The 288,358-nt window shown below is 41.4% G+C and overlaps 11 protein-coding genes, 2 long non-coding RNA genes and 6 other non-coding genes across 25 annotated transcripts in view; 5 read left to right on the forward strand and 14 right to left on the reverse strand.

Annotated features, from left to right (window-relative positions):
* Positions 1–2,164: 2,164 nt before the first annotated feature.
* On the reverse strand, positions 2,165–134,707 carry slc8a4b (solute carrier family 8 member 4b). Of its 2 annotated transcripts, XM_085400317.1 has the most exons (17): positions 134,573–134,707; positions 70,866–71,129; positions 69,637–69,776; positions 69,351–69,503; positions 69,029–69,256; positions 68,499–68,912; positions 64,893–65,003; positions 64,661–64,813; positions 61,384–61,480; positions 60,950–61,141; positions 56,307–56,499; positions 21,468–21,574; positions 18,988–19,112; positions 18,219–18,254; positions 17,458–17,557; positions 15,463–15,735; positions 2,165–8,950 (listed from the first exon to the last, which is right to left on the reverse strand). In XM_085400317.1, the coding sequence occupies exons 2-17, from the start codon at positions 71,050–71,052 to the stop codon at positions 8,571–8,573; spliced, it is 2,889 nt and encodes a 962-aa protein (XP_085256443.1). In that variant the 5' UTR covers positions 71,053–71,129; positions 134,573–134,707; the 3' UTR covers positions 2,165–8,570. The 2 variants fall into 2 exon arrangements, with proteins under 2 accessions (XP_085256443.1, XP_085256444.1); XM_085400318.1 differs by lacking the exon at positions 18,219–18,254.
* A 17,383-nt stretch (positions 134,708–152,090) lies between these two features.
* Positions 152,091–156,908, forward strand: badb (BCL2 associated agonist of cell death b). Its single transcript, XM_085400320.1, has 4 exons — positions 152,091–152,246; positions 152,917–153,063; positions 154,100–154,320; positions 154,422–156,908. The coding sequence occupies exons 2-4, from the start codon at positions 152,925–152,927 to the stop codon at positions 154,536–154,538; spliced, it is 477 nt and encodes a 158-aa protein (XP_085256446.1). The 5' UTR covers positions 152,091–152,246; positions 152,917–152,924; the 3' UTR covers positions 154,539–156,908.
* On the reverse strand, positions 156,773–159,256 carry LOC146675216 (uncharacterized). The gene is made up of 6 exons (XM_085400319.1): positions 159,098–159,256; positions 158,429–158,734; positions 158,157–158,302; positions 157,852–157,991; positions 157,610–157,768; positions 156,773–157,527 (listed from the first exon to the last, which is right to left on the reverse strand). The coding sequence occupies exons 2-6, from the start codon at positions 158,671–158,673 to the stop codon at positions 157,348–157,350; spliced, it is 870 nt and encodes a 289-aa protein (XP_085256445.1). The 5' UTR covers positions 158,674–158,734; positions 159,098–159,256; the 3' UTR covers positions 156,773–157,347.
* Positions 159,257–159,360: 104 nt separating this feature from the next.
* majin (membrane anchored junction protein) lies at positions 159,361–172,970 on the forward strand. Of its 3 annotated transcripts, none has more exons than XM_085400321.1 (10): positions 159,361–159,478; positions 159,706–159,822; positions 161,632–161,677; positions 161,776–161,851; positions 162,037–162,135; positions 162,740–162,756; positions 163,004–163,134; positions 168,831–168,897; positions 171,791–171,858; positions 172,331–172,970. In XM_085400321.1, exons 2-10 carry the CDS (start codon positions 159,722–159,724, stop codon positions 172,374–172,376), a joined length of 651 nt encoding a protein of 216 aa, XP_085256447.1. In that variant the 5' UTR covers positions 159,361–159,478; positions 159,706–159,721; the 3' UTR covers positions 172,377–172,970. The 3 variants fall into 3 exon arrangements, with proteins under 3 accessions (XP_085256447.1, XP_085256450.1, XP_085256449.1); XM_085400324.1 differs by having other exon boundaries at positions 171,794–171,858; XM_085400323.1 differs by having other exon boundaries at positions 159,400–159,520.
* A 930-nt stretch (positions 172,971–173,900) lies between these two features.
* gpha2 (glycoprotein hormone subunit alpha 2) lies at positions 173,901–177,479 on the reverse strand. The gene is made up of 3 exons (XM_085402470.1): positions 177,371–177,479; positions 174,099–174,283; positions 173,901–174,005 (listed from the first exon to the last, which is right to left on the reverse strand). Exons 1-3 carry the CDS (start codon positions 177,477–177,479, stop codon positions 173,901–173,903), a joined length of 399 nt encoding a protein of 132 aa, XP_085258596.1.
* A 7,079-nt stretch (positions 177,480–184,558) lies between these two features.
* LOC146675219 (glycoprotein hormone beta-5-like) lies at positions 184,559–187,610 on the reverse strand. Its single transcript, XM_085402471.1, has 2 exons — positions 187,410–187,610; positions 184,559–184,747 (listed from the first exon to the last, which is right to left on the reverse strand). The coding sequence occupies exons 1-2, from the start codon at positions 187,608–187,610 to the stop codon at positions 184,559–184,561; spliced, it is 390 nt and encodes a 129-aa protein (XP_085258597.1).
* Positions 187,611–191,210: 3,600 nt separating this feature from the next.
* Positions 191,211–244,456, reverse strand: ppp2r5b (protein phosphatase 2, regulatory subunit B', beta). The gene is made up of 13 exons (XM_085400325.1): positions 242,981–244,456; positions 216,834–217,030; positions 213,233–213,334; positions 212,650–212,742; positions 212,105–212,235; positions 210,218–210,277; positions 204,932–205,040; positions 199,495–199,548; positions 198,197–198,247; positions 197,943–198,062; positions 197,531–197,658; positions 196,736–196,837; positions 191,211–196,166 (listed from the first exon to the last, which is right to left on the reverse strand). Exons 1-13 carry the CDS (start codon positions 243,171–243,173, stop codon positions 195,938–195,940), a joined length of 1,569 nt encoding a protein of 522 aa, XP_085256451.1. The 5' UTR covers positions 243,174–244,456; the 3' UTR covers positions 191,211–195,937.
* LOC146675221 (uncharacterized) lies at positions 196,054–203,848 on the forward strand. 2 transcript variants are annotated; one of them, XR_014910253.1, is made up of 4 exons: positions 196,054–196,194; positions 196,764–196,877; positions 197,940–198,066; positions 203,128–203,848. It is a non-coding gene; the product is annotated as an uncharacterized LOC146675221 (long non-coding RNA). The 2 variants fall into 2 exon arrangements; XR_014910252.1 differs by lacking the exon at positions 203,128–203,848 and having other exon boundaries at positions 197,940–198,078.
* trnal-aag (transfer RNA leucine (anticodon AAG)) lies at positions 229,495–229,576 on the forward strand. Its single transcript has one exon. It is a non-coding gene; the product is annotated as a tRNA-Leu (tRNA).
* A 4,660-nt stretch (positions 244,457–249,116) lies between the features above and the next one.
* batf2 (basic leucine zipper ATF-like transcription factor 2) lies at positions 249,117–258,413 on the reverse strand. The gene is made up of 3 exons (XM_085400327.1): positions 255,947–258,413; positions 254,783–254,902; positions 249,117–251,280 (listed from the first exon to the last, which is right to left on the reverse strand). Exons 1-3 carry the CDS (start codon positions 256,007–256,009, stop codon positions 250,216–250,218), a joined length of 1,248 nt encoding a protein of 415 aa, XP_085256453.1. The 5' UTR covers positions 256,010–258,413; the 3' UTR covers positions 249,117–250,215.
* A 4,743-nt stretch (positions 258,414–263,156) lies between these two features.
* arl2 (ADP-ribosylation factor-like 2) lies at positions 263,157–265,420 on the forward strand. The gene is made up of 5 exons (XM_085400328.1): positions 263,157–263,355; positions 263,643–263,753; positions 264,346–264,508; positions 264,927–265,007; positions 265,096–265,420. The coding sequence occupies exons 1-5, from the start codon at positions 263,291–263,293 to the stop codon at positions 265,228–265,230; spliced, it is 555 nt and encodes a 184-aa protein (XP_085256454.1). The 5' UTR covers positions 263,157–263,290; the 3' UTR covers positions 265,231–265,420.
* Positions 265,421–265,803: 383 nt separating this feature from the next.
* On the reverse strand, positions 265,804–269,793 carry LOC146675225 (uncharacterized). 2 transcript variants are annotated; one of them, XR_014910254.1, is made up of 12 exons: positions 269,767–269,793; positions 269,164–269,197; positions 268,882–268,912; positions 268,473–268,520; positions 268,244–268,283; positions 267,932–267,980; positions 267,644–267,693; positions 267,391–267,445; positions 266,998–267,041; positions 266,447–266,485; positions 266,165–266,247; positions 265,804–265,967 (listed from the first exon to the last, which is right to left on the reverse strand). It is a non-coding gene; the product is annotated as an uncharacterized LOC146675225 (long non-coding RNA). The 2 variants fall into 2 exon arrangements; XR_014910255.1 differs by having other exon boundaries at positions 268,244–268,276; positions 268,469–268,520; positions 269,767–269,789.
* Positions 266,037–266,108, reverse strand: LOC146675226 (small nucleolar RNA SNORD31). Its single transcript, XR_014910872.1, has one exon. It is a non-coding gene; the product is annotated as a small nucleolar RNA SNORD31 (small nucleolar RNA).
* Positions 266,312–266,383, reverse strand: LOC146675227 (small nucleolar RNA SNORD31). The gene has a single exon (XR_014910871.1). It is a non-coding gene; the product is annotated as a small nucleolar RNA SNORD31 (small nucleolar RNA).
* Positions 267,151–267,276, reverse strand: LOC146675228 (small nucleolar RNA SNORD22). Its single transcript, XR_014910874.1, has one exon. It is a non-coding gene; the product is annotated as a small nucleolar RNA SNORD22 (small nucleolar RNA).
* On the reverse strand, positions 267,792–267,856 carry LOC146675229 (small nucleolar RNA SNORD29). The gene has a single exon (XR_014910875.1). It is a non-coding gene; the product is annotated as a small nucleolar RNA SNORD29 (small nucleolar RNA).
* LOC146675230 (small nucleolar RNA SNORD36) lies at positions 268,999–269,071 on the reverse strand. The gene has a single exon (XR_014910696.1). It is a non-coding gene; the product is annotated as a small nucleolar RNA SNORD36 (small nucleolar RNA).
* A 6,788-nt stretch (positions 269,794–276,581) lies between the features above and the next one.
* LOC146675231 (uncharacterized) lies at positions 276,582–281,975 on the reverse strand. Of its 2 annotated transcripts, none has more exons than XM_085400330.1 (3): positions 281,803–281,975; positions 279,204–279,949; positions 276,582–277,791 (listed from the first exon to the last, which is right to left on the reverse strand). In XM_085400330.1, exons 2-3 carry the CDS (start codon positions 279,855–279,857, stop codon positions 277,639–277,641), a joined length of 807 nt encoding a protein of 268 aa, XP_085256456.1. In that variant the 5' UTR covers positions 279,858–279,949; positions 281,803–281,975; the 3' UTR covers positions 276,582–277,638. The 2 variants fall into 2 exon arrangements, with proteins under 2 accessions (XP_085256456.1, XP_085256455.1); XM_085400329.1 differs by having other exon boundaries at positions 279,204–279,952; positions 281,803–281,974.
* Positions 281,976–287,058: 5,083 nt separating this feature from the next.
* The window catches only part of b3gat3 (beta-1,3-glucuronyltransferase 3 (glucuronosyltransferase I)), a 3,834-nt gene continuing 2,534 nt past the window's right edge, over positions 287,059–288,358 (reverse strand). The window contains exon 8 of the mRNA XM_085400331.1: positions 287,059–288,358. This exon is cut by the window's right edge and continues 268 nt beyond it. The gene's annotated coding sequence lies outside the window, so the exon portion shown is untranslated.

The following is a 288,358-nucleotide window of genomic DNA, read 5'->3' on the forward strand; positions in this document are numbered from 1 at the left end:
GCAGCTGAAAAGCTGTGCTGAATCCTGACGAGATAATTAAGTGTCAGGCAGTTGTGTCAGTTCACTGAAATTAATGTGAAAACATAATGCACCAAGAAGTAGAGCTTGCAGCTTGAACTCATCCTACCTTTTTTACAAGGGTAACGCAATTGAACTGTGTTTTCCTACATATATATATGTATATTAGGGGTGCAACGAGACACAAAATTCACGGTTCGGTTCGATATTTCTTCGATACAAAAATGTTCATGCCTTTTTAATTTGTTAAAATTATAAATATATATTTTAACTCAAAAGTACAGTTTTTAAATTTAATGTCGCTGAAACAACAAAATAATAAAAAAAATAAAAACATCTACCTGATTGAGAAATTACTCCTCTTTGGAAAAGAGAGTTTATAACAGAGAAATCTTTCCAAAATAAAAGCTATACTATACGCTTCTTCTGGGCTATATTCTCAGCAGCGTATTAAACATATCAGGTCCCCATAAGGAGAATCATGTGCTAACGGCTGTCTAAATGACTCGGGTAAAGTTTGTAGCATGCTGCTTGTTGTTTTTGTCTGCTTCCACTTGTCTTTGCACTAGGATGATGTCGGAGTAAATGTGCAGTCATATTTGTTGTGTTCCCACTAGTGCTGTCAGCGTTAATCTCGTTAAAATGACATTAATGCCATAAGGCGGCAAATCTCCGTTAACGAGCAACCGCGTGGGGCTGGACGGCATTAACATGTTAACAAGCTAACTGCGCTAACGCACTAGTTCCTATCAATTGAGCATTGCGTGGCACATCCGACATACTGTTTTACTTTTGTCCATGACGCGCTTGTTAGCCCTGCGACAGACTGGAGACCTGTCCAGGGTGTACGCCTCTTGCCCTATGACAGCTGGGATAGGCTCCAGCATCCCCCGTGACCCTGAGAAGGATAAGCGGAAGCGGATAGATGGATATATGTACAGTCATGGAGGAAAACAGCTAAATGCAAATTAAAAGCATGATAAGTGGATTATGTTTCCTTTAAAACCTGACCTGTATAATGTTGTCATACCTGAAAAAAAGCCGTTAAGTTTGGCTATGATCAATCCAACATGGTGTCTGGCAGCAACGTTGTCGCTTATTGCATCTCAAAGAATTTTGTCATAAAGCTTCTCACCTGTTTGCATCCATCCTTTAAATTACTGCCATCTTATGGCCACATTTGGCAGTTGTCTGTGGCAGGTGTGATTCTGCTTGACTCCGCTTAATATTTCTGCAACACTGTGTTCAACCTCCACATCATCTAAAAATTCCCTAAAATACTCCAATTATAATTTCAAAAAACAAAAAAACAAAACTTTACAAAGTCATGCACAGAACTGAATTCAGTTCTGTTTCCCTTTTTATAAGTTACTTAGATCATGATGATCAGACTGTAATATACTGGATCTCTGTTGAATACTTTTATCCTCCACATCTTCTAGGAACTAGTTCATTCATATCTCAATATATTACAAATGCTTGAACCAGTTCTTATATTTCACTTTTCTACTCTCCCCAGCATACCTCATTCACCAATTCTCAACCATTCACACAAACACTTTAAGCTTTCTATCTAACACTTACCTACATTCACACTGATGGATACATCGGAGAGCAACTTGGGGGATTGAACCACAAACTTTCCAATCAGTAGACCACTTACTCTACCCCCTGAGCTTTAATCATCCCGTACATAAATATATTCAAATAGACAAATGTTGTTTTAGTGATAACATGGCCAATCATTTTGATGACTTTGTTTGCTGATGACACAGTCATGTTCAGAGGTTTGCAGGTAACCCACTCTCAGAGTAGCACATCATTAGATCCTTGAGCTACAGGCCAATATTAATGTTAATGAAAAAACTGTTACAAACCATGTAACAAAAAACTGTCAGCTGGTTTTAAGTTTAAAACTCTCAGCCTGAAAATGGCTTTTAATTTTCTAAATTAAGTAAAATATTGCTTTTTCTGGATGTCTGCTGCAGAAACTGTAGATGAACATTTTTATAGATGATTGCAATTACAGGTATACACTCAGGGTAAACACTTATCTCAAGTATGATTGATTTATTTACTAAAATAAGCATCTTAATGGTGAAAAAAGACTTTCTCTCCATTATTAGAAAAGAAACACATTTCTGAGCATTTTCCAGTCACGTTTTATTTAATTTTTGAAAAAAAAGAAAAGAAAAGTTTGGTCTATATATCATGTTTCATATCATATCATTTTCAGCATTTAAAAATACTCTTTACTACGACATTTCCAACATCGAACGCTGTATTCTGAATGACTTTAATTCATGCAATAACACACTCTTGCACAGTATGATATGAACAGCTCACACACACACACACACACACACACACACACACACACACAATGAAAACAATAAGAGTACACTCTTATGTTCTTGTTCTACTTTGTGAGGGATTTTTTTTTGTATCAATTACAAAAATCACCAAAACAACACAAAACAATGCAATGAAAAGCACAATAATAAAATGAATGAAAAAATACCAGATGTTTATATTAAAAAGCACTTTGTGAGCTCATAAATAGGGCGGCGTAAGTATACATTAAAAAAAATATAAGGTAGAGAGCAACGTAGTGGCTAACAATGGAGGGGGTGAGAACTGGAAAAAAAGGGAGAAATACTCTTTTATTTTTCACACATGGATACACTACATATGGTTTCAAACCAGAAATGTGGCAAAGCACAAAAATGCTAAAAATGTGTTCTTTGTTAATTTGTTCATGTGTTACAACAGATTTTTTACATATATAAGCAAACATTTGGTAAAGTATACAACAGACTCGTCACTGTGTGAAACAGACTGATGTCTTCATGCGCCGAGACACTCAAAGTTCTTGAAATAAATTTTTACTCTATATAAATGAATACAGACAAAATATTCCAAATTATCATTGACAAATAGCTCTGTAGTAATGATTTACACTATTAATACTCAGCTCATTAGACTGATAAGTAATGAATAACATTCATTTTTTTCAAGGTTAGGTGTTTTGTCTGTATTTATTCATGTTTTTTTTTAATTTTTTTTATTTATTTTTAAATAATTTAATCATGTCTTCTATTTTCCACATGGATCAGCTCCTGGATATTTATGTGATCAAATAATAGTTTGAAAAATAATACAAACTATGGAATAATAGATCTTGGAAAAATGAATGAATGACAGTAGCAAAACACTGCTGCTGGTTTCCAGGTTTACCTGAAAACAAATACTCTTAAATAATCTTTCCATTTCAAAATTCAGATATTATCTATTCAGATAGATGCAGTACATCTGTTAAACCCCACAAAACAAACACAGGCACAGACCCTTTTTTCACAACCGGTTGAAAAAGTGAGGACAGACCAAAAGGGTCTCACTTTCCAAAATGTCCTTACTGTAGTGGTCTACAATACCATCTGGTCCTCACTATGATAGCTGGACTAGAACACACACACACACACACTGCAAATCATATCATTACACTTGATTGAATGAGTTAAATATTTTTAACAGCTGTTGTCACAATGTAAATACTTTTAAGTGTTAGATTTTTTCCACATGGTTCCATTTTCATCTTCTGAATTTTTTCATATGAATTGATGATGAAATATTGTGTGCAAGAGCGTGTGTGCCTGTAGTCATCAGTCAGTCAAGAGATGTGGAGTCTGTGACCTCAGTGTACGACAGGCACTGCCAAACTCCACTCACATACACACGCATATTCGTTTTTAAAGAAAGGTGCCAGCTTTCCAGTCTCGATAGACAGCCAGATCGATTATATATATATAATCTTATTTGACAGGTACAGACACAAAGACACCTTATGGGGGTAGAGTACCGGCCACAATTTACCTGCCTCTCTATCTCCATTTCAGGCGCACATGCAGGCATGTACACAAGGGAGAAAATCAAATTTCCAGGCCTTTTTACTGTGGGTCAGGTTGGCATTCAAATTCATTAATCTAGCATATGGGAGTCAGCTAGGGACACGTGGGGTGAGCCCTTGTAAGGAGATTACAACCCACACAGGTGCACCAGCACACAAAAAGGCACAGACAGACACAGACATACAATGGATACACATGCAAACGACGGGAGGCAAAAAACACATGTTGAGTAATATACGTGTGACAGGGGCATTGTGTTGACATTGTTTAGGTCCATTAGGTGAGTGGAAGGGTCACTGCAAAGCAAATGTGGCCACTTTTGTCCTAGAATGAAATCCTGGTGGGCGTGGTCTCAGCAACGTTCCCACTGATCAGTTGTGAGAGATGACTGGAATGGTCTGAGCAGTCAAATAATCTCAAATTAATCGAACAGACTTGAGATTTTGGACTGATATATTATCACCATTGTCAAAACACCAAATTAGAGAATCTTCTGGAAGAATCAAGCTGCATGAGAACTGAAAGCTAAACAACTTATTTCCTTTTTTTAAACGTGACAGTCGTCCATAGTCTGTCACATTCATTAGAACAAGGGCAAGTGAGAAATATAAGAAAACCTCTCTCTCTCTCTCTCTCACACACACACACACACACACACACACACACACACACACACACACACACACACACACGAAGTGTCTCGCACACACCAGCAACAGTCAAGAAGACAACGGCTAGCAGATAGATGGTCGCTAAGCAACAGGCAAAAGACTAAAAATATGGTCGCATTTCTTCATTCACTTAGAGAGCAGGCACACGCACAAACTCACACACACACGCAAACACTTTCAGTCGTCCTCCAGCAAGGCTTATCAACCTTTAAAAAGCCTACATTTCTAAATCCGTCCCAGTATTCCTGTGGCGTCAGCAGCACTATTATCCTGCCCACTCATTCGGAAACTGGCAACTGTTACTGAAGCTTAAGTCATTGAGAAAAAAAGAAAGAGTTTGGCCCTAGTAAGAGGCTGGCAGGGGCCATGGCAATGTGCAAGTCATGCCAAACATTGAAACACTGACCTCGGTCGTGGAGGGTTCAGGCCTAGGTTTCAACATATTATGTGCTGAGACCAAATAATTACAGATCATTAAAGGGTGTGAATGTTAAATGTTAAAATGAACAGCCTCAGCCGTGAAATTAGCAATTTTAGCCTCGTACAAATATGACTAATTCAAGAGATTTTTAAAGTTGTCGTTTTTTTTTACTGGTAAGGCTTAAAGTTAGGGGCGTGGACGCTATCTCAACCTATCAGGCAAATGTCAACGTACAAACACACATATCTTAGTTTCACTGTGACTTATCATTAGTGCTGTCAGCGTTAATCTCGTTAAAATGACGTTAACACCATAACCGCATTAACGCGGCAAATCTCCGTTAGCGAGTTAGCGCGGATCGCCCCGTGCGTGGGGCTGGACGGCGCTAACGTGTTAATGAGCTAACGCATTAACAAGCTAACGCATTGTCAATGTGCAGCCCCATGCGTGGGGCGATTCGCGCTAACTCGCTAACTGAGATTTGCTAATGCGGTTATGGCGTTAATGTCATTTTAACGAGATTAACGCTGACAAACTATCAACAACCCACTGAATACTTCCAGTTCACATCTTCCCAATGTGGCAGTTTGCAAAATTTGGCTTTCAGACTATCCCCACCTTTCACATGGACAGTAGAGTTGCCTTAGGTTGACTTAACATGACCTCAGCATCTGAAAGGCTGAAAACGTCTTGACCAACGCCCTTTTCTACAGGTGTTGGGACAGGACATGTCATCATGTTTAACTTCTGTAGAACAATGTTAAATCTTTGCAGCTAAAAGGAATATGGCAGATGTCCAAACTCTATCATTGAAAGTGGGCTGGGGAAAACAGCCTTCCTTTATTTCCTGCAGCAAAAGATGTACCATAGAAAGAGTGAAGTTGCAATGGATACAGGAATGTTTACCCCCATAGAGCAATGCCTGTTTGCACCAATCACCCACTTATCTTCCATTTCTACATCCACCGAACTTGGCGGGGCTGTATCAGAGGCGTGGATTGGTCACAAATTAAGGCGGCTTTGTCATGTCTGCATTTATACGGGCTGACAGCAGTGAGTGGGCTGTCCATATTTAACAATAAGGATGGCAGGCAGGTAAATTGTTGTTTTCTGTCCTATTCTTGTGTCAGTCAACAAACCAAAAAGCTAAATTATTGTTTATCTCAGGATGATTTTTCTTGAAGATCTCCGTCAGCATGGTGGGTAGTTGAGAGAAAAATCGCCCACTTCCTGCAGAGTATCTCTTTCTATACTGTTTTCAACAAAGGGAAGTTAGCGTTTAATAATAATCTACACTGACAAGCCATATGCCATCCCTTCTGTCCAGTTTCGGTCCAGCCTCCGGGCAGGACCGGGCTATTAACACCACATAATGCAGATCTGGGCTTTGACACTTTAAACGACAGACACGGATGACAAAACAGTTCACACGATACATGGCCTAATATTCTCGCTTTTAGCTATTCTGAATATCTTACTTTCACTTCCACGCACACCACGCCTGAGTTTCACAGAAAAAAAAGTTTCACGAAAACATAATAAATAGCACAGTTTTACCCATAAAATATACCAGATCATTTACCACATATATCTGTAGTGTGAACATTTTTATGAAATTCTTGCCAGTTATTTTGTTTGTTTTTTTTTTTTTTTTTTTACAAACTACAACCAGCAGCTTGTAGACTGCACACTGAAAACGTGATCTGTGACTATTTTCTTCTATCTCATCTTTGGATACACACACTTGTGATTTATATGTATATATATATATATTTTTTTTTTAATTTTTTGTTTAGATTACAAAGAAATGTCCCGACTGGAGCAGAACAGTCATGTGATATTTCAGAGCTGCCATACATTTCCTTCAAAGTGTCTCACTCTCCTGTGGTTTTATGTTCACACTCTTCTTGTTGCATTGGGTTTCCTTAAAAATGTCCTCTCGTTTCTCTTTGTTTCAGAGAAAAAAGTCCACGTGAGTCTTTCTTGAATACCTCCAGAGTTTTACTTACAGAGTGGGTCTTAAGATAGAGGGGATATCAATGACTTCTCGCACACACATCAACGACAGTTTCTGTTATCATGTACAATTAGAAACACTGGCTGTAGTCATGGTTCTGATTTGTCGTCAACACCGTCGTCTCGCAGTCGATCCTTCGCTCCGATTCTTGTGTTGTTCATCGACGGCATCACAGAAGTCCCTGCTTGGCTCAAAGTTGTTCACATTATCCGTAGTTTAAAGTGTAAACAATGCACCTCACGATGTGTCGTGCACAAAGCTTCAGCTTTTTCTTGGTGGACTGTTCTTGTTGGTTCTTCCTCCCCACTTTAGAGATTTCTTCACTTGAATTTGTCTTGTCCATTATCAGATCACGCTGCATTTATACGGTTTTTCATTGTTGTTATTTTTTACAATTGCACGGTAACAACATCAACACGTGACGCCACTCAAAAGTTTAGTAAAAAGTGTGGGAATTTGGCATTAAACAGATGCCAAAATGAAACAGAAACTGGCTCAATTAAAAAGAGGGCAGGTCGGTCGGTGCTGACTACAACATTTCATCAACTTTAAGACTTTATTCCTACGGGGAAGATAAAAGTAAGGCAAGAGCAAGGGTCTGAGGAAAGTGTATGGTGTGTGTAGGGACTATTTTGCACAGTGTACTGAGGAAGAAAAGAATAAAAAGACAAAAATAAAATAAAATGAAAGGATGTTCACTTTTCATCTCGCCCGCAACTTGGTCCCCGCAACTGCAGAATCACCCAAGGGCCCCAAGAGTGTGTATATGTGAGTGTGTGTGTGTGTCTGTGTGCATTTGGTGGAAGAGGGATTAAAAGTGTGAAGTCACTGTCAGTTTTAGAGCTCAAATGTTCAGACAGGAGCGTCCACTGATACAGTAAAGGTGGAGGGAGCGAACGAGTGACTAATACAGGGCAGTAAAAGGTTTTTACCACATATTCTTGTTTATGCTATACACACTTTCTTCTTTCTCTATTTCTGTTTCTTCTTGTCTCATCTTTTCCATTTTTATATCTCACTTTAATACTCACTCTCAACCTATTTTCTCTTCAGAAGCCAGCTGATCGTCTTTTCGTTCCAGCTGTCTTGGCAGTATATTAGGACAACATGAGCCTGTACACTTTGTTGTCAACTGCTGATTTTAGAAGCACCCTCAAAAGTCAGTTTTATACCTTTTTTCCACGATGTTACATTTTAATTTTATGTATTCGAGAAGTTTCGTCATAACTAGACCAGAGGGAGGGGCTTCCTGTCTAATGTAGAATAAATAATTATTAATTTGGACATTTGGCAAGTTTTACTGTTTATGAGGACTCACTCTCTGTTTTTCAGGACAGAGAGGAATGTAGGGAAAAAACACATCTGATGAAAAACTGAAATAGTCTTTGGACGGATTTAAAGATTTCCTGAAAAGTCGGCCCATATCGATCCATCTCGACTCCCTCTTTCAAGACTGCTGCATCGCTCTCTCTCTCTCTCTCTCTCTCTTTTCATATTGGCAGTGGGCCTCTCTCTCCCTCTGCTTTCCTTTCCATTTAAAACCCTGGTATATGGCAATAGGCCTCCAGGGAAGCCAGCAGGATGTAAATCAGCCACAATGAGACAAACATCAGCGACGTTATTATTTTGCAAGTCCGCGGCCCACCCAGCTCGCCACCGGCGACTGTTGCCCGCCTCCGGTACAGAAGCGTGAGCACGCTCACCACAGCTAAGATAGTGAAGAGGGTGACAGAGAAGGCCAGACTTCCTGGGTCCACCTTGAAAGGTTTGCCCTTGGAGCGCCAGGCGATGGCAGCGATGGTCCATGCCACGCCAATGCCCAGAAAGACGTTAACCGCATTGGAGCCGGTGACGTTGCCGATGGAGGCGTCAGCGTACTGGTCCTGGATGGCAGCGACCTTGCTGGCAAATGTGTCTAGAAGAAAGAAAGAAAGAAAGAAAGAAAGAAAGGCTTTATTGTAAAACCCTTTTTTATGCTGCCTCATTTTTAGGGTTCTTTCTTCTACTACGTTCATCTTTTCAAAACCTCAGAGCAACCGCTTCAAACTACAATAGAAAAATCAATGTGCAAGATTAGAACAAGGCATAAAAGCAAAGCATAGACCTAGCGTCAAAACAAGACAATGACACTGTGCCAACCAAAACTATGGAAATTACTTTAATTGAATAAATTTTAGATGTATTTTTGTGAAGGACTTGCTCACAGGCTGCTGCAAAAAGCTAAAGGTAACAACTGTTTTCCACTTAAAAACATACAAGTGAACATCATGTCATTCAAGAATGGAAAGAGAAGCATAAAGACAGGACAAAACTGTGAAGTGGTTGTTCTTTTTTACAGGCAGACACTGATTATCAGTCTAAGAAAAAAAAGTTACAACACCTAGGAAGAAGAAAAGCAACTGTACCGATAACTGAGGACATAATACTCAAAGACAGACAAAGGACGAACAAATGCTTGGGTGACAGCCAAATACAGCAGAAGATTTTATAACCTGCATAATTTAAATATGCAATGCTGTCAAATCCAATCAGTAGATATTTGGTTACACTGGTGCTTATCCAGTCAGCTATCACGAAGATGATGGGGAGTCATACATAAGATTTTATAAAAAAGGTTTGTTGCAGACACTGGAAGTCATTGATGAGTGAAATCCTGACATTTCCGGGAATATCCTACATGTCAGTTAAAGTCAAACTCAGTTCTTCACTCTTGGTAGATCACCTAACACTTGCTGACATCTTATACACCCACAGTTTCTATGTATCTGCAAGCCCCTTTGCAACCACAAAGGTCAGTTCCTCCATTCCTTTTGCATAAATATTATCACGGATGTGTAACACTGTATGTGTAATTGAAAGGATTACACACTCACTTGCCACTTTTTTTAGGTACACCTTGCTACAACGAAACCATTGATACAAACAAACAATATTGTTTAGTTTTAAATGCCTGTGATCTATTGTCCACGAGATCATGCTCTAACAGGAGCAGCACCTGGTCTTTCGCTGCTGTAGCCAATCTGCTTCAAGGTTTGATGCACTGTGCATTCAGAGATGCTCCTCTGCAGACCTTAATTGTATTATGTGATTATTTGACTTACTGTTTAATTCCTATGAAGTCCTATGAAAGCCATTCTCTGACCTCTGGCATCAACAAGACAAAGAACTGACACTCATTGGGTATTTTGCTTTTTTGGATCATTCTCTGTAAACCTTAAAGAGGTGGTTGTGTTGAAAATCTGCTGTTTCTAAAGCACCCACATTCAGCCCATCTGTAAGGTGGCCCTGAGAGGCCAAATGGACTACAACTTAAGAAAAGATCAGCAATAAGAAAAACGCTGCAATAGCACACAAAACACAACGGAAATAGGAAGAAATGAAAACGGAAATAGAAAAAACGAAAACAGAAATAGGTAAAAATAGATTTCTAAAAGCACAAGGGAAGTGTTTCTGGGGAGGCAATAACCCGACGGACCAGTTGCAGGAACCAAAATATGCAATAAGAATTGTGCTGGGAGACACTTAAAAGAAGTGGAGGATCTATCGGTAACTGTGTTAGCCTAACTATTAGCCTAAAAATCTGTCATCAGTATTATATGAATCATGAGAATAAAACACATCTACCATGTTTTGGGCGCCTGCAACTGGTCCGTCGGGTTATTGTCTCCCCAGAAACACTTCCCTTGTGCTTTTGGAAATCTGTCTTTTCCTAATTCTGTTTTTGTTTTTCCGATTTCCATTGTGTTTTGTGTGTTTTTGCAGCGTTTTTCTTATTGCTGGTCTTTTCTTAAGTTGTAGTCCGTTTGGCCTCTCAGGGCCACCGTACATCTGGCACCAACAACTATCAAATACACTTAAATCACCTTTCTTCCCCATTCTGATGGTCAGTTTGAATTTTGGCAGATCTTCTTGACTATGACTGCATTCGCAAATGCAGCTGTGATGTGATTCGCTGATTAGATACATGCAATGACGAGCTGTTGAATCAAAGCAACTTACAAAGTGGACGGTGAGTGTATACTGCATAAGGAAATAACAATCTGTCAGCCACAGTTAAAGTCTCTTAGTCCATATTTTTGTAATCATGCTCCATGGAGCTGAATCAGTGGTTTAATGCTGGTTGCTCAGTGGTTGCCCTGTGTCCAGGTTATATCTTTAGAGAGAAATTTCCATCCCTGTGGGATCCCTGTGGAATGATCATTTCTGTGTTCACATTGGGTCACTGTTTGAGGCGAGAGCCTTTAGAGTTACATTATCAAAATTTATGTGCATTTAAAAAAGCCTCAGGAGGTTTGCGTTGCTCCGCGATACACATTTTTGTCAGAAATGGATTCACTTGCCATATATCGTTTTTTTTATGCACACTGGGCAGAATTAAACATCACTTGCATTAGTTTCAGAGAAGATTTACTAGTCCTGCTGCAATTTACAGTTGTGTTCTGGCATCAGAACAACCAAAATCAATGTAATAAATGCTGTGAAATGCTGTAGGTGTACACTAAGTGTGCTCTGTGGTGCAGGATATGTGAGGAGAAACTGGATGAAAAGCAGAGAGACTACAACTGGGTTGGCAGGGAATACCGGCGGAAGCTGCTGCCAGTTACTGAACGTCTGTTTTTAGACAGGCTGGTGAGAAGAGCCTCAATTTTCATTTGAATGTCAGTGAGATTAGCTGAAATTCGTATCCCAACATTAAAACTGTCCTCAAAATTTTTTCGGGGGGGGGACTGTAATCCTGCTGGGGGTAGACGACACAAAAAACAAGTGTGTGTGTGCACATAGGGGCAGCCATATAACTCCACATTACTGCCTCCAAATAAGATCATCAGACACATGTTAGAGATGCAGTGGGACAAAATCCAGCAGCATCACAGACTCTGAATTAGCAATGTTTCTTAAAAGGAATCAGTTTGCTAAAGAAATATCTTCACTTGTCTAAAAAGCAACTTAAATCCCAATAGGTGCTCAATGAACATTTATTTGCTATTTCATATAAGGCTGTTCGATATAAGATATATATCGGATGACGATATGAAAACGTCTATCGTTTCATTTTACGCTATCGTTTGTTTCGTGGTGTCGCAAAATAAACTGTTTACGGCAATATTTTTCATGACTTTGATGGTCACTGTAGTTTATTAATTTCTTAAAGCTCTCTCTTTCTCTTATATTTAAAATAACCACGCTACAGGCGGATACGCGACTGTTTTTCCACGTTGTTGTTAGCAACAGTGACGGTAAACCCAGCGTGTGGCTCCGCCGTCCACTTGTTTATTTTCCACATAAACCTTTCACAATAAAGCTGAAGATCCTGTTGGGATTTTTCAAAATAAACTGAAATGATGACAAACAGGAAGAGCAGTTGAAACAAATCGAGGACCTTATTTCTAAATGAGGGGCTACCTCTGTAGCATGGACATGGTTTTGTTATGAAAAGTATGACACGGACCAGAAAACTGTACTATGCAAATTATGCAGGAAACTGGTCGGTGAAAACACTCGACTCCAGGTACACGACGCCCAGCTGAAAACACTTCACACGAGTCGAGTTACCCGAGATTCACAGAATTTACAGAAAATTTAAAATTTTTGTGATATATATCTTTGTCGGGACAATAAATGTCTAATATCGGGATATGAGATTTTGGTCATATTGCACAGCCCTAATTTCATATGTTTAAAAATAGAAAACAGAACTGTCATGGTTGTGGGTCTCTGACCCAGTGTTTTGTGTTTGTGGACTTTTTTGAATCTTGATAAGTCATTATTGTGGTATTCTTAGAGTTCTCATATTTCCTAGTTTAGTTTTCTTCGTTTATGAGTTTCTGATTCTTGTGTTTATCCTTTGTGGTTCTGGTTTAGTTTCCCTTATTGTTTTGTCCTCAGTGTTTCCTGTCTTGTTATGATAGTCTCTTGTCCTGCATGCATTGTTTAGTTTTCCTTCCCCTCTCTCGTTGCGTCTGATTTGTTCCTGCTGTGTTTCTCTCCTGTTTCCCTCGTTATCCTGCATGTGTATTTAAGTCTTCAGTCACACTCTGGTCGTCGTGGTCTCCATGTTTGCAGTGTGTTTCTTGTGTGTAGTTCATGTTCCTTTATTGTGTCCTGGTTGCAAGAGTCTTAGTTCTAAACTTGTTTCTTTTAGTGTTTTTTTTTTAATTTTTATTTTTGCACCACATCTGACTTCTTCATCACAGCAAATAAAGCTGCCTCTTAGATTTAAATCCCCCGTCTCTGAGTCCTGCGATCTGGTCCTGCCTAGCCAGCCACACAGGTAACAATGATGAGAACAGCCTGTTTAATGCTGTGGTGAATGTACGCAGACCTACTGGAGTGTCATCTTCTGAACATCTTCATTTGGCTCGTATAAACTCCTTTCGTCCACACTATTCCTGCTAAACGGTCACAAAAATATCTAAAAGTTCTCATTTGATGAACGAGGCTGTGCAGATTTTTATTGTTATACTAAAACAATTTAAATCCTCTGTTGCAGCAACTTCCCACAAAATTCCAAAAGGACTTTCCACAGTGAAATTCATGTATTTAGACCAAAGGAAGAGCAACAACTAAATCAATATTATCCAAAAAGTCAAAAATCAGTTCACACAGAGATAAACTTCAGGTATGAAGCAGCGTATGAGATGAAGACTGCAAACCAGCGTCAGCATTTGTTCACCACGGATGCACATATCAAACACCACTTACCGTTTAAATACCTCAGATGGCTACAAATGAGCTGTGCAAACCTCTTAAACAGGCAGAAACATTTTTGCAGCGTGCAGCTTTCAAACCATCAGCGTTTGCTCTCTAATTGCCTGAGTCTGCAAATTCTGTGTAAATTGGGCCGATAATCCTGGAGTGTGTCTCCAATCAAATAACACAGAAATGCTTTTATGAATCTCGAGAAGGAGGAGGGAAGGGCGCATGTCAGAGAAATGGAAACGAGAGAGCAGATGAGTGTTGCTAACAAGTTTTAAGGAGATCACACACGCAGAAGGCAGCAAACACTCCCTGTGAAAGTCATAATGGCCCGCTGGAGATGCTGCATGCTAACTTGCAGCTCCTCGACAGGAAAAGCACACGTTTTTACCCACACGCACGCCTGATTTCTACAGCATACACAGGTCAGAATGATGGATGATCCAATAGCAAAAACACTAAGAGGAGGAAAGAAAGAGCGGAGTAAGGTAACACCAAGTCAGAGTAACAAATTGACCAGAATGGGGCATGAGAGCCTAACAGATAAGTGGGGGGACTATGAGAGACTAAAGAAGGAACAGATAGAGATCTGGCTGGGAGTGAAAGTGATCAGAGATTCACAACAAGAGGGAAAATGAAAACATTAGAACCTTGCAAAAGGAAACGCGCTGATTTACGGATCTAAAATTCCCCTTCACACACCATAACATGGTTGTAGAAGGAATTGATTCAAACACTACTTTCCAGAGACCTCATCACAAGCCATCCAAGTTACCGCCCGGAAGAGCAGCACAGGAGCCGTTTCTATAAATCATACGAAGGGGCAACAATAAACCTGCTGACGTTAGGAATGAGGCAGGGAATTGAATGAAAGTCTGGGGACGATCTGCCCACTCCGGGCAAGAAAAAAATCCGAAGCTGAAGGCTGTGATGGAGCCGGAGTTTTACAATTATATTTTTGATTTCGATCCTGGAAGTCAAAGCGGCTGCTATTGAAATCAGGCGCAGGAGAGAGGCTTGTGTTTGTTTATTTACATCTGAACTTTGGAGGGAAGACGCAGCTCATTTCATGTCTGGTGAAACGGAAAGCTCGAGTGTGGTGTAATGGGAGGGGAGGAATTTGTAACATGGCAAACGTGGAAAATAATCACTCTGCACCACTGTGGCGTAACACCGAGCCATCTGTTTCTGTTTGAGTCCCGCTAAACCTCTCCTCATACCTGTATTCAGATCAAGCTGCAAGCTGGGAAAATCTTCTTCCTGCTTGTTTTCAACAACCGCACTCATACACAGGCATTACTCATAATAACCCACAATACCACATCTAAATGTAACCATGTGTCTAACTAATTTTTCATTATCTAGCTAAACTAACCCTAACACAATCAGACTAAGAGGTCACACAAAGGTGGTGGTTATGAACTTAATAGGTTAAATCAGGGTTTTTCAATCCAGCTAAAAGCGTGTTCTCAGGAAACGGGTGGTATTTATCCATGCTGACCAATCATCAGCATGGATAAGACACTGTAACCATTGTTGAAAGTTTGTATTTTAACCCAATCTAACCAAGTTGTTTGAAAGGTGAAACAATATAAAAGAAATAAAGATCCCAGACACGTTTTCTGATGTGTTTGATGAGCTGGCCATTGATGAGCGTGTGGTGGTGAATGTTTTGGTGCTTAGATTGGGATTTAAAGTCAAATAATAAGGCTCTTCCCCACTCATCCTCACCTGGCACTGATGTTCCCAGCGCTACAAACACCACAGCCGTCACCGAGTCTTTCAGTCCTATCGTGCAGCCGAAGTGAGATGCCAGATCGCCCGTGACTGCGGTGAGGACGCCGATAAGCGATATGGAGACGATGAAGCAGGCCCAGCCGTTCCAGTACTCTGTGGGAGGGACGAAGGCGAACAGAACCTTCCAGAAGACGGTGAGGAAGTGCATGATGTAGTCGAAGCAGGAGGGCAGCCGCTCCTCGCCGCTCTCCTCCTCGTCATCATCTCCTTTGGGTAGGTGGGAGATTGAAACGGAGTAAAAGTAACAAGACGATTAATAAAAAGGAATGAGACAAAAAGAAGAAACAAGACAGATAAACTTCAGCTTTAACTCTAGTAAGAGACAGAAGTTTGATATCTTTTCTTGTCACATTTATCTCCTAAGTCTCTTGATTAGCTTAGATTAGCATAAAGACTAAAAAACAGCTGATCTATAGCTTTGCTTAAAGCACCCATTTAGCAGCACTTTAAATCTCACTCAATTTGTATTTGACATTGTTTTAAATGTTTTAGTCATGACTTGATGAAAAGCAGCTGGTATGTAGCTGTAATTCACAAAAACTACCCAATATAAGCAAAATGGCTAACTGCCTGAAATACCTCCCCAACCTAACATTTTAATTAGAAGCTAATAACTTACGTCATATTAATTGATAAGCTTTAGAGATTATAGAAATATATTTAAATTAAGAGTGAGGGGTTGTTTTAAGCAACACAAAATGCTGTATTAATTAAATGCTATAATGTACCAATAATTGTGCTATGTTATGCTAATCTAGCTTGCTAGTAGCCCATACTATGCCCATATATGAGAGCTGTTTCATTCAGTCCCATTCCCACCAGTTTACAGAGTCAAGCATGCAGCCTTACTTTCTGCCTTTACAAATATTTGCAAAAGAAAATTTTTTTGAGTGTGATACTGTAATCAAATGTCACCATAGCAACTAGCAAGTAATTTTGATACATTTCTTCTGTCCAAGATATCCCAAAGTGAATTCTAAGGGATATTATTCAATAGTATATAAAACCTGCTCTACTGATTCAATACGTGCAGAGTACCCTCTCATCCAACATCAGTTTCTGCCTACGTATCCCCCAATTCGGATGAATGGGCAGAAATTCCTACAGACACACTCCAAAGAGTGGAAGCAGTCATAACTGCAACTCCATATGTGCATGAGTAACATGCAGGTAGAAATATTCTTTTGTCCATGTACTGCATTTCCTACAATGTCAAACTACTTTACATAACTAAAACTGAATCAGACTTCTGTCTGTGACAGTAAAGAAACAGACTATGAATGTAATAAACGAAGCTTATGCGTAAGTTCAATAGGGAAGATCTGTAGTCACTCATCTGTCTGCTTCCCAGGTGTTGATGGATAATCTAAGCTTAGATTATCCACATCACTTCCACTTTCCCACGCTGTCAAGCTGATTGTGACATCACATGTCTAGTCCAATCAGCTTTCTGCTGGCCTTCTTCTGACCAATCAGCTTTCACTCTGCATACTGTACATCTGTCATTCTTCTTTGCAGTTGCCTTCGTGCAACTCAGGCTCCATTCAAGCCTCCATCTTCATCTCCACCACCAGTGTCTAGACTCTGGGGAGTCCTGCTCTAATCCCTATCACCACTGAGATCCCGTTCTGCTGCGCTGGGCCATCAGGGTCTAACCGCCAAATATCTCAAACTGAATTCTGTATATCAATAAATCACTTTCAATTCCTTCTGATGATCTCTCCTTATCAAAATACACTATAAGGGTCCAAATTAAATGCTGATGTCACGTTTTAAGAAAAGTTCTTTCCCTTCATCCACCATCTTTAAAAATAAAGTCAAGAAAAATGTCAGCCAAAACCACTGTTCATAAATCAAAATGAAGCCCTTTGTGTGTGTGTGTGTGTGTGTGTGTGTGTGTGTGTGTGTGTGTGCGCGTGTGCGTGTTACCTGCACTGACTGTAACAGCATTGACAAACTGTTCCCTCCAGCTGCTGCTTCCCACCACCAAGGCCAAGTTTGTCTTCTTGATCAGCTTATCTACTGTACTCTATACACACGCACACACAAATATACAAACGCACAAATATCAACCATGCCATTGCATACAAATCAGGCAGAACAGGAAAAACACAACCCTCAAGCTGTTAATTCATTCGCAGCTATACAGAAAGAGGAAACTGCTGACTTCAGGCCTTTCGGTTAAAACCCAAACCATACATTCATTGAAATTTTCAGGCCCCGGTACTCCAGGTATAAGGTGTGCTAATTAATATAAAGCTGTGAAATCAGCCGTGCCACATTTTACTTATGCTCGCTGTAAAATTCAGGAAGAAAAAACCTTCAGGCATTCTGCTTCAGTGTTTTAGTCTAAAACAGGCAAGAGAAGAAAGATGATAAAAGATGTTGTAAAAGAGCTGACAGCAGCTAAGGAGCACAGCACTAGCAGTCATTACTGTAACTTTACTGACAGGGCTTGGAGGGAATTCTGAATTTTTTACTATCTACTATGTTAAAAGCATCATAAAATGGTAAATGTGCCATATTTTAGCAGTCATGGTAAGATAAATTACTAATTAATCTCGATGTGTGGCAACGCTTAATGATTTATAGATTGGGATGTGATTAACCCAGGCACCATTAGTACATTTCAGTATTGTACAGTAGATGATTAGAGAACAAGCTTTGCATGCATGAAAATGATGGATTACCTTTTCAGCATGCCTAAGAAGTGTATTTACTGCTCTCTGCACACAGACACACACACACACGCACACAAAATGACAAAAAATGGACACGTGAGATGATGAAATCTGTACGCAGACACACGAGTGGTGACATTTCGAGACCAAACAGAGATGAAAATGACGAATGAGAGGACAAATGAATATGACAATTAACAGGAAAAATAAGTAACGATATGATGACACAAGATGAAGAGACAGGCATCAGTTAGGGGTCCACGTGAAGCCACAGAGAGCCCTGTCGTTGTGTCGTTATTGTGTTTCCCCGGCTGCACACTCGTGACGATGGTGTTCGTCAGAGTTAGAAATGGATCAGATCTAGGAAGGCCCGCCTCCTAGTGTTAAAATATTTATGAAAGAACAAAGCCAGGCTTGTTTAATGCCTGTTTTGTACTGAAATATGATGAAAGCATATCGTCTGTGTTGGTTCTCAGTCATCCAGATGATGGAAGGAGCTTGAAAAGAAAGCGACTTAACTTCTTTGAGTTTCTGAAAACATCGTGTTAATAAATTATTAACTTATTTTTTGCAGGTCCTTTTTAAAAATCAGCAGCATCCTACCAGAGAAGGTGTTGCTCTACATGCATCCAATGCAAAATGAAAGAATGACACTGGACATTTAGTTTTAGCGACCCAGCAGGACTTAAAATGCATCTGATAGAAGAATCGCTCACATACACCTGCTCTGGTAAAGGCATTGTTAGTGCAGTATCGGCACGCACAGACACACACTTACCTTGAACTCGTAGGACTCCTCTATGACCACTTCTACCTGTGTGTGTTCGCCCAAACTGGGACAGCCCATCTTGGCCACCTCTTCCTCCTCCGCCCCCACCAAAGGCTTGTTTTCATTCGAGTCACCTAGGTGACAATAGAGATGAGTAGTGATGAGACTTTACAGTAATAACAGAAACAGCTACCTGCCCAGCCTGGCAGCAGAGAAGCACATGACAAGAACGGGTTGGTGCTCGTTGGTTAGCAGTGACTGTACTTTCAAAATAAGAGCAAACCTTTCAGTTTCAGTGGATGTGCCCTGCCAGGATACTGTTTACGCGTTTTCATTTTGAAGTGTCTTTATTACTGCTCCATTTACTTGCACACTGACATTTTTAAAGGCCAAAGCTAGTTTGCTAATATTTTCACATATAGGACTTATTATTATCTAAGATCCTACTTAAAAAAAAGTCAATGAAAAGATATTAAAAATAAGGTCTGAAATGTTTCCTTGTGTTATTCTGAGTTTTTTTGTTTAACAGTGAGATATTTTTAAGGATTTAAGATGAAAATTGTGTCTAAAATGGTAGAGAAAATATCAAATACTAGTTACATATCATACAACAGAACATAACATGTAACATGATAATTGTACTGTTTTATTTATGCAGTGATGGAAATCTTCTATCATCTATCAATACTTTCCACCTTTATTGGTCCATACCTTCTGTTTGGGAGGGATAGCCAATCAGAAGACTTAAAGACAGAGGAATTAAATAAAAGCTGTTTTAGCAACAAAGACCAATGTATGAGCTACAAAAGAATGATATATATAACAGTGAATCATCTAATGTCACTCTGGTGGAGTGCACGAAAAAAAAAATGGAGCTGGAAATGAACATAATAGGTCCATTTTTAAATTTTAGCTCAGCACAATTACTCTAGGTTTGGGCAGTCACGTTACTCAAATATCTCCGTGGCATTTAATCATCAAATCTTGCCCTGAGGGTTCTCCATATAGTCGTTTGCTTAATCTTTTAATTTGACAGATTTCAGACATCATCTTAAGACTCTTTTTTTCATTATTCTCAGCAGAGACCACAGCAGTGTGAACTATTACTGAGAAAACGTATGCTGTGGGTTGTGAAAAATATTTATGTATATGCTAAATCTTTAAACATGGGAAACGCGAGCTTTATCCGCAAAAACTTTACGTTTTCTCCCACCTCTCTATTGCGCGCTTCCGTGTATGCTGCAGCATCTCTCCCAAACGTCTCCTTGTTCGCTCACGTTTCCAAAACAGACAGCAAGTTATTAATTTTTGCCGTTATCAGTGTGTAGCTCGCTGTAATTGAAAAGCTGTGTACTGTATGTGACAGCATTATGTGGTTGCCAGTCTGCTCGCTCTGTGACAGCATTATAAAACCCATCACATTTCTGTGTAATGAAACATGCCACGGCATGCCGCAGGCTATGGGCTCTTCCTGTGTGACATCTACACTATAGACGCTTTGAGAAGAGCCTCTGTGTGTGTTTAAAGAGTGATAAAGCAGGAAGATTCTGGTGCGGCTAATTGGCTGGCACGTCTTTAAAGACACAAAATGAACGCGGCGAAGAATTTTTGTTTGAAAAATACGTGAACTTTCTGATTGGGACACATTAGCTGCTCTTTGAAGCTGCTAACACATTCAGAGGTACAATGCTGGTAATGTTTAGCACTAAATGTGGAATATATATATATATATATATATATATATATATAAAAATGACATATTGACTTTGAGCATTGGTTCTCTCCAGCCTTGAGTCACCTCGGGGAGATCAGCTGTCTCTCTGTTAAAGAAGCCTTTTAAATTTTCATCTAAAGCTTCTCACATTCTTAAAAAAAAAGAAGGGCGGGGGCTTAAATGTTTTAGATTCTTGGATTTCAAAGATCTGCGCGGGTTTTGAATTAGCAGATGACAGTACGAGAGGAAAGAAGCTGATCGAGATGGTTCATTTGCCATGACTAAACTGCAAATTGTGTTCCATCTGCGACGACGCTGCGATACTACAGCGATTCCAGACAACGAAAGGAAGCTTTCTGGCTTTTGTTTATACTGCATACACCAAACCTCCTTATGGTGACATAATTAAGCAGATCACATGCTGATTTGGATGAGTTATTACTCCTATCCCTCCTGTGACACGATTACTTCAAAAACGCATCGCAGCTCAGGGCCAGTGATGTCGAAATCCTTCCCAAGTCACATCCTCAGTGGCTCAAAGTGAAATGTTTCCACGGTTAATCTGAGTTTAGATTGGAGGCTTCAGGTAATCAATGCTGGTCTCACCTTGTCTCCAAGCGACAGATGTGCACCGGGCCTGTTTGCTGATAAATAAAGACGTCATTCTGTCTGTCACACTTTCCCTGTTCCTGCTCTCACTCCTGACTTGTTGATACTCTCTTTGAACAAACACAAACACACACACACACACACACACACACACACACACACTCACCGTGTTTCTGTCCTATCTCCAACAGAACAGGCTCTCCCAGCTCGATGGTAAAGGTCTTGTTCTTCTCATACTCTTCATCATCAATGATTTTCACCTCGATGATCTTCCTGTTTGTTAAAAGAAGAGAGAGACGATGAGGCTCAGTGTGTGCAGTCCAGATAATTACCTTCTTTGGTTGTTCTCCATCATAGTAAGAGCTTGTTCATGGCAAAGGACCAGTCTATTAAAACTCTCCCCGTGACAGGTTGTAATTGGACACGAGGTCATTTCTGCTGCCCCTACACTGAAAAACACTGACATAAGTAATCATTATACTACCTAACTTGAAGTAACAGTTATAATAAACACACCCAAAAAAGGAAAAATAATTAGATTTGATCCCCTTGTGATTTCTCTCAGAGAAAAGGATGACGAGTCTGAGCAAAACTGAAGGCTGAAGCCCAGATTGGCAGTACTCGGGGGAACGGCGTGTGAGGGTGCTAGCTACCTCCCAGGCTTGACAACTGACAGTGATGCTATGAACACCACAACTACTGGGGAAACATTTTCAATCAGGAGCGCCCTGGGGAGCAACTAAAATGCAGTGCAGAGAGTTTTGAGGGGATGTGTAAATTGGAGCGGAAAAAAGGTGTGGAGATTTTCAAAAATAGCTATTGGAGCACTTCTTAGTACTGCTTGTGTTGCAAAAGACAGATTATTGATATATTTAAATAATGATTTTATTGTCTTCATAAAGAAAAGAATCTTTGAAAACCATAAAAACGAATAATTTGTGTCTAAAACTGCAGACATTAAGGTGTCAGTGCAGGGAGGCTGTAAATGTGACGGGAGTTTAACAGGACAGACTGAAAGCTGTGATTGCTTTGCATGTGGAGTTTCAATGTAAACCAACAATAATTAAACCATTCTTTGTATGTGGCAAATCTATTGAATCAATTTTTCCCCACTTTAAACATCTGCAATTTTTTTTAACCTCACAAAGTGTGTGCGTTCATATTTACTGGCTTGTTATTTCCTTCAGTTTCCACTCAGTGCATAGCTTCTGTCTTTCTGCGTGTTACATTTACCAGCTGGTTTCGCATGTTTAACCGGCTTCATATCTACGTTTCTTTGTGTGAAGCACAAAAACCCAGACCAGAGCTACTTCTTAGCAATTGAGGACTTTTAGGAGGAGACTAGGTTAGTTGGATCTTGTGCCATGATGATTGAAAGCCATGGCATTCGCAAGGCCTCTGTGTCGGGCTCCTCAGACAGCTAACGACCCCCGGTTCCTGCCAGGATTGGTCTGGTAAATGCTAGATTACTCGTGAGAAAACTTTTATGCTTGGGATTTCAAATCCCGAGGACTGGATTCACTCTGCGTGACTCAGATGTGGCTGAATGCTGGAGCATTCAGCTGTGTGTTAACACAAAGTCCAGGTGTCATTCTCAGCAAATTCACCCCAAGATCAGACCATGTAATGTACATAGAAACCACAAAGAGCCAAGAGTTGGAGCTCAGAGAGTACGGACTTCAGTTAACATTTAATGAAACGTTAAATCTTAAAGGTCTTGACGGTACAATCAGAAAAGGAGTAGAGCTTGTTTTGAAGGAGAAAGCCTCTTCTTTCTAAAAGAACACGGCAAAGTTGCATCAACAAAAACCACAATATGTCTGGAACAATCCTTTGGAAAGACAAGAACAATGTAGAGATGTTTGCCTGTAAAGCACGCTGAAGCATCTGGAGAAAAGCAAACTCAGCATATCATCAAAAGCACCACATATCGACTGCCAACCACGGGGGTGGAGGGTGATGATTTGGGGTTATTTTGCAGTCACGGGGCCTGGGCAGCTTGCAGCTATTGAGTCAACCATGAACACCTCTGCATATGAAAGTAGTCAAATGTATGGCCATCTGTCTGACAGCTAAAGCTTGTCTGAAACAGGGTCATGCAGCAGTGATCCCAAGCACAGCAGCAAATCTACAACATAACGCCTGAAAAAGAAAACAACTGAGGTGTTGCAATGGCCCAGTCAAGGTCCAAACTCAACTAGATTCTAACAATCCCACATACAAAGACAATATGCACTGCAAGCACCTTCAATCAAGGCTATTCCCTCTAATTTGGGTGTTCTATCGAAGATGTTAATTTCCTATGTCTGCCTTTGCTTTGCACCACGGTACTGCTGCTGATTCTGAATGGTGGGATGATATTTACTCATCACTACCAAACACATCTGTGCGTTTAGATTCTGTGGAAGATGAGGTCAAAGCCTATACACTAAACTGCTCGATGTAAATAAACATTTCAAACAGAACTGTCTGGCTGAACCAAACTTAGTTCATTCAGGACAACGATAATCAAAAGGAGATTGTTTGGTTCATCTGCAATGCGTTATATTTGGCGGTATGGCTCAGTTCTGGGAAGTCCCCACACTTCCAAGCGCATACGTGGAAAGCATAAGCCAGGGAGAGCAGTTAAAGCTACAGCAATGCCACATAGAGATGTAAGTCACAGCTGATTATTATTTTAAGACCATAAAATATAAAACTGGTTAAATATAACAAAGCCAAGAAAGGAAGATTTTATCAGAGAGGACAAAGCTTCAGCAAATTATACTTCCAATTACTTTAAATGGAGAGATTAAATGTTTCACTAAAGTCATTACATGCAGCGTTTATCCTCACTTTAAAAGGAGAACTACTTCTATAGCTTATAAAGTATTTCTCTGTTTAATTGTTATTTGTGCGTGTCGTGCAGCAGCTTTGATGCTTCTAAGGAAATTTCATCAGGTTTGGTATCTTTCTGGCCCGTTTCATCTTCATCACCACGATCCATCTGCGTCTACCAAGCGGAGAGGAAGAAAGAGCGTTCACTTCCACCTGGTTGTGTAATCGCACGTTTCGCTGTGAGCCATGTTGACTATAATGCGGAAAATAGGCTTTGCTTCAGCAGAAAGAGGAAGCGAGAGGGAGAAATGGGCGGGGAGACGTATATGGAGGGTGGAGGAAGGGCAGCGAGGGAAAGAGAAAGCGACGGAGGGGAAGAGACGTGGAAGTCCATTTTTATCGTTGGCGAGCTGTCAAGGCAACAGTGGATGTAACTTGATTGATTTGGTATTTCCAGCGTCACATCAGCGTGAGTGGCCAACTCCCAGCCAGTGATGGAGAAGAAATTAAAATGTTGTTTAATCAGATGTGAAACAAAAGGAGATAAAAAACATCCTATATTTAGGAGGACTACAGGGAACTGAAATTACGCTCGTTAGATCCACAGACTGTAAATAAAAAATGGTGGTGCTTTTAATGCTGTATATTTAGGCAAGTTTACTTGGGAATCTGTGGCGACTGACTTGCTTTTGGAGCCAGCCATCAGTGGCCATTAGAGAAACTGCATTTATGTCTTCTTCTTGCTTTATTATGTAGCTACTTTCATGCCACAAGGTGTCGCCACAGCGGGTAGCTCCACATGTCAGTCTTAGCATCCTGACGCATCCTCAAAGGGGATTTGTGTCTTTAGCTGGAACATTTGATATTGTTCAAATGATTTCACAAATGAAATTGTAATGCTGAGTTATGTAAAAGATTACACAGACATCGTTAAACCTTTTCCTCTGAACTGGGATTTTTTTTTTTTTGTAGCTTAGCATTTGTTACGCAGCACGTTTGTCAAACTTCTGATTATCTAGAAACTACAAAAACTGGAAGAAAATCATAAAGTTTGAAAATAATTATCGTAGTATGAACTCTAATGCTCTCTGGTCACCATGGTAATGCCTAAATATTTCTTGAAAAAAAAAAAAGACGCACAACTACAACACAGGAAAAGACCCAGGGAAACCGAGTTAACGATAAAAACCCTGAAAAAAATAAATTTCACACCCGAGCTGGTACCGGTCCGTGGCCCTGGGGTTGGGGACCGCTGCTCTACTATTAAATTCAATGCTTTAAAACCCAACACTTTGACTTAAAGTGAGCTTCTGGCAGCGGCGCTATATTCTACTTTTAGTGGAGATATCATCTGAATTTCAGGAGCGGGGCGTCTCCTCCATCACCCCCCTCCGGCCTCAGGCTATAAAAGCCCCCTTTCACCTATACCTGCTGTTCTCATTTTCATGCCCCACCCTTCCCCCCCATTTTCCCTCTCTTTTCTCTTCCTTTCCTTCATTCACTTCTCATTAGGAGCAGTCGCAGTCCCCTTTGAGGCCTTCCCCAAACCGCAGCACCAGCTCACACTTCCTCATGCCTCATCGCCCATCGTTACAGAGGATGTGGTCCCAGCTAGTTATTAGCTCTAATTTAACATCAGCTGCTAAAATGTGAACATCCATCTGAAACCAAGAACTCAACGTTCTAAACACACACAAAAAGACAATTAAAAGGTAAATTAAAAAGGCACAATCGCAGTAAACTCCAATGTGACCACATAGAAGGAAGAACGAGAGTAGCAACAATAAATAAGCACAAACTGACAGTGACATGGGCGAGGGAAGACAGAGGTAAGTGGATAGAGAAGTAATGAAATGCAAAGCAGGCAAACAGAGAGGAGGAGGAAGTGAAAGAGGAGAGATAGGGATGGGATGAAGAAAAAGGAGGTGACAGAGAGGAAAAAGGCTGGAAGATGAATATGAGTAATACATAGAGTCTACTGAGATATGAGGGGTTACAGCTAAATACACACAGAGTTCATTCAGTGTTACAAGACAACCAGGACAGAGAACCATGACCATAAAATGCCCTTTGCTGAATTGAAGAATGAGGCACTGTGTCTACGTTCATAGATAAACAACAGAACTTGATGCATAACTCTAACCCCAGCCATTCAGGTGATGTCATTTTTATTTTAGATAAAATAAAACATTTGTTTTGGTAATCAGGAAACAAAGAAGATCATAAGTCTAAATGACATGTCTGTTTTGCTTTTCTCAAAACATAGCGTTACTGTAACGGATTACAGGTGGGAGCTGAGGCTCAGAGGTGATGCACATCTCCTCTCCTCATTGCACAGCCTCATGTCCACTCTACAGTGACTAAGGCCTCCTGCAGGAGTGTCCACTCCCTCCCAGACACCTAGTGATGATGTGAGCCAAAATGATGATGAGAGTCAGTTTAGGAGGAAACGTCTGAGTGGAAATACTGAAGTCTTCCAGAAGTCTTTCCCCTAGATCACAGATGAGATTTATTGATGATTTCTATAAAGTAGCAGAAAGTGCATCTCTAATCCTTAGCGACAGTCTGACAGGCTACCAGTGGAGACAGTGGCGACCAAAGGCTTGTCTTCAACGATCATGGGACACATCTCAAAGCAGGACTTCAGATCCTTAAATCCCCCCACCTTCTGTTTGGAGACTTTTAAAGCAGAAGTGATCACAGGCAGGGCTTTAGTGAAAGGATTCACCATTCTGTGTCCTGCTTTTGCTTTTTAACAAGCCAGAGATACAAACTTCTACAAACCACAGTAACAAAAGAACCAGGCTTTTTTAAAAAAAAAGGGATTGTTCTTTAAACCTCTTGCTGAACTTGTGAATCACTCAAAGTCGTACTATTTGAGGCTGTGCCTGGCAGGGCAGAGGTCCTGATGGAGGACTTTAAAGTTGTCCTTCTGGCCTGCAGCATCATAGGCACGGAGATAATACCACCTCAAGCCTTGTTTGAGCCTCGTGGGCAGCTCAGCGCTCAGCCCAAATGAGAAGAAACTAAGCTGGAAAAAGGGAGCTCACAAAGCTGGAGCTGTGTCTGCAGGAGGAATGAGGAGGTGAAAATGAAGAAATCAACACTGACATCTTTCCCTTCCGTCTCGCCTTCTGTTTCTACCTTGTTACTTTTTGACACCTGCTCCCCAGAAAGTTCCTCTGTCAGAGCGGAGCCTCAACGCCCCACTCTGTCAACGGACTGACACAAAAATCAGACACATACCAGGTTCACTGAGCACACAACTTGCACTGCCAGAAATAGAGACTTTTAGAAGGACAGAGTGAAAAAAAGGTCAACAAAAGGTGTTGTTGATTGAAAAACCCCAGACAGAACCGAGTGAGCTGTAAATCGATTTAATGGGTAAGTTTTATACCGTTGCAGCGTGCCTGCGTGTTTGTGCGTGGCTCTAAAGTTCTTACAGGAGCGACGGTCCGAGTTTGGTTTGATTAGTTAAGCCCTCACTGCATTACTTAATGGACAAAACCTCTGTTTATATCTTTGTCTCCATCACTTTCCATTTTCTCCTACCTCCATTCCTGCTTTTCTGTTTGTGTGTGTGTTGTGTGCATGAGTGCTGTTTCAGGCACTGAAAGACAGTCCACCATATTTTTATAGAAAGAGCATCGTAGAGAACCGCAGCAGCTAACAATTCATTTTCTTAAGTGATTCTGATTTATATACACACGCCAGTTTTACTATTGTGCCTTCTGGTGGAACCACTAAATCTCTTATTCATGTATGCACTCGCTCAGAGACAGGATTGCAACTATGCAAACTCATGACGGTAAAATATTTTAGTTTAAAGGGTAAAACTTGGAAAAGGGAAGCCGAAGTCTGGCTGTGAAAATAAAACAAGAACAAAGACGAGGAGCGAAGACGGGGGGCGTATATCTTGAGCAGACCTTTAGATGGCTGCCAGGATGGTAATGGACATAACAACAAGTAACAGGATTACAAAAATTTGATTATAGTCCAAAAGGGAGAATAGCACTCTGCTACAGATTTTGATAGTTTACCGAGAGTGACCCAGCGTATCTATCTCAGATATGGTACACTGACTGTGCCACAGATAAAGCAACTGAAAGCTGGGAAGGTAAAGCACTCGGCACACTATCCATTTCTGTATTGATGAGGAAAGAAGCCAAGATCTCATTTAGTTACTTCCTGCGCCTTGTTCTGGGTTAAATAATAAGCAAATTTCAAAACAAGTGTAAATGCACCGAAAAGAATTTGAAAGAGACTGAAACGCAGTCCAGTCGGACAGGTCAGTGAGAACAGTTAGGCTTCGAGCTCATTGCTCCCTGCAAATATGATGCACAGAAAGTGGAGAGTGATGAGTAATTATCCCATGAGAGCCGACAGGTGGATGCTCGGGTAGTGGAGGGGACGAAACAGCTGCAGGGCAGCGGCAGCACTGACATGTCAGTTGGGAAACTTCTAGCTTAAGTAGACTGCAACATTTGGAGGGTGTGATTGGTAAATTACTGTACTGCAGGTTTCACTCCATTTGCTAAAGCTAGCATTAGCTAGATATTTTAAAAGAATTACGAGCTTTTTATGAGCTGCTAAAAAGTCGTGCAGCTTGTCTGTTGGTAAACAATATCAGCTGGATTAGGATTGTTGCTAATTCTGCTCTTAGCATGCAGGACATGACTCATCTCGACTGCACACTAGTCTTTCCTGCTTTAGCTTACATTTACCCCGTCAAGGTGGCGCGCAGCTAAGTCTGCAGCCTGTCTCTAACCCTAGCTCCACTAGCAGCATCTCGTGTTAGCCTATTTCCCTAGACAACAAACACAACGGTCTTGCAGTTTCTTAAACAAGGATGAATGCCCTTCCTCTGCTTATTCAGCCCCGAATGCTGATGCTTTCACCATCTACACGTGTCCACGTCAGGCTGTTCTTCTACCAGAATACTCCTACATACTATGAAAGGTTAACGCAAAACATGCTTGATAGCAGCTGAAAGATGACAGCTGAGGAGAGGGGGCAGCGATCCGCCTTTTACAGACTCCGGGCTTTGCTCTGTTTAAGTTTACATCTAAGCAGTATTTCAATCTGGATCCAAACTGCTGAGTGCACATGCATGACACCGTCTGGATTTCTTAGCTTGAAAGGAAACCTCTTTCTTTACCCTCACACAATGAGGGAAGCTGACGTTGTACAGTAATCCTGTAAGCTAAAAGCTCAAAGCACTTGATTTCACAGTTCGATGTCACAGTCATCTCAGGCACACGGCTGTTCAAACCTTCTGTTTGTGACCAGCATCCAATCAGATGAAAGCTAGCTTAAACGGAGAGAACCAAAAAAGCTTGTTTCAGACCACTGATTGCGCCAAGACCCATTATAAGTAAATAAGCAAGTTTTGAACTGTGACTCATGCAAAGGCACTCTGGTAGAGTCAAAGAATAAAAGCATGGAGATGAGCACAATAGGTCCCCTTTAAATAACAAATAACACAGGCTGTTTGTTGAATACAATGCTATGAAAATCCAACTAAAATTCCCAATTCGTCATTGAAATCCTACATTTTTGACTGTCGGAATGCCAGAAACGACTTTATGAATGAATCCAGAGTAAAAACTGCTAACGCTGCAATCAAGGAGGATTTTTCCTTTTCAAAGATAGTAGAAAGATGCAAAAAGACATCACTGAAGAGCTGATCAAATGATATGAATGGTTCTGAATATCACTCATACACCCACACATGCTTCTACATGAGCAGGTAGGCTGAGAGAAGTCCTTCGTTTAGCTCTTCTCGTCTGCGTGGAAGCAACACAAACAAAGCAATTTGAGTGAGGCCAGCAGAGAGAGGGTGAGATAAAAAGCTCTTTAGGGGAGAGATATCACCCCTCTTAATGATATCACGGAACGCATAATGAGGAAATGCAAAATACACATACGCATACTGACTGGTCTCTGGCTGTGGTGAGTAATAAAGTTTTATCTCTGGTGTGTATGTGGGAAGATGGAAAGGTGCAGGGGATGAACTGAGGGTGAGAGAGAGGGGTACGGGGAGGAGGGGGAGAAGAGGTAAGAGAAGCAGGACATTAAAATGAGGAGGAGGAGGAGGAAGGGACACAGACGAGGGTATGAAGTGAGGCTAAAAAAAGGGAGCTAAGAATGAAAAGCCGAAACAGATGAGAGCGAATTAAAAAAAGGTTTCCCCAGCTTCTCACACAGGAAATTTAATGCGATTCTGGCACAAGTGACCCACTAACGATTCAAAAATATATGGATGATCGTTTTATCTCCAGACAGATGCGCTCTCGATACGAAGTCATCTGTGTGTTTCTGCACAAAAGGTGCATGAAAAAAATAGGTTTTTACTTCCAAGTCCTCAATATTTCATATGTTAAGACTCCACTAAACTCCAAATAAAATTGTCATTTGTATACTTTAGCAAAGTTGCTAAACCTGCAGTCAAATGAAGCTTTGGAAATCCTGTCACGCAGCATTCAGGGTACTTTAGTGACTAATCTGCTATAGTTGTAGGCACAGCTGGTGTTTGTTTTCATGGGGCAGCTGCCGCAGCTGCTACTTTCGGGTACACTGCTTGGTAACGCGATGGTACAAAAATGATGGTGGATAGCAAGAAAGGCTCAAAGTTAATAAGGCAAGACCTGGAGGACAACTCGCAAAAATAGGGGATGAAATCTTATAGGTGGAACCAAAGAAAGAAACTTGAAGTATCACATCAAATCCAGGGTTTAGGGGGAGACACACACATATGCACACACACAGATCACAGATGCTCTATTGGATTGCAATCTGGTGCCATTTGAGTACAGTGTCATTATTCAACAAAGTAATTTGATTTGTGCTTTGTGACTTGGTGCGTCACATGTTAGCAGCAGTAGCTGTGGTGCTCAGGTTCTAGGTTCTTTATTATTTGTCACATGCATAGTTATACAAGTATAACACACAGTGAAATGTAGCCTGACACGCTCCTCGACATGTGCAAAAGTAGGGGTGCAATGATACACAAAATTCACGGTTTGGTTCGGTTAGATACTTTGGTGTCACGGTTCGATATTTTTTCGATACAAAAATGTTCATGCCTTTTTAATTTGTCATTTATTAAAATTCTAAATATATATTTTAACTCAAAAGTACAGTTTTTAAATGTAATGTTGCTGAAACAACAAAATAAAATAAAAAAATCTATCTGATTGAAGAATCACTCATCTTTGGAAAAGAGATTTTATTACAGAGAAATGGCTCTTTCCAACATAAAAGCTATACTATACGCTTCTTCTGGGCTATATTCTCAGCAGCATATTAAACATATCAGGTCCCCATAAGGAGAATCATGTGCTAACGGCTGTCTAAATGACTCGGGTAAAGTTTGTAGCATGCATGCTTGTTGTTTTTGTCTGCTTCCACTCGTCTTTGCACTAGGATGATGTCGGCGTAAATGTGCAGTCATATTCGTTGTGTTCCCACTAGTGCTGTCAGCGTTAATCTCGTTAAAATTACATTAACGCCATAACGCGGCAAATCTTGTTCGATACATACATACCGAACCGAAAGCACTGTATCGAACGCTTCAATATCGATACGAGTATTGTTGCACCCCTAGTGCTCAGTTGGAACTTAGGGACTTAAAGTGGGCCAAGAAACCCCCCACACGATTACACCACCACCAGTAGCCCGAACCTTTGACACAAGGCAGGATGGATCCATGATTTCATGCCATTTATGCCAAAATCTGACCCTATTGCCCAAATGTCACAGTAGAAATCGAGGGGTGTTCAGACTGGACTATGTTTGTCCAACTAGAGAACAGACTCCAATTTTCCTAAAGCACTGTTAACATTGAAATGCTGGCAGCAGCTGGTTATAAAACTGTGTACCATATTTATGGGACCATAAGGCACACGGTATTATAAGGCGCACTGTCGACACACGGGTCTGTGTTCATACATAAGGCGCACCGTATTATAAAGCGCATTTAACGAAACAAATCAGTCAGAAAAGTCAAACTTTACTCAACTCATTCCGCTTGCTTCCTCCACTTCCATACCATTAATTCATTAATGTTGAATTCTCTGGTAGCTGCTCTATAAACGCTGGAACAACAGTATATGTTATTCCAGTGTTTTTCTAATTTTTGCTATGTAACTTTGCACTGTCCACTTTCTGCTGTAACAAATTTCCCACGTGTGAGACTAATAAAGGTTATCTTATCTTACATTAATGACTAACCTCATATTGTGGCTGGACTATCTCAGTTGTTCTCTCCTACTGAAGTTTGGTCCGTTTACAGCAATTTTCCAGGCGATTGCATTTGTCAAAAAAAGTGGAAAAAGGTTAGCGTTCATTCTCCAGGTTCAGTTTTATGCTTTGGTATGCTAACGTAGCGGTGTCGCTAGCGATCACTAGCACAGCATTATATACCATCTAGCCCAACTTCAGTAAACCTACAAACATCACTATTGTGTAGCTTTCTCTCTACATTCATGTTGGAAGTGATAGCAGAGCTGTACGTTTTATTTTTTTCCAGAAATCTCTCAGTCAGAACATGATATATCATGTTAAGGTAACTAGCAAAACCAGCGAGCTAACTATCTACTAACTTCCTGCTAACTTCTAACTCCGTTTAATTTAATAAATTCTGTTTTCATGGATGCCTGGATGTTTAACTTAATTGATACACCTGGTAAAGCAGCAACACTGATCATTTTATTAAAGATGAAAGAATTTACACAGTGTTTGTTTGGGACCTGACGTGGACAGAGTTTTGGACCCAGATTACTATGAGCCGCAAGGCTCCTGACTACGGTAGCCATAACGCTCAGACAATTCATCAAGCGGTGCAGCTTCGTAGCTTAGCAAAGTCCTACTAAAACATTTTTTGACAGATTTTTGAGCGCTGTGTACCACATAAAATCAGCTCGAGGTCAGTGTAGCAATGGGAATTGCATTTACCTGTGTGTTCCGCCCGGAGTCTTGAGAGTGTAACACCGGAAGGTGAGAAGCAGAGACTCCGGGCGGAACACACAGGTAAATGCAATTCCCATTGCTACAGTCAGTAAACACAGCCAGAATTAATAGATAAGGCGCACCAGATTATAAGACGCACTGACGATTTTTGAGAAAATTAAAGGATGTTAAGTGCGCCTTATAGTGCGGAAAATACGGTACATGACAAACCAAAACACTAAAGTGCATCACAAGCTGACTGACACGACTTTTGGTGTGCACCACCAGATGACAATGGTAAGATTTGTGTCTGTGAGGTGTTTAAGGAGCTCTTTTAGCACCACAGTTTTGTTAAAACCAGTAGCCAGTCTGCTGACTTTGCACCTGGAGCAAACATCTAATTTGTTATGGGCCAGTGTAGCCAGCGATTTCCGTTTCTTCAGATAATTTGAAATGCTAGTAAAAAGCTCAGTCCTCATCAGACGATAGTCAATATTTATCTGGTTCAATGCAGCAAATGCCAACCCTGTTTGGCTGTCCACGCAGACTGTTTGACTGCACGCACCCAAAGTATGCTCAAGCGTGATGGATCAAAAACCCCTACATTACAAATGGACGGCAAAGCTTCCAGTGAAACATATCAGGTAAATTCATAAGCAGAATTTGTTCACAGAGGCTTCGTTCTCACCTCGTGTTAGTTATTATCAGAAGACTCTGAAGAACTAGACATGAGAGAAAATGTGAAAACATGGAGCATGAGAATATCTGGTTGGTAACCATGAAGTCATGAGGGGCGGTGCCAACATGTGATACGAGTGTGTGCAGTACACACTCACTGTGCAGTCGGCAGCATCATACACATACAGTGTGTGTGTGTGTAAAATCCTAACCTCGTTATATTGTGTAAAATTAAGCTCACAAATCACATCACCTCCCTCACACATGCACACACAAATCCTGCAAGATGCACCATAATCCAGAGGAGCTACTTCTTTCTCCTGCTCCACGAGGAACAGAAGAAAAAAAAAAAACAGGATGAAGGAAAAGGATGGAAGAGAAGGGATGAGGAAAACTACACAGGAATGTCAAGAGTATTAAATAAAAGACAGAATGAAAGAAACGTCTGACGTGAAGAGCGATCCGATTATGGAAGGAGGGAAAAGGGGGAAAGAAAGAGAAATCAGAGGATGGGAAATTAGTTCCGGGGGGATGATGGGAAGAATGAGGAGGAAAAAAAGACAAGGGAGTAAAAATCTGATCAGACATGTTGCCTGTGTTAGGTTTGCAAATCGAAAGCAAGTAGAGCAGAAATGAGGCGACACACATGTGCGACATGCAGACACGTGAAAGTGACAAAGTGAACATCGCACATTCTGCACACTTGCACGCAAACACTTTCATTTCTCTCCTGATCATCATCCGCCCTCGCAGCTTCCCCCTCGCTCCTGCTCCCTCCTCCACAATCCTATTGTTACATTTGCATGAATGAGGACTGGGACTGCTGTGAAATAAAGCGTATGACATGTGACCGTCCATGGGATTGGTGCTGCGGGGACGCAGTGTGCACATGTATGTGTTGCTTCTGTTCCAGATATGGAAAATATATTCCTCTGTTGTGATCATAAAAGCTGCTCGTCTCTGCGGCTCTGTGTCCTAATTGGGATTGTTGCGTTACCCCACTCCAATATCTCTTTCTACCTCTGCTGCGTGTGATGTGCTACTTGGAGATGGTCTCATGAGGGCAAGACTGACTTTACCAGATTTCAAGAGGGAGGGGAAAAAATGAGAAAAAGGGAAACAGAGCGAGAAGACATTAAAATGTTAAAGGAAATAAGCACAATGACAAAAAAAAATGAGTGAATGAGAGTGAATTGGTTTTTATTCGGCATGGAGAGTCAAGTCTGAGGGCTTAGCGTAGCTCAGCCTCATGATGTCGATGACAGACGAAAGACAGACCCACACGCTTGCCTTTTTTAGATGGCAGTTAGCCCCTTTTTGTGTAATTTGAAAGTGCGAATAGAGTAGAGCAGAATCCCCGAGTGGCACTATGAAAGGGTTTTGGGTACAGAGGAACAACGACACACGGTGTGCCTCCAAAGGGAATCGCACAACCTCATGAGAGCGTGTGAGTCTCTGAGTTAGCTGACAAGTTTTCTAATGTGGTTCGTTTAGCTTGGGTCAGAGGTTTGACCAAACACTTTGACTTTATGTAACAGCTTATATAACAGCTGACAGCCATTTTTGCTGTGAAGGAGCCGTGGCTGCGGCTACAGTTCAGCCCTAGAAAACGGCAGCCTACACCGTGGAAACTGTGATAAACAGCCGGGCAGTGCTCACCTGTACAGAAACGACAGTTTATTAGTATTATCATACCTTGAGGCGACTTTTGTTGTGATTTGGCGCTATATAAATAAAATAAAATTGAAATTGAATCATACTGCAGCAACTCATTTTGTCCTTCAGGCAGGCAAATGAAACATGCACCTTGCAGATTTTAACAACTTCGCAAATCAAATGCAAAACAATTTCCCGAAAATATCCACAAATATTGATGAATCCACACTGTGGAGCACGAGTCTGCTGGTACTGCTGGTGAAACTGTGCTGTCCTTAAGGACAAACTCATGTTGCCTGGTGGGAGGCAACCTGTCTCAAAACAATTGAGGCCTACCTGCAATCACTCTCAGGCAGATTTGCGAATGCTTGCAAATAACTGTCGTCTAATTCATAAACCAGCAAGTTGCAATCAGTCTAAGTTAGCCTGCGATGATGAGCTCAACCCATCTGTGCTGTGTAGTCTTTGGGAAAGGGGGCTTGATTGGTTCCCAATTAGTTGTGTTCTGGTATATTCCTATACAGATGCAAGGTTAGGTTGCAATTAAATCACTGTCCTGCAGCAACTACGTCACTGTTTGTGGATGAATTTTGGTTCTAGATGTTCTAGAGCAGGGGTGTCGAACTCCAGGCCTCGAGGGCCGGTGTCCTGCAGGTTTTAGACATCATCCTGGGTCAACACACTTGAATCAAATGATTAGTTCATTACCAGGCTTCTGGAGAACTTCAAGACATGTTGAGAAGGTAATTTAGCCATTTAAATCAGCTGTGATGGATCAAGGACACATCTAAAACCTGCAGGATTCCGGCCCTCGAGGCCTGGAGTTCGACACCTGTGTTCTAGAGGTTCCAGCTGAAATGGCTGAATTTGTGACGTTTGCTGATTCATGGCTGTATTATCACAAACAGTTTTCAAAGTTGACCCTGTTCAATTGCAAAATGACAGCAGTTCGACTGCCACTTCACAGGCGACAAGATCACAAGCTCATTGCACTCATTGGTTGCAATATTTTAGTTAATGCTGCAGTCTCCAACCACTGTTTTTCCCCACTGTGACTGTAGCATTACACACCATCTCAGACTCTTTAACTTAACAGCTTGAAGCTCTCATTAAGGTTAACTGTCAGAAGGTTTGCCATGGCGATGACCAACTTACATACAGCAGCAGCCCACCTGACTTTGTTTCTTCATGTTTTCAAATGTTGTGGCTGCCAGTTCCCACTCACCCCCTACTGTAAATGCTTTCAGCAGCTTTCAATTATACATTTGCATCAGTTCTTTTTCCTTTGATGCACGGAGGGAGGAATGGATGGAAATGAAGCTGGAGGAAAAGATTTTGAAACAAAGAATATGGAATTACAACACACAGAAATAAAGAAACAAGCAAATAAATCGAAGAATGAAGGATGGAGCAGTCAATGGGGACTAACAGATGGAGAGATTAAAGCCAAACACAAAGATTCAGCGTGCAAAATCCAGGGCGGAAAAAAAGAAGCCCTCAAAGCTCCACAGAGACGGAGAAGAAGAGTAAAAAATGAGGCCGATAAACCGGAACGACGCAACTTTATTGCAACTTCTATTTATCCATTCTCCATCTTTGTCACGGGCGGAAAACATCCTGAAATACAAGTAGTGTTGAAGACAAGCAAAGAGAGATAAATAGGCAACAGCCACTTTTCCACGTCTGACGTCATTCTGATCTTTTACCCCCTCCCGCCTCTTCCACTCTTTTCTCATCTGTTCTCATGTATGATTTAACGCTGCTCATCATATATTAATGATCTGGTCAAGTAAACGGCTGTCTTGAAGCAAGAATGTCACAACACGAGGGCAAAATCTACCTAACAGCCTTCCACTGTCGGTGTTGAGATTGGATTAACTTTAGCCAATTCTTCTTGTTTTTCCCCCGTAAGCATCGCTGGGGTTATTAAACTCTTCCTATTCTCAACATTCTCTGATAGGCTCATTACCATTCTTAGTTTTAATTAAAAATGCAAACCTATTTTTTAATAGCTGCACAGTTTCATCAAATCCAAATAGTCTTTGAGTCTTATATAACCAAAAAATTATTATTATTATTATAATTATTATATACACATTTGGTTGCTTTGGAAGGTTTGTAATCCTCATTGCAGTCAATATCTATTACTTAATGAAGCATGACCCATCTTAAGGCTGTCACCAAGGTGATTAACATTGTGCTTTATTACAGCGGTCTCCAACCTTTGTTGCGTCACAGACCGACAATATTTTCACGGACTGGCCTTTAAGTTGTTGCGGATAAATACAACAAAATAAAACCAGTACCAGTTTAAAAAAAAAAAAGATTTAGTCATAACACACGGGAAAAGACACGGGGAAACTGAGTTAACGATGAAAACGATAAAAAAAACCAAAACAGATTTAAACCCTGAAAACCATAAATTTCACACCCGAGCCTCAAGTCTCGCGGACCAGTACCAAACGACTCACGGACTGGTACAGGTCCGTGGCTCGGGAGTTGGGGATCGCTGCTTTATTACACTGCAATTGACAATGTTCAAATATGATTTGCTGGTACTGAATACATGTCCAGTGATAAAACAATGTGACATTATACCTAGGCTCTTTTGTTTGAATCATATAGCAGCGCTCCAGCTTTAAACTTCAGGTAAACATGCAAACATAACCACTTGTGCTAAAGTAGTTAGCATTACACATCGAATGACAGCTGTAGGAGAAAAAACTGAGCACATGTGTGCGGGGTGGCTGTTGCTCAGGTGGTAGATCGGGTCACCTACTCACCGGAAGGTTGGTGGTTCGATCCCAAGCTCCTTCAATCTACGTGCCAAATATCCTTGGGCAAGATCTTAACCTGTTGCCCTCCAATGCATCCATCGGAGTGTGAATGCGAGTGAATGTTAGATAGAAGCAACCTTAGATAAAGTGATTGGGTGAATGCACAAGTTGTATAAAGCGCTTTGAGTGCTCAGTGAGAGTAGAAATGCGCTATATAAGAACCAGTCCATTGACATGTGGAAAAACAGCTGACCCCCACCAAAAAAAAACATATTTAAAACAAATGAGCGAAATAAAATAAGCTCATGCACGGCTGTATCTTGGCACCGTGTTGCTTTGAATTGAATGCTAATATTTTGTGCAAAACTCCTGAAAAAAGCCCGTATATGTAAAGCCAAAGGTTTAAATAATATACTCTTGGATTTGTGTGCTATCACAGAGAAAGAATATCCAGGAGATGTGTTTCCTGCTGTAAACACAGAAGCCCCGCCCACCTGCTGTTCGGTCCTTCTGTTATTGAGGGTCAGCCAATCAGAAGAAAGTTGGCTTAGAGCAAGAGGAAGTAAAACTGGATGTTTCAGCCAGAGGTTGAACTGATGGGGCTGCACTACATGATACATTTTTTAGAATTGTTAACATTCCGAAGCCACTCTAGTAGAATCCAAGATTAAAAATATGAAAATATGGATAATGCAACACTCTATAATCAGTACTTTATTAGAAGTAGATGCTTTGTGGGCATATGGTCAAACATTAAGTTAATAATGCAGTTTTTACCTCTTGTTGGCACTATAACAGCAAAAGTCAAGGGAATAAACAAGTCAGCAGGACTCATCACATTCAGCATAATTTACAAAACAGACTTCAGTTGTGATACTAAACAATCAACAATCAACTGACTATGCCAAGTAGTCTTCAGAAAATCTCACTTTGTGTTTCTCTAAGCAACGTCTAGACTTGATATAATGAAATTTCCTGTTGTTTATCTCAGAATATTGTGGTTTAGGACAAAGGTGTCCTCAGTTTGCAGTGAACTTCACATCATTCCTTGCTGATATTTACAAGTTGAGTCTTTGGCTTTGTCTAACCATGATTTAGTTCACTGAAATAAAAGTGTTTAATCTTTCTTCCAGAATGTTTGCTCTGCACTCTCTTCAGGTCCACAGCTAACTCTGTCTAAATGTCTTTTTTGTACTGGTAATGTATAAAGGAGGATCAGCGAGGCAGACACCAACAATCTGATGAGGTTTGAAATTTACTGCTTTTAGACGCGTAAGTCCAAATGGGATTCTCCTAATCTACTTAAGCAAGGATGCTTATACTTGGCATTTTTTATGAATCGAAAGTAAACGTGTGCATTAATATTAAGACTAAAAGAAGACAAGTATTTTATTGCCCCTTGAAAAAACTGATTATGTTGTAACATTGAGCAAGTAGGGGACGGTAGGGACGGTGAATACCAAGAGGTGTGTCCCAATTCATAGGCAGCATCCTTCGGAGGCCGCATTTGAAGGCCGATTATGTCACAACCATGCGACGAAGGCTGTCCCAATTCAAAGGCTGCTTCAAATGCGGCCAACAAATGCGTCCTTCATTTCCCCGAATTTGAAGGATGGGTTGGGTGTATCCTTCGTGGCCCAACCTATCCAAGAATTCATAGCCAATTCCAGTTTCCAACAATAGCGCCAGCTACTTAGTTTCAATGTTACTCTTTCTGGGTCACAAAATACACTTTTTAACCTATTTTCGGGCGAGAATGTAGCTGTGTAAACTTCAAATATGTGCTCGGTCCATCAAAACATCATATATTTGCAAAAGTTAAAAGACATTTTCGGAGACGTCTGTTACCCACCAGCTCAAAGCTGACCGGGAGGTCGAGGCTCAGTAGAACAGGCGAGAACACCGAACTCCCCCCGTGGTCTTTCGCTACACAGGTTAAACATGATTCATAAGTCCCTTAGATAACTTAAATGTTATTTTTTGGCTGTTTTATTTGTTCGTGAGTAAAACGGTTTGGCTGAGATTAAAGTTATAATTTTCACACAGCCGAATAAACATCTAACAGAAAACTGATTAAACAAAAGTGTGAGATGTTCGAGAATTTACTCCAATGTCCTGTTATATATTAGCGAGCAAGGAGCAGACGGCTGAATTTATTAAACTCCACCGGGACAGCTGGTGAGACAAATCTGAAGGCTAGACCATCCCATTTCACAGCCTTCTCGGTCTTCAGAGGACGCGGCCTATGAATTGGGACATACCTAAGAACAGCCTTGTCATACCTGCAGAGATCTGTTGCTGAGACAGTTCAGTTGTGACCCAAGTGATTGGTTGACAGCCCGATACCTTCCCGATACCTTCCTGGCCTGGGAACCTTTAAGGTGGCGTAAGTGAGATATTGCATTCATAATTACATGCTGATATACACAATATGTGGTTTTTTATGTGGTGTCATAGGTCACCTGTCCACATTGCCCAGAATTTAAAAAAGTTCAGCGGGCTTGGAAAATGTTTTTTTCTCAGTGCATGGAAAAAGGCTGTAATTAAGAAAATGACATTTCTGAGTGAGTGGCGTGAATATAGACGATCTCCTGCCTTGCTTGAGTAATGACACCTTTGGTTGATTGACTGGCATTAGCAGCTCAAGGTGAGGGCTGTGTGCGGCAGCTCGCCAAAATCTCTCTCACTCTCTCCGTCTCTTTCGGTCTCCGCCCCTGGCACATGAAAATCTACCACTTGTCTCTTTTTCTCCCTTCAGTCTTCTTCATTTACTCCTCCTCTTTCCGTCTGCCCTCTTGCACTCCTCCCATCACCACCCAGGGTGCCGACAGTTGGTCTTACCAAATGTGAGCCGTTCTCCAAATCCTCTTCTCCTTTTCGGCCCTATTTGTTTTATTCATCTCCCTCTAGCCATCATTTGCTCCCCTTCTCTCTCTCTCTACCTCCACCTGCCCTTTCCTCTCCCTCTTGTCTTTTATTCCCAGCGATTCATCTATCTTCTTCCCTCCACCGACTCTGCCTCTGTCTGTCCTTTTTCCTTGCCCTTCCCTCCATCCGTTCATCTTCCTCCCTCTCTTTCCATTTACTGCCTGCCCCTGAAACCTATTTATCTTCCTCTGACATCTCCACCACTCTCTTTCTCTCTGCCCCCTTCATCAGTCTATCCTTCTTCTTCTACCTATCACTCACAATACCTGCACAAGTGTGTTTATAACCTGGAGGTCTCAAGAGGTTTTTTATCATTGTCCATCAGGCGAAATGAGAGTAAGGAAAGTGAATGAGCTGCACAGGATATCTCCGGGCATCGTGATGCTGTCACATGTATGAATTCTAAAAGCCGGTGATGTCAGTGAGCATACAACTCTCCAGCTGCTGTATTTAACAATGCAATAACTGATCACGTCAGCCTGATCAGAGGGATGAAACACTGCAATTCATACTTGAATAGGGAGAAAAAAATGCACTAAATTATTATTAAATTTAGGAACGATGTGTGTCATTGAAAGCCGTGACATCAGGGTCGCTGAAATGAGCTGAAATGGGGATTTATTGATCTGCTTTGCTTGTCCTGCTTGTGGTAAAGAGCAATTCGACTATATCAAGCACCAGGCAGTCACATTATGTTCCAGCTCAGCTGCCAGCCGATCAAATCACATTATGAACATGTGCAGGGCTGTCTTTTGACATGGAAATTAAGAAGCTCATCGTTATGGTGAGTAATCACCACGATGTATTTGAACAAAGTTAGTTGGGCAGCTACCTCATCCTAAAAGAAGTCATGAGGTATTGGCTGCAAACTAATGAGGGTAAAATGCACTATGAGCACATAAGCTAAACAATTATACTCCTTTTGAATTGATCTCTTGTGGCTACCTATACAGTTGCAGTACCTTCATTGCTGGCTCCAAAGAGCTCCTCACAGCGCACTCTTGAACATATCTCTGCTTTTTTCAGTTGTTTATTGGATCAACAGATCTCTCTCCAGTTTACCCTTCACCTGCAACTCTACCTGCTACTCATGTATATACACTGACCATGAAGACTGAAAGCCTTCTCCACACTAAGCTTTACTGGCAATGCATTTATTCCATAGTGAAGAAATCAATAATCACAAGCCATAAAGCACACTACCAAGTGCTTGTGAAAACAGCGAGTGTTTGTGCATGATCTATGTGAGTCTAGTTCCAGTCCACTCTGTGCTGACATTTTAAAAGCACTGTTCAGTCTTTCTTAAACTTTTTTTTTCTCTAGCAAAACAAACTGCTTAAACGTTCCCCCGCTATTAATGCACAGACAAAATAACAGAGAAGGAGGAGTAGGCACAAAGGAGGACGATGATGATGCAGGATTATAGACGGCAAACGCTGGAGCACTGAGAAGAACCACTACGGCAAAAGGGATACACTGTATCATTCTCTAAAATGAAGAGACAGACAAAGAAGAATAAAAGTGAGGTGATGACAGGCACAAGAGTTCGATCGAGAATTAGTGGAGGACAAAAAAGAAATCGAAAGATTAATAAAAAGGCAGATGAGAAATAGACGCATGGATGTTGAGATCAGGGCAGAAAAACAGGACAGAGAAGAAGAGAGCAGGGCAAAAACTGAAGGGAAAGTAAGTAGAGAGGGAAAGATAAGGGACAAATGGGGAGGGGGGAGGGCAGCAGGATGAAACAGATAATGTGGTAAATAGAGTCAGATGGAGAGAAGAAAAAGAACTGGAAAGGAGAGTGAGTGCTTATGTGAGTCACATCATCTCCACAAGCTATCAGTGATTTTAATGACTCTGACATCAGTGTGTGTGTGTGTGTGTGTATGAGTGTGTATCATACTAGATTACCCTGAGGTAATGCAGTCAGGAACTGGCTCATCACTCTTCTACAATAGCGTACATTCATCATGTCAGAGTGAGGTTTCTCAAGCACTGGACTGAGACCCAAAACAGGTTGCAAGTTTCACCGGTGGGTTCCCACTAGATTGATGCAAGAGGATATGAATTGATATCCTTTGTGAGTGTGAAACTGATAAACTTCAAAGCAAAAAACAGCTGGTAAAATCTGAACAGAAACTAATTTTTATTGCTTACCAATGACTCAAAGATCAGTGAACAACAGTAAAGCTATTGTTCTTATGAACTTTTATTGTTCTATGTACTTATAAACTCTACTCTGTAAATGTTCTGCCTGAATAGATAAAGGGGACTGCAGTCTATTGTTTTGATGAAACTACACAATTACCAACCAAGCTAGCAAGCTAGTTAGCAAACAGACTGCAAACGTGTTAGCCTAGATAGCTTCTTTGTCTTTGAATAAAAAAACAACCAATCTGCAACAGAATCCGACACTCTTTTTAAAAAAATATATACAAGTGTTAAAAAGTGTAAAGATTCTTTCAAAATTAGTTAAATGCACAAATGAGCCAATAATAACATTGAAATTAGCAAAATACGGGTTTTGTATGAGTTTAGTAGTAAGACAGCTAACATGCTAACTGACAAAGAAAGTAATCTAGCAATAAAATCATATTGATCAAATTATGTAAAATTCTGATGAAAAAATTAAAATAGAAAGAATCTAAGAGAGTTATTGTGACTACTATCGACTGCTCGATGGCTAGCATGTTAGCTGTTAGCTATGTTAGCTAACCAACTACAAATGATTTTAAACTACTAGATATAAAAGTGATGGCTTTTATTGGATTATTGGATTCACATAATGTGATTTTTCAGAGTCAAAATTAATCTTTTAAATCATCATAAATAAATAAAAAACTGAATACTGTTATTATCATCACCTACAAACATCTCCTTCCATGGAAAAATGTCCCACCTGCAACTGACCCAGTTTATTGTTTTATTTAAACACTTATCAACTGATTGCACCTGATTGCTAACACAGCTGCAATCAGAATATGTCTCCTATTTACATTAAAATCTGCCTGGTTTTCTAGTTTGGTAATTCCAGCCAAGCTGCAGAAACAGAAGCCTTGCAGTCTGAGGCTGCTGTTACGATTTCACTTGATTTCATTAGTTTGTTACTGCCATCGGAGCTAAAGGTCACCCCTCTGGCAGAATTTAACAATCCCCTCCAACAAATCAGAGGGCAAACAGTTAGTTAGTATGAGGCAATGGCTGCAGTATAACTGCAAGATGACTGAAGTGAAAACAGAAAAAAGGGAGATAAACTTTGCTATTGTTACTTTTCTCAACAGAACAAGTTCCTCTGGGTTTTGCGAAGCTATGATGGGATGTTTTATTTTTTTATACTTTTACACTTTATAGATCAAACTATTAAATGACAGAAAATTATCATTATTTATCATTGCTGGTAGATTTACCAGTAAATATGTTACATTTAAATGACAGAACAGTAGCAGATGACAGAAATAGATGAGTATTTAAAAATATATTTATATAGATATAAATATATATAGATAGATATATAAGATGGCATAGAAAAGAGTGCTTTGGTTGAGCGTCTTGGCAGTTACATGTTGGTGTTTTAGATCCAACTGAGGACACTGCACTCTCATATGGTAGCAGCTTCTCAACTTCAAACTAGTCCACCCTAAGGCACACCCTGCTTTATTTTCTATTTTACTCTAAATGGGACAATGACTTATCAAATGAACATCATGCTATAATAGTATTATAATATGGCTTAACAATAGCTAAATGGCAAACTTACCAAGAAAGTGTTTAAATGAAGCGAGGAGTAGGTTAAAAATAGACTTAAAGTTGGACTTTGGTACATAAGAAGTTGCTCTCTGATGGCCCTTAGAGAAACGCGGGGTGAGAATGCAGTGGTGGTTTCCTGAGTTTATGAAAAAGTGAGAGAAGTGGTGTAAATCATAAGCTCATATTTCCTTCTTTTGAACACCAAAGTCCATGAAGCAAACACCAAAACTGCAACATGAAGCAATGATTTTAGTCAGCCTGCTGAGAAAGAGTCTAAAAGCTCTAAGGAAACCCACAGTCAAAATAAAGAACTGGAAAAGTGGCACTCCAGCTGACCCAACCCATGTAACTCTACCTTGGCCTTTTAATAAACCGAACTGTATGAGTCCTTTAGTGTGGTTTCAGCATGGCAGGGTGGAGACCAGTGGAACTGGGTGGGGGGGGGGGGGGGGGGCTGTGCGGTTGTGGAGCAGAGACTACAGGGGGGTACGGTGGATACAAAAGGGCAGGGACCAGCAGCCCTCTGCAAGAACTCTTGGTAGGTCTCAGAGCCATGATTACAGGGTGTGCACAGTCCACAGGGGTTTGATGACAGGGATTCATTGGCAAGAGTCAGCGTGTGCGTGTGCTTGTACTCTGTGTGTATGTGGGTACATAACTCAGACTGTAGAGTGTGTTTGTGTGTGAGTGTGTGCATACTTGGCAATGAAAATTGCTGGAACTGCAGGGCTAAAAAAACAACCACAGGGGAGCATGTAGGGCGATGCAGTACAAAGACAGAGACACACAGAGCGCGAGTGGCAGCAGAAACAGGGAGTGACGGGGATTCTAGATGGCAGAACAGAAAGAGAGATTTAAGGAAAGGAGGAAGACACAACGACAGCGACGGAGAAGCACACATCCAGAAAAAGACGGAAGCAGCAGGCTCAGCATTTCAAAGCTGTTCTAACTGAAGGCTGATTTGGATTCTAGCAACACAACATCATGTTTCTGATATGATGTGAAATCTCTCCAACTTCGGTGGTCAGATCACTGGCTTCGTCTCACACCCCACAAATCAACAGAATTTCTGTTTTGCTGCTTAAACAGCAGCACCGCAAGAGGAAGAGGCAGAGGAAGGGAGGGCAAGAGGAGCCAGAGGCAGGGATTACAAATGGGTATAATTTGTGTTTAGAGAAAGCCCGGGGTGCTCTTTGGTTATGTGTGTGCGGCACTGCAAGTTGAATAACTGTAGTAGGGAGAAAAATGTCAATAGGCAAACAACAGATGGTGGCTGCCACATCAATTTTGATACACAGCTGAAACGTAAGACGCTCGGGCCCGCACACACGAAGAGAAACGGATGCACACGCACAATGAGGCGAACAGAAGGCTTCTACCGTTGTAAAAGATGTTGACTTAAGCTACTTACTCTGACTGCTCTGGCATTAAAGGAGATGAAGAAAAGTAGGGGGATAGAAGAGGGAGAAAAGAGTCAAAAGGCACGGAGAAGGAGGAGAAACAAGAAGAGGTGAGAGAGGAGAGGAAAAGGGAGGATAAAAGCTCGCATCCTCTCTATCCTCCCTCTTCCGCTCCTCTCTGTCTTTATTTTTGCTCTCCGACTCTGTCATTTAGTCTATCTCTGACTGCTCTGTCTTTCTCTCTGTCAGGCAGACCATGACTGCGCCCAAATGTGATTTGCTTTTTAATCTTCATAATCCACTTGGCCAATGAATGTTTTGCTTTACTAATTAAAGAACAAACAATGGACGTGTGTCCCTCTCTCTTTCTATCTCACACACACACACACACACACAATAGATGCGGTAGATGTTTCCATATCTCGCAATAAATCTTCGAGAAGAGTGGGCAATGGGGGGGGGGACGCGAGAAATTATGGAGAACGTGATCAGACAGTCAGTAGTTTTGGAACTTCCGGTGCAGACAGCAGAAAAACAAATCCTTAGAAGAAAACTACAAATCAAAAAAAGAGAAAACAGACAACAAGGCTCCTTTTCCCACTCCTATAATTTCTCCCTTTTATTCTTTATCTTTCTGTTCTTCGTTTTTCCGTCGTCTCCGCTTTATTGTGCTTACAATGGGAGGGGATCAAAAGTTGCTAAGGCAACAAACGGGGAGAAGACAAGAAAGAGGAAAAACTCTCGCGGTTATGGAGGCATCCTGACGTTTTTCAGCAGAACAAAGGGGGGAGGGGGAGTTTAAAGTGTTTATCTGTTCATTTGCAGGCTGTCATTTGAACCTAAAAGGATGCGGGCCTTATAGAATAGACAGGATTAGAATCCAGCTGACAGAATAAATAAAAATTGTCATGAAAAGCACAAAAAATATGTATCGCCCTGATGTCTATTGTTATAAAAAGCTACAGAGTCTTCCTGTATAGCACCTCACTTTCTAAGTTTAAACTGAACCAGTGAGTCTGTGTTAATGAGGAAATTCTCCATTTGGCTGCAAACAACATACTTTTCTGCACCATAATGCAGCCTCAAGAGACAATTGGAATAAATGTAAATGCTGTCCTAATCCACCTCTATATACACACCATAAAACTTTCAATTAAATCTGCAATCATGGAGTATTCATAGCACCTTATCATCAGAGCAGGAGCTCTCAGACTACAGGCTCACTAGCAGTTCCTTTTCCAAAAGTAAGAGGAGAGGCAGAGCCTTCAGCCCTGAGCCATCCTGTAGTTATGCTGCTATAAGCCCAGACTGCTGTGGGACTTCCTCTGATACCCCTTCTTTTCACTCCCCACATGTTCAGATATCACCTGCCTGTCTTCCTGTTAAAAAGGAGTTCTTCCTTCCCACTTTTGCCAAGTGTTGCACACGGGGGATCATCTGATTGCTGAGGTTTTCTCTCTAATATTGATGAAAAGAGCTTAAATTTTTCACCCAGAGAACTACTGCTCACTGGACATCTTCTATTTCTCCTACCGTTCGAGATGGTCGTGTGGGAAAATCCCAGCAGATTTCTAAATACAGAGACTGAGGCTTTAACCCAGAGTTTTGAGTTGTTGTATCCTGGTTTAATTTTTGGTTTGCTTTTCCTTCCTCGTGTGTTTAGCTTAAATCTAACTTACCTTGTGTTCCACTGTCGGTCTTATGCGTCTAGCTGCTTCCTAGTCTTTTAATTTGGTGCTTTGTCTTTAGTTTTGCTTCTCTTGTTACATCATCAATGATTTGTTCCCCAGATGTTACTGCTCCCTGATCATCTTTTGAATATGGTGATAGAGTCTCTCTTTTGTTGAGAAATCCACTGTTTGCTGCGTGTTCTCCTTGCTCTGCTTGACCTGAGTTTCCTCAGCATCCTTATGATCACTTGGATTTTTTGGACCAAGAAGCATTAAAGTTTGTTTATCCTTGTCTTAAGGGTCGTGGATTTGGGTTGATAAAACTTTATCCTTCACACAGGTTTAGTAGTATAGTAACTAACACGAACCATTCAAAATCACCTAAATCACCTTACATACTCTGATTCTTAGTGTGAACTCGAGCAGGTCGTTTTGCCTTAATGCACCGAGTTTCTACCTTGTGTCTGGGTGAATAGATGCATGCATTAATGGATAATTGAACGGCCCTACCTAAACAAAAGTGGTCGGTGAGTGTGTGTCCAAAGATTTTGCTTGTTCACTTGAAAAACAAGGCCTGAAAAATGTACACAAAACAATCTATATACCTACTAAAAATAAAATAGAAGATGATTTAATTTATTTATTCATTAAACTACACATGTATATTATTCTAGGTCTAACACAACATAGGGTCACTCTTAAAACAGAGATGGTATATTCTGTATAAAAGGAAAACGTCTGTGAAAATAAGAGAAACAAGCATGGGACTACAAGAGTAGCGGCCTAACATAGAAAAACGTGTGTCTGATTTGTTAATGATGTACAAGTGCACAACTAATGCAGTGTTAGTAGGCAAACACTGTGTGATCAGTCACGTTTGTCCAATTAACTTTTGAAATCAAAATAAAACACATCATTACAATTTCAAGATAGCACCCAGAAGCTGTTTTGAAATGTGCTCCATGGTTTTAGGGTGTATTTTTCTAATAAGAGCTCTGCTGCATAAATATGCCCGGCAGGAAGCACTATCCATCTTAACTAACCAGGAAAAAAGCCAGTGTGTGTGTGTGTGAGACACAGATACACTGCTCGACAGCGTCAACGTGTGACATTCACACAAAGCAGCAGGCAAACATCCAAACAATGAATGACAGAAACATGTTTGGAGCATCGTGTTTGTGTTTTTCTGCTGCGTGATTGAATATTATTACCAAATATGTGCTCAGACTTTTTTATCCTGGTGTCAGCTCCATCACGTCTGATAAACAGCATGTGCCAAGTTTAATCACAAATGATGATTTAAAGAAAAAAGTTTAAGAAGTGTGCTGACTGGCAGGATCGACACGCTGTGAAGAGATGTGCATTGTTTGTAAAAACCTGAAAGCGCTGTGATTGCGCTTGTGTGTTTGTGTGTGAGTTTGATGATCTGACACCAGCTAGATGAGCAACATAGATGATTGTGTGGAAATGAAGCTAGCTGCTGACACACAAACACAAGCACCTGGAGCAACAATCAAGCTGAAACACTGACTCTGCGTCTGTATTTATATGCACACACACACACACATATGCACACATGCACACGCGGTGGATTTGGAGTTCAAAGGATGTTTTATTTTGGGAACAGCTTCGGGTTAGTCACCCTACATTGGTGACAGACGGAGAAACAGGTTGCAAATATCAAACACTTTACAAGCACCGCAACATGCTCAAACACCCACGCAAACACACAAACACATAAACACACACAGACTCACATTCTCGCTCTCCTTGTATTTCCTTCTTTTCTCTCTCTCTAATTCCGAGAAACATCTCGCCAAAGGGAGGATGTGTTGTTTTAAACTTGCTAGCTTGCTTCTCCTTCACCAGCAGCTAATGTATGATCACAGCTCTTCTGACAGCTTCGTCAAAAACACTAAGAAATTTTGTTCAGGCTCATTAAAACATAACGCACAATGGCAGGATGCTGGGATTAGAGCAGATGAAGTGGTGCATTCTGGGTAGTGTTTGAGTGGATATCTGTGATATAATTTTGAAGCAAAATGATAAATACTGTATCACTCAGGGGATTGTCGTGTGAGTCTAAATGATCTAAACTCCTCAAACACTTACTGTCCAGTTGTATCAGAAATGCTTTAGATTCCCCCAGATGTGTCTCGGGTTGTACTTTTAACTCCATTCACAGAGTTTAACCAGTGAACATAAGCATAGCCAACTACAGCATGTGAAAGTGAGCACTGTTAACATGTGGGGTTAAACGTTACAACACTTTTACATTCTCGCTGTGTACCTGGCCTGTACCACTACACTTGCTGTCTCTGGAACATCTCCCCCATTCCGTCTTTCACATAATGGTATGATCCCAGTCTGTCTTTGCATGTGATTGTTACCATCAAAATAAAGTCCCACCCCTTCCTGCATGGATTCCCAGCAGAGCTGAAGATTTGGCTCCGCATACAGTCGACCCATTAGTAATTGAGATGTGAAATTATCCGGCCCATAAACGGTAAGTTTGACCTCTAAATCTCGAAGCATGAACGACAGTTACAGCTGTGTAACTCTGACAGCTTTGTGAGGACGGTAGTCGTGAACACGTGTTGTCCAAGTGCGTAGCTTTTCCGTAGGACCAACACAAAGCTATGCACAGCTTTGCGGATCATTGTTGCTATACCTGTTTACTGTCACCAGGGGGCAGTGTTAAAAACACTCCTGTGAGCTACTCTTGCAACCATCTGTTGTTGTTCTTTGAACGAGCTGCAGAAAAGAGCCAAGTTGGAACATTCAAAGAGGTGAAGTGAAACAAAGTGTTCAAATTCTGCTGACGTTCCCGGTCATGTTCAGGCTCATTTTTCTACCTGCGTCGAGCGTAATCTCCATATATCTCCAGCGCATATCTCCAAAATACACGCTGCCTGATTTTTGGAGGTCTCAACACAAGCATGTCTGCATAGGTTGCATAACTTTAATCGTTCACCCTGCACAATGGCATGTTAATGCGAATGGATACAAGTGCAGCACCATCCACCCACACATAATGTAAATACAGTCGATGATCCTGGATGACCTCACAGTTTAGTCACTGGTAATATTCTGCTCTTCACTGAATTCACTAACACAGTTCAGAAAACACCAGCCAGCATTGCCCGCTTTACATTCACTAAACACCACAGATGGTCCTTGTTATTACGGCTTTTCCTCTCATTATGCAAAATGAAACCCCCCCCTTACATAAACCATATCGAATAAATGAGCCATGCAGGAAGCTAAGATGTAGCTTTACCTCAGTGTTTCAGTACGGTGTTATATTTGGTTCTAAAACTACTTGTACAAAGACATATTCCATTCTTATGAGCTAATATTAGCCCACGCACGGTAGCATAATATAAATAGTTCATATAAAATCTGCCAACAGTGGCAATCTTTTGATCACAGTCAGAGCCCCTTTGGCTGTAATCGAGAAGCTTGGCTGATAAATCCACCAGTTTTTTATTCTAAGCCATTCGAGGGAGCAAAAAGCTGAACAGGTGCTGGAGTAAGTATGGAGTTCACACACACAAAACCAACATCCATCCATCCTCTTCCACCTATCCTTATCAGGGTAAAGCAGGGAGGGGGATCTTGGGAGCCTATCCCAGCTACCATACAAAACCAGACAAAAAACAAAACAAAACAATGACCCCCCCCCCCCCCCAAAAAAACAAACAAACAAACAACCCCATAACACATATGCTGCAGAGCATTTTTCAGAACTCAGTCGAAGTTAAATACCTCATCATTCATATGCTCACATACTTTAAAAAAGTCCCAGAAATGGTAAGGATGCTTTGGTATGTAAAGTGAGTGCACACTATATGCACACATGCACACACACAGTGCAAGGCAGTAATTGAACAGGCGTTGGCACAGTTCGGTGGCGACACCTGTTTCAAATTTATAATGAGCAGCCAGGGGAGTGGACCACACGCAAACACAGCCACAGACGCACGCACACACATTTTTCTGCAGCTTGGCTGTGAATCTGCACTGAGCTGCAGGTCATAGGGAGGCTAAGAATAAACAGACCCTACTGAGCATATCCCTCTCTTTCCTGCTTCTGTATATAGTACTCACACGCCCTCTGATTAACAAAGGCCTACCAAAGGCAGAGGTGGCAGATAAAGACCTGCAGACAGAAAACTGAGCAAAGCTCGTGAAGTCCGATGGGGAGAAACAAAAGGGTAATTAAAAAAACATTCATTCATTAATTAGCTGAACAGAGAGAGAATTAATTCATTGCTGCTGCTGCTGCAGCATATAATGGGAGTCCAGACAGTAAAGAAATGTAGATGCACAGTGCTATGGTGGGTAACATATACTTTTACATATACTGGATCCTCCCATTTGTGTTTACATATCACTCTGGATTTAATCATTATTTATTATTAATCTCTGCCTCTCTTCAACAGTGTGTCTTGTGACTGAGTGAACTGCACAGCACCGTATTCAGATCCGACTTGACTCACCCACAGACTTGCTTATGCTGTTAAGTCGACGCCTTGATGCAACTGAGACATCTAAATATTGATACGTGCATCTGTATCTCATAACACTGATGTATTCCATCACAGAAAGTGATGCCGTATGGGTACAAGAACTGGCTAACACGGTCGCGTGTATGTGGCCACATTCGTCATTTTTCTCCTGTCACGTACTTTGCAGTGTAACGGTAGAGCTTTAGGTGTTTGCTGCATTAAAGTTTTAGTTTCACTTCGCTTCTGCGGGAGCCCTCATACGTGACAGGCTCCTTCAAGCGGCACACACCCGGTTTTTAAAGCTGGATTTCTGTTTGAATGATGACATCATCTGGGTTTATTTTCAGAAATCTGAAAGCTGCTTCTTCGTCTTCCTTTTAAGAGGATGTGCAGGTTGAGTAGTTCTCCTCACGACTGACATTAATGTGTAAAAATGGTTTTGCTTAATAAAGGGAGGCTCCATCTTGGGCTTCTGAGAGCGGACACCTTCAGCACGACCTCTTGGAGTATCTGTGATGTAGGGAGGCAAAAGAAAAAAGGACTTTTCCTTTGTGGGCTCAGCGTAGCATTACATTATCTTCTATAATGAAATCGAGTGGAAGCGCCTCTTCCTTCTCTTCACTTCGCTTTTCCTCTCCTCCTGTCAGTTAAGCTCCAGCAACTTTTAGATTTCCCACAAGATTTTTTTCAGCTGCACCTGACTCGCCCTTCGTCATGTTTCCCCCGTCTCAGTCCGTTCTCCTCCTATCACCGCTTTACCGTTTTCCTGAGCTTTAAGCAAAGCTCATTCTGGCAGACAGCGTGCATGACAGATTAATGTGGGGTTGCTTAAATGCAGGATATAGACGAAAGAGGGTAAACAAAACAATTACACATATTGGAGGAGAACTCAAGGAAGTGGAGGGAGGCGTGTGGACACTGAGTTATGTCTGGGTTGTGATCCAGCTGAATTGCTTTGGCAGCAAGTCCCTGTTCTTACGGTGTTGGCTGGAGAAGATGGGGAGAAGGATGTAATTAAGAAGAGAAGGTGGAGGGAAATAAAGGTGCCAGGTAGAGCGAGAGGAAGGGAGAAGTGAAGGAAAAGTCTGACAATGTAAACAAGCAAAAGGTGAAAGGAAGATGCAAATGAAGAGAAGTCAAAGGTGCGCAGAAGCGAGGGATAAGTGAGAAAGGAGAGTGATGGGAGGTGAGGTATGAGGAAAAGGTGGAGAAGCAGGAGGAGGGCATGAGAAAACTCATCTAAAAATATGCCAGGAAAATATGTGAGAGTTTAGTATGGAGAAAACATGATGAACTACAGAAATGTAATGAGGCAAAGGCAGAAAGCAGAGGGAGAAGGAGAAACGAGTGCAGCAGATTAAAGCAGGTTCACATTAGTGTGCAGGAGGATTTTTGACAAGTAGTTCAAAAGCACAATGATGAAAAGAGAAAGCACGCAGAGAGGGGCAGCAGCGAGAGAAGATGAACAATAAGTGAGCACGGACTGAATCAGTGAAGTAAGAGAGAGAGGGAGTGAGACGAGAACAAAAGGGGTAAAACTGTAAAGAGAAAGAGCCAGTTACTGATAACGAGGGCAGATCGAGCCGCCTTAAACCCAAAGTCGAGAACTGATTGGGTTTCTCGTGAATCAGAAGTGGATGGATAGACTTATTTAAGTATAAAAAACAATATCACATGGAGAAAAAGCAAAGGAAAAATTAGTTATAAGCGCTGACCGGCGAAAAGAGCGAGGAGATGAAAGGTTAGGGCCGGGGAGTAAATGCAGAGGTGAAGAATAGAAGGAGCGAGGCGGGAGACGCCAGGATGGATAGATCAATTTACCACAGGGGCTTTCTCACCAGCATATCCCTCGCTCAGCTGGCTCACGCTCCTTTACATGGAAACATTGGATTATCGATCCACCCCCTCCTTTCCCCAGCAGTCACCCTGCTCGTCTGAAGCAACAGCTTCAAGGCCTCTCAGCGTCTTTACTTTTGCTTTTGTATTTGATGCAAACTATACACTGCCTCCATTCCTGCTCAGCTCACAGTCTCAGTCACAGAAGGCATCTCAGCTTCTTTTGCAAGTGCTTTGGTTGCTAGCAGACACTTGCTAACTAACCACAGAGCTGTAGCAAAAGCTAAGGAAATCCCCAAAAGTTGATTCGGTTCATCTGGATGTAGCGTTTTTGTTTTTTGCCAACATTTTCACCTTGCAAACAACCTCCTGCAACCACTCACCAACTGATCTGGGACAACACTTTTCCATAGCGAGTGGTGGTTACCAGTGCATGACTGACTGGTCTCTATGCTTGTGTGACTTTGGCTTTAGCATTCTAAACTAACTAACATACACTGTTGGTTGATGTAGATCAGCAGAATCAGAATCAATAGCTTTTTGTTTTTGCAGCAGTCGTTTATATGCACGTTCTGTAGCAGTTCCTTTAAGAATATTAAATACATTAACTATGACTCCATGACTCCCATATATACACTGAGTTATTCTCCGATGCTTCATAAAAACATGCCCTTCACTACTAATCTATATCCAGCAGAGGAAGACGCTCATTGCTGCTTATGCTTGACCCACAAAGTTGCAATCTCTCAGGGTTGAAACACACTCTACTAAGTGATCTTTTTAATCCTCTTTAGCAAACACACCACCAATAGTTTCACTTTCAGCTAATCTGATCTGCTGCAGTCTCAGACCCACTGATACCAGCTTTCTATTTAACCTCCTGTGCTCACATAACAGCAGCTCTCAGAAGACTGCCTCAGCTTTACAGTTTGCATTGTTTGATTACATTTAACTCTTGTCGTTTGCTTTAGCTTCTCTCGCACTCCCTTTCATCTCTCCCTGACCTTGCAGCAGTGACTGCACCATCAGCACATCGCTCCGTCCCACACGCACAAGAACACGCTATGACCTGTGCTTTAAAGACGCTCTGCTTAGAGGTTTGCTGGTGTCAGACGTTTGTGCTCATTTGTAAATTCTAATCTTTTGCAATCGCAAACCACTAAATAGAACACCGGCCCTTCACCTTATCCAACATTTAGTTTTAATCTTAACTCCAAAGCCATAATTGTTCTTCTCAAGCAGAACTTTGAAGGCAAATATTCCCCAAAGGGTCAAAAACCTAAATCTAGGTTTAAACTTAAACCTCACACACACACACACACACACACACACACACACACACACACACACACACACACACACACACACACACACACACACACACACACACACACACAAAGCTTTTGAAAACACACCGATGTCATAACACCACCTGGCTCAGTCCTTATTCACTGTAACCTTGTCAATCTAATAAAATATTCTTAAATTATGCACAGATGTCCTCACGCTTACATCTAAAAGTCTAATTGGTCCTCATACATATAGATATGTGAAACCACACACACTCTTACACACACACGTACGCAGAGGGCTTGCTTTATGGGCCCCGAGTGGCGTTGGAGAAACTGCATTCCCAACCATTTTATGTATTGGTCAATTTAACACCGCTAACTTCAGCATATTAAAAATGCATGCGCCCAAGGACGCAAGAGCAATTTTATGAATGTGTATGTGTGCACCCATGTGTTTGCAAGCATTTAATGCAGAGAAGCCTGCCTGGAAATGTGACATTATTACACTGTTATCTACCTAATAGAGCCATTTATACAGCAGAATACTTGATTAACCTACACAGCAATTTCTGAATAGAAATCAATCACAGGAAGGAAAACAGAGGAAATGTGAGGGCGTCAATGTTGATCCAAAAATGTCCCAGTCTCCATATGATGTCACACCAACCGCAAAATGTAAAAAATACACCAGGACGGTGTTCAAAGGTGGATGAAATGTCATGCAGACAACAGCGAGGTACTCACATGGTCTCATCATTCTGAAACTCCAGCTTGCCTGCAGCCATTTCGTAGTCCTCCCCTCCCTTAGCGGTTCCATCCAAGGTTCGATAGGGAATGGCGACCAGGCCTCGAGCCCCCGACGTCCTGAGCACCTTCACCTCCATCACGCCAACACTTTCACTCACCCTCTGAGTGGCACTTTCAAATGTAAAGATGCCTAAGAATTAATGAAAGAAAGAATTTATTTCACAGGGGAGAAACACTAAAAAGCTTGACAAACACCTACACACTCACGCACTAGCTTGCTCTCAGAGGTGTACGGTATATACTGTACAGTAAGAGGATAACAGATCACTTCCCACTCTCTCTAGATGAAACACAATGGGTAAACACCCACTCTCCACTCATCCACCTGCATTTTTAACTCCCTGGATGTTTTCAAATTGCAGAAAAATGTCGCAACACTGGAAGGACGAGCTCTTTGTCACCTTCTAATGATGCTGTTTTATGGACACCCAGAGGCGACGACCTATGGCACACCAACAGATTCATGTGGACTCCTGATAGCAGTAAAGCACAGGTTTACAGTGTGCAAAAAGCTTTTCTACTTTGCAGTGTTAGCACCAGGTAGGCGCTTCGCAAAACAAATATGTCTATTTGAATATTGTAGAATCAAATACCAAGAAATAGTGAGAATTGAAATTTCAGTTTACAAAATTTTTAGATATACAGGGTGGGCCATTTCTATGGATACACCGTAATAACATGGGAATGGTTGGTGATATTAAAGTCCTGTTTGTGGCACATTAGTATATGTGAGGGGGCAAACTCCTCAAGATGGGTGGTGACCATGGTGGCCATTTAGAAGTCGGCCATCTTGGATACAACTTTTGTTTTTTCAATAGGAAGAGGGCCATGTGACACATCAAACTTATTGGTAATGTCACAAGAAAAACAATGGTGTGCTTGGTTTCAATGTAACTTTATTCTTTCATGAGTTATTTACAAGTTTCTCTTTGTTCACAGCCATTGACATGTCGAAGAGGTTAACACGTGAGGAGCGGATCGAAATTGTGCCGATATCTGGTGAACGCAGTAACCGGGTCATTGCAGCAGATTTCAATGCAAGACACCCTACGAGACCACCCATCTCCCACGCTACAGTTAGCAAACTGCTTGCTAAGTTTCGTGAAACTGGTTCAGTGTTGGATTTGCCAAAATGTGGACGCAAGAAAACTGTCACTAATGAAGAAACATCAGTGGCTGTCCTAGCTTCATTCAGCAAGAGCCCACAGCGTAGCACTCGCCGCATGTCACTGGAGAGCGGCATTAGTCGAACATCCCTTCGGCAGATATTAGCTACTCACAAATGGCACCCTTACAAACTCCAGCTACTGCAGCATCTCAACGAGGATGACCCAGATCGGCGCACAGAATTTGCAGAATGGGCAAAACAAAAATTGAAACAGGACCCTCAGTTCACGCAGAAGATTTTGTTCAGTGATGAGGCAAACTTTTATGTGAATGGTGAAGTTAACAAACAAAACCACCGCTATTGGTCTGACACTAACCCACATTGGATGGATCCCTCCAAGACTGTTGGACCAACAAAAGTGATGGTTTGGTGTGGTATATTGGGTACAACGATAGTGGGTCCATTCTCATCAATGGAAACCTCAAGGCCACTGGTCCGAGCATTCCTAGATGAACAGTTTCCTGGAAAGTGGATTGGTCGTCGTGGGCCAGTTGAATGGCCCCCAAGGTCTCCCGATCTGACCCCCTTAGACTTTTATCTTTGGGGTCATCTGAAGGCAATTGTCTATGGTGTGAAGATACGAGATGTGCAGCACCTGAAACTACGGATACTGGATGCCTGTGCTGGCATTTCTTCTGCAGTGTTGCTATCAGTGTGTGAAGAGTGGGAGAAGAGGGTTGCATTGACAATCCAACACAATGGGCAGCACATTGAACACATTTTATAAGTCAGGGCTCTAGACTAACTTTTTGCCATGGGCGTACCGGCACAAAAGTTAGGCGCACACAAATTTTCTAATAATTTATATAATATAATGTGTTTTTCTGGATACACTGTGCTTTTTCAGCATTCAAAGATTGATGACACCGTGTCAGAGCACTGGCTATGAATTTCAGAAGGATCAGGCCTTAACTTAACAGAAAAGTTAGCAATAGTTCTTTTCCTATTACAGCTACATCCACTTCTGTCGTGCCTAGACTGCTCACTAGGGCTGGGTATCATCACTGATTTCTATAATCCATTCGATTCCGGTTTTCAAAGTCCTGATTCAATTCAATTTAGCCTCAGACAGTCAGAAATATTATAACTCTGATCATTTATCAGTACTGACTTCATCAGAATTGTGAACATCACAGCAGATGCCTTTGAGTGAAAGTAACTGAGAATAAAACAGAAAGACATGAAGGAGATTTTCCTGGTCTGGCTTTTTATAGCAGATACCCTTAAAAATATTCTACAATGTTCTGCATATAAAGTTTAAATTTCTTCAGTATTGAACAACAGAAAAAATAGGCTTTCTTGTCCGAGGTCATTTAAGTGAAAAAAAGAAAAAGAAAAGAAAAAGACAGCAGCCACAGCGCTGTAAACAACGGTAGACTGGTGGGTAATAAGCGAATGAATAATACAGAAAACAGAGATTGGAGACGGGAAACTGTTCTTGAAGTACAGAGAGAGAGAGAGAGAGAGCTAGCTGTGCATGAAGTGTGATTTTAATAGTCGTGGAAGCAAAACAGCAAAATTCATGACGACATCGATCAAATGTGAAGCGCAGTTTGCTGCTTCTTTTGCTGCTGGCTCGGGGGATTTTGGCTGGAGAGAGACAAAACCTGCAGCTCAGAATCAGCGCAAAAAGACGTAAACACAGCGCGGACCGCACGCATCAGAATCGCTAAGCTCCGACAGCGTGTCCGTCTACGGGCCGAGAAAGACAAAGCTGATTCTGATGCGTCGGGTCCGCTCTGTGTTTACGTCTTTGTGTGGAGTCCGTGTACCTGCTCTCGTTTGCTGTTTGGTTGTTGTTGAAATGGTTTTGTGAGCTTTAATCTGAGAATCTGGCGTTTCTGGCAAAACACAATTATATTTAAAAGTCGATTCAGGATTTAATGAATTGATATCGCTTTATTCAAGCTACTCACCTTCCACTTCCACCTGCACTTTCAACTGGACCACGGCCAATCAGAGAGGTCCCGCCCCTGACTATCTCTGATTGGTTTAGTCCACGATAGGGGCAAAATGTGTGTCTGTTGTTGACCACAGGGAAGGTTGCAGATTTTTTTTTTTTTGCCACCCGAACAGTTGGTCGCACAGGTGCAACCAAATTTTTTTTTTTAGTCGCACCACTGAAAAATTTCGTCGCATTTGCGACCAAATTGGTCGCACTCTAGAACCCTGTAAGTGGTCAGAAACTTGTAAATAACTCATGACAGAATAAAGTTACGTTGAAACCAAGCACACCATTGTTTTTCTTGAGACATTACCAATAAGTTTGATGTGCCACATGGCCCTCTTCCTATTGAAAAAACAAAAGTTGTATCCAAGATGGCCGACTTCTAAATGGCCACCATGGTCACCACCCATCTTGAGGAGTTTGCCCCCTCACATATACTAATGTGCCACAAACAGGACTTTAATATCACCAACCATTCCCATTTTATTACGGTGTATCCATATAAATGGCCCACCCTGTATATCAGGCAGCAGTTTCAGGGGTTAATCTCCTCTACAGTTGGGTCCTCTAACACAGCGGTCCCCAACTTTTTTTTGCCACGTTTAATGTCAGACAATATTTTCCGACCTTCAAAGTGTCGTGGATAAATACAACAAAATAAAATGATACAACCAAGACAAAAACTGTGGTAAAAACCATAAATTTCACACCTGAGCCTCAACTCTCACAGCCTGGTACCAAATGACTCACTGGTAACGGTCCGTGGCCCTGGCTGGGGACCGCTGCTCTATTGGATACATGATTGTGTGCTAGGCTCCACTGCTGATAACTTGATTTAGTGAATGGGACTTTGCACCTTGTTGGTGCTAATTGCACTCACAGCCTGTCCCAAAGTCAACTTGTCAGGTTTTATCAAGTGAAGTTTCGGTATCCCACTTGTATGGTTCAAAGTATTAGCATAGTCTGGCCAACTAACCTAACTAACCTGAGCTAGTATTCAGGGTCTCCTCCAAACATGGTCACTTGTTGTTTACTAATAACAGGATGCTAAAATTGAGGCTTTAAAAAAGAATTTCACAAACCAGTGTGTGACGTGGCCTAAAAATATGGAAGGCCACAAGTGCCACAATGAATTGAATAAATAGATCGTTACATAATTAATTAAATGTGTCATTAATTAATTAAAATTGGAAATAAATAATTTTGTAAATGTTTTAAATTGAATTCCTTGATATTTTATTGTTTATATATGTAATCATTCAATTATTTTCTATTTTAATTAATTAATGACACAATGAATTATTTATTTAATTCATTTTGACACTTGTGGCCCTCCACAATATTATTCAGCGGCAGGTTTTCCCCATAGGAATCTTAGACTGAATACTTTAAGGTGTTAAAAGTCTGAATATCACGACACCACGTGACACCTGTGAACACAGTTAAGGTGAAGCTTCCTTTTACCTGCGTGATCATCGTCATAGATGGTCACTGTGGCAGTGTGGTTGTCACCCAGCACGGCTTTCGGGGTAGCGCTGGCATCCAGAGGTGCAGTGCCAATCTCCGGATAGCCAACGACACGAGGGTTACTGAGGTGAACGTAGAAATACTCATCTTCCTCGAAGATGTCATCGTCAATGACGCCCACTGTGATCTCTGAGAAAAGAATTGTTGTTTTAGCATCTTGCTCTCAGGTGCAAAGTAATTATAATAATTTGCTAAAATGTTTAATTTAATTACATTTTTCCCCCGTGAAACCACTAGCAAAAAAAAAAAAAAAAGGAAAAAAGAAATCTGCCTCAGGAGCTGCAGATGACCTCTGCTATTTGAGCATCAGTTTCAATGACATGTTTATTGAAAATATGTCAGAAATTATTGTAGTCAGTGTTGTTTTTTACCTTTGAGGGTTTCTCCCGGCTTGAACAGCAGCGTTCCCTCTGCAAACTCATAATCTGAACCTGCGTTGGCCGTACCGTCCTCTGTGCGATAATCCACCTGCAGGAGATGGGAACACAGAGGAGTGATGGGGAGAGAGCAAAAAGAGTCGTCAAGATGAAACACAAGTGAGCAGATATGAAAAGGGCAGATAAACACAAAGGGAGAGGGGGAGTGCCAAACAGAGGGAGAGAGAGCGATAGAGAGGAGGACAGCAAAGAAGAGGCATTTGGGGAGATGAGGACAGAGGGTAAGAGAGAAGAAGAAAAACAGCTTCATTAAACCAAGCCCTCTGGTCAGAAACAGGCCGATATTAAAGACTTTGAAGATAACATAAGAAAACCTTCCGCGTATCCTGTCCTTTCTCTCTGTCCTTTCAACTGCTTTGTGTTAATTAACCCCCTCCTTCTTATTTAGACAACATTAGAACCCAAATATCTAAAATGCATTTAGTTCAAATGGCTTCAAAGCCATTTTTTTCTGTTTGAAGGCAAAGCTGTGTCAGTCACTCGGTGCTGGTAGTGCTACTGAAGTCAATCCCTAGCCTCTGCTCTATTTTTAGTGCCTCATGAAATGTGTATAAGTGATATATTTTTAAATGCATCCAATGGTTGGATGATATTTTCGGGATTAAATTGAAGCTGGGTAATACTCAAGAGATTTTAAGATATGTGGATAGCTGATTTTTCCCATTTTAGACTGATGTGTGAGAAGTTATATCGTCACAGCCCGTGATTATATAAGAGCTGAGTTTCCTCTAATGTAAGATGCTCTATACTCTTTGAGCGCAAAATTGATGACATCTCGGACAAGCTCACAGCTCTCCAACGGGAGCTTGAGAGACCAGTGAAGGACTGTTAGATCAACTGTAAAATATACATGTAATTGTTCGCACTAAAGGAAAACCACCATAATTTAATGCGGCTACCATAGGTAGCCTCTCACACCCTTACCCAACCCAGTTGCTTGTCATGTGGTTTAGGGTGTTGTGATGTGGATATGTATGTGCTCTCTGTGCAGAGGAGCTTGCTGACCTCCCACAAGGAGCCCAGAATGAGTAGAGGTGTCTTTTTCCCCCTCTTGCCCATTGTATTGTACATTTGACAGTTTTTTCACTGCAGGTGTAAACTTTGCATGTGACAAATTGATTGAAGATAGATTGGGGTAGCTTATCAGTCAATCATGCTGCTTGGATGAGAATGACTGTTTTGGAGCTGTATGGGTTCAAATTAATGACTTAACACTACAGACGTGCCCTCAATAAGACCCCTAGTATCTGTATATAAGGGACGCATTTTAACTTATATTATATTTATCTTAATTTAACAGCTGAAATGACTGTTCAAACATTCACAGTGTTGCTAATAGTAACAAGTCCACTGTGATTCATCACCTGACTCGCAGAAAACACAGTTTGTCTTTTGTGAAATGCTAAACTTTGATGTTTTGCCAACTTAATCGAACCAAACTGTGACTCAAGACTTCAAACAATGATAATTATTTCAAGTTCACCCTCAACACCCTCAGCTAATAAAAGCTTGCTATCACACTAGCACCATGTACATATTGTAGCTACAAGCAGAGCTGCTAAGAGATGCTAATATCGCACTGTGCATGCTGGATGTGAAAACAGCCACAGTTTGCTAACACAGTTTTTCCACCATATCTGCTTAAAAGTTGATATTTTGATTAGAACTTGCTTCAAATGTTCAATCATAAACTGTATATAAACTTAGCACATAAAGTAAGTAAACATGATTTGGCTGATTATTTATTTGTTGTAACAATGTTTTCCCCGATGCTACATTTGTAAGGAAAATGCATTTGTAGGTTGAGCAGCAGAGTTGAGTATGCGGGTTGTGCCAAATATTCTCTGCCAACATCAACCAGCTTATTCTGCTACTCACTCTTGATTGTTGTCGTTTATCGGATTGTCGTTTATCGGACCTTGTACATCCTCCTCATGCTGGGTCCTGCAAACCCTGGACGAGTGCCTTCAGTTCATATCTGCAGATGCCCACTTGGTAGCCTGTCTCTGCCATCACCTCTTTCATGGAACTTGACCTTCAATTTAGACCTTCAATTTCCTGGTTGCCTGTAAATGGTACTAGGGATTACTCCAAATAATGTTGCAGCTTAGTTTTGCAGAACACCAGCTGGAGGTTACCTGGATAGGGCACGGGGTCTATCCACATCAGCCAAACATGGCATGCTTGGATCAGACACCAAGTGACCGCTTTAACAAGGTCCATGCTCACATGTGCTGCTAGTCAGGCACCTGATTATCAGCACCGGGGTACCAGGGTCAAAACAAGAGTCAAAAGCAGAATAAACTGTTTGGCATTAGCATAGAAGATTTGGCAACTTTTTCAAAGATGGGAACGGCCTGCCTTGTGCTAACATTGCTAAATCTTTTAAAGGAAAAAGCACTGTGTAGATGTTTTTGCACCTTTTCCTGTGCTTTAAAGCCTTTAGATAGCAATGTATGAGTGCAAAGTAAGTCGCTTTTAACTTTCATTGACCCAGCCATCGATACGAGGGAGCTCTCTGAGAATACCTAAATGACACGAATAATATTTCTTTTGTCTCTCGACTGCTCTGACAACATGTTTGCAAAGCATCCTTCAGCAGACGGCTGACTAAGGCCGTGCCACCAGCAGAAAACTATGATCTCTCATCACAGTTTAATTTGTAAACAAGAAGAAGAATAAAGGAGAGCCAGCCTTGCGAAGCCAACGTAGTAATGCTGAGCAGATCAGATATCATCCCACTGACAGAGACTCAGCGGGAGACTCTCTCATTCAGGGAGAGCTCTCATTCATAGCCAGCATTAAGCCACCATTAAGTCTGAGATCAATGAGCCTTTGCAAAAGGATGTGCGCTTTCTTTGAGTTACAACCTGAGCCAGAAACTAGAAATCTGGAGATGAAGGTGTTTTCTCTGGTGCCTCTCAGCTACTCTCCTCTGCCACCCACTTCTCTGCCTTTATCCAACCAGGAAAGAAAAACAAAGGTGCTCAAAGCCTCTGGAGGTGAGCACATGACACAAGATCTGCTTAAGATAGAAAAAGGTGTCAGGGAAGTCAGCCCACAGAATATTGTTGTTTTCTCTGCTGTCTCTGCTGTCTGCTTTTATTTGCATGAGACTCTGCAAGACTTGTTTCCCTTAAAGACAGGCTCACACACACACACACACACAGTTTTATTCATGATCTACTGTCCATCCCTCCCGTGCACTCACCTTGACAGTAACTCCGGGGTCACCTCCATGTCTGCCAACAGTCAGTTTCAGGGACCCACAGTTTTCAAAGCACTGATACAAAGAGGGTTCAAACTCAATCCTGATGGTGTGAGGGTCATCCTCCTGGGCCTGGGTCTCATGGCTGCTTACCACCTGAGAAAAAACACGCTCAAGGTTCCAGTAGCTTCAAATATAATATAATGGAGAAAGGCAAATAGAGTGCGTGCCTCACCTTGCGGGCCTGGTCAGCAGCGTGCTTCTTGAGGATGTTACCTGCTCCGATCATCATCCTGGTTGCCTGGATGCGGTAAAATGCTCGGCTCTTTTGCTGCTGCATTAGGACCTAATTAACAAACGCAATGAATCAATAAACCATTTCATGTTAATTTAATTTGCTGTGGCCCAAACAGCCGTGCTTTTATGAAAGCAATCACTTTTAAAGAGAGAGCTACAATCTGAGAATTTTCTCCTGGGAGATCCTACACCGCCATAACTGAACTTCAACTCAGTGTCAAAGGTCAACAGCAGATTCCCTGACCTTTCCAGAAAGATTGTCTGAAGACAGACAAACTAAATCAGTGCAATAATACTGACAAAGAGTCATTTAACGTAATAACTTCAGGCTTTGGTTGCTGGCTCTCTTCACTGCCAACTTTCATTCTAATGAGGTTTATCAATCTATAATAAAAACGTATGGCTCAATAGTGATGTATTATCCCAACGATCCACTAAATTGAAAATGAACAAAGTGGCCACTGTAGCTGAAAGATCATTAGACTAAATGTGGCCTCAGAGCCGAGAACGCTGCAATTTATTCAAATTTAATGGAAGTGAGCTGACAGAATGTTTATATCTGCATCTCTTTAGATAGAAGGAATAAGTAAGTGTTTAGTTAAGAAACTGATTTGGGTTTTTGCTGCACAAGATCACCCAGCTCCATATCCCATGCCCGCAATTTAATTTTACATTCAGTGATTCATTATGACCGCAAGAACTGAAATTTAGCAAGTCAAGTTTAATCTACAGGGCAGCTGTCATTCTTATTTACAGCACGGACTGGAGGGAGTAGCTGCAGGGATAGGGAGGCCTGAAAGCAAACAAACCTCTGGGAGCTGACCAGTGCACATTTGGCCCGCCAAGCTCCTTCCCTCCCCTCCTTCAAAACCGAAACCAAAGACATAGAAATGAGTTGGAGAGGAGGCAAGGGAAGGAATTGGTGGGAAAGCAGAGAAAGGGAGAGCAGCAGAGACTTGGACAGCTTTTACAGCTGAAATGTGTGTGCTGCATAAAAAAGAGGAATCTCTAATGAGCCAGTTTAATGATTACTCCCCATAAAAGTTAAACATTTTAATAAAGTGTGAGCAACTGCTATAACAGAGAGGAGTATGGGTGTGCTAAAATGTGGTTACAAAATGCCAAATTTAACTATGAGTTAAATTTTTGAACAATTTTTGCTTAAGGTATCACAACCAACACATCACAAATCTAAATTCGCCCCAAAAAATATTAACTTGAGGCCCGCTTAAGTTCTTCAGCAAAGCATTTAGCTACATCTCTTTAAAGATTAACTCAATCGCTGAGAAAAAAAAGGCAGCAATGTTACCACAAGTCAATATTTTTAAGGCTTCCAGGGTCCAGAACGGGCACTCACGTTAATATATTTAGCTTTCATGTAACTTACCGGGCAAAAAATCACCTGGATGGCAGAGGGGTGAAGGTTTTACTGGTGTCAGTCAAGCCAACAGACAGCTTCCACTCAGTACACTGGTTTAATCAACACTTTATAAAACAGTTTTACTGTGTGTTAAGCTGAGAGAGACTGAGATAATGTGCTGATGCTCAGCCAACTCAATTAACCAGTCGCTAATGTTTTTAGTTTATGTGAACATGCTATTGGTTTGATTGTATGAGACTGCCGTAAGCGTTATAGATTTTCCTCTTTGTAACTTTGTACTGTTTCCTCGGGGAACTGCACCTTCCTCTACTTTCAAAGTCACACTGAATGTGTCATAGCACCATTTCTGAGTCATTATCACCCTCAGAAGAGTAACATATGGAATGTGACTCAAGTTTGCTCGTGTGCTACTGGTTTAGATAGATGGAAATTGAGTGAAATAATAATATGTCAAAAGTCTGAGAATCAAAGAAGTGAAGTGAGAGAATCGTTGAAATTTTGCTATTGCTATTTGCTATTAGCTTTTGGTTGCTAGCTTTTATCTTTATGTTTACTAGCACCTCCAAAACTTCCCCATACCAGCACATACATATCTCATCGTGTGCTACTGGTTTAGATAGAAAATCTGGAAATTGATTGAAATAATGATATGTCAAAAGCCTAAGAATTAAAGAATGGAAGTGAGAGAACTATTGAAATTTTGCTATTGCTATTAGCTTTTGGTTGCTAGCTTTTATCTTTATGTTTACTAGCACCTCCAAAACTTCCCCATACCAGCACATACATATCTCATCGTGTGCTACTGGTTTAGATAGAAAATCTGGAAATTGATTGAAATAATGATATGTCAAAAGTCTAAGAATTAAAGAATGGAAGTGAGAGAACTATTGAAATTTTGCTATTGCCATTAGCTTTTGGTTGCTAGCTTTTATCTTTATGTTTACTAGCACCTCCAAAACTTCCCCATACCAGCACATACATATCTCATCGTGTGCTACTGGTTTAGATAGAAAATCTGGAAATTGATTGAAATAATGATATGTCAAAAGTCTAAGAATTAATGAATGGAAGTGAGAGAACTATTGAAATTTTGCTATTGCTATTAGCTTTTGGTTGCTAGCTTTTATCTTTATGTTTACTAGCACCTCCAAAACTTCCCCATATCAGCACATACGTATCTCATCTTTCATTGTCTAAATGAAATCAGTCTCTTTGTAATCTTCTGTAAAACTACAACATTTCTAGTGGAAATTATTTTCAACAGAAACTAGGGGGGGTTGCTTTACAGCTTATGCTAGCCTGAGTTAAGCTAATCACGCCTCTGTTTGTAACACCGCAAAACTTCTTAACTTGATTTAACAAGTTGTCAAAGTTGATTTAAAAAAGTATTAATAGGGGTCATGATATATTAGCATTGATGACAATCATGGCATCTAAAATGAATCAGTACTTACAGATAATAATAATAATAATAAGATATTAATACTGAGAATATTCCAGCATTAACAACTATTTTTTGACACTCTAATATACAGTCAATGGCCATGTCATTGAATACACTTTGCTAGTCTTAGGTTGGACAACAACAACTTGTTCAAAACATTCCTCAGAGATTTTGGCCCATATAACATAATAATAGCATCACACATTTGCATCCATCCCAAAGATGCTCTATTGGATTGAGATATCTGGAGACTGTGAAGACAATTTGATTACAGTGAACTCATTGTCATGTACAAGAAAGCGTTTTGAGACCATTTGAGCTTTGTGACGTGGTGTGTTATCCTACTGGAAGCAGCCAGCGATCATAATGGAAAGGACATAGTCAGCAACAATCCTCAGGTAGGCTGTGGTGTTAAAACAATACAATTTGATTGGCTGATTGGATATTTGCGTTGAGTAGTTGAACAGGTGTACCAAATGGGATGGCCAGTGAGTGCAGATGATGTTGTACTGGTTATTAGGCTGTATACCATGTATAAGAAGGCAAAAGTGTATAGCTACTACTGTTTTGTAAAATCCTGCTTATTATCAAATGCCAATGAACCTGTTCTTTGTATATGGTTTTAGAAAGTTATTTGAATCGTGATAATCGTGTGGTGGAAATCTGATATAGTCATGACTTCCAGAGCTTAGACATCAATGGGATTGGGTGCTGCTAACCTGATAATTAGCCATCTCAATCAGCTGTTCCATGTCTTTATCCGGGTGCCTCTGCTTCAGCTCCTTTAGCGTCCTTGCCATGTCCCTCCTAGCCTCGTCCTCATCGTCCTTTGCTCCTCCATCCTCCATCATGCCTCCATCCATCCCGCTGTGACAGTTCAGCGCTATCTGTCCGTCCAGCTCCAGCATGTCCATCTTGGTGAAGCCCCCTGGACCCAGCACTCCACCCCCTCCTCCTCCATCCATGCCTAGCCCTCCATCAGCCCCACCCTCTGTCTCAATAATGATTCCCCGATTCTTGTCGGCACGGTAACGCTTGCGGACATACTTGTAGAAGAGAAGGCGGCGGTCGGCCACCCAGGCCTGGACCACGCAGAGTGGGAAGTAAAGGAAAGTAAGCACTGCCTCCCACACCTGAATGAGAGAAGAGATGTGATTAAAAGCGTTTCTGTTTTATTCTCCTCCTCTTATTTCATCCCAGTGATTTCTTTCTTTAAACTTCAGCAGTTTTTACATAAAACTGTCCTCACCTCCACCTCTCCAGGGGAAAAGACACTCAGAATCAGGTAGAGCCAGATGTAGGCGAAGATACTCCAAGCCGCCGTGACAAAAAACACCCGAAGGTGTTTGATTTTGCGCGTTTCTCCGTCGGGGACCACATACACACACAGAGCGATGATGACGAACATATTGAAGGCGGCGCTGCCCACAATGGTGCTGGGACCTAGATCACCAGCCTCAAAACCGTGACCGCACACCTGCAGTTGGAGGTGAAAATAAGATTACTGTCTTTCCATTACATTCTCTATCAGTTAATCTGACGTGTAGCCTGCAGGCTCATGTTGCACTGACCTCAATAACAGACAGCAGTATCTCGGGAGCACTGGAACCCAAGGCCATTAGAGTGAGATTAGAAACAGTCTCATTCCAGATTCTCACGGTGGCTGTGGTGGTCTCACCATTCGACTTCTTTATGGTGATCTCCTTCTCCTGGGAGGTTATCACCTGGAGTGGAGAGGGCGTAAAGAAAGAAATAATATTGGATTTATTAGTTTTATACAGGTTACCTATTAGTGGTCTAATATCAGTAACTTATAGTGCAATCTAATAACAATTCAAAGAATATTCATTGACTTACCTCTATAGAAGACATGAACCGGTCCGCTATAATGCTCATGCCCAGAAACATGTAGATGAGTGCTACAAAGTAAACAATGGCTCGTGCCACTTTATCTCCTACAGAGGGGTTCTGAGGGTTCCAGACAGGCAGCACCACTCCTGCAATCAAAAGAAAAGATAAAGGTGGAAAAAGGTCAAATCATTTTTCAGCAATATCACAGGGAATATTTGGTTGCAACAGAGTTGTGTAATCATTCTCCGCCTCTCTAATCCTATAAAGCCTGCCACTGTGAGCATGTTGTGGACACCACAGAGGCAGCATAACCTCATTAAAGATTATTGTAAGTGGGAAATTTTCTATATGGTCCCATTTGTCCTACTAAAACTTAGTGGAACTGTTAAAGTTAATGAAAGCATGAAAACTTACCCCAAAGTGATCAACGTTCTAGATTTGTGGCATTAAATTGACATATTTCACTTCTAACGCACATTTTTGCTCATCTGGCAGACCTTTCTGATGCCTGATGTGACACTGTCGTGAATATTCTCCTGACTTTATTTCACTTTCATAGACCATTGACACCTAGCAAATATGTCCCTTCAATGTTACTTGCACATCTGGACAGGACATATGGAATGGACGATGCTGTTATAAGAAGTTATACTACTTGGTTTAGAATAATTAAGTGGTGTCATAAGAGAAATACACAATACTGTGCAAAACATTTGCGTCATGCCTCATTTTTTAATATTTTGCTAAGAAAATGGAAAATGTGCAAAAGTATATAAAACAACAGCACAGTTCATGCGATTCTAACAAGCTCGACGGTTATAGTTCTGCTTTAGTTCTCCAGGCTTCTAGAAGGACATCCAATGCTCTTCTTTGGCTGCTGGCTGCTTTTTGTTCTGTTCACTGTCAGGATGATCCGACACTGCTTCAAAAATGTTGAGCTCCATACGCTGAGGCGGTGTTCCCTAGCATGTTAATACTCCATAATCAGCGAAGGAGAAAATGTGTTGAAATGTGTTGAGTGTCAGGCTGATCGTCATGTTTATCGGTTCTCCTGATTGCAAAAACTTGGCTGGTACACAGGCAGCCAAACTAGAGGCGTAACCCATTTTATTGAACCCTCTCAGTTCACTGCACTCACTGAGAGGTTTACATGCAGAAGTCTAATCATGTCAGTGCTTCTTTACTTCTTTACAGTGCTTCTTTCACATTAAACTGCAGTTTTCTCACAGACCCACCTTCCTGACAGGGGTCTCCACCAGAGGAACAGTTTTTCTTTCCGGCACCTGCACTGACCGATCCAGGGCATGACAGCAACAAAAAGAAGGAGAGAAGGAGGCAGAGAAGGAAAGAAGAGGGAGAAAAGTGGAAAGGGCGGAGTGAGTTGAGAGAGGACGGAGGCTTAGACATGGCTGCCGGAGCCATTTCTGCTGATGTGGACCTTCACTGGACTCTACCGAGTTGTGCTCTGGGTCAGCTCAGTGTAGGTCGATACCTAAAACCTGGAGACAGACAGAGGAAGGGTGGATTAAGTACTTCACTGTTCATTAACACCTATTTATGAATTTTCACACGAACTGTTTCAGTTCACTTAATTGTATTCAGTATGAAAACAACTGTTAGGTGTCTTCAATTAAAACGTTCTGAAATCCTGCGCTGTGTTTCATGTGAGGAAAACAGCTCAGGTGAGCTGTCAGCGAAACCTTATATGTGTGACGACTTCTTTTCTTCCTAGAAGTCAATAGAACATAGTTGCAAAGTGCTTTACAATGCATTTGAACAGATACAATGAAATGAAAAAGCAATAAAAGCAATAATGGAAAGTCATTACTTAAAGAGAAGTTTAAGAAAGAGTCTGTAGAAGTGCTGTAAATGATGATGCACTTGTAGCCAGCATCTGTAATCAAGTTAAAACAATAAAGCTGAAGCAGATGTAGCCAGCTGGAGCTGCTCGGGAACCCAGATGAAAAAAATCAATCACTACAGAACAGTCAATAGCAGCTTCGAAGCAAAGCAGACAGTAAGAACTTGGAGATTGTTACACAGTTACATGTTCCATTGCTAAAATATGAATACAAAAACTCTATTTTGATAATAAATAATTAACAAAAGCACCCTTGGCAAACTGCAATCACAGACGATGGTTGTGCTTTTATGAGAACACAATCAATTCTAGTCAGAATCAGCTCTGGAGAAATCCACAGGGGACGTTTTCATTGCAGGAAAAGAAATCAGTAACTTTTGTGTCTCTTTCACATCGTGCTTGGCTTGTTTGCTGTCTGTCCAGTACAATGATCAGCATGCTCCGTGTATCCCTACCATCAACAAATTGGCTGGTTCATTTACTCTTTTAAAGACACCAGTTACAGTGGACAGAGTGGATGGCCCCAGAATAACTAACATCCAGGGTCCTTTAATAAAACTGTTCTACAGACTCTTTTCTGCATTAAACAGTCAAATCTTATATGAGCTCTTAGCTACGGCGCAGGTTACTTTTTTCAGGAATTGGTGGAGACCAAAACAGAGCTAAAATCTAAAACACTTAATTTAATAAGTAGATAGCCCCAAAGAAGAAATGTTTGCCTTGCCAGGTTTGCAATGTGACATTGTGTCATTGCTGTTTACTGTCTCTACACTGCTCTGCATTTAATCATTCTTCTCTCTCACCCACAGCCAGTTGTGCCCCGCCCTGACACTGGTTCTGTTGGAGGTTTCTTCCTGTTAAAGGGGAGTTTTTCTGTCCTACTATCACCAAGTGCTTGCTCATATATAGGGGTGGTCTGATTATTGGGTGTTTCTCTGAATTATTATAGGGTCTTTACCTTACAATATAAAGTGCCTTGTTGTGATTTAGGGCTATATAAATAAAACTGAAGTGCATTAAATATCTCTCGCCAAAATGGATCAATCCATCCCTGCGGGTTTAAAGATTGCAATTTCACACCCTGCTATAGAAGACCGAACAAATAAAACTCTGAATTTGAATGTAGAAACATTCAGCACTGATTCCTTTAAATTTGGGCATTCTCCATCGATTTTTTCTGTTTCCACCATTGGCCTTGATTGTAGTCTTTCATGTGTGAATCTTGAATCTTTACACGCAAGTTACTGCAATATTTAAAACAAAGAGCAGCTTTAAATGCCGCTCTTTGCTGCACATTTCTCTGGCAGCAAACATAAGCTAAGCTGGAAACAAGCAGTCGACAGCAGAGATACAACAGCAATCTGTTTTTGTGACGAGGAGTACAAGTGACTGTTCAGCGTGAACGGTTTGTGAGGGAAAATGCACCAAAACAAAGGGAAGCGAAATGGTTTGACCAGGCAGCGTTAGGTCAAACAAGTGCAAACGGTCATGGAGACAGACACGCACACATGCACCAATACACAAAAAACACCCAAATGCACAAACTGTGTCAAGCACCCCCATGGTGCAGAAGTTCCTGGCCTCGTACTGACATCCTCTCAAGCAAACACAAACACGCTCCACTCTCTGGGTTAGTCCACTCTGGACAAATAAAAACTGCTGACCCTGTTTTTACACACACACCTATGCACACACAGCCGTGGTTAGTCATGAGTCGTGACATTAGCGTCAAGTTGCTGACCCTGTCTTAATCTATCTTCCAGGGTCTCGCCGCTCTGACAACAACCTGTCACTTTAAGTCACTTCTCTCCTCCGCCGTCTTCTTCTAACGCTCCCTTTTCTTTTTCAGTATTTATTTTTTGTCCCTTTTAACCAAAAATGACTTCACTCCTGCATTGCAGCATGCTTGGTTTTGTTTTCAGTGGTCACATCTCAGGATTATGTTTAGAAATCATGTACGTCCTCCTGGTACTAAAATGTGTTTTGGCAACTCTGTGCACACGTCTCCAGGGAGGCATAAGATAATCTGAGGGTCTTTATCTTGGTTAGGCACGCAGTCATTGCATTAGACGTGAATATACTTCAAACTTGCACACCTATGCGTTCTTCTGCATTGAAACAAAGTTCATGCATTACCCATAATACACTTTGACCACTGACAGTTTCATTCGGGTGTGTTATGCATGTAAAACCTATCGTAGCCTTGAGCTGATAGCCTCAAGCAGAGATGAGATATTGGGGAAGCTCACTTTTTTGTGCACTCAAACTTTTTTTCAGTTTCTACTTGTAGTCTTCAGCACCGACTCCTTGCGGCTGTTTGTCAGACTTCACACCACTCCCTCTGGAGCAACAAAAAGCTTTTTCTTTTTTAAAATTTGTTCACAGGCTTAGATAAAAGTCTCTGTTCAGATCTGTATACATTCATGTGCAAAATCATTTAACTCCCTTTATCATTTCTGCTTCATAATGTCCTTTTGTGTTGCAATACGCCGTGCGCCCAGAGCCCTGGAGGCTCTCAGTTCTCGGGCACTTCCTGCCTTGCTCGTTAGTAATCCAGCCTTCAGCATGTGACTTTTCACCTGTGGGCATACAGCCACGCGGCAGTGATAAACGGAGACAATCCTCATAGCCTCCCATGTTAAATGGTCCAAGTTTACAACGTTAAAAGCATGCACATTCATTGCATGTTAGGACTTCCAACTCCTCCAGGCAGGAGATAAGCTAGCAGGCTAACAACAGCACAAACAGGAGTAGCTCACATCAGCAGCTGGTCTACCGATTTCTGACAACATATGAAAATATGAAGATAAATTTCTATTCCGTAATAGTGAGTGGTATATTTTTGTTTCTAGATTTTTCACAGTAGTAGTTGGATCATTTTAAATCATAATCATCGCGTTGCTGCTGAAAAGGTCCCTAAAGTTCATTTCTGATCCTTTATTTCCTGTTTTTCTCTTACTTGCTTGATCTCCTTTTCCATCTCCCTCTCAGCTTCGTTGTCAGTCACCCACGCCTCCTGCACCCTCATGTCTCCAAGTCAATGTCCTGTTGTCCTCTGTCTCTCTCTCTCTCTGCCCACATGGACTGTCACCACTTCACGTCTCAAGCACCTCTCAATATCCCCCGCTCAACCGCTCTTTCACACCTCCTTTTAGTTCAACATCCCTGCTCCTTTTATATCATCCTGATCGGTAAACAAATCTAAAGCTGTTACAGCTTAAAATATCTACACAGTTCATGCTGGTGCAAACACTGGTACTGGAGGGAATTATGGGTAAAAAAGTCCCCTTAGTCTTCTATAGATTTCAGCTCTATATGTCTGGTGAGAGCCTCTGAATGGGCTTTCACAAACACAAACGCAGGGGCTAAATGTAGAAATAAACGGCTGTGGCTTTATGTAGCCGTAGCTGAAGCTTACCAGCTCGATTTGTGTCAAGGTTCTTCTAATTTGTATTGAGGTACTTTTGTACTTTAAAAAACGCTATTAGCCTTTTCCAGGGCTGAGTCGAGATGCTTTCTAATTTAAGGAGGCAAGGCAAGGCAAGGCAAGTTTATTTGTATAGCACAATTCAACAACAAGGTGATTCAAAGTGCTTTACAGAGACATTAGAAACAAGAACAAATAAAAAGCATGATTTAAAATTGAATAAAACAAGCAAATAAACTAACTAACTAATTAACAAACAAACAAACAACAGTATATAAAATCAAAACAGATAAAATCAGAACAGTAGATAAAATCAGTAGTTAAATGTAAGTTTTGAAATTTAAGCTTAAAGTGTGGATTTGGTGCTTTATTCAAATGCAGCTGAGAACAGGTGAGTCTTCAACCTGGATTTAAATAAACTGAGTGTTTCAGCTGATCTGAGGCTTTCTGGGAGTTTGTTCCAGATATAAGGAGCATAAAAGCTGAATGCAGCTTCTCCGTGTCTGGTTCTGACTCTGGGAACTGATAAAAGACCGGATCCAGATGACCTGAGGGATCTGGATGGTTCATACTGGGTCAGGAGGTCATTGATGTATTTTGGTCCTAAACCATTCAGAGCTTTATAGGCCAGCATCAGAACTTTAAAGTCTATCCTCTGACGGACAGGCAGCCAGTGTAAAGACCTCAGAGCTGGACTGATGTGGTCCACTTTTTTGGTCTTAGTGAGGACTCGAGCAGCAGAGTTCTGAATGAGCTGTAGTTGTCTGACTGATTTTTTAGGTAGACCTGTAAAGATGCTGTTACAGTAATCAAGCCTACTAAAGATGAATGCATGGACTAGTTTTTCCAGGTCCTGTTGAGACATCAGATCTTTTATCCTTGATATATTCTTGAGGTGATAGTAAGCTGACTTTGTTATTGTCTTAATGTGTTTTTCTAAGTTTAGGTCTGCATCCATCACTACACCCAAATTTCTCGCCTGGTTTGTGGTTTTTAGATGTATAGATTGAAGTTCTCTGGTGACCTGTAATCGTTTTTCTTTGGCGCCAAAGACTATTACCTCAGTTTTGTTTTTGTTTAGCTGGAGAAAATTGTGGCACAACCAGTCATTGATTTCCTCAATGCATTTACCAAGAGCCTGTACAGGGCCTCGGTCTCCTGGTGACATTGTGATATATATTTGTGTGTCATCTGCATAGCTGTGATAGTTTATTTTGTTGTTGTTTATAATCTGTGCCAGTGGGAGCATGTAGATGTTAAACAGAAGGGGTCCCAAGATGGAACCTTGGGGAACTCCACATGTGATACTTGTCTGCTCAGATGTGAAGTTACCTATTGATACAAAGTATTTCCTGTTTTCTACGTATGTTTTGAACCAGTTTAGTACAGTTCCTGAAAGACCTGTCCAGTTCTCCAGTCGTTTGAGTAATATGTTGTGGTCAACTGTATCAAATGCTGCACTGAGATCCAGTAAAACTAGGACTGACATTTTTCCACTGTCTGTATTCAGACATATGTCATTAAACACTTTTGTCAGAGCGGTTTCAGTGCTGTGGTTCTGTCTAAAACCTGACTGGAAGGCATCGTAGCAATTATTCTGTTTTAAGAAGTAACTGAGCTGTTGGGAAACTGCTTTTTCAATGATCTTACTTAAAAACGGGAGATTTGAGATCGGCCTGTAGTTGTTCATTTGTGTCTTGTCAAGATTGTCCTTTTTCAGTATAGGTTTGATTACAGCAGTTTTTAGTGATTCTGGAAACACACCTGATAATAAAGAAAAGTTGACGATCTGTAACAGGTCTGACTCTAAAGTCTTTGAGACCTTTTTGAAAAAACTTGTTGGCAGGACATCTAAACAGCAGGAGGAGGAGTTCAGTTGACCTAAGATGTCCTCCAGGTCTTTGCTGTTAATAGGTTGAAACTGTTTCATGGTGTTTAAACAGTTTTTTGGTGGACACAGTACATATCCTGGATCTGCTGTTGATGTACCAATTGCTTGTCTAATTTTTTGGATTTTTTCAGTGAAGAATTTGGCAAAGTCATTGCAGGCCATGGTCGAATGAAGTTCAGCTGCCACTGACACAGGAGGGTTTGTTAGCCTGTCAACTGTAGAAAATAAGACCCGAGCATTATGGCTGTTTTTAGTGATGATGTCAGAGAAGTAGGACCTCCTTGCATTCCTCAGTTGTAAATTATAATTGTGAAGTTTCACTTTATAAATGTCATAATGAACCTGGAGGTTTGTTTTTCTCCATCTGCGCTCAGCTTTCCTACACTCTCTTTTTTCATTTTTCACTAGTGTGGAGTTTCTCCATGGAGACTTTTTCCTTCCAGAGATAACCTTCACCTTAATGGGAGCAATAGTGTCCATTACATTTAACATGTTAGCATTGAAGCTATTGACGAGCTCATTGACTGACCCTCTGGGCAGGTCAGGTGTTAATGGGAAGACCTGGTTAAAAATTGCACTACTGTGTTCAGTTATACACCGTTTTGTGATCACTGTTGTTGATATATTTGTGTGGGCTGAGATTTTACTTTCAAAGAAAACACAGTAATGATCAGACAGGCCCACATCAGACACAGTAACCTTTGAAATGCTCAGGCCTTTGGAGATCAGTAGGTCAAGAGTGTGTCCTCTATTATGTGTGGCCTCTGTTACATGCTGAGTAAGCCCAAAGTTGCCCAGAGTGTTACTCAGGTCTTTAGTCCCTTTGTCCTGAGGGTTGTCCACATGAATGTTAAAATCCCCAGCAATAATAACACAGTCAAAATCAACACAGATCACAGACAGCAGTTCACTAAGGTCATTAAAAAAGTCTGTGCAGTATTTGGGAGGCCTGTAAACATTAAGAAACACAACTTTGGATGGGGCCTTCAGCTGTAAAGCCACATATTCAAAAGACTGAAAACTTCCAGGAGATAGCTGCTTACATTGAAATGATTCATTAAATAAGACAGCAACCCCTCCTCCTCTCCTGCTCGCCCTGACCTCACTGATAAAACTGTAGTTAGGAGGGGTCGTCTCGATGAGAACAGCTCCACTGTTACTTTGGTCCAACCAAGTTTCAGTTAAAAACATAAAATCAAGGCTGTGCTCAGTGATTAAATCATTAATTAAAAATGTTTTCCCAGCTAGAGATCTAATGTTTAATAAAGCCAACTTAAGTGTTTTAGAGGTATTACTTGTCCCCTCATGTTTGGGAGCAGTCTGTGGCACACAAGGTATGTTTACTATGTTTAAAGATCTTTTAGAGTGCAGCTCTCTGTGTTTTGACCAGGCCACATGTCTCCTGTCACCTAAAAGTACAGAAATTTTAAAACCTTCTAGTAAACAGGGTCCCAGCTTCTCCTGGGAAAAGTCATCACAGCCCGGACCCTCCACACATCACACATCAGACTGCGGAGACAGGGCATGAAGAGGAACTAAGGGGGGCGAGGCTGGGCAATGTGACTTCGATTGCTCTGTTGAGGGTGGGGCTCGATGGCGAACCTTTGTCCGCTCTGGTGGGGGGTTTATGGGGGACAAAAAGGGATTGGGACGGGGGGTAGATCTGAGCCCAGCATTGACCCGCTCCATCATCTCCTCAGTGAATTTCAGGTGTGGGGAGGAGGGAGAAAGGGAGGGGGAGGAGGGTGATGGCCTGTCAGGGGTTTGGGGGACTGGGGAAGGTCGTGGTCCCTTGTCCTGGTCGTTGGTGTTGTTGAGAGAGTTGGAGGCAAATAGGGACCCCTCTTCTTGCCTTAGATGTCTCTCCTTAAAGGAGCAACCTTTAAGTGATAATGTGCAAACAGAGATGTCGGCACACAGATGAGAAAAGGAAAGATGAGCAGAATAATAGGAGATTGTACCAACTAAAGTAGGACCCTAAGAACATGTAACCCTCAGTCATCTTTATTACACCAGGAAAAAACACATTTATTGTTTGTTTTCCCAAAAGTTGTCCACTTAATGTTTATTACAAGGGGCTTTGTTCGTAAGAACTAATACAAATTACTGGAGTATAAGCAGAGGAAAAATCGCATTTTTATTGTGTTAGTCGGATTTTCCTCGAGGCTCGAGGCCAAGTCCAAGGCTCCGAATGACTTCTTAACCCTGGTGCTTGTGTTTGTGCTGCATTTGTTCCTTATTCCCTCAAGACTTCTCCGTGTAAGAACTGAATCATTCTGACTTATCACACACACAAAACGACCTCTTCTGACATAAAAGCAATGCATGTGTGTGTAAATTAGAATATCAACACATGCACTGGCACAGAGACAAATACTCGGCTGCACTGATTCACACACAAGCACAGACACACTCCTGCCAAATGTCTTTTTCTGCTTTCACTCAAGCCGACAGGTGTTCGTGTGAACTTAGGAATGTGTGAAAATACCAGTAAATTTGATCATTGTTTGATGCTTGTTGCAACAATTGGACGCCACTGCAATTACAAGGATGAAAGGACTACATGGCCTACATTTTTCATTAAATGCCATTCAGTGTTTGCACACTGGGGGTGTGAGAAGACTCCAAACCTCCCTCCGCCCGCTCATATGTAGTGTTGATGCATGTGTGTTCCAAGGTGCATTTAAAACCCAGGAGGGCATGGAGCTACCTGCCAGAGAGCAGCAGGTAAGCGCATAGCCCCTCCTGATAGCCCTCAATGTCTACGTGTATTTAAAATTGAGAGGTGGGCAACGACGCCAGGGGTGAGGTGTACAGCCTGCCTTCGTACATACAAAGAGTTGATACAATCAGGTGTAACCACAAAATTTTAAAGGTGACTGTAAACACTGTAACATCGCCCACTGCTTTGTGCAGTCCTCTTTTAGAAGCTGAACATTTTTCTGTCACATCTGAGATCTTGAAACCAGACATAATGAGCAACGGGTGGATCTGACTGAGAAAACAAATGGTAGTGACCTCTTTATCATTTATTTTACTCCAAGTGGGCACAAAATGTATAAAATGAACATCATGTTGCACTGAGTAAGACTTCAAACTAGTAACAGAGATCATAAACCAGTCAAGAAAGTGTTTACTGATGGATGAAAGGAACCAAAGCCATTTTCTCCTTGACTTCTACACGACTTCTTTTTGCAGCCAATGAAGTCGCCCCCTTCTGGCCATTAGGAAATTTTATATAAATCTCACTTTTCAGAACCGGAAGCTATATCCATCCATGGATTGAACTACCAACCTTGTGGTTAGCGGATGACCTGCCTTACACCCAAGCCAGAGTTACACTGCCATGACCATCGTCTTCATGCAATAATTTGCAACCGGGTCAACTCTTTTAGCGATACAATTCTACAATCTACAATTTGAAACAAGCAAACAACACAGTTCCTGTTCTATACTACAATCAGACAGATCTAAGCAGATACACCTGTTGTTCGTTCTTTTTGCCGCTTAACTATCAGAGGACAAAATCAAACCACAGGGATGGACAAATTAACCAGCTTTAAGTAGAGAGACTGGAAGATTAGATGAAGGCAGACAGCTTTCGTGTTCACACCCTCTCTAAAGCACGTCACAAGCTTCAGCCCGCTTTAATGGAAGCAGCGAGACAATTGACTATGATTGTCGATTCGCATCAGCTGTCTTTTGTTGATCTGCCTTTTTTGACAGAGCACATCACAACAAATAGATGCATATGCACACGGACGGACACAGACACTGCTGTGTTAGGAACAAACGACATTTGATTCAACCGGCTGTACTGGTGTCAAGCTCCCCTTCTCTTCAGTTCTAAAATTCCTTATTTTGACATAGCTAACACAACCCCAGCTAAACACACCACATAATATTTTGTTTAAATAATGAGCCAAAGTGGTATGTCATCAAAAGCAGCCGTGAGAAAAGGTGCTTTGCTGAAATGTGAGGGTTGTGTGGCAGTACTTTAATATGTTGCTGCTCTTTCAGATAAAAGCTTTATACAAATACAACACAGAAGTGGCTAGACCCAGATTTATGTACTCTCTGAGGACTGCAAATATGCATTTCATTGCATTCTCTATTTGCTATCTCCCTTTAAATCCCAGGTCATGTCTTGGTTTTATGGCACGGCTGTGGTGTGTGCTGTTTTGAAGGTTAGAAAGAAAGCCGATGTGTGGTATGTAGATAGAAATATTACTTGTCAGGATGGGCATTTTTATCTTCTCATCTCTTGCTACCTTTATTATGCCACCCCTCCAGACTTTGTCTCGTCCATATCCTCCTTGTTATTAACTTTTACTCGCTGTTCATATAAACAGCTTCATTCTCTTTCTTGCCAGACCTGAGGCTTGCAGGTATAATTATTGTTAAGCATGCAATTTATATACTGAACTCAGTTTCTATCGCTATCAACAAAGTCGCCCTACCATGAATGATGTCAACGTAAAGCTAAACCACAGTGCTGTTTAAAGGTTGGGGTCACAGTTAGCGACATCTATCTGCACCTTAACTACTTGAGTGTTAAGGGGGGCGTAAGACTATAAGATTTTAATTATACGTTTAAAAGAAAAAATGGATGTGGATACTAATCATATATAACTTCAGAAGAAGCCTTATCGTGCAGAATGAGACCTCCTGGTAGGTTTTTGTTCAAAAGATCTGGAGTTGGTTAGTTAGTTAGGATAAATCTGCCTTTATCTTCATTAGGACTGAATATAAAAACAGAGCAATTTTCAGATATTTTCTTAAATCTGATAAGCCTTAAGACTTTGTTGCAGATCTTTCTGGCATTGCTGACTGTATCTCCTTTCAGTCTGAACTTCACGTTTGTGCATTCTCCAAAAATGGAGTTATATACAAACCAATGCTAATATTATTGAATCTCACTTTTCACAATCTTTTTCACCTCTTGAATCTATTCTTTCATTTTGTCTCAAACAAAAGTGTCCTCACTTCTTCACAAAGAATGACAGAGAGCAAGAAGAATCCACCATAACTTGGTCTATTTCTTTAGAGTATTTGTGTTTATGGTTGTATGTGCATGGATTGAACTCTGCAAATTAACTGGTGCCGTGCTGTGCTGTGCGCCAGAGTTTACTGGGTGTAAATGGGTGCTGTGTAAATATTGTGTTTGTGTGAAAAATAAAATGCATGCATGACTGATTATTGGCTGAGTCAAGTTCAAGGCTTGCAGGGAAAGAGGTAGAGGGGGTTTGGCGGCAGGGTGGAGGGGTGACGTGGCAAGACGGGGAAGTATGCAATAAGACCGAGAGGCGAACCCAGGAGGTAGTGGTCACATTGGCCTGAGGGACATGTTGCTAGAACAGCTTGGTTTCTCGGTAAGGACAAGATTAAACGTAAGATGAGGATGACGCAAGTGGGGAGCAGGGGGGTGGAACGGAAGAGGAGAAAGCAGAAAAGCGTGCAGGGTAATAAAGATGATAACCCAAGAAATGAGGAGAGGAGATGAAAAGAGATGTAGAAAGTCGTGGAGAAAGAGAAGCAGAGTGTGTCTGGCTCCGAGATTACAGCTATCGAGTGGCTGAAGAGCTCATGGGATGCATAATTAGGCAGATCTAAGGGCAATAGTGAATGTGCCCTACTGGGCCATGGATACAGCTGTCCAAGCATGTTAGAGAATGTTGTAAAGTGCTCCACATTCTCCAGAGCATGGTGCAGATTTTAAAGTGATAGTAATGCACGCTGAATGGAAATAAGGGACACAGGAAGCCTCTAAATAACTTTATAAGTCACCGTAAAGTGTTGCACATGCTTCAGCGAGCTTTGGATTAAAGATCCGTGTGTCCGTGTATCTGTATTTCCAAAGAGGATAATGACTGGAAGCTAGCCATTAAATCCATATTCTGGGTTTTGCAGTGTTATATTCAACTCAATGCATTTATAAAATAAATGTATGATTCAAGCTCGGATCGGAGGAACTGTAGCTGTGATTGAGGACGGTGCATCCACAGAGAGAAATGCTGCATCAAAAGTATTTGCAATGCTCACAAATGCATCCCACCGGATCTTACCTATTCCTCACCCGCCTTCAGTTGAGGAGAATGACACGAAAACTTGTAACAGTGAATATCTGAAGGCAGGTCACTACAGACCTGTAATGTGAAAAAGGTGTAAACGGTTAGCCAATTATTTCTTGAAGCGGGATCTCAGCAAAACGACAAACACTGAATATGTATTTTTAAAATCAAATGCAGATGGAGACGCGTTTATCTTTGAAGTTTATCTGCCCAAATACTTCACAGGCCAACAGCTGCAGGCGTTCAGGAGAGTTTGTTAGTAAGTCGCTAAGGGTGTGCATGTGTGTGTGGTCAGTACTCGTCTGGTCACTCAATGTTTCTCCTTACAGGAGTGTGCTCAACATCGAGCGGCCTTAGGCTTATCCATCACCCTGAGGACAAACGCACACTTTTAAACACACAATCTTGTTTTCATGACTTCAGAGGACATTACATTGACTTATATTCATTGTCTGTTGAGCTGCTTGAACCTGAACCATGTCTACTTAACTTAACCTTAACTGAAATCTATTCGTCCTGAACCTTGAAACATGTCTTCACCTTAGAATTTAATGGTTTGTACTATGGGTGCTTGGCTTTTGTCCCCGTTAAAGATGAGTCCCCAGAATGAGACAAACACATTCAGGTCCCCACAATGTAACTAATACCTGCGCTCACACTGGCACACTCATGAGACCCATAAGCTGACACAAATTGGAGAGATGTTCTTGTACATATATCAGTGTGAGATGTCGTGATTTATAGCAATTGCGCCTATGGCTGAGGTCAAAAGGTTAATCAGAGACAAAGCAAGCTCACGTGCAATCCCATGGCTCTTGGTACAACTTCTCTCTTTCTCCTTTACTCTTACATTTATTCTGCTTGCTTTATCTGTCAAAAAAGTAGTGATATGAATTTAAAAACAGTTCCTGTTTTTGTCATGTGGCTTTATGGTAAGTGGGGTTTTTTTTTTTTGGCCTCTGAATAATTTAGGAAACTGGAGAAGGTGAAATGAAGTTCATGGGTAGAGCAATCTTGGCATTTTTTGTACTGCCAAAAAAAGAGCACCGTACAAATCTCACCACAGGGTATCGAGTCAGTGTCGGTTAATACTATCCTGCCTGAAGTGGCAAAACATCTCCACTCTCTTCCTTTTCCTTTATATTTAATTTTGTTTGTTGTAGTTTTTATTGTGGTCCAACTCTTGCTGTTACATGTTGTTATGCCACATAAGACTGCGTAGACTAGAAAGATATGGGCCTGCAGTCCAAGTTCTCACTTTCTGTTTCCTTCCTCACTATCGGTTCCCTTTTCGCTTTGCTGCGTAACATGTGAAACTTTGTGTAGGCATGAACATGAGCCAAATAAGCTTAAAATGGTTTTAATGGGCTGTGACATTAATACAAGAAAAGATGATGCATGATATGATTATGCTTGCTGTGTGGGGGACTTCTATGTCCATTTGGGTGTTTGTGGACGTTTTTAAAGTTAGTTCGTTGTCCTACGTTGTGTGTGTCAGATGCGAGAAGCACTGAAGAACTTCGGAGGAAATTAATTTGTTTGAATGCATAAATAAGGCTGATTTTTGCCAGTGGCAGAGGTGGCCATGCATATTCAGTATCGTGTGTGAGCGTGTGTAGCTAATCAAGCAGCATGCAAAAAGTAATAATATGCAGCTGTGATTTTCTAACTTTTTTTGCTCCATAGATGACTTTTTAAGTGAAATGCAAATACAGATATCACAAGGAGAGTTAACATCTTTCACTGTAATTCTAACTGTATAACTACCAGTGTAGTTAATGAGGCAATGCATCCTCATCCTAGAGCCAGGACTGGTGACTTAACACATGGGCCTTCGCAGTATTGTATGCAAATTTTAAAGAGGTCTGCATTAAGGTCTAGGAGGAATTTTACAAGTGTCACGATCTGCCGGAGAGAGGAGGTGGACCCAAACGCAGACGCCTGAAGGCGAGAGTGATGTTGAACAAAAAGCGAACTGTTTATCAAAGGCTGGATGATAATACAAATAGAAGGCAAAACAAAAAACCAAGACTTGACTAACTAACCAAACTGGGCAAATTAAAACAAAGTTAAAACACAAAACACAGAGAAGCCAGAACGTGAGACCTGGATGAGAGAACTGAGAAACACAATGACACGACAGAGTCACACAGGCGACACGGGGTGAGACAAAGACACAAGAGGAACCTCACAGAGAAATAACCATAACGTGGGAAACCCAAAACACTCAGAAATATAGGAAGGACTAAACTTGAGGTTAAACTGAAACTTAAATCATCATAATATAAAAGAGTCAGACGGGGGTTGCTCTCCCATTCGAGAGCGCTGAGTTTGAAACTTTCTTTTGCCAAAATATGTCCCTGCAAAACAATAACTCATCATAGAGTCATAGCAAAGAGCACCAAAGGATTTCTTATGCTATGAGATGCCGGTCAGTGCCTTTGACAAAATATAACACATTAGATATTACTTGCTGAGCTACTGTATACAAACATTTACTGAATGGTGCTGGTGCCTGGTAGTTTGGACAGCATTGGATAACAGTGGGAATTTAAGAGGTGCAAAATTGTTTATTGCAATAGTCAATAGTTTTAAATACTTATAATGTAATATAATAGTTTATAATAGTTAATCTAATGAACTTTTCTCTGTTTTTAATCACGGGAAACTATTCCTAATCAACAGATTTGACAATGTTTTTTAAAGCGCTTCCTTCTTTATAAAAGAAAGCAGCAGCAAAATGCAGAGTTACAATAAGATGCTTTTTTTTGCCATATAGATATAAAAGGTTAGAATAAATGGTGTTCATTTTACAAAGTGTGTCACTAAGAATACATGCTTACATGTTTTCTGTCTTATCTTATCTTAGTTTAGCTTAGCTTACTTTAGCTTGTCTTATCTACATGCCCAACTGAGCACATGCTGATATGAAGCTGCATTAAAAGCTGAGGCGGGTTCAACTTTTTTTTTTTTCTTTTTTTTTGCGGTTTTAGATGAGTGAACAAACTAACTCCATTAAAATGAATAAATGAGATGAATGTCTTCAAGGAGAATTAGCTTAATGTGAATTTTAAATTTTGTGGCTAGTGGTCAAAAGTCTACTGGGCTTTTTGCTCTCTGGTAAAACACATTAAGCAGCGACCATAAGAGAAAACAACATGACTTTTCCCATCTCTGACTGGGGCCATTTTGAATATAACATCAGAGCTGTAGACTACAAATACACAGCAAAAACTCAAAATCTTACCAAGTATTTAATATCTTATTTAAATATAAATACTTAAATATAAATACTTAAATATAAATACTTACTTAAATATTTAATATTTAATATCTAATATCTAGTCAAAATATCTCATATCATAATTTTCATTGGCAGATTGGCAGCTTTCCCCCCCTTATTTCAAGCAAAAGTATCTTATTAAGTATTAAGTGAAAAAAAATCTGCCAATAGAAGAAGTGAAAATTCTCCAGATCCAAGATGTACTGTCTAAAAACAAGTTACTATATCTCACTGAAATGTTACTCTGTAGCTAATTGAGTCTTATTTTAAGTGTGACAAAGTACAGTGACAAAATAGAAGTAACAAAGTACTTGTTTTTTGTTACTTCCCACCTCTAAAGACTACCAGATGTGTTTTAAGACATTTGCATTACTGTTTAGCTTGCACAAATACCATTTAATATTTATACACAGCTCGCAGGCTGAGTGTTTTCATTCTCAGTAGATTTTCTTCGATGACCCTCACTTAATCTTGGTGTTTTTTCTTGCTGAATTTTTTATTAAATTAATAGCAAGTTGGTTGGATGGTGGTGAAATGAAAACCCTTCCATTTAATTTAGGGGATTTTCACATACTTCACTGAAGAGGTATGTGCCACCCTGCCTAGACCTCCTACCCCTCCTTTGCCACTGTTGGTTGGTTTAATTCCCTGGTCTTACATTTGACTAATTACAGTGTCTCTTAAGAAAAGTGTAACCCAGGTTATTTTTGCTGCTTCAGTTTAAAATAATTAGAATTATTGCTTCCTCTGGTCTCTTATTGCTTTGAAAAGAGGACAGATACATGGATTGACTCATTAAATGTGCCTGCTGAAAATGTGGCCTTGTAGAACGGGCTGATTGTGGATCGCAAAAATTCCAATAATCAAACCTCTCGATTAACTCCCATTCTTTTCACAGGCTTGTTTGAAAGTTTTGGCAGTTTTGGCATTTAGTTGTATGGTTACATAACGGTAAGAGGCTTGGGAATGCATTAATTGCAATGAATGTCCCCATAGAAACAACCAAACCAACATAGGTGTCTGTATGCGTGTTCCTCTCTTTACTGCTTGAGCAGGCAGTTTGAGTTTTAGCCAAAATACAAAAACAGCTCATCCAAAAAATCTTGGATTTAACACTGCACTTGATAAAGGTCCAGTGATTACCGCTATATCGGGAGAGAAAATTAAATTACTAAACACTATGTAGTGTTTATAACACTGCTCATTTCTGATTTTTTAGCATTAGAACTGGATTCTGTTAGATTAGAACTTGTGGCACAGTTTGACAACAAAATCCAGATGTGGTTTGTGTGTGTGTGTCAGTCACAGTGAAAATGTTACCACTGCACAGATGCAAGTTGGTCTTGTTTGCTTCTTCCTTTCTTTTCCGTCCTTCCTAATCACTTCCTCCCCTGCGTCTTTCTTTTACCTCTGCTCACCTCCTGATCTTCTCTTTTGCAGTCTGTGTTTGTCATTACCTACGACATTACTCATCCAATTTTTTTCTTTCATTTCATTCATGCTTCTTTCCTTCTGACTCACACCCTTGTCTGGTAACTCTGTGTATTTCTTTGCATGCAGTCCCCCTTTCCCCCCATCTTAGCCTGACACTCTTTCATGCAAGTAAACAACAGTTTTAATAAAAAGTGTAAAGAAAATCCTCTTGTCACTGTGAGCTTAGAGGATGCAGAAAGAGACAGAAAGGGACACGGGTCATTTGCTTGTGCATGTATGTGTAATTGTCAATGGGAAGATGAGGATGAAGAGGAGAGAGAAAGCAACCGCAAGAGCAGTTATTGGTAGCTGCATTAATCCCTCCTGATCTCTCTCATATCCCTGAGTACTGGAGGATGCATCCACACACACACACACACACACAGATACACACACACACACACACACACACACACACACACACACACACACACACACACACACACACACACACACACACACACACACACACATATATAAAGAATACCTGTCAGTATACATCCATACACACAGTACATTTATTTGAACATCACACTGAGATGTGATTTTACTCCCTCTACTTCTTTTACATACTCAAAGAATGAGTGACTTTCTTCAACCCATGTGGCCAGAATAAGTTTGTTATCCCATTAGTCACTGTGGCAACAGCACCATGTGCTGTAAGGCAGCCATTTTCCACACTCTTCATGCTTCTAGTTGTCACTTTTCAGTTTCTATATATAGACATCTATTTTTTCCCCTCTTTCCTTCTATCATGAAACCTCTTACTCTTTGCTGTCGTGCTTGGATGGACTATTGAATGGGACTATCACGCACTGGCACTGGGACTCTGGGAATAAGGAGGACCTTTAGGCTTCACCTACAAAAAAGGTCACAGAAAACGACCCAGGGAGACCAAAATTATATACAAAACCTTCCTTTCAGGCAGGACCATCAAGATTAATCTAAGGGAAATTTCTCTCATAGTAGTTTATAAAAAGCATTTATGTCTCTTTTCTGGGATTTTCCTGCTCTGTCATGTTCATGCATGGAAAGTCTGACATGGCGAGAAAAGCAGCAAGACCCTACAAACAAATATACAGGTATCACCGAAGACTGATATGACAGCTAAGAAGGACACAACAAGAAAGGTAGAGGTAGAATGGAGGTGGGTTGCAAAGTAGCTTGCAGATAACTTCATGCACTACTGAAAGCCTATCCTTGATTTCTAAAAAAATATATGTGCTTTTGACAAAAAAAAAAAGCATCTAAAAGAATTAGTGGTGCAACGGATCAAAAATCTCACGGTTCGGATTGGATCACGGTTTTAAGTCACGGATCGGATCAATTTTCGGATCAGCAAAAATAGAAAAAGAAGACAAAAATTCGACTCGCCATTTACTTATTTAGGTATTTTTTGCCTATTAAAAAACATTCAACTGAAGACTCATTCCACACACTTATATAAAAACAAATTAAGGTGCAATGTGGACATTATGGACCATGCTGGGCATCCTCTGCACACGGCCATAAACAACCAGAGGAGTCTGTTCAGTGAGAGGTTGCTTCTCCCAAAGTCAAGGACCAGCAGACTTAAAAACTCCTTTGTCCCACACGCCATAAAACTGTTTAACTCCTCTCTGGAGGGGAGATGGAGGGGAAACGGGGACAAAGGAGGGGGAGGACAAGTAAGCTGTAGTGCCTTTTCACTGTGCAATAGTTTTTGTTAATATCCAACGGTGTAATAGACTCACAATACTTGAAATGTGCCGTTCCCTTGTATTCTTATTCCTATTTATCCCTTTTGTATACTCTGTATTTATATATGTGTATATATGGTATATTTCTGCTCACATTCTGCAACTTCTGTCGGTGCTGTGCTACTGGAAACTGAATTTCCCGGAGGAACCCACCCGAGGGATAAATAATCTAATGTAATCTATAGGGCAGTACAGGGCTTTGTATTGACCACTCCACTGTGATATAACGTCACGGTCACATGGCTTTCCGTTGCCATGGAGGTCCACCCATTTGTAGTTAGGGCAACAGAAGATGCCTGGGACAGTTCAGCCATAACTTTAAACTTCTCCTGCTCATACATGCTTGGAACGATCTTGCCACACTGAAGTGGACGCGCAACGGGATATCATTGCGTGGCTCAAGCATGTTTCATCACAGTTTAAACCCCTTGTTTTGCACAACGGCACATACGGCCTCCCGTCTGCAGCTAAACACCCCAATAGCTTTTGTAATAGCTTTAGCCCGGTCGGATTGGGCAGCAAAGGGCTGCTTAAATGCCGCAAACTCCTCTGCTCCTCCATTTGGATCGCTACCTTTTGAGTTTTCCAAGCCCCTCAAAACTCACAATGTTCACACTGAAGCATCATGAGGGACTGATGTTAATTTTCACTGCTTTTTAGGTGGGTGGGCTCAACCCGTGAGGAGCAGTACATCAAAGTATAAGACATGACATTTCCTGTTCCCACTAGGTGGTGCTCTTACTATTCCTGACATTGGGCATATCAATGTGTTTAGGGCGGGACTCTTATCACGCCTGTGAAGTTTGGCAGAGATTGGACTGGATTTCTTATGAGTTAAAGCAATTTCGTTCTTCATGTTGCAACATTTAAATTCGCCATCCCCACCAAGGTCACACCCTTTGATGAAAATTTACAGTTTTCAGTGTAACCCAAGACCAGCTCCTTAAGAGTTTCCGGGACAAATTTGATGTTGCTGGGGTCACTCACCTCTACACTGTACCCCAAAGTGTAAAACATAACATTTCCTGTTCCCACTAGGTGGCGCTGTCACCAGTGTCAAATATGGCAGTTGCAATGTGTTCAGGGGTGGAGCCTTATCACATGTGAGAAGTTTGGTCCAGATTGGACAATGTATGTGGGAATAAGAACAAATAAAAATTTCATGGCGAATGATGGCATCACAGCCACGCCCTATGACGAAAACTCGGCAATTTAATGTTGCCCAAGTCTGTAGTTAAGACTGACCAAATATGAAGTTGATCTGATAACATCTCTAGGAGGAGTTCGCAAAGGTACAGCACCTGAAAATGACAATCGGCACGAACATGTCAACGTCAATTCAAAACAGCGGACTTCCTCTTGGGTTTGGGTCTATGAACCCCAGACTTTTTTGCTCGTTTTGCTATGTTACACATGTGCACCAAATTTTATTCATATAGCTCAAACTAAGTGATCATAGGACTTCATTTAACCACGCATAGGTGATGCTCTAGAGCCATTTTACCCTGCGAAACCATTACAATCTGTAAATTTTCACCAAAAAGTACTCTTGTATGCTGACACATTACTCTAATTCATCTGGTTTGAGTAATCAGCCTGTGCAGGATTCATTCTTATTTAAAAGATGAATAAATATAATAGTTATTGCTACAGTTAGACATCTCAGGCAGCCGCAAAGGTTCATATTTATGCACCTCTGTCTACCCTCAGTCATTTTAAAGATTCACAAAGCATCTTCATCTGCTGTGTGACACACTGAAAACCTCTTCATTTACTGTTGCAAGATTTTGCCGCTAATACTAAACAATGAAGAGGACAGCACTTATCTTGAGTACGGTGCAAAAAGAGCCAACCTGATATCGGAGGTCATATAAATATAAAAGAAGGGATTATCAGAAGGAGGGACAAAACAAAACGAGAGTGGGGCTAGAGAGAGAACAGGCCTCTGCTGCTGTTCTGCTGTGGCATTACCACAGTGATTAATGGGATAGGGAAAGTTATTATCATTATCATTATGGGTATGAAATGAGTGGGTGATGCTCTTAGAATGTGTGTTTGTGCGCTGAGCGTGTGTGAGCCAGATAGGAGAAACCAGAGAGTAGTGTTAGCAGATTATTCACAAGGAAAACATTAACTAAATCAATTAGATTACAGGGGTTTCCTCATAAATTATGCTGTTAAGTGGGGATTACAATAACAGGCTGAAGCTAAGTTGCCATACAAACAATAGATATCCTAATAAAAACAAAAACAATTACTCCTAGTAAGTTTTGTGTAATGATTTCTTTTTAGTACGGGTGAGGCAGTATAGTGGTACTGACATTAATATTAACAATACACAGTGAATAATGTTGTAAATAAATAAGCTCAGTGGCGCTAAAGCAAATAAACATTGGTTTCCATGCACCATAAACAGACTCCCATCCAAAACAAAGATACCAGTTTGCGAAACTTTTGGATTCCGTTAAAAAAGCCAAAATGTTGGAAGGAAGTCTTAATAAATAGCATTTATTGCTTTAACATCATCCTTTAGACACAAAAATCCCCCAAAAAAATAATATATAGTGGAATTATACTTCTTTATACGGGGCGATCGTGGCTCAAGAGTTGGGAGTTCGCCTTGTAATCGGAAGGTTGCCGGTTCGAGCCCCGGCTTGGACAGTCTCGGTCGTTGTGTCCTTGGGCAAGACACTTCACCCGTTGCCTACTGGTGGTGGTCAGAGGGCCCGGTGGCGCCAGTGTCCGGCAGCCTCGCCTCTGTCAGTGCGCCCCAGGGTGGCTGTGGCTACAACGTAGCTTGCCATCACCTGTGTGTGAATGGGTGGATGACTGGATATGTAAAGTGCTTTGGGGTCCTTAGGGACTAGAAAAGTGCTATACAAATACAGGCCATTTACCATTCTGTTTTAAATACATCATAACCACAAACCCTTTCATTATCACATACATACATAAAAAATGCCGTGACCACGCTATGACTAATCTGTCATGCACATTCTTGTTGATTTGTCTGAGGCACACTGTGCACAAGTATAAATGCTGCCAATGGGGTCAGCCACTTGTGTAGGCTGCATCGTAGGCTCTACATAGATTCAACGCGCTTGCAGCTTCTTCCACTTATCCAATTCAGGGTCATTTTGGGGGCTGCAGTCTATCCCAGCTGGCAGAGGGCAAGAGGTAGGGTACACCTAGTCACCAGTCTGTGGTAGAGCTAAAACAGGGAACCATTCACACATAGGGACAATTTAAGATCACCATTTCTAAATTGGCATCATTTCATGCATGTCTTCGGATATTGGGAGGAAGCCGGAGCACACAAAGAACCTTCTTGCTTAAAGTTGACTGTGCTAACCACCGCACCACCCAAGCTTCAAACTAGAAATCATGCACACAAATCTTTGAAGACATAATCATAATGATTTTAATAAGACGTCTGGAAAAAAGACTGTTTTTCTCAGACTGGTGCAGAAAAAACAAACATTTTAGACCCAGAACAAGATTTTTTGTACAAATCTCATTCTACTCTTTCTTTGCATCTTCTTCCTCCTACTCCTACAATAAATCATAAGTGATCTACATGTCCTGAAATACATCTTACACAACAGAGAATGATGGTGCCTTACTTCCTCGGTTTCTGGATTAAATGTCGAATCGTTTTTTCTGTATTTAACCCATCCTGAGCATTAGGAGCAGTGGGCAGCCACCATCTGCAGCTCCCTGGGACAAATTCCAGCTGTCAGACGGTGCCTTGATCAAGGGCACAATGATGGACGAGTTAACATGTTTTAGATGGTGGGAGAAACCAGAGCTCCCGGAGGAAACAGCACACAGTCTGCATAAAGAGTCCAAATAGTGACCTCACTTTGAACCCAAGACCTTTGTTGTCCTGAGGCAGCAATGCCCTGAGCTTCCATAAGTAGTTACATTCTCCTAGTTATGATAATTTTGCATTTACTTTACATCAAAAGCTTTTCACTTATATTAGAAGAGAAAGTAACGAATCTGATTGCATATTGCTAATATGCGGCACGCTATCAAGCGCCTCATTTATTGCTCCAACACTATTATATCTTCACCAAGGTGCAGGCAGTTGTCTGTGAATCCTGAAACGGTTTCTGTCTTTAGCAGCCAATTAACAGTTACTGCACAGCACAGCAATCAGCTCCACGCCAATGCAAAAGTAAACAGAACGTATGCAACCACGGGCTTTTCTACACGGTGTATTCTTGTTAATAAGTGTAGCACCATTTCAGCAAACACGGTCCTGCAGCTGCTTATTTTGCTGCAGTGACAGGGTGGGCAGCACAGAGCTCGATATATTTTTCTCAGTATCTATTAATAATGTTTGCTCAGTGTTTAAAACTTTGTTCTACCACTAAATCCCCCCAGATACCGGGAACCAGAACATGCATCTCTGCTCGTAATCCTCATAAACCTGTTAATAAAGAAGCAGCAAAAAACTTCCCTGCTGTAATTATGCAATGGGAGGGGGGTTAACTGCTTTTGTGTGTCTGTGCGTGTGTGTGTGAGAGAGAGAGTGTGTGTGGGTGGAGAGGGAGCTTTCATATTTTTACTGTTGCACAGACAATTAAACATTCACATGCATGCAAATTGCAGCTATAGACAATGTGGAGTAGCTGGAATGAACCTTTACTGCTATTATGAGGAAAAGAATAGTCACTGTTCCCGCCAGCCTGAGTGGCTGCACACACACACACAGACACACACACACTTTGACATCAGTTCAGATTTTCTTCACATATTCACACAGGCACAAACAGTAACTGTAAAATGCAAATGAATGTGGATAGACCTTTACTGCCACTGTTGTAATGACTAGGACAGTTAAGCAACGAGGTTGGCAAGACTTTTAACAGGTGCAATCAGCAGAGTGACTCACACTGACACACACAAACGTGCGCACAGCAGCAGTGGCTTATCCGCAGATAAGCAAATCAAATCCACTTCGAGAATGGACTGCAAGGCCAAGAAGAGAGGGACAGAGCGGAGACAAAGGCACCGAGACAAAAAAAAGGAGAGCGATTTGGATTAGGTGGTGAAAAATTTTCCAGGTTCTGCAGCCAATCAATTCGTGGCATCACCAGCAGAGTCGCCAGCAATCAGCATCTGAATGGACCTCGTTACCTCAAGGTCACACACCTCCCCAGACACACACACATAAATGAAACTAGACAGCAGTGTGAGAGATCGAGGGCACCGCACTATTTCTAGAGACGTACAATTTCAACATGCTGTCTCACTGTCACTTAAATTCGCTCTCTTCAGTTTCACCCTCGAATGCTCATCTTACAAACAATGTCAACAACCGTCTAAAGACAGGCAACAAAAAAGACTTCTACGTTCTTTGTTGTTGCCACACTTTTGGGTCTTCTTCTCTGCACTCTGTCTTTATTGACTATTTGAGGAGCTCAGTGAAAGGATTAACCGGCTACTTGTGCGAGCATTGATTAGAGAAAAGCGCGGAGCTTAAAGAGGCACTCATCTAGATGTTTCTAAGCCCGGTTTAGATGTTCGGTATTTTCATGAGAAGTTCTGAAGAAGCTTAATCACAAATCTGATCTTGCATCATGCACAAAAGAGCGGGATCACCTATTATTGTACTAAAAGAAACTCGATGTTGTGTTCCAAAGTGGCGTTGGACATATCCATCCATCGCGTTCAACTTGTCCAATGCAAGGTCACGGTTAGGCTGGAGTCTTTCCTATCTGCCATGTCACATTACAGCTTCAGCATTTAGCTCCAGTTTGATGAGCTCCCCTGTACTTTTAATGATGAGTTTTGATACATCAGTATAGATGTGGTTTGATAGGCGTTACAATAATTTTTCCAGGGGTAGCTGGAGAGGCGGAGACCATTGTCACTAAGTATTCAAGGGTTCAAGGGTTACTCCTAGAAGGTTTTGCAAGGGATGAAGAGGTAAGGCACTAGTTGGAGGTCTGAGATGGAAGATGATCAATGCAGCAATGACATGAGACATTTGGTTCTGTTTGAGGGAAAGCTAGGGTTGGATAATTAAAAATAAATACATTGCTATATATGAGAAAAGATATCTAGAATTAGACAGTAGTGGTTAGATCTGCTCACTTTCAAAGCTCTCTCTAACATGCAGAAAGACACAAGGACCGGTCAAAAAAATTAACACCAACCTGAAGTTTAAAGATAATTAAAATTCTGCGGCAACACTTGACAACCTGCCTTGTTTTGTGAAAATGAAATGCTAAGACAGTAATTGCTCTCATCAAAGCCACCAGACTCCATTAACAAAAACAAGTTTTTACCTGGTAGGAAAAAAAAGTTTAGTGCGCCAGTTCCCTACAAAATAACACATTAAAACATCAAAGTCACTCAGTGGCATAAACTGTCCAACTAATCGAGGCCGCGAAAGACGAACAACTCACGAGTCTGGAAGAGTCGGCTTCACTTAGTTGTTGAAAAGAGCTTTTTGACAGCATGCAAGACAGTGAAAATACTTTAATTCCATCTGGATTATTATTATTATTAGATGCTAAGATCATTTTTGCTGCTGAGTGCTGACCTATTGCCATTCCTAAACATAAGAAAAACATCATGGCAGAGTATCCATACTGCCCAGTTTAAATAAAGGACAAGGTTAAAGTGAAAGATGCCATGCTTCCTGCATGTGGTGGTAAATCAACTAATATAGGCCTTTTGTTGTGCTGAGCTGAGACATTTAATGTAATTTAATGTGTAAACGATGCACGGAAGTAAAGCCGGAGTTGTGGTGTCTTATGTGTGTTTGGTCCAAGTTCAGAGAAGCCACTGACAACATGAATGAGACAGCCATCCTCTGTGTACCGCGCTAAAGTCCGAACCAGCTGACTGTTGCATCACCGGATCAACAGCAGGAGGCTTGCGGTGCACACATACATGCACACAATATCCTCTTTTCTCTAGGAAATCTTTTTTGTGAGAGATTTCAGAAGCATAAGCCCCATATGCTCAGAAACCTTCAAATCACCTCTTGATATTTTGCAGGAAGGAAGCTGGCAGCAGGAGCGACTGCTTTCCAGCTGTTCGGTGTGAAACCTCGAGAGGCCGCGGCTATAGGTGTGATCCAACTCAAATCAGCCGTGAGGCAACAACAAGGAGCTCTGGTTTGAGTGTTGCTGGGTAATTTCGAGCACATGTTTGAAGGTCTGGCTAAAGCCTCGCAAGAGGTTGTTTCTCCGACTGGAACAAGGTAATCAGCGTTTGACTCTTTAGAAATAAATTCTCTTAATTAACGGGCGCCGCAATCGATAGAGGACGAGGAGGTGAAGAGAGGATTAGAGCCTAGAATACAGCAGTTTATATATTTGTGATGTGACTGATAAAAGAAGAACGTAAAATCTTCAGCTGAAGCAGTGAGCAGAGGAAATGAGCCTCCAGAAAGAATGAGCGCTAAGGGGCTCAAGGAGATATACGGCCTGACTAATGTGGACGGTGTGCATTTCCATTACAACCTTGAGGAGGAATTAAAAACCTACGCACACACAATTCCAGTGACAGTCACAGAGAGTCTCTACTCATATGCAAACCCCTGGTAAGACGTCACATAAAAACCCTAAGAAAAAAACAGCATGCAACATTAGCTTCTCATTTGTTACAATTCTCCAATAATGTCTGAAAATTCTTCTGTCAATCAATAAAAGATGCAAGAGAAGAAAAAAGAAAAGCAAGACATACTATCTTGTATAATGTGTCAAGTAGACAAGTGTGCAGTCTGGGATCAATTTCAGGAGCAGTCATGCAGGGCGCTTTGGCCACGGCCTTCATCGAGCCTCCATTAGCTCAAACTGAAGTGAGGGGCGAGAATCGGGGAGGGGTGGGGGTCTTTCAGCCAATTTGTCTGGCCTCTAATGCATTCATCTCTGTTCAGCAGACGAGCACAGGATGTTTAATTTTAAAAACGCTCTCCATGTCAGACCCCCGCATTGCGCTATGGGATCAATCCTTGCAAGAGATTAAAGAAAGCAAAGTGGAATCAGATTACCTTGAGTTACTTTTACAATACTCTTCTCGCAACTCGACTCATCAGCAGCGACTGATGACTGAGTTTCTGCTCCGAGCCAAACGCGGCTGGATGTAACCCGTGTGTAATTGTCTGCAAGCTCTTAAGTATCTGAATGATTTTACCTCTGCAAATTTTAAATGTAACAGCAGCATCAGTGGGAAGCCAGATTTGACTGATATCACACGAAAAGAGCTGATATCGCTCGCAGCTATCGCGCCGCAGCTTGTAATGGTGCTAATGGCTGAAAAATACGGTGATGTTCCAATTTTAATTTTTTTTTATTTTTCTTTGGACCTTTATATGTGATCTGCTACTCAAAGGGAACACGGTGCAGATAGTCTTTAATAAAATAGCACCAGAAAAGACCAAAATCGTTTCAACGTTTCGCTAGTCATAGTCATTTTTACAATATTACCGCCCAGAAATGAACCATGAGTTGCTTTTTCCATAAATTGTACCTCAGGAGTTGAAGTGACTATAAAATTGAGGTGAGGTGCACTGGTGAGGGTGTAGAAGGACAGACAAACCAGTCTCTGATTATGCACACAATCAGCCTGAGCTGAATTTGATTTAATGGAAGCATGCAGCAATGTTAGAGAAATAAAGTACAGAAAGTTATTAAAGTTCCATAAAGAGCTTTAGAAGGAGTAGCTCTGTAGGAAGCCAGAGTTTAGAAATTAAAGATAATTACAGCACAGAACCAAATTTAAATCAGAGCAATCAGAGCGACTGAGTCAGGCAGAAAGGTATTCTTGTGTTCTCCATGAGGATGAATTACCTTTTTCTTCCACCTTTTTGCAAAGTCCCTTGAGAAACTATTTGTTTAACTATTTTTCTAGTCTTGTTTTGTATTATTCTAAATGGGGAGGCTTTTATTTTGACGAGATTGATAGAAGATGCCTGGCAGCTGAGAGACAGGACGCTGCGCCCGGTGCAATGGAGCATTTCTGTTATGTAAATGTTCTGCAAAGTAATCCTTTTTGGTATTTGTGGAACTGCACAATATGATTTATCATGCGGTTGCGTAGATTACGTGTCTTTTACCAAAAAGGTAACACACAAAAACAATCAATTCTTATTTGTCCTGTCAAACCGAAAACTGTCACTTTTCTATGAGCCCGGCCAAGCCATCTGTAATTTCTAATAATCTGTCCAGAGCAATTAAAAGAACAGGGGAAATCGCAGTGAAATCTATTTTGTACCACAATGGCCCTCATAAAAAATGCACATTACTGTCTCCAGAGTGCGAAAACTAATCACTGCTGCTTCCATTCCCGAAAGAGCCGAGAGTTTTCTACTGGACTCTTGATGATGCGCACACTTATTGTCCATTATGTAGGTGGGAGCTTCTGATCCCACCTCATTCCTGTAATGATAATGGCTTCTCGCAGCTAGCTGTTAATTACTATTGCTGCCTCCATGTGTCTAAGTGTGTGCGCGTGTCTGTATGTATGTGTCTATGTGCAGCCATGGGTTAAACCGCCCCTCTGCTACAGTGAGGCACTTGAAGAAACAGGTGCTGCTAGTCCCTGAGTCACCCCGACCTTCTGATTGGTCCACCAGCACACGGTCACAGACACACACACACACGGCGACTGCAGCTTGATGTGGAGTGGTGATGTCGTAGCATTTGATTTTAGTCATCTGCACTTGACAGAGCCATCTAGCTCGTCTGCAGGGAACCTCACATACACACACAAACACAGTCCAGCGCAACATTTAACACCGAATGATGCAAAATGAACTAATTTAAACACACTGTGACACTAAAAATGTGCAGATTCTGTTTGTGAATTCAAACCTGCACACTGGTTTGATGGAGAAGAAAGAAAAAAATGACAGTAATTATAATGCGTGACATCATCCACACCCACAAGTCGTATTAATAACTTATTTATGTTCACATAAAACTGAATACATCCAGCCTGGACTCATTTAGGATGCAGATGACCTTCTCTCACAGCACCCTAAGAAATCATCCCCGGGATGCTTTGGCTTTTCCCAGGAGTGAAATTTATGAGTGTCTGTCTGGCACTCTCAACCAAGCCCTGCATTAAATTTAAAGTATTGAAATATTAAATGCAGGCATCCGAGAGAGTGTAAACATCCGTATATGGGAGGCAGTGGAGCTCCCAGAATTGCTGTATTCGCACTGCACTTCCCAGACTCATTTGTCAGTTAACGTATGGGGCTGTAACATCATTCCCTTTGATTTTCTCTTTTAGAAAGTTTTACTTTCCATTTGTTGTTCTCTTTTTCTTGTCTGTTAAGCCATCCTGGCTTTTATTACTCATGCATTCTTATACACTTCTACATTTATTTTTATTATTGAGTGCTCTGTTGATGGATGATGCTGTCACTGCAATGCATTCAGTAAAGAAAATAGAGAAACGTACGGGCCCGAGGCTGCATGCCTCCACCAAGGCTGAAACTTCCCTCCGAACAGTGCAAGAACCGAGTCGCTGGACTCAGAACAACACCCGGATCCAGACAACAAATTTGAAATGATTGTGAGAATATATGTTCAGTCCATCTTAGCATGCATCTGCTTCAGTGGAAGCTGGAGAACCCCGTGCATACACAAATAAATTCATCTGACCTCACTATTTAGCTGAAAGCACCAAAAAAAACCCAAACAAACTAGAAGACAGTCTTATTGACAATCGTATTGATATGTGAAGTTAAGCTTATTACGTTTTTTTTCCCTTCTTTACAAAATGAGGTACAATAATCTAAAATCTGCAAGTTAATTCTATAAATCTTTTTCATAAATGATGGTAAAATGGAGCAAAATGCAGGTAGAAGGATTGGCTTTGGTGTCAACAGTAATGTAGGTGTTATCCATCCACCTATGGCCCATACCTGCAGAGTGAGAAAGAATGAAGTCATGGACACAAGCAGCCAATATTTGTTTCTGTGTTGGGTGGTTGGATCAGCCCTAGGGATGGGGTAAGGAATCTGTGCGTCTGGAGCCACTGCTTGCTTGAATTGAAAGGAGGTGCCTAAGGAGGTGTGGGTAATGCTAGGAAACTTCTTTTGGAGGTTATCCAAGAAATGTCCAGATGGGAGAAGTCCAAGGGCTAGAATTAGAACACACTGGAAGGATTATATATGTGATCTGGCCTGGGAGCATCTTCCCAACCTGGAGAACCTGGAAGACTGCCAAAGGAAGTGGAGAGAAAGACATCTGGAATACCCTGCTTAGCCTGGTGGCACTGGATGGATGGATGGACGGACGGACGGACGGACGGACGGACGGACGGACGGACGGATGGATGGATGGACGGATGGATGGATGGATGAACAGTCAGTATACATACAGGTTTCAGAAATAGTATCAGTAATATTTAGCTAGAGACGACTGTGTAAGAACAATTGCATTTTCACCTATCTGCAGTCTCACAGTTCTGCATTATTAGCCACAGTTAGATCCAAGGGCAGTGTGGTAGTGGCTGCTGTTTGAGGGCAAATTGTGTGCGCGCGTGTGTGTTTCTCTGTCCAGGCAATCCAGCTTTTCTTGCGATTCAATCACGCAATCTCTCCGCCTCAGCCTCACCTTATTAACCATTAGGCCCCAGTCGTCTTTGCTAGAATGACTTTTGTGCAGTCATATTGCCAGGCTGGAGCTAAATTGTTGTACTAAATGTAATACACAAGCTGCTTTCGATTCTTCCATTTAACTCCAGTATTCTCCTCAGAAGTGTTGCGCAGGTAGTGGCACGCCTATGTTTCCTTGCATGGCTGTGCACATCAGACTTAAATGCACAGACTTAAGTGTCACACATGAAGCGCTTCAGTATGTGGATATTTGTGTCCTGAGAAGACTATGCAAGCGCATGTCTTGGGATTATTGAAGCCTAAAGTGACTTCATTCACCTAAATTTCTCGTCCAATCTTACCTAAAGAGCATATGCTCTTCAAAGCTTTTAGGAATTTAAGATGATTACATTGTACCATCAGGGAGGCATCTGATCTGCCCCCAGTCACTCATAGATGGTATGGACCCACAGATATCAGCGGCGTGGATCATATGAAGAGAAACAATTCAGCACAAATCCATAGAAGAACTGTGGCAAGTTCTCTAAGATGTTGTGAACAATCTGCCAAGCAATAACCTTGAAAAACTGTACATAAGTGTAGCAAAGAGAACTGGTGATGTTCTAGAGGTGAAGAGTGGTCGCACCAAATATCAATCTGATTTAGTTGTACTTTGATTGGTAAATAAAAGCTACTGATGGCTAGAAGTACTTCAGAAAGATTTACTTTAGTTTCCATGCTTTTCATGTAAAGTACTTTCATACTCTAATACTCTAAAGCAGCGGTCTCCAACCTTTTTTGCGATGGACCAGTTTAACGTCAGAATATTTTCACGGACTGGCCTATAAGGTGTCCCGGATAACTACAACAAAATATGACCAAGACAAAAACTGTGGTATTTTGTAAATATAATAATAAACTTGAATCCACTGTGTAATTGTGTAACTTTAATTAGCAGCGTCCTCCTGAAATGCACCAACAACATTGAAAGTAACGTCCTCCTCGCTGCCCCTTAAAGCTCTCTTGTCGCTATGGTAACGCCTAAATACTTATTTCAAAATAAGACACACAACTACAACACGTGAAAAGACCCAGGGAAACAGAGTTAACGACAAAAACCCTAAAAACCATACATTTCACACCCGAGCCTCAACTCTCGCGGTCTTGGGGACCGCTGCTCTAAACCGACTTGAAACCATCAACTGTATTAAAGACTCCAAGCTTGAAAGCAAAGCTAATGAATGAGTGCCTTAAATGTGCATTCATCTTGATGGCCACCAGGTTGCGACTCCTCAGGTTGCAAAAAGAAGTAAATATGTTGAGTATATGGTCTGCGTTGCTTGTTGAATGCAAAGTCATGTTCATTGTGGATGGAGGCTAAAACAAGGTATGTTTTAGGGCAGGTGAGCATAACGGTTACTAGTTAGCACTGTCACCTCCCAGCAAGAAATTAAAATCTAGTCTGAGACCTTTCTGTGAGGAGTCTATGTGCTCCTTGTATCCGTCTGGGTCTCTCCAGGTACTCCAGCTTCCTCCCACAGACATAAGACACGTGATTTTAAAGTGAATTGGTTTGACCAGTTATTTGTCTCTGTGTGTTAGCCCTGCGACAGATTGGTGACCTTTGCAGAGTGTACCCTGGCTCTTGTCCTATGGCAGCTGGGATAGTCTCCAGCACCCTGTGACCCCGAATTGGATAAGCAGAATAAAATAGAAGGACCTTTTACGGTAGTTGCAGCTCGGTTTCACAGTCAGATCCAACCCTTGCTAATAAAATCTGGTATCAAAATAAAAAGATGGTAACGGCAAAATGGCTCAACTTCATGGTTAACAGGGCTTCACTAACCAGTGGCTAAGTATATGTTCTTTTTAAAAAACCTCTGCTTAAATCCCTGTACCATCTCCTTCGTGTGCCACCAGCTCTGAGATAAAGTCGAGAGACCTCTGTTTCAGCCTCTGATGTAGATCTTTCTGAAGTGTCACATTAGATGAGACAGTATGTCTCTGACTTTCACATGGTGCTGATGAACAGCGCAGAGCACCCAAAGGCAAGAGCTAGATGCGAACCACACACATATTCTGCATTCATTAAATCAAGGGTACGCCAATACTCTGATATCAGCATGTGCACAATTCATAATCATGTCTGATGGAAGGTTTTCGGCCCAGTAGAGCTAAACCACAGAGGTTGAGGATGCTTGTGATCTGAATGCGATGCAGTGTCCTTGTTCAGCCGTTGTGGCTACCGCTGCTCATCTAACGACTCGTGTTCTCTTCTGTTTATCCAACAAGTGCAGAAAGACAGAAAGGCTGGCAGCTTTGTGACGCTGTATTTCTGCCAATTCTTCAGATTTGGTCATTCTCCTTCGATGGAGCTGTAACGCTCTCGTTCTCTTTCTCATCGTCCCCATTATTTGATAATTTTGCCCGTTTTTCCTCTCTCTCTTCTTCCGTTTTTCTTTCCTCGGTACCCATGGCCTTTATAACCTCCATCTTCTGCCATTTGGGCACAGACCTCTGGTCATTTCACTGATCGTCCATGCATGTCCATCCTTTTCATTTGTCTCAGTGTTTCTCAAACTCCCACAACACAACATCAATTTTGGCTTTTCCAAACGGTTGAAATCAGTGTTATTCTTCATTAAAGAGCTGGCCAGCATCCATTCTTTATCTCCAGCATATAATGGCTTTCATCTCTTTGTTTCACCTTACAAAGTCATTATAATGTTCTAATTAGGTTTAATCTGGTCCCTCGCTCTATCTCCATACCAATCAGCCATCCATTCTCCACCACCTGCAGCAGCCCTGCACTCCACTTTGCATCACCCTCTCATCTCTGCTAATCTCTGCCATTTTTCTCACCTACTTTGCCTCTCACACCACCTCTTCACATCTATTGTCTGCACTGTCCTCTCCACTTTCTCTGCCTCTTCCATTCACATTTTTTGCTGCACATTTTACTCACTTCATTGCTCCCTTCCGTATTTGTCTCGATCTTTGTTCCCCTGCTCTTGTGAGTTACATCGCTCACCCACTTCCCCCTCCTCTGTCGTGTCCTTTCCCCCCCTCTCTATCCTTCTGAATCCTCCCTCTCTCGGCTCATCTTTCATTTCCACACGTATATTTCCCTGTTTTGTTTCTTTCCCATAAATCCAAATATCCTCTCTCCTAATTTCTCTCTTCGTGGCACAATTGATTTTGTACATTTACCGATGCAATAAAACAGCGCAGGCTGTATAAATCAGCATCTTCAGGACATGTGGCAGCGGGGAAGTCAAGCTCAACAAAACTAATTATGTCAGTGTGGAAATAGCTTCCATGCTAAATGATTTAGAATAAAGGAAGAAAAGAAAGAGCCAAAAAAGCCACGGAAATTTGTAATTAATCAAAGAGGGAAAAGGGGGAGAGAGGAAGAAAATACAGCCTCATCCATATTGCCAGTGGTTAGCAGCTAATGAAAAAGACCTTTTTAATTATTCTTCCCCAATCATGTGAGAAGGCCTTTATTTGAATCTGGCTCACCTCTTGTCCTCTTTGGTAGTGCATTTTGATTAGCTTCCTGTGTGTTTATTAGCAATCCTGTAGTAAAGCTTTGCAGGAATTCAGGTATTGATCAGTGCCAGGATTCATACCGCACATGGAAAGGTCCTACGTGTAATCAAAGGCCTGCTAAAAGAGCCGTTATAGGGTTATTTTGTTAATGCGACTGCTTAAATGGACTTCCATCCACAAGCTGTGAGCAGATCAGATGGACAGACGTGCCTTTTCTTTCAATTCTCTTTGTATTTTTTATTTTTTCTTGCTTTTATTTAATTTAATTCATGACACAGCCATGAATTATACATGAACAATATAAAAAATTGCACAAATTCAACTCAGAAATTAAACATTTATGCCATTTCCCGCTCCTCCTCTATCTGTCTGCCACTCGCTCTCTCAGTGTCTGCAGAGTGCCTACACACACACACACATACACACACACACACAAAATGAATGGTGCGCGTGGACCTATAGTGAAGCAGCGGTGTGCGAAGGTCAAAGAAAAACACAGAGCTTATGTGTAAATACAGACACACGCCATCACACATGCACAGCTTACACATGCAATGCATCGTTTGCCGACACAGAGATGCGTAGCTAATGCAGAGCGTGCACAAAGATGCAAAAATATTAATGAAATCCTGAAATGTGAAATGAAAGCCCACGAAAACACAGACAAGGACCGCACATGCACGCGCTCACACCTCACAGTGAGTTGCAGTATTGTCTAAATGGCAGCGTATTGAGTCGAGGGCGAGTGATTGAGTGACTCACTGTTGCAGCTGACTGCCTATTTGGCTGTCTGCATTGCCAAAAGACACACACGCAGAGTTAATGCACGGGTGCACTCACAAACACACACAAATACACACAAACAGACTGCAATGAACAGTTTTAAAGGTGTGTAAGTCAGCTGAGGAGATGACTCATACCTGTCTTCAGACACTGTTCCCAACAACAGGGGAGTTTGACTTTGCCACCACCTGGCTGCCTGACCTGCACCGTGTGCTCTCTGGACAAGGTCTTTGGTACATATGGAAATAAGATGAATAAAAAAATCATATCCTTGAATTTTTAGAAAGTTGTTCCTGATCAACATCATATGCTTGACTGTCTTTAATGCTGCTATAAAATATATATATTGTTGCTCACAGTCTTCCTGCAGTGATTTATGCTGGCAAAGAAATGTGAAAAGAAATAGCAAATAATATTCAACTTTTATATAAGTTTTTCCTCATGATTCAAAATTATTCTCATGCAATATAATTACAAGAATTAAGCACGAGTCAAGTATTATTCAAGTGATATTGGATGCAATGGAAATGATGGTTATTCTATTTCCTTTTTATGTGGGCAATTTAATTGAGTGCCTACTTACACTGAATCTACTATTTCCACTTACACTTATATCATCATTGAAGGGTATATGCTGACATTTTAATAAAGATTCTTATAGCTCATGACAAATGTCTTCCGAAGATTGATATTTAATGCATAGCTATAGCATGGAGAAAGTTAGCTCATTGGGAAAACTAGCAGCAGTGAGACCATACATTGCTGGAGACACATGTATCCATGAAAAGTAGTTATCTATCCACAAAATTGCAACTTGTTGTCTTCCCATTTATTTTAACTATATATTAAACACACACGATGCTTTAGGTTAGCAGTTTTTCCTTGTGGCTTGTAAATATGCTAAGCTAAGTGCTTGAAGCCTCGATGTGTGTAGCATAAATACAATAAAGAAATGAAAGTTTCTTTTTAACAACAAGCTTATAGGCCTATCTGTGTTTCCTAAAATGACTAACTTAAACAACATATTTTAGCTGTGTACTGAGAAATCTGTCAATTCCTTAAATTTCTTTGAGTCAGGTGTTAGCAAGTCAAATACCACTATTGCTAGCAGATTATTTTACATTGTAAATGTGCCTGTAGCTTCAAAAACTAGACAGAAAGCAGAGCATTTGTGGTGCATTTGCATGGTTAGGTAATGCTAAAGGCTATAGAAAGAAAAACTTAAGAGGAAAATAGCCTAGCAACAACAAGACTGACCTGATGAGGCTCTTTGAGGCATGGGTTTGTTTGGGTTACCTTAAGCATGCTAGCCTATAATTCCAGTGTATCCTGCTAGTGCAGTAATGTGGAAAAATACATTTTCACAGGACTCTATGCAGTCATGTGACAAACGAAGTATATCCCATGATTCAGTAGTTGAACCACATTAAGCAGTGTCTTTGTAATAGAGGAATTTTTGTCCGCTCTTCTTTATAATGTTTCATCAGGTCATTGAGGTTTGAATCATATCTGGTCAATGATGACTTGATGTCTGGACTTCGACTGGGACATTACAACACCTTGAATCTTTTGAGCCATTCCAGCATATATTTGATGGGCTCTGCTGTTCTTGGGATTGCTGTCCTGTTGCATGACCCAATTTTGGCTGAGCTTCAGATGTTGGACAGATGGTTTTACTTTGATGTACAGTGGAGGTCATGATCGACTCAATCGACGTCTTTGTGCTATGCTGTGTTTGGTTTTCACCACATGTGTAGTTGTGCGTTACAGTCAAACATCTCCACTTTGATCTCCTCTGTCCAAAGGACATTGCTCCAGAGATCTTGTGGTATGTTCATATTAAACATTGCAAACCTAAACTGTGCTGTTCTTTTTAGAGAGAAGAGCCGTCCTCCTGGCAACGTTTCCAAACAAGCAAATCCTTTTCTAATTGCAGTGTCATGAAGTTTCAAATTTAACATCCTAACCGAGGTCTGCAGAGTCTGAGGTGTAGCTGCAGTTTCTCTGAACATTGCATGGACTGACCTTGGGCTAAATTTGCTTGGACGTCCACTGCCGGGAAAATTGTGGCTTTGTGTTAACACACACCTGAATGCTCCACACTGGCAAATTGACAAAACATCTGTTTTTTCAGAGGTTCTCACACCTGCTGATGATCCGTTAATTAAGTGTATTTGATCAGCATCACCTGGCTGCTATTTACCCTCTTAAATCATATGAAAGCAGTATGGTGATACTTAGTTTTTCCACGTGTCTGCACAGAGTCACCTGAAAACTTTCTTTTTCACGACTGTAAGTAGAGGGTACAGAGACAGCTAAAGAAAAGTGTTTCGTTATTTAACTTAAGTTAGTGGATTCTTAGCCAAACAGTAATTTTAAACAATCATTCCTGCTCTTTGAGAAGTCGCCGGAGTCTTACATGTAAAGACAAAATCCAATAAAAGCAATTTAGCAACAGCAAGCAGTGCTGGTAAAACTGTTCTCAGAGTACTTTTCTTTCTGCAGTAGCAATATTCAGTTTCTCGTGCCCTCAGGAGGCCTCAGTATCAGCAGCAGGCAAGTCGGCCAATGACAGGTCTGACTGCAAGTCATCTAATTGTGATGTCTTTACTTTAACATGACTTGGTGGCCTAGCCGTCTGACACCCAACCACTCACTTAATAATCACCCCCGCTAGTGTGTTTTCTGCTGAATCGCTTCTGTCTGGTGCGGGTCTAGCCTCAAAATACACCGCCGAGTGTTGCGTTAAAAGGCTGCTCTTAAAACTGTTTTTTGAGAGACATTTCAATTTACTGAGAGATATTTCGAACTAGTTGTTTTTCTAGCAAAAAAACAACTAGTTCTTGAGGAGCGGTCATGGCATGCGTCGCTCAGTCACAGGTCATTTGAGGAGCCTGGGTACTCGTGCTCTTGCCCTGAGCGCCAAATATGCCAGCACTGTCACTCCGTCAGCAGCAGAGCCAGAGACAAAACCTTCACTTCACAGCCTTCGCTTTCTTTTCAAACACAGCACGTCTGTGCAGTCTGTCAGAGAAATAAATACACTACACCAACAAGCGGAAAAGAAAAGAACCAAGAATTGCGACGTGCATCACCTACAGGTGTTTATTGTGTACTATCGAGCATGTGAAAAACAGTAGCACAGAAATGATGAGCCAAAGTGTCCATAAGCAAGGGCGCATTTCTAAAGGTCACATCCAAAAGCTCGTTCCAGGTTGTGATTTGAAGCAGTTGAAAAACACCAATTGATATTCCACCATAACAACAGCACTCCTGAGTCGTTATGGATTTTGCCCAAATCTCCTCAAATCCCCAGTACCTGCTGAGAGCAATATCCCCCCTACCTAGCACCTGGAGGAGTACTTTTGATTTAATGTCTTTCAGTCTGCTGCAGAATGAAAAAAAAATCTCAACCAATTTTCTGAGAATGAACCAACTAAAATAAAGCCACAGAAAAAAAAAGGCAAAATTACCAACCCGCTTTATTGCAACTTGGCTCTGATTCTTAAATTGGATCTATGAACACAACACACAGTGCAAACTTCACATAGACTCAGCTGATAACTTAATAATAGCTTACTAATAAGATATGAATTTCTGTGTGTACTTGAGTCTCTAATCATTATTGAATATAAGTAGGTTTTAGATGGTTGGTCAGATAAAAAATTAAAAATCTAAACATGTCATCTTCGATTCTGCTCTTTCATATGTTTTGCATGTCGTCACTGCAGAAACTGAGACGTAGAAAGAGAGAAAACCCATGTTAGTTTCTCATTAATCCGATGATTTGAAGTACTACGAGGTACACATAGTGCATATTATGCTTACTATCATTTCATTTCTTTTCCTGTTTTACTGGGAGTTTTTTTCAGCAGGATGCTAGAGCCATAAATCAGCCAGGCTGGCATTACAGCAGAGCGTAGTTTATTGCAAAAACTTGCCAAGCAGAAATGCCAATATAGGTTTGAGATGATTTAGAAACAGGGGCGCCATCAGACTGTTTAGAAGAGAGGACTGACCTGCCTTCACAGTGTGAAAAATCCTCTTCACTATGCGTCCTACTCAGGTCCAGCAGATGTTTACACTCCTGCCTTTTTTTAATGACCATAAAATGCAACCTGGGTAGAAGTGGAACATTAAGCTCATGACTCCAAATAGGCCAATGCTTATTCAAAGCCAGCTTTAACCACAGACTGTAAATAAAAGATGGCCACCATAATCTCGCCATTACTGTCGTGCTCTGTAATGTTGTTTGATCCGTTTGCACAGTGAAATTAAAACCTCGCAAAGACAACCTAACTGCCTGAACATCAATATATTTCTGATTTCAATAACAGGACTCACATTTTGGTGCCTGAATTTTAGTTTTATGGGCAACACCATCATATCTTCCTTCACAAAATCCACAAATCTGCTCTGTGATCTTATTTTTTTATTATTATTGCTGTTTGTCAGATGTCATTTAAAATGCAGTAACAAGAGTCATTTCAGTGACTCACGTTAATTGAACTGAAGCCTTGCAATAAGCTATAAACTGAGCCAGCAGCCACATACACTTAAAGCATCCCCACACTTAATTATGATTAATTCTGAGTATCAGTGAAATTCAAGCAGCTATTTTATAAAAGTGGAACAAAAAAAAGCTAACCTGACAGCAGCTTTTTGTAAAGTTGGCCATTTTTTACACAGGAGTCTATAAAGAGTGACTCGCTTTTAGAGCCACCCTCAAGTGGCTGTTCTAGGAACTGCAGGTTCGTAACTGGCTTCATTTTTCAGCCCTGGTTGCTCGGCTTTAACAGACAGGTGTAAGTCTTTTTTTAGCAAATAAACAACAGACTAGCAGCTGATTAATGCAAAGCCAACTCTACCTGGCTCAGTTTTTATACCTGAATAGAAAAGAATGAAACAAATCTTTAAATATCTGCTAAATGTTGTATTGGGCACATTGTACATGTCCCTTATAATGAGCCTGTGTTTCTATTGCCCCCTCAGGGCGACAACTGTATATTCACAGTGAGATCCAGGAACACATACACACAACATAAATTAATTATGTAGCATACGCTCCAATAACATTTGACTTCCCATCTGCTCTCGCTTAAAGACATCTTGAGCTGTTCTCACCTGCTCGCACAGAGACACGCATACACAAACTCAATCTCTACATTTACGCAATCTACATAACCAGCGATAATCCACATTATTCTGATTGGCCGGGAGCACACAGGCACACGCACACTGAGATGTAGTGCAACTCTGTTACCACGTAGCTCTGCCCTTCTGTGGTTACACACACCCGCTTCACAAACACACACTTGCATATAAAATCACCGCAGCAGCAGCACATCCTTCAGCAACATAATCTAAGACACAATGAGAAAGCATCGGCAGTTTGTCACATCAATAATATCCAATATAGTACTTAATATAGATGACTGTATAGTGGAGGGGAATGCATGTGTGCAAGACACAGAGAGTTAAACAAAGGAGAGGAGTGCAGAAAGTAGGTCCAATACTGTTTCTATGGTGATTAATGAGATACAAAAGTCTTTAACGTTATCATTATGGGTACGAGAGGAGTGTGTGACTGTGTGCGTTTGCATATGTGTGTGTGTGTGTGACAGAGAGATAAAGTCAAAGCAAGACGGAGACAAGAGAAATGAGAAGTTCTCTGTGAAATGAGTTTAGCCCCCCCTCGGCTGCTTTTCTATCTTTGGATCGATACCAGTTTCTCCCATGTAAGTGGGACAACGTTTGCCAAGAAGGGTGAAGGAGGTCAATAAAAACACACAACATGTATAGAGAAGATTTCTGAGTAAATCTTATGCCTTCCTGTCTATTTTGAAGTACGAATTAAACTGCGGCCTCTGAGCAACAGCTGCAGGCACCGTGACTCAGAGAGGGTCACCAAAGGACCCCGGCAGCAGCGAGGTTAGAGAAGTATATGTGAGCCTTTGACTGGAGGGAGTTGGTTTAAATCCCTGGATTGGCTTGGCAAAACCTGACAGGAAAAGATGAATGAGTAACATTTCCCAGTAATTCAAGATTTTAAGATTTTTTTTTTTCTCTTCTTTGAGCAAAGACGTACACATCCAGTGCCCTTGAAGTCTGGGAGCTGTACTCGCCAGCTCTCATACGAGGAACACAGTCAGCAACTTCTTTAAAGGAAAGAAAAGCTGCAGAACCACGATTAATATCCTGAGTTAAAGTCCAGTGTTTTGCAAGTCCATTTATCTATCCTGACCTCCTACTTGTACCGACTTTGTAGCTCTTTCTGCGTCACCTGACTTCCTCTTTTGCCCCTGTCATAACTGCTTTGACCACTAGAGGTCACAACAAATATAAGTGGGTTATAATAAATGACTTGTTTTTGATGCAAGGACAGTTACAGTGATGTACACGTGAACCATGGCTGTTTTAAAAAGAATCCTTGGCATTACGTTCAAGTTCAATCCAGCATTTAAGCTCTGAGAGATGTTTTAGACCTGTGAGAAGTGCAGTAACGTCCAACTCTGTAGGTTATTCCATTCACTACAGTACAAAATGATTAAAAGCTGTTTTGTCTAAATGGCAGTCTAAGGTTTAGCCATACCACATCTGTGTATTTGAATATGCTTTTGGAATATGCAAAACAAGTTTCAAATCTCTACAGCTTGATTTTCACACCACGTTTACAGTAAGCTGTAAGTAATGGCTTGGGAAGGTTGGAAGTTGTACAAGTGAAACCTCAAACTACTGCACTATTTGTAGCTGATGTAAGCAAATCACTGCGCAGAATGTGAAATGTGTCTTGCGACTAGTTTATCGGCTGACTTTGCTGTAGTTCTCTACAGGCTATTCTGTCATAGCGTCCCCATCAAACATCTGGCTGATGGTCTTTTCTTTATGTGTAGTCATGTCTGAAAAAGTTTTTCAAAATAAAAGCTGAACTGACATCAGTTCGAGGTGCGTCTTCAACACACCCAGATGTTCTGGTATGACGTCCAACCAAGATAAAGTTTGTGACTGCAGAATTATTTTTCAACTACCTCTTAATCAGTTATAATAAAATTAGATAAAGGAAACATTGTCAATTAAAAGAATGTGGAAAGAAATACTGTTCAATGGTGATTAAAATGCAGAATCTCAAGCTTCCTTCCTACTGAGCTAACTGCACATTTAGCCAATCCCATCACTGAATCTATAGTTCAGACATTGGTGTCAGAGAGGAATATTTATAACAATCCTATGCATTATGTTCCTCGTGCAAATAAATGAAACAGAAGTCCAGATGTGCATAACATAAATAGTATGGATAGATTTCTAATGATATTTTTTTAAATAGCTCTGATAATAAAAATCTATGTACATGTAAAAGATCTGAGGCCATCTGCTCACAGCGGTGTACTAACTAAATTAGTTGTTGTTTAATAAAAAACAACGAAGCATCTAATTCCTGCAATAATCTGATCTATTTTTCTGACTTTGTAAGAGGCCATCCGACTAAACCTCTGCAAACTGCATTCAGTTTGTGCCGCTGTGTTGACCAATTTAGATGTCAGGGTTTCGACCAAGTGTCACATTTACTAATTGGGAGAAAACAAACAAAAGTTGCACTCTTTTCTAAACACAGGCGCAGTCAGTTCATTTCAACATCAAGCGCAAATCATAAGATGCTCTTTTCTTCACCGTAAATCGGGTGTTTGCACGCTTGATTTAAAAATTCTCCTACCTATATTTTAAAACTTAAGAAAGAGACTCCAAGAAATACATATGTAGCAAGGTCAGTCACAAAAATTTCCGAGTTCCCACCTCCTACATACATTTCAGACACAAAACCCCGAGGCTTTCATTATTATATCTGGAGACTTTAACCATGCCACACTGGACTCTACTCTGGCTGCTTTTCACCAGTTTGTGAATTGTCCCACAAGAAGCAACAAGACAATTGACCTACTGTATGCTAATGTGAGAGATGCATACAGAGCCACCCCCCTCCCCCCACTAGGGAAGTCAGACCACAACCTGGTTTACCTACAGCCACAATACACACCCCTCGTCCAAAGGCAGCCGGTCACAACGCGCTCCATCCGGAGATGGACCCCAGAAAAGGAGGATGCTCTGAGGGACTGCTATGACACCACAGACTGGGATGTGCTCCTGAGCCCACATGGTGAGGACATAGAGGGGGCGACACACTGTCTTACAGACTACCTCAACTTTTGTGTGGACACGGTCGCCCCTGCTAAGACGGTACGGTGTTATCCTAATAACAAACCGTGGGTAACACAGGAAGTCAAAGCTGTCCTCAACATGAAGAAGAAGGCTTTCAGGAGCAAAGTGAAGGAGGAGATGAAGGCAGCACAGCGGGAGGTGAAACGCTGCCTGAGGGAAGCAAAGGACACCTACAGGAGGAAGGTGGAGCAGAAGTTGGAGAGGAACAATATGAGGGAGGTCTGGAATGGTGTGAAAACCATCACAGGCCACAACACCAAGAAAAGCACAGTGGGGGGGACTGTGGAGAAGGCAAACGAACTCAACAACTTCTTCAACAGGTTTGACCAGCCCACAACCCCCCCACCCTCACCCTCACTACAGAGTCCAATCCCCACTCTCCTACCTCCCTCGCTTCCCCCCCTTCCTGACACCATGACACCCCCCTCCTCCAATCCCTCTCTCAGCAGCAAGACATCTCCCCCCCTCCCCTCCTCCCAAACATCTCCCAGTGTCACAGTGGATCAGGTCAGGAGACAACTGAGGAAGCTTCGCCCCAGAAAGGCAGCAGGCCCAGACAAGGTGTGTCCTAGGATGCTAAAGGCGTGTGCTGCTGAACTTGGGGAGCCGCTACAACGAGTCTTCAACCTCAGTCTGCGACTGGGGAGAGTGCCCGCCCTATGGAAGACATCCTGCATCGTCCCGGTCCCCAAAAAGAACCGGCCCAATGAGCTGAATGACTTCCGACCGGTGGCACTGACGTCACATCTTATGAAGACTCTAGAGCGGCTCTTCCTCAACCTCCTCCGACCACAGGTACAACATGCCCAGGACCCACTACAGTTTGCATACAAGGCGGGTGTCGGAGTGGAGGATGCCATCCTGTACCTCCTACACAGAGCCCACTCACACCTGGATGGGGGAAAAGGCACAGTCAGGATCCTGTTTCTTGACTTTTCCAGTGCCTTTAATACCATCCGGCCCTGTATGCTTCAAGAAAAACTGAACAGGATGGAGGTGGACCCCTGCCTGGTGGCTTGGATCTCCGACTACCTCACCGACAGACCACAGTACGTCAGGCTGAAGGACATCACGTCTGACACAGTGGTCAGCAGCACAGGAGCACCACAGGGAACTGTGCTGTCCCCTCTTCTCTTCACCCTGTACACCTCTGACTTCTGCTACAACTCTGAATTATGCCACATTCAGAAATTTGCAGACGACACAGCCATCATGGGGTGTATCTGGGATGATCAGGAAGAGGAGTACAGAAGTCTGGTGAGGAACTTTGTTGCATGGAGTCACACAAACCACCTGCAACTCAACACCTCAAAGACTAAGGAACTGGTTGTGGACTTCGGGAGGTCTAGAGCAGGTCCACTGCCGGTTCAGATAGAGGGGGAGGGGGTGGAGGTGGTCAACAAGTACAAGTACCTCGGGCTGTGGGTGGACAATAAACTGGACTGGTCATGCAACACAGAGTACCTGTATAAAAAAGCCCAAAGCCGACTGTACTTCCTCAGGAGGCTGAGGTCTTTTAACATCTGCAGGAAGCTCCTGAGGATGTTTTACCAGTCAGTGGTTGCTGGAGTACTTTTCTATGCTGTTGTGTGCTGGGGGAGCAGCACAGCAAAGAAGGACTCATCCAGGCTGGAGAAACTGATCAGGAGGGCTAGCTCTGTGGTCGGCATGAAGCTGGACACTCTGGTGACAGTGGCAGAGAAAAGGACATTAAAGAAACTGATGGACATTATGGACAATGCCAGGCATCCTCTGCACACGGCCATTAACAACCAGAAGAGTCTGTTCAGTGACAGGTTGCTTCTCTCAAAGACAAGAACCAACAGACTTAAAAACTCCTTTGTCCCACACGCCATCAAACTGTTTAACTCCTCTCTGGAGGGGAGAGGGAGGGGAAACAGGAGGACAAAGGAGGGAACAACTAAGCTGTAGTGCCTCTTCACCTCACTGTGCAATACCTTTTGTGCAATACTTTTGTAAATAGTCAACGGTGCAATAGACTCAATACTTGAAATGTGCAATTCACTTGTATTTTTATTTTTATTCCTATTTATTCTATTTATCCCCTTCGTATATTTTATTTATATTGTCTCTGTATTTATATATATGTGTGTGTGTATAACTCTGTAACTTCTGTCGGTGCTGTGCTTTTTTGGAAATCGAATTTCCCAGAGGAACCCACCCGAGGGATTAATAAAGTTCTATCTTATCTTATCTTATCTTATCTTATGCAATCTACACTACCTGCCCAGCATCACCATGAATACACTGCAACTTGCTAGAGAACAAAGGAGTCAAAGAGTGCAGTCATTTTCTCAGGAATTGGTGGAGACCAAAAATGAGCTAAAAGTAAATTTAAATAATGTATTTGCAATGTTCAGGTGACAGATAAATCCAAGTAATAACCAAGGACTCTGAAGTTCCCTCCAGAGACTTTGCTTTATTTCGTCTTATGCCTCTAGGCCACAGATGTGTCCTTGATCCAACACAGCTTATTTAAATGGCTAAATTACCTCCTCAGCATGTCTTGGAGTTCTCCAGAGGCCTGATAATGAACTAATCATTTGATTCAGGTGTGTTGAAACAGGGTGACATCTAAAACCTGCAGGACACCGGCCCTCGAGGCCTGGGGTTCGACACTCCTGCTCTAGGCTTACATCAAATGTATTTACAACTGCAGCTGTTTTCAAACAGTCTGCCGAGTATGTAAATCAGCAACTGTGTGTGGACACATTTGCCTAATCACATTTAGAAGGTGAGAATATGTGTGTGTTTACAGCCATCTCCGCAGGTCCGCTAAGTGCTAAAACATCCATAAACAGCAAACACAGAAACAGCAAAATGTTGCAGGCAATAAATTTGTATCATTTGAATTATTTTTCATACGTAATTACATAAAGAATGATGATCAACAAGAAAACAGGCAGAAGAACTGTGGTATTGATGATTTGCTATTCCAAGCCTATTTCTTATGCTAAAGCGATTCCATCACCAAATCTCATATCCTCTATTCTAAAGTGAAAGTGTTAGTGCATGAGCATTTTAAAGTTTGATTAGGGGACTCTTGTTTCCCCGAATGAGTCACATTAAGGCTGGTTGATCGATTCACAGATCCAGGGGTCGATGCGACCTATCTGAGGCAGGCATGAAAGAGCTTTTGAAGCGTTTGACCCTCATCCGACAGCCTACTCAACCAGCAGACCTGAGCATTCATTACCCAGATAATCACACTCTTAGCTGTGCACACTTTTGTGTTTTCTCACAAAGAAACATACATACACGGGTACAATCTAATGCTCCTACGTCTATGTATTTATTTATCTGGTAAATCCATGTTAGCTGGGTATACTTGTTTGTGCGGTTTGAGGATGTGGGGTCGGATTTGTATGTGTGTAAATATTCAGAGGTAACAGGCTGTACAGCATGTATTCGGTCTTTGAAGCCAGCAATTAGCAACAGGCTCATTGTCAGGGTGTGAGATTCACGCATGTGACGCTATCGTGTGTCTGCATACGTATGCGATCGCATTGGTGCCTAATATCTACTTTGATCTATCTAAAAGCATGTTTGAAGCTGCGACTAAGATCCAAGCAGACCAGCGACAGATTTTCATGCTGATAATGGCAGAGTGGACAACCAACGCAGTGAAGAGGGAAGTAAGAATGAGAAACGAAAGGAAAGAAAGAGTATAAGGCAGAAGAATAATGGCAGAATGATCCAGAGGAGGAAATGAGAAAAGTGTCATTGGAGCCTGTAGGCTGAAAAGGCCAGAGAGGTTTCCTGAACCATCAGAAGACAGATGAATGGTTAAGTGTGTATGAATGTTTCATTCTACTTCTAGATCAGGACTGCGTTAGAAAATGAACTTAATGAACGTGGCTCTGGGGCTGAAGGTTAATAGCTGCATTTGTAAGATGGATCTGAGGGAAATACAACTGGATGGGCTCAGCCGTTGGAATAAAGCATATAATGAAGAATGAAAAATGTATCCAACAGAAAACATTGGGTCAAGTTGGGACATAGACCTGCTTGCCATCACCTACATCCAGATGGTCAAGCACAGACGCATATCGCCATCACGTCCTCGTGACAACTGACTCCTGTCTATTAACCATTCTCATCTGCCTCCAAATCCAATAAAATTCTTCTTGACAGACTAACACTAACACCTCTAAACTGGTTTGAATCCAGTCTTTTCAACCATATTCGTTCATTAAATTCCTAAATTTCAAATCCCAGGAACTACTGGTGTCCCCCAGGGATCTGTCCTGGGGCATCTTCTATTTAACATCTGTCTACTTCCACTTGGTCATATCTTCTGTAAGATTAATATCAGTTTCCATTGTTATGCTGATAATAATAATAATGTATATTTTATTGATTACTCTCAGTGAAGTTGTGGGCAGCCACTAATCAGGCACCCGGGGAGGGACGGTAGCTTGCTCAGAGGTACCTTTAGGGTAGCTGTTCAGTGGATTCGACCCCTGACCTTCCGATCATGGGGTGACTATGCTACCTACTGAGCTATCCCTGCTTACACACAGCTGCACCTATCTACTAAACCCATTACCACCCTCCCACCCACCGCCCTGTTTCCCTCCAGGAAATCAAATCCTGGTTCTCTTGCAACTTTTTCAAATTGAACAGTGATAAACCCGAGATTCTCCCCACTGGGACCAAATCCACCCAGTCTAAATCTAACAGTTTTCCACTCCATATTGATAGCTCATTTTCTCCCTCATCTCAGATTGCAAATGGCTGTAAACTGTCTAAAGTGGTAGAATCAGCACTTCTTTGAGTTTCAGCTACGCCTCAGCACTGTGACTTTCAGGAAGGCTGAAGTGTGCAACAGTCTTAGCTGGGTGTACCTATTAAACTGAGTGTTTTGTATTCAAAAAAAACGGACAGACATCAAAGGCAAAATCCCGATTCGGCTGTTTTTGCTGTATCTTCATTTTTTGTCACTGGAAACACAGACACACGCGCAGTAATTCGACCTATTGTTAATATATAAATATTCAGTGGCGCAGCGTTAAAATCCTGTTTTGGTGGGACAGCGATCTACCCGTAGATAGTACTGATTCCATAATCACAGATAACCTTCACACCGAATAGTTGTGTAGACAGCTGTTGTATGATGCAAACCCTATACAGAAGGAAAATTCGTCTTCCAGTGTTGCTATAGGATTTACTGTGATAGAAGGATGGCTACCGTTTCCCTCTCTCCCTCATTATTCTTGTTTGTCTGCTACTTTATTTCCTTTCTCAGCTTTTCTCATTGACACTTCCTCTTATTGCCACATCTTCTTGCTGATTATCGCCTGTCTCGTCATTTCACTTGTTAGATTCCCTCCTGTCTGTCTCCCTCATTATCCCTCCCCCTTTTTTGTCTCACAGCCGTCTCCTCTTTCCCCCGTTTTCCAGTAGCATTGCTCATCTCACACTGGTGCTCTCGCTCATCCTATCTCTGTCATTTCCCACCTTTGTTGTTTACCAATTTTATCTCCTCTGACTCTCTTTCCACAATCACTGCCATATGTCCTTATTAATGTCTCTTAATGCTCAGCTCAACGTACCATTCAATCAGTGGAGATCCTGCCGTGTAACACCTCATCCTGCTTTAAAATTCCCATTCTACTTATCCATTTTTGTTCCAGTCTTTTTCCCCTATCCTCCTCTTGCCCACCCATTTCTTCAATCCATTTGTGCGTAATCTGGTGCTGGTGCTCTGTGTATTACTCCCTTCACTGCACATATACATGCTTTGTTCAGATGCTTGCATTACGTGGAAAATCGATTTTTTTGGGGGGGGCTTATCTGTATGTTCATTGAAGTTTGGTTTGGCCTCCTCTCCCAGCTACTCAGTCCTCAGTGTTACCACGTTCAAAAGGGCATTTGTGTCAGCGTGAACGTGAAAATAAAGCTGTTGTTGTCTTTCATCTTTCTCACTGAAAATAATGGGCTCTTTTGTAAATCCATTTCAGGGATGGAGTGTTTTCACTGCCTCTCTGAGTTGCTCCTGTAAAGCGAGGAAAGGGCAGCGCGGGGGTTTTATCATACAGGAAAGCACTGAGCTAATGAAAGACGTGGTTCCATTTAACTTTATTAGTTTCACCACAGCTCTGTCACTGCCATTTGCCGAACACAAACAAATGAAACACAGTCGTGCTATCCATCTGCTCGGCCATCAAACTGTACTTCTTCTTGGCATCGCTCGCACACCCGGACACACACACGCGCCGCGGCACACCTCTTTTTGCATCCGTTCAAAGAAGCAGTCATTTCTTATCACTGCGGGGGTATTTACTTTTGAAATTAAAGAAACGGAGGACAGAGAGATCAGGCCTCAACTCTAAACATAGTTAGGTGTTTAGCCAAAGAACTTGCAGACTCTTAGTTAGAGGAAAACAGTGAAGAAGCAGTGGAGCTATGATGAAAATAAAATCTTGGTGGAACAGAAGGTAAAAGAAACGAGATGAGAGGTTTTGGGAAAGCATCTGAGGATTTAATTAGTTCAGTAAATTAAAGAAATTAGACTAATTATATTTCAATTATATGCTAGTCTGCACTTATAGCAAATCTTTAGCAACATTCTGTAATTAATAGTTAATCTTCAAAAGTAGATTTTGTTATTATTTTTTAAATAAGATGCTTCAGACTGAACCAGTCGTTCCTAGCTATTTTGGCTTATGTCCTCTCCCAAGACACAGTGTAAAGCACTTTGTGGAACCAGTTAGATTTAAGCTGCTATGGAATCAATGTACGGCACCTTTAGATCTACTATACTGTCTATAAACAGTACACATAATACTGATAAACTGCAGTCGTGTGAGCACTAACCATGTGACACTGGTCTTTCTGGATGTCATGTTCTCATCTCAACTCGTCACATACCGACACTACGTGACAAATTGCCTGTATGTTGTATCTGATAGGGTTATGGTTATGGTTGGTGCTGGAATGGAAGGGTGGAGCGTGTGTTGCAGGCACAAGCGGCATTCTGTTGGATTCAATTGAGAATCCGGAGTGGATCATAAGGACGCCGAAGGGTACCTTTCGTGTTACTATGAGACACCTACGATGTGACAAATCGTCGGTATGTTACGCACTGGGAATGAGAATGATCTGGACAGCAACCATCGGGCAGTCACCGGTCGTAAGGGAAAAAATGTGCATTCCCAGACTGGTTGGTGAGCGGTTGCTGGAGGTCACTGGGTAAAATCAGTCGTATTCATTCACTCATCTTCACTAAGCCAAGGATGTAATAGAGGTTACGTCTAAGTCAGCGTTCTCGCACATGTACAGTTAATGTGAAATAACCTCCCCAGTGTTTTTCCGTCTCCCTCTGCTCTGTGGCATATGTGCAGCCCCCTCAGTTCTGTCTGTGCTAGCAATAAGCAATTACTGTTATAGAGGGTGAATAACACTACATGAATCAAATGCAACATTGACTTGTAATACACAGACACAGTTCCCCCCCACATGTTGCATGCTCCAGGTCCAACAGTTTTTCTTGCATAAACACTGTATCGCTGGGAGAAAAGCTAGCATCATCGAGACCAACAAAAACAGTAAAGTTCTACTTATAAATCCATTCAACTGTATTAATAATCAAATAATTTCAGATAAATAGAATTCAAAATATTTGAAAAAATCTCCTTTGGCAAAGATGAAGTATTCCCAGCACTCGTGCCATTTTTGGAGCACTGCATGCACTGTATGTACTTAAAGTTCAATCTCCTCCAGTGTGTCAAGACGGTGATCCTTCAACTTGATTTTCATTTCCAGTTAGTGCGCCAGCCTGTGAGAGAACATTTTTCGTGTGGCCAAAAAACTGTATTCACCGTGCTCTGAGATGGCACACTGCCATGCACCGCAGTTCATATCATCAACTCCAAGTTGCATTACACCAGAATACTCCACTGACAGGTTCACCTGGCGGACGAATGGACAATTAATGTTTAAGCAGAACGACTCACCTGGCTCGCTCCCTCTTCAACTGAATTGGCTGAAGCTCTGAACATCAGAGACGATCCTCCACATGAGACCTGAGTCAGTTTGAAAGAGAAGTTGATGTTTGCTCTCCGTGCAACTTTGAGGTCAGTGATGAAATCGTGCATCGCTTGGTGTAAGTGGCCAGAATGGGATCTAAAAATAGCAGCCGCACTGGAAGTTGTGTGGACATGCCTGAAAAGATGACCTTGAATGTGAAAAGGGCCAAATTTTAACTGGGTGAGATTTTCACCGGCTCCCAGAACTTTTTGGTCACATTTCACATTTTGCCACATAGATAGACATGAATTTAGAAATTAATTTAATACCAATGTCCTTATCAATACTGATTATAGGCTGGACCGCAAATGGTGTAAAACAGAGGCCTAGAGGCATTAACATCAGCATCAAAGCAAGTGTTACATTATCCCTGAGTCTAAACAAATACAGATAAGAACAAAGAATTCCATATGATACAAATATGCAAAATTTGACTAAATGCACGACTGCTCCAAGCCTTTATTTCTTTTACTGTTTGTAGTACCACTTGGAAGTCACACAGACTAAATGCCTCCGCTTCTGCAAAAGGCTGTGACATAAAAATGGAGAGAAGCTTTGAGTGGAGGTGTAAAGGCACGCAGGGCGAGCGCAGCGCAGACACTCAAAGACCGAGGTTCCCCCAGGACCTCGCGTTTAAGTCCGCTTGTACTTTAGAGAGATACAGAGTGTTGCTATGTATAGGTGTGATGATTTTTATTTGTAAACTGAGCAAAGGAAAAAGTGCGCATGGAAGCGCGGAAGTTTAAATGTTCACGCTCAGCATTCATACTAACTTATTTATGCATGATATGTGTGTGTATGCGTGTGTGTGCGTGCACGTGTTGAGGATGAGATGGGGAGAGGGGAGGTGGGGGTTAGCATGCGAGCTCCCTCGGGCTTTTTGCTATCCTCTCTGTGTGTGACATTAGCAAGGGATGGAAGTCTGAGCACTGTGCTGCCAGTACCTCTCAACATCACACACACACACACACACACACGCACAGAGGCAAAAACAAACAAACAGAGGCTGGCAGATACTGGATATGAACATCTGCAATATGACTTGCGCTTGGGGAGAGAAGAGTGTGTGTGTGTGTGTGTGTGTGTGTGTGTGTGTGTGTGTGTGTGTGTGTGTGTGTGTGTGTGTGTGTGTGTGTGTGTGTGTTTGGGAGCGTGAACAAACCACATCCGTGACTTCCTATCCATAGAAAAGCGAAGGAAGATTATGCTGATTGTGAGTTGCATAACACTGTACTTGTAAATGGCATTATGATACTGCATACATTACACTACATGGATTATCTGAAGCCACATTTTGGTATTCCTGTACGCCTCACAAGAAACGCATTGCAAGGAGTGCGGGCTTTGTCTGCTATATAACACAAAACAGATTAAGATCTGCTTTGTTTTACACAGCGAAGAAATATAGGGGTGTCTTTTCTCGAGAAAATGGAGAATTCCTGGAATTACCAGGACTTCAGGATATCAGGTCTATTTGTTTTATAAACTGCTCTGACAATGTTGATGTGAAGCCACACAGAAAAGGTTAAAAGGACAGACAAAGACAGAACAGAAGGCGTGAGGAGGGGGGCGGAGGGGCAATTTGATATTGCTGCGTTGGTGTTAATGTTGCACCAGCACCATGATTGCAACTGACCAGTTTATTTGATGTAACGTGATAGCTTGGTGAAAAACAGGACAAAGGACAAGTTCGCCTTCAGAATGTTCTGAAGAGCTAACATGTGACCACTGCTATTGTTGTGAAAATGCATAAAATGCGATCTATTTTAACCCAAAGTATAATCTTATCCCACAGCTAGCAGACTAGTTCTGTTGTCGAGATCTCGTCTAACCATGAGCGAAAACTGAGAAATTCGAAAAAAGAAGAAGAAAAAATTTGCATCATTTACATCTGTTTTATTGACCACTTATCCAATTCAGGGTGCTTGGGGGGCTAGAGCTGCTGCAGTCTGGGAACCTTGCGAATCACAGTCATTCAGACCTGTGGCTAATTTGAATCCGAAACTCAACCAAACACACATAGGAAGAACGCGCAAAGTCACAATAGAAAGGGCCCCTGAGTCAACCTAGTATGAAAAAAATGAATCAACATTGCCTTTCGGTTTTGTGGCATGGTGGTGCAGTGGTTCGCACTGGCACCTCGAGGCAAGAAGGTTCTGGATTCAAATTCAGGTTGGGGCCTTTCCGTGTGGACTGTGCATGTTCCCCCTGTCCCTGTGTGTCCAAAAGCATGCTTTCACACACACACACACACACACACACACACCCTGCAATTGGATAAGCAGAAGAAAATGGATGAATGACCTTTTGGTTTCACATACGACGCAAACCCAATCTCCTGGAGAAAAATCTCTTTTGGGGCCATCTAAGACAGTAATTTCACATACAAGAATGACAAAGCAGATAAGAAAGACATTAAGACAGGACACACAGAGAAAATTAAAGTGGAAAAGTAACATAAGGGTAGACAGGAAATGCAAGAAAAAACAGGGCAGGAAACCAACAGAAAGTAAACCTGTGTTGAAAAAAGGGAGGTTTATCAGTGGTAAACATATAGACGTTCACCCACTTCAGGATTTTATCCATTCCTCTTTTAAAAGAGCGTACACTTCTTTCTTCAACCATCCAGTGCAAACCTGTCCATTCAGAAAAACTGTAACCTTTTCCATAACCTGCAGCCACCATTTCCAAACACCAAGCCGGGTACATTTGGCTCTCTAAAGCTCTCAAATGGCTAAAATGGAGAGGCTACATAGTCCCACCAACTGCCAGGTTTGGCAGGGTTGTAGGTCAGATTTTTTAGATCAGGTTCACCATCATCAGTGTCGCTGACTCTTTGTTATAAAGCGGGTGTTTAATTTCTGATCAGATTTAGATGGTGGAAGTAAATACTGTTTGAGTTTTTTCAAGTGTCACCCAGGGCTGGTGAGTGAAATTTACTGTAGTTCAAAAATTCTTCAAAGCATTCTTTATAAGCAGAGCCCAAGGTTGTTCATTTTCACTTGTGGAGCAGCCAGCAACTGAAGTTGATTGAGTTTGTTTTTCCATACACAAATTCCACAAACTGGCCTAGGGCTTAAGCGATTTAAAAGGTCATTGTATTCTTCATCTGTGCCCATTTTCACAGTTGGCTGGATAAGTCTGCAATTGTCCATTTCACATCTTTCCTCCCATTCATGATATTAAAAGAACAGCTTGCACTGATTCTGGCCTCAGAGAGTAGCGAGGAAAGGACACAAGCAGGGTTGCGTCTGTTTTTCACCCTCTCCTCTGTCCCTTCTTCTATCTTCCAGAAATCGTAACTGCTTTAGTCAGTTTTCTTCACTTAGCACCGTTTTATTCTGCCAAGCACCAAGCCATCCCTAAAATGTAATTTAAAGCAACAACAGCACTGCAGACGACCATAAGCAAAATATCCGGGACGGTCTGCCCTGTGAATCACCGCATGAGGATCAAGCACACGCAGAGCAAGACACAGACAGCCACAGACATAGAGAAAGACACATTCAAAGACACAGTCACTACCTCTCACACACTGTGGTGAGTCCAAGTGTGCGTATCATATGCTGAGGTTACTCAGAAAACAAACGGCTCTCCTCCACCTCGGTGTTTTCTATTCTTAGCAGCAGCAGGGGGAGCCTCTCTGCATATCAATGCTCGGCTCATCTTTAAACATAATCTGGTGGGATGATAATTGTAATCAGAGCACTATCGAATGTGTCTGTCTGCAAAAGAGTTTTTTTGGTTTTTCTGCAACAACTTTTGTTACATACGTGCACATTTTTAGATTTTGTGGAAAAGCCTGTCATTGTTTGCCAGATGATGATGATGGTTATTTTATTAGAAACAGACCCAAGGACTTAAGGACATAGAGATGACTGAGAGCAGCAGAACTCATGTGGGATTTTAACTAATCCACCAAGATCAATGAGACAAGGAGTCCTGGCAAGTGCACCTCCCTCCATGGTTAATTTGGCACAGGAATATTCTACCAGCAGCTTCAGTTACCAAGTTGAATGAAGAAGTATCTGCCAAACTGATGAGCAATGAAACACACTCGAGTTACATTTACCATCATCCTGTTATTCCTACTTATGACCACAGAGGCCAAGCTGAACAATCCAGCCACACTCGGAGGCATTAATTTGTTGGGGTGCCTTCGGTCTTCCTCCCTTACATCAGTTGGGCTTCAGTCACCTCCAGAGCAAAACTTGCGCTTTAAACGTGTCGGTTTGGAGCAGTAAGGCACAACTCTTACTTTGAAGGCGAACGTTCTCCGTTTCAAAGTTTGCATCACACCTTTCTCAAGTTACATTACCCTTAAGGAGTAGTTAGGGAGTGTTTGCAAACAAGTGGGTATCATCCATGCTAACTACAGGTGAGTGCTGCAGTCTGCTAGTGACCAAAGGAATCACATAGACATGTGACCAATTTCACCTAGTAACACAGCAACCATTCACTAACTTCATTATACATTTTCCCTAGTGAACAGAGGTAATGATGGGAATCACTAGGCCATTTCCTTGGAATTGTTAGTCTGCCTGTCTATTAATCCCGCTTATTAGTTCTTCCTTTTGCGACCCAATCAGCTGATTTCAATTCGTGTGTCGTCAGAGGAAAATGCCAGAATGGATACTGCTTTTATTTGTATTGCACCAAAAGACAGAGCTTGATGATAATGTGGAAACTACATCCAGGACAGACAACATGCTAACGCTAAACTAGCCAGACAGCATGCTAAGCTAGCCAAGAACCCAGAGTGAAAGTGAATGAATGCCAACCCCAGCACAGCAGCCATAGATTGAATTTCATCAGATAACAAACAGATGAACAGTCGTGCTTTCAGTCTCTGTTGCCATTCACTCATCTTTCTAAAGTATAATCAATGTGGTGGCATTTGCTTTAAAATCTCATTGTGCTGGTTTTCAATTTCGCTTTGTGCTTTCGGCTTCGTGTAATACTAACAGAAAGATCATATGTATGTCTGTAACGTCCCGGTCATTAAGACAGGGATTTGTGTTGGTGTGAGGGGCTGTAGCCTGTAGGTTTATATAGTTAAATGGTAATTAAGAGACAGCATGTTTCAGATCATTTCACAGAGGAACATGAAAGTAATGTAACAAGCAGTATAACAAATTAAGGAACGTTAAGCAGTAATGTACTGTATTACTTCTGTTCTGTGTAATACATTACTTTTTTTCAGTGTAAGGAAGAGGACTCCCTTACTGCATTTATTTATATTATATGTATAGCACTTTGGAGCACACTGTTCACTTTATTAAAAGCACCTTATCAAGCACTTTATGTAGCATTGCACTTTAAGCATGGATTTGCACACAAGAAGTTTAAATATTTATTGACTATTTATTGGGAATTTTAAAATCAGTTGGTGGCCTTGTTTCAGATCCTGCACAGCTGCTCCTCGTCAAGGAATGTGGTGGTTGTCTGTCAGGAGAGAAGAATGGTGATTGAGATTGTGATTAAGGTTTACCAATAAGGAAAACTAATGCAAATGTGTGTGTAAAATCTAGGGATAAAAGTGGTGTAAATAAGTGTTTGTAAGTTAATGATTACTCACCTTTCTTGCCTGTGTCCTCTTCAAGGTGTTTGGGCAAATGTTTCCCCGGGGGTCCAGACACCATTTAAAGGTTCCGGGAGAGACCATTGGTAAAGAGAGTGTGGTGAATCTTTTTGTGCTTGGGTTTCTGGGTTTTTATAATATTGGGTTTGGTGTAACATTAAGTGTGAAATATTTATTAATATGTAAATGTGAAAATGTATTTATGTATTTATTTATTCTTATTGATATATTGTATACTGTGGTGGAAGGTTGGGATTTAAGAATTTACCTGAGAGTGGAATAATGGTTAAGTCTGTGACAGCTGAACATATTTAAGGCTGCCAGTTGTCATTAGAGGATTTTTGTGCTGTGAAGAAGCTCGACAAGTTAATTGTTGTAAGGAGAGCCGTATAGCGAATAAATACTTTGTTCCACTACACTTGCCTTGGTCTGTCTCACTGTGTTTCCAGCCGCTAAGGGCTGCCCTGTTACATTCAGTAACAACCCCAAAACTGCTCACAACAAAGATGGGAAATATTTCCAGCATGGTAAATGGCCTGTATTTATATAGCGCTTTACTAGTCCCTAAGGACCCCAAAGCGCTTTACATATCCAGTCGTCCACCCATTCACGCACACATTCATACACTGGTGATGGCAAGCTACATTGTAGCCACAGCCACCCTGGGGCGCACTGACAGAGGCGAGGCTGCCGGACACTGGCGCCACCGGGCCCTCTGACCACCACCAGTAGGCAACGGGTGAAGTGTCTTGCCCAAGGACACAACGACCGAGACTGTCCAAGCCGGGGCTCGAACCGGCAACCTTCCGATTACAAGGCGACCTCCCAACTCTTGAGCCACGACCGCCCCGTAATGCACAAACATTTGACCCACACCATCCAATTAATTTGCACCAATGTGAATTCTCTGATATGCTGCTTAGGGATCGTGGGAACTGTCAAAGCAGAGCCAATAAGAATTGATAAGAGAACTGATAAGGAATCAAATTGACAAGTGATATCGATAATGGAATACGAATTGCTAAATTCTTATCAAGCCTGTATAACTGAGGGCTTGTTTACCTGGATATGTCTATTTAGCACGCGACCTTGAATTTGGATAAGCTGTAAGAGCATGGATGGATGTGTATTTAGTAACGACCTCTTGAAATGGCTGTGTTGAAGAATTGAATCCTAGTAAATCACTGAATACCGGGGAAAGCAAAACAAGTTATTTCCATGCTTTCAAAAAACAATTCATGCAGATTTATCCATTTCCTTGTGGCTTGCACAAGGAGACGTTGAGTTGAGCGTGCTGCCTGCAGCTCACAGTGGCTGCTTCTTCTGGTTTCATTACTACCTTTAGTATTTCAAGCTAATTTGCCAGACAATGCCAAAAAGTCTGTTTTTTTATGACTAGCCAATGATGGTAAGCACTCAACTCACTGACACTGAATTTTTTGCGTGACAGTTCCAAAATAAAAGCCAACTAATGGCTCACCAGCTTAAATGCTTTTAATATGACGCTGCAACAGCAACAAGTGTTTGGTTTGTGTTATCCTGTAATATAATTTGTAGAAAAAAATCAAATAATGGTCAGTTGGACACATTTCAGCTATATAAATATCAGAGTGCTTTCATCAATTGGCCATAGGCTGAGTCACCACTGTGTTACCTCATTTTTAAAACTGCCTCTTTAAACCCATACACCCCTTGCTCCACCCTTTTACTTAACAGCAGTACATAGAGAGTATTGCATAATAGATTGTTTTACAGTTGGTTAATGAGCACTTTTTTGCCACTTACTTGTGGAGATAAGCAAAAAGGAGCAAGACATAAATAAACTAACTCAAAAATGCAGAAAACAATTATGTCTTATAAAGATATTAGATTTTAAAGCAACACTCCTTTTTCTAGCCTGACATACCTACTTTTGTCTAAACTGATGTTTTATGACTGTCATAGTTCCAATAATCATTCCTCGTGGCTTTTTAGTATGAGTTTCCATATCAATTTGGATAAATACAAAGAGTTCCAGCACTGAATATACAAATAGGTGATTTTACTAATTGTTGATTAATGTTGAGCAGAACTATAACATCCTGACATCTGGATATTTGGAATCCTGACATGCGTTTGCCAGTCAAGTGAAAATGTGGACCAGGCAAACTGCTGCATGCACTCAATGCTTCAGGCTACTAGTTCATAATTTGTAGTTTCCCTCTGAAGGATTAATTGAAGTATACAGGAGTAAGGGCTAAATCAGTTTGCCATGCAAGTGAGATCACTGTTGAGACACCTCAAACTGCTGTCCAGCTTGGAAATCGCACCATTTGGCCATAAACTGAGACTTTGAGAGCAATTTGAAAGTGAGTGGAATGAGTGATGTGAGGGCCCTGGCAACCTAGCTGAACCTGTGAGGGATATCAGGATGTTATTAAATCTGCAACCGTCCTTTTTATAGGATTTTTAAACTCAGAGGTGTTTAAATCAGACTATATCTGGAACCTGTATTGCAATTAGTTGACTGTGTCAATGATTACTGAAATTTAAAACAGGATTTAGCCTTCTTTGACACTTTGCCATGATGCAACGCTTTATTTTTAATTTCATCTGTGCTTTAGTCACAATATGTTGAACGCGTTTTCACTCTCTCTCATTGCGTTATGATTTAGATCGTGCTGTAATGTCTAATTTCACAGCTCAAATTGCCAAATGCCCATACTGACTGTTAAGCTTTGAGTTTGATATTATAAAGTTCACTCCTTGGTCTTAACTCACAGTGCGTTTTCCTCCGGTCGAGCAAACACTGAGGTGCCATTATGTGATGTGGCACTGGGCGCCACCCATGGATACTGGCCACTTTCCATGAATGTCAAACACTGTGTCAAATAAAAGGATAGGCCAATGGCTTCGTGTCGCAGCGAGAGAAGAGATGAACCACTCGATATATCACTGTCCTCTCATTCTATTGTGTTAGTGTACTTAATTAATCAACCTGTAGGCAGGAGGCCGTAAACCTCGAGGGGCGACTCACTGTTCAGTTGCAGAGAGATTAAAATGCCTCATGAAATTATCTAGATTCAAACAGCAGCCAAAACAAATGATGGAGATGGAGTGAACTTTTAAGATTTTGGATAAAGCCGCTGTCCATACACAAGATAAACACAATTAAAACAATGAGGGCGAATAGCTTAGAAACCCTGGGGATGAGAGCTAAAAGTTTAATGATCCCTCTTGGGAAGAGGTGGCATTTTACAATATAATTAATCCAATACACATAGTTTCAAATATTTCAATTTTAAATAAATATTAAAAATAATTGCGATGCAATTATATAGTATGCAAAGATTCCATACTAAAATCAACAATAACTTAATAATTGAAAAGACGATTACAATTAAATAAATTCTAATACATTTAAATGTGATATTGTACTATAGTTTTTTGTTGTTTCATGTTATATTTTATGATCCGCCCACATTTTAGTTAATCACATATTTTGCATTGCATACCCTTTAAGCTCACCAACCACCATGAAATTACCTTTTAGCTAGAGCATCTACAGTGGCAACACAATTTCAAATCAACCAGTTAGAGAGTAGCAAGGTGGTAACTTATCAATCCTTTTGTTTGCCTTAATGGTATTTTTGCATTATATTACACACCAGGAGTTGTTGTATTAGTCAGTGCTAAAAAATAAACCACATTGTTGATGTTGTAACTAAAATAATTCACTTCATCAATGCAAGGGCACTGAATCACAAATAGACTCCAGATGGTAACATCTCAGATGCAGAGGAAGATGGGTCCTGCATTTACTTTTGATGTCACTGCACTAATGAATCAACTAAATACAAACTGCAAGGCCTACTTGCACACCCCGGCTTTCATGACAAATTTGCAGTTTCTTCCATGCAAAAGACAGTTGGAGAGCAGCATTAATAGTTAAATTGAAAGAAGCCATACCATAAGTACAATATGCTACTAGCATAGCCCTTCAAGTCAGAATCTCTCTCAAAGAGGAGAACTTCCCACACATAAGGTGATATGCTCAGGTCACAGGATTAAATTTGGTTGTGACGTCCTGAGGCTGGGTTTGTGTTTCTCATGGAATTTGTTAACCACTACACAACAAAGCTGCTTTTTTAGCAATACATTTAATTTTCTTTTTCTTTTAGCTTATCCAGTTTCACGACTTCATGCCATCTGCTCATCCACAATTCACAAGAATCGCTACTAGAGCACTGGTCATAAACCTACAAATAATTATCACCTAATTAGTCTTCACCCAAATGTTACTCAAAGTCAATGTAAAGATCACATTTGTCATTTTACAGATGATAAGCTATGAACTGTGAGAGATCATAAGTTAGTTGAGCTATTATCTCAGTGTTGTTCTAGTCCCCATTGATGAGCACAATAACTCACAGGACTGTTAATGTTTAAGTTCAAATCACTATTTAATAATAATGTGCGCAATCATTTTAATTAGATTCATGCAACTATGCCATGTATTCTATGTGATACAATCTGTTTTAGATCCCGTGTTAATATTACGTCCAACTACTGTTTGCTTTTAATAATCACATCAGGGCAGCCAAACTAGAATTCTGGTACAGTTATCATAAAATGGAACGCAACTACTTTGGCATGATATATTAACCCTGTTGGGTTTAAGTTATCATCATTATGCTTTGGAGGCAAGCATAAAGTACTTTTTTGGAAAAATTTTAAAAAGACATGAAAGCATAGGGTTAGAGTCATCACTGAAGATGACTTTGTCACGAGAGAGTTGAGTGCATATCGCTTATCCATTATGTTATATATATATGGGGGATTTTTTCACACCCACGTTAAACACATTATTTTCTAACTTGTCGTCTTAATTATTTTATTTAACTTTTTTCCCCCTAAGATTATTATGTTAAAGTATGTTGCTTTTTGAGTTTGGCTTTAATGTCTTTACTTGCATCAGTTCATTGCTAGTTATATCACACCAGTTGCTGTATTACACTTTTACATATTCAAACTTGATGATCTATAAAGGCTTTGACCAGTATGGACAAGTATAATAAACAATCAGTCAGTGCCATCAGGAAATATTTTAGCCCTTGAAGTTATAACAAACAACTGATTAGTGATCGCAACATTAGGCCAAACAGAAATTTGGCTACATGTAGCCTACCACTCAAACAATAAATCAATTCAACAATTCATCAATTAAAAGAACATGAAAATGTATCTTCTAGCTTAATAGAAGTTCCTGCTCCTTTATGCTCCTGCCAACATGAATAGGTCTTCTTTTTTATATTTCACAGTATTGTCAATATAATCTTCTTCTGGTACACAACTCAAAACAAGGTTTTGAAAGCTGGCACTACTAACCGTGTGTAACAAACACCCACACACAGGAGAAAAAAGGATTATGACCACAGGGTGTTTCCTGTCCCTCCCAGCTACTGGACAGATGCATTATGCTTAAAGTAACAGGTTCCCTATGCTCAGTAACCACTAACAACACAAGAAACCAGAGACCGGTGCCAGCGAAACACATAATCAGATTAACATGGACAAGAATAGAGGCCAAGATGTGGGTTACCACCCTCTGCTGTGGGGAAGTGAGTGTGTTGTTTAAGTCATTAATGGATTAGCTGAGGATACCGTCACAGGAAAAGACAACAGACAGGCAGGGAAAGTCCTGGATATTTCTGGCATGCAAACACCCTTAGCTAGTAGGCACCCTCCATTATGTGCATACACAATAAACACACAGACCTAGAAACAAAATATAAATGTGGGAACTTGACCAAATCATTGTCAATATTGACATTTCTAGGATTAGGCGCTACATAAATAATGAATAAATGCATGTGTTTTTCCTTCCAAGCACCAGGTTTCTCTGCACTTGCAGTTATTCACAGTCACTGCTCACACAAGCAGCCAAAATCATACTGTTGCTGCTTTTGGATTAGTTGAGAGCCAAGATATAAAGCAAAAGAATGTATTATCATTTTTTAAGGTAAAAAAAAACTCTTGCTGACCTCAAAATGTGGATATATTTCCCTTCCAGGAACCATCAGACTTATTTTGACCCTTTATTAATTCAGAAAAACAGCTTTGTTTGTCTGAATTGTACAAAATCGCTACCTTGTAGACGTGGCTGGATAGCAACACCTGTGTAAAAGCTGCTTAACACAAAGAGTTACTCTTGCTTATATGCTGGGGATGGATTAAGATATGCAGATAAATTTATAGCCTACATTTCCTTAGACAGCTTGGCTCCTTGAATTATTGAGAGGGCAACATATCTTTGGGTAAATTATTTATCATTGTTGAAAAAGTTCTCATCAGTAGCCTCATCATGTACCCCGCAGCCCAGCCATCATCATTAACTCTCCACCGTCATCATGCTCTATAAACCATCAACGTCATCATCCTCATCTCCATTATTTTGTTGCCAACTCTTCAACTGTTATAAAATCACCTCCACACCAATGTGTAACATCTATAAGCAGCAGCATCCATTTATGTTGGGACTGCCATCATTAAAAGTGTCACATATCAATCAGCTTTGGTATCATCACAACTCCTTCCATAAATACGTTCATCGCCATCATCGTCACCACCACCAGAATCAACAAATCGTCACAATAATCAGCTCTTCTAAAGAAATGCAGGAACCTGAATGGTATTCACCCAACTTTTACATTTCGATTATCATCAGCCTTATTTCAAACTCACAGGATTTTCCTTTCATATGCGAAGCTACAGGCCGCTATTGTGCTGCTATTTCACCCCTTACAAATCTATTACTCTTGCGCGCCCTGACCCGGTGCACAGTCCCCTAGTACCCAGGTGTGTACCTAACCCTAACCATAATCTTACGTCCCCGCACCTTCTTTTCTTGCGCAATCCCCAACCCGGCTCAGCAAAGGTTATAGGTCTTGGTAAATTTTACTCCATCGTTCGCTCTCCAGCTGAGAGAACAGCCGGCGTGGATCAAGATCCTTTTATCATACGACACAGGCTACGCTGGTTCTCACAGGAGACTGCGCGCAGGACAGATGCTTAATTGGAACGGCACTTGAATGCGTCTCTCGCGCAAGGCAGGACTCCGCGGTGTCGCAACACACCTGAGAGACCTCCCTGGTCATGCGGGGCACTCCGGTGTCTTTCAGTTTCAACGTCTATCTCTTCCGCCTCATCGAAACACTTTCTCGCTCCTTATTTACGCACACATGAACCAAATTCTGCACCACGCAGCGCCCGCTGCTAGGGTCTAGACAAACTGTCAAAGTGAATGCACCTCACATGCCGGCACACTTCTTAAACACGGTGACTGTCTCCTGTCACACACACACATACACACACACGGCTCGCGTAAGAGCAACAAAACAGTTTTAACAATGCACATAAATTCATTATAAGAGCAACAGTGGCGCGATATTTGTGTCCTCTCACCGGTTTGGTACTCTGGAAAAAGCCCAGGTCGCGATCCGTTCATTGATTCACTGGCTGGTGCCTCTATCTGTTCATCCCTGCCCTCCGCTCGTTTCCTTATCCACCAGCTGAATAAACGTCTCTCCTCCTCTCAAGCGGCGGCGGCGGTGACAGAGCACGCGCACTTCACCCGCTGGCTCGCTTGCGCGCTCTTGCGCCCTCCCCTGTATCTCCCTCGCTCTCTCTCTGTCTGTCTTTCTGAGTGTGTGTATGTGCGCGCGCGCGCGTCTGCCTCTCTCTCGCGGGAAAGGAGGTCAGATGCTCCTTTCCCGAGAGAGAGATGGAAGAGAAAAAGAGAGAGATTGGGCTGAGGAAAGGATGAGCTGATGTGAGCAGGAGTGCAGGGATAAGACACAGAGCAAGACAGTGTGTGTGTGTGTGTGTGTGTGTGTGTGTGTGTGTGTGTGTGTGTGTGTGTGTGTGTGTGTGTGTGTGTGTGTGTGTGTGTGGAACAGGCACAGAATGAATGGAGACCAAAGGAGCGTGTAGCCCAAGCAGCACTGCACTGATAAACACAGACCAGTGAAAAAGACAGAGAAGAGAAGAGAAGAGAAGAGAAGAGAAGAGAAGAGAAGAGAAGAGAAGAGAAGAGAAGAGAATGGTCAAGCTGAGAAGCAGCAGAGATAAGAAGAAGATAAAGATGAATTGAAAAAAGGCCAGCCTGCTCAAGTTCAAGGCTCCTACCAGTAGCTATTTACTGTACACAGTGAATCTATTGATTATTTCTTCCATATTAGTAGTTTAATAAATTGCACTTAAGGACCCCAACTTCCAATAAATTAGATTTACATCAACCAACAGTAAACTCATCTCTAATCAGAGAAAATGTAACCATAACCATTCGCTTTAAAAATTGCCAAAATGAGGCTCCATTTGTCTATAAATTAAAGCAATGCAGCATGAGCTACTCTGTCCCCTAACCAATGACCTTTTGTTGTAAGGGATATGAAAACTTGCGTTACTAAAGAACAAGTGACAAATTAATTACGAATGTTTTGAAGTATCAGGAACCATGACCCGGATAACGCCCTTTCTAGAACTTAAAAAACCATTAGTTACTCCCTTTGGGTTGCCACATCAAGTAATGAAACATCATGCTGAGCAGTTGTTTGTCATCACTGCAGGTTGTCTTCCCCATTACTCAATGGTGCTGCAGGAAAGATCTGTTTTTATGACTGTTGATGATATGATTGTAAAGTGGGCCAGTTATGATATTTCCTCTCACTTCCATTCATCAGTTAGCCAACAAACACATAAAATATTCATATTTAAAAGAAGAAGATCAATAATAATCAATAATTACGTACTAGCAACGTTGTCAAGACATTGTTGAACTGCTCATTTTTTGCACTAAAGTCTTGGTTTTACTGGGAACAAATAAGCATCTTATTTGTGCTGGAATTTATTCAGAGGCCGGTTGAGTACTCTCTGCATTGCTGCACCTCTTTACAGAGGAAGAGGAATGGAAGGATAGCCTCCAAAGAGATGAGATGAGGACGTGACAGGCCAAGAGATGAATGAGGGGAGAGAAGGGCAGAGAGGGATGCAGGAGCTGTGTGGGATGGGTGCAGTGAAGATGGGACAAGTGGCGAGGGTGAAGAAGAGGAGTGCAAGAGTCAGTGTAAGTAATGAGAAAGCGGAGAGGAGTAGTTTAACATGATCCGTGTTAATCAGAGATCAGAGGTCTGTCTCAGCGTGAAGCATGGCCTTTACACCGCAAGCTAATTCACACCCGGAGGGAACATCACAAACACACACGAACAGCTCCGGCCCAGCTCTTTATACGCAGAGAGAACACGACTTCACACACACACACAAATGTAACCGCATATTCATAGTTGGACATGAGGACACACACGCAGCATCGTTTCTATCACATCTACTGCGGTAAGTCCACAAATTAATGGCACAGAGGGCTCTGTGAACAGTGCATGTAATATTAAAGGGCTCTTCTAATGAACACGGTGGTCTGTGTCTGAAAATAGGAAAACGTTCCCTGTCAGAATAATTACTAGAGCAAAAATAACACATTCCCTTTTATCACCTCTCTTTTTGTTTGTCATCTCGGTGCTTTCAAATGTTTCCCCAAATCAAGTTTAAAACGAGCCAAATATAGGCCATAAATTCATGGTTTCAACTACATCTTTTTAAGAGACTTTAAGCTGAATAAGACCTCTCCAACGTGAGCTCGTAGGTCATTTGTGCGAGTGGAACCTGATCAGTCGAGCTAAAACACTTTAACACCGTGAAAGGCTGCACTTTTATACAAGTGCATGTTGTGCCTAGACTGCATCAAACAGCAAGTGAAAAGTAAACACTGATGAAAAGTGAAATTTAAAAGTGGTCTCAAAGGAGAGTTAAACTCTTATCCTGGTCAGTCAGCTGTGCCCTTGCCTCCTTTCCAAAGCCTCCTACCTTCTAATGTGGAGTTTTAGTTGGAAATACTCCTGTAAGTTGTAGCTATAGGAACAATTGACTGCTGTGATCATTCATCTTTTATTTAAAGATCTTGCTGAAAAGATCAATTCATTGATTTGTGGTGCGGCCAAAGCAGGAAATCAGGTGGTGTTTCTACAGAGCAGCAAAGCCCACAACGGGAGGGGACTGGGGTGGACAGATAGGTCAACAAAACACTGGCATTCACAGGGGTGTTGTACTGTTAGTTTCCTATTTGAGAAAGAAAATCTGTGTTTATTTTATTAAAGGATAACTACAACATTTTCTTAACCATGTGCTTATTTTATATAACAGTGAAAAAACAGTTCTTAGAAAGTCTTTTTATAGAGCAGAGGGACTGGCACAATGTTTTCTTTCTTGAATGCGAGACAGATAAAAATAACAAAATTCTTAAAAAGCATATCATTTAAAAAGGATGAAATAAATGTGCCTTTAAGTGGAGCAGTGTTTTTTAAGGCTTAAAAAGTCAACTAAGGTCAGTATGAGAAGAAAAGGGGAACTACTAAAAGTATTGAAACATTTTATTATAAAAGTCATTTCATAAAGGAACGTAATATTCAGATTCATATAATGCTTTTCATTTTTTCCCAGCTGTTGTGCTGCTTGCTCTCTCAGCACAGCATCAAAATATTACAGACCCGGCACCAATTAAACTTCGCCCATCTCCTCGTGGTGTGCTTTTGCCTGCTTCTGCTAGTATATTGCCAAACAAACCACAATGATATCTTCTAAGAAAACTGCATTTCCACTCAGTTTCTATGGCAATGAGAGAATAAGCAGAACCCCCTTATCTCACTACTATAAAACAGCTGAAAATGGGCAGAGGGGGTCTTTGAAAGCAGCAATGTGAACAGCCTCAGCCTGGAGGATAATCATTTCTTTCCATTAAATATTATGTTGTTCTTTTAGCGTGAGAATCCTGAAACTGTAGCACGCTGGTTAAACGTCTGTTAGCTATACACAGAACTGAGTCTTTCTTATGTTGTCAACAAGTTCTAGATTAGTCAAAGACACATTAAGTATAAATAGCAAAAAGTATTTGTATGTGGATTAGTCTAGTCTGTTTTTCCTTCTATAAGAATGGTTTCTTTTCACCCTTCCACTGAGACTATTTCTGAAGAAGTAGATGGATCAAGATGCATCTTTCAGGTCCTGTGTCAGGACTTTGCTGAAGTTTACTTTTTATTTCATAAGGACATGACTTTCAGATACTGTCTGTTGCTGATATTTTTAGACCCGTCACCTTTTTCTTTGCCCTCCACTTGTCCAGTTTCCCCGAATTTTTTGCACACACTGCACATCATGCCAAATATGCCATTTGCAGCTAATTTGGGATTTGCCTTGTTGGTGTGAAAATACTTCTGAAAATGGTAAAAACTAAAAACGAGTGAAAAAGGAGCCAATGCCAAAATTTAAAAAGGCCTTCAGAACTACTCAAGACTATCCAACTTCTTCCACTTATCCTTATCAGGATCCCGGGGGAGGCGGGGCTGGCTACAGCTACTGTAGGGCGAAAGGCGGGATACACTCTGGACAGATCTCCTATCTGACACAGAGTGATAGGCAGCCATTCATACTCACAACTATGGGCACCAACCTAACCTTAACTTAGCCCCACAAACTGTACATGTTTGGACTGTGGGAGGAAGCCGATGTACCCAGGAAGAATCCACGCAAACACGGGGAGGACATGGAAATTCCACGTGGAAGAAGACCACTGTTTTTTAAAAAATCCAAGAAAGTCTAGCTCCAAAATAGAAAGAACTCAGGTGTGACTCAAAACCTTTGCACAGTACTGTATATAATATTACTATAGCATAATGTTGCTCTTGACCTCTGCATTAGGTTATTTTTCTAGGCAAATGTTCCTTTTACCTCTAATTTAGGCAAATAAGTTATGTTAATAATCTTTCTCAACCATTTGCTTACATGTCCCTTAGAAATATTAACTCAGCAACACCATGGTTTAATTTGCTGAGGACACGCTAATCTGTATTTGATGCCTATAAGTCAGTGTCCAGCAGTGTTCCAGCCATCTACACACATATATTAATATATATATTTAAATATATATATACATTGAGGTATCAAAAGCAGAAAAGTAGAAAATTAAGATTTGCTTTGTTACCACAGCCACAGACTGTGGCACTTGCACTGAATTTTTCAAAGGTGATAGCACTTAACAACCCAAGCTTTGGACTCCCTGAATGAACAGTGCATGCTGTAGTCTGTCGTGTGTTTAACAGACTTTGGCAGACAATCAGTTGGCACGGCTCTAAAGGCAATAAAAAAAACCGAAGCTAGTTCTTCTTCACACTGATTTGCTATTCCCTATTCCCATCCCCTTTGCAGCTGATATAAACTGCTCTACACTGGCTGCATACCAATACAGTGCAACTGCTACAATACTGTATTAAGATATTTAACAAGTGTTTCTTATTCTGCATTCTTTTGTTCTGTTATGTCTTTATAGGATTATCTTGTAAATTACAGCAGCGGCTCTCAAACCTTCTCAAGCTATCAATTGCATTTATTAAACTTTGACTTTAGATAAGTTAAGTAGCTTCAATTTGTATTTTTCGTCTGGTTATCCATGCCCAGTGGCTCAATCCTCCACTAGCGGAGCCCACTCCACAGTCTGACAATCACTGAATTACAGTGACCACTAAACTAACAGATGAGCAGAAAACTCAGAAAGCTCCAGCGTGGAAATGTGATAAAAGAAAGAGTTTGACATTTTGAGAAACCTTACAGTGAGGGTTGTTAGCTTAGCATAGCACACAGACTAGACGCTAAAGGCAACACTTAAGCAGGGACTATACTTTTCGCATCCATGAGTCCGCTAAGATTACTTTACAATGCAACAATCACGCATGCCCCCCAGGCAGCAGATTTTAAGTGGAAATTAAAAACGAATAGCAGGCCGTTACTCGGCCATCGGGTCTCCAACCATCTGTGTCTGGAAAAGAGTTTAATCGAGGCTTTAGAGCTAGCTGACCTCTTATGCCTCATTTTACTAAAATACAAAAGCAGCACATTGTAGTTTTTTTGGACCTTTTCCTTCCCTAAAGTCTAAAAGCACAGCTCAGCTTCATAAAAATTGACACACCTCTCATGTTTCCTGACATTAGCACATTAGCTTAGCAAGAGGCCTGAAACTGTGAAACTGATTGTGTTTGATGGCAGCAAAACCCACCTACTAGCGCCTCAAAAGTTTAAATAAATAAATAACACATTTGATCTTAATCACAACTATTTTTACCCTCGCATGCTAAGCTAACTACCCGCTGGCTTCTCTTTCATCGACTGTGTTGTCCAAGTAACAAGGGTAAACGCATTCCCCTAAATGTCCCCCCAGGTGACTATTGCTGTTAAATTTTAGCCAAACAATACTCAAGTAGTTTGTCTACCTTCTGCGAAGGCTGAGAGAAGCTCATTTCCCTCCCTCCATTCTTACCACATCCTACAAAGGGACCATCGAGAGCATCCCGACCAGCTGAATCACTGCCCGATTCATCTCAGACAAGACCGTGCAAGAGAAAGTGAGGACAGCTGAGAATATTGTCTCTCCTTTTTGCATCTCAGATATTTACACTACACGCTGCCTACACAAAATCACCAGTTTTGTAGATGACCCTACACACACATTTACACACTTCACACAAACTCTATTCCTTCCTGTTGCCTGGAACAGGTACTGAGGTTAGGGTTAGTACAGCCACACTATCTAACAGAGACTAGTCTGATAACACCTCTCATCTTTGAGCCTTTGCTGAAAACATTTCTTTCTTAAATTGCTTCAAAGGTGCAACACATAAAATGCTGCAGAGGCCAGAGAAAGTCAGCCTTAGAAAGTTAGTTTTACTGTGTATTTACAAAATGTTACTACGAAATTATTGTACTCTTTTGAACTATCTGGCACACATGGGTTGGTGTTGGTGCACGTTTTGTCGATTCTGGTATTCTCTATACTCTACAGGAGCTGTAGGTTATTATATGACAATAAAGCTGCTTAAGTCTTGAGCCTGTAACATCAATTTCCTAATGGAAGAATACAACTATTTCACAATATGCATCTGCAGTCACATCACTTTCACTTCCTATAAGATGTTATATTAATACTTTTAAAGAAATTCCAAAAACAACCAGCAAACTTGTGTAAACAAGGCGCTGCCTGAAACACCCTAATGTAATTACTGAAGCTATGTTCAGTAATAAAGTCTACTAGAGGCCAAAGTCCCCAACTTTCATTATGCAATCCTCGTATCTCCCCATGAAGACCGCTCAGACCTTGGACATGATTACACAGTAGCCTGCTAATATGCCCCCACTCCACTTTATCTCCAACTTTATAAAGCACCGTTGGCTCCTGACTATTCATGAGCTGCCTCAAACTCACTGTGTCAGTGAAAACTGAAGCAATTGTAAGTCATGCTGAGTACAGTCCATAGGGGAGCTGTGAAACAGAACACAATGATGATGAGGAGGATTGTGAGAAAATGAGCCCTGATCCTTTGCGAGCAAATAAGTATCACAGCCACATTACACCCGGTCCCTCTCACGTCTGCTCAGAAACACTGGATAAAACTGTATCGTTTGCCTGTATATACCCACGGTCCTGTCTTGGCAAACCACATCCACAATCAGGAAAACATATGCTCCCACACGCACCAGTTGCTTCTTTTCTGTCCACTCCAGGTTGTTACAGAGCTAATGGCCTTACAAGTGCATCAAAGCATCTCTGGCTGTGGTGTTGTGGCTGTTGAGCTCATCGTCAGTTACAATAAAACTTGATTGGTAAGGGCTTATGTGGCTCAGGGAGCGGCTGTTATGTGCACAAACAGTTGATGCACTGTAGCATTCATGTCCATCTGTTCAAACACACATGCACATACTCATACATATATACATGTATATATATAAATTTTTTTTAAAGGCATAGATGATGGCAGCACTCAAACCCAGCTGACATATTCAGTTGCTGGGTTATTGGTTTGTGCTGAAAAGGTGCTGCATAATCAGGGGACAGAAACCAATCAGACCCGTGACAGAAAAGCAAAGCCCAGGCACAACTGTAGAAACCCCCTCCTCCCCAATCCCATGTATCCTGAGCTCATGTCAACACCATCCACCACCCCCGCAAACACATTTCTAATATTCTGCGCCCCTGCCGATCGTTGTTGTTCCATAATTGCTGCCCAAAAATGAAAGGAGAAGTTTATGCAAGTGATGCAAGTCATTTATGGAGAGTTCCACTTCGCAATGATGAGTGTAACTGCGAGAGTGTCCAGTACAACCGCAACATGCACACGTGCTGCTGTGCATATAAACTGTCAAGTTTGCGAGCCCGCGTCTATGACCGTGTGATACTTCTCTCTTATCCTTTACACACTATAGCATTTATTTCCTCTTACTTTACTTCTGCTGAGCATACACACACGGGAACACGCACACGTGTGCCACACACCTACTCGTGCGCACCTGAACGCCCTCCCTCTCTCTCTCTTGTGTCTCACACACGCACTCACGTGGTTCACTACAACCTGGAGTGTTGCAGGGAAAATGGTCCGAGTGCAATTCATCACTTCTCCTCTGTTTCATCTCTCCTCGAGCCATAGTGACCTTTCACTGTGATTCATATCACCACACACAAGCTCACAGTCGCACATATATAGGCGCAGATACACACTTTTTCCTCACATGTTATGCCAGCGTGCAGTTTCGAGCTGTGCGGTTTAAAATGTAAAGCTGAGTTGATGAAACGTTCAGTAGCCAGCGGCGACTGGACTAAGTTCTACAGTAGCTGAGCGGAGCATTGTGATGACCTAAGGATGAAAAATACATTGAGTTATAGGCAAATGGGTTCCAATTCCATTTCCTTTAATGATGTCCATCTATCACAGCCTTTATTTGATTATTTTTATGCAGATTTGTATTGTTATGGTAATGTTACAGCTACTCATCCCATTTCTGTTCTGCTGACTGCGCCGTCCTGGTGCCAGCAGCGAGTGTAAGTTCTCATTAGAATTCAGTAGTTTGTTAATGTAATTGTGTTTCCCGCTCTACAGTTTAGTTTTTTTTAACAGCACTTCTCTCTAACTTTGCCAAATGAAAGTGCAATCGGAGAAAAGCAAAAGTGTTCATCGTGACACTGTGTGAACCTTTTTTTTTTCTTAACGTCAAACACAAGAAAACAACTCCAAAAGTGAAATTGCAGACACCCCCAAAAATGTTTTACTCGCCTCTCGAGTTTTACCTCATAAGGGCTCTTAAGATTTTGTTACCACCTGAGTGAATCCAACAAGCAGCTTGTTTCTATCAAACAGCATCAATTAAACACAAGCGATGGCGCCATCAGCGAGGAAGCTCCTGGTGAACTAGTTCAGCAACCCAGATACAAAGAGGGAAGGAAGGAAAGAGGGAGAACTGAAACTACATGAAAGAGAAGCGGAGAAAAGAAATCAGGGTGAGTCGAGGGTGAGACGGGAAGTAACGACAGATGAGGAGAAAAGAGGGGGAAACAGGCACAGAGGGGCAACAAGTGATGGAGGCAGAAGGGCAGACTAATTGAAAACAAAAAAATAAGAGGCAAAAATGATGAGCTCGTGAGTGGGTGAAATGATGGAGAAGAGAATTAGTCAGTGAGGAAGATGAATCTACTAATGCAGATGCCGTGTACTCTCGTCTGGGCTGGAAATGTGTCTTGTTTTGCACCGTGTTTTTCCTCTCCACCCAATTTCCTGCCTTTCATCAGTGTCAGTAAGCAAATAAAATCTTTAAGGAGGATGGATTACCCCTTTTTCTGGAGGATGGCAAGAAAAACAGAGGCCCCAAGCACAGATACTGAAAAGTGTTGCCTGATACCTTGAAATAAATTGCTACGACCTGACACTTTTGATATGAAAGACAGCGGCAAATCAATATATGGCTGGCGGAATAAACACAACTGAGATACTGTTAAACTGTTTCAACCATCTTAGCTAACATACATAGTACAAACTTACAAATCCAGTGTGAATTAAAAGGTCTTCAGCCATGACCACCACGGTTAAAAGAGGTCATTTACCGCATTTTTCGACCATAAGGCGCACTGTCGATGAACGGGTCTGTTTTCATACATAAGGCGCACCGGATTATAAGGCGCAGTAAGCGAAACAAAACAGTCAGATAAGTCAGACTTTACTCAACTTATTCTTCCTCCACCTCGGTACCATTGATTAATTAATGTTGAATTCTCTCGCAGCTGCTCCATTCCCATGTTGTTGCAGTATATTAATGACTAACCTCGTATTGTGGATGGATTATCTTAGTTGTTCTCTTGACTGAAGTTTGGTCCGTTTACAGCATCCTGCCATGCGATTGCATTTGTCCCTAACCATCAGGAACCCTCGTGTTAACTTTTATCGAGTGGAAAAAGTTAGCGTTCATCCTCCAGCTTCACTGTTTATTATGCTAACCTAGCTATGTTGCTAGCGATCACGTAGCACATCAGTATATACCAGCTAGCCCAACTTCAGTAACTCTACAAAAGTCACTGTTGTTTAGTTTTCTGTCTTCATTTTTGTCGGAAGTGATAGCAGAGCTGTATGTTTGAATTTTTTCAGAAATCTCGTACTAAAACATTTTTTGACCGACTTTTGAGCGCAGTGTACCACATAAAATCGGTTCGAGGTCAGTAAGCACGACCAGAATTCATACATAAGGTGCACTGTTTATTTTTGTGAAAAATAAAGGATTTTAAGTGTGCCCTGTAGTCTGAAAAATGCAGTATATTTGGAGGTTCGGCTCTGTGCTGAGAGGAGCAGGAGGATCTCCACACAGATCTGAGCAGGCATGAATGACAGTATCAGTATTAGACACAGCACAAAAATCAGAGCTTGGAAGAAGCTGGGTTGCAAAACGGCTTGCAGATGCATGCCAGCTTTGGACAGGCTTGAAAAGCGAGAGCATAGCACAGTTAATCAGCAAATATTGCTGGGACTGCATGAAGCTTGATCTCAAGGCCTGCATAAACTAACTCTAGCTCAGTTCTCTTTTAATAGTGAAAACAACTAGCACACATCATAGATGTATCCTACAGAATACTATCACATTTCTCAGTAGAAGTTTCTAGATCAAGTGAAATTAGACTTTGCTCTCCCTTTGAACCCAGAAAGCCAAAAGAATAACTGTTAAATGTTAACCAGTCTTGCTTTGGTTGGTACCATTCATTTTTAACTCTTGTTTAGTGAACAAAACGGTCCACAAGTTAAAGTGTGTTTTACCCTTTAGAAACACATCTGCACTTCATTACGCTGATTGAACAATTTCAATTTGTAGGTACGGCTTCACGCTAAAAAAAATACTGATTAGCCAACAAAAGCTGAATTAAGCACAGATAATTAAAGCCGCACTCTGCTAATGACCATATTGTGGTCATTAGCAGAGTCCTTGCTTAATCATGCATTATTTCTTTTGAACTCACTGAAGAAAGGCTGATTAAGACCTGGAATCATGCACAACTATGTCAGGTTTTACAGTAAAAGCCTATCTGAGCAACCTTTTTTATATATAAAAAAAACAGCTGCTATTCATTAAGTGTCATTATACAATATAATGATAGTTAATGAATAAGTCTGTACCTTAATGACATATAAAGGATACATGTGTTTCAGATGAGCCTCTGAACTGAACTCACACACACAGCCTAGACCAACCACATGAAAACAACCCAACCATGTGATGATACTGGAGGGTTAAAAAAAGAGGAACAGACAGAAGTGTGGGTTTTTTTCTTTGTCAAAGCAGAGAACTAGCTTGGGTGGAACCTTTGCTAACCTTCAGCTCATAGAGAAAGGCAAACAAACCTTTGTTAGCTACTGTTGCTTCTTACCAAAATCAATAATCAAGTATTTAAAATAAGAAGTTTGAGATTTGAGATAAGGATTAAATTTACATGAGGTTGGAGCTACTTAGCTTAGCTTAGTGTAATAACTGCAAATCGGGAAATTAGGGCTGGGCGATATGACCCAAAATTCATATCTCGATATTTTTTAGCTGGATGGCGATATAAGATATATATCTCGATATTTCTTTTAAAGCCAAAAAGTAAGAACAAAAAGAAAGTTCTTAGTCAAAGCTGTGTCCCAGATGTCACACAGGCACTTTTATTAACATACAGCACAGATGTACATGAAAAAAAACTACTTAAAAATAAATTATCAGCATTTATTAAATAATAATGCTCCATAAATAAAAGAAAACTATGTTGTTTTTCAAGCACAACCAGAATTCATACATAAGGCGCGCTGTCAACTTATGAGAGAATGAAAGGATTCTAGGCTGTGCAGTCCCTCTGGGCTGCACGGCGTTAGCGCGGTTAGCTCGTTAACACGTTGACGCCGTCCAGCCCCACGCACGGGGCGATGCGCAGTAACTCGTTAACGGAGATTTGCCGTGTCCATCTTGTCGTTGCCTGCAGGTGAAGCGATGGGGGAGGAGGGGGAGTTGTGGAGTAACGTTGCGTAGAGACAAAAGTGGACGAAAGAGAGGCGAACTTGTGGCTCCACAACTCTAATTATAACGTAACATAGACTACATCGATATAAAGGATATGATCACATCTTATATCTCGTATAAAAATATATCGATATTTTTAAAAAAACTCGATATATCGCCCAGCCCTACGGGAAATCACTACTCTGGTAATTTCACATTACAGCAACTCAACTTTTTGCTATTATAAATGAATACTGGTTTTTAAACCACCAAAAAATAACAAAAGTGTAAAATGTCATGTTCCAGTTTCACAAGTGGCTTTGTGTTGAATTATATATCTTCACCAAAGTCACCAAGTTACACTTTTATTTCTAAATAGTAAATGAAGATACCATTTAGCGATATTTTTGATTCTGGTAGGTGTATTTTTTGATTCTAGACAGAGCTAGGTTAGCCGTCTTCTTTATTTTCATTATTTATATTAAACTCTGCAAACTGGCTACAGATATGAAAGTGGTGCAAATCATCCCAGTCCAGAGCTGACACATTTGGGCCCTGTGTGGGCTCATTGTGACATGTTTGTCTCAGTTACAGCTCTGGCAAATGTTATGTGGAGTGCATGTGGCCCAAAAGTCACCAGGCTAGACAAGAACACAGCAGTGTTTTGTGGCCCAGATGTGGCCCAAATGCCACTACATAGCTATACATATAGGGTGGACCTGAGGCTGAGCTGAGTCATCGCGAACCAACAATAACTGCAGATATGGACCACTTTTGGTCCAAACATTGATTGCTATAAATGATCAAAGCACACTGCTTTCCTCTGTCAGGCTATTACTTGTTTGTTTGTTATCAGATGGGATCGATTTGATATGTTTTGATATTTTTCTGCACCACAGAAAAAGACGTTTTTACCCATTTATATATTCCCAGGCTTTAAGACCTTAGGAAGAGCTGGTTCATAAGACCAGCAAGCTAAACAAGGGCGGGGTGGATCAAATTAGAAAGCTGCTAAATGCCAGCTTTGTGATCACAGAGTGACTTGGTACTACAGCAAGGGAGCGGTCCGTATATAATGAGCATGTACCGAGAGCAGTGATGAAAGGGCTCGAGTCGAAGCAGCGGGCTGCAGGAGTGGATTCACTCTGATGTAGGTTAAGTTTGCTCTCTCTCTGTGTTCCTGTCTCTTTCACATGTGCCATCCTTGAATTTCTGTCTCTCCAGCTCATTTTTATTCCGTCAGACGATGTCACCTTTTCAGCTCCTCCGTTACCTTACCTCTTCCTCTGCACTCTCAGACACCTCTCAAATCCCTTGGACTGCTTTTACTTTTGATCTGTTCATCTGTTGCTTTTTCACTTTCTTTGTCTGTATCGCTGCATTTCAAAGTAGCGGGTACACACTGCATTTCTAATATTTTTTTCAGAACTGGGTAACCAAATTGTCCTTTTCTTTCATATCACCTTTCTTTTCTTCTCTTTCTCACTCAGGTATTCAAAAACTCCTTCTTCGCCACCAGCACAGAGCTAACTGACTGAACTTGGGTCTGCAAAGGCAGGAAAATATTCGAAAGGACAGAGTGCAGCTGTGGTGGTGCCGGTAGACAGGCTGTGTCGGGGCATTAAATTGAAAGGAACATTTTGGGATCTGCTTGGACACAACCACAAACACACACATACACACACACACAGATGGGTGCACTGAAACACACTGAGTGGTGGTTTGGAGACAGTGTGGGAGTGCATACGCCTCCATTTCCCAAAATAACTAGCAGATGAGGGGCAGGGAGGCAGGGCGAGGTTGGTACAGGGAGATATAAATGGATGCTAATTGTATAGCTCCTTCGGATAAAGCTCAAATCCAGCAGACTCATGCACAAACGCACACTTTCTGAGCTTCCATGCTTGCGTGTGAAAATTATCCTGATCATACAGAGTGCGTAAGAGCTTTGACACTCACACACTGTCATGGATGGCAGTTTTAAGGGGAGTACACACACACACACACACACACACACACAGATTAAAGCAGATATTAACTGTATAGCTTTCCAAATCCAACCCAAAGTCCCTTGTATAATTTCTATGAAATCCATCCCAAAATAGAGGTCAAAAGAAGTGAAAAAGAACAGATTATTTAATAATTTCTTTTCTGAGACGATCCATTAGTGTATGAAAGGCTTTGGATGTTTGTCTAAACTTGTAAACTCACATTAGCTCCATTTGGATACACTGAATCAGAGAATGCTGCATCACATCGCTTCAAATCACATCACAGTGTCCACAGAAACAGTTTGTTCCTCCTGTTCAGGTGTCATTTACTGACTCTGCAAAAACAGACTGATGGAAAGATGGAAAGAGAAGAATGATGTAAAGGTGGAGATGAGGACTAGAGGCAGCGTTACATTTTTTAAAACAAGTTAAAGGTTAATAATTACATGGTTGACTTTTCTGTGTTGATGATGATGAAGTGCAATCCACATGGGACATTGAGCCATATACAGGTTTGCTCAAGGCCAGGCTTTCACATTATCAGTTCTCTGACAGACGCATTATTGCTGAAGCCATAGATATGCAGGAACTCCCTCTGGAGCTGTAGTTACACGTAGGATAACAACAGTTTATGCCCATTACTTTCTCGACTTAAGTTGCAGCTCAGTTTGTAGTCCTGCCTCCCCACCTGGTGCTCTCACAGGGAATAGCAACAAATTGCTGTCAGTCCTCCCTGCACTTCATTTCAGGAAGGAGAAAAGAAAAGAGCATTTTTCATCATAAATGTAATTTAAATGACTATGGAGTTACTTCTACCTGCTCTTTATAAGGCAAAGTTTGTATTGTATTTATAGTCATATTAATCAGATACAGTAAATGTTTAATCCACTGCTGAATTAGCATGTTTGTTCACTTAAATGCTCACTTAAATTAAACAGTCTCAAATGTTTGTATTAGTTTCATTTTAATAGAAAGAGACAGAATATCAACAAAAAAATCTAGAAAAAAACATTACATTACATAAAAGTTATAAATTTATTTGCATGTCATTGACTTAAAATGAGTATTTGATCCCCTATAACCGAGCCCGAATTCTGGCTCCGACACAACAACTCTGTTAACTCAGCCATTTACAGATACTCCCAATCTCAACTCATTATATAAACTTATGTCTGTCCACAGAATCAGTTTCTTCTGTTGCAACCTCTCTTCCAGACCGATTATTTGGAAATGGAAAGATCAGTCACCCTCAGTTTGGAGCTCCATGATCCAAAAATCTTGGATCTTAGATCATGGGGTGACAGTGATTATGAGAAAGGTGTTTGATTAGCCCAAAACTACATGGGAGGAGCTTATTAATGATCTGAATGCAGTTGGGACTACAGTCACCACTGGTAACACATATACCATAATTGAATTCATAACTGAAATTTTGCAGCACCCGCAAAGTACAGGCCTGTCTTACGTTTTAGCTCGACCTGGCATGTTTGAAGAAGCTGAAATGCTGAGTATTACCTGAAGAACACCATCCCTACAGTCAAGCATGGAGGTGGAAATATTATGATTTAAGGCATTTTTTCTGCTAAGGGGACAGGAAGACTTCACTGCATTGAGGGGCCAGTGGATGGGGGCACGTACCATAAAATCTTGCCCAAGAACCTTTTTCCTTCAGCCAGAATACTGAAGAAGGGTCATGGATGAGTCTTCTGGCATGACAGTGACCAAAAGCATACTGCCAAAGCAACAAAGGAGTGGCTAAAGATGTCTGTGAAGGTTCTTAGTGGCTAAAGAAGAAGCACATTAAGATCATGGAGTTCCCTAACCTGATTCCATCGAATATATATAAAATCTGTGGAGCAAGCTGATGTTTCAAGTTCCCAAGCAGTGCAGTGCAAATCAAGAAACTCTAGATGTTCCAAAGTTTTGGTACTTTGGTTTAGCAAAGTCATCCTTACCTTCACATGGGTACGTGGAATCATAAGAGGCCCCTGTCTGAAGACCTAAAAACCTGACTTGTAGACCTGGAGTGGAGCAATTTAGTAAAGGTAAGGCCACACTTTAAGGCCATAAAAGTCAGATCCACAGTGAAACTGTGGGTCAGTGAAACTCACTTCTGTCCAGTGACAGTGATGCTGAGGTGAGTTATTGAGGATATCCTGAACCTTTCTGTCTGCTTTTACGCTTTTAGCTGATGCTCGCTGGCATTAGTGAAACTTTCTTTTAAGCGGATCTAACATTGTAAGACTCAGACATTTAGCTAATAAACTCTCATGAGACATAAGAATGTAAGAAAACTTTTTATCATAGGAAAAGGGTCTTTTTTCTTTTTAGGACACTCAAAACTAACATTAGCTGGCATATTAGCTTATATCCAGTTGCTGTTGTCATTTAGCCAGCTGTCTGGAGATGGGAGGGTCACATGTTTAATCTGCTGATGATAATTACTGACAACAATATTGGGAAGTTTGGAGACTCCCTAATCAGTTTTTAATTACCAACAAAATTAAAGATATTTCTTATAAATTAATACACAGAATTTATCCATCTAAAGATTATCTTCAAAGCAAATTCAAATTAGACATTGATACAAGCTGTAGCTTTTGTAAAACTTCCAAGGACTCTACTGTGCATCTTTTTTGGTTTTGTAACCTTGTGCAAGATTTTTGGCAGAGCTTATGTTTTTATCTCAGAAAATGTATTTAAAGGATTGGTACTGTTTTGGAAATATGTTTTATTTGGTCTACACAAAAACCAAAGACAATTCAACATTGATAACAGATATATGACTAACTTGTTAATTTTAATGGCTACATTTCATATTCACAAGTCCAAATGTTTAGGAAGACATCCCTCTTTTTATGTATTCTCCTTTGAACTTGTACAACTCCACTAACCCAAAAGCTATAAAAACTATGGGTGTTTGTGAAAAAATAAAGATCTTTCAATCACTTTATTCTTTGGTTTGATCAGTTACTTTTCCCCCTCGCGTGTTTATATCGTAGGTTCTGAATATTGTTCATTTATTTGTTTGTCTATGTTATGCAATCTTTTTTTTTTTGTAAGTACAACACCATTAATGTGGTACTGTTTAATTCTATTTTGTATTGTACTGTTGTTTAAATAAAGGTTTGAATGAAAAAAAAAGTATTTTCATTGGCATAATTCTAAGTTCATAAGAAGGCATTAGTTTGTTAGGAGATGTAATGACACACTAATAAATGTATATTTTGTGAGTGCAGCATATTTTTTCCTATTAAACTAAATAAAAAAACAAAACAAAAAACAAATAAAGACTAACTGTAAAATTGCAGTACTTTTAATTTAAGAGCATTTTTTATGCAACCTCGGTATTATTTATTGTGTGGGATTGTAAAAGCGGGACTCTTAAATATAAAGTTTTATTATGCAATTTTACTAGAAATCCAGCAGTTAAAAAAAAATGCGGCGGCTCTTGGAGTTAATTGGTACTGCGCATCTACGCTGCATATTACGGTAAGCCGGTGAGACAAACAAAGGCACAGCCCAGTCCTAGCTCGCAACAGTGACGTCAGCGCGCCGCTGCGGTGCAGTGACGCGCGGCGATTGGGTGAGCGCGGAGCTAAAGTGTGCAGTAGAGTAAAAAGACAAGAGGCGGACAACAACAGCTGCGACCGTATGAAGCAAACTAAAGACACACTCGCACTTTTGAGGCTCACACGATAAAGATTCGGGTAAGGAGTCGTTTTTTGTGGAGTCATTTCCTTACAAACGCTGCTAGCTAAGGTTGGCCGGAGCAGCTTCCGCCCTTAAGGAACTTTCTTTTGTCCTCTTCAGTCAACAACAAAACAAGCGAGAGAGTGTGTTTACCGAAGAAGGTGTATTGGTTAATTTAGCAACAGTCAAGTATCAAATCCTTATTAATAACACCAAATACAGGCCCGTGTTGTCAAAACAAGTCTGGTATCTTGTGGGTAGTTAAAGTGAAATACCTTTGGACCGGCCAGTATCAGAGGCATTAAAAAGAAAGATATAGCCCGCTGGGTGTGCTCTGTGGTTGTTCCACCGATACAATGAATTATCCCATTTTACGAGTCTTAGGTATATTTACACATAATTGGGTAATGTGTTATATGACAATAAAATTACACACTTGCAATATAGCAACTTTTTGCAGTGCAGTCTTCTGTTAGAATAAGATGTAAATTTAAAAAAAATAATCAATTTATCATTGTGGGGTTTTTTTCTATATCTGCTTGAAAGGTCAAAGGCAGAGCAACGCCAGTATTAACCTGCTGCGGTCATAACAATATTGATCTGTTATGTGCATGCACTTAAGGACACACTGTCATTTCTTTAACCGTTTTTGTCGTTCATATTTCCAACACCACCCTATCTCTCCAGATGTCAGGATGGCTGCAAACTTCAAAATTTCAGACAGTGATTCAGAGGCATCAGAGGAGGTAGGGGAAGGAGAAAACCAACAGTCAGCAGGACAAGCTCAAGAAAGCAAGCCCCAGACGCTTTCCCTTCCTGTAACCAAAACGACAGGTAGGAACACAAAATAAATTGTCTGATATACGGTGGAATAGCCAACCCCTTTGGACCATATCAACACTTAAAATTGTGCATAATTAGATTTGTGGATTAGTGATAACTCCCCAGCTCACGCGTTCAGATGTGGTCACTTTGCACCCGGTTTCCAAAACAACAGCCAAGGCCACAATGCTTGAGGCTTTCAGGCGATCTCCCACAAACCAGAGGGTGACATCGCTGTGGCTTCCTCTTTCTGTTATGTACAGTTTGAATCACGAGGTAGAACTGGGGGGGAAGCAAGGGATGTCCTTATTACAGTATGATATTAATTTTGGTAAGCAAACAAAAAATAGACTTAAAACACACTTGCTGAAAAGCTGATTGGTTTGTTTGTGTCTTTTAGTACAACCCAACCAGTGGCACGCACTTGGCATGAGGGGTGCAATTATGCGAACAGATTAAAACACTGTTTTTTTTTGTATATGGTTGTAAACATGTTTATAGCTGCAGTATTTATTTTTTTTAACTGTACTTTAAGAGGGCAAGCTGTTGGGACTTGTGCACTGGCTTTACTGTTCAGCCCTGGATGTTGCACCTTGTTGTATGTTGTGGATTAACTGAGCAGAAGTTCTGATGGCAAAACATATATTGCAGCATACGTTACCACAGCCTGCTCTAGATGAGATCCCCCCCACCCCTTTATTTAGCCATTTCTTGGCTGTATCTGTAGAGAAGTTTAGAATATATCCTTTCTCCTTATTTTTCTTGAGATGCATTCTGGGGTGGGACATTAAAATGAGGTTGCGTTGTAAGCTAACCTGTTTTGCATTTTGAATTGCTTCATTCAAAGCACTATAGGAGGATGTTTTGGCTCTTTTTTTACCGTGCAGCTGAAAAGAGCCAAAATAACAGTGTACAATAACAGTCGCTGGTCGCAGAGACAACTAATGATTTAAATTCCTCTATTCCTACATTACTCTTTATTTCCTCCTTTCTATCTGCCTTACATTAAAACACTCTGAACCCATCTCACTTTCCCTTTTCCATTTAGCTGCTGGAAGGCTCAGGGTGAACTCAGAGTCCCACACTTCCTCAATTGCCAGGGATGAGGAGCTCATGGCTAGAGGGGAGGATGAGGTCTGTACTCCCACAGAGGGAGACCCATTCAGGCGAAGGTCAAAGTCAGCTCCCCCTGCTCTGTGGGCTGCCAAGAAGTACGGCAGGCAGCTTCGACGAATGAGTGACGAGTTTGACAGCTTACTAGATAAAGGGGTAAGAATGGGAGTGAGTCAAGGCTTAAATTAGTTTTTTGGGGGGAAAAAGATGGTGATGATAGGTTGCTAACTTGACATTGTTCCTCTTTCACTGTGCAGGAGATGAAGGTCAAGAAGCTGCACCACTCTAAAACCTGGTGGAGCTATCTCTTTAGTCACCAAGAGACTGAAGGAGAGAACAACCATCTTGAAAACCACAACCAACGCACTGAGTAAGCACTGAGAGGACAAGGATACAAGGTCCGGAGGAGCGGATTGGGGAAACTGTAGCCGAGAGACAATATTTAAGATCAGAACAAGACTGAAGAGGATTTGGCTCGATCAAAAAGAGTGGGACGTGCAGTAAAAAGCAAAAAAGTACATGTTCAGTGAATCCCATCATAGTCATGCCATTTTATGTCATTGTTAACTACCTTTAAATAGAACTTTTGTACTCGTGTTGAGTGTGGTGTAAACAATGTTATTGGGAAGTCCACTGTGGAATTGAAAGGCAGTGATGAGGAGGAACTGCTGCCGGAATCCTGCAAAACGGATAAAAAGATGGGCCGAGAGAGGGGCTATAATCTCTTCTAAACACACAAACAAAGCCTTGTTTAGTCGTAGAAGAGACGCTCGGTTTAAAGACGCTTAGCATTACAGTTGTCTCTCACATTGACATTGCACGGTGTGCTGTGTATGGAGAGAGGAATAACACCTGACTACTGAAGGCCAAATTGAATGCTGTTAGATTTTTTTTTTTCCTTCCTGCTTTCCTCATTTTCATGAGGAAATCTCCAGAAGCTGTTCGTGTTTGACTTGCACGCTCATATTGTGCCAAAACGATCTGCCAGCAACAGGAGACAGTACTTTTTTCTTTCTTTCTTTTTGGCATTCGGTTTAGGCCTCTTCTTAAACAACTGTACTCAACTATCATCTGCTTTATATCACAAATTTATCCCAAAAAAAAAAAGGAAAAATCTTTTACAAGGACAATCTCTGATGCAGAAGTAATATCTTTTTTTGTAAAACTTCAGGGATAATAGCTGAGGGCGTTAAACAGTAAGGCACAATCCAATATGAATATGTTTTTAAAGCCTTGGACGAGCATAAACAAACAATTGAAATTTTTATGTGTAAATATTTTAACATTTTATGAAATGGTAAAGGGTGGGGAGGGGGTGAGTAAGATGGTTTAGCCAGATTTTATTAACGAGGTTACCGTGCTGTTAAGCTCGGCTAACCCAGCAATAGGCAGTGTACAATCCATGGCTGTTGTGATAAATGTTGCGTGCTGAGCTCTCGGTGCATGGGTGAATACAGAGTCCAGTCACATTAAAAATGAGGGATTTCCACTTGCTTTTTGCTTGAAGGATTTTCAGGAGAAATCACATCCTGATGTTTTTTGTTGTTTATTTTGTTTTTAATCAGTTTAAATGTGAGTTGATCACTTTGACCTGTAAGGGGATGTGATTAAAATGGGCTCATAAACTCTCATGCCTTAGCTTTAGAAGTGCTGATCTGATGCCAGCTTTGCTGGTGTTTTTTAGGCACGTAAGGCGCATAATATATATGCTTTATGGAAATTCTAACTAAGGGCAAAGATCAGCATTTCTGTGCAGCTCGGTAAACATGAGTGGGCTACTTGTGGCTTGTTTATAAATACGTGATTGCTGAAAATGATAGTGGGTTTGTTCAAGTTGTCTTATTCTTCCTTCCTCTCGACTTGTAGCGTTGAGTTGTGAAGTGCTCGGGTGTGCAGGCATTTATATGGTTTTCAAATTCAAAAATATATATATGCGTATATAAATATATATAGCTTGGTTTTTAATCAGAGAATTCCAGACAATCAAACGGTGGCAACTTTACCTGACACTCATCCTGTTCTACCATCCTTTTGGTCACCTGTGTCTTGACTGGTCATTTGTCAAATTTAAACTACTTCCCATTATAAAAAAGGGATGAGGAGTTTTCTGATATCAGATTTCTAGAGACACGAGTGTTTAAGCAAGAAATAGCATTTTGCATTTTAACACGTTAGACCCATGTTATCCAATTGCAGGGAGTGCACACACAGTTTTGAGAACTCTGGGTCAGATTATAAAGCTTTACTCTGCTGAAAATAAAGATCAGATGGAATTTAAATGAATTTAATGTTGCAAAGAACTGCCTTGAACATGCTGTGACCTGTGACGCCGCATAGCCAGCCTCGTCTGTTTACCCAATTACAGCCTTAAACTTCACTGCTCGCTTTCACAAGTTACACTCAGAGGAAAAACAGAAAGCACAAAAATGTCCCGGTGCATTTACTGTCATGAGATTTTTAAGTGACACACGCGTACACTATAAAATGGCTGATGTGGAGTTTGGCAACTCTTTTTGACTTTAAACATCCGTGACAGTGAACACACCCCAAACCTGCCTGGGCACCTGGATTTTTTGCAACCATCCTTAGTATTACTTGAATCTGGAGATGTGTATGTGGAGAAAATAAAAATTTAATATTACTTTTTTTTTCTTATTTTGGTTTCTTTTTCAGTTTTAATGACTTGTAAATGTATTTTCTCTACAACTGTGAAAACTCTGGTCTAAATAAATAATTTTAAGAGAGCTTTTAAAAGGTATTTTGTTCTTTTAATTGTCTTTACACAGGTTTAGAAGACCTTTGAGTTATGTTCAATGGAGATTTCTGGTTAGTCAAAGATATTAGGCAAAGGAAAGGCAAGAGATTATGAAGAATAAGGAGCAACAGTTAAACTGACAGATATGTAAAAGTTTTCGTTATCCAATAACAAAGGGAAAGGTTCTCACTAAGACATGGCTTATGGTTGACAATAAAGTCATGTGATGGGTGACGTTCCATAGATTTAGAGTTCATACCACAATATGCTGTATTTTTGTCTTGAAATTAACAAAGTGTCGACACAAAACTTGTAACAGCTTTAAAAAAAACAACCCAACCCCCCCCCCCTCCAAAAAAAAAAACAAAAAAAACTACCACTGTAAAACTGAAGACAAAAAGGCATCATGGAGGACACAAGCTGGTGTTTCAGGCGACCCCTGACGGATCCCAGCAGTACTTCTGTCCACAGTCCAAAGCTGACAGTCTGTCCATGTCTGCGTCGCTCAGTGTAAAGTCAAAAAGTCTGGCGTTCTCCTGTATTCGGTCTGCGTTTGATGACTTTGGGAGCACAGCGACACCCTGCTGCACCGCCCACCGCAGCAGCACCTGAGGAGAGGGACAGAAGAACCTTAAAATGTTTGCAATAAAAACAAAGGTATACCCAAGATAGCAGAGCGAGTGGGCTCACTTGTGCGGGGGTGCGTTGGCACTGCTTTGCCACCTCCAGGACCACAGGGTCAGTAACCAGATCTCCTTGGCCTAAGGAGGAATATGCTTGGAAACAGACTCCATACTCCTCACAAACACTCTTCAGCTCTGCTTGGCACAGACGTGGGTGAAACTCTACCTGAAGAACACAAAAAAAACCGTGAGATTTCAAACAGCTGCTAATGTCTTTCACTGTCCTCCATTCAAACTCCTGCACTGTACCTGTAGAACTGCAGGGGGGACTTTGCAGCTCTGCATTAGTTCTCTCATGTGAGCCACTGTATAGTTGGACACTCCAATGGCCTTCAGCTTCCCCTGGCCATGCAGCTCCTCCAGCGTGGCCCAACTCTGAGCTCGGTTTCCTGGGATCAAATATTTATTAGGACCTCATCTCTGCCGTTACTCAATGCCTGCTATGTTGCAGTGGAGGAATGAGAGAAGACAGCTTGAATGGGTTTTGTGCAGTTAGTGCAGCAATGAAATATAGATCACTCGAAACACCTGGAAAAAAAAAAAGTGGAGTCTACCTGGGTTGCTCTGATCAGCCACTGCTAGACCCTGCGTGCCAGGCCAGTGAATCAAATAGAGGTCAATGTAACCCAAGTCCAGCTGAGACAGGCTGTGAAGGGCACCTTCCATAGCCCGCTCACCCTGATCCTTAGGGCCCAGCTTACTGAAACACAGGAAGAGAAACAGGGATCTGAATGAGCAGCGCAACACCTCAAGTCAGCTTTAGAAGCCCCAATGTGTTCTCTTAGAAATCATGTGTCAACTTATGCTTTAGAAGCCTGTGCATCACCTGGTTATGAACACATCCTGTCTGGTCAAGCCATGCTTGTGCAGGAGCTCCCTCAGGGATCGGCCCATGTCGGCTTCATTCCGGTAGACGGCTGCACTATCAAAGGCCCGGTAACCCGCAGCCAGGGCGGCATCCACGGCGCGATACACTTCTTCAGAGCCGTGCAACTTGTAAGTCCCCAACCCCAGGAGGGGCATTTGAACCCCAGTATTCAGGGTAACAGAGGAGGTGGTGGTGGACGACATCCTGGACTGCAAGGCCCTTCTTTACTTTGCACCCTGTTAGGAATAACTGGTTTGCCAAGCTCTATCAAAGACGGATAGAGAAAGTGAGTTTAGCTGGTTTTCTGCTGCCCTTTGCCCCATTTTGTGTGTTACATCACTGGAAAATTGCTTGAAAGCACTTCCTTAAACTTGGTAACAATACAGATTTTATCTTGTTCCACTAGAGACTTTTTGGTGCTTCTCTAACGCAAAATAAGAAAGGCAAGCAACACGAAGATGTAAACTAACATCACTAATTTAGCTGGTCACAGTGTATGAAGACTATGACACTTGAAGAGTACTTTTAATAATTTCTGTAGGCAGACACGTGGACATTACAATGCAGGAAGGGGACGGTATACTCTAATATATAAACAATTTTACGTGAAAAATATTTCCACCCCACCTTTTTTTCACCTCAAGTGACTTCTTTAGGAAAGGCGGTGCATACACTGGCAGTGTCCTCTCAAAGAAATTACTAACAAGTTATAAAGCAAAGGTAACTTCCAGCATGAGCACAGTTTCCTACTACTAGCTACCATATGTGGTCAGCTGACAGTCACGTGACAGTTGGGTCGGTTTTCGCCGTCACCATAGTGACACCTGCTCTGACACTGTGGATTGGAAGAAGACGTGAGGGATCCAACGAATCACAGCAGCCCGAGCGGCCGGAAGGCGGGAATATATCCTGCTCAGCAAATCTCGAGACGAATCAGACGTTTGATTGACGGATACAGATTTAACTGTTCACGGTCTGCTTGAGGTCGGAGATAACCCAGTGAACGAGGTAGCGAATTCGAGGTCGCAATTTTAAGCATTAGACAATACGGTAATTAAAAAAAAACTAAAGCGAGAAAGAAATTTTGTTTTTCTAACATATGTAAGGACAGTACTGCATGTGAAATCTGCCCTGTATAGCTATCTGAACATTTTCTCCCTGCTGTATTTCCTATTGAATCCTCACTATAACAATGAATACATGAATTGGCTAATTTTCTCATTTTATTTCCTAAGCTCATTTAGGTCGACTATGCCGTTGCAGGCCTTCTCATTTCCTCTCCCAGAAACTCGATTCTTTAAAGCAGGGAGTTTCATCTACAAGTTCACGATCAGAGGAGGCTCCAGCTACAGGCAAGGCAGTGTTATACACAGTGTTTCGTACTCAGGCTCTAGTTTATATGTGTACAGCTCAGAAAAATGAAAGGAAGGCTTTTTAATCAGAGTATAGCTTAATATTAGCTAAACTTCAGCAATATTGATGTGGTCAGTTAAACAGCAGATGGGGTTGTTAATTAGTTTCAGCTGCTGCAGTGTTAATGGAATTAACTAAAGGTTCACAACAACTGGGTGACAATAAGACAACCCCCAACACAGCAACGGTGTTAGAGGGTGGACGTCACTGACATTTTTCCCCTCCTGATCGTTTGTCACTATTTTTTTAACTAGTTTTGCATCTGGCTAGTATCACTGTCACTGCTGATAGCATGAGTTGATACCTGGACTCTACAAAAGTTTCACAGGTAGCGAGACTCCTCCAGGATGCCCCGACATTCTCGGGCTTGCATACAAGCACGTAGGGGCCATGCAAATTACTGGGTACCATTTTGAGTTGCTCCAATGAAATTTCGGCCCATTTTCAGAGTTTTTCGAGTTCAGTTACTCTCTAGGTTGATAATTTTCATTTTCAGGAAATTCTGCATGCTTTCATTCCTAATACACGACTCAGTCAATATCAGTATAGTTATCAAGCATCGTAGTCACAGTGAGAGACAACTGTAATGCTAAGCGCCTTTAAACCGAGCGTCTCTTTAGTCTTCTACTAAACAAGGCTTTGTTTGAGATCTGATGTGTTTTCAAAGTGTTCCTGTGATTTTTGTGATTAGTGCGTTTTGCCTCTCTTCAGTATAGAGAATGAACCAACGTCACATCCCCACATAAAAAAGCAGAAATAAACATGGTAACAGTCGAATCCTAATTGTGTGCTAGTGAAGACTTTCTTGTTTGCTCGTTTCTTAGTAGTCTTTCTCCAAACCAGAATGAGCTTTACTAGCATTTTCAGCTATGAAATAATTTAACTGTGTCTAAGCCTGAGACGATTCCACTTCCACGTGTATGTCTTCAAAGCAGAGCAAACCTGCAGCACAGCTTCAAATCAGTACACGCGCTGCAGAGAAAGTAAGGATTCAGGTTGCACCTACCTTTTTTCTTCTTGCCACGTGGGACATCCCTTTTCCTTTGATAGTCTAAGTTCTTTAAAGCACTGTAAAATGTTTTCAATCCCCAAATCAGTTGGGGAAACAGCTGTGCTTCAAGCTTTGATGATTTCCGTGCTTTTAATGCCACTCTTTATAAGGGTTTCTGTTATATATCACGATATATGATTCCTGGCAGTTATTTTGATCAGCAAAAGAGAAACATATCTCACTGGAGCTGTATGTCTATATTCCAGGATAATGCCCCATAATAAAAGTCTGAGTGATCCTTGATTCTGCCTTAAAGCTATTTTCTGTTATTTAAAATACAACATACATGTTTTTTTTACACATTTAAAGCCCTGCAGCACTTAACCGTTTCTATTTCTGTCAGGACAACTTTAATCAAAATATTCTCACCACAGTGTGTCATATTTGGTCGTACAGTATGGCTCTGCTCTGGTGTCCACCCATACTCTATCAAAGCAGCAGCAGCAGCAGAACCTCAGTGGTAACAGAGGGGGTGGAGGTGGGTTGCAAAGAAGCTTGCAGTCATCGAAAACTATTCATGCTGAAATGGTTTAAATAGCACAGTTCGTATGGGAATTCCAAGCAGGATGGCCAGGTTGATAAAAAGCCTTTAGTGACGCGATAGATATTATATTTAACCTTACTGCTTTTGTAATAAGTTGACAACTTCTTTAAGAGAGAAACTTTATGTGAGCATCAAATGGGTGTGTCTCAACAGCCAACAGGATGTTATGGGAGAAGTCGCCTTCAATCAGGAATTAGAGGTAATTGTGGATCCTTCTCAGCACCCATGTGTTCTTTCACACACTGTTCTTTTTTAGATCCTCTTTTCATGTTTGTGCCTCTTCTTCTCTGTTTTAAGGAAATTATTAGAACCGTTCTTGGCAACCTGGATGACCTTCAGCCCTTCTCCTCCACCCATTACATCATCTTTCCTTGTATCCTTCACCTCTGCATCATCTCTGCGTTTAAGCGCCTTTCATCCCTCAATTTGACCCATTATTTCTCTACCTATGCTACTAAACTGATATAATACAGTCCATAGGTATGTAATAAGGATCACAGAAGTCAAAATGTGAATGGTAGCTCCTGCCTGGTGTATTTTGTTAACTGTAGCTGTCAGATAAGAAACAGTGGGAGAGTGTGTGCAAACATGATGAGATGAATCTGAGCATCTACCCTTTCACTCTTATCCTCTACCTGGAGAAAAACATGCAGAACGGTGAGGGCAGCTGCACGTCTGCTGGATATCTTGCAGCTTTAAAGCTGACGTACTAACATAACACACTATAAAGTAAAGGAAGCTTCAACTAAACTGACTTTCACCTTTTTTTTTTTTTTAAATTATGTTTTAAGGACAGAATCTGGGAAGAGAGATTTAATTCGTCACCCTTATTTATCTTTTTGTGTCATCAAAAGCAAGATGCAAGCAGAGGCATGGACGAATACTTTATAGAGGTTTAGCAGTTTTCTATTCTTTATTTTATGCCACCTTGTTGCTTCTCCTCTGTCCATCTCTTAAGGATGACTCCACTTCATCTGACAGATAAAATATGTCAAATGGCCCATAAAATATAACAATACATCATAACACAGCTATATTGTGCAATACCTAATATTAACTGTTTTCATTTAAAATTATGGCTCCAAAACAAAAAAATTCTTTCCCTGTTGGTTTACACCTGCCTTCTTTATAACTCATCTTTAAGACACGAGGAAATAAGGGAAGGAATCAAAGAGAGAAAATCTTGGGAAATGAGAACAATGATCAAGGATAGTGTTCAGGGATGATGATATCTCATGTCAGTTTATTTGTGTTCTTTCAGGGTCTCAATCAGTGGAGGTGAGTGGATTATTATGTTACTCACAAGAGTACACGAGAGAATGTTTACATTTTATATTCAAACTATTAAACAAAGAAATATATGTTGCTGTGGTTAGTGCCGAAAAGTTCTGCTCTGAACACATAGTTTAAAGTTAAAATCAGTGACTAGATGAAAGGTTGTATGATGTTTTCCTTATAATAGAGTGCAATCAGGTAATACAACAGTACAGTCGAGCTGGGAAGTCATTGAAGCGTCTTTCTGTAGGAGAATGATGTAAGGCAGCACATCCCTTCCATTCCTGAGCCTCAGTTAAAGAGAGATTCACCACTAGAGGAGGCCATACTAAAGGACTTAATCAATGACACGGAGGCCGAAAACAGGGTGGCAGTGACTGGGTGAGTGTTCTCTCTCTACATACATCTTTCACAAACTGCATTTGCTCCATTTGTAACATTTAAAATTGTCTTTGAAAATGTAAAAATTGCATATCTTCAACACTCACCTGGTTCTCTTGTGACAAGTTTTATGCTAATGGAAAACAGCAGAAGTTGCACTTGGTTTGAAGTGAAATGGTGAGCTAGTTGAAGGTGGCGAGAGAGCAGACACATAGTTAGCTACTCCCCTAAGTTGGGCATAATAAACCCACCACATACTTTAACAGGCCAAATAAACGTGAGATGATGGGTGGTGGGAATGAACAAAGAAGTAGAAAAACGAACCGGCAGCAATACAAAGCTGTGGTACAACCTGGAATCGTCTTGGAAAGCGAAGATGGCACAACAGAAGAAGTGGACCGCCAAGTTCACAACGAGACACTCCGAGTTTGGCTTGCTACAATCGGTAGAGACATAAAAGACCTTACGCAAGAGCTAAAAACCGAACTAAGCACTTTGAAAGGCAAACTGAAAAGAGAGTTAAAAGAAGAAATTGGTGCTCTTCAGCAGAAACTTGAGCGCGAGCCAACTGAGCATGTAAACAAACTATAGACGTAGAAGGTGAGCCTCACTGAAGCCCGGATGCACATAGCAGATGGAGTTTTATCTTCAAAGCTGATGTTCGAAGCAGGAAAAATGAAAAAGCGTAACGATTTGAGTGAGTCTAACAAGGACCAAACTGTGATGGCTGGATTACTGGGTCAGAACGTCTCCAAAACTGCTGCTCTTGTAGGGTGTTTCCGTCTGCAATGGTCAGTATCTATTAAAGTGGTCCAAAGAAGCAACAGTGGTGAAACAGAGACAGGGTCATGAATGGCCAAGGTTCGTGGGGAGGCTGGCCTGTGTGGTACGATCCAACAGACGGGCTACTGTAGCTCAGATTGTGGGAAAAAGTTATTATTGGTTCTGAAAGACAGTTGTCAGAATACACAGAGTATCACAGTTTGTTTGCATAACCACAGACCAGTCAGGGCAGAGCTTTAATCTCAATGTGTAACATACCGACGATGTGTCACACCCCTAGGTGTCACATAGTAACGAGAAAGGTACCCTTCCGTGTCCTTATCAAACGCTTTGTGTTGTCAATTGAATCCAATAGAAACATGCTGATAATTTGTCACAGTCATCGGTATGTTCCACGTTGGGATGAGAGCGTGTTGGTCAGGGTGTCCATGGTGGCCCCTGTCCACTACTGAAAGTACCAACAATGGGCATGTGAGGATCAGAACTAGACCACAGAGCATTAGGGCAAGTGGCATGGTCAGATTCCACAACACACCTTCACGGGTCTGGTGAAGTCTGTGCCTCGACAGGTCAGGGCTGTTTTGGAACCCAAAGGGGGACAGATTTGACTGGACAATTTAAATCGGACCAACACAACAACAACAACAAAAAGCTGTCCAGTTCTGCTTCCTCTAAATTAGATCCAGCTCTAGATTTAAAACCAATGCAAACTGCAGAATAACATTGTTCTAATCCTGACTTCATGGATTAATCCGTTTGCTCCCTGTACATTTTATAATTGATTTTAAGATAATAATAACTTCTAAAGCACGCCCGGACCTGCCCTCTGCTTCATCTGAGCCAGTCACAGCGTTAGATCCACGGATGGAGCCTTTCCAAAGTCAAGTTTTCAGTCTGAAGGTCATCATCCTTTTTCAATTGGGGCCTTAGAAGAGGACATAAAGCTTGTAGAGTCAGTTCCTTTAAGGACTTGCTTTTTATGTGATGACATCTTTTTCTCACTTTTTTTCTATTGATTAACATATTTTAGTCTTATGGTGTATTCCTTTTTTATTTAATCGTTATAATTATTATTGTTATGATGATTATTATTATATAGGATCGGCTCATAGCTGACATACTTTTGGCTATCTGGAGGACTGCACCAATGCACATCTTGTAGCTTCTGTATTGGCTCTGTGTACACGCAGAGCTCGACAAAGGGTCACCCAGTGGGGGCCTTAACCCTCGTTTAGATTTACTCTATTTCAGGTGAAATAAGGTGACTGAGTCACTGAGGTGACTGACATAGGTAAACTTTCTCGGAAAGAAGCCAGTGCATATTTTTGTGTTCTCCTTCGGAGTCCATTTATGTTGCTGTTATAAGACGATGCGAACAATAAGAGGACACTTGTTCATACAAGTATTATACACGCACAGTTTAGGGATCAAAATCAGTGTCCTTGCTCATAAAATCACTAAGTCATTCATTTTGACGACCACTTTGTTTCACACACACAAACGCACGCTTCAGTGGTTCTTGCAGTTATGAAACAGGCAAGAGGCGCCACCTCAATCACTCTGACAGTCAGATCAGTGGGGCGAAAATTATTATTTGAAATGTGTGCACACACATAAACAAGGTCTCGTGTTCCATCTAGTTTGTTTTAACTTATGTAAACAGAAGTGTCTCCTTTTTAAAACTCAGGAAACACACACACACCCTGCAAACGGCACAGCCTCAAGCTTCAGAACCAATTCACAGGAAATAAAATTTCACTGAGATTTTTAAGCCTAGTCTTGAAAGTAGAGATAGTGTCTGTCTCCCGAATCCAAACTGGAAGCTGGTTCCACAGAAGAGGGGCCTGAAAACTGAAGGCTCTGCCTCCCATTCTACTTTTAAATACTCTAGGAACAACAAGTAGGCCTGCAGAGCGAGAGCGAAGTGCTCTAATAGGGTGATATGGTACTACAAGGTCATTAAGATAAGATGGAGCCTGATTATTTAAGACCTTGTATGTGAGGAGCAGGATTTTGAATTCAATTCTGGATTTAACAGGAAGCCAATGAGGGGAAGCCAAAACAGGAGAAATATGCTCTCTCTTTCTAGTCCCTGTCAGGACTCTTGCTGCAGCATTTTGGATTAACTGAAGGAGGGAGTTTTTAGGACTTCCTGATAAAAATGAATTACATCTCTACTGTTTTCCTGTGAAGCAGGATCAGTTATAGTTAGGCTCTCAATTGTATTTTTAACACAAGCCACCATTGGTTCACTTTTCTCTTTTCTGGGCCTTGACTCTAAATGATGGTTATTTTCAAGCCTCTATGTATCTGGATTTAGAAGTTCTTGTTTTTTGCACACAAATCATATAAGCACTGCTGTTTTTAAGATTTCTGGCCAATCGGAAGCTTTCTGAACCAGAAAGTTTCCTTAGTCACAAGAAAAAATGAATAGTTTAGTGCCCTTAAGGGCGCTTGTAGAGTTTCTTTGTACTTGCTCACTGACCTAATATAGTGTGGATGGCAGATTATGTTAGATCTAAAGATGTACAAGGATATTTCATGGAAGGTTGGCTTTTTTTTTGACATGTACTATTTTGATAAGCAGACACTTGATCCAGTATAAGGAAGCAGTTAATGATGAAGCTTATGCGCAAATTTCATACACAACTGGCATTGTGTAGTTATTTGCTCACATGGCAAAGTACTTCCACTACATTTCTCCCACTGTAATCTACACACTTCCATGTGAGACCCTCGCTAACTCGGTTGTACTGGCTCCCATCAATTTCAGGGTCCACTTTAAGATGCTGTTTTTAACTTTTAGAACTCTGCATGGACAAGCACCAGCATCTTAAAGTGGACATTTACATCCATACATCCCTAGCAGGTGGTTGTGAACAGGGCCTGCCTGCTGTGAACTAAAGGAGGCAGAGCCTTTGCAACAGTGGTGTCATGGTCCTCGGTCGTTGACCCAGCATTTTGTGTTTCATTTTGGTGTCATCTTATGTTTTGTGTTAATTCTTATTTTATATTAGGGCTTAGGGTTTGGGTCTTGTGTTTAGTGCTTTAGTGTTCTCCCTCCTGTGATCTGTTCGTGTCCCTGAGTTTGTCTTTGTGAATTTCCTGTTTTACTTTGAAGGTCTGTTATCACTGTGTCAGCTTGTGTTTTCCTGTCGTCTTGTGAATTAGCATCTGCTGTGCTTCCCTCCTGTGTGCCATTACCTGATTACCTTTTGTGTGTACATATCGTGGGTGTCAGTCTGTGCTCCTTGTCGGTTCGTCTGTGTAACCTGTGTCATTCTGCGTCTTGTGGTCATCTCTACGCCACACTCTGATCTTCCTTCCCAGCTCTTCATCCCCTGCATACCTCCTTACGTTTTCCCCGGCTGTGACTTTGTGAGTTATGGTTTTGTTATTATTAGTTTTCCCCAGTTTAGGTTCATGTTTAGTTCTGCCCTCGTCTTTTGTTATCGAGCACTGTAAACAAACCTCACTCGCATCTCCACCACTGTCTGCAACTTGGGTCCTCATTCACTCCACCACGGCTGCTGCCCCAGCTGTGACAAGTGGCCCCAGACTCTGGAGATCTCTCACATTGAGCCTGAGATCTGTGGTGTCTTTTAAAAAGCACCAAAAAAAAAAACTTTTTAAACTTGCTTTTGGCAAATAGTTGGTTCTTATTTTGCTCTTTTTTTGTGTGTATTTTATTTATTTCTTGTCATTGACCTAGCAGATTAAAGTTCTTGGACTAACATGTTTTAACAGTAGGTTCTTTATTTGGCCGGACTTGGGTGGTGCTTTCTGTGAAAATAGTAGAACCTACTTAGAGAATGACAAAAGCTCTGATAGTTTGCTGCTACTGTCACAGTGTCAGAGTTTTTAAGAACTGTGCAGACTAGTTACAGTTAGTAGAAATGTAAAAGAAACTAGATGATCTAATAAATGACCAAAGATCTGCCATCAACGATGTGATTCCGGGTTCTGACTTATGGTGATAGAAGTTAGCTAGTTGCTGTGTGTCCCTTAATTTTTGAAAGCCAGCATTAAAGTGCAATACCACTCTCTACTATCTTGGATATGTATATACTAATATGAATACATTCATTTTTTTTAAGCAACATGGTGATCGTCAATATCCCCCCCCCCCAAAAAAGTCTGCTGGGTTTTTTTTATGTGTGTAATTTGGTCATATTATCATATTTTAAAGACTGCTAGTTCGTTCGAGGCTGGGTGTCATGCCCAAGAAAAAAAATCCTTCAACAATCCCAAAATTTTATCCTGGGATCTGCAGGTAACTGTTGCAACTGTTGTGCCACCTTGCATGCGTCACCAATCACAAAGAAGCTGAACACAAATTTCAAAAGACCAGGCCTCAACGACAGAGATGTTTGCTGTAGTGAGACAGCTGCTCATCAGAAGAACCTCAAAGCAGCTGTAAAGCCAGTTGAAATTTTGATTGCTTGTTCCTCTGCCTCAGGGACTGGGTCAGGTACTTGCATTCACTGATCGTACTACGGTTTGTGAATAATAGCAAAAGCATTTAAAGGTTATGTAAGGCCTTGTTTCTAAAAACTGAAGTAGACATGGAATTGGACTTTTTAACAACATCCTAAGCAAATACGCAAAGGACTGAATGCTGATAGATGGGCTAGATTTAAATCCTATTTTGAATCCTCAAATGTATCACCTTAATCTGTGGAGCCACTATTTGCTTGTTAAAATAAAAAAATCAAAGGCGAACATTTTCCATTTGATGACAAAGGTATCGATCTGTGGTGGCCGAGCGAGCATAACGCACACTTAAACGATCACACCAACACACTTAAATCAGGACAATTATTGCCGAGGCAACCAAAACTGACTGACAGATCTTCTTGTATTTATAATAAAGTTCCTCAGATACTTGAAAGTTGTCTGTGTCTAAATTACAGCAAGTTGGACTTGGTCAGTGAGCACTCTCAGGGAAAGACCAAAGAAGATCCAGGACACGTTGACAAGGTGATCCTTTCCAGTTCGACGTTTTACTCGTAACTTCTGATCGATTCTCACACTCTTCCGTGTAAAATTGAAGCGTCAGTCATTGTTTAGAGTTACGATTCCAACGCTTCAAACTCTAATGTCAGTCTTGTAACACCCTTTCATTTCCTCTCTGACACACACACTCTTGTAGCATCTTTGTCTTTATTGCAGCCCGAGGCTAACATTAGCGCAGACAGGTAGGATAACTAGTGTCATTAAGGTTAATAATAGCATTACATCAGACACAGAACTCTGTAATTGTGTGCATGTGAGAGAGTGGTGATGTGCTTTCGTTTAATTAGCAGTAAAATCCAAAATTACCCCTCTCTCCGTTCCTTTCTCGTTCATGCCCTTTCATCTAACCTGATCCTCTGTTTCTACATTTGTCCACTCTGTCTTTTTCCACCTCTCGCTTCTGTTCCTTTTTTTCCCCTTCAGCATTTGTTTCAAGTGGAAAAAATGATTTAAACTTGTTATGTCAGCCCTTTGAGTTATTATTGTCTTAACGCTGAGAAGGAAGTGTCGATACAAGTCTGCAAGCTTTAAAAAGAATTATGTTCGAACGTTGTGGTCTTGATGATGTTAATGTACATACGAGCTTTAAGAGAAGGATGGCAAACATTTTTATGAAATTAATTTCAATTTAAACCAATGTTGACTGCAAATTTGTGGTTATTTTAAGGCCGTAGTTTGCTTTTTACATGTAGTTTTAGTAACCCAGGACTTGTCTGTGAAGGTTCTCAGTCATCCAGGTCATCGTAGTCAAAGGAGCTTGCAAAGAAAAGTGTCTGGACTTCTTTAAGTTGCTTGAAGACGTTTCACCTCTCATCCGAGAAGCTTCTTCAGTTCTAAGGTCAAATGGTGGGGAGTCCCAGATTTAAACCTAGTGGGAGTATCCCCTCGCAGAGGGACAAAAGGACCCCCTGATGATCCTCTAATCGCCTGAGCCAAGGTGGGAAACTGGGCGTGGGTCCCAATCAGCCAGGGTTTCGGGTGTGTTCATTGTGAAACCTGGCCCCACCTTATCATGCGAATTCCTGAGGTCAGATGGCCCAGGATGTGAGTGGGCGTTAAGGCGTCTTGGGAGGGATCTCAAAACTGGATTATAGATGGCAGACAGTTGGTGTGGTAAACCACCGCCTCTGTTCAAAGATGGTCGCTCACAGTGGACATAGATGGCTTCTTTCACTCCTCTCTGTTCAAAAATTGGATGCCAATGTTCACATTTTGGACAAAGAGGACAGATGGTTTGAAAGAGGAGTGAAAGAAGCCATCTATGTCCACTGTGAGCGACCATCTTTGAACAGAGGCAGTGGTTTACCACACCAACTGTCTGCCATCTATAATCCAGTTTTGAGTTCCCTCCCCAGACGCCTTAACGCCCAGTCCCATCCTGGGCCATCTGACCTCAGGAATTCGCATGATAAGGTGGGGCCAGGTTTCACAATGAACTCACCCGAAACTCTGGCTGATTGGGACCCACACCCAGTTTCACACCTTGGCTCAGGGGATTAGAGGATCATCAGGGGGTCCTTTTGTCCCTCTTTGGGGACGATACTCCCACTAGGTTTAAATCTGGGACTCTCCACCATTTGACCTTAGAACTGAAGAAGCTTCTAGGATGAGAGGTGAAACGTCTTCAAGCAACTTAAAGAAGTCCAGACGCTTTTCTTTGCAAGCTCCTTTGAATAACCCAGGACTTCACTTACTGAAAGAATTTTGTGGTCGCATTTGGCTGTTTCTGTTCACCGAAACAGCCAAATGTGCACTTGCTGGTCACCTTATTACTGTTCAGTAAACCTTGCTACTATCAGTTTGGCTCAGCTTTTGCCTTCAGAACTACCTTAATTTCTCATTACACAGATTCAACAAGGTGCTGGAAAGATTCCTCAGAGATTTTTCTCTGAGTCTTTCACATGACAGCATCACATAGTTGCTACACATTTGTTTGCTGAACATCTGTGATGTAAGTCTCCTGTTCCGCCAGATCCCAAATCTACTCTATTGGATTGATCTGGTGACTGTGGAGGCCATACGAGTACAAAGAACTCATTGTCATGTTCAAGAAACCAGGTTGAGATGGTTTGAGCTTTGTGACGTGTTGCGTTATCATGCTGGGAGTAGGCATCAGACGATTGGCTCACTGTGGTTGTGTACCAATGGATGTGGTCAGCAACAGAATTCAGAGAGGCTGTGGCGTTTAAATAATGCTAAAGTAGTACTACGAGACCCAAAGAGTACCAATTGTGTACCACTAACACCAACTTGAGCCATTCATATAAGGCTGGAGGGATCTATACTTTTATGTTTTTACACCACATTCAGACCAAGTTGAATTTTGCTGCAGAAATCAGACTCATCAGACCAGACAACATTTTTCCAATCTTCAATTGTCCAGTTATGGTGACCTCATGAATTGTACCCTCAGTTTCCCATTATTAGCTTACAGGAGTGGTACCTGGTGGGGTCTTCTGCTGCTATAACCCATCTGTTTTAAGGTTCCACATGTTTAGCTTGAACTTCAGCAGGTTGTCTGGACCATGTCTTCACGTCTAAAGCCATTGAGCGATGCAATGTGATTGGTTGGTTACATATTTGAGTTAACAAGAGTTGAAAAAGTGCACATAACAAGTTGGCTGTTGAATGGACCACTGAAAACCTCATACTGGCTTAGTTAATGCATCTCTTCCTATGCCCTTTTGTGGCTCTGTCCTGGTCAATTCACATACTTGAACATTTTAGATTTGTTTTGGGGGTATTTGGGTTTTTTATGCTTTTTGGGGTTATATCACCATATGGGAAAAGTGGTGAAAACAAGTTATAGCAGGTGTGTGTTATTTATCTATATTTTCTTCTCTTTTTTAAATAAAAGCAGCCTGAGATAGTACTGCAGGAGCAGGGGACACCTGTGAGACCAGGATTTCTGAAGCAGCTGGCCAGGTCAGTATGACAGTGCAGTGCCAACACCATCAGTAGAGTTTTTCCTTGAATGCTGCAGGCAGACACAGCAGGGTAACAGTCAGACAGTTAATTGATTTTTTACACCCAGGGGAGAAACAAGAGCTGATTTGTACGGTCGATCTGCTGATAAAATAAGATGTCAAAGATTACAATGGGTTGGGAAGTCCCACTCTGCAGGAATGCTGTAATTCCTGTGCATGTAAGCACAGAAATTACAGTATTCCTGCGAAATGCCTGCTCACAGTCGCCCGATGTCCTTAGGCATATCAAGGACTGACATGAGCATGTTCTGAACGAGCATGCCAAACCATTTAACAAGTCTTTTCGTGGTGGTAATGAAATACGGTAGCAGCTCTGTGGACTGAGCCCAAGAACCCTGTCTTAATGTTATCAAATGTGCATTTCGTTCACTGCAACAATCTCTAAAAGTCTTTGTTTTTTTTCTTTGCAGCCATGTCTTCCCTTTCTCATTGTTCGTCAAAGATCCAGAGAATTAGAAAAGCATTTCCTCAGTAATATTACCAACTGAATTGTTTATTGATATGATGCGTGTACAGTGAGTCAGTGATGAATGAGGTTCATAGGAGCACAAACTCACTCAACATTTATCACTTAATTCAAGGCTGAATTTAAAGTTAAGCTTAGGGATAGAGGTTGTGGTTAGGCATGTTATGTGACCGCTTAAGTTTATTTGTGCGTGGTTGTTAAGAAAAAAAAATAGAAAATTCACAGAAATTATTTTAAAGTTGCAGAATAGAAATTTATTGACATACAGTTTCATTACAAATTACACAGTGCATTGTTCCTCTTTTTCATTTCCAACATTCTTTGGTTTCATCAATAGATATTATTTACAAAATGACTTTAGTTCAGATTCTTAAATATAAATAAATTGTGTACATTCTTTGGTCTCATGACTGTGATTAGTGGTTACTACAAGAATGACATTCCTCATATATTTGAGCTTTACGTTGTTTCCAAAGACGGTATTTCAACTTTTTTGTTAATCGAAGTCAACAAAGACATGACTCGACTGTTTTATCGACTGCTATGTTTTCATTCATTTTATATTAAAGTCATTCTAAATCTGACTTTCGGTTCCTGCGAGTTTGATTATATCTGTGTCCTGACACTTGCTACTGAGTCACAAAGTGTGATGAAAGATGATTGAATTATGAAGTGTTTGCCAAGCCTCAAAGCCCCGAGGCAACACTATAAAAATGTTTAGTTTGTGTGCAGTGTGTGTGTGACAGAATGGTTTCTACAGCCTAAACTCAAAGCATGTCAATCAAGTTTCTCTTACATCACATTTTACACAAAAAAACTAACAGCACATTAAAAAGCGTGAATTTTTCATCCAGTAATAAAGTAGTTAGATCTGTAGCCAGAGAATTTACTGTCTACAATTTCAGGGTGTCGTGGTCATTAGTACGTTTAGTACTGCCGGGAGCTTTTCTATTTTGGATCTCTTGTTATTTCATTTCCTGTTATGCTCATTTTCGATCTTGGACTTTACTAGAGTAGCTTTGCATGAATCACATATCAGATTAATCTTTAATTATCTAATACTGAGCCTTGGTGCAGCCCCTCAGCTCTTCTGCTGTCAGAAATAAGTCGTTTTAGCTCCTCCCCCTCACCTCAGGCTCACTTTGTTCTGATTGGCTGTCTGTCTTAAACAAAAGATTTGAATTGTGTGCTATATATGTAAACTATATATATGTTTATAGCCAAAACTCTGTGCTTCTGATGACCATATTAAGGATGAGTTTAATTAATATGAGCGTCCACCACTAAAGCAAAGTATATATATTTCACAAAATTAAGGGAAAGCATAATAGGTCCACTTTAGTGAAGGAGGCCCTGCTATGAAAGTACCATATTACAATGTCAGTTAAAGTTAATTTTGTTCAAACAAGCCAAAATGGACAGAAAAAGAAAAGTTGTCAGTATTTTACTGCCTACACTGTAACCTGGTTTCTCATTGTGGTTAACATTAGTATGCAGTATAATATCATTGTGTATCAATAGCGTGATTTGCGGCACATGTCACAGCGACACGCCTTCGCTGTCAGGATCTCTATTTCGTCATGGTGACGACCCTGCGGGCAGTCCAGGCGAACTTTGACCTAAGTGAAGAGAAGCCAAAGAAAATGAACAACAGTAAAAATGAAGCAGTAGTTGCTCCTATAATTGTTTCCTCAACATCTCCCACCTCTTACCTTGGCGTCCTTGCTAATGGTGCAGCATCGTGAAGTGGAAGTGATGTTGTGGGTGAAGTTGGAGGCCATCAGTACTGAGTATCTGGATGGAAAGGCACTGGACTCACAGTAGCCCACGCAGGCGTAGACCAGATGGGTGCCTTTACATGTGCCGCGACGGTCACTGCGGATGGTCACGTTGAAGGCTGGAGGAGGGGGAAAAGTACAGGTTTGCAGATCCATGCAGGAATTTAAGACTAACCAATAGCTCACTCCCAAAGAATCATGGTCTTTGATATGCATTCCCACTAAGTCCAAGAGTGCTTAGTTATGTCCCACTGTCATACAATGAAATGCATAAGAGTTCTCAATGTGTACATTTTCTCACCACTAGATATCAGTAGATTGCAGATTCCAATCAACGGAGTTCTGTTTTCTTACCTCTCCCAATTCAAGGCAAGGCAAGTTTATTTGTATAGCACAATTCAACAACAAGGTGATTCAAAGTGCTTTACAGAGACATTAGAAACAAGAACAAATAAAAAGCATGATTTAAAATTGAATAAAACAAGCAAATAAACTAACTAACTAATTAACAAACAAACAAACAAACAAACAACAGTATATAAAAGCAAAACAGATAAAATCAGAACAGTAGATAAAATCAGTAGTTAAATGTAAGTTTTGAAATTTAAGCTTAAAGTGTGGATTTGGTGCTTTATTCAAATGCAGCTGAGAACAGGTGAGTCTTCAACATGGATTTAAATAAACTGAGTGTTTCAGCTGATCTGAGGCTTTCTGGGAGTTTGTTCCAGATATAAGGAGCATAAAAGCTGAATGCAGCTTCTCCGTGTCTGGTTCTGACTCTGGGAACTGATAAAAGACCGGATCCAGATGACCTGAGGGATCTGGATGGTTCATACTGGGTCAGGAGGTCATTGATGTATTTTGGTCCTAAACCATTCAGAGCTTTATAGGCCAGCATCAGAACTTTAAAGTCTATCCTCTGACGGACAGGCAGCCAGTGTAAAGACCTCAGAGCTGGACTGATGTGGTCCACTTTTTTGGTCTTAGTGAGGACTCGAGCAGCAGAGTTCTGAATGAGCTGTAGTTGTCTGACTGATTTTTTAGGTAGACCTGTAAAGATGCTGTTACAGTAATCAAGCCTACTAAAGATGAATGCATGGACTAGTTTTTCCAGGTCCTGTTGAGACATCAGATCTTTTATCCTTGATATATTCTTGAGGTGATAGTAAGCTGACTTTGTTATTGTCTTAATGTGTTTTTCTAAGTTTAGGTCTGCATCCATCACTACACCCAAATTTCTCGCCTGGTTTGTGGTTTTTAGATGTATAGATTGAAGTTCTCTGGTGACCTGTAATCGTTTTTCTTTGGCGCCAAAGACTATTACCTCAGTTTTGTTTTTGTTTAGCTGGAGAAAATTGTGGCACAACCAGTCATTGATTTCCTCAATGCATTTACCAAGAGCCTGTACAGGGCCTCGGTCTCCTGGTGACATTGTGATATATATTTGTGTGTCATCTGCATAGCTGTGATAGTTTATTTTGTTGTTGTTTATAATCTGTGCCAGTGGGAGCATGTAGATGTTAAACAGAAGGGGTCCCAAGATGGAACCTTGGGGAACTCCACATGTGATACTTGTCTGCTCAGATTCAAGTGCATAGTCCTTGCTACGGTGGCTGCTGTAGGACAAACGGCCAAAAAAACACTCAATTTAGACTGAGCTGATCCGTTTGGACTGAATCCATCCGGGAGTTTTTCCCTATCTGTGGAAGGCTGCCATTTCCACATTTCACCTCACCTGCCAATGCCATGTGAAAAGTGTCCAACTTTATTTACACTGGGAGACGGTATAAAATTTGTGAACAAAAATTTGTGAAAATCATCCCATACAAATCCTCATTCTTGCTTCTGAAGAATATTACTGTGGTGATTTGTGAGGATATGCTAAACTTTGCCACCCTTAACTACTGTACTGTCTATTAGCTATTGTTAGCCTCTATCAGCTACTATTTGCTGACAATAATAAAACTTTCTTTGAAGTGACACTGGTGCACTTTGGCGCTTAGTGAATTAGCACTAATATGTTGTGAGAATGTAATGGACACTCAAGCTTAGCATTAGCTGGCGTAATGCTTTGGTGTACTGCAAATGTGGTGGGTCTCTGGCTACATGGTGGAGCACGGTGGTTTCCACCAACTTCAGACCAGTTCCTATGTATTTTTAATGCATGAATTATAAGTTTATGAGAAGGCAGCATTGGGCTGCTCCCAAGTAACCTTAGGTAAATACTGAACCCTAAGTTGCTCCCCAGTGCGTCCATCAGTGTGGGAATGTTAGACAGAAAGCACTTAGGTAGAAAAGGTATAGAAAACAAGTGCATATATGAATGAATGAATAAATGAGACATGTTGTATAAAGCATTTTGAGTGCAGTTAATAGAAGAGCACTATATAAGAACTAGTCCATTTACCTTTTATTACATACCCCCCCCCCCCCCCCCCCCCCCAAAAAAAAAAAAAAATGCTGAGTGTACTTTTTAAGTCCACAATGAAAATGTCAAAATGATATTTTGACCTGGGACAGCCTGGCGTCCTGTAGAGTGTACCCAGCTCATGCTATGGCAGCTGGGATAAACTCCAGAACCCCGCGGGGCCGCTGAATTGGATAAGTGGAAGAAAGTGGATGTATGATACTTTGACAAGTACATACAAATTGATTGTGGGACTATTATTTCTCGGTCATGTTTATAAATACAAAAGCCTATAAGTCAGTTTAAATCAGACCTCAGTCTCTGAGGTTATTCATCCATGAAAAAGTAAAATACGTTAAAATAAAAAAGATCCAAACCACAATTATGAAAAGTATGGTTTGGCACTGTCAGGATAATGCTGCTAGAATAGGACATAATTTAAGTCTGTGAGGATTTAATGCTAAAAGCTAACTTTGAACAAAAAAGTATATCTAAGTGGACACTGCAGCAACACCGAACTGTTTCCATTCTGGTTGGTGAACCTATATTTGAAGAAAAACACCCAAAATTTGGTTCCTGTTTGGTTTACAGTTTGGAAAGGGGCTACAGTGTCTGCTGAGAAACAGCCCACACTGGAAGAGGTTTGGGAATTGAATATCGCATAAAACTGTGCAGCCAAAGGTGGGGTAATTTCCGTAGTATGAGCATACTGAATCCGCGAATCATCTGTGAATTTCTTCTGGTTACCTCTTCCACAAACTTTAGACCTGGAAACTGAACTATACAGTTCAAAACTTACGGTAAAGGTGACAGCCTGGGGTGAGGACATCGGAGCTCCAACCAATAGAAGAGGAGAGCAGCAGGAGTGAGATCACTGGTAGGGCCAGCAGGCAGAGATGTGAGGTCATGCACAGCGACATCTGAATGGTTCAAACAGAGGGATACGTTAAATGTTGCTACAAGAACCCAGGAAAGAGAAAAAGTGCTTTGTCCCCAGCTTTTAAGGAAATCATGCAAAATGCACAGGGCCAGTGGTTTCCGATCCTTGGCGCAATAAATCAGAGCAGCCTCAGGACGGCTCAGAATGATTATTGCTGCACAAAAGAGTTTTTCAGCTTTGTCTTATTTTATTGCCTGGTTTCCTGTAAAATCTTGGAGAGTTTAGCCGAGCAGGCATTGTTTGGTTTTGAAGAACATGCCAAAAAAAAAGTTGGAGCCAGTCATTACGTCACTTAAATCAGATTTGCATTTGGTCTTCTGGGCCATGAAGAAGCCACGATGCCTTTTTTAAAATCTTCTCAGGATGAACTTTCCCCTCAAATGAATGGCCTCCTGAGAGCCTCCTGCTCTTTCTGCCAAGGTGGTTTCCCATCCTGCATGTCTGCCTGTGTGTCACTCGGTTGAGTAACGGCTGATGTGAATAAAGACAACACTGTCTCTATCTTTACAGTCTGCTTCATTTAACAGGTACCCGCTGACGCACGCACGCACTCCGTTTAAGTTCACAGAACGTACACAGCCACAAATATATATGTCAAGCGCACACGCAGACGAACACAAGTCGCGATCGATGAGCCTGAACATCGTAGGTTTGACGTACCCACCAACTTCACCCACACGTGTGCAAACAATAAAGTCACGCTGCTGACCCCTGCCTCTAAATTTGCAGCTCTTTCCAGCTCTACTTCCGAGGAATCACGACTGTGGCATTGGCAGAAAGGCTTGGGGGATGCCATTAACACTGCCTGTGCAACCAAATCAACAGTCAAGCCGCTTACATATGACCGCATGACAGTAGAAATTTCCCCCCTTTGGGAAAAGTTTTAGGCTTCTCTGAAAATAAAAAAGTAAAAGATAAATATTTAGCTTTAACTTAACCTGTTTCCTTAACCCTAAAGCTCTTCCCGTGAATATGATACACTAAAATAAATACATATTAGTGTGTTATATATGTTTGTTTGTTTTCATGTTACGGACTCCAAAAAACCATTGTGTAAATGATATTCACTTTGCTTAGTTTTGCAAAGATAATTTTGAAAACAAAGGGATACAATTGTAGTCATGACTTTCAAAATAAAACCCCTGCAAAACTCTTTTCTACAAACTGCATCATTTGGATGTATTTTTGAGAAATGCAAATGAATAAAAAATAGCATTTTTTCATATTTATGGATACTTGATATGACGCAAGACGTGCTTTTACCGTGATATGTTTCTTATTATATAATACATGAAAAATCCTCCCACAGCAGGATGTTAGGAAGCGAGAAAAAAGATGAAAGCGCTTCCTTAAAATTTAGTAATGTCAATATAATCTAGTTTGTAGGAAATTAAGAAAGAAAAAAGCACCATTTGATTTAAATTTCTAAGTGCATTAAAGTTTAGATCTGGTGTAAAAAACAAACTAAACAAAAAGGAGAAGGCTCTTACCTGGAGATGCAGAGCTGAGAGTTCTCAAGTGCAGGGGTGTGTCGTCTGACAGGTGTCTGTGAGAGAGTGCTTGTTCTGAGCCTCATGCAGGGATATAAGTAACACAGGTAAGAACGAAGGCACTTTTAGCTCTGGACACGCCCACAATTAGAGAGCTGAGTGTGTCTGAAGCTTTTTTCTTTTCCTCTGCTCCCGTTTTCTCCTCCTCTGTGGCTGCTCTTTCTACCTGCGCGACAAAACTTGTGGTACTGAATTCTCTCTATATTCTAAAATCGAGGTGAACCGTTTTTTCCTGAATGACTTCTTCTTGGAGCGTGTTACCATCCCTTCACCACTCCCTCCCCCTTTGTCTCAGGCTCCCCAGTTTTTAACCTTTTTAAGGGGACCGCTGCTGTGACACAGAGGAAAACTAGATAGGTTTTCCATCAAGCTCACAGCTTTGCCCCACATGCATGCACGGAGACACACACACAAATCACACAGGAAATAATAATGTTGTAGGCCTCGGTTGCCAGTTGATACACAGCACGAGTGAACTGAAAGGCGGACCTCACACAAGCCCATACAGAGTCGGGCTGGCTTTTCCATTTGTGGCTGCCGGAGGAAGGACGGGGTCAGGTCCGAAGATTTTGTGGGTTTGGGTCAACTGTGTGTGTATGTGTTAGTAAGAGAGAGAGACACATGGTAGGTATATTGTATATTGTGGGGAACAGCTGGCTCTGCTTCTCTTCTTCCTCATCATGAACAGAGAGAGTCAGCTTAGCAACCACCCTCATCCAAACTCCAGCAGGTAAAGACATTCTTTTAATAGACTCCCACATTATTAGTTGGATTTTTAACAGCAGCTTCAGCAACATGTCGCTAATGTCCCAAACTGCCAGATCAGACCGCTGATGGCTGTGTAAATCTTTAAAAAGGTTCCCGAGGGATACTTTAATGTCTTTGGTTTTTCATTGAGTTTTATTTAATGCTGTGAGAAAGAATCTGGGACCCGAGTAGACCACTGATGTTAGGCTATACAACTGTGGACCTTTTAAAGCCATCTATGCCCCTGACAGAACTGGATACTGTGCCAGTAGAGACGATTTTAAGAAGTCAATAAAGTCAATAAAACTTAACTTTGGTTTGGGTTCTTTGAACAGATGTTTCTGAGTGAAACTGTCACTCGAGATCAAAAGATGTCAGAAGGTGAAACTCTGCAAGCAATTTCTGAAGGTAACAACAGTGAGTAAGACAGGAGGGCTGCTCTGTGCTCTTATCAAAACTTTGCTTTCTATACGTGCCTTCAAAGATTCTGCTCTGTGATTTACTTATAGATAAATGTGGAGAGAAAATGCAAAAATACCAAGTCCCATGAGTCTTATCAAAAGATTTAGACCATCAGCCATAAAAACACTAATACTTTAGAACTTTAAATTGGTTTAAAACAAATTACTAAATTACTAAAGTCACATTTTTATATTTAGTCCACATGCTGGACTTCTTTGGGAAATTAATGAAACATTAGATTTAACCAGTAAATCTGATTTTCCTGTTCAGTAAAGCCATCATTTTAAAGACTGTAATCATTTTTGGCGTCTTAATAAACTACTTTTTGTAAAAGCACAGATTTTAAAATTCACTGATAATAGCAATTATTATATTTTAGCATTAAAAATATGATTCTGATTAAACATTTTTTTTAATTAAAACAAAATGTTTACTGTAAGTTATTTAGTGGAATTGTTTTATTTTACTTTACAATAGCAAATGATAATAATTTATACACCACAATAAAAAAATGGCTTTAGAAAAGAATCGGCTGATTTGCACTGTAAGGAATCAATAAATAAAAATATACATAGATTAGAAACATTTTTAAAATTTCAAGCCTGTTGCTTGTAGGCAAAAGTTAGAAAGCTGGGCTTTTCTTCCTTGCAGCTTCTGCTCCCTGGCTTTTAAAGACACCTACAGTGTCTCACTGTGAACAACACTGAAAACAACATTGCAAAATATATCAATACATCATTAGAAAATTAGAAATATAAAATAGTAATGACGCTGTCCGGGATGGAGAGATATTCTGTAACTATAACTGTAACAATATTAATGACATGTGCATTATTGACAAGACATACATGAATTTCACTTTTATCATGACTTTGAGTTTGTAGCTAAAACATGGTAACGTTTCTCACTACCAGGACACTCTGAACACTTTATTTGAATGACATAAGCGGTTATATCTCCATGGTACTGCAAAGCAGTTCAACCCCTGAGAACATTGGTGCTTCCAGTGTGTGCAGCCTCACACACTCTTCTCTCTCTCTCACACACACACACACCTTCTTAGGAAAACACAATTATCAATATGGCCCCTCTACCCCAAACATTCCCACTCCAGTTATGTCAATGGAAAATGGAATGTGTGACATCATCACCGTGAACCCCTCACCTATACACACGGAGTCATAAAACTATTAGCCTGTTGACCCCAAGTGTCATGGACGGTCACAGTGTGTGTGTGTGTGTGTGTGTGTGTGTGTGTGTGTGTGTGTGTGTGTGTGTGTGTGTGTGTGTGTGTGTGTGTGTGTGTGTGTTTCCTCTTATTCCATGCCAACCAGAAACAAAAAGAAAGAGAGACAGAGAGAGGTTATAAATCTGAAAGGGCCACAGCACCTCATCAGGAGTCAATGAACTGAGTTGAAGCGTACACACGCACACACACACACATATTACTCCAGGGTGACTCAGCGGGGTGACTGATGTTTGTATTGCTCAGTGTCCCCGTCGCTTTCAGCTGCCATGGAAACCATGGCGTCTTGAATAACTATAATATCATTAATGTGTCCGCTTCCACTTCTGCCCTGTTATTTTAATCTCATTGTGTGCGTGTGTGTGTCTGAAGTGAGGGTAGGGATATTGTGTGCGACTGTTATTCTAAGCGGCGTACGTGTGTGTATCATCACGTCTGACGGGATATTGTGTGTGCTGTCAAAGTGTTGAAGTCGATGTGAGTTTGAGATAAATTACGTGTGTGTTATTTTGGGCGCAGAGACAATGCACGGAGAGGATTAGACAAAGTTTTCCTGTTTCTAAGATGATGTTTTAATCCTGCCGACCCATTTACTTCCACTGATAATGCAAACAACCTTAGACACACCACACACAGACCCACAGACGCACAAATTAACAAGCATACAGTCTTTTACTTTTTCTGTATCTTTATAGTTCCAACAAGTGACACAAATCAGCTGTACATAACTACTTTGTGTGCATCTGAAATAGCATCGTATATCTCAGACTGCACACACAAGCTCACAGAAACACAGACACACACATAGAACACTTAACTAATTTAGACTGACAGGAGGAAAGTGGAGTTTCCACAAAGTGAGCTCAAGGTGTACCATTCTGAGGACACGTGCACACACACACACACACACACACGGAGGAGTGGAAATATAAAAAGGCCAGCATTGTCTACAAAAAGCAGAGCAAAAGCCTGTGGAATGTGTTCCTGTGAACTCATCTGACAGTCAGCGTGCTGAGGAGCATCAGGATGTCACTTACTGGATTAAACTGTGCCTGCATCCATTTAAACAGTGTGAGATTTATTTGAAGATGCCTGACATGTGAAGCTGCTCACACTTATTTCCATTTCACTTACAGCACACTGTTTAACCACTTGATCTCTCACTGTTGATACAGTGCTAAATCCTTTGTAATCTGTAGGTAAACCAGGAGGCAAACTGTGGGCATGTGCCAGAAACTGCAGTTCCCTTAACGGCCACTTGAGGCTGGCTGTAAAAGTGAAACAATAACCACAGACTGCTGAGTTGAAATGTTCGACTTTACAGCGTTCAAAAGCATGTTTACAGCCTGTTTTTCAGTCTCTATAGTTTCCCTCCTCATATCAACTCAACTTGGTTCATGCACTCGGACATTGTGAAGGCTTGGAGTGGAGTGAGGGGATTGCTTGATTACTAAGGAGCCATGACTGTTTTGGGTTGGGTGGGTTTCACCTCCAGTAATTGAAGGTACTGAACTGGAACTCGTAACTGTGTTTGTGCTGCTGGTGCCTTCCTGCCTTGTTTTAATTGAAATATTTGACTAATAATCTGGCTTGCTATGAGGTGGAACCAGTCCAAGTAGAAGAAGAAGTAATTCTACCATTTTATTAGTCTGCGACTTAGCATGCATTTAGCATGTGCCTGTGGAATGTGCCAGTACAGATTACGAATGCAGCTTATAACTCTTCATTCGTATTATTGTAAGGTAAAGACATTACATTAGTACAGACAAAATCCCAGCAATCAAACGTCGCCCTACGAGCAAGCACTTGGTGACAGCGGGAAGGAAAAACTCCCTTTTAACAGGAAGGAGCAGAACCGGGATCAGGGAGAGGCGACCATCTGCCGAGACTGGTTGGAGATGAAGGGAGGAAGACGGGACAAAAGAAACTGTGGAAGAAATTACACGTGGAGTTGTGTATAACCACACAGAGAGCGAATAAAGGTGAGTGAAGAAGAAACAGTGCGTCATGGTAAGCAAAGTGCTTCACACACTGATGGGTAGAAAGCCTTTGACCAGCCTGCCTTTGGAATTAATGCAAATCTGCCCACATCTGGAGCGTTACTCAGTAAATACATTGTAATTGTTACCATTTCCTTTCATGTGCACTGCTGTCATGTCTCTGATGGCAGACAAGCAGATGCCATGTCCAGTAATCTGAGAGTTTGAAAAGAAGGCAAATGGACCTCTTTAGGTTTCTGAAGATGTTTTGCGTCTCCTGTAACGAGGGCTGTTTCCTTTGGTGCCGGTTTTGAGGGTTTCACCTGCTAACCCCAGTGATGGTAATAATGACCCATCCATTTCTTTAATGTGATGACTCATATGATCAATAGCGAGTTAACAGCCCTCACCTCCCTTGCATTAGCTTTCCCTTTTATTTTCACCCATGTCATCTTTAATGTGTTTGAAGCCTGTTTTATGGTACAGGTAACTGCGTCCCATAGTTTTTGTTTGCTTATAGTGTGTTTTCCTTAATGCCTTTAAGTATTACATGCTGACGAAGAGCTCTTGCAAACAGTGCACTGCATATTACCTGTTTTTTTTTCTTTTCAGACATTGATGTAAAAGTAGGAAAACTGCGGGCTGGAATTTTATTTTATTTTATTTGTGAGTATTCCCAAACATATTAGTTGTATCCAATTTCGGTATAACTTGGTACACAAGGACAGGAAAACTGTTACGTTACAAAATGCATTCAATGTTAATTTTTCTGCAGTCTATATAATGAGAAACCGAGTATCGTGAACATTATGAGTATGACATTACTTGTATTTATTACAGCAGATGCAAAATAGATGCACATTATTGTTAGTTGACAAAGTCATGAAATATCCATCTTCCTGGACTTTTTTTGTTTTTCAGTATAAACATCCTGCTGTTATATCTTTCTAAGTGCTATCACCACCAACTTAAAGTTTGAATCACATGTTTTTATCTTTTTTCAGTTCAGATTCCGCCATCACACTGTTGATGGAAGCGTTTAGGGAGAGGAGAGCCTTGTCTGTCAGAAGGTCTCACACTCTGTGTCCTGTGTGGAGCACACATCGCAGTGGCACTCCAGAGCCACGGGATAGTGGTAGAGAGGGGAGACGTCAGGCTGGCAGCCGGGCAGCCGGGCGGTCATGTGGCGACTGCGGTTGTACGTGCACACACGGTGGTGACGGTGGATGTAGGGGGGTTCTGGTACAGGTTTCTGCAGGGTTCACACACACACACACACACACACACACACACACACACAGGTGAATCACAGGTTGCGATTGGAGGAAACAAACTTCAATGACTCTCACATGAATTAAAAGCTTTTAAGAAGTTGAACTAAAAACAAAGAAACATAAATTTTGGTGGTTTTTTTGGTAGTTTAAAAACAAACTTCAAATTTTATGTAGTAATAGTTGACATAAAAAAACAGTCTGAAAATCACAGAGACTGCAAGTTGTTGTTGTCTAAAGTTACCCAGATGTACAGCATTAACATGTCAAGTTTTCAGAAGTACAGCGGAAGATTGGTATCCCCTGACTGGGATCTGAGCATTTCTTATAAAAAAAAAAGTTACCAGAAAGCTAACAAGACAATAACAGATCATCAGCTTTGTTATAGTTTGGTACAAGTCCTAGGACATGTAGGTGGGACGTTCAATCCAAATATCGATAGTTTGATACCAGTTTTGGTTAAAAGCACTTCTTCCCTGCACATCATACGCACTAGAGATGGCACGATACCACTTTTTTATGTCCGATACCGATACCGATATCATAAATTTGGATATCTGCCGATACCGATATGAATCCGATATAGTGTTTTTTAATCAACAAAACTGTTTTTTAAATATCTTGCTGCATTTTGTATAAGTTCATACTCAAGTTTAAAACAACAACTACACTAAAGCTATTCTGTTATACCTGTATGCAAAAAAAATATTTCATAGTTCAGCAATACTGATCAATCTAATAAACTTAAACCTACACCATCCTCCCTATTCTGGTATTTTAAAGAGTACTTAGCATAAATATTAAGCAACCTAACTAATAGGGTTCCAACTCCCAGCAACAACAAAAATAAATAAATAAAAAATAGGGAACCACCCCTCACGCTCCACCTCATGATGCTTAATCGACGTAATCAACCTTAATTTGATGCAGTGTGAAAAAAAATGCACAAAAATCAATTATTTTTCAAGAAATATTAAATAGATTCAACATCTTTCTTCAACAAAATTGCAGACTGCACAGATGGTACCTTCCCAAAGGAAAAAGTACTATAGCTTACTAGGGTATATATATTAGACTTAATAGTCACTATATACAGTAATGGACTTCTATTCATTTTACATCAAATTGAAACTTTGGGTGTCAGATAATTATTTATTAAAAGCTAGACATTTTAAATGAGAATAAGAAAGAAAAGTATGTCTTTGTGCCCCCTTTTCCCTGTTAATGCCCTATCGGCCCCCCTGGCTAAACTTTGCTAGATCCGCCCCTGCACAGTTACCAGCGTCAGCTACGTAGAAAAAGATCCTGGTGTAGAAAGTAATATTAAATACATTCTAACAACAGCTTATCAAGCTTAAACGTGCTGCTGTTGTTCAGCCGCTGGTTTCCTCTTTCTGGTGCAAAGTGTGCCAAAAACAAACAAGAGACACGGACTCGCGACAGAAAAGCCGATCAGCTGATCATTAAGCAGTTTCATGATTGAAGTAGCAGCAAGAAGAGGCAGTCGCTCCATATATCAGTTGTTAAGCTTAACGCAGGAATGCTTTACAAACATTCAGAGATGGACTTACACACTTGCTTTACTTCTCTCGGGGATAACTTTGTCGGAGATGAAATGCCGGGTTGCTAGCGAAGCTACAGCCGCTCTATCACGTGATGCATACTGCTCCGACGTGCTAACGTTCTGAGGTGAGTTACGGCGTGTTGCAAGTTTTGTGAGGTGCTTTCGTGATATTTAATGGATCGGATTACATTTTTTATTTTTCTCCGATATCCGATCCAGTAATTTAGGTCAGTATCGGACCGATACCGATATGTAATATCGGATCGGTCCATCTCTAATACGCACCACACTCGCTCGTATATCCCCCATGTTTCGATTATTGTATCGTCTGAGTCGTCTATGTCCTTGTCCTGGATATGTCTCTTCTAAGATGTTTTCCTGTTTTGTTTGCAAATGAAGTTGTTGTTTTTTAAAAGATTGTTTCTAGCACAATGTCTCTATCTGCTACCTTCAGTATATAGCCAACGGTATTATGTGAAATCTTATTTACTTATTTTGTTTATGGAAGTAAAATAATATACCTCAAATATGCACTATGAAAAATGCAGGTGTAAATGTCTTTACACCTGCAGTGAAATTGGACCCCCCCGACCATACATACATAGCAAAGACATGACGTGGGGAAACAGGTCGGAGAGCCTATATCACATATGGCATTAAAACAACAGAAAATAACCCAAAATCCTTTAGAGACAGGTGTATTTACATTCCATGTCTTCAAAAAACCCAGTTTCACAATACATAAAAAGCTGAAAGGTGTGTCATTACTGTGTAAAATGAAAATCACAGTGATTAGGCAGTCATTAAAAAGTGTTCATGATTCATCTCATAAATTAAAACACACTGCTCTCTCCTAAGTATCAGTATCGCTATCGGCCCCGTAATTACTTAGTGTCAGATCAATACCAAAATTTGTAGTATCGACATCTTATTAGTGCACTAATAGGAGATGACTCTTTTATTGGATGTTTCAGTATCCCAGCGTTAAAGACACAAACTCCTGTGTAGGTTACAAGTAGCTGATGTGACATTTATTTTCTCTGTGTGTGTCTGTGTGTGTGTGTGAGAGAGAGAGCTACCTCCCACGTGTGACAGCGCCCCCAGCAGGCCTCTGTGGTGATGCGCAGCCCCTTGCAGCCAGGCTTGTGGGCCACAAAGGAGAACTCCCGCACTGCGCATCCACGGAAACCCTGGAGCACTGTTGTCACGTTGACACACAGCACGGCTGCCCCGGCAACCAGCAGGAGGAAGAAGGAGAAGGCGATACGGTGGAGGTGCATGCTGGGTATAATGGAACAAATAATAAATAAAGAGGGTTAAGTTCAGCAGCTTTGTGGAGTAAATCATATTATTATTTCACTCAATCATCAGGAACACATGATGTGCTGTGATACATGGAAAGATGCTATCATTGATATTGAAGAAAAAAATATTAAATGGAGAAATATTATCACTAATTACTTAAAGAATATACCTATACAGTGTATATCTCTTCTTGTATATTGAAAACAAGTGATAGTAGCCAGTAAAGGTGATGAATTGTCAATATTTTACATGAGAACAGAAGTTGATCTACAGCAGTGTGGCAATGAGCATGACTCACAACTCCCTCTAGTGTCTACTCTGGCTACTGCAGCCAGCAACGCCACTAAAAAGTTGGACACAAAAACATTTCTTAGTGTTGAGTACAAACATCTTTGCAGATGGGAAACCTGACACTGGTGTTTACGTGCATAAAACCTCATCTTCGTCTTCTCTTGTAGGAAACACAATAAACATTTGTGTCTTTTCAAAGGTCTTTAATGCTACAGGAGACGTTTACTCAAAAACTGAACGTTTTCAAGCAACCCACCTGAAGTTTACTGAAACAGCTGGATTTAACTCAATGTAGCCAGACTGTTAACTGTTTCACTGGTTTCTTTTAAGAATATATACAACCCCATTAAGTTAGCAGAAAATTAAATTCTTTCAGAAGCTCTGAGACCACGGTCACTGGACTCACTCTGTAATGACTCAATAAAGACTGCAAAAGCATCTGAACAAAACCATGCACATCAAGCTCAATTTGTTATTGTCGCATACCCATCCTACCTTATTTTAAAAATGTTTCAGAAGACGATCTCTCACCTTTTCAGCTGAAGATCTTTCAGAGGGTTTGAGCTGCAGGACTCGGGTCTCTCTCTGTCCGGACAATCCAGTGAATGGAACCAATCTGTCCTTGTTATTGTTTTTAGAAGGCCAATAGGGCGGACGGACACTCTGACATCATAGCAATTACAATAAAATACCATTAGAGACTCCAAGCCAGAAATAATGGAGACTCCCTGGAAAATAATGATGCTTGTCTGTATTTTCTTAACCTCATCCTGTATTGTATCTCTCTCTCTCTCTCTCTCTCTCTCTCTCTCTCTCTCTCTGTGTGTGTGTGTGTGTGTGTGTGTGTGTGTGTGTGTGTGTGTGTGTGTGTGTGTGTGTGTGTGTGTGCAGTGTCATGTGGGGAGTTGCAGTACTGAACTGTACACCAGAGTTACAGAATGGATAGAAATATACACAAATCTTGGTAATGGTTGTTGGTTTAAAAACGACTAATAACTTAAAGATATATATATATATATATATATATATATATATATATATATATATATATATATATATATAATGCACAAGTCAAACCGCTGACATCAGCAGTGTTTGCAATCTTCATTTATATGATCTTAATGCATCAGAATACAGATTAACTGTGTCCTCAGCTACAGAACTGTTTAAACTGTACCCATTCTAGTGCTGTCACCATCGGGGATGCTCTTTTGCACTCACACACTGGCACTGCCAAGTTGAAAATCTAAAAACCAGAGTCACAATTATAGTCAGTTTGTTAAAATACCCCTGTGCGCTAGCAGATACAAGTAAACAAAATCGGAACTAAAAATCAGGATCTCTGAGCACAAAAGCAAGACAAGAAGTGCTGAAAGATTCCCAATGGCTAAGCATCATAATCCAGCTGGCAATCTTGCAAATTCTCTTAAATTCCAAAATATAGAAATAATACTTCTTCCTAAAAGAGGCGGTGCCTGAGAAAGATTATTGCTACAAAGATAATCATACTGGATTCATGCCCTTCACACAGAAACGCTTGGATAAAAAAAATATTGTCATATTATAGAATGTTTATATTTTACTGTCTGATAACTTTAGTGCAAATATGTCTGTGAAGGTTCTCAGTCATCCAGGTCATCATTGTCATGTATTGATATGTTCTCCGAAGGAGGCCCCGTTAAGTGGCTAGTTGTCAGATGGACAGTGTTCAATAAAGCAAGATAAAGACCGTGCTTTATGTCCTGATTTAATTCAGTAATAAGGTGGGCACACAACAATGGCGACGAGGATGACACGGACCTGGATTTGTTTTTGTGAGAAGTAGACCCAGCGGCGGCACGGTGTTAGCAAAAACTTGTGGGCTAACATGGAAAAGTCGGGCATTCAACCATTCGCCTGCTACACTGAGATGGACGCGTGGTTAACATCCTTCGAGTTGTTTGCTGATGGGAAAGGTCTTCTTTTGACGCGATCAGACAGCGTAGACGCGCTCTTCTACTGCACTTGGCCGGACAGGACGTGCAGGACGTCTTCTCCACTCTACCACAGACGGGAGAGGCGAAGGATTACACCGCGGCGGTGACTGCGCTCAACACTTATTTTGTTCCTCAAGTGAATGCAGCATACGCACGCCAAACTTTCCACAAATTGTCCCAAACACCAGGTGAGACTGTGCAACAATTTTGTACACGTTTAAGGCGAGCTGCAAAAGACTATGACTTTCAAGGTGACAATGATAACCAGATAAGGGACGCTATCCTGAGTAAATGCACTTCTGAATATGTACGGAGAAAGCTGCTCGAGGAGGGTCCCGGCTTAACTCTAACTCGCACGTTAGAGGTGGCTTCACACTGCGAACACGTGGAGGAGCAGATGGCGGCGATGAGTGTCGCCGGGGAAAAGAAAGGAGAGGACACGGTCAGCCGGATTTTTACGGTAGACTTACTGGGACCGTTACCTTCGAACCACTCAATACTTGTACTGATAGATTACTACAGTAGGTACTATGAGTATGATGTAATGTCATCTACAACTGCTGAAAAAGTCATTGACTCTATTGACTGTATATCTAGCAGACATGGGCTACCAGTTACCATCAAATCTGATAACGACCCACAGTTCAAATCTGAGCTGTTCAGAGAATATTGTGAAACTAATGGAATCAAACATATAAGAACTACATCAAAATGGGCTCAAGCAAATGGGGAAGTGGAATGTCAAAATGCATCATTGATGAAAAGAATCAGGATCGCACAAGCCGAAGGACTTGACTGGAAGCGAGAGCTAAGAAAATATGTGACAGTGTATCGCAGCATTGAACATCCAACCACGGGCAAAAGTCCAGCAGAACTCCTGTTCAACCGCAAAATGAGAGGAAAGTTACCGAACATCGGTGAGGCAAAAGCAACGGAGTTGGACGTGCGTGACAGAGACGCTGAACAGAAAGGAAAATCAAAGATTTCTGCTGATGAACGACGGGGAGCTGAGTATTCAAAAGTTGACACGGGAGACACAGTGCTGGTTCAACAAGACAAAGTGGACAAGTTTACAACACCATTCAACGCAACACCACACAAAGTTGTAAGCGGAACTGGAAACCAAGCCTACCCAGCTTTTGGAGGACTCAGCCCACTTAGACCGCGAAGGCCGGGTCCTCAGGTGGATGCAGCCTCTGAATTTGGACACCCGGTGAAATCCAATTAATTTTATTCCGAGTTTTTTGTATATATGTATGTCACCCCCCCAACAGCCCTTTTGAATGTCTCCCCAATTCCGAGGTCTCAAGTTTGGCAAGTATGTGATAAGTATCCCAATCATGTCTGGAAATGGAAGAATCATTGATAGGAATTAGGCGATGCAAAAAAGACACAGACTCCAGAGTGTTTTCTCAAAGTGAAGTTTTAGTTTTTAGCACATTATATTTTTTTCTCCATTCTACACTTCCCTGTAATGATACATACAGTAGTAAGCCACTCTACATTCAAACCCCCCCACCACTGTGTTGGTCCCCAAAATATACATCTTCTTCGTCTGCATCATCTTTATCATTTTCTCTTGTTTTTTTTTTCTTCAACACAACAAACAGACCATTGGGCAGACAGTGCAAATCTAGAAATTCAGTGAAATTGCTACGTAATGCAGTAGTAGGTTTCGGTAACGTTATATTCTCATTCTGTTGCTCTGACTTATTGCCATTCTATCGTGTCTATGTCTTTTCTTTCCTCTATCTTCCCCCTCCTGTTTTCTTTTTTTGTCTTTACTGTCTGTCTTTCATCAGATCCGCCCACATCGCCCCTCTGACTTAAAGCATTTGTTAAAATCTGGCCTCCTGAAAACGGCCACAGAGAGGAAATGCGAGCATCCATGAAAGCAGCGCTTGATGGCTGTCTGTGAGGCGACACCGGAGCTCTCTACAAACACTCTCTCCTCTCTCACTTCCTGTTCTGGAGCAGTTCCTGATTGGATGGCAGAATGCTAGAATTGAGGAATATTATTATTAATCATTATCATGGAGAATTCTTGAACAGTGGGAGCTGGGGTCATCCCAACAACAACAATCTAGAGGGTTTGTGAGTAAGCAACCCAAGAAAAAAAAATCATGAAGCAAACCAAGTTTAGTGACAGCGAGGTCAAGTTTTGTCTCTGTTCGATTGTGTTTCTGAGTGTCACCTGCCTGAATCAAGACAATGTTTGAAATCCCAAAAATGGAAGGGTCTCTCGTTGTCAGCCAGGTGGCGACGTGGAGTAAATTATAGGATTTAAGAAAGGAAATGTTCCACTTGTTTTTGGAGTTTCAGGCGATTGAGGATGACGACGAAATCAGACTTTGGATTTTTGCACTCTTTTTGCAAAATACAATCAAAGAAAAAAGTCAAATTAATGAAACCAGCACCAATAACTTATCTGTAGTTGCCCGCTTCTAGCGTTACCCATAGACTGGTGGTGGTGTTCAGTTGTCCTGTTGTTGTAACGATAACTCAGGCGCCTTTATGTGACGGTAGCTATCAAACAGTGGCAAAATTTGGTTTTTGGCGTCAAAGGTGACATAAGTTGTAAGGTCTTTATGAAAAAGAAAAGAAAAAAACGCAAAGCCGCTTCACCAAAGTTTGAAAGCAAAAAACCCTTTTGGTACGAAGATGGAAACGATTTCGAAACATTGCTGATTCAGACAAGTTTTTAAGTGAGCGTCTAGGAAAAAAACGGTTCTGCGGGGTTTTTTGAAAGTTTGGTTCGAAGCAGCCGACACTTAGTTCTGCCTGTCAAGCGTAAAAAAAAAAGAACAATCAGTTTTGTTTCACGATACATTCGGATTCAAACCCTGTCCCACAGGAAGGAGAGAAGGCGAGAGAGAGAAAAAGAAGCAAAGAGACGACTGCTTTCTCCCGTTCTCTGTCGCTCTGTCTACGCATATCTCCTGCTCGCCGAAACACTCACTGGATACATGCTCAAGCACCCACGCACGCAAACACATGCGCGCACACACACGCACACACAACCTGACCGTCAAATAAGGTTACATTTCCTGATCAAATAGAAAATAAATAGCATCAGACTCAGTTTTCCACAAAAAACAAGATTATACAAAAACCAATAAAATTAACAACGTAATTTACAAAGCAAAATCATTTCTCATCAAATAAATCTACACAGAAGGTACCTTTAAGACAATGTGAATATCAAGGACGCAACAGGAGTAAAAACAAGAGTGGGAGGTAAACGTTTCAGTGTGACACCCACTTCCTGTCGTCACCCCCTAAAAAACACAGATTATCCTGAAAGAATGAAAATATTGCTAAAATAATTTTTTTTTTCAGTTTTTTTCCTCCCTCTCTTGTATCCCATCACTCTATCATAATGATCAGACAAGAATAAACAGATTTTTGTTGGTTCACATCAAAAAAAAAAAAAAAAGCTTCCTCATCATGGTCACCATCTAGCAGCTTTTGGTCTGCTCGAACCTGCAGACGTTCCAGGTTCAGAAATCCAACTGGATTGCGGTGTTTTTCTTTTGATTTGACACACATGCGGTGGGTTTCATTCATTCTCATGTGTTGGGTGGGCTTTATGAGTCTGCTTGGATTCGTTTAAATTTAATACTCTGTGATGAGGTTCTAAATGAGAGAATAGACACACGTACACACCAAAAAAAAATCATCATTTGGTGCCAAATTAAAATTAAAGGTAAGCTGTGGAACTTTTAACCAATAAGAGATGATAGATAAAGCATGTTTTATGACTGGATCCAAGTTTTGTTTGCGTGTAAGCAACACATTCACAATACTGATTTCATGCTGTTCTCCTGATCCAACATTTAGTGATGTGTAGAATTTGTGCCAGAAAATGCTGGAAAGTGAAGCAAATGTGCCCAAAACCGCAGTTCCTCAAATGACCACTTGAAGCTCTCCTGTTGAAATATTTATTAATGGTGGAACCCAACCTAGCTGTCTGTTAATCTGACCCAGTCAACTACACCCACGTGGAAAGCGTTTGTGGGGTTGGTGTGCTCTCTTAGAGCTCGGTTAAGAAGCTCGATCATCCAGGAGGCGCTCAGACTAAAGCTGCCACTTCACCACACAGAAAAGAAGTCGATTCAGGTGGTTTGTGACCAGGATGCCTCCCGGGCACCCCCTAAAGGCCCATGTATGCTCAACATGCATCAAGTTGCGCTTGGTTAGTTTTTGTGGCGATCGCGTCAATTTTCACAACCATTTTATTGACACAGATTTACAGATTGCAACAGTATTGAAAAGATGAGACATTCTGGAATAAATAAACATTCAGTGATTTCTTTATTTACGATTTTGACCGAACCAGCGCTAATGTGGAGGTTCTGTCTGAATCGCCACGCCTATCATTTAGGAAAATACTGCGGCGAGTACCGAGTCGTGGCAAAGCCATTATTCGCAGACACGACGACCAACACGTCGACCAACACGTCGAGGATTAATTAGCCATCAGTCACGGATGGATGCATGGATTGAGGCTATGCTACTCCCATTCAGTGTATGCACCTTGCTAACAAAGGTTGCTATCATTAGCCAATAACCTCTGGATCCAGAAAGCCAAACTTCAAAACAGGACTTCACAAACCAGTGGGTATCACCACAGAAGCTAAACCTAGCATATGTAGCTTTTTTTAGCGAGCAAAGGCGGATGTTAAAAATGTAAATTCACCAGGCCTCCCTAACAGACAAAGTACATTCATGATGAGTGAGACATAAAATCATCAACGTAAAACTGTGTTTAGAACAAAACTCCACACGGCACCTTTAAAAAAAAATGATTCAGCTTTAAACGTGGAATGTTTGGGGATTTCTTTGTTTTTTTAAATCCACCACACCACAAGTAATGAATGAAAGCAAATCCACCCATGCCAATCCAGTTCATTCCTCCTCCTTTTAAGGTCTGCTAAAGGGGAATTCTGCTGAATTTCAGCACTCACATTACAGCCTCACACATTTAACACGTGATGTGAATTCAGAATTCGAGTGGACTTCCCCTTTATGATATCTGCTACACTAGTGTTTCTCCCGTAATACACTACAGAAATATCCAGAGACATATGTATATATATAAAAACATTATCATCATCAGTAGTACTTAGAGTAGAGTAATAGTAGTAGAGTAACAAGTAAGAAGAAGGAACATTATTGTACTTATATCATCATCTTCATCAGTGGTTATTAGGGACTTCAGGCTCATCCTTTGGTGGAACCCGGCAGACTGGGAGAGGAGTTAACGCCAGAATCAGCCGTGTGTGTATGTGTGTGTGTGTGTGTGTGTGTGTGTGAGACAGTGTGATTTAAAGTAATATTCAGGTGCATGAATCAGCTGTTGGCGTGTGAATTGTTTAACCTGGATAAACTCTCTGTAGCTCTGTCCTCTGATATTTACAGTAAAAATGTACCTGCGCCCGCGTCTATGTGGCGGTTCGTGGGTTCGGCAATAGTTTTGGGACTTTTGTGTGAAATTGCTTCTTTTGTTTATTGATGTATTGTGCTATCCACGCATGAAATCAGCATCTCTGACCAAAAGATAAATACGAGGCCACGGCGCAGACCCGTCCTCCCTTAGGTGACTTAGAAATGTGTTAAACGTGGTAAGTGTTGCACCAAAAGAGATGTTATATCTCTCGTTTTGAGGCAGATTTGAAGCAGGCCAGCTACCGATTTCAGGGCACTGATCTGCCGTTTCCACGAATTTAAATTTCCACGAGTCTGCACTCGGACAGTATTTATCTTCTGGTCTGCAACATAATGTGTGTACAGCAAAATGTGAACCAGTTTCACACAACTCAGTTAGAAAGAAGGTACAGTGTTTACCTTGGATCACCGAGTTTGCGCCTTTTTACAAAAAGCAACCACCTCCGTGACACAAGACGACAGAGGAAAAAAAACAGTGGATTGTTTTGTACCTTTTTCTGTCTCCCAACACTTTTACCGTCATCTTCCTGATTTCTCCCTGTCCCCTAACCCTCCCCTACCCCCCATTGGATCTAATGGAGTGACACCTAGGTGGCGCTCTCCCCGGCTCCAGAAGAGGCCCCGCTGGGCTTGGGCTCGGGCTGGTCGGAGTGAGCTGTCTGCGGGGAGGAAGGGTTAAGCGTGTCCCCTCTCTCGCCTCGCTCCTGGAGGTTGCGCTGGTTCCTGGCGGCCTCCGTGAGCATCTGCATCCGGCGCTCCTGGTACTCCTCCAGGCCTCGCCAGAGCTCGGCACGCTCCCGTTCTCGCTTCAGCTCCCTGGAGAGGCGGCGGAGAAAGGAAAGTAGTTAAGTTTAAAGGGCAGAAATTAGAAAGTGGTACCGGGCCTCAACTCTCACGGCCCAGTACCAAACGACTCGGGGGTTGGGGACCGTTGATTTATATCGGACTGTCATCCCTGACTCTAATTTCAGCTTCTATTAAAATGCTAATTCTTACAGATATGTAATTCTAGATCTAGTTCGTGAATAACGGGGTCCAAATTTTCTATCCTAAGCTAAACTTAGATAAATTCATCCAGTCTTTACTTCATCACTTAACAAATAAAACGTGTCTTTTCATTAAGAGATGATCAAACTGCTGAACTATCCCTGTAGATTTTATTTTCCTCTGGTATCTACTATCTTGAGGTTGAGGCTGGAATTATGATGTGATCCGTGTCCAAAAGATGACCTAAGCGATACATACTTACAACGTGAAATACAATGTGACAGATAATGGAAGAAACGCCGCCTAAAAAATGACTTAGTTCTTAGTTTCTTCCTCTTGTTGTCACCGTCGTATCCAGTGACACAAAGACACGCACAAAAGCAGTGAGTCACACTCACTTCTGTTTCTCCACTTTGTAGGAGGCAGTGAGGTCATCAAAGAGTTTGCTGTTCATCTCCATGAAGGTCTTCAGCACGTTGTAAATCAGAGACACGATGGTCCTGGAGAAACACAGATGGGTCATCAAATGCTTCAATGATGGTGAGAATATGAAAAAAGTCATTTGGTGTGTACCTAAAAATTTAAATGAATAGTGAAACGTAACAGGAGCTTGTATAGTAATATGGCAGTATAGTATCAGGGTCTGAATACTGTGTGTGATAAAGACAAGAATAAAAGGACTTCTGTTATGGCTAACTTAAGGGTTCCTACCAACAATTATTTTCATTATTCAACTAATTTGTAGCCTAAAATATGACAAAAGATCTTCCCAAATGAACTCGCCACTAACAGACTAAACTCATAGACTGAATATAAAAGATGGAAACCAGCCCCTGCCTACTTTAAGCTGGAAAGCTTTGGCCTGAGTATTTTACATGTTGCCATCTTGGGGGTTTGTAACCGAATATTACGAATGAGGAGCAGATCTCAGTGAGAAACGGAGGGTTATGCACGCTCGTGGCGTATCATCGTATGAGCCACACGGCTGCAGACTCCTTTTTGACTCTAATGGGACCATAAATTGAAAGTGAACATCAGGCTGTATTCATAAGGACTTGAAGCTAACGACTAAGCCTGTGAACCCATCATGACCCTTTTCACCCTCTGACTGGACAAGTTGTGATATTTGCTCGTAACAGAGGTTAAGCTCTAAACAAAAAGTTACGATGGGAGTGGTTATGCGTGCCACTGACTGGTTCCAGTGCTCCTTGGAGACTCTGTAGAGGGTAGCGAACACCAGTGGAAGGATGACTTGACAGTTTTCCTCAATCAGACTGAGGATGTATTCATTGTTCCAGAAGTAAAGAGCCCGCTCCGCTACCTAAAACACACACACACACACACACACACACACACACACACACACACACACACACACACACACACACGGGCACAAAGAAGAGTTGATTTTCTTTCATCAGAGTTGTGCAACATTCTTTTTATTAAACTGATTCGTCTAAGAAGTAACTGATTTTCCAGCCTAATACCTGGAGGTAATCAGATTACTATAATCACATTTGTTTTAATCCTGTCTACACCCAAAGCGGTTTTAATCTGTGAGTGACTTCTGTGGTTATTGTTTCCACTTCTGCGTTATTTTAGCACCTGGAAGTGAGGACTGGAGATGCAGGCTGCTATCTGCTTGAAGAGCGGCTCCTGAATCCGCATGAACTGAGATGGCTCTATCACATCCAGGATCTCCTCGATCTCCCCCAGGAACATCACCTAAGTGCGTGCACATTTTTTAAAATGCAGATACAGAGAGATAGGGAAGGACGAGTTAAATCGACACAGTTGCAGCGATGCAACAGTTGAGGAGAAAGAAACATCAACAGCTTTTTCGTCGTCATCGGTCTCACCTCTTTCTGCGTGCAGGTTTTAGGCCAGTACTTGAGCAGCCCTCTGATGATCTGCAGAGCAAATATGAGCACATGTTAAGAGAAATAAACACTGAAGCCATTAGCTCAGCAGGGTAGCTGGCTGACATCCATCTCTACCATCTCCAATGAGTCATTTCCATGCTCTGGCTTTTGCATTAAGAATAATGTCTTTAAGTTTTCACTGACTCTCAGCTGGCTGCATGGGTAACATTAACCATGCTGCTTAAAACTCCTACTTGCTATCTGTCTAAAGTCTAGGATCATGCGGTTATTTTGGTTATTATTAAAAAGGCAAAAAAAAAAAAAAGAGAAAGATTTTTTTAAAACATTTTAAACTGGTTTCTTCGGGGAGTAAAACTAAAAAGGCGTGCAGCTAAATGTTCAGAATAATTTTGAATTTCCTGTAAAGTGTGAACAGAAGCATATCTAAACCAAAATAATGAAGTTGTGGGCCCCAAAATCAAATCAGAAAAAGATCAAATGACTTAGTTTCAGGAAATTCACAACATATGGCTGCCCCTCGCTGAGAGTTTTTCTTTCCCACTGTCGCCAAGTGTTTGCTCATAGGGGCTCATCTGATTGTTAGAGTTTCCTCTGTATTATTCAACCCAGTATCAGCAAAACGTGTAATAGACACACCGGTCCACCGTGTCCATGCTTTGCCTCTCCAAAATGTGAAATAGACATGCACGCATGTTGCAGCACCAGCAGGGGGAGATAATATCTTTAAAGCCAAGAAATCAAAAAACATATAGAGTATATTTCAGGGTTCTTAATAGTCAGAAATGATTAAGTTAATATGTGTTTACATGTAAATGTGTCAATAATGTCAGTTTAAAGCTTTCGCATGATTATTATATTGTTTGCAACTTTTATTGTTTGCAACTTACTGCAACTTCTGCGTGTTTTTTCCCTTCGCGTTTTGGAGAGGAAAAGCGTGACATGGACACACTTTGTGGTGATATCAGGTCGTATTTTTGCCGGTCTTTACTTTGCAATTAAGAACGCTTTCAGGCGACTTTGTTTTGATGGTTTATAAATGAAATTCAATTCGTCCAATAACTTTTTGTGAGTTTATCTCTACAGTTGTCTTTCCTCACTTCACAAATAGTCAGATGACCCACTGTTTACCTTAAAGAAATGATTCATACAGCTTTAAAGCGTCTATGATTATTCACATGCATTATTTTCTCCCATATTTTCAGTTCTTAGGAAAAAACTGAAAATCTTTATAAAACGTGTTGGAATAAGTACAGCGAATGAAGAAGCAGTCTTACATATTCAGTGACTGTGGCATCTTTCTCCATAAACTGCACCACACAGTAGGCCAGCTGTAACGACAGAGAACACGGGGTTACGCACACACAAACTGTCACACTCACACCTACGCACTCTCTCTCTCTCTGGCGCTGTCAACGAGACAATGGGGAATTTAGCACTTATCCCTCAGGATTACACACTGCTAAAGATCGGAAAGACAAGTTTTCCAAATGTGCGCGAGTGCGCGTACGTGTGAGTGTGTGTCTGCAGCTACATCAGCTTTTGTCTCCTCTTATATTAGCGGCAATCATTTCCTATTATTCTGATATTGTGTGTGCATTTGTGTGTTTGCATATGTGTGTTCTGCGGTTGCCCCCTCCGCCCAGGCCGGTTGCCGTGGCGAGTGGGCACCGTGGCGACGGAGACTGTGTGTACGTGTGTTTACTTCGGAAGGAGTGATGTCACACACGCAAAGTCCCTTAAGGGCAATGTGAGATAGAGGTTAGACCTCTTGTCTCTCCCCCTCCGTCTATCCTTTGACTGGTTCCCAGTATTACACTAGTGGTTCATTTTATCTTCATAAGTTAGAGCCGAAGTGACTCAATTAAAAGTTTTTTGGGATTATACTGTCATATTATTGATGATGTTTTTAGATCTTTTTGTAGGACAGTTTTCTTCTTTGTTGTTCCTTCCTTTGCCACCTTGTTGAACTGCAGCATCATTGTCTGCCTCACTGTCTGAGCTTTCATCTCTTACAGATTTTTCTGTCTAATCTCCCTTTTTCTCCATACTGGCTATCTTTCTTGTTCATCTTCTTCTCTCCCTTCATCCAAGACTTTCCTATTGCTGCACCCGTGGCACAACATGTTTACAAAAATACAGTGTAAGAGGGAGTGGCGGCTAAAAAAGGAAGTGTTGAAAGCTGGAATATAAAGAAAGCAGGAGAAAAGAAGAGGATTAAAATAAAGTGGGCAAACTATTTAAAGCATTAGTGAGGCGTTTGAGAAACTTGGGGTAAATATGACATTGGATTCTGCTGTCGAGTCAAGGTTTGCGGTTGCATGAGGTCATTGTTAGGCAGGGATTATGTAGTAGACTTCTGTGGACCTTTGTAAAGATTTTACTGATATTGATTTGTCAGGGTGACAGGTCAAATTAAGCTCTATTTTTGGAGCTGAAGTCAGCTCTACTTGATAATGGAAATGCAAGGCAAGCCCTGCTTGCCCAAAAAAACCGAGCAAAAGACATGAATTAAAACCCAAGTGAGTGCTATCTCTGTCCTTGCATCTCAAACAATCTGTTCCATAAGCTTCTCTCATTGCCTGTTTGCACCATCTTTTAAATTAATGTCATCTTCTGGCCACAGTTGGCTAGTGTCTCTAAAAGCAGCTCTGCTTGCCCCTGGTTCCATTGAAATCTGTCTATTTCATGCGCATGCCTGTGTCCAGTTAGCAATGACTGGAACATGTCAAGCTAAGAGGCCTAAAACTTTTTCTGGTTGCACATGTGAGAATTAACTTATAGCATATCAGTTTTTTGCTCTTTAAATACAGTATTGGAATACAAATATTACAGCTAAATAAAGCCTATGACCAAATCATCTTTGTAGTGTCTCTATACTGTTTCCACACTTTGGAATTAAAGAAAATAAAAATACTGAAATCAGAGGAATGAGACCGTCCAAGAAGGTTGGTTCATAAAAATAAAGTTATTACTATCAAATAATGATAGACTTCAGTCACTTCAGTACATCTCACACTTCAGTATCCACAGTAACTGCTCAAAGCCTAACTATATGCTTAAGAAATGAAAATATGTATATTTTTAAAATCTGAGCTGCAAACAGTAGTCCATGGACCTGCAGCCGAAAATAACAGCCATAAATCGCTAAGGAACACACTTTTTAATTACACTGGTGACACAGTTAATGACTGGTAATGGTTAAGGGGTTAGGAGAGCAGAGAACTCCATTTGTGTTCATGAATAATTTTGCCAGTGCACAAGTGAATAATAAAAAAGCCCCCGTACTGCATCCCTTGCTTCCCCATTTTATAATCAGATTCCGATCATAAACACTTGCCACCCTGGAAGTTCCTGTTCCTGTATATGAGTTTATATCTACTGCTGAAACACAATCCATTGTTGTTTTAAGAAGCTTGCAGCAGCCAAATAAGAGAAAAATTGTTTAGCAATGTTGTGTTTAATTTATGTTGAAGCAAATATATCTGCATTTAATGAAACATGTTTGTGTGAGACGATGTGGACATGTTACTGATGTTACTTGTGTTATTTTCATCAGACAGCCAAAGTCGTGAAGCTCAGTTTAAGCTGTGATTTTAAACTGGCCGTAGGTGTGAATGTGAGAGTGTGATTATCTGTCTGTGCTAGCCACACGATGGGCTGGTGACCTCCAGAGTGTAACCTGCTTCCACTCCCTATGATAGTTTCGAGAGACTCCAGCCCAGCCCCCTGTAACCCTAAGTGAGAGAAGCTGTTAGGAAAATGGATGGCTGAATAGATGATTAGCTTTACTGAACCCACACTGGGGCCACATACTCTAAGTCAGTGATATCAATACATTCAAATGTATTTCAGTGCTCATCTTCTAAGATGTTTAAACAGTTTGCTGTGATATCATATTTTGATACCGGCATCCAGAACTAGGTCAGTCCTGAACAGCCACACCTACTGAGTACAAAACTGCCATCCACAAGACCCTGCTTCTCCCGTGACCCTGTCAAACCGAGTGTGTGTGAGTGTGTGAATAATTTATGTGTGTGAACCACAGGGAGAGGAGAGATGGGGAGAAATGTAGGGCACAGTGATGCTGAGACCCAGAATACACACAGACACACATTTTGTGGGGAACAAACTGTATCTTCTGCATAAGCAAACAAAGTATGGCACAAATAAAATGCACAGGCGTGCACAAACACAATAGACTGGCAGCCATCTGTGTCACCAAGTATTATAATAACCCAGACACACATACTCGTACACAAACACCAAAAAAAATCAAAGGCACTCACACACGAATGTAACTCAGATGTGAGTGCGTCTCTCAGCGGCACTATCTGTGACTCAACCCTGCCTCCTAGTGGTACATTTGACACATTGCTAAAATGTCTAAGTATTACCAGGAACAATTTTAGACACATTAAGCTCACTTACTTCTTCTTGGGTTCATACATATATTCAAGCCAGATGTTTGTTTAGATGTTTTTAAGTGCAGGAGACCAATCAGACAATGGTCATGGTGACAGGTAGAGTTTAGGATAGCCGATTAAAGTGTCTGTCAAGAATAAAAGCAACAAGCTTGCTTCTACCTGGAGATCTTTTTCTATAGATTTAGTTTACAAAGACATGAATATAAAACTGTGCAAAAGTCTTGAGCTACCCTTCATTTTTTATATGTTATTTTATTCAAACCAGTTGAAACACAAATAGAAAGAAATACAGTATATCAGGCAAAAACAGAGTTTGTGCAATTCTAAAAAGTTTAAAAGTTAATTTTTGGTATGACCACCTTGATTGTTAAACACTTACTTGTGAGGTAAGCTTTCTTGTAATAATTTCTTTAAGTAGTCTTAAGGAATAATTCTCCAGTTTTCCTGAAGGGGACTGAAAGATCTGTTCTGTTCTCTGTCAAGATGATCTCACACTGCTCTATGTTGATGTCTGGGCTCTGGGGAGGCCAATCCACGACTGACGCTGCTTCACTACTCATAACATTAGTCGTCTCCATCCTTTTCTCTCCCCACACGCCACTGCCATTCTTGTTCATAGCCTGGTCACTTCCCGGATCGACTACTGCAACTCTCTTCTTTTTGGTCTTAGTCAAAAATCTCTCCATAAGCTTCAACGTGACCTGAACTCTGCTGCCCATATTATCACCAGGACCCCTTCTATGCACCACATCACCCGTGTTCTGCAGCAGCTTCATTGGCTTCCGGTTAAATACCGCATCAATTTCAAGATACTTTTGTATACATTCAAGGCTATCCATCATCTCTCGCCTTCATACCTCTCTGACCTGGTTCAGATCACCATTCCCGCTCGGTGTCTCTCTTTCCATCCCTTCCCCTCGGCTACCTACCACGGGGCGCAGGGCTTTCTGTCGCTCTGCCCCCCGCCTTTGGAACTCCCTTCCTCCTGAGATGAGAAACATCGCTTCCCTTTCTCTTTTTAAGGCCAGACTCAAAACTCACCTGTTCACAAAAGCCTATTCCACATAAGCTTTTCCATCCTGCTATTTTAATTTATTTTATTTAATTGCTCCATGTTTTATCCTTATAAATTTGTAAATTGTTATGTTTGTTGTTGTTGTTGCTTGTCTCTATTCTGCTGTGTACAGTGTCCTTGAATGTTTTGAAAGGTGCTTTATTAAATAAAATGTATTATTACTGTGTTTTTTCTGTCCAAGTAGGTTTTTTCACTGCATGGGGAGTTTGTTTGAGATCACTGTCAGGCTGAATAATTAAGTCTTTTTCAATCACCCACTTTCCAGATGGCATTGCATGGTGCCTCTAAATCTGACAGAACTTTTCTATGTTCATAATTTGATCAGTTTTGACAAGTTTTCCAATACTCCTGACTTAAATGCAGCCCCAAACCACGACAGAGCCTCCATCATGTTTTACAGATAGCTATATCTCTCAGGTCCTGTGCGAGGTCTTTATTTTTTTGCTAATTTTATCTTAAGACATGAATTTTATACACTGCTCATCTACTATAAATAGTTTTCAGGCCTGCCACTTCTTCTTTTCCCCACGACTTACCCACTTCCTCAATTTTTCCCAAGATATACTCTTCGGGAATCACCTCGATGGTGAAAAAATGCTATTTTTTGCATGTCAAACTGGGTTATCTGTGTGAGTTTTCATAGATTCAGCTCAAGAAATGGGAGCAAATTATGTGTTTTACGAAAGGCTGCTAGTACCAGAATCAGAGTACTTTATTAATCCCAGAGGAAATGATGTGGTCACATTTGCTCCAAGACAGTAAGAACAGTAACTAACTAAACTAAATTAATTAATACAATATATTAAGAAGTTACAAAATATAACAAAATAGCTCTAATTATAAATATCCCAGTATATTACAGTAACAAAGTATCTAAAGAATCCTCTAAAATGGACTGAAACTGAGTGAAGGCAGGTATTTTTGCTTGAAAATGTAACAAATACAAGCAAAATACACATAAGGACACAGGAAAGTACGGCTGCAAGGAACATCAGTCATTCAAACACATACTCTCCTCTTCATTCGGATGTAATTAGGGCATCAAACGACATCAAAAAATGTGACTGCATTCGTGGTGATAAATAGGTGTCGAAAACTGTTTCCCATGGTACATAAAATCAAAAGAAGCTGACGACAGGGCCGAGCTTTGTTAAAGAGTCTAACGTTAAAGCACAAATATAAACTGGTAGTGAGGGTAGGATAGTCACCGACCTGCGCGTGGAAGATGGAAAGGGACTTTGCCGTGTGTAGCGGGATGAGGACCCGAACCAGGAACTGCTTATGTTCAGACTTCAGCGGCAGGGCGAAGCCGTTTATGATGCTGGAACAGAGGAGATGAGAAGGCAGTTAAAAGTGACCGTCGTTTCTCGGGGGTATGTGGGGTTTTTTTTTATGACAAAAAGCACATGTACACCTTTTACTTAAGTCATCCTGTTTAAAAATCAGCACCACGACCCTCCAACTTTAAGGACACCTGTCCAAAAACATCCCGGTCACCTGTTACCAAACGGGATCTTCTAACGAACACGTTTCAATCAATGAATGGTGCGAATGGTAATATTTATTTACACCACAGCATCATGTGTTGCTTCAAAAAAGAAAAAACCCTCCTCTGAGTCACACATGTGTACGCCTGTGCATTCATCTGTGCTCTCAGACTCTATTTTCGTACTGTGTCCGTTTCCGAGTGACTGGACGAGCGCGTGGTCTGCTCTGTTCACAGCTGCACCGGCTGCCCACAGAGAGAAAAGTATGAGCAGCAGAAGAGTGGGAACTAAACTTGGAAAGTGCGACGCTCATTTAGCTGTAAAACGAGCCGCCCGTCAGTTTTTTTCACGGGCGATTCATGTGTTTGTCTGCATCAGTCCGTCCGTCTGTCTTCATTTCTAATAGCGCTGTTGTCAGTTTAACAGAGGAGTCCTTCAGTAATATCTCCCTCCTGCTGTTCCTCTAATCTGTCTCTCTGCTTCCTTTCTGAACGCCTCCCCGTCTCCTCTATCTATGCACCGCATCCTCTCTCACCCATCTCTCTCCCGCACTCTCCATGTGTGGGAGGAGCTATAAATACCTCTGTTACCACCAACATGAATACAAACCTCTCTCTCCTCTCCTGCTCCCTCCTTCCTCCACTTCTGACTCACTGTTCACTCACTCGTCCCCTCTCCGGCTCCATCTATCCCTCCATTCCTCCTTTTTCCCTCACCTTGGACTCGTCCTCTCCCTCGCCTTCCTTGAGCCGCCACTTGTTTCCGAGATCGCCTCACTATTGTTAAGAGCTGAAAAGTTACTGTTGGTCTCTTATGGCAGGAAAAAAAACACTCTCAGTCTGGATACATCCTTCTTTTTAACTCCTAAGTATAACATCAGACAAGGAAAGACAAACACACAGGGCAGAGGCTAGACTCCATTAGCCGAAATTCCCCTGAGAGGGATTAATATTTATTGTTTCTGATACTGATTTGTTTGCGTTCTTATTGCTTATTACTTCTTTGGGTTGTTGTCTTAGTCTTTCCATTTCTAAATTATCATTAGCACATCTGTTTATCTGCTCTGGCTACAGACTTAAAACACGGATGCAGCTTCACAGCGAGGCTTCACTATCCGACATCAAGAAGCTGATGTCAATCAGAATCAGAATCAGAATACTTTATTGATCCCTGGGGGAAATTATTTTTTGTTACAGTGCTCCATTTTAAACCAACATTAAGACAAGACAGACAATACGCTAACTAAGAATAGTACAATATATACATATATATACATACATACATACATAAGTCACTCATAAATAAATATTTGGAAAAGAAACATGTGTAGTTGTAGCAGCAAACAGTGTGTTAAGTGGATGCGTTGTACAGGGAGATGGCCACAGGCAGGAATGATTTCCTGTGTCGTTCAGTGGTGCTTTTCGGTAATCTCAGTCTCTCACTGAACGTGCTCCTGTGACTGACCAGCATGTCATGGAGTGGGTGGGAGGTGTTATCCAACATTGTCTTTATCTTGGACAGCATCCGCCTCTCCGACACCACCTTGAGGGAGTCCAGCTCCATCCCCACAACATTGCTGGCCTTACGGATTAGTTTATTAAGTCTGTTGGCATCTGCGACCCTCAGCCTGCTCCCCCAGCATGCAACAGCATAGAGCAGGGGTGCTCAATACGTCGATCGCGATCGACCAGTCGATCGCAAAGGTAGTATTGGTAGATCGCATGGCATTAAAAAAATAGATGCCAGCCTATCATCCATCCCGTCACTTGATTGATACAGGGAAGCCAGTCAGATGACAGCAGATTTTTTCTGACGCTTAGGTCGCTGCGCATGCGCAAACAGCGGCGCGAAGTGTAGTAAAACTGACAAGCTAGTCAGCGAGTTAACTCCAATTTTTAGCTCTCGGTTTTTTCTCTTAAACCTGGCCGTCAGCAGCTACTGTCCGGACTATGCATCCCTGGCTGATTCAATTCAGTGCAAGTCATCAGAGTAAACTCAGGTAATGACAAAAAATTTACATAGTTAATTGTGTTGTGAAATATTGGATATTGCGGTTATGCATGTATATACATTGTAGATATAAAGAATCCTCAATATATTTATAAATAAGTATATGTTTTGGATTTTTATAGTGGGTAGATCATTTTGACTTGGTCATTTTATAAGTAGCTCACATGCGGAAAAAGTGTGAGCACCCCTGGCATAGAGGATCGCACTGGCCACAACAGACTCATAGAAAATCCTCAGCATTTTCTGGCAGATGTTGAAGGACCTCAGTCGCCTCAAAAAATAGAGACGACTCTGGCCCTTCCTGTAAAGTGCTGTGGTGTTTTTAGCCCAGTCCAGTTTATTGTCAATGTGTACTCCAAGGTATTTATAGTCCTCCACAATGTCAACACTGACCCCCTGGATTGAAACAGGGGTCAAGTGTTTCCTGGTCTTCCTGAAGTCCACGATCAGTTCCTTGGTCTTTGCCACGTTGAGCTGCAGATGATTCTGCTCACACCACGTGACAAAGGAGTCGACCACAGCCCGGTACTCTGTCTCATCATCCCTGCTGATGCATCCAACCACCGCAGAGTCATCAGAAAACTTCTGAAGATGGCAGGTCTCTGTGCAGTGGCTGAAGTCTGTGGTGTAGAGGGTGAAGAGGAAGGGGGAGAGGACAGTCCCCTGTGGTGCCCCTGTGTTGCTGATCACCTTGTCAGACACACACTGTGGGAGACGTACATATTGTGGTCTTCCTGTCAGGTAATCAACAATCCAGGACACCAGAGAAGCATCCACCTGCATCGCTGCTAACTTATCACCCAGGAGGGTCGGCCTGATGGTGTTGAAAGCACTGGAAAAGTCAAAAAACATGACCCTCACAGTGCTCGCCGGCTGGTCCAGATGGGTGTAGACACGATTGAGCAGGTAGATGATGGCGTCCTCAGTTCCGAGACGAGGCTGATAAGCGAACTGAAGGGGATCCAGGTGTGGTCTTACTATGGGTCGCAGCTGGTCCAGGATGAGCCTTTCCAGGGTCTTCATGATGTGGGAGGTCAATGCCACGGGCCTGTAATCCTGGGGGCCATGTGCATCTTTTACTCCCTGTCTGTGACTTTAAACTTGTGCCTTTGTGGGTTTCTCTGCCTTAGACTTACTAGAGTGCCCTTGTTAGCATAACAAGACCATTAGGCTACCGCTATATAGCCTGCTAAAAAGCTAGGTTGTTATGTAGCTTTAGATTATATGTCAGCATCAAACCAGAACATCAGTAGCATTGCAACTCATCAGCTCACAGGTTACTTCACAACAGTTTGAGTGAAAACTCATTATGCGATGACTGTTTGCAAGGATACTGTTCTTTTGCACTGTAGACAGATGGGCGCCTTGCCATCACATTAGCTCATCTGTACTTTAGCCGGATGAGCTAAAAACATTAAGCTAACTTAATTCAGACTTTTCTCTGGAGTCTGTTCTGTTTTAAAATGGCTTTCATGGCTACAGAAGAGGATTATGGTCAGAATTCCCCCAAATATTTTTTTCAGTGGCCCTAATCCTCATCAGTGCAAAATTGATATAATGCTAAGTACTCATCTAAGCTACTAAGCATCTAAGCTAATCTACTGGAAGCAGTACATCTACTTAAATCCAGAACTATTTTTGTGTCTCCTGCAGATAACAAATTTAGGGGTTTTTTGAGTGAAAGCAATATGACTGGAAATGTTTATTTGTTGCTAGCCAACAATACTAACAGTAGCTCTTTCTTTGGTGCTAATTCTAAAGTTACAACCCCTTCAGCTAATTAACAACAGAGCAATAAATAGATGTATGCAAATAAATAAAACAGCTAGAACTAATATCTGCAAATATGTAAACATGTGGATAAAATATTATTACTATATTATTGCTATTATTATTATTATTGTACACTGAACAGTCTTACAGGAGCTGGTATAAAGGACCTCCAGAGGTACTCAGTCTTGCACCTTGGTGCAATCAGTCTTTGACAGAAGGTGCTACTGTGCTATTACTCTATAACTACCAGCGCATGGAGTGGGTGTTGATCATAACTGATTTGAGAGCATTCTTCTCATGGCCACCTGCTGGACTGTCTCAAGATCAGAACCGACCACTGAGCCGGCTTTCTCGATAAGTTTGTCTACTCTGCCCCTGTCACAGGGGAAAGGTTTCCGCACCAGCAGACCACAGTCCACAGCAAAAACAGAGCACTGGCCACCCCTGTATGACACTTTGTCCAAAAGAGTGGGGAGATGTCGCTTGACCTTAGTCTCCTTAGGAAATAAAGTCTATTGCTAAATATTATTGCTTAGAATATCAAATGTAACCATAACGGGTCCACAGGTGTTGATAAAGAGGCTTTTTTTCCCCATCTTGGACAAAGCCAGGCTATCGCTTTCTCCTTAACCTAGTCTGATATGCTAGGCTAACCACAAGCTCAGCAGCTACCACGAAGACACGGTGTTGATAGTAGTTTTTTATATCTCACAATGACAGCATGCACATTTCACTGATTCGTCCATTCTTGCTCCTGGTTGTTTACATGTGAGGCTCAACATAAGAAACACGTGTTTGTTTATCAGTTTGCCTTTCTTCTTCGCTGCCTCTTCATTTCTGTCTTCCTCATATTTTCCCTCACAAAAGAAGGCAAGAAATTAAACAAACCTGTGAGTCATATTTCGTTTATATCTTTAACCCCCACCTCCTCCCGCTTCTCTCCTTTCTGCACCATCGCCCACCTCACCCCTTTACTCATTCCCCTCCCTTGCTTACTCTCATTTCCCTTGCCGTCACCCTGGGTTGTCTTTACTTGATAAGAAAGAAGGAAAAATAAAAATGCATATTGTTTTATGTGCCGTGCAGATGCAGCAGCGGCTGTGCTTTGTAACCAGTTTTTGGTGCCGGCTGTCTCATAAACAGGAACAGCTGGCAAGTATAGAGTATATGTGTGTGTGTGCAGCACAGCAGCAGCGTATAGTTCAAACGTGTGCTTTTGCAGACAAACCTGCCGAGGATTTCCAACAGTTCCGCAACTCCATTGAAGTGCTCAGTTTCATATATGAACCTGAAGGTCAGAGACAGGACACACACAGGCAAAAGCACTATTAAATCAAGCTACAGCTGATAGTTAAACAACACTAAAAACAGGAATTAGATAAACATTAAATAAACAGTTTTATCTTCCTGTAAAATGACCTGTGCGTGCATGAAAGTTGCTAGTATTCACAAATTTCCTATCAAACCATGTCTGAAGCACACCTCCGTGACATTCACAGTTGAATGTGAAGTTTATACACATTTTAGCTGAAACTACATTCAGCAAAAGGAAAAAATGAAAAGCAAGAAGCGCCTTCACTGAGGCAGCTCACTCTCTGGGCAGTATCACTATTTAAAAGAAAAGTATTGCATTTTGTTTTCTTTGTTCTCTTTTAACATAGTTTTTAACGTACTTTAAAAAGTTTGTAGTGCAGAAAAAAGAAGAGCAAAGTGCAGGCTTGTTAAACCTATTTTAATATTTTCAATTCAATTTTATTTTGTTTTATTTATATCGCACAAAATCACAACAGCAGTCACCTCAAAGCACTTTATATTGTAAGGTAAAGACCCTACAATGATACAGAAACACTGGTGACAGTGGGAATGACAAACTCCCTTTTAACAGGAAGAAGCCTTTGGGACAACCAGCCATCTGCCATGACTAGTTAGGTTTGAGGGACACAAGACAAAAGACATGAAAATACTTCAAATAATTTTGAGTATAATAATGTTTTTGTTATAGTTACATTTTATAATTAAAGATTATTATATTTATACTGTCTTAAAAACCCATCCTGGGGAATCTTGAAAGAAAGGCTCATATAACAGTATCATTCAGTATCAAATGTTACCAACACAAACAAAGGCAGTAGAATTTAAAACATAGTTTTAATGGTAAAAGACATTCTATGAAGTAATTTACTGTTTAGAATGACCACATATCATTTCCTGTATACCTATATGATGCCAGTACAAACAACGGCAATAAGAAACATATTTTTAAATAGCTCTGTAGAGCGTTATTATCGCTTTGACTTTCAGATCAATCGATCGACCTTGAAGGACAGGTCAGAGAGGTCATGTGTGACGTGATGTTTTAAATGTTTCCACAGTACTTTCTATGTGTCGACAATCAACATCACACTTGTAAGAATCATAGTTTCCAAGTCTTACATCTTTTTGTCAATTTTGAACCAATATAATCTTCTATAATCATCTTCACGACTGATTGATCAATCTGTGATTTAGGACACATGTAGGATGAACATTCAGTGAGCTGAACACATTCATGTTGTGTTTGTAGGAGAAAGAATACAACTGATTAAAGATTAAAGCTAGATTTGACCTTTTTGCTACAACACTAGTTACATTAACAGTCCTGTTTTCACTCTTAATAATTTCCTTTATAAACTAGAAGTTCTAGTACAACAAAAATACCAAGCAGACACTACAATGAACTGCTGCAGGATCCAAAAGATCTTTTCGTTTCTTTCTGAATTAACACAGCATGCAAACCCCTGTAAGGGCTTGGCAAAGTAGAGCCAAACCAATAAACCAAGTTTGTTCTTGCAGAAGAGCAATAGCTCCTTTGGAGCTCAGGCTATAACCTCAATTAGAGATACAAAGAGCCAGCATTTGACAAGTATTCTCACAAGGTGCACGCTGGTTTAAGTACTAACTCTGAGGTCATTTTGTGGCTGTAGCATAATTATCATTTATGCAGGATAGATGCACAAAACGTGGTTTCTGAGCCCGCTCCCCTTCCTGCTCATCGTCTTTGACTGTCATGTGATGTTGAATTATTTGTTTTTAAATCATGAGCATGGGTTGGATGGAGGTTTGGTGTAGCTTGTACCTGAGGAAGATGTTGTTGATCTGTTTGCGGATGTAGGCTCGGAGGCCCAGCAGTTTTCCGTAGACGCGGTGCAGGATGGTCTTTAGGTACTCCCTCTCCCTCGGGTCCTCGCTGTCAAACAACTCCAGGAGCTACTCACACACACACACACACACACACACACACACACACACACACACACACACACACACACACACACACACACACACACACACACACACACACACATTTGCTATGAATGAAAGTCTGTACCTGTGAGTACTGCGCTCTAATTCTGACCTCCTCACTCTTACAATTAGTCTCTCAAACTTCAGCTTCTGGAGAAAAATCAAACATTTGTACCAAATGCAGCAGGATGAATATTACAATAACAGTTAATAACACATTAAACATAAAAAAAGTCAATTTTTAATACATGCACTGAGAGGTCATAGTTGATGAAATTTGAGAAGTACAGCTGCATGTTTAAGAGAAGGGCTTCATTTCTTTACACCTTCAAAGCTTTGGTTTTGCATCTTTCCAGAAGATGAAGAGGAAAGGATTACCTGCAAGACAAACTTCTGGTCCACGTAGCGTTTGGCCATGGAGGGCTGGAAGTCCGGGCTCTCCAGGAAACGCAGAAAGAACTCATACACCAGCTGAAAGAGGAACAAACACCACAACATTACACAACATTTGGCGTGTCTGTGTTTTTATCTTCAGTGGATAGTGTGGCATCCAAAATGTCAAACTATTCTTTCAAAGACACACACGCATTTTGACTCATCTCTTCCTGAAGATGCTGTAAAGTGACTGTACATCATGTCTAAATGTCATCTGGGTAAACATCGAGTCTATGCAGGATTTGTGGGTTTTTTTTGCAGGATTTGCATTTGTTATTGATGCTGGCTAAACTCATAATGTGTTGGCATAAAACTTGAGCCAACATTTAAATGATCTAAATGAGGTAAACACTCAACACAGCATTAAAAGCAATTTAACCCCACTGTGAGAGAATTAACAGTGCTAAAGGCATATTTTGCCTGAACTGTGCTTTTTTTCCCATTACACCTTCATGTTAACTTAGATGAAGTCTTGTAAATCTCCAGCAACACGTGACTGCATGTCACACGGATGTATGGTGTGTACCTGCAGGTGTGGCCAGGAGGCTTCCAGTGTCGGCTCATCTTCCTCAGGGTCAAACTCTGGATTCTCGCTGGGTGGGAGAGTCCTGAAGATATTTACCGAGATCTGGAAAAAAAATCATAAACGCAGGCAAGGAGAAGGAGGTAGTGTGAAGTAGAGAGACAGGAAGTAGAAAAGATGAAAATGCAAAGGGAAGAGGAAGAAGAAAAAGAGATTAGTGAAGAATAAATAATGCATTCTCGCCAATTGTGGATTTAATGGGCAATAATTCAGAGATGAAAGCAGGCGATGAATTGTTTTTAATACTCTATCGCATAATGGACGTGGCAGCCTTGTTACCTTCAGTAATCACCTGCAGTTTGAGGACGTTTGTGTCACTTTAACTCTCGGAAAAGTCGCTGCAACAATGAAACAATTCTCCTTCCGATGGAACGTTTCCAGGAGTAAAGCTGTTGTGTTTGGTGGGTGTCTGTGATAATCTTTTATGTCAACTGACATCTACTTAGCAAGCGTGAAGACGTTTTGGGATGAGGGAAAAACGTCTTTCTGTGGTTTATGTTATCAGTTTCCAAGCAACTTCCACTACCGCTGGTCACACTTGAACATCTGAAGGTTTAACTCACCCTGTCGTTACCTGCTCATTTTAAAGCGCTGTGTGAATCTTGGATAGGCCGAAATCATCTAACCTGTTCATTTTTCCATCTCACTATCTTTAAGATTGTTTGTCTGCTGCAACTTTTCCTACTGTGCATCTCCAAACCTTTGACTATCAAAGAGGTCCAGAACATCAAAGTATCTTAAATTTGCACGTTTCATTTTAAGCTTGATTAAATTACTACTTAAACAGCATAAACACTTTTTATTTGGGTGAGCACACACAGCCGCAATCATTCGGTGCACTGCTCGTTCGACAGCTGTCCAGATGTTGATCATCAACAGAGGGAAAACCATAGATGATGATCGGTAACAGGACTGTTGCTCAGACAGACAGTGTGATAGAAAAAGGTCTGCAAGCAACAACGGTGACCTCAGCTTTGAGAGGATTGTCAAGAAAACTCGACAGAAGAACTTGAGAGATTCATGAGGGGTGGGCTGACACATGAAGAGTGAGCACGCATAGATGTCTTCAGGAAAGCAGAACCAGAGACATCATCAGAAGCGTCTTGTGTGGACTAAAGAGAAAAAGAACTGGACTGCTGCATTACACACTGTATTTTAGTTGGAAATCAGCATCCTAGAGTTTGGAGGAAGAGTGGAGAGGCTCAGAATCCAAGGTGTTAGAAGTCCAGTGTGAAGTTTCCACAGTCTGTGATGATTTGGGCTGTCATGTCATCTGCTGATATTGGTGATGGTGGCGTTTTTGTTTTTTACAAGTCCAAAGTCAACACAGCATCTGCCAGGAGGTTCCAGAGCACTTCATGCTTCCTTCTGCTGACCACAGTACTTAACTACTACTAATGGTTTACCGCGTCTGTTATTACTGAGCTTGATTGGCGAGCCCACTCCTTAACCCCACAGAGAACCTATGGGGTATTGTCAAGACAACCAAAAATGCAGATGAGCTAAAGGTCACTATCAAAGCAGCAGTAACACCTCATCAGTGCTGATCTGCTCCATGCCACAGCACAATGACGCAGTTATTTATAGGAAAAGAGAAACAAAAAAGTCACGAGTGCATAAATGAACCGACTTTCTTTCTTGGCAATCGCATTACTTCCATGATGCATACGTGTTGACATCACTGTGAGGACGTTAGCATGACTTTAACCTGGGTAATAACTGGGTAATAACACAGCATCAAAGAGAGTCTAGCTCGACTTAAGATTCTTAGGTTTGCAAAGCGTAGCAAACCTAGCCTCGCTTTTTTTTCTTGGCATGTTTCTCCTACGCTGCTTTCATTCCATAATGCTGCACTTGGCTTTAAGAGTTTGATTTCTAAGCTTTTTTAAGTTCATTCACTTTCCTTCCACCCCCATCCTCTGTCCTATCAGCATTTTCGCATCCTCTGGGTATAGCACCTCTATCTACTGCTGGCTTTCTTTTCCTGTTTCAGACCCTCCTTTCTCCTCCTCTCTTTATCCTCTGGGATCTCCAGAGTCCACACTTTCACTCCACTCTTTCTTCCTTTCTTTTCCATCTCTCACACTCTCTCTCTCACCATCTGTGCAGCCGATTGCTCTTTAGCATCTTTGTAAGCATTCTACTTTTCTCTCCCATCCTCCCTTTTTATTTATCTATCTATCTATCCCTCGCTCATCACCTTTGTTTATCTCCCATGGTAACTCCACCGGAGATCCTCCATTGGATACCACACTGACTAGCTTCTCTTTATTTTCCCCACAGCTTGGGATGGGCATCCAGGTGTTTGACAGGGACTGACTCACAGGTGAAAATGTCTTTCCGGCCTTCTAGATCTCTTCTCCCTTCAAGTATCAGGCTATCGATTCATTCGTCCACCCACCACTGTTTGTCACTGTCCATTCCCAAAATATTCCTGGTTTGGTTTTTGGATAGTGAATATTGGAGAATATTGCCTTGTACCTGAGGTCTCTTTTTTAACCCTTCCATTACTGTTTTAGTGCTTTTTAAAGCGCACTAATTTTCCACCTCTCTATTCTTAAACTGTACTACTGTAACTTTGTATTAATCACATTTTTTTCTTTATCTTCACCCGTGCCTCAGTCCAGCCCCTCAGTTCATACTTCGTCTGAAACAGGCTGTTTTAGGTCCTTTCTCCCAGCTTTCTTCTGATTGACTGCCCCTCAGAAGCACAAGATTTTCACGGATGTTTGGAGCTTTTACTTTTTGTGGGCATAGCCACAGCGCCAGAGCATCTAAAACCTGAGCTTCAAGCTCATAGGGATTTGTATACATGCTATCCTCATGCTTAACATGAACATTGACCACTGGAACCAGGATTTCTGCCAGTGTGTTGCAAGTCTAAGAAAGCTACCAGCATCTTTTTTTGGCAAAAGAAAGAACCTTTACATTAGATAATGTATCCTCCAAGCCCACATTTACTGTTAAGTATTTTCACACATAAACAAAAGCTAGAATAAACAAGGGGAACCAGCAGAATAACAGTTTTACTAGTTACGCTGCTATCCAACCACTTGTCTCCACTAATGATGTTTCAAGAGATAAATCGTTCACTGCTGTATGTAAATGATGTTATATATATTTTATGCTGATATCTGTACACATCTGTTGTTATGCTGGAAATGGGAAATAAATAAATTCCCTGGTGTCTTTGTGTTCCTACATCTCTTCATTGTGCAGAGCTGCATATACACAGTGCTAATTTCTGTCTGCGTCACTGCACAATTAACCAGTAAGCAAAAGGGGCGTGCCACATTAATGCTGTTCAATATTTAACTGTACTCGGAGTGCTTTAAGTTAAGTACTATGTACGAAGTGATGACCCATGTTTTAAGGGATTTTTATAAGATCAAAGAAAAACAGTAATCATGTTTCCAAACGAATAAAAATTAGAGGAACATTTGTGCATCCTTTCAGTTATCTATGATCTATGATCTTTATCTTTGGGCTGGAATTGTTTGCACTGGTGCATCATTTTAACCCCTAACCTCCCCTCCTACTGTACCATCTTTATAGCCTCCGGGTAGAGAGGCTCTATGAGGACTCCTCTGCTCGTGGCCACGCTCTCCACCAGCTCGTTGAGCGCCGCACGTTTGATCTCCTTCCCTTTCAGGTCAGCCACGCAGTCCAGGAAATCAAACAGCACGCAGCACTGCTGCAGCTTCTTACAGAACAGGTCGTGCAGCTCTGCCACCGGGGCGTCTGGACAATTGAGAGGTAGGAAGAAAGAGAGAAAGCAAAACGTCAGACACGGAGGTTAAACGAAAAAATGCTTCCCTGTGTGTAGAGCGTAACGCAGGAAGCTGGGGTTTACGTATTGTTTGGCGCGGATCCTCTCTAAAAGCTATTGGGATAGAGAATATTACTCTACAAACACATCTGTACACACCCACGCATACATACACGACTGTCCACACACACACCTTCCTCCAGAGGGCTGTGTTGTATCTCACTCCTATTACCTGTCAGATTCATTCCTTAGACCAGTTTGTCACGATGAAACTACCTGCTGCTGGTCGTCACGTTGAAATCTCATGCCTCCAAAAACTCCACTTTTCACAGAAAAAGAGAAAGTGCCTGATGCATTTGGATTACTGAAGCCCTAACTCATACAATGAGTTTTAAATTGATTCCACAGGCCTGGGGAGGTGGGGTGCAGAGGTGAGAAACTCAATGCAGCCTGTAAAGCTTTATGCAAAAGAAATAAAAACATTAAATCCACACAGAAAATAGAGAGCTGCAGGGTTTGACAGCTGCCCAATGGGAATGCTTGGTTTCTTTTTATGAGTAACCAGATGATTGATGACTCAATAGCTAAAAATAGCAGCAAAAAATCCACATCTGAGTGAGATGTACGAGAGGCTTGCACTGAAAGATAATAAACAAATCCATACGGAGAAAAATTATGTTAAAAAAACTAGTGCAAAATACTAAAACAACTCCTCTGTGCTAACATGCTAACAGCAACAATGTAAAAATGCGAAGGTGTCATAGGATGTTCATGTAATGGTTTTGGACTTTGGGTGTATTCAGTTCCTGTCATTTCTTGTTTCGTGATGTAACCCCCGACTGCAATATTTGTAGTTTTTTCTCCGTGTTCTTTGTTGAATGTGCTGACCTCCTGCACATGTATGACTTCATCCTCAATTAAAGACGTAGATATGAAAACTTTTTACTCCAGAGTTTGCATCCACTTTTTTGACTACATTTGATTACAGTCAATTTAGTTTTGTCACAACAATATTTCTTTCAAAGCAATTTATATTGTAAGGTAGAAGCCTTACAGTGAAACTGAGAAAAGCCCAACAATCAGATGACTGTCTGTGAGCAAGCATTTGGCAACAGTGGGAAGGAAAAACTCCCATTCAACAGGAAGAACCTCCACCAGAACCCGCCTCAGGGAGGGGCAGCAACATTTTTAAAAAATCCAACTAAACCAGCAGCTAAAATTTTAAAGTCTAAGGAGCTTGGAAGAAAAAGCATCTGGACTTCTTTAAGTTCACCTCTCATCTGAGAAGCTTCTTCAGCTCAAAGGTCAAATGGTGGAGAGTCCCAGATCATCCCGGCCCTTCTGGCCGCAGGAAATCACATGATAGGGTGGGGCTAGGTTTCACAATGAGTTCACCCAAAACCTTGGCTGATTGTGACCCACCCCCGTTCTCACACCTTGGTTCTTTTGGGGGGGGGACACTCTCATAGGGCTTAAATCTGGGACTCTCCGCCATTTGACCTTAGAACTGAAGAAGCTTCTCGGATGAGAGGTGAAACGTCTTCAAGCAACTTAAAGAATTCCAGAGCTCCTCAGACTACGATGACCTGGATGACAGAACCTTCACAGACCTAAAACTTTAAAAATAACTAAGTACAGATACACTGGTCAGCTAACCAGAGACCAGAATCGGATGATTTTCGGCATGCTAAGAGAAAAGTAATTAATGCATCTGTAAACTGGTGTAAAATACCATACTTAAAAACATATGGCATTTAATTGCATTTAACTGAACTGGTGTATACTGGTTACTCCATATCCTTTCAGTCTGCTATGTCCCATTAATCTCCCTCTGTCAGAGGAAAAAATACAGCTTACCAGTGGCTGGGAAACAGTCTAGACTAACTGTGTTCGAAGGTTCGCACACTCACACACACAGCGGGAGTGGATTAATTTTAACCCTTCTTAACCCCCAGGTGGGAAGCACAGGAGGAATATGGGAGTGCTGACTAGAGCTCTTCCAAGCCCCAGACCCCTCACCTATTGTGGGCACACCACAGCCATCTGCTGCCTTTGGCACAGAGCTTCACAAGGATAGACAAGGACTACCCTTCGCTTGAGGTGTGAGAACATGCTCTGTCGAGTCCGTTTTATTTCATCGTTTGTGCCCTTCTGTGTTTTCCATACGGTAATATCTCAGTCACGAGATCAGTGACCCAGGTTATCCGAATTAGCACTTTGGGGTTAGGATCAAGGTCACGTCTTGTTTCTGCTCCATGAGTAATCATTCCATCAAGCTCTTCATTCTGATGTTTCTACAACCTTCTTGCCTTCCATAAACACTAATGGTTGCGGTTGGGGCTGGCATCCATTGAGCTGCACTGAGTGGTCAATTTGTTCTTGAATTGGAGCCATTTCTCTGTGACTGGACAAACGTGTGAAAGCCAAGTTCGCACAATCTTCTGACTATTTGCAATGGGGAAAAAAGCGAGTGTGAAAAGTCCATGGGTGAACTACTTCTTCTGACAACTCGGAGAACAAATGCGAGTCTAAAAGTACAAACATTTTCATGTCGTTGACGTGAAGACGTGTCCCACCGCTCCACTTTTCCTCGCTCCTTCCTAATCTACCACCCCCTGTCCTTCCCATCTTTCCAATCTTCTCTTCTGACTCCTCAAAGGTCCACACCCCTGTTTTTTCTCCGTCCTCTCTCAACCTCTCCTCCCTTTCTGCTCTTCCTCTGTAGGCCGACTGTGAAGGTGAAATCTAATCCGTTTTTAATGGAGAGTAATTGTATGAAGATGTACCGTGCGGGACTGAGAGGAGGAAGGGAAAAAAACGAACATGGCAAGGTGAAAAGAAAAGGAAATGAAAAACTGCGTTTGTGCGCTCGTGCAGACAGGCAACGAGGACGGGAGGTGAGAAAAAGAGAGGAAGGATGAAGGGAATAAAGGGACTCGGTGGGTCGTGTGAGAGCAAGTGTGGGAGAGAGCAAACCAAAGAGCCGAGAAGAGAGGGGAAGTGTAGGGAGATGACAGGCCCAGACGGAGCGGCTGATGTCACCCCGACATGCCGCTTACAGGTTGACAGTGGTTAGATTTAGAAAAATTATTTACAAGGATACAAATTGAATACACAATGAGACGGCAGACGGCTCAAACTGAGGCGATAATGAGCGCGTTTCAGTTTTTTGCAGGTCACTGCAGACTCGCTTATTCAAAGCAGCTTTAATATCATGTCAGTGAAGCCATTAGAATATCAACTAAGGATCTTAATCACACTGAGTCACTTGTGACTGAGCTATTTTCATGTTTTCTGACAATCCAAATTGGCCGTGCTCTGACTGTAACACCGCTGCCATTAAAAGCAAGCGGTTACATTTTATTTTTCGATTTAGTGCGTCTGTATTAGCTCAGGACATCCATCATCGACGTGGCACACACAGACACACACACCAGCGTTACATCAGCAGCACACGAATATAAAAGCACGTAAAATACAAACACCCTTTCCCTTAAAAATATTCCCAGCTACACTCATGTATTAGAGCCGGTAAGCTATCAGTACTCAAAAACTGCTTTTCTAATACTTTTTTTTGCTGCTGGTCTTCGTACGGCTGCAAAGAGAACAATTTTTTTCAGACATGAGAAGAATAATTGATCAGTTTGGTCTTTTGAACTTCTTTAGTTTTCCTTTATATGTAACGTTCTCAGCTTTAAGCTTTTTGCTTTGGTTTAACCTCATTTCCAGCGATAGGCTGGTATTTTGAGGGGAAACGGATCTAAATCCTGCTGAACACTGCCTGCCCATGACCAAAGAGTGAACAAAGTAGGCCACTTTGCAAATAAAGACCCAAACGTTTGTCTCGGGAAAGGTTGGAGGCCAAAACAGAGGCAAAAGGAGAGTGAATATTTGTGTTGCATTTGTCAGGTGCACAAAAACATGTCCCCAGGGTCATAAATGCAAATGTAAACGCTAATGTAATCAGGCCACTGCAAGCAAACCCACATTAACTTTAGAAAGTAAGCTGCTTCCAAATGACAACTTAATATAATACTGTATAACATCTTATTGATTTTTATTATTTAATCCATGAATTAAAGTTTTAGAGTTCAGGCCGCAATATGCTGTCAGGACAGATTCGACGCACCGTAGCATGGTAATTTTAAAAAGATTAAAAGTGTGTTGAAGATGTTGATGCCGAGCATGTATATTGTTAACATCTACCCTAAAGACAGGGACTGTCACCCTGAAAAAAAACCATTTCCACTAAGATAGAAATGTTACATCATAGGACGAAGATGTTCACTCTGTGTAGCTGTGGTTGTTTCGCTCGGAGGCTAGACGCACATAGCCAAAAACAGCAGCTCGGGTTCAATCCTGTCCTAAGTGTCTCTGCTGTCTTTCTTTCTGTGTCAACATGTTTTTTAACAAAGTTGAAAAGAATAACTGTGTATTCATTTGCAGTAATCATTCCTCTTAAGGAGAAAAGTGGGACCAAAACACACCAGCCAATTGCGATCACTTTCAGAGGGTCAAGGTTTTCCCTTTAATGCGTCCCCCTTATCTTCACTACTATTGATGCACGATAAAAATACTTTCATATGAATTTTTAAAAATTCTGAAGGTGCAAAAGGAGTTGAAGGTATGGAAAAAGCAATTAAGTTAGAAAGTTTTAACAATAGCTGAACTACAGTGATCAAGAGTTTATGTTCGGTTTAGGGAAGAAAATTAAATTAATAAAGAAGCAGTGCGCAGTTTATGGGATAAAAGCTCACATATAATGTGAGAATGAAAATTAGGATCATTTTACATTTTACTGATACACAGAAGTTCATTTGCACATAAACTGAAAGTCTTAAATAGCTGCCTCAAACATCTGGGCCACTATACCAAAATACAACCATTTATACAAAAGAAAGACACAATTACAAAATACAGAGATCTTTATGTGCCGAGCGGATCGCTTTTTCTCCTCAAATGCATTTTTATCCAAATCAGAGCAGCATCTTTGTGAGGTTTTTCCATTGGGAAATCAAAGAAAAGTTACTGTCGTCCACTCAAACCTGTGTGTGTTATTTATTAAAGCCTAAAGGGTTCGAGTAACTAAACTGTTCTTTCTGCAGGTCAAAATACGGTTTTTATATTTATAATTATTTATAAATTCATATGATACAGTTTCATTTCATGTCTAAAACATTCAGGTTCACACAGTGGAGCTGATGTTATGATTTTTTCTTGTTGCTAAAAAACCACCTAAATAGGCTTGTGTCAAGTGCTGTTGTCATGCATCTTGTCATGTAGAGTTAAAAGCTAAATTCCTGACACAATTCAGCATCATTACAAAGCTCTCACTGTGCGATGTGGGAAGGCAACGTGTCATAAAAATATAGTTTCATTAGTTATTATTAATCTTAGGCTTTCACAGTTTGTTTTTGCCTTTCTCCCCTCACACCCCCAACTGGATGTGGCAGATGGCTGCCCCACCCTGAGCCCGGTGCTGCCGGAGGTTTCTTCCTGTTAAAAGGGAGTTTATCCTTCCCACTGCCACCAAGCTCGTGCTCAAAGGGGATTGTCTATCCCCTTTGGCTTCTTTATATATATATAAAGGCAACTCTTGTTGTGATTTGGAATTGAAGTTTAATTAAACAGAAAAAAAAAGGAATCTCCTCAAAGGTGCTCGATCCGGAGTCAACACTGCATTTGTTGGGCTCTAATTTTATCATCATTGTGGAATCACATGTTAACAGTTGTAAATATGTGTTGTGCATCAGCAGCAGGATGGTGATTGTGTATCAGATGTTTACCATGAACGAACGCATGACCTGAACAGATCTGGTCATGAAGCCCACAGGCACGGATGATGTTTTAGCGAAGCTGAGCCATTTTCTTTTAAAAAGGGTTTGTTGACCATAAGAGAAATCTCCAGCATCTGCTTTCCAGGAGAGGAGAAACGCTCGGTGGCCGATTAAGAAAAGACGATGGACCACGGAGAAGGAACAGACAGAATGTGACGTAGAGTAAAAATGTGAGAGGAGGGTAGGGCTGGTTTGGTAACGGGAGCATTAAAATGTAAGACTGAGTAGCGCCGCAACACCATCAAAACACAAACACTCACATACCCCCAGCTGCATGCGACTAAATATAGTCCTGCTGGAGAGCGACACGGAAAAGAAGGAAGAAGAATCTGGGGAGGAAACAGGAGAGAGGAGAGGGGAGCGGTACAGGGTTAAAAGATGACATCATCCCCTTCCTCCTCATCCTTCTGCTTCAACTCGCTCATCTATCCATCGATAGGTTCCTCCCTTCATTTTTCTCCTCTGGTCCCTCTCTTCACTCATTCATTTCCCTTCCCTCCCCATCTCTCTGATGTTTTTTTTTTTAAATAAGCAAGTACAGCTCAGCTCTTTAAATAAGAGTCATTCTGTTTGGGGCTGAGTGTGTGACACAGAGAGACAGCAAGAGAGGAGGACAGCTTCTGTTTTAGCTACCATGCAAGCCGCCTCTGCAGCCCTGTCATTAAGCGCACATGCTCAATGCACAGATAAAGTGACGCAGAGAGGAAGATAGGATGGGGAGGGAAGGGAAGAGGGGGGGGGGGGGGGGGGCAGAAAGAGGTAGAGGGAGATAAAGCAGAGAATGGCACAGTTATAAATAGTAGAAGGAAGCTACAGCAGCTATCAGAGCTGAGACACCATGCAGTGTGTAAAAGTCCGGGCGGTATAAATATCACCTTAAGGGGTTTAGGTGACGTGCTTTAAGTCCATCTCTAAATAATCTAATCCTCCTGAAATACACGATCTGTGCACATCGTGGCAAACTGTCAGGGAAACATGTGCAACATGTATCTTGCTCATATAAACAACATGATTAGGAAGATTAATGAGAAGCGAGGGTTGCGATGTGCGATTAGACGTCCCCCGTTTTATGCGTTTTCAATAAGACTGAAGTGTAAACAACAATTTACCTCCCAGGGAAGCTCAGGACCAGTGATCCTGGTGCTTTAAATTAGAGCAGGAAATACTTGGAAGTTGTCATTTGGTGACGGTACTGAGAATTGGTAATGAGACCAGCTGGGTATTAGCATATAAGATGTAAATAGTGTTGTATGTACAGACTGTTAGAGGCAATCGAGCCTATACTGGCAAACAGAAATGGTTAAAGAATATGTGGTGTTTTGGGGGGTTTTTGCTCTTATTATATTCCTCCAAGTCAGCTCAGATATCAGAACCGCTTTTCATGAAATTTGGTGGCATAAATGTGGTATTCCAGACGTCTGTTCTCCAGTTTCTCCATCAGGTGTCCGAACTACCTCAGCTTCTTACAGTCTCCGCTCTAATTCATCCCAAAGGTTTTTCTATCAGGCCGAGGTCATGACTGTGTACTGGTGCGCAGTCACAAAGTTGGGAGCAGGAAACTGTCCAAAATGTCTTGGTATGCTGAAGCATTAACAGTTCCTTTCACTGGAACAAAGGGGTCGAACCCAACACCATAATCCCTCCTCCTCCAAACTTGGTGCAAAGCAGTTAGACAAGTACTGTTTCTCCTGGCAACCGCCAAACCCAGACTCGATTGTCACACGGAGAAGCGTGATTCACCACTTCAGGGAACACTTCTCTGCTGAGTCCAGTGGTGACGTGCTTTACACCACTGCATCCGACATTTTGGATTGCATTTGCTTGTCCATGGAAACCCATTCCACCAAGCTCCCTATTCACTGTTCTTGAGCTAACCTGAAGGCCACATTAAGTTTGGGGTACCATTGGGTTTCTTAATTTTTGTAATTATCAGAATGATATGAAAGCTTTAAAAAGTTAATCAGATTTGTGCAAATGATCTTATTTAGTTTATGATCTGCTTTTCAGGGAAATTGTACAAATCATGGCATTAAATAAATTAATATATGAAATCGCTATTCAAACTTCCAGACTGCACTTGAGCTAATCAAGACTGTCACAAGTGTAAGTGGTAAGAGTAATTTTGGGGGGGCAGTTTAATTAATGTAGTGCTTATTTTCTGTCATATGTATTCTATATTGTTATTGTTCTGTATTGTAATGAATTCAAGCTATCTTCTTGAGGCAAAAGCTCAGGCTCCAAGGTGCTCTAAACTCTCAGTTTTAGACATTTTTTACTAGTCCTGGGTCCACATGACATCACTGAGAGAGGATATTCCTAATATGGTCATCTGGTCAGGTAAAAGTGGATTATTCTGAACTGTGAATCATGCAAAGCTACTCTAGTTGAGTCTGAGAACAAAAATAGTGAGCTTGACATGAATATTAAAGGTCTAATTTAAGATAAAGTGAGATGTTTTGTATCCAGGAAACCAAACGGACTTTGTAGGGTACAATCAAACATGATTGTACCCTACAAAGACTGACATGATCTTTAGGCAAGCTGATTTTGTCATCATCGTGGTCTGAATTTTTAAAAGTTGTGCAGGATGTTTGAAAGGTCAAAATAAAATTTACTATAAACTTTAGAAAGGATTGGTCTTGTGGCTTTTAAGAAAGTGACTATTATCTCTTTTTTTCCTATTTTTAGGTCAAATCATCGCTAGGACCTTCTGAGTGCCAAAAAACAAGACAAAATCATACTTATGTATCAGTAATTTCTCATCGTGCATGCTAAAGTAAAACAAAAAAACGAGGTTGAAGTGAAGCTTGTTACTGAATAACAATGACGCCGACAGCCACATCTGAAGACCTGCGCTCCAAATCGGCATTATATTTTAATAGCGGCGGATATCAAAACACGCAGCGAGTCTTTATGCCGTACTCAGCCATTCTCTGTGTGACAAAGGCTGTGAAAGAAACCTCTGTCATGGCAAAAGATTAAGTAGCGCGCTAAGCCCATCTTTAAATAATCCAATGTTACTAATAATACACTTTTCCACCACAAAGCATAATGAACAGAGACCGACTGGGCGTTCAGGCCGCGCGTTCACATCTGTTGTCTGTGATTTATTTATTTTTTGTTGCTTTGGTCATTACCTACGATCAGATTAGTCGCCATCAGGAAATGGATTTCTCATAAGGATCAATAAGAAACAAGCTATTTGAGCTGCCAAGCATCGCCACTCGTCTCCTTTCTTAAAGTCCACACTGGCGTTGACAGCAGAGCGACTTTCAAAGATGTTGAAATTCTCCTTCCGAAACAGAATATTTGCTGTGAGAGATGTAAACACAAATTGGAGACGGTTAGTAAACAAATATGGGAGAAGGTTATCCCAGCTGGAGACATCCTCAACATTTGATTAGCAGCTTTCTGCGCTGCTGTTGCTGCTGCTTTTCACAAACAAGGAAATGTGACAAATGAAAAAAATCTCACATTTCTTGTCCTTGATTTAGGCCGAGCATGATTTTTTTTTTTTAAAGCTGCTTGTGATTCATTGCAAACTGGGAGCAAGCTCCTTGCAGCGTATTTATTTTCCTGCTTTTAATATCTCACCCTTCTAAGAGCATTTTCCTCAAAACGACCGTTCACGGCTCGGCCAGGATTTGATGACTCTTTGTTGGCCTTGCTTTGCACGTGTGCATATTTAATAGCGAAACACCCACAAAGGTTGAAACTTGCAGTGATTCAATCAGAGAGCTTATTTACCCGAGCATCGCTGTATTCCTTTAAGGATCCACTGTTTTTTCAGTGACACTGCAGCGCGCGTGCTTATTGCATTGCTGGCCGTTTCATTACATCCTCTCCCCTGCAATATCCTTTTTTTATTTTATTTTATTTTTTATCTCTACCGTCTCTCCTCCTCCACCTGCCAGCTTAATGCTCAGTCATTTCCTCTCTCCTCATCCACTCCATTTCTTTCATCATCCCCCTCACTTTCTCCCCCCCCCACGCTCCCTCTTAATTGATCTTAGACAGTCAGAGAGAGCAAAAACTACTCCATGCCTGCTGTAACCCAATACCAAGGCCCATCCAGCTGGCCCTAACACACACACACAGAGAAAGAGAGAGTCATTCAATCGCCCACATGCAATCTGTGTGAGAAGGTGAATGTTTTACAGTAAACAGCACATTTAAAACAGAGCCTTCTGTACATTCATTATTTTAATGTGGACAAACACACAGCCCAGACAAGATAAAACACAAACATGTGAACACGGGGGCTGCTCATGTGGGGTTATGATACGCTGCACAGACAATATTTCCCTCGTTGACAGATACAGTATGTAACCCTAAAAAAATGAGAGTAGTGAGGAAAATGAAATACACAAGGATAACTTTAAATACTTAAACATGTGCTTTTTTTAGGGGAAATGAAAAATGTGGAGATTCAGAGGTACAGCTGGATAAAGTGCACCTCGGCTTAGCTCTTTGAGCTAGCACAGCATTCACTGGTGTGGCTAATATTAGCTAATATTTGTAAACCTTATAGATACTGTAAATATTATTGAATTATGGACATGTTTGGTTAAGTGTCTCTACTCTATGACTCCTCTGCCATAGTTTTATTCCACAGGTTAGTACATTTTGTCTTGTTAGCATTAGCCATCAATGGACTAGCAGAGCACCACTGATGTATATAAACACTCATCATGACCATGAACGTCACGGTAATTTGGGGCTTTTAAGGATTTTTTTTAACTGATTATACAGCAGACACCTTTGATGACTAAAAAACAAGAAGTGAGTGCAGAAGTCTGAATTTTAAATTAAATGTTCTCTAATCTACAGGAGTTTAATCAAAAGTTTAAAGTTTGAATACAGAATCAAATAGATAACTTTAATTAGATGACTTTGGTAGCCATCTGATCTTCTTGTGGATTGGTGGAGTTCATTTATTTTGTTGGTTCCCTGTCACGGACCAAGCTTTTAAACAAATTTTCAAGATTGCTGAGATCAGAATTTTGGTCGGCCATTCCAGATGCCTGATGGGCAAAGTGAAGATTCAAGAGTCATTAGTCTAAACAATTGTCTACCTCTGTACCAAGATCTGGAAGAAGACCCAAAATGTCACTTAAAATGTGAAGGAGTTGGTTCCTCGGGAGCAACTCAGGAACCATCAAGTTTCCAGTTCATGCCATGAACTGGAAACTGCTAGAACACACCAGCTTCACTGTCCATGGTGAAGCACACTTTATATCACCTGACCAAGAATGAAGCCAGTGCTCCAAAATCCAATGCCAAATGCATTCTGGAGAAAGTTTGATGGTAAGATGAGACAAAAAATTTTGAAGGGGTGAAGCTGAAGCTTTTAAACTTTAAGACTTAAGTACTAACCAAGCATGATGGTGGTAGCATGCTCTGGGGCTGTTGGTTACCAGTGGTATTTGTACATCGCACAAAGTGGATAGAATAGTGAAGGAGGATTGTTGGCTCAAACTAGCATACAATCGGGTGTTCCAACAGAACAATGATCACAAACACACATTAATGCTGGTTTTGAAACAGATAAATCAAGCTAACATTAAGCTTCTGGAATGGACGTCCTAAATTCAACTCAAATCTATTCAATATTTGATTTAAAGCCAGTTCAGTGCCAGGAAACCAGAAGATTTAAATGATCTCCACCAGTTCTACCAACAACAATGATCACATATCCAGCCAGAGTGCCACAAAGCATCGAGTTGGTCCAGCTGCAACATTTTAACCATATATCAGTGGGGGTGCATGTATACATTTAATCCTGTATGGATTAGAGAAAATTCAAATTTGTGTGCCGATTCTATTTTTTTTTCCAATTCACTAAAGATGGACGCTGTACGTTGCACCCTGGAAAAAGAAAAGTTCATCATGAAAATATTAAAAACCCAAAACTGCTACGACGATCACGCCCCTGATGAGTGTATGTTAACTTGTGACCACAACTGCAGATGCTGCCTTCAGGCTTGTGAGATGCAGAAGGTACGACCTCTTTCTATTAAAAAAAATACTTTGTGATGCTTTGTGACGTTACAGTAAGAAAAATGAAAAGCAGCCAGCAGACCAGTGAGTGCTACTTCACAGGTGCCAATATTATTATGACATTTGATGGTAATCAGCTATATCAAAACAATAAATCCTTTTTAAGCTACCTAAATGAAGTGAGTGTCTGACACTGAATTAAACTACCTTACGTCAGATAAAGCAGACAAAAAGAGATAAACGATTTCAACAATATGCTGACAGTGAAATTGTCCTTTGACTAAGCTGCATGTGTTATTATGTTAAGTGATTTTAAATCATCTAGCAGACAGCCATACTGAAGGGGAAATACTCCGAGTCATCTGCACCTCGTATTACAGAAGACTTCAACCACACTGGATACTGGTTTACATGACGTCAGTAATCCAGTCAGTTTTTACATGATACAGTTACTCTTTACGGGAATAGCAGCTGCAACTGTGATTTATATTAGAGAATTATGATAGAATACGTATAAAAAAATAAAAAACTGCATTTTTATTTAACTACAATTCTTCTGTCATAGTTGCAGCATTTGCAGAGCACGCCTTAGGCAACATGGTAGCGTGGCCGAGCGGTCTAAGGCGCTGGATTAAGGCTCCAGTCTCTTCGGGGGCGTGGGTTCGAATCCCACCGCTGCCAGACTTTTTCTTTTACATAACTTCCTTAAGGATCAATAAAATATTCTGATTCAAGGTAGAAATGCATTGTTGTGTTCTCAATCCACAGCTCTCTTAAAACAGAGAGACAGAAAAACAACGCAGTGTAGCCACTATGTTGCTATAAGGTTACCCATTTTCTGCTACGTATTAACGCAAAGGTTTACACAGCTGCTTTTTATCTACACCTACCGGTCACCGCATTAGGTACCCTTGTTCAACTGCTCATTAATATCTCATCGGCCAATCAAATGGCAGAAACTCTGTACATATCATCAAAATGAGCTGCTGAAGTTCAAGTTAAGTGCTGATCTACTATATTTTCCCACACAACCATCTGTAGCTAGATGGCAGAGGTCATTACAAACAAGAGATGCAGAAGAGCATCTGTGAATGCACAACAAACAACATGAAAGCGTGTATCCATCCTGCCTCCTATCGCTGGTTCGGGCTGGTGGTTTAATGGTACAACCGAGGGTTCCGGTTGGTACTGTTATTGACCATTTCCATCCTTACATGGCCACAGTGTACCCATCTTCTGATGGCTGCTTCCAGCAGGATAACACCAAACCAAAAATAATTTCAAACTGGTTTCTTGAACGTGACAAGGAGCTCACTTTGTACTCAGACGCCCTCCACAGTCACCAGATCTCAATCCACAGATTCACGTCACAGACCTGCAGCTACTGTGTGATGCTATCATGTCAACATGGACCAAAGTCTGTGAAGAATGTTTCCTGCACCTTGTTGAATCTATGACACGAAGAATTAAAAGTAGGGTTCAACCCAGTACCACTATTAGTACCTAATAAAGTACATTATAGAGCAGGGCGATATGACCAAAGATATTTATCACGATATACATTGGAAAATTTGCGATAACGATATAACTGACGATATAATTGACACTAAACAAAATACTTTACAACTCCACAACTTTATTAGTGCAAAAAAAATAAATAAATCAACGTATTTTCACTTAAACAAGCAGCTGCTTTTTATGTGCATTAAAGTTATATAAAAAGTTAACAGTGCAAATGCAAATTCCTTGCTGACAGTTTAACCAAAAGGCATTTCCAGTGGAAATTGACCGACATATCCTCAGCATAACCATGTATAATATCCACAAAACTTAAAAAGAGGTTATACACACATAATACGGTAATATTATGTTGAAGCACAGTACGTATCACTCCGCGAGGCTCCTGCCTACGGTAGCCGCAACGCTCCGACAATCCATCAAGTGGTGCGGGTTCGTAGCTTAGCAAAGTCGTACTAAAACATTTAACAGATTTTTGAGCGCCGTGTACGACATAAAATTGTTTCGAGGTCAGTAAACACAACCAGAATTCATACATAAGGCACACGGGATTATAAGGGGCACTGTCGATTTTCAGAAAAATCAAAGGATTGATTTTAAGTGTGCCATATTTTCCAAAAAACACTTTAATAACGACGGCCCGCTAGCATGCTCTACCAAAAATAGTGCTTTGCTGTGTATCTGACGGACGAAAGCTAAACCAGTTCCACACCACTGAAGTTGCAGCAATTCTGGTTCATCCGTTTCATTCAACGATCCGCTTTCGCCTTTCTTGTTCTCTGTCGCCGGCACGCTTTTTCCGCCATGTGCGTATGAAAACTAAGGCACTGCACATGCACGCTTTACCCATATTCTATCCCGATATTTAATTTTCCTATCGTTGCCCGACATTATACCGGTATTACCGTGAGCGGTATGATATGGCCCAGCCCTAGTACATTATGTCGTCTTGACCACACATTAAATACAACAGCCAAAGTGGCTGGTGAGCGTACATCACCAGCCCAGTTTGCACTGAACCAGTGGAAAGAGTAAGACTTTTATTAGAATTCATCTTCTAACTCAAAGAAATGTCCTTATCCCATTAGCAGAGTGTGACGCTGCCAGATATTAACCTTTATTTATTTTTTAACCTCAAACACAGTAAGTCTCATACTGAACAAAACTGCAGTCTTTTTCTATCTACATAAGATACCATTTTCTTATTCTGTTAGATTTTAGCATCTTCTCTAAGATTTCAATATGAATGTCTGACGGCGTGTTTTTTCCTTCTAATCCCTTCATTGTTAGCCGTGAAAATGGCCCATTTTCGAGAACATTACGAAACACAAGCAGCAGTGTATTTTTGTACTTTCCAAATCAGCAGTGGGAGCGTTTGAAATGCATTTCCTATCAGAAGCAGAGGCACTAAAAAAGCATACTTCGACCTGGTAAAGAGCATTCAGTGGGCTGATAACATAATCAGGCAAATGAAACGCTGCTAAGAAGCACACTTGCAAAAAGACTGACTACCTACTGTGCGGATGAGTATTTCTTATCTTAAAGGGGAACACGAGCTTCTAAACTATTACTTCACATAACCACTTATTCAAAACATGAAATGACATTCAGGTCTTCCTATTATCCCACAATGCATCAACTCACCATCTGTTACTCTGTGAAACAGAGTCCGATTGTCTGTAGCGCTTGTCTCATGTCTGCAGGGTGTTTCGTAGCTTTTAGAGCTGCTTAAATGCTACATCAACTGGCAGAATGGGTTTTGTTCAGGTACGGGAGATTTAACGCTCCCTAAGCTCACACAGCATCCTTTAGGGTCTTCAGTTATTTGAAGACACTCAGCAGCCCTTTGAAAAGCCACTGCTTCTGGCAGCCAGTGATGAAAATGTCAAGGACGGAGAACATCATGCATGGCTATTTGCTTATGAGAATATTTCTTTGGCATGGTTCAAATATCAGTGAGAAATGCCAACGCTAGTTTGCACACGGGCGGCTGTTTGCATGGAAATATGTGCATGCTGCAGTTTTGCTGCTTTCACATAAGTGTGGGAGGTAATAATAAACAACTAGGTATCAATTTTTGATGAGCAGAAATCCAACACCATGGATGACTGCAAGAAACAGCTGTGGTGAAACAAATGCTTCATTATTATTATTATTATTTTGCCCTTCATTTGCTGCTGTTTTACCAATAGGATGGTGAGCCTGACCAAATTGTCCTCTAACTGGGACGGCAAAACTAGAGCCTCTGGTGGCATTCGTTTTACAGGAATAGTTCGAGTATGATCATCTTGTGATTTCCAAATACAGATACATGTTTGCTTATGCCCTAATTTTAAAAGTAGAAAATGAGACATAGGGCAGGGCTTGAAGAAGAGCTTCGACCTTCCCTTTACTTTGGCTCTCCTGTTGATCCATGTTTGGATTACATCATTCACCACAGTCAAATATGCAATGTAAGCTGTAAAAGTGGGGGAGAATGAGCTGCTGGGCCGGGCTGAGCAGAAAGTCTGCTTTGTGTGTTTTCTCTTTGAGCCCCATGATCTCCCCGCAGATGCACACACAGTCACGCACACTCAGACCTTGGGAACATTTTTCGGGCAGCTCAGAACATGATTGTTGATCTGCTGCATAGTAAAACCACAATTTCGACTTTAACTTATTTATATGGCATCAAATGACAACAACAGTCGCCTTACTGTAAGATAAAGACCCTACAATAATAGAGAGAAAAGCCTAATAATCAAGCAAGCACTTTGGTGACAGTGGGAAGGAAAAACTCCCTTTTAGCAGGAAGAAAGCTCCAGCAGAACCAGGGTCAGGGAGGGGCACCCTCTGATTGGTGGTAAAACCTGAAAAAGACCTAATCCTAAACTCTAGCTCCTATCATGCTTATTTGCTATCTGGACATCACTTCTCTGTACAGTAATAACATTTGTCCTGCAGTGCAGGTGCTTTTATTTTCATTCACCATGTGGGCTTTTCTATTAGCACACATATTATTTCATTTTAACCAATCACTGTTGATATTTCTACCAGCAGCAATGGCACCTCTGCTTTGATGTTATTGCTCATGGTGTGTTTTGTTCTTCATGTCGATTCAGTCTGTTTGAGAAAGAGGTTGTGCGGATTGTACATGACCTACATGAATTACTGTAAATCAGACAAGAACGTAAGCACAGTGGAAGCACAGGCCTCTAGTATACTGTACTATATTAAGTGCAACAGGAAGAAAAGTGCGAAACTTAGCTGCAGAGGGAACAGAGACTGAGTGGATGTCAAGGTCAGTGGATGTCAGGCCTGCTCACAGCAGTTGCAGGTTCCTGTTTTAATCTATGGCAACAGCTGGCTCAGTAATCTCAAAAATCATCCTGAATCACATACGTGCAAATTCTCTTTGGTGTGGGAAAAGGCCACAAATCTTAATCACAAGTTTGCATGTCTGCTGACTAGATGTCGAACAGGAATGTGACCTTAGTCTCGTTGGCCTGCCAGCAGTGACACAAGACCCGTGACCGAGGAGCTGTGCTGGTGTCAGTGGCCCCAGGGAAGAGCATCGCAACTGTGAAGGAGCATTGAGCTAACAGCCTGTTCTCTATCTAGGCAGGCAACTGCAGTGCACCTGAGCAAATGGAGGACTAAAACCGGGACAAACTCAATGGGCACCCCAAGCTAATAATTCTGCAATCAAATTCTTCTATAATATGTAAAGAAAAAAATGCCAAAACTCTGGATCTGACTGGTGAATCCCTTTAGGGATATGTGCAATTAATTAGACGATTAAATATTTTTGCCCTCTGTTGGCACCAGAAATACTAATAGGTTAAGCTAATTATCCATATTCATTTATGTGCAACAGCAATTAACTGTTGTTCTTAGATGCCCTTAGCCAGCAGTATAGTCCCATCAGACAGCAGCACCACTCTCACTATGTGACAGGAAGTTGTATACAAGAAAGGTGGAAAGTGAGACGAATAAAAGCCTGGCAAAACACAGCTGGCATCTACCATACAGTCATTGTAAATGAACCTGAATCCATAAATCATGGAGTCTATGGTGCTAGCAGTGGTGTTGCTAATAGAGGTGGCAATCACATGACACATAAAATCAAATGTATCTAATAAAGTATTGATATTCGGCGTCTATGCATTAATACAATATCGCCACACAAAATATTGCCATACCACGCTATATATCAACCCCACCCCCACCCCTACATGCAACACTAACCTGACTGTATGTGTGTGCAATGTTCTGCCATTGAGTTAAGTGGTTTAAACCGCTATTCTTTCTAATGGCTAGCAAAGGCCAACTCCCTCTGGCGGACAGATCTGTTAAGAAGTCTGTTGGAAAACAAGCCTCAACATCTTTGCTCTTTGACCTTAGTGAACACTCTCCTGATGAGTTTAGTTTCAAATCCTATCCTATAGTACTGCATGATGTCTGTTTTCTTAATTTTTGATCCCTGCTAGAGTAAAAAAGGATAATAAAAACAGTATGGCATGTCTACCAAGCAACTGACAAGTCAACGAGCCAATGAGTGCACAGTATCTCTCAGTTCCTCAGTCGGATCCACCCTCGCTCATCATGTCCAGTTTCAAAACACTGAGATGGAACCGGAAAAATACTTTTCCTGAAGCTTCATATTGGATTTTACTGACCCAGAGGGTGACGTTACGGTGACTATCCATTGTTATAGTCTATGTCACAGGTGTCGAACTCCAGGCCTCGAGGGCCGGTGTCCTGCAGGTTTTAGATGTGTCCTTGATCCATCACAGCTGATTTAAATGGCTAAATTACCTCCTCAACATGTCTTGAAGTTCTCCAGAAGCCTGATAATGAACTAATCATTTGATATTGGTGTGTTGAAACAGGGTGATATCTAAAACCTGCAGGACACCAGCCCTCGAGGCCTGGAGTTCGACACCCCTGGTCTATGTGCTCTGCACAGCAGAAAGTCACAAACATGTTATCAGCATTTAAAAAAGCTTCAGTTATTAAAGAGGTTGATATAAGAGCTTCAAAGAGCTCAAATATCTACATGGACAATGTTTAACCTTTAATGGTGATTAATTTGATCAGTTCTTACTTTCTTACCAGTCAATTAATCTATATTTTTCACTCATTTTAGTGACTTGGTTTCCTGCAAAATGACTTCTTTAGGATTTGGATTGCTCATCGACTAATGGATGGATGGGTGGTTAGGTAGGTAGAGAGCTACCATGTGCTGCTCACTTTCAGACTGATTCGGGTATTTTACAAAAGGAAACAGGGAAGAGAGGACCGCGGACAGTTAGATCCACTTGGCTACGTTCCCAAACCATTAACTCCCAGCGTCTTTACTGGACACCATCCTCAAGTGTTTTATAATTTTTTAATGCAATGATGAAAGTGTGGAGAGAGCGGAAAGGAAGGCAGTGCTTTCACCGTGTCTAAAACATCGCTGATGCCGGTCTGTTGGCTCTGTATGTGCTGATATGCTGGTTCTCTGACTTTATAATCACCTGCTTTTGCTGAAATTGAACCGGATCTCATTTGTGAACGCTAATTATTGACATCTATTTAAAACTTTGCTGTTAAAGCTCAGTTTTAACAGGAGAATTTAGATTTTAATGAAGCAGAACCACTCAAAACAAGAGCACGTGCTAATTGCAATAAAGGGGATGTCTAATATCATGATTTCATGAAAGTGGAACAGAAATGTGAGGTTGTGTCAGCTGTTCTTAAAAAAAGTATTCCTGGATCTTTTTTTAAAAAGAGTCTTTTGCTAGTAAAGGATTTAACAAATCATAAATTTCACGTTTTAAAAAGGCGTTTCTATTTAGACCAAATGTCCTCTGCACATCGAAGCAGCCGCTTTGAAGAACCAGTCCTAAAGCACAGCGCCCAGAGAGCAGTGAAATGCCTGTGTTTGTGTGTGAGTGTACGTGCGCACATGCATGCTGCAGGCCAACTATGAATACACTGTAAAAAAGGATTATAGGGACCCAGTATCCTTCACCCTTCATCTGTGGATTAATTGACTTTCTTGGCTGTGCCTGCTACTCTTTTATTAGCCAGTTCAGTGTTCCAGATCAGCTCCCTGTTTACACAAGTCTCATGTGTTTATCTCACATTATTCATCTTTAATGCAAAAAAACCTTCATAGTAGTCTTTAATTTGTCTGATTTATCCCTAACTATCTGAAGAATAATATTAATAACACTCCTTCATCTTGTAATTCAAGAAACACTTCGACGTCAAATCACCAGCCCTGAATCTCAATCACAAGTCAATACCTTGTTCAACAAAACACTAGCAAGGTAGTTGCTCCCTTACACTAAAGTTTAACCAGTCTGCTTTATACATGTATTTATGTCATATCTGTGAAATTCGCCGTAACAGTTAATATGACTGATTACAGCATCAGTATGTGGTGCTAATTATGGTCCATTGCCAGCATTTTTTAAAATCCAGCAACCTTAGATTAGCTGATACCTGTCTACACATCTAATAATGTAACTCATAAATTGTATGTTATATAAACTGCTTTAGCAGGTCTAGAACTGCTTCAAAATTGCAAGCTGCTTTGCAACCCACCTCCAAGTAGGGCTGGACAGCTGAGCTTTAATCTCAATCACAATTTTGGTTCATTAAAATAAATAAAAATGACTGAGCAATACTAAAACTGCATGCTCTGCCAACAAAACGCAAAGCAAAGGCAAATCAAGCGCTCCCTAAATCGGCGCCTGATACTGTGCCTGCATGTGCCAATCACAGCTGTTCCCTGGACCGCACAGTGTGGAGTTCCCTGAGCACGCTTGACCTCCATGATATGCAACAGATAACACAGCACTGACACAAAATTCAAATTTGTGGCACAGCAGAAGGTGAAGAGCTTGTCCCTTGAAGCAGATCGTCATCTGTTGTTTGGAAATAATTCAGATTTAGGGCAAGAGACGTTAACCAAGAAGAAATCATAAGGGCGCCACGTGGCTGCACTGCAAAGAAACACAAGTTAGTCAGCCGTCTAAAAACACGCCACAATCTGCAGCACGACCAGTGCACGAGGCCAAAGAGAAACGGCGCAGCATCCGACACAAACTCGCACGTCCAGGAAAAGGAGGCTGCACAGCATGTCGGCGTGTCAACACCACCCACAAAGATGAAGTCTGAACTGAAGTCAGTAAAACAATCGCATCCCAGTTTGCAAGATATGGCACAATACGTGATCGATAATCAGTAAATAACGACGACTTCAGCAAAATGGTCAAGACACTGGACAAAAAAGATGTTTTCGCCTTTTTCTGCAAACCTGCGCTGATGGCAAAGATCACAGGAGAAGTGGAAAGGCATACACAAGTTTCAAGTTTATTTTATTTACATTCATCCTGCAGGCACCACGAATGTATTTTGCTTCTAGGAGACGCACAAACACACATTCGTCTGCAAAGATAAACTCACAGGGCTGCAGCACAGTGTTAAAGTGAAGCAGCTCTGTTGATTTAATTTTGCATTAAGCTTTGGTACAATTTATATTTCATACTTTTCTTCAATGAGATGCTCTGAATTTAGATAAATAAAGAGGAGCAAATTTATTCTGCTGCAAAGGAATGGTGCAGCAAATGTGCAAACAGTTTACATGACAGTGAAGTAAAAGCATTTTTGCACTATATTTAGTGATTGATATTGATCAAAATAACTGTGATAATCATTTCCCTCCATCCCACGTGACTCAATAAAAGTCCAAATACAACTCAACTTCTAGACATTTGCTGTCCACCTCGCTACACTTGCTGTTCTTAGAGATCTGCATTGATTCTGGACTGAACTTTGTCTTCGTCTAACCCACAAAAAAAGATATTTTTAAGACAGATATATTTCACAGGCTACTCAGATCGCAAAGCTATGAATGGATTCCATGCTAAAAGGGACCATTAATATGGTCAGTGAGGAAATGAACCTCTCAGAGATCAGCTAACAGCTTGAGGAACTTTACACGATAATACTACAGATCGTGGATCGGAAGAGACCAGAGGACTGGCCTGTTTAAGGCTTCTGACCTGAAAAAGACACGCTGTTAGATCATTCCTGCTGTCCAGTCATTCATAATCTCTGAACTCAGTTGAAAATGTTGTTTTTCATTCAAATTTCCCAAAACCTCCCTTTTGTATGTTTGCTATTTTACATTTAGTGACTCACTTTTCACTGCAATGCCTTTTGAATACCACTAACGAGAGAGTTGGCTTTAAGCTACTGAGAGCTTTTAGTGAAAATATACGGTTCCATGTGCAAATAAGTTGTTTTGAAGCAAAATCAAGCACATGTTTTAAAAAAGTCCTTGGTTCTCTATATTTCTGCTCTAAGCCATCCATCCATTCCACTGATCCAAATCAGGGTTGTGGGGGTGCTTGAGCCTACCCCAGATGCCACAGGGCGAGAGGTGAAGGACACCCTGGACAAACAGACTGTTACAAAACTAACACAGAAACAGCCACAGAGGCGGGAAGGTTAGCGCTGTTGCCCCACAGCAAGAAGGGCCTAGGTTTGAATCCAACCTGGGGGCTTTCTGTGTGAGCCAGAATAGTTGACTGTTGCTCAGCTTAAACACTGCTAAAAATGTGTATTTCTATGATATATTCTAGTTTGCTGTTAAATGTCAGGTCTTCCAGTTTCATTTCTGTCATGTCACAAGAATGAGATGAAGCTTTGCTCAGAGCTTCGAGTGCAAGAAGCAGGAGGAGGAGTTCAAATTAACAAAGAGAATGTGACTCCCTGGAGGGAAAAACACCCACAAGTCTGTCTACACTTGGCCTACATACTTCCCGTTAGAGACTTCCCCACACCAGATGCTTCTCCTGCTGCAGAATCTTACTATCAGTTCCTCAAGGGGGTCCAGAAACAGTGCAGCAGCAGTAGTCCAGTAACTGGGACTTCTACAGGACATGTGCAGAGACCCACCTCAACCAAAGGCGCTGTACTGATGCGGTAGAAACCTCTTATCACCTTGCTGCACACACCCCTCGCTCACGTGCTTCAGAAGAAGTTAAAACGCAGGCGCACACAGCTCACGCCTCCTCTGAAAGCACAGAGGTCTTCTTTTCAGAGGGTTAATGGGAAGAGATTGCAGGCTAAGTGAAAGGGGGAGTAACCTTATAAAGAAGGGTCAGAAGGACACACGAGCACATGCAACCTGCTTTTGTACTGTACACGCAAACGAGAGAGACAGGAGTAAAGCCACGAAGCCAGAGAAGAGCAAGAACGTATATAAAAAGGACGGAACATGAAGCGATGGGGTTTGTTGACTGAGTGAAGCAAAGTACAAATTTATTGATCTGGCCAGCTCTAACGTGTACTCGCTGCCTAAACACAAAGCCTAGCAAGAAAATATCTGCTGTTAAAGAACCTGTGCATGAAATCAATGCTGCAGCACGTTTATAGAAAAGCCATAATGTCAGTGAACTCTTTTTACGCCCGTTACTGTTCAAGAACAAAACCAAGCATCCACAAACCAAAGACATTCAAACAGCTAAAGCTCAGAGCTGACAGCTGGATTCAGAAAATTCTATCATCCATGAATCCATGCATTTACTTCACTTTACTATCTTTGTTTTACTTTACAGTCCACTGCATATTCATTTAGCTATTCCAATCACAGGTTTTCCACAGTATGATGTTGGGATGCACCAATTCCAGGCTGGGCTAAGAAACAAATCTTCATTATAAAAGATAAACAGAAACAATCTTTAGCCACCGCAAACATTAATGCACACGTAAAGCAGGCCATGCCTAGTGGCTTAACCAGGAGGCTTCACCCAGGCAGGTAGAATATACAGAATATGCAGGGTGGTGCATTTGCATCCCCGGGGCTTGAATCTAAAAGGCCACAACACGCCTGCACAGATCAAATTGGCCTCTGTGTAGTAACTGCAGCTCTGGGATTACAGCTATGGCAACGACAGACCTGCAAATAGCGCAGCTCTGCCTGCCTTCATGGTGGATGCTGCACCAGCCTGAATGTCAACATCTTTGGCGTTTCACAGATTTTACAACCCGAGGTCTATTCACCGAGGCAGTCTTACTGACAGTGACCGTCAAGGGGAGAGGCCTCATGATGGAGAGACTCTTCTCTCATCCCCCCCGCCCCACCCCACTATCAGCCAATCAAGAAGACAAGCACATGTTGGATGGGTTTGCTTAGTGTGGGTGAAAGTGGTCAATGCAAATGAAGTGACTCCATGCAAGCAATTCATCTTCAAGAAAACAAAAGACAAATTATAAAAAAGCTCAAAAGGAAGCATACGGTCTGATGAGAGCTCGTCTCAAACAAAAAAACAGACACTTCACTGTCACCTGACTGAGAAACAGTCACATCTCAAAACCACCTAAAGGACAGAAATGCAACGATGATTCAATGCACGGACTACTTCTGCTCCTCCACTGCAAAAATTCACTGCTGCTTTAAAAGGACCTTAAACTGATTCTGTTATTATTTGGCTGTGAAATACTGCGATGGTCATTTTTTCACTTGTTTCCGACATTTGACAGGAGGGGGGAAATATGCATGACACATGTTAATCTATTAACTGCTAATGAAAAGGACTGTTTGTCCCAGCACAGAGGAGAAGAAGAATAACAACAACAGCAAAAACAACAACAACAGGCCTTTTACTAGGGGTGCAACGATATTCGTATCGATATTGAACCGTTCGATACAGTGCTTTCGGTTCGGTACGCATATGTATCGAACAATACTAAATTTTTAATTTATTTTATCAACTTTCCTTCTGACGATGCTGTCTGTGTTGAGCGCTCAGTGAATCTGCGTTCGACTACTCCGCCTAGGCCTGACAGTGCAGCCTAGGCGGAGTAGTCGAACGCAGATTCACTGAGCGCTCAACACAGACAGCATCGTCAGAAGGAAGAGCGCAGGGCAAGCTAGCGAGACAGAAGTTAAGCTCTCCTTGTAACATGGACCTCCCCCACCCTCATTCAGATCTGGCGTTTGGAATTATTTTGGTTTTCATGTGACGTATGACCCTGAAGGAAGCGAGTCATGGACTAAAGTAAAACAGTATGTTGGATGTGCCATGCAATGCTCAATTACATGGGTGGGAACTAGTGTGTTAGCGCAGTTAGCTCGTTAACGTGTTGGCCGTCTAGCCCCATGCACGGGGCGATCGGCGGTAGCTCGTTAACGGAGATTTGCCGTGTTGTGGCGTTAAGGTCATTTCAACGAGATTAACCTGAAAGCACTAGTGGGAACACAACGAATATGACTTCACATTTACTCCGACATCATCCTAGTGCAAAGACAAGTGGAAGCAGAAAAAAAACAAGCAAATTTTTGGAAAGAGACATTTCTCTGTAATAAACTCTCTTTTCCAAAGATGAGTGATTCCTCAATCAGATACAAGGCTTGCAATATCGCTAGCCCGACGTCCTGGAGCTAGCGATCTTTTCAGTCGGGCTACCAAAATCTATCTCTGCCCTGCCCGTCGGGCTATTGTAGGAAGGAAAAATATATGTCAATGCTTTTGCATTCTTTCAGAAATGTAGCTGGGTAATTATGTCATTGGCATCGGTGAGCCACTGTCAATATGTGACATATTGAAATCGCGTTTGAATTTGCGCTTGTTTTTTTGCTTTCACTTTGCAATGACAGCACTGATCTGTGAGTGATGATAATTTGTGCACCAATTCCTCTGACATCGTCTTATTAATTGGTAGCTTACTATGCAAACATGACAAGTGAAATCTCCCGCAGCAAGCTTAAACATGTGAGAGGTTGATCGCGCAGAGAATCGCTGAGCTTATGTGAGTGCGCGTGTAAAAGCAGCAGGATATATATTTGACTACGATGACCTTCACAGACAGATATATATTTTAGTTCTGCTGAGCCAAATAAGACAGGTCAGGGCGAAGAAGTGACAGCCAAAGAAAAGCTTACCACAAAACGGAGAAGTTATGACAAATCAGACTATAAGGCAAAAAGAAAGTGCAGCTTTATGGTTTCATGGACAAAAGAATTTCTGTGGCTGCAATATGACGAGCTATATAACCAGGGCTGCACATAAGTGGTCCGCAGGTGCGCATTCGCTGTCAAAATAAAAAACACGCACAAGGGTTAGGGTTAAATTTAAAAACTGTACTTTTGAGTTAAAATATATATTTATAATTTTAATAAATGACAAATTAAAAAGGCATGAACATTTTTTTTGTATCGAAAAAATATCGAACCGTGACACCAAAGTATCGAACCGAACCGAACCGTGAATTTTGTGTATCGTTGCACCCCTACCTTTTACATATCCAAAAGAAGACAGGCAGCAGATCTGTTAAATAAACCAAATCCACCACCGTCACCTCCGCCTGTCAGACCTGACAAGGACTGAGAGGAGAGCATGTTTAAGTGGAAACCAGTCAGTGGATAAGTGTGTGTGTTGTGTTTTAGTCATGTAGGTGAGCAAAGAAGGCAAACACAGAGAGTTGACTGTGACCTTTTACTGTCACAGCTTTCTCAGTGTCACATGTTCCAGCTGTTGTTTCTCACATTGATCTGTGGCTGCTTTGGGGGAATCAGAGCCTCACCTTTGAGCAGGGGCAGCGGGGTGAGCTCCACCTGGGAGCTCTGGTAGCGGAACTGAGAGGAGCTGTGGGACCTCCTCTGTCGGGCCCTGCGCATGGACCTTCGTGGGAAGCCATCCACCTTCTCCGCGGACGGCACCGAGAAGCTGGTGGTCGGCGAGGACGGGCTGGACGGAGGCAGCTTGGTCGTCTCCATGATGGCTGGAGGTGGAGGTGGTGTGGATGCTTTTGCGAGTGAGTGTGTAACGAGGGGGAATGTTTATTAAGAGGATGTAAGGCTGAATAAAGCAGAGGATGAGGGTGGAGGGGGGGGGGGGAGTGGGTGGCTATCTGAATCACAGATGGATTATCAACTGATCAGAATAAAAAAAAAAAGCGGCTCCAGGGGTGGTGGTGGTGGTGGAGGAGGAGGAGGGAGGAGGAGGAGAGGGGTGAGAGATAGAAAGTATGGATGGGGGAGAAAGGTGCAGAGGCGGAGGAGAGGTGAGGAGAGGTGAGAGAGAGCTAGATTTTCTAGGGGTCCAGTCACGTGCTGCGCGCCTCGTTGTCTCTATCAGAGCCGGACTGGAAATGGCATCTTCGTCATCGTCATCATCATCCTCGAAGCTTCAGCTTTTCACACACAGATGAAAAGAATCGCTTGTGTATCATCGCCGTGCAGGAGTAGCTTGGAACAGCTACCAGATGATGCTCAGACAGGCGCGTCTCCTCCTCACACACACACAGACACACACACGCCTCTGCTGCTGCTGCTGCTGCTGCTGCTGTATTGGCGTCACACACCGCCTAAGTCATCAGCCTGGATTTGGATGTTTATTTGCTGTATGATATCAAGCAGCTGAGCTCCTGATAGGCTTAAAAAATAAAGACAAAAAGCACCTCCTGTTTATCCGGATCAGACGCAAACAAACGCCCTCCGTGCCACTTCACAGCTTCTTCTCCTCGATTTTTTTTATCAATAAAAATCAGTGCTCGGTCCTGGCGGTGAATGATGATATCATAAAATCATCAATCTGGGCCCACTTCAGCTGCGGCATCACTGTTGTCCTCCTGCCTCGTTTCCCCCCCTCTGTAATGGGTCCTTCTTTAAACCGTTAAAACCTGATATTTCTTTTTTTTTCTTTGATTTCTTTGAAGGCTAAAGATGTTATAGTCCACTCAGCCTCCTCCTCCTCCTGCCTTCCTTCAACCGTATCAGGGCGGGGAAACAAGCGGTCCCTCACCGCACCGACATGTGCAGGTCCTCCGATGTAACGGCGAGCCCCGCAGCTCCGCTCGGCGTCTCCCTCCGCGGTCAGAGGACAGGGAAAAAAGGTAAATGAAAGAAAAAAGAGGCCGCTCCTCCGCGCAGGGGCAGCCGGCAGAGGAAAAGCTGAAGGCCTGTGTTATACAATAGCAAAACCGTCTGCGTCTGACACACTGACGCGGTTTTTTTTTTTTTTTTCCTCCTGTACCCCCTTCTCCGTTCCCGTTATCCGGTTGTCCTACAGCGACTCAATGAGCTGCGTCAACATGCACGCGATGAGTCGGAAACATACCGGAAATGAAGCTTCATGACTTTCAAAATAAAATAGGCTACCTGTGCAAGCGTGTGTCTGGATTGCGGAAATCAAGCCCCTTTTCATAGACTGTACATAAAAGATGATAGTAGACAAACTGACGTCACTTTTTGTCAGTGACGTTTCCTATTCTATATCAGCAGCTACTTGAAAATCACAAAAGAATAAAGAGTAACAATAATAATGGCCAATAAGGCCAGTACACCAGCGCCGCAACATCATCACACAGTCACTTTTATTAATGCTCGCCGTTAAGGTGCTTTGAGACTCTGCAGCATCCAGTAGTATTATTTTGCTATTTCCATATAGTTGTGTATGTTGTACCGGTGCACGCTACAAGAAGTACAAGTGCACTTGTTGCCAAATGCAGTGATCTGATTGGTTAAATCTGTGTGTCTGGATCTGGAAGTTGAGCTTTGTTCAAAAATTAAATGCTGCAAATTCATCCAGCAAAATTACTCGGTCAGTGTGAACGGCTGTATTAATGATAAGTGAATCCCAAAAATCTTTTTGATTAACGATATATTTTCACAAAACTTTTCTAAATGCCTTAACTGTGACCATAATTTATAAAATGAACGTCACCCTTTAATAAATAAGACTGGAAACTAGTGGCCTTGACCTCTAGTCCCTGGTCCCAGGTAATTCTAAACAACTGTACTTCTGCTTTACAACCAGAGGAGTAATTGTGAGAGCAATTGTGGCTTAACTTTTCAGACCTAAAAGCTGTTTTAGCCTGTGAGGGTTACTGGTGGAGCCTAAGGGCTTCTGTGTAGTCACAAAAAAGGAAACTTCAGAGATCTAAATAGATTTTAATACGGCAACCCCTTAAGACAGCTCCTCAGGATCATCATGGATGTCAATAAGCCTGGTTACTTTGGTAACTGCAGTGCTATTGGACTGAAGCATTAACGTGCAGGTAGAGATGAAAGCAAGGTTGAAAGTCTCTTTTTGATTTCTCTAGTTCAGTCTAGACAACAACAGCAAGATGTACCAAATAAAAACTGAGCTCAGGAATTCTTTCTTTATAAGTATAATGGATGCGCAGAAAGAACTTCTTACTCGTTCTGTTCTACACAGATACTTTCATGGTTAACAGAGAAAATCCAACATGTTTAACTTCTTTTCGTGTACAGGCACTAAGCACTAAGGCGGTCAGCTATGATGAATCTTCTCTGGCATTTTTCACTGCGGAGTACAGGCTCAGCCAGCAAAAAAATAAAAATAAAAAATAAAGATTTTATTTTGAAAGCGCTGAGCAGATGCTGCCTCGTCTCACTCTCCGCGTCTTGACGCAGGTTCCTCAGCCTTGAGGTGGTGCAAGGAGAGAGAGGAGTGAGCTGCGGATGACGCTATATGATGGAGTTATTTATTTATTTGCCTTTATTTACGCGTGGCCGGCCCTGGCTTTTTAAAGCCGCTCGATTATAAGCAGGTGTTTCATCGGCGTTCCTGCTCTTGCCGCACCACCTTTGGCTTTCTCACTGCCGTTTCATCCAGTAAAGAAATATCCCCTCCTATCCTCCATCAGTGCACCGCTTTGACGCTCACCGCCTCCCCCCCCCATTCCTCCCCCTCCCTTTTCCCCCATTTTGCTCTCCTCCTATTTGAGGTGAAGCTGGCTTTGAGGATCAAGTCCCATCCATTGTTCTTCAGCCCGCTCAGCCACTTGCTCGCGCTCACTCTCTCGTGTAAGCACACACGCACGTGCATTTAAAGGCGCATTTATCCGCGCCTTTCATCTGTTTCTCAAAGTCACACACACACTGATTTTCTCCCCATAAACACACACAAGCCTATTTTGTCTCATAGAGACTACAGTGCAGTAAGTGCTGTAACTGCGCATGCGTCCTTTGCTTTACATTACACCCTTGTCCCCTATGTGGTGTATCAGGTGAGTTCACCCAGTCATCTTCCGGGATAAAGACACACACACAGAGTTTACAGTGTGGGTCAGGGCAGCATTGATGCTCTGCTTTACATTTGCTATCAGGGAGGCTGTGGTGCTGTTAGAGACGCGCGCTGGTTAACCGACATTCAACAGCATTTTGGAGCTTTTTATTAGAGCAGTCTACAGTTGTTAGCTGTGCACAGTGGGCATTGTGGAGTCTGTTGGGGCCCCTCCAACCAGCATTCATCACCATTATGTTATGAGTAGTCTGACAGCACCAACAGCAGTCCTCTAAAACAACAAGGAAAACATTACTACAGCAGAGACCTTGTTTATTTTAGCAACAGTGACCAAGACCAGGTTGTCTGGTTATGCAGTGTTAATACTATAGAGTGCTGTGCAAAAGTAACTCCTCATTCTGTTATGCTTTGACAGAAACAAGAGGAATAGATGCACTGGTTTACTGAAAGGTTTGCAAACATATGAGGATATAAATACCAAAAATAGAGTTTGTACAGTTATTGAAAGTCACAGCCTGAACTCTCTTAGGCAGCTTTCTCGACATTATTTTCAGTAATCTTCAGGAAAAGTTCTCCAGGCTTCTTGAAGGACATTCAAAGCTCTTCTTTGGATGTTGACTGCCTTTTGTTTTATCGCAGTGAGACTATTTCTGTCGAGGCTTCTGTGAACAAGTGGATCCGTTGAAGGTCCAGATGCCACTGCATAGTTTAAGGTTTCTCAGCCCTCAGGGCACTACCAGGCACCCGGTGCCCCGAGCAGTCATCTGCCTTGCCTGGTGTCAAGAAGCACATCCAGCTATATATTACAGAATTTGCATAATTCTGCTAATAGACCCCAAACAAATATTCATATGTTGTGTAACAGCATATGAATGAGTGAGCTGAACTGCTTGAAAATTGTACTGTATTATAAAATAAAAAAAATTTAAAACTCAATCAGGACAGTATTTTTTTAAAAGCATAAAACCGATTTTAATATAATTTTTATTATTAGTTTCCTTGTTCAATATATTATTTGATCCATGATAAATACAAATACTACAAAGCCCCACAACTGCCATATGCACAAATATACAGGTATACCATATAGGCTGAATAGCAAATATATAAAATAAAAATAATAATTAAATGAAAGGATCGCTTGGAAAAAACACTTTTTTCAGCAGCAGTTTCTTTAAAAGACATTAATCCACCTCCTGGTTCACAGGGTCAAACCACTTGAAATGAGCACAAAAAATGTACTAAAACATAAATTGTGTTAAATTGTCAGTTTGGACCAACAATTTTATATTTTTTATGGAAAGCAAGAGCTGCATCAAATATAGCATCTGATTTATAGAAAGATTTTTTAAAATTACAAATGAATTAAAATTACAGGGTAATTATTGCTCCCAATCCACCTGAAAAATAATGGGTGAAAACCATTACTCCATGCACAGCATACTTGTGTGCACCCCCCATCACCCACCCCTTGACATCCAAAAATTATTTTTATTTCTACGTCATCTATAATTATCCTTTTGGGCTCTATGAACAAACATAAAATGAATAACTTCAGCAACAACAGCTGCAGGTCCGTCTTCAACCTTTTAAAGTTTTCGTGGGTTTACATCATCCTGATGTCTACATCATCAGTGAGATATGTTCCTTCTGATTCATTTATGAGGGATAAATTGCAAAAATATGCAGGGTGCAAATTAATAGTTAAATTTTTTTTTGTTTAAATGTCGTTAAAAGGTTCAATAAACACTCCATTTTCAATAAAGTTTGAATTTTTAGGTAATCGTTTCACAGTTCAGGCTTTGAAGGGTTAACCAGTCAACGGTTATACATAAGAGGTTATTTATTCTCATAGTGTGCTTCTACATGGAAGTCATGCTTGTATAAGCAAGTCATAAGAGTGCGTGACAAAAAAAACAGACCAAACAAACACTAACACGTTCCTATACAAGACTTTAAAATGTTATAAACATGATCTGACTCGACCATTGTCAATGAGCTACACTGTTAGAGAGTTAGCTCCATCCGGTCGTTAAGTGATGACGCGACGAATCCTACTTCCGGGCCTAAAGTAGTCTGCGTTTAATATGGCTTTTGTGTTGTTAACATGTTTAATGTTTTGTATTTTCTTCTATTTAATCTCAAAAAGCTCCTAAAACAGTCAGTGATCACTGTTGACCTCCCTCGGCTTTTATTACCGCTAATCATTTATTTAAGCTCAGTTTTTAAAACCTTAGGATGTAACTACAGCCCAGCCCATGCAGCAGTATATGAATGACTAACCTCGTATTGTGGATGGATTATCTCAGTTGTTCTCCTGGCTGAAGTTTGGTCCTTTTACAGCACCCTGCCATGCGATTACATTTGTTCCTGACCACCGAGAACACTCACGGTAACTTTTATCGAGTGGAAAAAAAGTTAGCTTGTTTATATTATGCTAACATAGCTGTGTCGCTAGCGGTCACGTAGCACATCATTATATACCAGCTAGCCCAACTTCAGTAACCCTACAAACGTCACTGCTGTTTAGTTTTCTGTCTTCATTTATGTTGGAAGTGATAACAAAGCTGTACGTTTTAATTTGTTTCCAAAACCCCGCAGTCAGGACATGTTATATTGTATTTAGATAGAAGCTAGCGAGCTAACTTCCTGCTAACTTCTAACTCCGTTAAATGTCATAAATTCCGTTTTCATGGATGCCTGGATGTTAAACTCAATTGTTACACCTGGTAGAGCAGAACGCTGATCATTTTATTAAAGATGAAAGACTTTAGACAGTTTTTCAACTCTCAGTAATGCCATAGTGATCGTTTGATATATGGACCTGCAGCGGAGTTTAGGCCCAGACACGGCTAGTGACGTCAGACTGAACAACCGGATTATTAGCTCTGATAGCTGGGATCACTACATTCTAATGCAACCTTGTAATAAAGCAGCCCTTCACAGTGGCTCACAGGGAATTTAGAAGGCCAGCGATCCCACTGTACTGTACCAATTTCATGAAAGTGGCTGATTTCACTTTAAGATTTAAATATCAATTAGCAGCAGTAGCAGAATATGTGCTGAGAATGTGTGTCTTCAATTAAGATTAAGGTACATAAATAAAAAGAAGAAGAAAGTGAGTAAGGATGTGTTGTTAACTTTGGCACTGCCCTGTGTTTGTATTGCAGCTTAGAAGGAAATTTATTCTGGTAACCTTTCCGTGAAGTTGCAAGGAAGTGAGAGGACCACTCCACCCAATCTAAAATTAAAAGTTACAAGTTTCACCATGTTGACTCAGTTTTACTATGTCTCCTTTTTCATGATTTAGGAAAGAGCGGTGCCTGCAAATGATTACTGACTGTGGAAAAAGACACTGGAATTTATTGCGTTCGTTCTTGAAATTAGAGATTTCTGCTCAAAGACCCTCAAAGTTCGGGAGGCATTTTTATGCCACTTACTAATAAGCGCAGACATAAAGATTACTTTAGTCTCAGAGAGGATGAGATAACCTGTGACGCTGGAGGTACAAATACATGAGAATCTAGTCAGCTACTGGTTGCATTCTGGAAACCGCAGGGTTCAGATTGACAATTTTTCTGTGACCAAACCAAATGGAAGCTCAATCATGAAATCGCTGCATTTTCGTAACAGAAAGCTCAATAAATAAGTAGCATCTGGTATGAATATGAAATATGACAGAAGACATTCAGTCTTTGGTTTGTTACTAGCTTGAGTCCAGAGGTCATCTCCTCACAACACATGAATCAAAATGACTTTTCTGTAGCGCTACTGGTTATTATTCCCACTTATGAGCCAGTCGAAAAAATCACAAAGTTCAAGTTCCTTTGAGGGAACCCCTGGTTGTGGCGCCAATGGCGGAGGTTCAGACGGAGCCCTATCGAAGCTGCTGGAGGTAGCTTGAGATATATCAAGTGGACCGGGGACAGTGAGCAGGGAGAGCAGAGACACACTGTTTGATGTATTGTCTTGATCATAACTCTGCTTTGAGGAAAAAGAAGGCATGGGTGATGGCTCCAAACCTGAAACGGCTGGAGCTAAAAGAGAAGGAGGAAGAGGATTTTGAAGAGGTGATGGTAAAAAAGTAGACGGTGAAACTGAACTGCTTGGGTTTCCACTAAAGCGACATGGAGGCATTTGGGGCACGCAACCCGGTGCTACTACACCCGCACTTCCAGCCTCTAAATGGGAATAAGGGGGTGTAGCGTCAGCTGTAGCATTTAGAAAAGATGTTTTCTCCTTAAAAAATCCGTCCACTGTGTAACCCATTTCACAGAGGGTGTCTTGCTCCAGCGTGGGCTGCGCAGCTGTGGAGAGCACACCGGAGGGAACGGGGTTTGAAATAAGACCGTCACAGATGGGTATACCATTTGTTGTGCTTGAGGTCATTATAGGTTCTTTGCTAAATAAAGAGTGCAGAGCTGTGTATGTGGTGAAAGATGCTGAATAGGGAACTGTCACTGGGCTGGAGGAAGAGGAAGAGGAGGAATTGAAGAGCTTAGGTGAAGAATGAGCAGAGGAGGCTAATGTTGTGTTAGCTGGAGGAGAGACATGGTTTCTTTTGACGCAGTCAAGGCTCTGAAGTCCCAGGCTGGAGGTCAGAGAGAAGGGGAGCGCAGAGGAAGCAGCCACGGTGGAGTCCGAGGCCTCGGCGATTCCGTGATGGTTGGAGCTGGTCTGACAGTCAGCTGAAGAAGAACCCGCAAGGCTGGAGGGGAGGCGGCAGTAAGGTTCGTGATGCTCCAGCGACGTCGTTAACAGGTGCAGCTCCTTTTTCAATGCAGCGATCTCCTTATGAAGAGCCGAGTTCGAGTGCTCAAGACTCTGGAGTTCCTGAGGAGACAGAGGGCAAAGGGGAATAGGAAGCGATTAAATAAGGGGGTGGGGGAAAAAAGACAAAGCGGAGGGATCAATAGTAAAGAAGAAAAGTCAGGTATATCTTTATTATCCCTAACTGAGGCGCTCACCAGCCATAAAAACTTATTACAGACATACATCAAAGGACAAACAATGAACGCAATCACATGCCACCCACATAATATCACACCAAGCCTGTGCTGCGCAGTAATAAAACGACACAGCGAAACAATCTTAATGACGCTCCTTTAAGGCTCCGAGAGTGTGCAGCAATAGAAAGCACAAGAGGCATGAAGTGTGGCCAACGCCAGGACCCCAAAGGAGAACTGAAATATTGCTCCTAAGTGACAGCGCTGCAAGATCAGCATGAAACGAGTGGGTAGGCGGTGGAGAGAGAACAAAAAGTGACTCCTTGCTGATAAGTGCAGACTAATGCATGGGACCAATTAGGAAAATTTTGAATTGAAATGTGGCAAAAAGCTTTCTCAATAAACGTGCCTTTTTGGAGCATTTACAACGGTTTTCTTTACATTTAGCGGTAAACTTAAAGCACTTTCGAGATGCTCGTCCTTTTTTTAGTGGTCATATATACATACTGTTACATTGGTGGCCATAGTTTCAAATACATACAACTAATGAACTCAGTCTTTAACAATAAAATTCACTGTTTTTGACTGTTTTTTTCTACTCTTGGATCTGCCGGGGATATGCCTAATATAGTCATCTCGGACAGACTGTGGCTGAAGCCCCATCACCTGCTGCTCAAACCTTCGAGTCGCAAAGAGCAGATAATAATAAGAAATCTGAGTCAGACCTCAGTAAGTTAGGCCTAGAGATCAGCTGATGACCCTCAGTAACCCCCGTTCACTATAGGGGGAAAATAAATGTATATTCCACGACCACCTCTTCGGCTTTGGCTGCTAGCAGAGTCTTCGGTAGTTTGCACAGAAGGCTCCAACTCCTGCAAACACTCGCTAGCTAACCACCAGCCGGCTGATAAACTTGAAACAGTGCGGCGTAAACAAGAAGCAAACAAGAACAAAGACCTTCAAAGTAAAAGTTGTACCTCATCTCTAAAACCAACACACGTTAAAAGGCACAACTTCTTGACGATGAAGGCAAAGGTTCTCTGTTTTTAGCTGAGGTCACACTTCTTCCCAAATTTCACTACTGCCACAGACAACTCAGCGTCTTCCATAAAAACTAGAGGCCATCTCTGACTAACCAAAGCAAACACAGGGTGATAACACTGACGAAAGGCAATTTCGCCTTAAGGCGATGCCTAAAGTGGGCCGGAACAATCCGGAGCAGCATTCCAGCTCATTCAGTAAAGTACAGAGTAGTTAAATGTGATTGGCAGATTTGACTAATGCATAATGACTAATGATTTCATTTGCAGCCTGCTTTCAGCTGACAGCATGGAGATATCTGCTTAGTTTCCAAAAAAAATGTAGTTCCTAAGAACAGAAGAAAAAGGAGGTCAGCATACAACAGCCTCAAAGATATGAGTGAACAGAGAACAGGAGAAGAAGATGATAAACTGTTTTCAAAGTTAAGAACTTTTCAGCAAGGGACATTTGATAAAATGGAAATCTTACTTGCAGTACTTGAATCTACACATGATTTACTGCTAATCATACTATTTTATCTATATATTGCAAAACTGTGAAGGTTGCATGAAAATAGTAGTCATTGTGGTGCAAGTTACGGTGGCAGAGCCTGCACACACACACACAGGATATGCCTAAGATTTAACTAAGGATTATTTTGAACTGTGACCCACTCAAATCTACTCTAATGAGCCGTCACTTCAGCACAGCTAACATTCGTCTACTTTTAACATTAAAGTGTAAACTTGACAGTTGCCCTGAAGAAGAGTCAGAGCTGTGCTATGCAGTTGTGAGTCACGGTCTCCGTCCCATTAAACTGTAAGCTGCTGACACAACTTTGAGTTTTTAACAAGTTCGAGTGGCTTGAGGCAACGACACTTCCCAGAACTTCAAGTGAAGCACACACACACGCAGCAGAACTGAAAGAGAAGGAAAGAGGGAAAGCGAAAGTGCGAGTTCCCGACACAAAAAAAGACACGCACACACATTCACACCCATTCATAAATTTGGTACACGCAGACATATTGAGCAGGTTACAACAGGTAGGATGTAATCTAAAAGGAAAATAGAGCTTAGTGGTAGTAAAAGAGCACGAGCTCGGGTGCAGCACAGCAAACCGGTGGTTTTGTTTTCTCTTTGTCAGAATGAGAGTAATTAAACACATTTATGAGCGTGAACCGACGGACGAATCAGATTAGTGACATGACAGGAGAACAAATGCTTCTTTTTACTGCACAGAAACCTGAATTTGTACAACTCAACCTGTTGGTTAAATAGGACTCTGTGGCTTAGGCTCATCCTCATGTCCACTCATACTTTTTTGGAATTGGAAATGGCAAATTTGTTTAAGATAGTATTAGGAAAAAAATTGACCTAGGCTAAAGAAAATTGTACAGAAATATATATACATATGAAGCATAATTATCAAATTATCAAACGAAACTGCAGATCTCATGTGATGGGAGAAATTTTAAAACTATGAGCCAAGTAATCTGGCTGGAATACAGAAGTGCAAAGTTTAGCAAGATAAGACAAGAGGAACCTATTAAAGGTCTCACAAACAACCAAAGCAGGTGACCAGCGAAGTGAACGCAACACAGGAAGCGTGCTAAGATGCGGCATTCCCACCGTGCTTAAAGATGCACATCAACAGATTAACTGTATGTACAACTGTGTGCCACTGCTTATCAAAATCACCAGCATATGACGATGCACAATAACTTAGTTCCATTTAGCTCTTCATGTAACTAGTAGCTAACATTATTTCAGTATTTTAGAGAACACCACCACCTGAATACTTTCTGCTTCAATGGATGGGTTTCAAATCACAGTAAGAAATCTTGAACACCACATTTTTACAATAACCCTTCATAACTGTAATGCATGTATGACCTTGAAACAGTTTTCAGGGCTACGTGCTGTTAGGCTTGTGTGTAAGCACGCGGTCATCAAAGATACTTTAGAAATCTGACTGAGTGCTCTGGGAAGCGTGTCCGTGTGTGCGGATGTGTACCCTGACCTGTGGAATTTGCACCCGCCCCCCAGGGGAGAAAAAAAAGACAGGCAAGTACAGATTGAAAACAAATGCGTCTGTGTGTGTGCGTGTGTATATGTGTGTGTGGATGGCAGACAGGAAAGGGAGGGCTGATAGGGAGGGCAAAGCAGAGGGAGTGAAAGTCCTTCTCCTAAAGCAGGCTATTTACAAGAAACGCCTGCAAGCATGCTGCCAGATTACACAATACGCACGCGCGTGCACACGCACACATACACACACTGCTCATCAAACAGGCTGTGTGTGAAAAGGAGACAGAAAGTGACAGAGTCAGAGGATGACAATGGAAGGAAGCAGAGGGGGAAAGGAGTCAGACCTCATGAAGTTCATCTGCTCTCTCTGTCTGTTTTCTGCGGCTCTTCCTCGCTGCATCCCTGTTCTTCTCCCGTCTTTTTGGCCCTCTGGGTCCCATCTGTTGTCCCCCTCTTTCTCTCTCCTGCCAAAACAACAACAGAATTAAGGAGAAATATCTGGGGTTAATTAGACCGCACAGTGACACAGTGGGCGTTCAAGTATGCACTTCTATTTTGACTTTGGCTTTCTTCTTTTTAAAGGGCGTGTATCGATTTCATTTCGATACCGCGTTTTTGTTTTAAAGGTATAACATGACTTACAAGGTCATGAGACAAACCAATCACATGAGACAGTGCGTGTGGCCCTTCAAAATAAAGCGGGTCAATAATACGTGAAGTGCTTTGATGCAGCGCGTGATGCGAAGCAAAGGCGAGGGCTGACAAACCATATGACAAATAACAAGGAAGATTCTTTTTATTGCACACAATAATTCAGGTCTTTATTAGACTACACCTTCCATTCATTTCGTGAGTTCAATTTTCACTCAGCACAGCTGTTGCTGACTGTTCTACAGGCAGTATGTACAATCTGTGTATACTTTGCAAACACACACACGATAACTGCAGTAAATAACCTGAGCCGGACGTGAACTGAGGGTTCAGGGCACCAGAGGTGGAAGACCAATACTCAGTTTAAAAACTAATAACAATAATGATAATTAAGGTACTAATAATTTAAATGAAATTTAAATAAATCACTTATTTTACAAACAGATCTGTTTGGAGGGCTTAAAGTGGATCTGAGTTGATAAATAGTGGTTTTAGAGGCAGTGGATGATGATTATAACTAGCATGACTAATAATTAATACTATATATTACTATATATTGCTGTATATTACTATACAATAATGATAATAATTATAACTTTAGCTTTAATAATATATCATTTTTATTTACAGTGTAAAAAGGAAAAAAGCCAGAGGTTCATTAATCAGAAGAGGATCTGACTCAATATAAACAGTGAATGGGTGTTATACCTGTTGTAGCCCATAATTATAACCAATATCGGTGTGAATTTCACATCACATAAGTTTACTCTTAGCATCAACAGCGTGAAAAGGTCCATAGGATGACCTGAATACGGGGATTTGATGATCGAGTCAAGAGACGAGAAAGAGGAACTTACCGATCCTGCAGTACTGCTGGGGCTGGCGGACTCGGACCCGGAGTCCATGTATAACGGGGACATCTTGACCCACGCTCCTGCAGCAGACTGGCTCACCTGTCGGCTGGTCGCCTGCGGCAGCACGAGGCTTTCACCTGTCTTGGACCATGAGTGCAGCAGGGGAAGCCGTATCCATTCATACGCGATTATCGGGATATCAGGACAGAGCAGGTAATGCTGGGACCTGTTGCCGTGCTACAGACTAACATCGGATGTGTTGCTTGGTGACTGTGTGGCGCTGACTGAGGCGCTCAGTCGCTTTATCTGATGACTTATGAGTTCCGCAGGTCTGGCAACAGATGATGCAACATGATGCTGCTGTTCTCTTTCTCTTTCGGTTTCTCTTTATTTTAAACTGACCCGTTGCCTTGCAAAGCTGGAGGGGGTGGGCGTGCTGCTTTCAGGTGCAGCATGTTAGTTTCACTCCCCACACGTGCTTACAAAGTGCATTCGATTTATCTCTCACACGCGCACATTGTTGTGCAGCTTCACGTCACGCAGTAAATCCGTGTTTTTCTGCTAACATCTCTGACATGTTAGCGTCACACTTTTAAGGTCCGGATTGTGAAAAGACCAACGTGTGAAATCCTAATTTCCGACAGCACGTGAATGCGTTATTTTAAATGGCTGGGGAAAGTTTCACAGGGGCAGGAAGCGCTCGGGTCTGCTGACCATATATAGACTAAGGTGTCTCCTTCCCCACGTGCAGGGAATTTCTAAAGCGGATTGCCAGGAAATTGCTGTCCAAGCCTCCAGAAACAAGCCAGCGCTTGGAAGAGTTCTCGGCAGAAAATGATGTAACTTTCCACAGAAACATTTGAGCTCTGATGGCTTCAGGTCTTCTAAGCCGAGAAGAAAATGGCTAACTCATGGGATTTTCAGAGATACCTGATCCAGCCTGTAGGCTGAAGGGTTTGTTTGTTTTGTCTGCATGTCATTGCACATGTGTATAGTGACAATAAAATGCATTCTATTTTCTTTCTCTCCTTTAAACTTAGCTTAATATTAGAAGCTGCCCTTATTTACTTTTTTACACTATTGTCTCAAATTTGAAATGTAACATTTTATCTCTGAGATGTCAAACATTTGGTCCGAGGACCAGACCAGACTCACCAAGGGATCCAATCCGGCTCACTGCAGGGCTTGAAGGGCTGGAAAGTTTAAAATACAACGCATCTGGGAAGTGTTCACAGCACTTCACTTGTTCTACTTTTTGCATTGTTACAGCCTTATTCCAAAATGAATACATTCATTTTTCTCACTTTGTAAATATGGGGTATTATGATTGGAAAAATTAATGTAATCCTTTTTTTTTAGTGTAAGGCTGTAAAGTGACAAAATGTAGAACAAGACAAGTGCTCTAAATACATCCACTGTATGATATATTCGGTTTTTCCTAAAAAAAAACAAAAAAAACAAACCAAAAAACCCCCCAAATGCTGCTATTCCTGGTGTTAAAGAGTGAAAATGTTTTCCAGCTGAAGTGGTGAGGGAAAGTACCAACAAGGTAGGTGGTGTATCCTCTTGACAGGAAATTAGAAAGGGAAAGTTGGTGGCGAATTAAAGACATACGGGAAAGCATTTGAAGGAAGAGTCTAGAAAAAAAAAGAAAAAGACAAAAAAAAAGTGGGAAATGAACAAAGTGCAATGAAGAACTGAGAAGCTAAGTGTACAGCAAGAAAAAATGTTTAGAGTGCATTGAATTTGAGTCTCGGCAATAAAGGAAGGCGAAAATAACTTGTCAATTGGCTAGACAGAGATCGAGCTGGAACGGATGAGCAGCAGGTTGGGGTGATTAAGGATAGAGTTGGAAATGTGCTAATGAGTCAAGTCAGGGTGTTGACAAGTTGGAAGAAATACTTTTGAGGAACTGATGGGTGTAGAAAATGTAAGAGAGAGTAAGATGGGTGGAACATGGATAAGAAAGGATGAAGTGAGGGCAGCTATGAAGAGAATGAAGAGTGCAAAGGTGGTTCATCCAAATGACATACACAATCAAAGGTTTGGACACACCTTTCCATTTAATGGTTTTTCTTTATTTTTACTACTTTCTATATTGTAGATACATCAAATGTTATTAAGCAAGATATATGGAATTATGTAGCAAAGAAAACATTGATAAAAAGCTCTAAATATGTTTTATATTTTAGATTCTTGAAAGTAGCCACGCTTTTCTTTGTTGACAAATGTTTTTTCTATCACAGGTCTGCCTTGTCAGGGTTCATTTGTGGAATTTCTTGCCTTCTTAATGCGGGGTTGGGACCATCAGTTGTACTGTGCAGAAGTCAGGATGGTACACAGCTGACTGTCTTATTTGACAACTGTTAGAATTCATTTTACGGCAACCAATCGCATAAGTGAAACGATAGTCTGTAATTTCTTTAAGATCTGAATCTAAGTCAGTCAAAATTTGAATGTGTCCCAAAGTGGAGTTACAAAAACCATCAATCGCTCTGGTGAAACTGGCTCACACGAGGACCGCCCAGGAAAGGAAGACTAAGAGTCATCTCTGCTACTGAGGAAAAATTCATCTGAGTCAGCAGCCTCAGATTAGAGCCCAGATAAATGCCACACAGAGTTCCAGTAGCAGACACATCTCTACATCAAATGATCAGACTGCACGAATCAGGCCTTTATGGTCAAATAGCTGCTAAGAAACAACTCCAAAGAAAAGCAACAAGCAGAAGAGATTTGTTTGGGCGAGGATACAGAAGGATTCAATTCAATTCAATTCAATTTTATTTATATAGCGCCAAATCACAACAAAAGTCGCCTCAAGGCGCTTCATAGATACAGAGAAAAACCCAACAATCATATGACCCCCTATGAGCAAGCACTTTGGCAACAGTGGGAAGGAAAAACTCCCTTTTAACAGGAAGAAACCTCCGGCAGAACCAGGCTCAGGGAGGGGCGGCCATCTGCTGCGACCGGTTGGGGTGAGAGAAGGAAGACAGGATAAAGACATGCTGTGGAAGAGAGACAGAGGTTAATAACAGATATGATTCAATGCAGAGAGGTCTGTTAATACATAGTGAGTGAGAAAGGTGACTGGAAAGGAAAAACTCAATGCATCATGGGAATCCCCGGCAGCCTACGTCTATTGCAGCATAACTAAGGGAGGATCCAGGGTCACCTGGTCCAGCCCTAACTATATGCTTTAGCAAAAAGGAAAGTTTTAAGCCTAATCTTGAAAGTAGAGATAGTGTCTGTCTCCCGAATCCAAACTGGAAGCTGGTTCCACAGAAGAGGGGCCTGAAAACTGAAGGCTCTGCCTCCCATTCTACTTTTAAATACTCTAGGAACAACAAGTAAGCCTGCAGAGCAAGAGCGAAGTGCTCTAATAGGGTGATATGGTACTACAAGGTCATTAAGATAAGATGGAGCCTGATTATTTAAGACCTTGTATGTGAGGAGCAGGATTTTGAATTCAATTCTGGACTTGAAGCCAATGAAGCGAAGCCAAAACAGGAGAAATATGCTCTCTCTTTCTAGTCCCTGTCAGCACTCTTGCTGCAGCATTTTGGATTAGCTGAAGGCTTTTCAGTGAGTTTTTTGGACATCCTGATAATAATGAATTACAGTCGTCCAGCCTGGAAGTAATAAATGCATGAACTAGTTTTTCAGCGTCACTCTGAGACAGGATATTTCTAATTTTAGAGATGTTGCACAAATGGAAGAAAGCAGTCTTACATATTTGTTTAATATGTGCATTGAAGGACATATCCTGGTCAAAAATGACTCCAAGGTTCCTCACCGTGTTACTGGAGGCCAAGGTAATGCCATCCAGAGTAAGAATCTGGTTAGATACCATATTTCTAAGATTTTCAGGGCCGAGTACAATAACTTCAGTTTTATCTGAATTAAGAAGCAGAAAGTTAGCGGCCATCCAGGTCTTTATGTCTTTAAGACATTCCTGCAGTTTAACTAATTGGTGTGTGTTATCTGGCTTCATAGATAGATAGAGCTGCGTGTCATCTGCATAGCAGTGAAAATGTATGCTATGTCTTCTAATGATGCTGCCTAAGGGAAGCATGTATGATGTAAACAGAATTGGTCCTAGCACTGAACCCTGTGGAACTCCATAATTAACCTCAGTGTGTGAAGAGGACTCTCCATTTACATGTACAAATTGGAGTCTATTAGATAGATATGATACAAACCACTGCAGTGCAGTACCTGTAATACCTACAGCATGTTCTAATCGCTCTAATAGGATATTATGGTCAACAGTATCGAATGCTGCGCTAAGGTCTAGCAGGACAAGCACAGAGATGAGTCCACTGTCAGAGGCCATAAGAAGATCATTTGTAACCTTCACTAAAGCTGTTTCTGTGCTGTGATGAGCTCTGAAACCTGACTGAAACTCTTCAAATAAACCATTCCTCTGCAGATGATCAGTTAGCTGTTTGACAACTACTCTTTCAAGGATTTTTGATATGAAAGGAAGGTTGGAGATTGGCCTATAATTAGCTAAGACTGCTGGGTCTAGAGATGGCTTTTTGAGGTTTAACTACAGCTAGCTTGAAGGCCTGTGGTACATAGCCGATCATTAGAGATAGGTTGATCATATTTAAGATCGAAGAATTAATTAATGGCAGGACTTCTTTGAGCAGTTTTGTAGGAATGGGGTCTAAAAGGAATGAACATTAGACCGGTGGACATCTGTGCTTTGGTCTGATGAGTCCAAATTTGAGATGTTTGGTTCCACTTGCTGTTTCTTTGTGCAATACAGAAAAGGTGAATAGATGGTCTCTACGTTCATGGTTCCCACCGTGAAGCATGGAGAAGGAAGGTGAAGATGCTTTGCTGGTGACAATGTTGGGCATTTACTGAAAGCTGAAGGCACACTGAACCAGCATGGCTACCACAGCATCCTGCAGCAACATGCCATCCTATCGGGTTTGCCTTTAGTTGGACCATCATTTATTTCTCAACAGGACAATGACCCCAAAACACACCTTCAGGCTGTGTAAGGGCTATTTGACCAAGAAGCAGAGTGATGGAGGTCTGCACCAGATGGCCTGGCTTCCACAGTCACCTGACCTAAACCCAATGGATGGTTTGGGATGAGATGGACCTCAGAGTGAAGGCAAAAGGCAAAAAAGTGCTCAGCATCTCTGGGAACTTCTTCAAGACTGTTAGAAAACCATTTCAGGTGACGACCTCATGAAGCTCATAGAGACAATGCCAAGAGTGTGCAAAGCAGTAATCAAAGCAAGGGGATGCTATTTTGAAAAACATGTTTTGAGTTATTTCACACTTTTGTGTTCACTACACAAGTTGATGCCTTCAGTGAGAATCTACAATGTAAATAGTCATGAAAATAAAGAAAAAAGATTAAATGAGAAGGTGTCCAAACTTTTGACTAGTAATGTACATGTGGAGAAGTGTAGCTACTGATTTAGAAGAAAATGGTAATGTGCAAAGCTGTAGTAACTACAGAGAGATAAAGCTGATGAGCCATACCATAAAGCTACAGGAAAGATGTGCTGAAGAGTTGCTGAAGCTAGGTTAAGAACAGAGGTGACGATCAGTGAGCAGCAGTATGGAGAGTAAGAGCACTACAGAGGTGTTGTTTGCTTTGACAGTGTTGATGGAGGAGTTTAGAGAAGGTCAGAAGGAGTTGCACTGTGTTCTTAAGGATCGAGAGAAAATATAGGATAGGTCAGACGAGAGGAACAGTGGTGCTGTATCAGGAAGTCAGGAGGGTGGTGCAGGACATGTATGAGGACAGTGAGCCAGGGGATAGGATTACCATCTTGCCCCTTCTTGTTTGCAGTGATGATGGGCAGGTTGACAGATGAGGAGCCAGAAGTCTCCAGCAACTCTTATGTTTGCACATGACATTATAATCTGTAATGAAAGCAGGGAGCAGGTGGCGGTATGCTCTGGAGAGAAATGGTAAATGGCCTGTATTTGTATAGCGCTTTTACTAGTCCCTAAGGACCCCAAAGCGCTTTACACAACCAGTCATCCACCCATTCACACGCTGGTGATGGCAAGCTACATTGTAGTCACAGCCACCCTGGGGCGCACTGACATAGGCGAGGCTGCCGGACACTGGTGCCACCGGGGCCAGAGAAGAGTAATTAAAGTCAGTAGTGAAAGTGAAAACTGTTCTAAAATAAGCTGACTGCTTAGGAACGCTGCAGAAGTACAGAGTGTGAAAAACAGCATCACTATCAATCACAAATATCCACAAAAAAATCTTGATTTTCACCATCTTGTGAAGGCACCGCTGCAGAAGTATTTGCATACAATGACATTTGACCACATCCACACCAGCTCCCTGTGAGGGAGAGCTATTTATAATAATATGTTTTACTTAATGTAAATAGATTAAATGAGTTATTTTAGACCAATTATTGTTAGAAATGTCACATCTTACTTAAATATATTATGTTTTCTCTAAACAAATTCACATTTTACATTTAGATTAACTGACTTGTTTAATTCCCACATAAAAATGTTGTTAATTTAAATTGTTTTGTTATCTTAAGTAAATCACGCAAGAAAAAAATATGAAACAACTCAGATTTTACTTTACAGTTTAAGAAACTATGTTTTTGTTTTAATTTATTTTTTAAGAAGAATAAGAAGAAGAGGGAAAGAGCTGGTATGGTAAAGCTTTGGACTACAGAGCCTGAACTGTATTTATTTTCTTTGGTTCTCTGTACATTAACTTAGATTAATTCGATTTTTAATTAGATTTATTAATATTTATTAATAAATCACATTTATCACATAATTCACAAAAAGGTGTCATTGCAATTTTTCCAGTGTATTTTGTTAAAAGTTAGAAAAGAAGCGCCTAAGAAATATTTGCAAAAATCTGTAAAGTGGATTCAGTGGTTGAAAACTGTGGTAAAAATAGCTGACTCGTTTATAACTCCTAAATGTAAAAATGTTCACATTTCTGATGCTTGTTTTCATTTTCACAAGATCGTTAACATTTTATATTTTGAAAATTAGAACATTCCCCAAACCGACTCAAATGTGTAATTTCCACAACAGACACAAGTAGGCGCTGCCGCAAACCATCACAGTAGTTCTCTGGCCTCCACAGCCCGGCCACACCTTAAATATGCACACTGACCAATCTGCCGGCGCCGGAAGTTGAAAGCAACCAATCCACGTTCTCTTGCTGCAAAACAAGCCAATCGGTGGCTACATGGGGCGGGATTAACACTCTGGCTTCTTCCTGAGTTGCAATGCTGCTTACGAGAGCCGAACATTATCATACTAAACTTTAAAATTATAACATACATTTATTACAGTATAACAGTTAAACGGGGCAGCGTCACGATGGGTTTACTAACAATTTTGAAGAAGATGAAACAGAAGGAGCGCGAGATGAGGCTGCTGATGCTGTATCCTTTCTGTGACAGGTTTGGCTAGGCTGAAAACAAAGTGGCATTCGTGCACTTGGTTTATTATAACTATACATGTATCAAATAAGAACCCGCAAGCTTCTCTGTGTGTCTGTGTCGTTAGATAAAGATGCCGGATAACGCCTTTCTCTTTATTTTTCCCTCTGTGCGGATTCATCCTTCTTGCTATGCTAGCTGTTACACGTATTCTAGTAAATATACGAGACGCTGATTAATCGATTAAAACCTCTCAGGTGTGTGAGTTGTCTTTAACCTGGCGCGTGCAGAGGTCTGGACAACGCGGGGAAGACGACCATCTTGAAAAAATTCAACGGGGAGGACGTCAGCACCATCTCTCCCACACTGGGCTTCAACATCAAAACGCTGGAGCACAAAGGGTAACGCGCGCACTGGCTCAAACACGCGCACACGCACGTTGCTTTGACACCCATGTTTCTTTAAAAAAACTAATCTAGTCAAGGAAAAATTTCAAAGATGGTCGATATAATAATCTAAAATTAAAATGTGCCTATATGAATATGAAAGTAGGTATTGTGTGTTGTCTTGTGTGAAAACCATGACAAATAATAAATGAAGCTTCAGTGTAATAAAGGAATAAAAGTCACAGGAAATGCTTTATCCCTTCAGATCTATTTGCCTCTATTTCCTTCCGCCTGTGGCGCCTTTTGATTTGGCTTTTATTTCTGTGTGTCAGCCTGTTAAATCCAGAATCAAAGTTAAAATCCTTCATCTCTTAAATAATCAGGCCCCATTTTACCATAAAACCAAATGGGACTATATCAGAGCACTTCGCTCTCAGGCTGCTTGCCAACTTGTGGTTCGTACGGTATTTAAAAGTAGAAGGGAGGCAAACGTTTGCTGAAAACCTCCTGTGTTAATGTACAAAAGTATTCTTTAGACCTGTTTTTTTTTTTTTTCTAGCTCAGTCTGTACATTTCCATTCATGCCTCCCACTCCTTGTGTTTCCAGGTTTAAACTGAATATTTGGGACGTAGGCGGTCAGAAGTCACTGCGCTCCTACTGGAGGAACTACTTTGAGAGCACAGATGGGCTGGTGTGGGTGGTGGACAGCGCAGACAGACTCAGACTGGAAGACTGCAGACAGGAGCTCAGCGCACTCCTCCTGGAGGAGGTATATGAGAATGACACACAGTGGAGTGACAGAATCCTTTATATTGGTTGTTTTGTTTTTTAAAGGATAAAAGAGTAAACGCAATAGGTTTGCAGTAACCGTTAGACCAGAAGGGTAGGTGTGTAAAAATGTGACACTCACTAGTCCTGAATACCAGCCTTAACCCTGGTATTCCACCTGTCATTTAAAAGGAATATTTTGCCCAAACCAATCAGAAGTATCCATTTATCTTTAATAGAAAGCAAATCTTTAATCGTTTTTCTGAGTTGTCTGGACTTTCTATATCTTTTAAGATATTTTCAAAACTGGGCAACTCACACTGGCCTCCATGGACCCCTAAAAGCTAGAGTCAAAATATTTGATTTCAGTATGAACACGTTATGCTATTTTTAAATAAGCTGCGCTCCGTTCTTTGCAGAGGTTAGCTGGTGCAACGCTGCTGGTTTTTGCCAACAAACAGGATTTACCAGGAGCTCTGTCCAAAGAGGCAATACGAGAGGTGAGCTCTGCACCCACTTGACACTGCATTTCAGCAATGATATAGTTGCATATATCACGGTGGATGCTGACACTTTGTTCTTCTGCAGGCGCTGGCCCTGGATAACATCAAAAGTCATCACTGGTGTATCATTGGTTGCAGTGCAGTAACAGGAGAGAACTTGTTAGCTGGCGTGGACTGGTTATTAGATGACATCGCTGCGAGGATCTTCACTGCTGACTGAATGTTTAACTGCAGACCAGCTGGTCTCTGTTCATGACCTGCCGCCTTTAGTGACTGAATGCTTTTATACTTGTCCCATCAAGTAAGGATTTACCCAGCAGTCCTGGGTTTGCACTGATTTAAAGGAGACTTACCATAGTTTACTTGTATGAACCCAGTAATAAAAGTTCATCCATTCTTGTGGCAAAACACTGCAGTTGCCTTCTTACAACATCCACACTTGATTCTTGCAGACAACTTGTTATGCTCGTTCTTATGTAGTCTAAAGTTCTCTTTGACATGCAATTCTTTGCAAATTCTGGTTGTATCACAAGCTCCTACAGAGAAAAATTTGGTGCTTTCCACCATTCTTGCACAGGCCAGTTCTGCATAATTTGTCATCTCATCGATCAGCCTCAAGCCAATTCTTTGACAGTTAGCATTTAGGTTTGATTTAATTTGTGCTACAACACAAAGCACCCTGTGTTATCCCTTTAAGCCAGAAACCTGACATTCTAAAAACTTGCACTATTAAAATGTTCTGGTTTATCGAGTCTCCCCACAGTCACACTTGAAATAAAACTGCTTAGTCTGCTAAATTTTAAACACTTTATTGTTTTGTTACTGCAAATTTTAAGTGACAGAACCCCACAAATGTAAACATCACAGCTGTCCACACAATTCCAGTGTAGTTCAAACTGCAGTCATCTTGGTGGCAGCACACAGGAGATCGTCACGATGTGGCACGTACCCTCCAATCTGCAAAGTTTAAAAACAAACACTTAGAAACATGGAGGGCAGGAACACTCATGTTATGATTAAGTCCGTTTTAAATCAGAGTACACCAATCAGTCATGAATCTTCAGACTGGGGCGGTAAAACAACCTCATCACTTCTGCTTAACACTAAACCGTTGCCTAATTAAGTAACTTTTCCAGTTTAAACTGGTTACTCACCATCATGACTGTGCGCAATGTCAGTCTCATGACATGAGGTGCTGGACACAGACCACATGACTCCATTGCCTCAAACAAGAAACCTGCAATAGATGAAATGTGTTAGTAGAGTCTGCTTGTGGAGTGACTGAGAACACATTTTAGCTGCTGAGATCAGAGTATACCAATCAGTCACGAATCTTCAGACTGGGGCGGTAAAACAACCTCATCACTTCTGTTTAATGTTTAACTGGACATTAAGCTGCTGCATGCTGTTAAAACAGAACCAGTGTTTGTACTCACCAGCATGAACTGACTGAACCGACGATCTGGTGTTTAAAGCTGTTTAAAGACAAACAAGTATTAAGTATCCTGCTGAAGCTCTTTTGGGGAAATTGTCAGACTGACATTAACACTTTAGTGAAGCAAATCTATAAAGCAGCATTCAAAGCCACTGTGTTATAAAGTGTCAAAGAAGTTTAAATATGACATTTCTGGGATGCGATCAGAAAACACCTTTCAGCCATGCCTCAGTCAGCACTCCTTCTCCATCAGAGCACCAGCAGGTCACCTTACACCTGGAGGGTGACGTTCAGGGTTCTCAGCGCCATGCTAGGCCAACAGGAGGGGAGACCAACTGAGTTGGAGGGGGTAGAGTCAACCCCCTCTTTGACTGTGTTGGCATGTCATCATTTGCACAAACCCAGCAGTACTAAAGTCAAGATCCAGGGCTTTCACAGTCTTATCAGACAGGAAGCATGACTGCACAGTTTTAGACCTTAATACCAGAATCATTCATCCTTTATTTTCACTATGATCACTTTTCTGTTGATGTTAACATGCACAGCACCTACCTAGGGCTTGCGTCCAGCTCACAGCTTTGACAGGCAGCTCTGTCCTGAAGGACGACACAAAGTTACATTAGCAACGTTTGCTCACAATGACGTTAGGCTACAGGTTTGTTCCCGTGCAGATAAACATCAGATGATTCACAATTCCAGTATGTTTCCATTCAGACTGTTGGTAACCCCAACAGGTCATCCCCTTATTGCCAAGGCAACACCAGTGGGTTCACCTTTTCAGGTCTGGCATTGACACGAGGCGTAAGACGTGTGCAAGTATCATCATACAGGAAACTTGAGTGACACCCATCAGTCTAAATAAAAGTTTAGAGTCCATCAAGCTCTAAGCCTCCTACATAAAGATGTCTAGATGAGCACTAAAACAAAGCTACAGAGTTCACCCACCTGGACAAACAGCTGGGATGGTGATGGCAGCATCTGGAGCCCAAACTTCAGCTACCTGTAAAATGATTGCATCAAGTCAAGGTACAGAAAGGAGGTTCAAGTCTCACAGTGTTTCCTGTGGACCGTCACTGACTTCAGATTTAAATTTTATCAACAGCAGTTCAGACGAACGAGATTCCAAAATTTCTCTCATCATTTTCAGCAGGTCTGAATATTTAAAACTGCACAGATTTTTTTTTTTTATTAAACATACCTTCAAACCGGAAAGCCTCCATGGAGCTGCTGAAGCAGTCATCAAGTCACCTGACAACAGAAATCATTTACATCACTCAAGTGGCCATGCAGATTGTATTATGACAAAATACACAGATTATAGAAATCCTTCAAAGTGAAAAGCTGCAGTTGCTCAGACGTTCGTGTCGTTTCACATCGGGTCAAAGTGAGCTAAGTATCATCATCACTGAAACTGCGCTGCAGATGAGACGTCTCGTCTCTGCACGACAAGCTCAACAGAAAGAATATTCAAGTCTTAAATCCTTACCTTGAAACTTTCTCGACTGCCTTCCTCCCCAAGCATTTGGTGGAAGTCCCTAAAGGAGAAGTTGGGCCGTTAATAAAAAAAAAGCAGGGACTACTTCTTGTGCCATTAAGGACTTGCATGTTTGATCAGGGCTTTGGTGACAAACTGCCATGTGACACATGTCGTCCAGGTGTTTGATGGGTGCTAACCCATTTCATCCTTTCAAACAGTCAGAAATGCCTCACATTATGGAACCAATAAATTAATTTAGCATTTCAGATTCAATTTCTAGAATTTCACATTAACCTGAAAAAATTAAAGCTTAATACTTACATGCGGATTTGGCATCACTTCCTTCTGAAACAACTTTAGCCTAGCAAAGAAATACGACTGTTAATCATTTGCAATAACTAACATTTACATGTTTGTTAGCCTAAATTAAAGGGTAATCAGATTAAAGGTTGACATCACATTAATCAGGCATATGCTTGTCATTAATGGTAATCATCATGCTTAAAACCCTACTGTGGAATTTTAACAACGGCAGAAAATCTTAACTGACCTCTGAATTTAAGCCACTCTGAACACTGCGGGGTTCACATCAGAGGACCTACACAGAAAAAAATAAATCTTTGTTAATGAGATCTGTATTTAAGCCCTCAAGAAATTAGAACTAGAGATTTGTCAATTCAATCACTGCCCTTAACTTTAAACCACAGTCATTGTCTTATAAAAGTGTTTTAAGAGCCATTACAGCACAATCAGGTTGGAGCCTACATGCTGCTCAGAATCTGGTAAAGAAGCTTCTTCAAAACGCTGATTCAGTAAGAGAGAGTTCCAAGACTCATCACCGCAGCACAACATGCTCATTTATAGCCACACAGATGTTTAACTGCAGAGCCACTGAGAGAGATCATTTAAATTCCTAATCCAGATTAAAATCTGAAGCACTCGGAGCATTTTCTAATTACCTGATGTAGGAAGTGTCCTCACAGGCCATGCCTGAAACCAGACGAGGAGAAAAAAAATGGCGCCGTTAGAGAGTTGTAAAAGAAAAAGCACTAGACGATCAGTGGTGATTCCTTCATGCTACTCAGTGTTTGAAATGCTGTCTTCAACGTTTTTATTCAGTGAGAGAGTTCAAACAGGTCATCACAGTAGCATGACCTTTCACGTTATGCCATTTAATACGGTTACATGACCCTACTCTCCATCTTATAATGCAATAAAGCGACTCTGTAAACAGACATTACCTGTGCAGGAAGCACGTTTCCAGCAGCTCCACATCTGGAAAGAAAAGAAAGAATGCGTTAGCATGCTGCAGCTAGCAACCAGCTAGCCATGCCGTTTACCACGTGACCGCTAAAATTTAACGTGCTACTGTTCGCGTGAAACAGTATGAAAACTGAGTTTAACAGCGTCTCAAATCAGAATAAAAAGAGTGCAATCACTGCCATTCAGGACAGGTCTGTGAAAAGTTTCATCATTTAGAGACGCTGTTAGTTGCCGTGCGGTCACTTCTGAAGCCATTAAAATGCAAGCCTGCTTTACGTTTAAGTCTCAATACTGGATGCATCAGGTAAAGAACATATTTTTATTAGTAGTGACAGAAGTTTCAGTCGAAATGTTTAAATTCTGCTGGTGGATGGTTGAAGATTACGCTAAAATCTGGTCGGTGCTCAATGAAGAGAAACTTCTAGCAAAAACACCACGCAGCGTTTAAAATGGCTGAAAATGAGACGTGAACTAACGTGAAACTGCAGCATCACTACAGCAGTTTCTTTCTTTAAAATCATCCAGTTAGTGGATAAACTCTGCAACTGAACTAAAGCGGCTAAGTGTTGCACAAATCTTACCTCTGCCAGAACATCGAAGGAAGTGGAAGAAGAGCGCGGTGCATCTCGTTTTTATGTCCCGCCTGTTGGACTCCGCCCACCGGCAAACGTCACCGAGTGGCTAACGCTTATCTTGACTCTCATCTGTATTACCAAACAATATTTGTCCAAATTTATGGCTGAAATAAATGTAAATTGTACCTTCTGTCAAGAACAACCTGAAACAGTTTCTCATTGGTTTTGGTCTTGTAAATTTACGTGTAAATTCTGGAAGGATTTCCACAAGTTTATTACTGACTCTGTTCTCCCTAATCTTCAACTATACTATAAGGATGTTGTCTTTGGCTATTATAATTTTAAAGACAAGGACAATGATGCTTTCTTCTTTATAAATTTGGTTTTATTTTTGGCAAAATTTCATATACACAAAAGCAAAGTCCTCGGCAGAAAGCCTGAACGTCTTGTATTAAAAATGGAACTTGCACAATATATAAGGACAATCTCCTCATCAAAAAACACTAAGGCTCTCAAGACTGTTAACATCTGTAACCGATTGAAACTGCTAACTTGATTTTGGCTCTTGCAAACTTTTGTTTATTTATGTTCCCCTTAATTTATTTTATCTTTTGTACTCACTTTTGTCTCACTGTCCTTGTCCCTCTCTCTGTTCCTCATTGTACTACCACAATGTCATCTTTTATGTGATTCCTGTTTTACTTGACTGTATGTCTAAAATGTGATAAATAAAGTTAATTTAAAAAAAAAAACAAAAAAAACCTCTCATCTGTATTCAGCTATGGGTGAATTAAACTGGATAGAGTCTTTTGTACACAACCTAAACTCTGTATTTTTAACGCAAGAACATCGCTCTCAGCATGTAGCTGGAGAAAGCCTACAGAGAGTGGATTTTACTACGTCACTTCCGCTAAGATTGAGCGCCATTTTTACCTCCACCAGATGGCAGCAAAGACACAGAAACAGGCTGCAGATTTTACAGACCTTAGTGAGTGTGTGTGCGGGGGAAATCCAATTTCTACATCAGACAAGACAGAAAAGAATTATCCAGCTAAAGCATAACATATATTTAAACAGCGAAGCACTTTACTATCAGTAATACCTGCGTAGCCAAATAATGCAAAAGCAATTTTGACTCAGAACACGTGATTTTCTACTCTTCCACCCTCCACAGTGTTATTCTTTCATGTAAATATCCTCCATTCCAGCAGTGGGCGAGATCAGGATCTGGGTATGACTATTGCAAACTAAACATTGTTCATTTACTGGAGTGATTTCTTTTCACTGAGTTCAAGATTTGAACACAACCTTAAATTAGGAATGATTTTTTTTACTTATCATCTCTCATTCCCCTCTCTAGTCTTGACTTGTCCCCATGAAGAGATAATGTCCAAATGTCTCGCTTATTATGCTCGGATTCTCCAAAGTGTAAAAAAAGACATGGTTTTATCTCTCTCTCTCTCTGTGTTTTTTTTTTTAAGGCAGAAAATGAAACACCGTCCAGCCATCGATCTGGAGCACACAGTGCTTGGATGAAGTATGAAGTGCTACCACAACATGAACAACGTGTTTCTGATACTTCCTGCCAGCCAGCAGCTCATGTGTGAGGGCAAAATAACCTGATAGTGACAGCAAATGATGAATCCAACCTGAAACAGTACGTTCCATGGTAACCAGAGCAGCTTTTGAAGGAGCCATCCAAGCCAGGGTGTTTCAGCAGAGGCTGGACCACTGCCTGTTTAAAAATTACAGGTACATCGCCTAAAGTCAGGCTGCTGTTTATAAGCCTTTGAATATAAGGTCCAATAGTGTCCCAAACTTCTTTAAAAAAACGAGGGGGAAGGACATCCCTGGGAGAACCAGACTTGATTTGGGTGACAATTTTACCCAGATAAGACAGAGACACAGGTTCAAAATGGCTAAAAAATGCTAAAGGCTAAAAATAACAGAAGGGTCATAAGAAGGGGGTAAAATATGTGCTCTAATAGATAAAATCTATTAAAGAAAAACAAAGAAATTTAAAAAAGCTTCACAAGTTTCAGCAGAAGCTTCTGTACAGTTGGATTGGGGAGGGTTAAGAACAGAGTTTAAAATACTAAATAAGAGACGGGGCTTATGGCAGTTGTCGTTAATAACACCTGCAAAATAGGCGGATTTCTGGTTCTTAACAATTTTCTGATATTTATGCCAGCTATCTCTTAAGATATCATAAGACACTTGTAGTTTGTCTTTTTCCCACTTGCGTTCTGCTTTTCTGCGCTCTCTTCGAGCAGCCCGAGTGATGTCGTTCAGCCATGGCTCAGACTTCAGTTTAGACCGCCTGACCTTCAGAGGAGCAACAGAAATGCTCACTGACTCGACCTGTAAGAACCAAACACATTACTTGGTGGAAACTCACACTCCCTTTCTCACAGGTTCACCCACTGTGGGCAGCTCTTTATGTTTGAGTTGGAGCTCAGTGATGCCCTGGTTCAGATCTGGAAGGAGATTGACCAGGAGACCAGACTGTCTCATTAGGAGCATGCTCCAACAATCTGAGACATGCATACAAGCACGTGGGGGCTACACAAACTACTGAGTATCATTTTGAGCTGCTGCATAATTTGTTAACTTGATTTTTAAGGTGTCTTTGGAGCTGTAGGTTCTCTGTAGGTTGATCATTTTCATTTCTATCAATGTGGGATCCTTTATTTCCCAGCACATTACCCAGTCCATATCAGTATAGATCTGCATGATTTGTTCCCACTGAGATCTAAAGTGTTCATTTCCTTTAATTTTTTTAAAGTGTATGTTTTTTAAATTTATATATATATGCGCTCTTCTGGACAGAGCTCGCCGATGTTGTTCCTGGGATCTGCTGGAGCCACTCGCCACATCTTCTCAAGCTCTTCTCTGAGCCCTTGGTATTTCTCAAGCTTCGCGTGTTCCTTCTTCCTGATGTTGCTGTCATTCGGTATCGCTACGTCTACCACTATGGCCGTCTTCCTCTGCTTGTCTAACGCCACTGTGTACAGTTGGTTAGCCACCACCATTGTGTCCGTATCTGGAAGGATCTTAGCTCGGCCATTCTCCACCACCCTAGGGGGCGTCTCCCATTTTGACCTCGGGACTTCTAGGTCATACTCGGCACAGATGTTTCTGTATACTATGCTGGACACTTGGTTATGGCGTTCCCTGTATGCCCATATATATATATATATGTATGTGTGTGTGTGTGTATACGTGTGTGTGTGTGTGTGTGTGTATATATATATATATATATTAGGGGTGCAACGATACACAAAATTCACGGTTCGGTTCGGTATTTTGGTGTCACGGTTCGATATTTTTTCGATACAAAAAAAAATGTTCATGCCTTTTTAATTTGTCATTTATTAAAATTATAAATATATATTTTAACACAAAAGTACAGTTTTTAAATTTAACCCTAACCCTTGTGCGCGTGTTGTTTTTTAGCTCGTCATATTGCAGCCACAGAAATTCTTTTGTCCATGAAACCATAAAGCTGCACTTTCTTTTTGCCTTATAGTCTGATTTGTCATAACTTCTCCGTTTTGTGGTAAGCTTTTCTTTGGCTGTCACTTCTTCACCCTGACCTGTCTTATTTGGCTCAGCAGAACTAAAATATATATCTGTCTGTGAAGGTTCTCAGTCATCCAGGTCATCATAGTGAAATATATATCCTGCCGCACTCACATAAGCTCAGCGATTCTCTGCGCGATCAACCTCTCACATGTTTAAGCTGCGGGAGATTTCACTTGTCATGTTTGCATAGTAAGCTAACAATTAATAAGACGATGTCAGAGGAATTGGTGCACAAATTATCATCACTCACAGATCAGTGCTGTCGCTCTCTATACACAGTTCGCGCGATTGCAAAGTGAAAGCAAAAAAACAAGCGCAAATTCAAACACGATTTCAATATGTCACATATTGACAGTGGCTCACCCAATGACATAATTACCCAGCTACATTTCTGAAAGAATGCAAAAGCATTGACATATATTTTTCCTTCCTACAATAGCCCGACAGGCAGGGCAGAGATAGCCCCGGGATGTCGGGCTAGCGATATTGCGAGCCCTGTATCTGATTGAGGAATCACTCATCTTTGGAAAAGAGAGTTTATTACAGAGAAATGTCTCTTTCCAAAATAAAAGCTATACTATCCGCTTCTTCTGGGCTATATTCTCAGCAGCATATTAAACATATCAGGTCTCCATAAGGAGAATCCTGTGCTAACAGCTGTCTAAATGACTCGGCTAAAGTTTGTAGCATGCATGCTTGTTGTTTTTGTCTTTGCACTAGGATGATGTCAGTGTAAATGTGCAGTCATATTCGTTGTGTTCCCACTAGTGCTTTCAGGTTAATCTCGTTGAAATAACCTTAACGCCACAACACGGCAAATCTCCGTTAACGAGCTACCCTATACAGTGGGGCTAGACGGCCAACACGTTAACGAGCTAACTGCGCTAACACACTAGCTCCCACCCATGTAATTGAGCATTGCATGGCACATCCAACATACTGTTTTACTTTAGTCCATGATTCGCTTACCTTCAGGGTCATACGTCACATGAAAACCAAAATAATTCCAAACGCCAGATCTGAATGAGGGTGGGGAGGTCCACTTCTGTCTCGCTAGCTTACCCTGCGCTCTTCCTTCTGACCATGCTGTCTGTGTTGAGTGCTCAGTGAATCTGCGTTCGACTACTCCGCCTAGGCTGCACTCTCGAGCCTAGGCGGAGTAGTCAAATGCAGATTCACTGAGCGCTCAACACAGACAGCATCGTCAGAAGGAAAGTTGATAAAATAAATTACAAATTTTGTATTGTTCTTTTTTTTTCTCCCCTTTGGTTTTCTTCCTTTCTCTCCCCCTCTTTCTTTCATTCTTTCCCCCTGTCCTATCCCACAGTCATGTCTGTCCCGTTTGCAACTGAAAATAAAATAAATTCATAATTATAATAAAGGTCAATCAAATGGACCAATATGATGATCCACTTAAAATAAATCCTCTTGGCATCTTTCTTGGCCTCAAGACAACAATTCTGATGGCTATAGATCCAAACGGGACACAAAAAATAAAAAATAAAAAATAAATTGAAAAAAATTGTATTGTTCGATACATATGCGTACCGAACCGAAAGCACTGTATCGAACGGTTCAATATCGATACGAATATCGTTGCACCCCTAATATATATATATATATATATATATATATAACGGAAGGAAGGAAGGGGGCCGGGGACTGGTGAGTGTCAGCACCACAGTCCAGGATGAGACAACGAACATCCAAGAATACATTGGGAAGATGGCCCCAACTGACCGAGTGCTCAGTGAATACCTCAGGCAGCAGAAACCCAAGAAAGAGGAGGGAGACGAGGAACCATCATGGAAGGACAGGCCCCTGCACGGTATGTACCACCGGCAGATAGAGGAGGTGGCTGATATCCAGAAATCCTACCAGTGGCTGGACAAAGCTGGACTGAAAGACAGCACAGAGGCACTAATCATGGCAGCACAAGAACAAGCTCTGAGCACAAGATCCATAGAGGCTGGGGTCTATCACACCAGGCAAGACCCCAGGTGCAGGCTGTGTAAAGATGCCCCAGAGACAATCCAGCACATAACAGCAGGGTGCAAGATGCTAGCAGGCAAGGCATACATGGAACGCCATAACCAAGTGGCCGGCATAGTGTACAGGAACATCTGTGCCGAGTATAACCTGGAAGTCCCGAGGTCAAAATGGGAGATGCCCCCAAGGGTGGTGGAGAATGACCGAGCTAAGATCCTGTGGGACTTCCAGATACAGACGGACAAAATGGTGGTGGCTAACCAACCGGACATAGTGGTGGTAGACAAACAGAAGAAGACGGCCGTAGTGATCGATGTAGCGGTTCCGAATGACAGCAATATCAGGAAGAAGGAACACGAGAAGCTGGAGAAATACCAAGGGCTCAGAGAAGAGCTCGAGAGGATGTGGAGGGTGAAGGTAACGGTGGTCCCCGTAGTAATCGGAGCACTAGGTGCGGTGACTCCCAAGCTAGGCGAGTGGCTCCAGCAGATCCCGGGAACAACATCGGAGATCTCTGTCCAGAAGAGCGCAGTCCTGGGAACAGCTAAGATACTGCGCAGGACCCTCAAGCTCCCAGGCCTCTGGTAGAGGACCCGAGCTTGAAGGATAAACCGCCCGCAGGGGCGTGCTGGGTGTTTTTATATATATATATATATATATATATATATATCTCGTGGTGGAAGCAAAACAGCAAAAGTCAGAGGGAATTCATGACGACATTGATCAAATGTGAAGCGCAGTTTGCTGCTTCTTTTGCTGCTGGTTGGAGAGAGACAAAACCTGCAGCTCAGAATCAGCGCAAAAAGACGTAAACACAGCGCGGACCCGAAGAATCGCTAAGCTCCGACAGCGTGTCCGTGTTCGGGCCGTCGGGTGAGAAAGCCGAGAAAGACGAAGCTGATTCTGATGTGTCGGGTCCGCTCTGTGTTTAGGTCTTTGTGTGGAATCCGTTAATGAATTGATATCGCTTTATTCAAGCTACTCACCTCTCTCTTCCACCTGCACTTTCAACTGGACCACGGCCAATCAGAGAGGTCCCGCCCCTGACTATCTCTGATTGGTTTAGTCCACGATAGGGGCATAATGTGTGTCTGCTGTTGACCACACGGAGAGTTGCAGAGATTTTTTTTGTTACCGGAACAGTTGGTCGCACCTGTGCGACCAAATATTTATTTTTAGTCGCACCACTGAAAAATTTGGTTCAGTATCTGTGAAGTGGATAAGGGCAATAAAAAAATAGATGAATGAATGTTTGAAAATTAAAGACCATTTATTGCATTTTTGTCACATCTACAAACGTCCATTATTAATAGTTCTTAAATACAGTCGTCAGTTTTACAAATCAAACACATAAAAAAGACATAACTTTGCATTCAAATAGAGAAAATATGCACTATTTAATATGACTTTTTTGACCAAAAATAAGCATTATCTTTTTCTGGACGGACATCTAAGCTTACACCTCCCTGCTCTGTCCCTTCAGGTTTAATAACCTTCACTAGAACACACGCAGGGACCTCATGAGGAAAAAGCTAAAAAGCTCTAATAGAAACTCTTACATATTCCTTTGCACAAGGTTGGACCCTGTCCGTCTTTTTCACTTGCAATAAAGCCTACATAAATAATAGAATGTGTCCATAATAATGTGAATCCCTAATAAAGTTTAATTACTGATTTACTGCATACTATTTACTCATAAATAGCTTGTCTGATTAGGCAACGAGCACCACGGTTAATCCTAAAGAAGTATGTATCACTCCACAGCTAAAGTCCATCAGTCAGCTGCTACGTTTTAAACTTTCCACCCCCTTTGGTTACACATCAACACTCGAGGAGTTTCACAGCGCTAAACCAAAGGAAGCAGAGATCATTTAACGAGCTCTTAGTAACGAACTGGATATTAAGAGCTAAAATGCTCTTACTTGACTAAAACTGGAGATCAGAAGGGGACGAGCAGCTGCTGAACTCAGTCACATAAAGACCAGGGATTTCTGTTCAGGCCAGTCTCATAGACTTCACTGTAAAACCAGCAGCCCATCGAGCTAAAGTGGATCCCTGCAGTTTGTGTCCTGACTAAGGTGCATCCTAATAAGGCGATAAAGGTTCAGCTGAGTAATCAAGACTCAGTAAGTTACATAATTAATTAATATTCCTGAGGTGATGACTCAGACACGTCATGTGGTAAATGTTATACAGGCAGGATTGTCCGATACTTTGCAGCAGTCGCGGTAAAACGCTGCATGACCCTGATATTATTAAAAGTTAAGAAGCCTCAAGCTTCATTGTCCATCTCTATCTCCATTTCTATTGAAATTCTGCTAACACTGAATTGTGCTGGTGCTTCTTCTTCGACGACGGTGAAGACGACGATGGCGAGGAGTTCACCGGTGAGAGCGTGACGCTGTAGAGGTTGGCGACGAAGGCCTCCCAGCCGCGGCGCAGTGCTCGGTCCAAGGCCTGGTGGGAACAGGAGGAGTAAGGGTTAGCTACATTACAGCCACTGACAGGTGACAAGAAGAACCTCAGATGTAGTTACAATGTTACAATGATAAAGGCACTCCCCCATGGCAGCAGTCTCCCCTAGCAGGACATTGCATCACAGACAAAACAGCTCAGCAACACCTCAGGGAATGTGACACAGCTGCTCGAGCGCCCTCGAAACTCTACATCACAGTCCGATCGAGCATGTGTGAAACAATGGAGCAAACACCAACTGCTAGGACCCAAAGGATCCCACCACAGGAGACCTCAGTGCTCTTGTGTCGATAATGAGTCAGTAATCAAAGCAGCTCCATGAAGCTGTTTTGTGACTGAGCTCTTCAGTCTTGAATTGAGTTTGTAGTTAGACGCTGAATTTAAATTGGCCAAGCGCTTCATTAAACAGGTAAAATAGTAATAAACACCTGGAAGTAGCCATTTGCTTAATATAAATGTGTTACTGGAAGGTTTTCTTTGAATTTTTACATATGCTGAATGTTAATGTTTGACATTATCCTGCTCTAGGCTCATTTCTTGTGCATGGAATAAAAGGATTTTTCCTGGAGTTCACTGGAATTCCTGTGCTCAGTATACAAATTAATGATTGTTTCTGTTGTGTCGCAGCACGGCTGCTTCCTGGGAAATTCCAAGAGACACGCTATTGACCTTTTCTATAAAAAGAACCAATGAGCTTTATTATTGTCTAAAAGTCCATCTGGAAAATAATGAGCTCACTGGAAACAGGTTGTGCTGTGGTAACTCATGACTAAATATTTAACCAGCGCCGCACACTGAGCAGAAACCAACCAATCGTCTGCAGAGCGGAGCTGATTAACAGCACTGGAATGTTTTTTCACGGTGTGGGGTTTAGCAGGCGGGTCAGCATCACCTGACCTCGTTCCACTGATCAAAGGACATGATAGAGGAGCCACAGGAATGTCACCTGTGTGTGTGTGTGTGTGTGTGTGTGTGTGTGTGTGTGTGTGTGTGTGTGTGTCAGCAGGAGCAGAAATTCTTTACAATAACCTGCTTAATTTTTCGTCATTAAAAATGACGTAGAGGAAAAACTCATTTGGGGGTGACTTCATGTGCCGTGACACGCACCAGTGACCGCTGGACCTTGGACGCGCAGTGGCAACATGTTATAAAGGTGATAAGATAGTTTCCATGGCAGTTAATAACCCAGAGTGCATTACGTGGAGGATGGCGAGGGAGAACTTTACCCCTCTGTTCCACACATGCTGGGCGTGCAGTTACACAACCTTCAGCTTCGGCTTAAAGTTTAACCCGACGCAGCGAAGCTAAATATGGAGTTTATGTAAATGTGACAAACTGAAGAGGAAGTTGATACAAGTCTGCAGCCTAAAACAACACCGCACATTTTCTCTCACCTTGCGGTAATTTTTCCTCTTCACCGCTTTCATCCCTTCCTCTTGCTCCTTCGTCATCCTCCTCTCCTCCTCCTCTTCGTCTTCTCTTCCTCTCTTCTTGTCTCGGATAAGGACTTGGTCGTCAGCGTCCTCCCGAGCCGGGAAGTGAACGAGCACGGGTTCCTTCTCCCAGCCCGCCTTTTCATTTTCTTCCTCCACCTTCTTCAGGTTCTCCATCTCTATCTCAATCTTCACCCTGATGTCCTCGGGGAAGTCAGCTGGACCCTCCGTGCCCAGGCTGGGCCTCTCCTCTCTGGCTGCGTCCTCGTCTGCTCTCCCCTCTTTCTGCTTCCTCCTGGAGCTTCTCCTCCACCTGCTGCTGCGGCGGCTGGGTTTCCTCCTCAGGAGGCTCTCGTCGTCATCTTCCATCATGCCTTCGCTGAAGCCAAACACCTCGCCTTCTTCCTTCTCATCAGAACAATGCACCGCTGTGATGGATGGGTCACTCGAGACTGCCTCCTCTATGTTGCAAACATTTACACCAGTCTCCTCTACCTCTGTGGCGGCCTCGGGCTCGTCGAGGCGACCGTAGAAGCCACTCGATTTGTCCAGAAACTTTGGGGCCCTGATGGAGCTTCGGACTGAGCTCATCCTGGAGTTCCTGCCAATAGCCATCTTTTTGTTGGAGTTTCTTCGAGTTTCTGTCTGTTACTTCTTTTGGCCTCTGGTGCACTTTCTCACACACTCTTTCTGCTCCTGGTTTGTTCCTGCTGAGAGAGGAGAGATTAGAGTTTAAGGCTGTTACATAACCCTGCCCTCTGTCAAACGCACAGTCCGATCCATTTCCATACAGGCAGCCAAAATTTCAAGAACAGTGATAGGAGATAAAAGCTGAAGGAAAAAGCGTAAAAGACCATAGACGAAAGATAATTACTTTTCACATCAATGTGAGTATGTGTGTGTTTTATCAGCCTCTCTGGATGGTAAGTACTGTACAACAGAAATGCTATGCAGGCGTCACAAGAATGTCTGTGTTTGAATATCGGTGGCCGTGACCGAGGCTGGAGGTCAGAGTCAATGTTATCGGGGTTGTGATGATAACAGATGTCAAAAAACTGAACGCGCAGCATTCTTAGCGCTGAAGATAAACACACAGGGAGTCGGACAGCCGGATGTGCAGCCAAAATCAATGACTTCAGACTAACTGTCGGTGTCAGCGACCTGCTTGTCTGTCCATTCTCCACCTGTTCTGAAAGTCAGTCATACAATCTGCGTCAAACATCGACATGTGTTTTTCAGGGGTCCCGTGTAAGCACAGTGTTGTTTAGATGAGTTCCTTATATTCTGGCTGTGTTGGAGTGGCTGATGACTGCTCCACTCCCTGTGCAGGAAGAGCAGCATTATTACCTCCACCAACGAGGTTATGTGCCGGTGGCGTTGGCACGACTGATCCGCGTTAGCGCGTTAAAACAGGCTAATCCGCGTTAACGAGTTAACGCGGATCAATCCGTGTAAGGGGTTACTCGCCGTTAACACGTTAATGCGGCTTAAACGCGTTAATGCTGTCATTACGACTAACGCGATTAACAATTAACCCATCTGGAGCGCAGACTGACTCAAAATCCCTGAAATGTCTCTGTCAACGCCTTTTGGGCAGTTCGTCCATTTTAATCGCGTTAATCATTAACCACGTTAACGCAGCCCTATTAGAAACTGTTGCCAACATATTGAAACTTCCTTATTACATCTTAAATATCATGTCACATTTGACCTCTGACCTCTACTTTATGATCAGTGGACTGATCTGTGTGTCACAGTGATTACAATGCAAGCCACACAATCAACGAGCGTCTCTCAGAGCGCTCCTCTTTGAGGTCCTCAATGATCACTGCTTGCTCGACTGCCCTTTTGGGCAGAATTGCAACTGCAGCAAAAGCTTCGCTTGTACTCTCCGCCTGGTGGGACACTTTTAATTAATAAAAGAAAAGCGGCCAAACAAACATGTGTGTTAGTCCAGGATGAGGCAAGAAATCAGCTGCTGTGACATCACTGATTGCGCTGCTGGTAGAAATGAGACGTACTCAGGGGTTTTGACCCTGCAGTGAAAAAGTGCAAGATCGCTTCCCCTCCCCTCTGTGATCACCTTGTAAACCGTTTCACCGCAAGTTACATAATAACAAAGTCCACACTAATGCTCCTCTGAAGGAGTACACTTCCTGCTAATAACCAGAAACTGCAGACATATTTGGTGTCCTTTCCAGATCAGCTTTGTTTTTTAAAACAAATGAAGACTTTGGATTGTTACAAGGGTGGCAAACAGAAGAGGAAACCAAAAAACGTCCTTCTGTGCTCTGACAAACGGCGTCCTGGAAATCTCGAAGACTTGCGAAGTGCAGGTAACGTTTCATATAATGTGCAGATTGCAAAATAAAGACTGAAAGGTGTTGTGTAATAGGAGGCGAATAAAAAAAAAGGATGACTTAATTAAAGTGTTAAAAATTAAACAGGGCTGAGAAGCAGCCCAACAGTGAGAGCATTAAACAGGAGTGAACAGAAATGCCTGCTACCACATATTAAACAGTAACGCCTTCAACAGGTGAAGAAATAGTTGCAGCCTTACCAGATCTCTCGCTCTCGTCTCGTTCCCCTCTCGGTGTGTGAGTCTGAGTGAGTGACACGGAGCCGGGAGCGCTGCTTATTGCCCTCATACACGTCACACGCCAACCCTGCCCAGACCTGCAGAGTCTTCGTCACTGGTACGAACACACACACACACACGCTGTAAAACACTCTCCCTCTCTCCACCTACACACACACCTTGTCATTACATCCTTGAACACACACTGACTTAGAGATAAAGCCATGTATTAAACAGGTCAAATATTAACTTACTGAAAAAAATCTCAGCAGCAGCAGCGCACGTCCTACCTTTGCTGGGTAAACTCGCGGGATCCAGCTATAGAGGCTTTGCAGGGATGCAACAGAGTTTTGCCTTCAGTGCTCAATGCGCCAGGGTCTCCATGGTCAAATAAACGATTTATTGGTGGAGATGGACACGAAGCCTTATGACTTAGAAACTTTGATCATTCAATCTCTGATTTACCTCATACTTTGTTTTAAACAGCTCTTTATAGATGAACCTTTTATAAAAACTCTATCAACTTTATTCTGCCTGTGAGCTCAGTTATTGCACTCTTATGCATTACACCAACATACAGTGGGGACTCTGTATATCCTGTTGGTCCTGGAGAGGCTTACCTGAACAGTCTGTTAACTTTCTGGATACTACTCTGGATACTAGGACTTCCCCCCACAGTCCAACAATATGTAATTAGTGAGGTTGGGTTAAATGTTAGCCCTGTGACAGTCTGGCGACCTGTCCAAAGTACAAAAACCATTTACATACTGCATTAATCGATCATTTTATAATCTAATTATTTGGAATATACATTTTTCTTTCATTCAGTTAGCACTTTATCATCAGCTGGTTACGTTAACAGGACAATTCGTCACTCGCTCGGTGTCCAGATATCAGAATGAATCAACTGACTTCAGTTTCTCTCCACACTTTTTATCCAGGCTGCCTGTCACGTGGTCTGTGTCTGCGGTTGCAGTTTTTTCTCTGTTTTTGTCTGTAAGTTTGTTAGCTTATTATTAGCTGTGATGGAATGACAGGAATAGTTGTCCTTATCCTCCTTCCCATGAGAAGATCAGCTGGACTGTATCCCTTTGCCAGTGGAGTGGCATGGTCGGCCATAAGGGCGAAATAAGGATCACCAGATCACTTCTTCACAGAATGTGTTGTTAACATCAGGAATATAACATTTATGTACCATTCTGAACTGAATGAATGAATTTATCCAGCGTGCCTGCAATGATTTTTAAACCCAGCAGATGTCGCTATTAAGCAACACACCAACACGGCGTAAACACGGTAAGGGTCATGTAGCGCACACTCCGTGAGGCCTCATTTAGTCATCACTAGTCTGACCTGATCTGATAAAACAGTTACGTTTGTTTCTGTCACTTTGTGCAGATCTAAAGGGTCTTATAACTTATAGCTGCTGCATGCTAGGTGGGCTAATTTTTGTGAATTGTGGGTGCAGCTCTGTGCAGCTAACCAGCAGGTTAACTTTAGTTATGTCTGTTGTAGATTCAGCACTCTGGTCTCCAGCTGTGGAGCTACAGAACACAGGGAAACACAGGGAAGAGGTATCCTGCCATAAATCCTATACATAGAAAAGTGGTAATGGTAATGTAGTTGTACATAAACTTTTTCTGGAGTAAAAGTACACATGTTCTGTATTAACAAACATTTCAGACTCTGTGTAATTGTTTAGTCATTGAATTGTACACCACAGCTGGAGCTAATTCACTCAGTCACACCATCATTTATTATTCGATTAATAGTTTTATATGAATCTTTTAGTTCTGCTGAATAGCATGAGAACATAAAAACATTTCTATAGCTTCTCTGTTTTTGAATGAATCAAAAATCACAGTGAAAGAGATGATCTGTGCTACACATCAGTAACTTGCTGTCTTGAGGGTTTGTTGACTTTTTGAAGGTGAAGTTTGCCAATTTAACATTTGCTGTTGTTTCCACTGAGCACCGGTGGATGCACTGATTTATCACTGGCATTTCTACAACAGCAGTATTGTTTTACTCCCTTAAAACGTACGTAGCTTTTTGTTCTCTTCACAGATGGCACAATAGATGTTGATGTAGCCCTGAATCCCCCTGGACGTCTAACTTAGTGTCGTGGAGGGTATGCCGTGCTCTTCTCTGGTCAAATTTGGACAAGCACGCCCAAAGATCAATGATTTGTTTGGCCTTGTTCTCTCTCCACAAGGCAAATAATTGGTCACATTCTAATGAAAGTTTTAATGAAAGAAAGAGCTTCACAAATTAAAGTGCATTAACAAGAGAAAACGCGGTCGATGCAGGACACTTGCAATACTTAGGGAGGTGTCGTTTCAGTGCAGACAATCCCACCAAACGCTTTCAAAGCATACAAATATGGCATGAACTGGATTCAGTAGAGCATCCCTGTTTTTTAGTTACACGATGAACACAAAGAGGGTGTTGCACCAAAGACCTCACTGTGCTCGGATTTCTAGCAGACCGCCATCTGCAGCTTGTATGAAAGACGTCGACTCGTCTGCAAACACTCGGCATTGACACAATCGCACTTCAAATCTATGCGTCAAAACGAGTCAAATGATCCATAGGAAGACCAAAGCCAGTGTCAGAGACCTTTTAGATGGTCTGAACATAAAACGGTGCCATACGTCGATATCGGACTGCACATTCCGTCCTACGATCCCACATTCCTAGCTCTGCGAGAAAACAGTCTTCCAGATATGCCAGAGGCCTCCTGAATTTGGATGGGAAATGCCTACTAAAATCAGAAGTCTGCTGGCTGGCCTCTGGCTGAACAGTGTCTGAAACAGGTTCTCAGGTGGATCAGTAGAAGTTTCTGGTGCCCCAGGAGTCCTTGAAAGATTGTAACTATTTCTTACCAGTGTGCTTATCTTGGCTAGCAAGGTCTTGGGTCCAAATCCACCTGCAGCCTCTCTGTGTGGAGTTTGCATTTTCTCCTCGTGTCTGCATGGTTTCTCTCCGGGTACTCTGGCTTATTCTCGTAGTCAAAAGACAGTTACAAGTTAGTGGGTCAATTGGTCATTCTAAATTAGCCTTAGGTGTGAACGGTTGTCAGTTCCTGTGTTCGTCCTGTGACAGGCTGGGACCTGTCCAGGGTGTACCCTGTGCCTCACCCTAGGAAAACTAGGCCTGTTGAATGGCCTAAACTAGACTGACTGATATGTAGAGAACAACTATAGTTTTTCCACTCTTGCACGAATCTTGGTCGTGATTCAAATTGAAGGCGTTCCTGCAAAACGTGTTATCATCTCAAAACAGATACATTCATCCAAACACAACTAACACATTAATCTCTCTGCAAATCTTGCACAAAACCTCCCGTAATTGGTCGCATCCTTGATTTGCTCGCCGCAAGAAGACATTTAAAAACCACACGTGAGTCAGTGTAACACCCTGAACTGTTAACTTCTAATGCAGGTAAACCCTGGAGTAGGAATGTGTGTATACAGATTAAAATCAGTTAGCCTGGTCAATGATATGGTAGTGTTTGCACAGTGAACACTTGGTCTGGGTGGGACTGGAAGTGGGAGCTGTTTATCTCTGTGTGTGTGTGTGTGTGTCAATTCCTGCTTTTTTGCCCGTGTCACATTTAATAGCCCTTTGTGCACCTTCATGTAAACGCATGCAGAGGGTTCCTCTGCAGCTGTGATGACACACCATCAGGAACACACACAGATTAAAAGGAGTTTAATGATGTGTTATTCATGACAGTGAAGCTCATACTTTTACAGGTAATAATACAACTTCTTTCAGTATCACCACTAATATCGTCTACTGCGTGTTCGTGCAGCTGCACTTGTGACTCATCAAGGTCCAACAGTGGCGTGCATGTAGCTCTGACTTCAGCTCCTCTTACTCATCTCCCACTGCATCTTCATCTTGGAGTCCCTCCGCGAGTACACCTCCACACGCTCCAAATATAGTCACCAAGTGGGCCGCTTCCCCTTAGAGAGGGCGTACCAGCTGTCAATCACGCAACTTCAGCTGTTCTGAGGTTAGAGAATCCCCGCCCACGAGAGAGTAATCACCCATGACTGAGCAGGTTGCAATGGTCGCTGTCAGGCACAGACAAGTTGGGGCTCGGTATCTGGACGGTGAGGTGAGGATGTGGTGAATGTGCAGAACATCCGGCTGGAAGACGGCGTTATAGACGATGCTAGGTGCAGACAACGTGATAAAAATAACAGACACGCTGCGTGACAGGTCAGAGGAGAGGGACCAAGTCATATATCACAGCTTGACTACTGAAAGTGACACGCTCAGAGAACAGATGTGCACAATGAATGTGGTGTGTCAAGTTGCTGCAGGCAGCAAAGGTTAAACGCCGCAAAAGCCTGTCTCACCGCAGACTACCTCCATGATTTTCAATATAACTGCTGTTTAAAAAAAAAAAAAGCTTCACTTAAGTTCAAAAGAACTGGAGACAAACAAAAGTGACAAAGTGTGTTTTTCATTACTTTTATTTCCAAGGCCAGGGACAGACATGATCACACTGTACAATGTAAAGAACAGTAATAAATACGTTATACACCAGTAGAGAAGTTACTTACAGGCACTAATTACACGTAAGCAGGCACTAGCTGTTTTTACAGCGTCTGTTGCATTGCAGGGAGTGTGGAAGATGACGAAGCACAGCTCGAGTTTCCATATTCTGCAATCTTTAAGTACCAGGGATTTCCTGCCCGCTGGAGGCAAATTCAAGTGTTTTTCTGATCGCAGCAGTGTCGAAACGTAACACGTTTGTTTATTGCATAACTCGTTTATATGCGCTTCAGCAGAGATGTTTGTTTAATCACTGCCTTAAATGGTTTCCACTTTGAGCGTGGTTTTTAAAAAGCATCACTAAAGCTGCTCACAAAACACTGGGTTAAACTAGCTGTGGTGTGATGACACCAGTTACAACCCAGAACTTATGCGTTGGGTGTGGAACCATTACACGGGTGTTTGTCGTGCCCGTGTTGCTAAGTTGCACCACTTTGTCTGCAACACGGGTTGTTGAGGGCTTAATAAAGACGCAACAGCAAGTCGTCCGTGGGGTTTGTTCACTGCTCGGCGTGTTTAGAGAACACCGTCTCAGTCATGGATATTTTTATTCTTAAAAAAGACGTACCGGTAGTAAGTATTCACTGCCTTGGCTCTACAATGCTTAATCCTAGACATTGTTATTACAGTTTGAGTAAAGATTATTGACATTGCTTTGATGCTGATGACTTGTTTTTAGGGGTAAAAAGAAAAAAAGAAAAAAAAAAAGAAAAAAAAGGGGTCTACATCCTGAATATTGACTTACAAACACAAAAATCAGAAGCCATGCATGAACTAAGTGCACAGTTGTAACTGATCCTTGGCCTGAAAACTGGAACGACACTGAAGGCTGCACTGCTAAACCAGGGTACACATTATATCCATGTGACTGACATACTCTAGATATCAGTATCAGGTTTTTGCTTTAAACCCCCTAAATATCGGTATCTACCACAAATGTCCTGTATCTGTCAGAGTCTAGTAGACGCTTCCCTTGTTAATCATTTGTATATAAAAATAACAGTTTGCACAAAACGCTTAGACATGAGCTCAAATAAGCAGCTCAGTATCACTAAACATAAAATTCAGACCCAGAATTGAAAAAAAGATAAATGTGTTCTGAAATCATCACCAGCCCAAATCTGCTGTGTGAGCAAAACTGGGGTGATAAACAGTCCAACACCTTCAAAGTAACCTTTCGTACTTCATTATCACACCCGCACTACTGAAATGTACACGAGGGTCCTTTGAGCTGCTCCCTTACTTCCCATGGGGTCACCCTTGCAGACTTAACCCTTGGGACTGCTAATAGGAGTACACTGACTTGTTCTACCCCGACGCTGCATTTGTGTCACCTCCTAGTCCCAATCCGGGGATCTTTGGCATGCTAGGCAAAGGTTTTACCCACAATAACATGAAGCCACAAACATTTATGATCATCTAACAATAATGATAAAATTTAGTAATTTTTCCCCCTACAAGGCAGTTTGTGAATGAGACACTCACAAAAAATGACAAGCTTGGTTGTCTGTATTTCCCCCTTCTTTCTTCATCATCATATTGACTCAACTCACTATTTAAAAATAATGAAATGAAAAACCAAATCCTTCTTTTTAAAATACCACTCCATGTTTTGGAAAAGGTATATACACGGTTTCTGCCTGTCACATCATTTATACATCCAGCCCCTGATAAAAACATCTAAGTGCTGCCGGGAACGGGAAACATCACAGGCGTCTAACTGAGCTACAAGTAAACAGAAGTGATACAAGACGACCCTGCTATGAGACGCACCCTCCCTCCAGTTTTAAGCCGCAGTGCTCCAGCAGCACGGCTTCACAAACTAATACACTGGCGCCCCCATCGGGTAGTAGTTTAACATTGACACCGACTGTACTGCTAAACAAGGATCGCAAACTCAAAAACGAAAAAGACGCACACACTAACATACAATCAGCACAGTTATGACAAAACACACACTCGATACACA

Source organism: Rhamphochromis longiceps, linkage group LG3 (assembly GCF_057381845.1).
Source record: "Rhamphochromis longiceps isolate RC_006_pf linkage group LG3, R_longiceps_female_GT1.1, whole genome shotgun sequence".
NCBI classification, from domain to species: Eukaryota; Metazoa; Chordata; class Actinopteri; order Cichliformes; family Cichlidae; genus Rhamphochromis; species Rhamphochromis longiceps.

Bases quoted from the DNA above. Each gene is read 5' to 3' on its own strand.
- slc8a4b (XM_085400317.1), bottom strand. From the start codon at position 71,052: ATGGCTCCGGCAGCCATGTCTAAGCCTCCGTCCTCTCTCAACTCACTC. The intron at 69,504-69,636 runs GTAAGTCAATGA...TCTCCACTCCAG, and splicing joins GGTTCATGTCTTCTATAGAG to GTGATAACCTCCCAGGAGAA. The intron at 64,814-64,892 runs GTGAGGCACGCA...GTTTTTTCTCAG, and splicing joins CTGCTGACCAGGCCCGCAAG to GTGGTAAGCAGCCATGAGAC.
- badb (XM_085400320.1), top strand. From the start codon at position 152,925: ATGGCTGCAAACTTCAAAATTTCAGACAGTGATTCAGAGGCATCAGAG. The intron at 153,064-154,099 runs GTAGGAACACAA...TTTTCCATTTAG, and splicing joins TCCTGTAACCAAAACGACAG to CTGCTGGAAGGCTCAGGGTG. The intron at 154,321-154,421 runs GTAAGAATGGGA...TTCACTGTGCAG, and splicing joins ACAGCTTACTAGATAAAGGG to GAGATGAAGGTCAAGAAGCT.
- LOC146675216 (XM_085400319.1), bottom strand. From the start codon at position 158,673: ATGTCGTCCACCACCACCTCCTCTGTTACCCTGAATACTGGGGTTCAA. The intron at 157,992-158,156 runs GTAGACTCCACT...ATTTGATCCCAG, and splicing joins GGCTGATCAGAGCAACCCAG to GAAACCGAGCTCAGAGTTGG. The intron at 157,528-157,609 runs GTGAGCCCACTC...CCCTCTCCTCAG, and splicing joins GCCAACGCACCCCCGCACAA to GTGCTGCTGCGGTGGGCGGT.
- majin (XM_085400321.1), top strand. From the start codon at position 159,722: ATGCCGTTGCAGGCCTTCTCATTTCCTCTCCCAGAAACTCGATTCTTT. The intron at 161,852-162,036 runs GTATCCTTCACC...TGTAGCTGTCAG, and splicing joins CCATTACATCATCTTTCCTT to ATAAGAAACAGTGGGAGAGT. The intron at 171,859-172,330 runs GTCAGTATGACA...TTTTCTTTGCAG, and splicing joins TTTCTGAAGCAGCTGGCCAG to CCATGTCTTCCCTTTCTCAT.
- gpha2 (XM_085402470.1), bottom strand. From the start codon at position 177,479: ATGACCTCACATCTCTGCCTGCTGGCCCTACCAGTGATCTCACTCCTG. The intron at 174,284-177,370 runs GTAAGTTTTGAA...CCCCTCCTCCAG, and splicing joins CCCAGGCTGTCACCTTTACC to CCTTCAACGTGACCATCCGC. The intron at 174,006-174,098 runs GTAAGAGGTGGG...CTCTTCACTTAG, and splicing joins CCATTAGCAAGGACGCCAAG to GTCAAAGTTCGCCTGGACTG.
- LOC146675219 (XM_085402471.1), bottom strand. From the start codon at position 187,610: ATGCACCTCCACCGTATCGCCTTCTCCTTCTTCCTCCTGCTGGTTGCC. The intron at 184,748-187,409 runs GTAGCTCTCTCT...TGAACCCTGCAG, and splicing joins GGCGCTGTCACACGTGGGAG to AAACCTGTACCAGAACCCCC.
- ppp2r5b (XM_085400325.1), bottom strand. From the start codon at position 243,173: ATGGAGACGACCAAGCTGCCTCCGTCCAGCCCGTCCTCGCCGACCACC. The intron at 210,278-212,104 runs GTACAAGCTACA...TCTGACCTTCAG, and splicing joins ATCAACAACATCTTCCTCAG to GTTCATATATGAAACTGAGC. The intron at 198,063-198,196 runs GTGAGACCGATG...GCACGCACTTAG, and splicing joins AAACCTGCACGCAGAAAGAG to GTGATGTTCCTGGGGGAGAT.
- batf2 (XM_085400327.1), bottom strand. From the start codon at position 256,009: ATGTCCCCGTTATACATGGACTCCGGGTCCGAGTCCGCCAGCCCCAGC. The intron at 254,903-255,946 runs GTAAGTTCCTCT...TTGTTTTGGCAG, and splicing joins CCAGCAGTACTGCAGGATCG to GAGAGAGAAAGAGGGGGACA. The intron at 251,281-254,782 runs GTCTGACTCCTT...CTGTCTCCTCAG, and splicing joins GAGCAGATGAACTTCATGAG to GAACTCCAGAGTCTTGAGCA.
- arl2 (XM_085400328.1), top strand. From the start codon at position 263,291: ATGGGTTTACTAACAATTTTGAAGAAGATGAAACAGAAGGAGCGCGAG. The intron at 263,754-264,345 runs GTAACGCGCGCA...TTGTGTTTCCAG, and splicing joins AAAACGCTGGAGCACAAAGG to GTTTAAACTGAATATTTGGG. The intron at 265,008-265,095 runs GTGAGCTCTGCA...GTTCTTCTGCAG, and splicing joins CCAAAGAGGCAATACGAGAG to GCGCTGGCCCTGGATAACAT.
- LOC146675231 (XM_085400330.1), bottom strand. From the start codon at position 279,857: ATGGCTATTGGCAGGAACTCCAGGATGAGCTCAGTCCGAAGCTCCATC. The intron at 277,792-279,203 runs GTGAGAGAAAAT...TGTTCCCACCAG, and splicing joins AGAGGAAAAATTACCGCAAG to GCCTTGGACCGAGCACTGCG.